The sequence below is a fragment of the Elephas maximus genome, chromosome 1 (assembly GCF_024166365.1).
Source record: "Elephas maximus indicus isolate mEleMax1 chromosome 1, mEleMax1 primary haplotype, whole genome shotgun sequence".
Taxonomy (NCBI): domain Eukaryota; kingdom Metazoa; phylum Chordata; class Mammalia; order Proboscidea; family Elephantidae; genus Elephas; species Elephas maximus.
In genome coordinates, this window is record NC_064819.1 from 216270581 (window position 1) to 216550194 (window position 279614).

The following is a 279614-nucleotide window of genomic DNA, read 5'->3' on the forward strand; positions in this document are numbered from 1 at the left end:
CTCAAGGGAACAGGGACATGCCTTCCACCCAGGCCCTGAGGGCAGCCATCAACCCCCTGCTTTGCTCAGCACATGACCCCCTACTGCAGCCAGAAACCTGTGCCTACTTCAATCACCCCTGCCCATCTAGGACTATAGGTGAGAACCTGCACCACGCTCTCAGTTACTGACTACCTGGACAACTGAGCTGAATCCACACAAGAAAAGTAAACAGACTCCTGGACTCATATGCTTAGTAACAGCTCTAACCAGCTGGTGACAGGACATGAGAGCTTCAAAGATGCCAATAATCAAACTAGTTCACATGACCAGCCTATTTGGGGATACCAAAACAAAACAAGAAGCTAGGACACAGTAAGCAAACATAAAATTAACAAATATAATAAACTGATGGCTCAGGGACAACAGTCTATATCATACCACATAAAGAGGCAGGCCATGATGACTTCAGTAAGTGACCAAAACAAAGAACTAAGAAACCTCCCAAAAGAAGAGAATATCTTGGAATCTCCAGAGGTAGAATTCAAAAGATTAATATACAGAGCTTTTCAAGAGATCAGAATGGAGATTAGGCAAAAATGCAGATGAAGCCAAGGAACACACAGACAAAGCAACAGAGGAACTTAAGAAGGTTATACAAGAGCATAAGAACAAATTCAACAGGCTGCAAGAATCCATAGAGAGACGGCAAACTGAAATCCAAAAGATTAACAATAAAACTTCAGAATTAGACAACACAAATAAAGCCATAGGAGCAGAATTGAGGCAAAGGAGGTCAGAATTAGTGAGATTGAAGATAAAGCACTTGATACCAACTTATTTGAGGGAAAATCAGATGAAAGAACTTAAAAAATGAAGAAACCCTAAGAATTATGTTGGATTCTATCAAGAGGAATAACCTGCAAGTGATTGGAGTACCAGAATGGGGGGATAAAAGAAAATACAGAGAGGATTGTTGAGGATTTTTTGGCAGAAATCTTCCCTGATACCGTGAAAGATGAGAAGAAATCTATCCAAGAAGCTTAGCAAACACCGCACAGGATAGATGACAAAAGAAATCCACCAAGACATATTATAATCAAACATGCCAAAACCGAAGATAAAGAGAATTTTAAGAGCAGCTAGAGCTAAACGAAAATTCATCTACAAAGGAAAGTCAATAAGACTAAACTCAGACTCCTCAGCAGAAACCATGCAGGCAAGAAAGCAACGGGATGACATATACAAAGACTTGAAGGAAAAAAACTGCCAGCCAAGAATTTTGTATCCAGCAAAACTGTCTCTCAAATATGATGGCAAAATTAGGGTATTTCCAGATAAACAGAAGTTTAGGGCATTTGCAAAAACCAAACCAAAATTACAAGAAATACTAAAGGGAGTCCTCTGGTTAGAAAATCAATTACATCAAATAACAACTCAAGACAAGAACACAGGACAGAACAACCCCAGATATCAACCCAGATAGGGAAGTCACAAAAATAAATCAAAGCTAAAACACTGAAAATAGGGGAACTGAGACATTAATATGTAAAAGATGACAATATTAAAACAAAAAAATGGACTAAATAGTCACAGAAGTTTCAGATGAAGAGGAAGTCAAGATGATATCGAGAAATAAAAGACTGGTTTAAACTTACAAAGATAGAGGTAAATATTAAGGTAACCAAAAAGGAAACTAACAATCCTACACATCAAAATAAAAAACAAGAAAAACATAAAAGCACAGCAAATACAAAATCAACAGTAATGAAAAGAAAATACATACAGAAAAACAACTCAGTACAGAAAATTAAGTGAAACAAAGAAACTGTCAACACACAAAAAAAGACATCAAAATGACTGCACTAAACTCATGCCTATCAATGATTATGCTGAACGTAAATGACCTAAATGCACCAATAAAGAGATGAAGAGTGGCACAAGGGATAAAAAAAAACATGATCAGTCTACATGCTGCCTACAGGAGACACACCTTAGACTCAAAGACAGAAACAAACTAAAACTCGAAGGATGGGAAAAAAATATACCAACCAAACAACAATCAAAAAAGAGGAGGAGTGGCAATATTAATCTCTGACAACATAGACTTTAAAGCAAAATTCACAACAAAGGATAAGGAAGGATGCTAATGATTAAAGGATCAATATACCAGGAGGACAAACCATAATAAATATTTACGCACTCAATGACAGGGCTCTAAAATACATAAAACAAACTCTAACAGCATTGAAAATAGAAAGCTCGACTTCAACACACCACTTTTGGTAAAGGACAGAATATCCAGAAAGAAGCTCAATAAAGACACAGAAAATCTAAATGCCACAATCAACCAACTTGATCTCACATACATATACAAACCACTCCACCCAACAGTAGCCAAGTATACTTTCTTTTCCAATGAACAGGGAATATTCTCTAGAATAGACCACATATTTGGCCATAAAGCAAGCCTTAACAGAATCCAAAGCACTGAAATATTACAAAGTATCTTTTCTGACCATAAAGCCATAAAAGTAGAAATCAATAACAGAAAAAACAAGGGAAAAAAATTCAAACACATGGAAACTGAACGACACCTTACTCAAAAACTACTGGGTTATAGAATAAATAAGGATGGAATAAAGAAATTCACAGAATCAAATGAGAATGAAAACACATCCTACCAGAACCTTTGGGACACAGCAAAAGCAGTGCTCAGAGGTCAATTTATGGCAGTAAATGCACACATCCAAAAAAGAGAAAGGCCCAAAATCAAAACATTAATCTGACAACTCGAAGTAGAAAGAGAGCAGCAAAACAATCCCTTGGGCACAAGAAGAAAGCAAAAAATAAAAATTAGAATAGAGTTAAATGAAATAAACCTAAAAACCTAGTGCCGTCGAGTCGATTCCGACTCATAAATGAAATAGAGAATAGAAAAACAATTGAAAGAGTTAACAAGACCAAAAGCTGGTTTTTGAAAAGATCAACAAAATCCATAAACCACTGGCCAAACTGAAAAAAGAAATACACGAGAGGAAGCAAATAACCTGAATAGGAAATGAGATGGGTGCTATCACAACAAGCCCAACTGAAATTAAAAGAATCAAAACAGAATACCATGAAAAACTTTACTCCAACAAATTTGAAAACCTAGAGGAAATGTACAAATATCTAGAAATATACTACCTACCTAAACTAACACAAACAGAGGTAGAACTTAATAAACCTATAACAAAAGAAAAGATTGAAAAGGTAATTTAAAAACTCCTAACAACAACAACAACAAAAAAGCCCTGGCCCTGACTGCTTCACTGGAAAATTCTACCAAACTTTCAGGGAAGAGTTAACACCACTGCTACTAAAAGTATTTCAGCGCATAGAAAAGGATAGAATACTCCCTAACTCATTCTATGAAGCCAGCATAGCCCTGACACCAAAACAAGGTAAAGACACCACAAAAAAAGAAAATTACAGACTTATATCCTGCATGAACATAGACGCAAAAATTCCCAACAAAATTCTAGCCAATAGAAATCAACAACATATCAAAAAAATAATTCACCATGACTAAGTGGGATTCATACCAGGTATGCAGGGATCGTTCAACATTAGAAAAACAATCAATGTAATTCATCACATAAATAAAACAAAAGATAAGAACCACATGATCTTCTCAAATGATGTAGAGAAGGCATTTGACAAAGTCCCATTCATGATAAATACTCTCAGCAAAATAGAAGGAAAATTCCTCAGCATAATAAAGGGCATTTATACAAAGCCAACATCATCCTAAATGGAGAGAATGTGAAAGCTTTCCCCTTGAGAACAGGAACCAGATGAGGATGCCCTTTAACACATCTCTTATTCAACATTTTGCTAGAGGTCCTAGCCAGAGCAATTAAGCTAGACAAAGCAGTAAAGGGCATCCAGATCAGTAATGAAGAAGTAAAGTATCCCTATTTGCAGATGATATGATCCTATACACAGAAAACCCCAAAGAATCCACAAGAAAACTCCTGGAACTAATAGAAGAGTTTAGAAAAGTATCAGGATATAAGATAAACCTACAAAAATCAGTTGGATTTCTCTACATCAACCAAGAGAACTTCGAAGCAGAAATCACCAAATCAATACCATTTACAACAGCCCCCAAGAAGATAAAATACTTAGAAATAAATCTAACCAGAGAGGTAAAAGACCTATACAAAGAAAACTCCAAGACACTACTGCAAGAAACCAAGAGACCTACGTAAGTGGAAAAACATACCTTGCTATGGATACAAAGACTCAACATTGTGAAAATGTCAATTCTACCCAAAGCGATCTACAGATACAATGCAATCCTAATCCAAATTCCAAAGACATTTTTTAATGTGATGGAGAAATAAATCACCAACTTCCATACGGAAAGGGAAGAGGCGATTATAAGTAAAGCATTACTGAAGAAGAACAAAGTGGGAGGCTTCCCACTATCTGATTTTAGAACCTGTTATGCTGCCATGGGAATCAAAACAGCATGGTACTGGTACAACAACAGACATAGGCCAATGGAACAGAATTGAGAATCCAGATGTAAATTCATCCACCTATGAGCAGCTGACATTTTACAAAGGCCCAAAGTCAGTGAATCGACTCGACTGCAGAGGGTTGGTTTGTTTTTGTTTGTTTGTTTGTTTTAAGCCAGTTAAATGGGGAAAAGACAGTCTTTTTAACAAATGCTGCTGGTATAACTGGATAACCATCAACAAAAAAATGAAACAAGACCCATATCACACACCATGCACAAAAACTAACTCCAAATAGATCAAAGAACTAAATATAAAATCTAAAAATGATAAAGATCATGGAAGAAAAAATAGATTCAATGCTAGAAGCCCTAATACATGGCATAAATCGAATACAAAACATAAATAACGATGCACAAACACCAGAAGAGAAACTTGATAACTGGGAGCTCCTAAAAATCAAATGCTTATGCTCATCCAAAGACTTCACCAAAAGAGTGGAAAGGCAACCTACAGACCGGAAAAAGAAAAATCTGGCTACAACATACCTGATCAGGGTCTAATCTCTAAAATCTACAAAATACAGCAAAACCTCAACAACAAAAAGACAACCCAATAAAAAATGGGCAAAGGATATGAAGAGACACTTTACTAAAGAAGACATTCAGGCTGCTAACAGATGCATGAGGAAACCCTCACAATCATTAGCCATGAGGAAAATGCCAATCAAAACTACTATGAGATACCATCTCACTTCCATTAATCCAAAAAACACAAAATAATGAAGGGTTGGAGAGGTCGTAGAGAGACTGGAACACTTATACATTGCTGGTGGGAATGCAAAATGGTACAATCCATTTGGAAATCAAATTGGGACTTCTTTAAAAAGCTAGAAATAGAAGTACCATATTACCCAGCAATCTCACTCCTTGGAATATTTCCTACAGAAATAAGAGCCCTCACACAAATAGATGTATGCACATTCATGTTCATTGCAGCACTGTTCACAATAGCAAAAAGATGGAAAAAACCTAGGTGCCCAGAAGAATATACCAAACAAATTATGGTATATTCACACAGTGGAATACTACACAATGACAAAGAACACTGATGAATCTGTGAAACATCTCACAACATGGATGAATCTGGAAGGCATTATGCTGAGTGAAATTAGTCAATCGCAAAAGGACAAATATTATATGAGACCACTATTATAAGAACTTAAGAAAAGGCTGAAACAGAAGAAAATATTCTCTGATGGTTATGATGGTGGGGAGGGAGGGAGAGGGCTATTCACTAACTAGTTGGTAGACAAGAATTAACTTAGGCAAAGGGAAAGACAATACAGGGGAAGTCAACACAACTGTACTAAACCAAAAGCTAAGAAGATTCCTGAACACAACAAAACACTTTGAGGGACAGAGCAGCAGAGGCAGGGGTCTGGGGACCATGGTTTCGGGGGAAATCTAGGTCAATTGGCATAACAAATCTTATTAAGAAAATGTTCTGCATCCCACTTTGGTCAGTGGTATCTGGAGTCTTAAAAGCTAGCGAGCAGCCATCTAAGATGCATCAATTGGTCCCAACCCACCTGGAGCAAAGAAGAATGAAGAACACCAAAGACACAAGGAAAATATTAGTCCAAGAGACAAAAAGGGCCACATAAACCAGAGACTCCATCAGCCTGAGACCAGAAGAACTAGATGGCTACCACCAATGACTGCCCTGACAGGGAACACAACAGACAGTCCCTGATGTAGCAGAAGAAAATGGGGTGCAGAACTCAAATTCATGTAAAAAGACCAGATTAATGGTCTGACTGAGACTGGAGGGATCCCAGAAGACATGGCCCCCAGACTCTCTGTTAACCCAGAACTAAAACCATTCCCAAAGCCAACACTTCAAAGATTAGACTAGCCTATTTTTTTTTTAATCATAAAGTAATACATGGAAAAGTGTGTTTCATAGTTCAAGTAGATACCCAAAAAACCTGTTGCCGTTGAATTGATTCAGACTCATAGCGACCCCATAGATAAAAAAATAAATAAATAAATGGGCAGCTTCTGTCTGAAGGTAAGAGAAGAATGCAGAAAGGGATATGAACTGTTTGAAATGATACAGGAAAACCGTGGAAAGGGAGAGTGTGCTGTCACATTATAGGGATAGCAACTAGGGTCACATAACAATATGAGAAACTAACTTGGGCTGTAAACTTTCACCTAAAGCACAGTAAAATATATATATGTATAAAAGTGTTTCATTTTTATGTAGATAAATATGAAAACTTTCTCCTTTATGACTTCTGAATTTAGGACCTTTCTTTGGTTACTTTTTAAACCCCTAAATTATAAATGAATACTGTAGTCTCATATATTCTCTACATAATTTTATATTTAGGTTATTTATGTATAGTTGTCTTATTCAGCATTATACTATGTATTTTAAATGATTGAACAAATACCAATTTTTGGCCTTTTTCAAAATATTCTTGGCTATTACTACTTGTTCTCTTCAATTAAACTTTAAACTAAGTCTGTCAAAGTTCCATAAATAATTCTTTTAGAATTTTAAATGGGACTGTGATAAATTCATAGATTAATTTGGGGAGAGCTAACATATTTACAGTGTTAAATATCCTCTTCCAGGAAGACGCTATGGCTCTGCATTTATTTAGGTTGGTTTATATATCCCTTAGAACGTGTTATATTGTTTTTCCTTACGGTCTGTCATATCTCTTGTTCAGCTTATCCTCACAATTTTTTGGTTCCTGTTGCTATTGTGTTTGAGATCTTCTCTATGGTAAATTCTAATTGGTTTTTGCCTTATGTAGAAAAGCTGTTGTGTACTGAATTTTGTACGCAAGCACCTTATTAGTTTTAGTAGTGTTTCAATAGTGTCTCTTGGATTTTCTAGGCATTTTTTTAGGTAGAACATTGTTACAAATGATAGTTTTATCCTTGCCTAACTGCATACATATGTATGTATGTGTCCTATTTACATTTCAAAATTTTACAAAATTTTGAATAGTCATGTTGAGAATAGATACTATTGTATTCTTCCTGATCACATGCTGACCACTCACAAATAAATAAGACATAATATTCCCAAGCTGGAAATTTCCTGTCACCTGCTTTATTCAGAGGGTATTTGCATATCTATAGCTGCAAAAATAACCACAAAAATATAATACTGTGCACAATCAGCAACACCTCAAATTGCTTCAATTGCTGCCAAGTATTAAAAAAAACAGTGCCATCAGGTCGATATAAGTTCCTCATAAAAGCCATGAAGGCTAAAAGATGGTGTGTTTGATAAATTTTTGTGGACTTATCAACTGAAACTACTACAATAATAATTATATTCATGTGTACTATTGTTTAATATTCCACATTTTGGGTTGTTTCTAGATATCTAGATATCACAATATTAATAATAAAACTATAAATATGATTGCATATGCCTTCTGGTGCATATGTGCAAGAGTTTCTCTGGGACATTTATTAGTCATTAAATTTCTAGTGCATAGGGATTATGAAAGTCCAAGTTTTTAAAATGCTGGCTATAGTTTCATGGTAGATATATTTTACCCAGATAAAGAAATTCTCTTTTATGCCTAGTTTACTGATAGTTTAGCATGAATATTTGAATTTTATTAAATCCCTTTTCTACAGTGCATGAGTTAGATATTGACATAATGATACTGCATAACAAACCACCTCAAAACTGAGCAGCTTAAAACAATAATCATTTATTCTCATTCATGTATCTATGGCTTCATTGTGGTTAACTAACCTAGGCTGGGCTCAAATGTATTTGACGCCAAGCTACAGGTGGGGTCTGGCCTGTTGCATATGCCTCTCATCTTCCCTGAACTAGCAAGCTAGTGAGGAAAGGAGTTTTGATTCTCATGGACTCCAGATTTCTGTGTTCCACGGAAATTTAGGTGACCTACCTAAGCTATTGTCCTGGGATGATCTTTGAACCTTAAATTCCAAACTGAAACTGGTCTAAAAGTCACCTTTAAGTCAAAAAATCACCTAGCTTAATTTGTAAAGAACGTTCACTTTGAGACTTGTGCCCAATCTTTGGAAGAATTATCTATGTGCAGTCAGTTTTGAGAAACAGGAACTCCAAGGTCAGACTAGATGCTGTGTTTTAGGTAAATCGTTATTACAAAAATGCTGTTCTGGCCCCATTTCTATGGCAATGTAGGTAAGATGAGATATAACAATCTTTGGAAGTTCTCTCATCTTGGGAGCATTTTTACTCCTGGTCAAAATGTTACCCCGATTTGCAAATAGCATATTAAAAAAAAAAACTTCAATCAATTTCTATTATCGGCTTAATGGAGGTTATTTTTGTGGGATGGCAGAAGTACAAAAGCACCAACACTAATATACATTTCAAGCCTCTATCAATAGTCTATTGGCCAATGCAAGTCACATGGTGAAGGCCAACAACATAAGAGCAGATAATCACACATATCCCATGGAAAAGAAAGGAGAGAATATTTGCCAAAAAATAATCCAATTTGCCACATAAATCAAGATTATTGTATTTTTTTTCTTTTTTAATGAAGTAATGGAAATTTTCATCAATTAATTTTCTAATAGTAAGCTAATTTTACATTCCTGGGATAAACTTAACTTAGTAATGATAGTTCTACACTTTTGTGTATTGCTAGATATATTTTTCTAGTATTTTGTTGCAGATATTTGTGTTTATGTTCGCGAGTGTGATTGGCTTATAATTTTTCTTTTTCATACTGTGCTGGTCAAGTCTGGTCTCAAAGTTATACTGACTCAAGGAATGTGTGATCATGATGTCAAGGATTGGTAATACTCACCTGCAAAACTATTGGTGCCTACTGTTTTCTTTGTGGGAAAATTTTTATCTATTGATTCAATTTATTTATGGATATAAGACATTTTAGGCATGATTGAGTCAGTTCTGGTAAGTTATATTATGTATAGAATTTTTTCATTTTATTTAGATTTTAGAATAGTTGGCATCAAGTTGTTCGTAATATTCACTCATTACGAATATCTATATCTGTAGCTGTGTTTCATTCCTTTTTGTTCCTAATATTGAACTTTTGGGGCTGTCCTCTTTTTCATTGATTGATCCTTCTGTGAATTTGTCTATTTCATCATACTGCTCAGACACTCCATTCTTGGCTTTGTTCTTATTATTCTTTTATTTTATTAATTTGTACGACTATCTTTGTTATCTCCATCTTTTCTACTTTCTGGATTTATTCAATTACTCTTTTTCTAATTTCTTGAGTTAGATGCTATGCATCTCTTCTAATATAAAATAAAATATAAGCATCTGCAACTATAAATTCCTCTCTCAGAACCCATATCACTTCATCCCCCATGTTTTTATATGTAGTATTTCATTAGAGTTAAGTTATAAGTATTTTGATTTTCATTATGAGTTATTTGAACTTGTGTGTGTTTATTTATTTATTTTACTTTTTACTTCTAACTTGATAGCATAGGCATCTGAGAATGCAGTAGTCTATATGGTAATTATTTTATGCAAGTTTAAGATCTTCTTTCGGCCTGATTTGTGGTCAGTTTTTATAAATGTTCCACTCTGCTTGAGAAAATTGTATATTCTCTAATTTGGGAATGCTGTGCTTTTAAAAGCAGCCCTGGTACTTTAAAAATGTCTATTAAATCAAAGCTGTTATTTGTGTCATTTAAATTTGTATCTTTAGTGATTTTTTTGACTGCCTCTCCTATCTGTAACTGAGAAAGTGTATATTGCCCAGTTAGGGTCCATGCCCTGGAGCAGGTCAAGCCAATGAAATGTACTCCAAGTCAGAAAGAGAGAGAAAGTTTATATAGGAGGTGGCATCAACAGAAAGTCTGAGAGCAATGCAGGGTGTCTTTGTGGAATCCTGAAAGGCAATTTTACATTACCTACTACTAACCTACTGCCATTGAGTTGATTCCGACTCATAGCGACCCTATAGGACAGAGTAGAACTGTCCCATAGAGTTTACAAGGAGCGCCTGGTAGATTTGAACTGCTGACCTCTTGGGTAGCAGCTGTAGCACTTAACCACTAAGCCACCAGGGTTTCCAATTTTACATTAGAACCTATATATGATTTTTACAAGGGTTAGAAGCGTCTTTTTGGCACGTAGTTGGCAGATGGCACAGTCAGATGAGTTATTCATTACAAGATAATTACAAGAGACTACCAGAGTAAAGAGATACATGCCAGACATGTCCTTATCAGGCTAAAGACAGGCATGCCAGACATCTGGGCTGTAATCTCCATGTGGGGTGTCGTAAGTCGCAGGTGGCTAGACAGAATAATGCAGAAAGGGGAAGGCAGGCAGAAAAAAACTTACAGGTTCATCATGGCGTTAGTTATGTCAAGCTCTCAATCACCTATTTTGAAAAGGAGAAAAAATGTTGTGAAGTATTAGGGTCACAATGTGTCTATTAATAGAGGTAGTTTGAAGTCTCCCAGTAATGGAGGATTTGTCCATTTCTCCCTGTAGTTTCATCCTTTTTTTGCTTAAGATATCTTGTGGCTACTTCACTGACACATACACATATAGAAATTGTAAACATCGTGATTAATTAAACCTTTCCGATTCTACCTGAAAATTTTTGATAGTTTATTGTTATTTGCTTAATTTTGTGATTCCATCCTGTGTTTATTTATATCTTATATGATCATTTTTTTTTTTACGATCATTTTATATTCTAAATTTGTTAATTTCCAATCATAGGTCTTTCCAGGTTTAAATATGTTGGCAATTATTTCTCCCAACTCTTACTCATGGTAGCTTACTTCCTCGTCTATTTGGTGATCTTTGATTATAAGCTCATATTTGGATATTTTTAATATATGGGAGACCTATAGTTCTAAATGGGGGATGCACGGCCCAGAGAGAAATTGCATTTGCTTGTGCTGGAAGATAAGAGTATTCATACTCTGGAACCAATCTCATCGTTGTTGTTGTTAGGTGCTGACAAGTTGGTTCTGACTAATATTGACCCTACAGGACACAGTAGAACTGCCCACAGGGTTTCCAAGGAGCGGCTGATGGATTTGAACTACTGATCTTTTGGTTAGCAGCTGAGCTCTTAACCACTATGCCACCAGGGCTCTTACTCCCCCAAAGTTGTGTGGATAAATGAAGAATTCCTAGTATCAGCTCTCCTGCCTTGTAACCGCCCCAAGATTAAGTGAATGGCCATTCACTGAGGTAATCAAACAAGGGCCCAGAGGCAACTCTAGTGCCCAATCTCGAGAGCACCATCTACAACTCCCTGTGAGGAGAGGCACCGTAAGCAGCTGATGAACAAGCTTCTCTTCTTCTTTCTCTCAGGGGAAGTATGAGCATCCAACTGAGAGAGTTCCTCCATTTCATGTGTGCACATTTACATCTTGGAAAATGAAGCAGTGCAGAATTTACAAATGATAATTTCAGATTCACTGCAGTTTTAAGTAGCACTGTTAGATGAGGTAATAATAGCCAATAACATCATTATTTAACAGAATATATCCAGTAATTTTTCCCAGCTTTGACACGGAGTCTTAAAAAAAATCATGGTGGAAAAATATAACTGAGAAATCTGAAAATATCTTCTGCATAGTTGATATAATAAAGTTCACTGTTAAGGCTTGGAATGTATACTAATTTTTGAAATGGAGCTCATGCTCACTTTTTCTGTTTGATCTACTTTCCATTACAGTGTGCAGGTGACAATAAAGCCTGTTAAAAGGCAGTATATATGATTGTGGTTCGCTGGTCCCAGTAAAGAGGCTCTGTTTATTTAAATAAAAGCAATCTTTGCTACTGTAAAGTGAAGAGTATTGAATTAAACATACCTTTTCTGGGACAAAATGAGGAGCTCTGGTGCATCAGTAGGCATAAAGCATGAAAACCCTACACGCAGTTGAAGAAAAGGCTTTGCACAGAAAAACAGCGACACTCAGCTTGAAAGCAGAAATTCACTGAAGCCACATGACAGAAAACACAAGGAGAAACCATTTAGCTTTATGAATCTTTTTGGTTCAAATCAGCATTAACAACTAGAGTCAGCTTTCAACTCACCATTTTTCACTTGTCCGTACTCCTCGTTTCATTTCATTGATTATTTATGTCCTAAATTATAGCTATTCTTTCTTCTTTTTGAGGTGTTTTAAAGAATCATTTCAAGGGCAAGTGTGAAAGAGTAGAAACTGTAAGAGTGAAAACTATTAAAGTGATGGCTGAATGGGTTATTTGGAAATGCATGGACCACTCCATAAGAAATGAAACAGTGTTCGTTGTCATGACACATACCTTAGGATGTCTAATTCTCTTAGCTAACATAACCCTCTTCCGTGTATTTGCTATATATTGGTACTGTACTGGCACAATAAAAACTGTCAATTAGAGAACAGTGAAAAGCATAAGCTCATCAAAGTTTCTTTCCTTTTCTTTTAAAATCAAAGCAGTGTCTCTTAGTAGTGTTCAAACCCCAGTCTCCTAAAGTAGCTTTGAAAATAATCCAGTTAAATCTACTACCTGATGTGTGAACCCTCATGATAGATGGCATATTTGCCAAGCGGCCAGCCAGTACATGTTCCAACTTCTCCAGCATTGGTTAGCTCTGCATAAACACAGACAGCTCTCTCAAGCTTCAGTAAGCTATAAATGGAAGAAAGTTCCTACCTCCTTCTTGGACAAAGCTAATTTTTTTTCCCCCTTTAAAGCAAAACTGAAAACTCAGGTAATGTTTTTTTTAGCCTCTTATTTTTGAGGTTGGAATTTAAAGAGGTAAAAGAATCCTCCACCCCCTGTTTCCCTGAAGACTGAAATATAGCTGTTGGTATTATTTCATTCATTCTCTAACCTAAACATGATGACTAAAAGGGCCTCATTTTGATAAAGAAGTGACTCACCCATGGATAAAAAAATTGCTGCTATGTTTTCCAGTGATTTTGGATCAGAACTCTGGAGAAAAGCGAGCAACCCCATATTAGTCAAGAACAAGTTGTAATGGTAAATACAAGTGCCTGGGCACGTATTTTCATGCAACTGTCTTGAAGACTCCAGCTTCTTTGTGCTTTCTTATTCTTTTATGGCATTCTGGCTAACACCATGACCAAATCCCTCATCTCTAATTGTTGTCAAGGTATCTATATATGCTATGAGTCAGAATCAACTCGACAGCACTGGTTTGGGTTATATACACCCAGTAACGAGAAGCTACACTAATGAAAAGACTATCCCTTTATAAGGCCATGCAAAATTTTAAATTTTTATAAATTTTAAAAATAAATCAAATGTGTTAAAATTCAGTTTTGCATACCACTAAATGAGTTCAGCTTATAGATGAATAGGCTGTTTCCTATGGAAACCCTCACTAATTAGAAAGGGCTGAAAATGGTTAATTTTAAATAATAAATGATGTTTTCAGTAATGATTAGGGAAACAGAAAACCATGTTTAAGTAGCAAGTGTTTAGTCTTGAGATACATTAAGTCAGGGACAAAGGAGACTTAAGTCAGGATGCCCTCCAAATTCATTGGTCACTGCCAAAGTTTTAGGAAGTATCTTAATAATTTTGTAGTATTTTTCTAAAAGATCACCCCCAAATTTTTATAAGCTTTCTTTCCCATGAAACCTAGATCTACATATGCACTTAGTAGAGTGACTAGGTACTCTAGGGGGTTAAGAAAATAAATCTATGTTCACAGTACTGTGGAAGAAATAACATTCACACATATCAAAGAATCATGGGTTATATGAAAGGTATGAGGCTTAGAGTCAGAAGGTAAGATCTTCAAATCCCAGCTATGCCTCTCATATTCTGCCATGTGATCATGAGCAAAGAAATTAATTATCTTACTCCTATTTTGTCATATAACAAAGATGGATAAAGTATTTAACTCTCAGATTGCTCAGAGGATTAATACAAATAAATATGTGGACACAAAACAGTTGAATCATCACATCTTAGGTTCTAAGTGATTTAATTTCATTCCACCCCCTTGAGTGTTTGCATTCTCTTTGCAATATCCCCAAGAAGTGGTTGTCATACTCCACTTGAACGTATCCACTGGTAAGGACTAGGGTAGCTCATTTCATATAATTACTTAAATATATGGCATAGAGTTTCTAGTCTTGGTTTTTGCTTGTTTATTTATTTTTCATATTCAGGCACAGGTGTTTGGTTCATGGTATTAAAGAAAAAAAAAAAAAGACTGGCATTAATGATAAGGGATGCCTTTCTAGGGTACCAGCATATGGGTGGTAGTCAAAGCCAGTGGAGCCAGCCATAAGGACCCCAGCACATGATACAGTATGAGAAGAGAAAGTTGCCTGGTATCCGGCCTTGGGCTAATGAATAAAGCTGTAATAGACCAAAAAAAAAAAAAAATTTTTTTTTTTTTTTTTTTAGACAAACATATAAACCTGAGATGGAATGATCAGAGAGAAGAGAGGAGAACCAGGAGGGAGTGGTGTCATGGAAAACCAAAGATGAGTTTTAAAAAGAGATAGTTTATAACTTCAAATGCTGCAGAGAGATTATTCTAAAATGTGTTCTGAGGATTATAAACCAGGTTTGGGACCCATGAGGTCATTGGTGAGGTGGTAAGGAGTTGAGCAATAGTGAGTAGTGAGGCAAGAGAGTGGAACAGAAAGTGTGGACTCTTGGCCTTGGCTGGCAGCAGCAGTGAGAAGGGCAGGAACCACAAGGCAGTTCAGAAAGAGAAGGTATTGAATTATAAGCTGCTGGGAAGGAGGTAGGCAGGGATGAAAACGATTATGAAAGATGGAGTGAGGCTACACGGAGTGAGGCATTGGCCCCAGAGCAGAGGGAGTGAGGAAGAGGCCCAGAATACAGTGGCCCAGGTTAACCCTGAGCAAGTAAAGGGACATTTATGCCTCTGAGATTAGAGAAAAGGATAGGATGAGATACAGAAAAGTTTACTAGTTTAGGGCCATGAAGCTAAGAAATTTTATGCCTGTGAGTCTTGGGTAGGGTCAGAATCTCTAAGAGTTTACTAACCTGGGGACCAGGACAGCAGCTGCAGCCAGTGCTTAAGGTGCCAAATAGGCTGTTACTGAGGGATTGCCCCAAGAGATAAATCTAAAGGATACTACCTGTGGGTTGGGTGTGGCGGGGGGTAGGGGGAGGAAGCACCTCCAAAGAGAATTCTGCCAAAGTATTTGAGGTGATTCCAATGATACTCACCTTCTAAATTTTATCTTCTAAATATCTTTAAAGTCCGTCTGCTTCCCTTTACTCCCACTGCCAAGACCTTAGGTCAAACTCCAGCCCTTCCTTCCACAGACTGCTTGCAGAATGCCCCCTAACTGGTCTCTCCCATCTACTTTTGACCCCTCTGACTGATTCCTCACATTATAAAAAAAAATATAGGCAGACTTAAATTTCAAAAGCCCTGGTGGAGCCCTGGTGATAAAGGGGTTAAGCGCAGCTGCTCACCAAAATGTCAGTGGTTCAAAAGCACCCAGCCACTCAGTGGGAGAAAGCTGTGGCAGTCTGCTTCCATAAAAATTACAGGGCTTAGAAACCCTATAGGGGCAGGTCTATTCTGTCTTATAAGGATCGCCATGAGTCTATTCAACTTGATGGCAATGCAATGCAAACTTTTAAAGGGAGAAATCTGACCATGTGTCTCCTCTGAATCACATTTACAGTATTCTCACATTGCTCTCAGGATGAAGAAAAAAAAAATCAACGTGGCACACAAAGCTTTTTACAATCTGACACCGTGTCGCTGTCTCCTTTCCCATCTTACCCAGGGCCTCCTGTCTCTCTGAGTTCTGGCCAAGTTGGCCTTTTTCAGGATTGCAAAGCATACCATCTTTTTTCCTAACACAGGCCGTTCCCTTTGCTTGCTCTGCCTGAGTTAAACAATAGGCATTATTCAGATTAACCTCAAAATCCCTTTCCTGAAGGGATCCTTCTTAGCACTTGTTTTATATACTCTCATAATTACTATACTTTGAATCATAACCTCACCAAGGTGTATCACGATCAACTTTTATCATTAACTCATTAATGTCTGTCTCCTCCACTAGACTATAAGTTTCTTGAGGACAGCATACAGGTCTGTTTTCATTCTTCGGTATGTATGAGCATAAACTCAGTGCCTTACACATAGAAAATAAATACCAAACCCATTGCCATTCAGTTGATTCTGACTCATGGCAACCCCAAGTGTTACAGAGTAGAACTGTGCTCCATAGAGTTTTCTTAGCTGTAATCTTTATGGAAGCCAATTGCCAGGATTTTTTTCCACAGTACCACTGGGTGGGTTTGAACAGACAACCTTTTGGTTAGTAGTCAAGCACAAACTGCTCCACCCAGGGACCTCTGGCACATAGCAGAAACTCAGAAATATTTGTTGCATGCATGTATGAATGAATGAATGATTGGTAGCTTAGTGGCGGTGAGATATGAGTCTTTCCCTGATGGAAGACTACAACTTCTCTATTGCATGATGATTTCATGAGGATCAAATAAAATTCTGAAGAGAAAAATCTTCCAAATTTTGACGTTCATCACGGTTACAGGGGAGCCATTGGGAGACGTGTGTACATTAGGAGAAGGAATTCACTTAACCAAGATGAAGAGTTCCACTAGGGATTGAACAGAGAGGATGCAGTCTCTCATTCCTTCTGGGTCTCTTTCTCCTCCGTGGGGCATGAAGGCAAAGGGGCCTGATTGACGACTGCCCTTCTGCTTATAACCTGACAGTATACAAAGTTCCTTGGTAAGATCAAGGGATGTTTCTTTTAGCCCAAAGGCACATGAACTCAGAAAATTTTTAGTTCCCAAGCATGGTAGACTTTGGTGTAAGAGACATCTGTTTATATAACAATTTATGTAATTAGAGCTGGGTAAAATAGAACTCTTTTCCTTTAAAGCTGTAGAGCAATAATTTATACGGGTGCTCCAACTGTTCAGAGAGATACTCATCAAAACACTAGTCCTTTGAGTGAAGTAAGTAAAATAGGAGCAACAGAGTCTTGATTCCAGAACATGTAAATCCTGCTCTGTTTGATTTTCTATGGCTTGTATTTTGATGTTAAAGGCCCAGTGGAGGGGTGGGGGCGCTGGGGGGGACTGCAAAGAGAAAACTACTTAGAAGCTGTGCCTCCAGCCATACAATCTAAGTAGCGAAGGCAGCTGAAGACTTATTAGTGTGTCTGATAACTGCTCTCAGCTACTCAATCAGACTTGTGGTACAGAGTCATTACCAGCTACAGCCCAACAAACACCTCTCCTGGTCTACCCCCAAATGCTGTAGTAGCATTTAGCAGGTTAGCCAACAGGCAAATACAGAAAATGAAGAAAGTAAGGCTGTTTTGGAATCCTTGGGTGGTGCAAACAGTCACACTCGGCTGCTAACCAAAAGACTGAAGGTTCAAGTCCACCCAAATCTACCTCAGAAGAAAGGCCTGGCATTCTACTTCTGAAAAATTATACATAGGGAGTCACCATAACATTATTGTCTTGGTCATCTAGTGCTGCTATAACAGAAATAGCACCGGTACCAAAAAAAAAAAAAACCAAAGCCAGCGCCGTCGAGTCGATTCCAACTCATAGCAACCCTATAGGACAGGGTAGAACTGCCCCATAGAGTTTCCAAGGAGCACCTGGTGGATTCAAACTGCAGACCCTTTGGTTAGCAGCCATAGCACTTAACTACTACACCACCAGAGTTTCGGATGGCTTTAACAAAGAGAAGCTTATTCTCTCATTGTGCAGTAGGCTAGAAGTCCAAATTCAGGGTACCGGCTCCAGGGGAAGGCTTTCTCTCTCTGTCAGCTCTGGAGGAAGGCCCTTGTCATCCAACTTCTCTTGATCTGGGAGCATCTCAGGTCCAAATGAAGCTGCTGCTTTCTTGGTGGTATGAGGTTCCCAACTCTCTACTTGCTTCCCTTTCCTTTCATCTCTTGAGAGATAAAAGGTGGTGCAAGCCACACCCCAGGGAAACTTCCTTTATTTGGATCAGGGAGGTGACCTCAGTAAGGGTGGTATTACAATCCCACTCTAATCCTCTCAACATAAAATCACAATCACAAAATGGAGGATAACCATACAATACTGGGAATCATGGCCTAATCAAGTTGATACACACATTTTTGAGGGGACATAATTCAACCCATGACAATAGGCTAGCCCAAGGCTGGTGGGCTAGCATTGATGACGGAGGCTGGCTCACATCTGGTTTGTAGAAATAACTGGTAATATGCGTAGAGTTAGTGTATTGATAAAAGAATAAGTGAGGGTACGAGAATGATTTGATTAGGTTCATAAGCATTTAAAGGAACCATATATCATATATGACAGAATTAGTGATACATATCATATATGACAGAATCAGTGATACATATTACATTTTAACAATAATAATAACAATACCTAACATTTTTCTGAGCACTCATAATGTACCAGGCACTGTGCTACATGTCATCCATCTATCTATCTATCTATCTATCTATCTATCTATCTATCTATCTATCTATCTATCTATCTATCTATCTATCTATCTATCTGTCTGTCTGTCTGTCTGTCTGTCTGTCTGTCTGTCTGTCTGTCTGTCTATCTATCATCTATCTACCTATCTATCTATCATCTATCTATCTATTATCTATCTATCTATCTGTCATCTACCTATCTGTCCATCTACCTATGTTATCTGTCTGTCTATCATCTATCTATCTACACGTATATATATATGGAAACCCCAGTGGCATAGTGGTTAAGAGCTTGGTTGCTATTGAAAAGGTTGGCAGTTCAAATCCACCAGATGGTCCTTGGAAACCCTATGGGGCAGTTCTACTCTATCCTATAGGGTCACTATGAGTCAGAATGTACTCAACAACAATGGGTAAAAATAGGTATATATATGTTATACATGTGTATATATATATATGGCACTTGGTGTGTGCGTGTATGTATACAAAAAGAAAACAAAGATCCTCACAACTGGACCAATAAGCAACATCAAGGATTTCATTTGACTTGGATCTACAATCAATGCCCATGGAAGCAGCATTCAAGAAATCAAACAGTGCATTGCATTGGACAAATCTGCTCCAAAAGACCTCTTTAAAGTGTTAAAAAGCAAAGATGTCACTTTGAGGACTAAGATGCACCTGGCCCAAGCCACAGTATTTTCAATTGCCTCATATACATGTGAAAGCTGGACAACGTATAAGGAAGATGAAAGAATTGATGCCTTTGAATTATGCTGTGGGCAACCAGAAGAACAAGCAAGTCTGTCTTGGGAGAATAGCCAGAGTGCTCCTTGGAAGCAAGGATGACAAGACTTAGTCTCATGTACTTTGGACATGTTATCAGGAGGGACTAGTCCCTGGAGAAGGACATCATGCTTGGTAAAGTAGAGGGTCAATGAAAAAGAGGAAGATGCTCAACGTGATGGATTGACATGGTGGCTGCAACAATGGGCTCAAACATAGCAATAACTGTGAGGACCAGGCAGTATTTCGTTCTATCACACATAGGGTCACTATGAGTCAGAACTGACCTGATGACACTGTGATGGTTAAGACTGTGTGTCGACTTGGCTGGGCAATGATTCTCAGTGTTTATATGTGATCATCCCCATGATGGGATTTGCTGTGAGTAGCCAATCAATTGAAAGGGAGTTTCCTTGGGTGCGTGGCCTGCATCTGAATATAAGTAGATATTCTGGCTTTTGCCTGATCTGGATCCTACAGCTAGCTCCTGTTCTACTGATCTCTGATTCTTGGGACTTGAGCTACCAGATTGCCTGCCAATCTTGAGATTCATTGATCTTCACAGTCTGTGAGCAAAAGCCTGGCTCTATGACCTGCTGATTTTGGGTCTGCCAGCCCCTGTAGCTACGTGAATCAGGAGAAGCCTCTACCCTGGGACATTCCAGCCTCTACAATCACATGAGCAGTTTCCTTGATAGACACATACATATATATACTATTAACTGTTTTTGCTTCTCTAAAGAACACAGCCTAAGGCAGGCACCTAACAACATATAGATACGTAGACATAGATATATATGTAGATACATCCATCACTGTCTGTCAGCTCATTGTACTGTGGTGACTTGCCTGTTGCTGTGGTGCTGGAAGCTTTGCCATCAGTATTTCAAACACCAGCAGGGTCACCCATGGTGGGCTGGTTTCAGCAGAGCTTCACACTAGACAGACAAAGAAGAAAGGACTGATCATCTACTTTTGAGAATTAGTCAATCAAAATTCTATGGATGACAATAGAATACTTTCTGATATAGCGATGGAAGATGAGCTCCCCAGGCTGGAAAACACTCAAAATACATAGTGGCTGCAACAACAGACTAAAGCATACCAATGATCATGAAGATGGTGCAGGACTGGGCAACATTTAGCTCTGTCGCCTGTGAGTCACAGTTGACTTGACAGCAATTAACAACATATGCATTTATATATATATTTATGTTATATATATATGACACTTAGTGTTTATATGTATGTGTGTATATATAATTTAATTTTGTAAGCAGACGTTGAAGAGTTTCTTAAGATAAAAATTCAGGACTTGTTGCTACACAGTGATAATATTAATTACAAAAGTCCTAATATTCACATGAATTCGAACAAATCTGATAAACAGAAAAACTTGGAAATTTTCCTTTGTGTCCAAATTATTGCTCTGGCAATATTCCCGGGACCACCACCACAGAAGGTTGTATAATGCACAACCTGTGTGACTCTGTATTTCCTCAAGATGGAATACCATTAAATGCTATACATTCACATAAAAACTTTCGTCTGGTCCTTTTGGTTGTACCAACAAATAATCAATTTTCTGAATATTTCCTGACTGTAGTATTTTGCAGCCCTCTTTGGAACTCAGGTCCATTGCTCCCCCTCCCACTGGTCTGTAAAACTAAGGTAACTAGTAGACTTGTCTGACCCAAAACACAAAGCTGATCTTGACTCCAGGAACCATGGAGGAGTGGTTGCCCATTTGGTTCCACTTGTTTAGAGAATGCATGTTACTACATAGTGAGATCTGGGAGATAGAAGGGAGAAGATTGGCTCTATTAGGTGGAAACACATCTATACAGCACTTTCAAAAGCTTTCTTCTCTGTGTAGGACTGGACCAGCCATTACCTATCTCCCATCTTCTGGGGGATACAATAAGGTATCTAATATTTTCTATCTTAGTTTTAAGTAATCTAGAATCCAAGATTGAGACTTTTAAAGGGAATAGATCCAAGTAAAATTAATAATAGTTGCTGTTGTTGGATCTTGTTGTTAGATGTGTATCTAAGAGTAATAAATGCTTACTCTGTTAAAGTAAAGCAAGGAGATTTACTGTAGGTTCATAATAGGGCTAGGGAAAACGTCTAATTTTACAGAGAGAACAAATGGTTCCAAAATGGCAAAGATGTGGAGACCTTTTAAAGGGTGAGAACAAAGGACTTGAGCTATACTGTTTTGATTGGACATTATAAAAACATTATAAGCTTAGATTAATACAAGGCCCGCTACTGGAAGTGGGGCTAGGAGGTGGAAGGCTACAGGACATTTCTCTCTTAGAAACAGCTTGCTCAAGTGAAATTTTTCCTGTCAGCAGTTGCCTAAGAGACTTAGACAAGAGTCAGTATCGAAGGCTTCTTCCTGAGACATTGTTTCAGGAAGGGTCTTGATAGCTCCTGTGAAACAGTTCATTGTTATTCTCTCAGCTTAACCACAGAGAAAAGGAGAAAACTTTCTTTGGTTTACACTTAGTCACAGGCTTTAAAGAATAAGTCAGGGGTTTATATATTAAAAGAAAGGGAAGATAGAATAGGGCCTCAAACGCTAAAGCAGCCATTTTACTTTAGTCAAGTGCCTTGGTTTGCTTGCTCTTACTCACATGTATGCTCAGACTAAAAAAATTTAAGCACTTGTCCAAAGTCTTAAAGCTGGAGTACAGCCCGGAATTGAACCCCAAACCACTGAACTCTAAAGCCCTTGCCCTTAAACAATAGGAGAAAGAAGGAGTGTTTTATTATCCAACTGAACATTGAGAGAATTGCCCTACACCAAGGCAACAAAGACATGAAGTACATGTAAAGGAAAGAGAAAAGAGCTTTGGTGGTGCACCGGTTAAGTGTTTGGCTGCTAACCAAAAGGTTGGCAGTTCAAACCCACCCAGTGACTTCATGGGAGAAAGACCTTGCAATCTGCTCCCATAAAGATGACAGTCAAAAAACCCTATAGGAAGTTCTACTCTGTCACATGGGGTCACATGTCAGAATCAACTTGGTAGCACCTAACAGCAAAAAAAAACAAAGGTAAGAGTTGGAAATTGGTATAAATCTTATAGCTAAACTTTTGGGAGTCTAATAAAAGGGAAGGTGGCTGTGAATTGAGGTTACTCCAAGAAAACTTTCTGACACAGGTGAGTGTCAAGCTGGACTCTGAGGCAAGAAGGCAATGAGGGAGATATCTGAATTCCTCTGGCCTGTCTGAGCAACTTCTCGCTACCCAGGCTTGCCAGCCAAACTGAGCTCAGCCAAGCTTCTTGCCTCCCAGAGTACCATCTGTCACACAGCTTCGGCTGAGGCCAAATGCGGCCTACAAAGTTCCAGAGTTCCTTGGTTTTGCAAAGTCATCCTGAGATGAGCCACAGAGAAGTGTCCTCTGAATAACTACATAGCTCCAAATAAATGACTTTCCTGGAGGTGACAGCTGAGGAAGCTGCTCACAAGGAGAAGATGCACACTCACTCTCCCACCTGCGCTTTCTTTCCCCCTCCCCAAGCAGCACATCTCATCTGCCCTCTCTTCCCCATCTGGAAGAAGGAGGAGGGGGATGGCAGCCTTATTAAACTCTGGCACAGTGCCAGCCTTGCTCAAGCTGTCTGTATTATTCTGTCTTAGGAAAGCTCCTTGAAAATAAACAGTGACTCTAGCCTATCATGTATGTAGAACTTAGTAAATTGGAAGTGCTTAATAAATGTCAATGAATCTTCCATAAACCACAACTATTAATATATTTGTTTGATACAAATTGAATGTGCAAATCAATAAGAAAATTAACATTTTGGGATCTTCAGGCTTTCACTGGATAATTATTATATTGAATTGAGCAATGATTTTAATGCAGATTCATGGTAAGTAATATTCATTACGAATATGCATTAAAATGATTTTGAATGCGTAATTACTTTGCAGAGCACTGATTCTAAATGACAGGACAACTAATTTAACGTTAGCTTTGCCTCATTCCATTTAAATTTTTTAGTGATGCTCCCGTAACCCTGATCTCACATAATTTATAAATAAAAACCTAATCTACAGACTGTCAACTGTCCTTTCCATGAAAATCATTAAATAAATGCTAGTATTAAAATTACACAAAGAGTGGATGGAGGAAGACATTAATGTAGGAGAGTTTTTATTCTGATCTATTTATTATTCGCTTTGTAATTTTGTATTTTGAATTAATTTTCAGACTTCAAGAAAAGTTGCAAGAATAGTGCAAAGAACTCCTGGATGCCTTTCACCCAGATTCCCCAATTATTAACATTTTACCATATGTGCTTCCTCCCTCTCTCTTCAGACACACACACATATGTACACACACATATACATAAATATATACACACATATGTACAAACACATATACATAAATGTATACACACATATGTACATTTTTTTCTGAACTGCTTAAGAATAAGTTGTAGCCATGACACTCCTTTATTAAATACTTCAGTTTGTATTTCCTAAGAACAAGGACATTCTCTTACATAACCAAGGTATAATTACCAAAATCAGGCTATTAAAATGATATTATACAATACTGTTATTAAATCTACAGACCTTATTCTTATTTTGCTATGAGTCAGAATCAACTCTACAGCAGTGGATTTTTATTATTATTAAAATAATTCATATTTCACCAGTTGTCTCAATAACTTCCTGTATAACAACAAAAATTTCTACATTTGCTATTTAAAAAATAAAGTATTATATCTCCATCTATCTAAATTTAATGTATGGGTCAATATAAAATGAGATTCAGCCTGATATCATTGTATGATCACATACGTGACTGCAAGGCTAGGCAATGTGATTATTTTCTTTACAAAATTTCAATACATCATTAAGATCAATTCACTTTCTTGATTAATTTGTGTGATTATAATAAATGAATGATGAAAATTGATCAAAATTTAATAGTGCTACTTTATTTCTAAACATTTTAACCATCATTTTCTTCTAAAGATACAATAATTTCCAAAATTCCAGTTTGAATCCCTAGTTGGTTCAAAGTAAGGGAGAAAGAATTAAATGGACAGAAGAACCAGAGGGGAGGGCATACCCTAGGAGTCAGTGGGCTTCAATCTCCACTATGAAATGAGCCTCATTGTGGTGGTGGTATTGCTTACAATATGTAATCTACCATTAAACGAGTGATGTTGGAGAATGAGACAGCACCCACATCAGAAGACTTTATGCTGGAATAGCAAAGTTTCCTTTGGCACAGAGAACATAGCTTGATTTGTCTTAGAGCGGAGTATGGTATGTAATGATTCTTTTTATTTTGTTTAAATGAACCCTTAGTAGTGTGAAGAGGGAAATCCAATGACTGATTTTGGCATATAAATTATTAGGTCACTTTGGGGAAGAATTGGCAATATTTATTTAATAGCCTTATCCCTTGATCTATGAATTCTATTCCTGATATTTCTCCTGTAAGAAATAATCCTAAATACAGTAGAAGTCTTAGACACAAAGGTGTTCATTGCATCATGATTAATAATAGTTAAAAAGAAAGAGAAAGATAGACAGATATAGATAGATACATAGAGACTGATAGATAGATAGCTGGATAGATGATAGACATGATAGATAGATAGACAGACAGAAAAGGAAGAGCCCTAAAAGTGCAAAAGTACAGGAACAGTACATTACTGTATAGCCACAAGATAGAATGGTGTATAGCCATAAATAAAATCTATTCATTAAAAATGCAATAGGAATGGAAAGCACTCATGTTGAGAAATTTAGTAAAACTAGTTTAAAAACTGCATATATAATATGATCTCAAGGATTTTTAAAAAAGACATGAAGAAAATAAGTCAGACTGCTAACAGCAGTTGTCCCTGGATGACACAAATCTTCTGCTGGCAGGGGGTAGGCTTTCTGGGCTCAGCCAAGGCTCCAGCGGGGATTTAAGGAGCTAATTAGAGCTGATTAGGCCAGTGAGGCCTAACCGACAGGCCCTTTCTGATCCTGTTTCAAACTGGCCCATCTTCTGGTTTCTGACCCTGTGAAATAGGATCAGAAGGAAGCGGATCAGAAACAAACAAGTAGGGCCCAGGATGCTTGCTGTGGACATTGGAAGAGCGCCTGAGCCAGCCTCAAGCAGCTAATATGGACCTAGTGGGTGGGATTGTTGAGTTTGCTTAAAGATACAGAAACTTGATAGACAGGGCTGGTATTATGATTTTTTTTCTTGTTTTTCCTGTTCCAATTTTCAAAGAAAAGCAATTGTTACTTTTATATTAATAATTTGTAAAAAGTTTAAGAAAATGAGCCCTTTATTAAATGTCTTTTATGATCGGTCAATTGATTTACATTGGGAAAAAAAAAAAACTAAACCCGTTGCTGTCGAGTATTTCAACTCATAGCGACCTTATAGGACAGAGTAGAACTGCCCCATAGGGTTTCCAAGGAGTGCCTGGTGGATTGCAACTGCCGACCTTTTGATTAGCAGCCAAACTCTTAACCAATACACCACCAGGGTTTCTGCTTAGTACCCAGAAAAAAAATGTTTACTGAGTTAGTACGTGATAAGTATTGTGACGAGTACTTTAACAAATTAATTAATAGCATGATCTAGTTTAACGGCAGTGAGGTTCAGTGGCTGAATTCTCACCTTCCATGAGGCAGACCTAGGTGTGATTCCCTCAACCAACGCGCCTCAGGCACAGCCACCACTCATCCGTCAGTGAAGGCTGGAGTGTTGCGATGGTCCTGGTTAGGTTTCAGTGGAGCTCCCAGACTAGGACAGACTAAGAAGAAAGTTCTGGCAATCTACTTCCAAAAATCAGCCAACGAAAATGGATCACAATGGTCTGGATCACAAACAATCGTGAAGTTGGCACAGGACTGGGCCGTGTACCATTCTTTTGTGCTTGGGGTCCCCATGAGTCCGGGCTGACTCGACAGCAACTAACAGCACAGCAACATAAGCTGGCCAGAAAACAACAGTGATTCCTAAAGATTAAGGCAGGCATGAAAGAAGAGAGAGCATCGAAGAGAGTGTAGCACTTGAAACTTGTGCCACCCCAGCAGGGCTGTAAGATTAAGGAACTTACTGAAGTGCATCTTTTCTGTGCCCAAAGATTGTCTTACCTGAAAATAAAAACGATCTATGAAGAGCCTCTGTAGAACTCTACTATGGAAGGCTGTGCTCAGGGAAGAAAAAATGGCAAATAGACCTTGAACCCCAGAAGCCTGAATGTCAGAGTCTTTGTCTCCCAGGTGGAGACAGAAAAGGACTGCCACAAGCAAGTGGCAATGGACCTATCCAGGGAAGTCTCATGCTTAGGGACTCCCCAAGAGCATTTCATGTCATTACAGACAATTTCCAGTTGTGACTTTCCCCAAGACTTTATTATTTTCATAAAACCCATTATCACAGATAGAAGAGCTTCAAAAGACTATTCAAATGGCAATAAACATACATTATTTTTGTCATTGTAAAAAACTACCTTATTTATATGATTAGTAGGCAACATCTTCAATACACTCAGTTCAGCAGTGTCTGTGGAAGGGAGACAATGAAATACTAAGTGGATTCTGTATTATCCCTTGGAGTCAGGCAGGCACTTAAAGATGCACATTAAAAAAATTCAGGGCCCTATTTGGACAGAAATATGGGTCTTCTCGAATAATGGTGGATTATCATAAACTCAGTTAGGTGGTGTCTCCAATAGTATCACATGGTACACTACCATGATTAGACTTATATAACTGGATCTGCAAGACATAGAAATAAAACTCCAAACACTTGATTGAGAGAAAGAGTCACTTCTATGGGGAGATCCCTAAGGCCATACCAATTGATGAACCACTTAAAATTTTTGCCTCCTGTTATCATCGTGTAGACACAAAGTCCATAACCCATAACACTAATTCAATGTTTCTGCAAATGCATGAAGGGCTTTGTAAATTGCCTTAGCTTCACGACTTACTTCTAGAGAGTGACCTAAGCACAAAGGTAGATGTGGTTACTGTGCTACACATAATGAGCCATAGATCCTGGTTTCAATACCTTGTCACTTACATTAGAAGTCTGTGGTTAGGATAAAATGTCAGTGTTTTGTGTTCTCAGCAAGAAAACTTTCACTGATTCCAGAGAAGTAGATAAATGCACTTTGTTATTGGGATGATTTATTTTGGGCACCTTAATTTTTAGCCTTCCTTCTAAATGGACTCATCCTGTCGTTTAATAGCATCCTACCATTCAGGCTGCTCAACCAATTCTGAGAAAGGAATTAATCCGTTTCAGCATCAGCAGCAAGATGGACACACACGAGTGGAGCAGATATGTGCTCTCCTCTGTAATTACTTTCAGCTCTTGCTTTGCCCTTTATTGTCGTTTGAAATTTAACCTTAATGGAATCAGAATGGCATTTACCCAGGGATCAGTTCCAGATTGTGTGAGACTCACAAAGATAAAGGTTATGACATAGTAAGTCTACCAATCGCTTGTTGTGACTGAAATTGGTTAACAGTTATCTTTGAGGTAGAACAGATTAAGAATGCCACATATTTATCCTAAGGTAGGAGAAATTAATTGTTCCCCTTCTTATTTTGCCACCCGTCATCAACCACCATGTTGGACTACACTAGAATCCCAGAGCAACAATCCAGAACTCTAACGTAGCATAGAGGGGGTGACCTATTCTATCAAAAACATAAATGGTCTAAGTGTGAGATGCCAGCTAGACACTTAGGAGTAGAGACTGAATAGGCAGCTGGAAAGGCAAGGATGGAATTCAGGACAGGGGATAAGGATTGAGTCCCCAAATATGGCAAAATGGACTCAGGAAGCGAGTTCTGTGCTCCAAATCTTCCACATTCTGCTGCCAGAGCCCAGCCTTGGATAAGAACTGAATGCTCATTTTCCTTTTAATAATAAGTCTAGGTTTGCATACTCAAGTAATTTAAAAATATCATGAAGTTACAAAAGTTTTATTATTTAAACACTTGGCTCCTGAATTCTTCTTAGAAGAACTGTATTTATTTGGAGCAATATCTTGATAAGTGATTATGGAGAAAAGCCCTACTAGAGCTATATTTCTGGTGTTTTCCAGACTTCAAAGGAGAGAGAAAGCTTCTCTATATGATCCACCTGGGAGATTTGACTACAGAAAATGAATGGTAGAGAGAAGGGTGAAAGAGAGTAAGTAGCAGCAACTTGGAAGGAGACTTAGACTCAGAGACTATGAAATTTGGCCAAGAAACAATGAAAGTACAGTGCTGTTGACTGTTCCCTTGAGGGTTGTTTGTATTGCTGGTATAATCCCCCGTCCAACTTCACTGTTCTCCCTACCAATTTTCAGTGAAAATCACTGAATCACCAGGCCTTTTCTATTACATTTTTAAAAAGAAAAAAAAAAATTTTTTTTTTTTTTTTTAAGAAGCCGCAGAAAGAAGGTAGTGAGCACACAGAAGAAGAGCCAGAGTGACTCCCAGAATATAAATTCTCAGGAGATCTCAGAGATTTGGAGAAGGCCTTCAGACGTCTGCAGATTGTAGAAATGGCAAAAGTTGAAGTCAGATTGTCTTAAGTCTTGAAAGACAACCAGGTCCAGGTTGGCATCTAGGTAATGAAGCCATCTCATTCAGTCCTCATAATGTGTCTATGAGGATGAGTCTATTGTTAGCTGCATTTTGAAGATGAGGACATTTAAATCCAGTGAGACCCAGAGTCATTCCCAATGTCACATATCTAGTAAACTGCAGAGTTGTTCTACTCTACTCCAAAGGTCACCTCCCTAGCTCCAAAGGTCAGAAGCTCAACAAGTAAATATAAAGCTTTCTGCCTCGTAGTTTGACACTGACTCCTGTCATAGCCAAATCTTTTGCATACTTTAAGGTTAGTTTCTCTTCTCCCAATTACACTGATCTCCCCAAATGAACCCCCACATCCCTCATTGAATCTTTGACGCTCTTTCCCTCCAGCACATACCATGATCAGGTCTTGCCTGTCTTTATAAAAAAGCAACTTCTTCAATCATGTTTTCCTAATTCCTTTTTCTCATAATTGAACATTTTAAGACAATCTTCTGTACTTACTGTCTCTCATTAATACCTACATCTCTATCCTCCCCTTTCTGTTCAGTTTTCTGCCTGCTGTCTTCACCTCTTCACCTAGTAAGCGGTGGCCTCCAAGTCCCTACACTCAATAGACACCTTCAACCTTTACCTCGTTTGCTTTCTCCACAGCTTCTGACATTGTTCAAAGCCCTGAGCCAGTTTCTGCGGCACCTCTTGAGTTTGGTGTCATATTTGCATCTCTGACCCTCCATCTGTTTCCTTCCTGTTCTCCTTTTTCTTCAGCCATTCCTAAAATGCTTATGTGCCCATTATTTTCTGGTACTCTTATTCTCCACCTAGGGTACTTACCCCAGAGTCTATAGATGGGCCTTATATGATAGTAAGAGATCCTCCTGAAAATGTTATAAATTATTTTGTATATGTACATTTTTCTAGGTAAGGGATTCTTTCATTCAATATTGTTTGTTCCCTCAAATATTTATGGAGGACCTAAAATGTGCCAGGCATCCTCTAAAAACCAAACAAAACAAACTAGTTGCTGTCATGTCAACTCCAACTCATAGTGACCGTGTAGGATGGAGTAGAAACTGCCCCATAGGGTTTCCAAGGAGCACCTGGTGGACTCAAGCTGTTGACCTTTTGGTTAGCAGCTGAGCTCTTAACCACTATGCCACCAATGCTCCAAGAACCCTCTAGGTTCTTGAAATAAAGCAGTTTTTTTTTTTGAAGACAGAGATCCCTGACCTTGTGAAATTACATTAGGCTATAAACTATGAACAGAACAAATAAGTAAATTATACAATGTTTAAAGGTGATAAGGGCTACAGAATAAGCAAAGAAGCATAAAGGGGGTTATGAGTGCCAGAGGAATGGGGTCAGCTTGTAATTCAAATAGGGTAGTTAGGGTAGACCTCATTGAGGAGGTAACAGTAGAGCAAAGACTTGAGAGAGTTGAGGAGTTAACCATGTGGATAACATGTTAGGCAGAAGAAACAGCAAGTGCAAAGGTCCTAAGGCATCAGTAGCAAGGGACGAGTAGTAAGGAGATGAGTTCTGTAAGGTAATGGTGAGCCATATCATGTAAGTGCCTTTACTCTGAACGAAATAAGTAGTCATTGTAAGGCTTTGAGCTTAAACTATCTGACTTATATTTTAAGGGAATCACTCTGACTAGTACATTCAATATGGATGGTAAAGAGGCAAGAGTAGAAGCAAGGAGACCACTCAGGAGACTATTGCAATTATTCAGCCAAGAGATGATGGTTTAGACAAGGATGGGAATGGTGATGTGTGGGAAGCAGTTTCTATTTATATTTGGAAGTTACAGCTGATAGTATTGCCTGATAGATTGGATATGGGATATGAGAGACAGAATGAATTAAAGACAATTCAAGATTTTTCACTTGAGCAGCTGGAAGAATGGAGTTGCCTTGACTGAGATGAAGAAGAATGTGGGTAGAGAATGTTTGGGGAGTGGGGGTTGGGGGGTGAGGAGGGTCAGCAAAGCTTGAAATGTTTATTACACGACCAAGTGGGAATGTTAAGCAAGCAGTTGAATATACGAATCTGGAATTCAGAACAGTCTAGACAGGAGTGATAAATTTAGGAGTCATTTGCATATAAATAGTATTTAAAGCTATGTAACAGGATGATGATATAACTAAGGAAATGAGCTTTGATGGAGAATAAAAAGGGACCAAAAAGTGAGCCCTGGGGCTACAGGGCTCAAACATAAGAGGTAAGATATCAGTAAAGGCAATTCAGAAGAAACAACAAGAATAAGCAACAAGAGAAAAAAACAAGACTGGGGCGCTGGAAGCAAAAAGAAGAAAGGGTACCAATCAGGAAGGAGCGATCAACTATATCAAATGCTGCTGAAAGAGACAATGAGAGGTAAAATGGATTTGACCACATTGAGGTCCCTGGTTACTCTGAGAAGAGCAGTTTTGGTGAAATGGAAAAGGTGAAAGCCTAATTGGAGAATGATTAAGAATGAACACAGAAGTAGAATTGTAATTGCAGCAAAGAGAAGCAAAAATGATTGTGAGAGAAAAGGTTACTTTTCAAATGGAGAAGTAGTTTCATTTTGTGTGCTGATGCGAATGATCAGAGGGTGAAAAATTGATGAGATGGAGAAGATGGGCTATTGCTGCAGTGATGTCCTCGAGTAGGCAAGAGAATATGGGATCTTGTGCACAGCTGGAACTTCGGCTTTCAAGAGGACAGTGGACATTTTATTTATGGTAAAGAACAAGAAGCCAAAGGATGTGTGCTTGATTCTGGCAGAGGGCAGATGTAATGGAGGGAGCCCGTGGACGTTCTCATGTAAATTTCTAATTTTCTCAGTGAAATAGAAAGTAAGGAAGAGAAGAAGGGAGGCATTGAAGGCTTGAAGAAATGAAAGGTGATATAAAATAGCCATTCAGTATAACACAGAGATAAGGAAACTTGTATGAATGCCAGGCAGTACTTGAAGGGCTCACTTGAAATCCATGGTCAAAACTGGATTATTGCAACAACTTCCTAGCCTCTTTGCTCTGGTTTTGTCCATTTTCAAACTAGTTCCCCATATTCCTTTTAGAGTATTCTTTCTAAAATGCAAATCTGCTTAAAGTGTTTCACCGCCTTTATATTGTCTTCAGAATAAAATCTATTCTCGTTAGCAAATCTAAGCAGCTGCTTATTATCTGGTACCTGCCTAGCTAGTTAGGAGTCCCTCGGTGTTACAAAAGGTTGACGAGCTGGGCTGCTAAACAGAAGTTTGGAAGTTTGAGTCCACCCAGAGACACGTCGGAAGAAAGTCCTGATGATCTACTTCTGAAAAATCAGCTACTGAAAACTGTATGGAGCACAGTTCTGCTCTGACATACATGGAGTTGCCATAACTCAATAGCAACTGGTATTGGTACTGCCTCTGCCTAGTTAGCTCCAGCCTCACATCTCACATCATCCCAGCACACCATACTCACCTAGTTCTCCAGCCACATTGAAATACAATCAATTCCTCAAAGACACTCTCCTTTCTCACAACTCCTTACCTTTGTAAATACTTTTTTCTCTTTCAGGAATGCTCATTTTTATCCACCAATTTCTTACCTAGCCAACTCATCCCTCAAAGTAGACTCAAGTGTCCCCTCTTCCAAAATGCCTTCTCAGGGGTTCTTAGCTGGATTAGAATTCCCATCTACGTGTCCCCAAAGCATCTAGTTCCTATCTATAGCAAGACATTTTTTCATATTGTAATTTAGTCTTTTGAGTTTATCTGTCTCCCCTCTGGACTATGAGCTCATTGAGGGTAGGTTTTTTGGTTGTTGTTGGTTTTTTTTTTAATTTCCCATCATTCTTAACACACTTCCAGGGTCATAAGAGGTAATCAATATGATACTGTGAATGAATCATGGGCAATTAACTAAGTACTAACTTTATGGTGATTTAACTACGTGTTCATATCTTAGGATCCCAACTGCACGAAAATTCTCGAGGACAGCAATTCTTATGCAATCCCCAAAATACATAGAAGAAGGTCGCCAGCACAGAGCAGGCACTTGGTAAACACTGAACTACAGCGAGTCACATGGTGATGGAAGCAGATGCAGCACCTGTTAGATCTCTGCTGTGTCCTAGATCAGAGCCTGAGTATAACTGATAACTATACTGCAGATATGCTATCACAGATTGGTTTCATTCAATCACAACAATAATATTTGGCTCTAGACTCAGTAACTACCTGTCGGGCAACTGAACGAGTTTGTTTTTCTACGTTAAATTTATATGGACCAAAGGGACAAGTACATTTGATGACTGAGATAGTGCCAAAGCTCCTAAAATAAAATTGTCTAATCTTTTATGCAAATCAATTACATGAGGTTCTCATCATTATGGAGTCCCTGGGTGGTACAAACGGTTAACATGCTCTGCTGCTAACTGAAAGGTTGGAGGTTATGACCACCTAGAGGCACCTTGGAAGAAAGAAGTGGCGATCTACTTCCAAAAAAATCAGCCATTGAAAACCCTGTGGAGCACAGTTCTACTCTTACACAAATAGGGTCACCATGAGTTGGGGCCGACTCCATGCAACCGGTTATCATCATTATGCAATACCCAGACCCAGTGCCGTCAAGTTGATACCGACTCATATAGATTTGGTAAAAGATTCCTGAAAAGGAAAACCATCAAACAAAAGGAAATAATCTATCACTTTGAGGTTAATTTTTTTTTTTTTTTTTTTAATTCTCCGACTTCTGTGAGGCTGCCTAATTGCAGCAATCCACCTTCACTTACTTAGCCAGAGTTTTCTCAACTTGCAGCTGCTCCTTCTTCCCAGGTAGTTCTCAAGTGGAGCTGCAGCAGCTCCTGACCTCAGCACCCTGACCTCCAGCACCCACTTTCCTGTGTGTGCTTTTCTCTTGATCGAGAGGTATAGTAGGATTCCAGTGGAGGGAAAACCAGTGTGGGCTGGAGCAATCTGGCATTTTCCCTTTAGATCAACAAACGGGATTTATTATGGAAAACAAGGTGATGAGAGAGTAACTGAATTGCAGGCTTTTAAGGTTTATTACTATAACTTTGTTTTACTTCATTCACCATTATTGAATTCCCCGTTAGTGCAGGCCTGAAGCTGAACTGTGCTAACTAGGCACCAGGGATACAGAGCAGAAGAAGAAACTGAAAGGAGGTGCATTTAGCAGGAGGAAAGCATGTGGTTTAGAGGCAGGTAAACCTGAGCTTGAATTTCAACTCTGCCTCTAACTCACAGCCCACATTATTGTATGTTGGTTTCTCAGCCTTTTTGAGCCTGAATCTCCTAACCTATAAAATAGAGATATATTTCCCACGTAGGGCTAATGTGAAGAATAGCTGAGATTGCAATATAAAGTGCCTAATAAAGGGCTTGACAAAGTCGACAATCAACCTACTTGGCCAAGGAGTTTACAATCCACCAGGGAGACAGAAATTTACATAATTAACCACAATAAGATGTTATAAATATTATTAAGCAAACTCTATGAGAGGACAGACAAGGGAATAATTAGTCCTGTTGGGTGGGGGTGGCAAGGAAGACTTTACAGCCAGGCCTCTGGATTTTGCTGGTTGACGCTAACATTCATCAGTTCTCCTCCATAACCCTCAGCTGACAAATATGTGGTAGTAAACATATGTGGTTGTAGCTCGGCTATAAAAAAGCCAGTAAGGAAATCTTCCCTTAACCCCGCACTCCCCTCCAGTTAATTGCATATTTCCTTCCCTCTTTTACAGAAAAACATATGGAAAGATTTGCTGCCTCCACCAGACTTTTTCTCTCCAACCTACTTCTGTAGGGCTTCTCACCCAGCTCCTTCTCTGCCAGGGTCCATTCCAGGCCCTCTTTTCTCTCTACATTTTCTCTTTTTGATGATCTCATTAAATAAATTTAATTAGGTAAGTTTAAATTTAAACTTATACATTGATGACTCCAGATGTACAGTTTTCAGCCCCAATCTCTCTCTTGAGCACCAAACTTATACATTCAACTGCTGATTTGACATATCCACATTGATGTGTTCTAGGCTTCCCAAATTCAACATATATAACACAACTATTGATTCCACCAACCCCTCCCGCAACAAAACAAAATCTGTACCTTCCCCATTCTTCCCTGTCTTGTAAATGAGGATACCAGGAGCCACCTTTGATTTCCATTGTTCCTTCACCCCCTTATTTCTGATCTATCATCAAGTCCTGTTGACTCCACCTCTCTGTTCATTTCCCTCCATCTCCACTGCAGTCACCATTGACCAAGCCATCACCACCTCTCATCTACATCTCTGCAGTGAGACTTGTAGTATGTCTTACACCTTCCAATCTTGCCTCACTACTCTTTAGGCTCCACAATGTAGTCCAGGTGATTTTCAAAAACACAAATCACATGCCACCCCGTTTTTAAAACCCTATAGTCCTTACATTTCATTAGGGAAAAGCCTCAATGCCTTACCACGATCTAGGAGGCTCTATGCTATCTGGTCCCACCTGCCTCTCTGCTCCCATCTCCTCAATCTCCAGTATACTCCAGGGTCAAAGGGCTTCTCCCAATCTGTCAAATGCACCAGGCTTATTATTGTTGGTGTGTGGAGGGGGGAGGTGTTAAATCTCTCTCTCTCTACTGCAACATTCTTCCCCAATTTCTGTGCGACTCGGTCTTTCTCATGTCTCAGGTGTCAGCTCAAATGCCCCCTCCTTAAAAGGCGACCCCCAACCATCCATTGTGGTGGAGTCCTTCACCCTTCTCCAATATGTCGCTTATTTGGTTTTCTTCCCCACACTAACGTCTTTGAATTTATGTTACTCCTGTGCCTGTTTATTGTTTATCCTTTTCTCTCTGAAGTGTAAGAGTCACAAAAGAAGGGATCTTGAGATGCTTTGTTAATTGGTATCTCTCCAGGGCCTAGATCAGTGTGTGGCACTTGATAAAAAAAAAAAATAAGCACCCAAAAATGTTTGCTATATGAATGAATGAAAATAATTCTGGAAGGGTTTGATAATAGGTATTGTTGAATTTATTAATTAAAATAAAATTATAATATTTTCTATGGTTTTACTTACCTAAGTCCCTGATTCCACTAACAATGTGACTGAGAATCTGTTGGTGGGTGAAAGCATAGCGGTGTTGGAGAGAATTACTCACAGATCTTCTCTGCTCTTGCAAGAGTAGTCATCAGTTAGTGGTGAACAATGAAGCCACGATTCAGTCTACCCAGGCACCTCACCCAGCTCTGAAAAACAGCATACACAAAATAGCACCTGTGAGGCATTTATTTACATCATATGAAGTTGAAGGTGTTTGTTATTCTGAAGCTCTTTCCTCCTACATCAGTGTAAACATCAAAAGCAATGAGAAGAATCCTTCACATCTCTCCAAATGCTGAAGAAAACCACACTCATTTAACAGAGGAAGTGGCTGTAGCAACTAAAAGGGGTGGGAAGAGCTAAAGGATAGCCTAAAGCAGTTATTTCTACAAAAATATATTCAAATATATCAATAACACAAAGCCCTTTCTAAGTCAGGCACCTTTCAGGAGGTCTCAAATGCTGTCTAGTAGACAAACCTGTGCAGCAAAGAGGTCCAGCCAGCATAGGCCCTGAGCCCAGACCTTTGGCTACTGCAGAAGAGGACTGGTTCATCTTTGGAGAAAAAGACAGTGCTCTTGCTTTCTTCCCCTAACTGCCCAGTTACTGAGGGGCTTTAGCAGTCTCGTCCCACAATTCTGATTTGCTGTATTTTGAAAGAGATCATGATTATTTGTGATCTAGTGAACTCGAGAAAACGAAATCCCTCATAGTCATTCTGTGGTATTTCTGCATCTAACTGAGACTGGAAGGCACAATAAATGCAGGTTCTACAGTTTCAAATCAGGTTAATTACCACTTTCTCTAATCCATCCTTTGGCTAGCCACTGGCAATGTTGAAAGAAAGCTGTACTGTCTAGCACAGCAGGCGTATCATGTTGTTGGTGGTGTTAGCTGTGATCAAGTCAGCCCAGACTAATGGTACCCCCATGCACAATGGAATAAAACGCTGTGCCGTCCCCATGGTCGGTTGCTGATTGGGCTCTTGTGATCCATGGGATTTTCACTGGCTGATTTTCTTCCTAGCCAGGCTTTTCTTCCAATTCCATCTTAGCCTGGAGCTCCCCAGAAACCTGTTCAGCATCATAGTAACATGCAAGCCTCCACTGACAGACGGGTGGTAGCTGCACATGAGGTGCGTTGGATGGGAAATGAATCCAGGTCTCCTTCATGGAAGGTGAGAATTCTACCACTGAACCACACTGCCCCCTGTGTGATACTGTGATGCATGTGATACTGTGTCATTATCTGCCACTTCCACAACCGACTTGGTATATAATCACTCTTCATCTCTCTGCCCTCTATACCCATTTAATCAGACAATTGGCCATTTTTATACCGAAAGTTCAAGCAACAGAGAAGAAATAGATGAACCTGCCTTCCAGTATGCCATCACCACAAATGAAGTGACCGCTCTCCTCACCCCCCCCAACCCCCACCCCCTGGATCCTGGGACGTGCAGCACTGAACCAAGCCAGGCAAGACTCCAGTCAGTTTGTTACATTTGTGTTACCATCACTTTAAAATGGACAATGCAAAAGTTGTTTCATTAAATTTTGACAACTCTCAAACAAGGTGAATACAATTCAAGGTGACATTTCAAGTCCAGGAAATCTTGCTTCTTCTAGGAGAGTGTTTTTTCAACCCTCTATGCACATTTTTATGCACATTGGAATCACCAGGGGAGTTATTTTAAAAAATACACTGAGAGGCTATGATTTAATTAGTCTGAGGTGGGCTCTGATCATAAGTATATTTTTTTAAAGTTCCCTAAGGTGTTAAAAGAAGCTCTGGTGGTGGAGTGATTAAGCACTCAGCTGCTAACCAACAGGTTGGCGGTTCAAGCCCCACAGCCACCCTATGGGAGGAAGCTGTGGCGGTCTGCTCCCACGGAGATTCACAGCGCTGACAACCGTGCCTTAAGGAGGAGCCACGCTGCGCTCAGGCGGTCTTCACCCCACCTGGGTCGGGTCTGCGACGAGTTTGGGTAAATCGGGTGAAAACGCTCTGCCGTTAGCAGCTTCTATGGGATTTTGCTTCTTCTGTGGTTGCTTTGGTGACTTCACGTTCAGATTGTGGGTTTACCTTTTCCAAAATTACTTTCATGTGAATGAAACTCGCTGAGTTATTTCTTTGCCTGAAGCCCTGCTCTGATGTGTTTAAGGTAGGTGGGAAATCCTTTCAAATGAATTTCAACGCTGTGTCAAAAGCAGTTTAAAAGTTAAGGAAATATTGTCATAAAATTGCTAAAGTCAGTGATGTTTTAAAATTTCACAACAGCTAGTGGAATAGTTACAAGAATAGCCCAGTTTGTATTTGTGGTTCTTTGAAGGCTTTTAGCTTTCCAACTTAATCTTCTTATAGTCCTTCTAGGAGCTGCTCTGTTTGGATTTTGCCATTTCTATATCCAGTCCTTCGGTTCACTGCTAAGAATATGAAGCTGGGTTCCCACACACGCACACTCCGTCTCTGTGTCTATGTGCTCACTCACACACAAAGCTGCTGGCCTGTCCACACAGGAGGAAGATGTCGCTGGCCAGCCTTCACCAGTCCTTCAGTTCTCCACCGATGATGGGAAGGATTTATACAGAGTCATCCACACAAAGCCCCTTACCCTTCTTATGACCGATAGAACATGGTTATGGTGACTAATCCTCTGCTTCCCAACCTGCTATGGATTGAATTATGTGCAGAGTATGTATGGAAATCCTAGCCACATGCTACTATGATTTGGTGTCATGTGATCAAATCCATTGGTCTTGGACAGAATGAATTGCTTTCCATAAGAGAATCTAATGTAATGTAACCAATCAATCAGCTGAGGTCATACCACTGTAGGATGGCCCTAAACCTAATCACTTCTAAATTAGAAACAGAACTGTATAGACACAGGCACAAGCACATCCTGGGGAAGACAGATGCCATAGGAGAATTACCAAGGAACCAAAGAATGCCTGGGATACAGACAAGGAAGGAATTGACATGCCGTGACTCTGGTTTGGACTTCTAACCTCCAGAACTATGAGAAAATAAATTTCTGTTCCTTGAAGGCACTCACTTGTGGTATTTGTGTTACAGCAGCACTAGTTAATTAAGACACTGTCCTACATTCCAAATGCAGTGGTTAGCCACAAAGACACAGATAAATTTTCTCATTAAATATAAATATATTTTAATAATGCAGAATAGCTAGGGGAAGACACAAAATCTCTTTATTTATTTTATTAAAACCCACTTCCACTGCCATCGAATTGATTCCGATTAATTTATTTTATTATGATATTTTATTTCTTATCTAGTGTTGTTATCTAGCACTGCTGTAACAGAAGTATCTCACGTGGGTGACTTTAAGAAACAGAAATTTATTTTCTCACAGTTTAGGAAGCAAAAGCCCAAATTCAGGTCACCAGCTATAGGGGAAGACTTTCTCTTACTGTTGGCTCTGGGGGAAGGTCCCCGTTCCTTGGTTCCTTGGTGATCTTCATGTGGTTTGGCATCTATCTTCCCCATCTCTGCTTCTTGCTGCTTGCTCTTTAATCTGCTCCTTTTATATCTCAAAAGAGATTGACTCAAGACACACCCCACACTGCCTCATTAACAAAGAAAACCCATTCCCAAATGGGATTATCGCCACAAGTATAGGGTTAGAATTTACAACACATAACAATTTCTTAGCAGCATATTACTATTAATAGATTATTATATCATTGATATATATGTATGATTATTGTTGTTGTTATATTCCTTTGAGTTAAAAAATAAAGAAGGGCCTAAAAGCAGAAGCTTTCCTAAAAGAGGCCTTTCTTTGCTTGCTTTGTTTGTACACTGTGGGAGCCTAAAACATGTTTAATAATAAATTGGAAATAAGAAGGAAGCAGCTATAGCAAAATCAAAATGCCTGAGCAGTAAATTCCTGGTTTCTTTGAATGCAAATCAGAGTACTCAGGCAGCTCTTCATCAAGAGCTATTCATGACCCCACTCTGCATTCTGTCTCTGGCTTCTTGAAGTACCACTCAGAGGATGATGAGGCTTGAACAGTGTCTTAGTCATCTAGTGCTGCTATAACAGAAATACCACAAGTGGATGGCATTAACAAAGAGAAATTTATTCTCTCACTGTCTAGTGACTATAAGCCCAAATTCAGGGCATCACCTCCAGGGGAAGGCTTTCTCTCTCTGTCGGCTCTGGAGAAAGGTCCTTGTTATCAGTCTTCCCTTGGTCTGGGAGCATCTCAGCACAGGAACCTGAAGTCCAAAGGACGGGCTCTGCTCCCAGTGCTGCTTTCTTGGTGGTATGAGGTTCCCACATCTCTCTGCTCACTTCTCTCTTTTATATCTCAAAAGAGGCTGGCTTAAGACACTATCTAATCTTGTAGACCTCATCAATATAACTGCCGCTAATCCATTTTACTACACCATACCGATGGGATTTACAACATACAGGGAAATAACATCAGATGATAAAATGGTAGACGATTATACAATCAAACAAGGGAATCATGACCGAGCCAAGTTGACAGATATTTTGGGAGGGACACAATGTAATCCATAACAAACAGCAATCAGCAGCCCTGGTTCCATGAAGAGGAGTCTGTCATGCCTTGATTCTGTTCAGCTCAAAAAGTTTGTAGCTGACTAGAACACAGGCCAACACATGCTAAAAAAGGAAATCTCTGTCCAATTTCCTTTATTTTTAGAATTTCTGCTGTTTATGTTGTAACAAATATTGTGTCAGTCAGTTAGTGGGTTATTGCCTGGGACACATAAAAGTTTTTGTTTTGCTGACATTTAGGTTGTAATTGTACTTGTGATCAATTTAGCCAGTAAATGGTAACCACATACAGTGCTAAACTCAAGGCTAAACACTTTTAAATACATTCTTTTGAGTAATTCAAGCAACGGTATGATACAGTATTATTCCCATTTCATAGGTGGGAAGACTGAGCCTCATAAAGGCCCAATGGAACTGTTAAGGATTGGATTGTGTCCCTCAAAAAGTTATGTTGAAGTTCTAATCCCTGTGCCTGTAAATACAACCCTGTTTGGAAATAGAGGCTGTCTTCTGTTGCATTAATGAGGTCATACCAGAGTAGGGTGGGTCCTAAACTTCATCACATCTAAGTGGTATCTTATAAAAAGAGCAGAACAGACACAGACACGCACAGGGGCAGATGCCACATGACAACGTCAGAGGCAGATGCATCTATAAGCAGCAAAGGAGCGTCAGGAATTGCTGGCAATCACCAGAAACTAGGAGAAAGGTCCACAGAACAATTGACACAGCCTAGACCCTAACTTGGACTTCTAGCCTCCAAAACTGTGAAAAAATTAATAAAAGAAAGAAAAATTCTTTAAAGCCACCCAGTCTTGGTATCTTGTTACGGTAGCCCTAGCAAACTAAGACAGAAACACAACAAAAATGAAAAAAACAAATCACACATCTTTTATTCCATATATCAAGAATCTTTGTACCAACCATGTATCAGGCTCCTGAGGGGAACCATTTACTCATGGGTCATAGTTCAGTTTTCACTTGGTCCAGAATAGCCAAGGATACATGCAGTACAAAGTTGCAGGGGCAGTTCAGCCCCTCAGAGGCCTACCTAGCAGGGTTTTGCAGGCCTAGGAGGCCTTGTACATGCCGATGGAGCAAGCCTTCCTTGGTCCCACCCCTAAGTGGTAACATAAACTACATTAGGATAGTACAAGAATGTAGAAAAAATTCCTTCTGGACAAGCTCACGGATCACATCCTCCCTCAGTGAGCAGCGTCACGGTCTCCTTATCAATGCTGCTGCCAAAACTGCTACTAAAATGCAACAAGGCCACATTTCCCACCTTGGTTTCAACTTTATGGTTAATTTGAAATCACTTTTTCCCTTTTTTAAATATTTGCTCTCTGCCCAGCCATTTCATCAGTATGGTGTTTTTATGGAATAAGATGAGAACATTTGTATTTTCTTAGCAGCTGACAGGAGAATTTACAGTAAGGCAAAGATCCACCAATGTTGTAAAAATGACTTGAAACTCCTCATTGTAGCAGAAGCTAAAGCCTTGGAGGGCCCAGATGTAAGAATTTGCCCTGCAAAAGGCTGGGAGAGGAATCTGATTGTTACACTAACGGAGAGGAAGGAGCTAGAAGACAGAAAAGGAGAGATGGCTCACAGTTGTTTGTAGCTCCTTGCAGCTTTTCTATAACACTTCAAGTCTGACCTCACAAAATTCCTGGTATGGTTGGAACTTTTGTAAAAACTCATGAAGGGGCTATATTCTTTGTCCAAGTTTATAAGGGGAATAATCAAGACAGCAAGTTGAACCCAGAGTTAAAAATCCAGACAGGAATACAGGGAAGAGATGTATCAGAAGTTACTGACATGGGAGGCTGAGCCAACATGACACTATAGAGAGAAGCACCACAATGCCCCTTGACAGCAAAGACCCAAACACTAAGTAAAACAGAGCCAAACATCAATCTTGGAACCCTAAGCATCAAATGAAGAGATAAAAAACTCAGCCAAGCACCAAATGGAATAAGAAACTGACAGAGAAGAGAGAGCAAGGAGAGATACGGAGCAGAGGTCCCTTATCAGCTAATGTAGCACAGATCCACCATCTTGGACTCGTGTTGGATATCAGTGGACAGGGAATATGGGAAAGCAGTTTCATGGAGCTCCCAGCAGGCACATAGCACCGGGTAACCAGCAATACGTGCTCTCCCACCCCCTGTTTTTCCCCCTGCTCAGTCTCTGATGCTTCCCAGGGTGCCAAGGTCATTCAGCTGGGAGATGCTGGCTCTGTGCCACTTGGATTCACCCTGCCCACACCAGCCAGCTCCTTCAGTGCTGTTTCTTTGTTGTCGGTATTGCTTTTTTCAGCTTCTTTTGGTTTCTGCCCTGTCTCTCACCTGCTCCCTTTCCTTACTCTCAAACACCTGGCTCTTTTTGCCATCTTTGCTTCTTTTTGACAGGCTGTGAAGTGCCTCTCAGCTGGATAATTGCTTCCCCAGTCCACACCACCACACTGGTGAGATCTCTGGGGTTTTTTTTTTTTTTTTTTTTTGGTTTGTTTGTTTTCTCTTTCTTTTTTCATTTTTGTTTTTCTTCTTTTCTTGGTTTCTTGTCTCACTCTACTTTCCTTCTTTTCCTGTCTCCTGAATACCTGGCATTGTGTGCCATCTCCGTCCCTTCTAGACAGGCTGTGCCCTGGGACCTGGGAGCCACTTCCCTGGTTACTGGTAGGATCCCTGGGGGCCTTTCTCTCTTTCCTTTCTTTCTTTCTCTTTCTATTTATTTATCTCTTTTCCTTTTTGTTTTTCTTCATTTCTCAGTTTCTCATCCCTCCAATCCAACAGTAGGCTATCTCAGCATTTTTTTTTTTGCTCCTATTTATCTCTCCTCTTTCTCTTCTTTCCCATACCCAGCTTAGCTCCACACATCACAACCTATCCTCTCCCTCTTGCCTATCTGCACTGTGCATTGAACATCACACCCCCAAGGAGCACAGACATGGCCTAATAGAACCTGCCCTGCACTGAACCCCAACCCACCCTGTTGGCCCCAGTACATGCCACAAATGAACCACCCCAGCCCCTCCCCTTCAGCTGGACCTGCCCTACTGCACCATAGCTGAGTGACTGGTCCTACCCATTGAAAAAGGAGGTGAAAAATATCGTGCCCACAGACAAGCAAACAACAAAGAATGCACAGCCTGCCAGCTCAAACATAACCAAATGAAACCAAAAAGCAGGACAAAACAAATACAGACTCAATAAACAAGAGAATAACTATTGTACGTCCTGAAGACAGCAGATAATATCAAAAGATATTAAAAAAAAATAGAAGAGGATGGTTCTAGTAGGCATCCAAAATAAAACACCAGATGACTTTCCAATAGAAGAAAAGACACTGGGACTACCTGATAATAGGGAATTCAAATCTCGAATATTCAGAGCTATCCAAGAGTTGAAGCAAAAAGTGACAAAAATGAGGAAAAAATAGACAAAATCATGGAAAAGACAGACAAAACAATGGAAGAATTCAGGAAAATAATACAGGAACAAAACATTAAAATAAATTCACAACTAGAAATCATACAAAAACGACAATTAGAAATCCAAAAGATAAACAAGACTTCAGAAATGGACAGTGTCATAGAAGGTCTAAGGAACAGGTTTGAAAGAATGGAAGACAGAATCAGCGAAATCAAAGACAAATACTTGGATACCACTTATTTGAGGAAAAATAAGAGAAGAGAATGAAGAAACCCTTCGAGTGATGTGGGATACAATCAAAAGCAAAAATTTGCATGTGATCAGAGTTCCAGACAGGGAGAGAAAATGGAAAACACAGACGGGATCATTGAATAACTGCTGACTTCCCTAATATCATGAAAGATGAAAAGCTGACCATCCAAGAAGCTTAGCGAAGCCCATATAGGATAGATCCTAAAAGAAAATCACCAAAGCATATCATAATTGCACTCACTAAAACCAAAGACAAATGAAGAATCCTGAAAGCAGCTTGAGAAAAATGAAAAGTCACATACAGAGGGAAAACAAGACTAAGCTCTGATTACTCAGCAAAAACCATGCAGACAAGAAGGGAATGAAATGACATATACAAAATCTTGAAAGAAAAACATAGCTGACCAAGAATAATATATTCTGCAAAACTCTCATTCAAATATGATGATGAGATTAGGACATTTCCAGATAAACAGAAATTAATGGAATATGTAAAAACCAAACCAAACTTAACAAGAATTATTAAAGGGAATCCCTTGGTTTGAGAACAAACAACATCAGATGACAGCCTGAATCTAAGATGCAAGACTGCATCAGCCAGATATCAACCTATGTAATGAACTCTCAAGGATTAATCAAAACTAAAATATTTACAACAGGGAACCAAAGAGTTTAATCTGTAAATGACAACAACATCAGAACAATAAAAGAGGGAATAAATAGTGTAGGTATAGAAATTTCAAATGGAGAAGAAGGCAAGGTGATACCAAGTAATAAAAGACTGGTTCAAACTTAGAAAGATAAAGATAAATTTCAAGGTAAACACAAAGAAACATAGTTTCAGTAAACACAAAATCTACAAAAACAAAAGAAGTTAAAAACAAAACAAGCTTCATACATGGGAGGAAGAGAAGAGCCATGAAAAACATTCATCCTTTGATAAGATCTCTTAACATATAGGTGTTTGTTAGAAATTTCCTTTATTCACCCTCCAAAGCTTCAAAAAATGTAAAATTTAAGGTTAAAATATACGTGTATGGTAAATCTTTAGTCCTAGAATAACTTAAAAGTTTGGATAACTTAGAATGCACATGTATATCATAGAAATTATCTTCAATTTTCATTTAAAAGAATGCATTAAAATTTAGAATAACAATGGACAACTACCACAGCCTCCACCAGACTGAGTCCAGCACAGATATATCATAACTGGCTACCATCATCGACTGCTCTTACAGGGGTCACGATACAGGGTCCCAGACAGAGCTGGAGAAAAATGTAGAACAAAATTCTAACTCACAAAAAGAGATCAGGCTTACTTGTCTGACAGAGACTGGGAAACCCCCAGAGTATGGCCCCTGGACATCTTTTTAACTCCATACTGAAGTCACTCCTGAGGTTCACCCTTCAGCCAAAGATTAGACAGGCCCATAAAACAAACAATAATATATGTAGCTGAACCACTTATATGAGACTAAATGGCCACATCAGCCCAGGGGCAAGGATAAGAAGGCAGAAGGAAAGAAGAAAACTGGATGAATGGAAATGGGGAACCCAAGGTCAAGAAGAGCAAAGTGTTGACATGTCACAGAGTTGGCAGTCAATGTCACAAAACAATATGTGTATTGTTTAATGAGAAACTAGTTTGCTCTGTAAACCTTCATCTAAAGCACAATTTTTTTAAAAAATTCATATAAATTATTGAAAAATTTTAGAGTAACTACAACTACATACAATCTGTACTTATTTCTTACCCATTATAAAATAAAAATAAGCAATACGAACAAAATATAAATTGTGGCCTATAACTGACAACACTGATGGCCATGTTAACTGTACATGAGGATGCAACGCTCATTAACATATCACATGCACATGCACGCACACACATGCACACATACACATATATACACACTTATTTTATTTTCTAATTTTTAAAGGTGTGAGCACATGTCTTATAAACAAGAAATTAAGCATATTTGAAAATGGCATAGAGAAGAACGAATAATATTTATAATTGTATTCAGAAATATATATGATTGTTATTGGCCTTTAGAGGAATCACTCGTGAATAGTAAGCTGTCATATAAATGAAAACACATTGAGTTATTTTTATTTGGAAACCAAGAATTGTGGGAATCAGCTTTGCATTATAATCTGTGTTATTCAAAATAAAGATAAAAAAATAAAAATTAAATATTTTATACAAGCTTTACCTAAGTCTGGATAAATGACTCCATATATGCCAAATCAAGAGGTCAGAGTGAGTCAGGACCTTTAGTATTTTCATCTTTTTCTCTTTACCACTGGTACAGTGTCTGTCATATTGTAGGGACTGAATAGACGCTTTCAATGAATGAATGAGGCAGAATTAAGAGGATAACTGTAATGATGGCTATTAAATGCTGAGAGTCCTCCAGAGGCTACTCGGTACTAGACAAATTAACATGGATTTCTCCAAGTGTGATACATTTGAGGAGATTCTTGTGTGAAAAAATGCACCAAAATTCACAGAAAATTCTGAGTGGTTTCTATGCCTTGGAAGTCATAGAAAATTATATGGCAAAATATTATACATTTCTAAGTAATATGCATCATTTTTCAGGCTATTCTACTTTAAATATCTTTGTTTTTCTTCTAAAAACTCAACCTTATATGTGAGAAGGTGGAATTTATATAGTTAAGACTTCTCAAATGAAAGAGAATTCTGTCAAAGGAATCTGGGACAAATGTGCAGTTAGTGGAAGACATCATCAGCCTACAAATATAAAACAAGTAACTGAAAGGAAAACAGTGTCGGAAGGTGAAAGTCTACACCTAAACAAGGATGTAGATACCAAAGGTCCTGACCACTTTCCAACTATAAAGAGCTATTAAAGATCTCAAGGCCATGTTTTTTCTCCACCAGCTAAGCTTCTGAAGTCCCTTTGCCATTACAACTGGACAGATTCACCTCTTCTTCCTCTTTACAAGGCCACTGTTAGGGCTTGCTGGTTCAGAGTATCTCCTGGCCTCCTCCTGGCAGATAAGTGGATTTCAGGGATCCATAAACAGCCATATTTCTTGGACTGGGGTCTGCGCAAAACCACCTCCAGTTCTGTCTGAAGTGTCCTTCCAGATGCTCAGTTAAATGACAGTTTAAGAACCTTACTCAGGTAAAAGCAATAAGTTCTTGTTAGTTGCTGTCGAGTCCACAACAGAATGAAATATTTCCAGGTTCTGTGTCGTCTTCATGGAGCCTTGACAGAGCAGTGGTTAAGAGCTCAGCTGATAACCAAAAGGTCAGCAGTTTGAACCCACCAGCCTCTCCGTGGAAACACTATGGGGCAGTTCTACCCTGTCCTTTAGGGTCACTTTGAGTTGGAATTGATTCAACGGCAACAGGTTTGGTTTGGCTATGCCATCTTCACAATCACTGGTATGCTCTAGTCCATTGTTGCAGTCACTGTGTATTTAAAGTGCCTTACAACCTAGGGGGCTCAATTTCCAGCCTATTGGACAATATTCTGTTGTGATCCATAAGGTTTTCATTGGCTAATTTTCAGAAGTAGATCACCAGGCCTTTCTTCCTGTCTTAGTCTGGAAGTTCCACTGAAACCTGTCCACCATGGGTGACCCTGCTGGCATTTGAAATATTGGTGGCATAGCTTCCAGCATCACAACAACACACAGGCCACTACCGTATGAAAAACTGACAGGTGGGTGATGACAGAAGTAAGTAGAAACATTGAAATAGCAGTCAACTGCTGAGGCAAAGAAAAATTACTGAAAGGCCAAAACGGCCAGGAAATAAAACACTTTTCACAAAGCCAGTTAGATCATCTTTGTATGGTGTCATTTTGTGGGTAATTTAAATCAGGGCTCCTCACTATATCTCTCTGGACGGTTAAATCTTCCTTTGGATGTTTTAGCCTCTGATATTTTGCTTTTGTTGTTGTTGTTGGTTTAATTGTTTGCTTGATTTGTCTTTATATTTTGTTGTCCTATAGCATCGCTATGAGTTGGAATCGACTCGACGGCAATGGGTTATGTTTGCATTTTTTAGCAAGGTGGAGACATTTTCGTTGCTAGATTAGATTTATGAGATTAAAAGGATGAGAAATATAGCCTTGGAATAGATAAAAACAGAATGTAGGCAAAGGATACTGTTTTTTCTCAGACATGAAAAATGAACAGTACTTATAGAAATCAATATGGTAAAGATAAAATATTATCAGTTCAAAGAATGATCTCGGAGTCCTGAGAGGTGTCTACACAAGCAAAGATATTATTATGAAAATAATAGATCCAGGTTAGTGCCAACTGCCAAGCCATGGAATGAAGAACACAGCTTCTTGTTTAAAAAGGTCTTAATGGAGGTCATCCAGGAAAACCTTCGCATTTTTCTGAGAACTCTGAAGCTCAGAAATATTAAATGACTTCCCCAAGGCCATACAATGAGTTTTAGCGGAGGCAGAACTAGGAAAAAAAAAAAGGGTTTACTGGTTTCAAATTTCCTGCCCTTTCTACACAAACAACACCTTTCATAACTGAAAGGAAGAAGTATTTGTTTCATATTTGGTTTTACACAGAAGAAGGGGCTTTCTTCAGGACATGGGGGAAGTAAGCATGGTAAGAACTCAGCAAAAGTTCAAAGTTGTCTATTTCTTACTCTCTTTTTTGTCTTGAACAAACTTTAGTCAAGCTCCTCTCCTTCCTACAGGCCCCTGAACTCTGCATGTTCCCAACCCCAAGCAAGTGCTAAAAGAGGTGGCATGTGCTACCCTGAGAAGTTTTTTCTGGGACTTAGTTGACCACGATGCCTAAAACAACTGACTTTTCACAGTGCCCTGCCCTACATGACTTAGACAAGCCTGTTCTCACAGATGGGTTGCCTCTTGTTTACGTCTAACTAGACCAGACACAGGCCCCCAAATTTCCATTCCTTGTCTCATAAAAGAGTAACTGAATTGCTTGTCCCCACTGGTTGTTAACCAAGCTTTGGTAAAGCGTCTCTCCTTCCCCCAAGTTCCTGAATTTTTGGCCACCCTTAGTCTGAGCCAACATATTATTCCTCTTTAAGGGCCCCTCCAAGAGGATAGGCTGGCCTCAGTGTAAACATCTGATTTACTGTCTGATGCTATCACCCTTTTATTCTACTTCCCCTCACCTGAGTTTTTCTAGCCTTGTTTACTTCCACCTCTATAAAAGAAAAAGTCTTTTTTTCCCTAAATTTTGAGATGCTTGCTGACCTAATGTTCAGAAAGTTCTCCTCATTGTAATAGATTGCTCCCTGTTTTCTCTCTGAAAAAAGCCTGGCTTTTTTTTTTTTTTTTTTTTTTTCCACTTGACAAAACATATTCCAAGTAACTCCTGACTACTAAGATATTGATTGTATCGATTACATGGCCTGTAGCTTTTCTAGATCACTTCCTTCATGGACGTTTGTTCTATCTTTTCTTCATACTGAGCCATATTTCCCCTAGATTTTCAAGAACTATGAAATGAAAAAGACAGAGAATCACACCTGTGTATTTTGTTATGTGTTAGCTGTTGTTGTTACTTGATTTCAACACGTAGCAACCCAATGTGACAGAGGTGAACTGCCGCATAGGGTTTTCTAGGCTGTAATTTTCAATGGGGTTAGATGGACAAGTCTTTCTTCTGCAGAACCTCTGGGTGGGTTACGTCAGCCGACCTTGCGGTTAGCAGCCAAGCACTTAACCCTTGCACTACCAGGGCTCCTTACTTCTTAGCTACTCCAGTGAAAATCTTAAAGGGGCACTGTACGGGACGCAGAGGGAGAGGGATGCAAATGACATATTGTATTTTTCAACTTTACCAACTCGAAGATATTTATTTAAACACTAATAATAATGGACTAGTATTGGCCATTTTGAATCGGACAATCACATAGTCTACTACGCTGGGAATGACAACTTGAAGATGAATGCTGGTGCATTCACTGTCAAAAAGAACGTTTTAAGATGTATCCTGAAGTACAATGCCGTCAATGATAGGATAATATCCATATGGCTACAAGGAAGACCAGTTCATACTATTATTCAAATTTACACACCAACCACTAGGGCCAAAGATGGAGAAATAGAAGATTTTTATCAGCTGCTGCAGTCTGAAAATGGATCAAACACGCAATCAAGATGCATTGATAATTACTTGCGATTGGAATGCAAAAGTTGGAAACAAAGAAGAAGGATCAGTAGTTGGAAAACATGGCCTTGGTGATAGAAACAATGCCAGAGATCGAATGATAGAATTTTGCAAGAACAATGACTTCTTCATTGCAAATACCTTCTTTCACCAACACAAACGGCAACTATACACATGGACCTCACCAGATGGAACACACAGAAATCAAACTGACTACATCTGTGGAAAGAGATGATGGAAAAGCTCAATATCATCACTCAGAACAAGGCCAGGGGCCGACTGTGGAACAGACCATCAATTGCTCATATGCAAGTTCAAGCTGAAACTGAAGGATATCAGAGCAAGTCCATGAGAGCCAAAATATGACCTTGAGTATATCCCACCTGAATTTACAGACCATCTGAAGAATAGATTTGATGCATTGAACACTAGTAACTGAAGATCAGATGAGTTGTGGAATGACATCAAGGACATCATACATGAAGAAAGCAAGAGGTCACTGAAAACACCGGAAAGAAAGAAAAGACCAAGATGGATGTCAGAGGAGACTCTGGAACTTGCTCTTGAGCATCGAGCAGCTAAAGCAAAAGGAAGAATTGATAAAGTAAAAGAACTGAACAGAGGGCAGCTCGAGAAGACAAAGTAAAGTATTATAATGACATGTGCAAAGAGCTGGAGATGGAAAACCAAAAGGGAAGAATGTGCTCGGCGTTTCTCATGCTGAAAGAACTGAAGAAAAAATTCAAGTCTTGAGTTACAATAGTGAAGGATTCCATAGGGAAAATATTAAATGACGCAGGAAGCATCAAAAGAAGATGAAAGGAATACACAGAGTATTATACCAAAAAGAATTAATCAATATTCAACCATTTCAAGAGGTGGCATATGATCAGGAACTGATGGTACTGAAGGAAGAAGTCCAAGCTGCTCTGAAGGCATTGGCGAAAAACAAGGTTCCAGGAACTGATAGAATATCAATTGAGATGCTTCAACAAACGGATGCAGCACTGGAGGTGCTCACTCCTCTATGCCAAGAAATATGGAAGACAGCTTCCTGGCCAACTGACTGGAAGAGATCCATATTTATGCCTATTCCCAAGAAAGGTGATCCAACCGAATGTGGAAATTATAGAACAATATCATTAATATCACATGCAAGCAAAGTTTTGCTGAAGATCATTCAAAAACGGCTGCGGCAGTATATCAACAGGGAACTGCCAGAAATTCAGGCCGGTTTCAGAAGAGGACGTGGAAACAGGGATATCATTCCTGATGTCAGATGGATCCTGGCTGAAAGCAGAGAATACCAGAAGGATGTTTACCTGTGTTTTATTGACTATGCAAAGGCATTGGACTGTGTGGATCATAACAAACTATGGATAACGTTCCGAAGAATTGGAATTCCAGAACACTTAATTGTGCTCATGAGGAACCTTTACATAGATCAAGAGGCAGTTCTTTGGACAGAACAAGCGGATACTGATTGGTTTAAAGTCAGGACAAGTGTGTGTCAGGGTTGTATTCTTTCACCATACTTATTTAATCTGTATGCTGAAAAAATAATACGAGAAGCTGGAATATATGAAGAAGAACAGGGCATCAGGATTGGAGGAAGACTCATTAACAGCCTGCATTATGCAGATGACACAACCTTGCTTGCTGAAAGTGAAGAGGACTTGAAGCACTTACTAATGAAGATCAAAGACCACAGCCTTCAGTATGGACTGCACCTCAACATAAAGAAAACAAAAATCCTCACAACTGGACCAATGAGCAACATCATGATAAACAGAGAAAAGATTGAAGTTGTCAAGGATTTCATTTTACTTGGATCCACAATCAACAGCCATGGAAGCAGCAATCAAGAAATCAAAAGACGCATTGCATGGGCAAATCTGCTGCAAAGGACCTCTTCAAAGTGTTGAAGAGCAAAGATGTCACCCTGAAAACTAAGGTGCGCCTGACCCAAGCTATGGTATTTTCAGTCACATCATATGCATGTGAAAGCTGGACAATGAATAAGGAAGACCGAAGAAGAGTTGACGCCTTTGAACTGTGGTGTTAGCGAAGAATATTGAATATAACATGGACTGCCAAAAAAAACGAACAAGTCTGTCTTGGAAGAAATGCAGCCAGAATGCTCCTTAGAGGCAAGGATGGCGAGACTGCATCTTACACACTTTGGACGTGTTGTCAGGAGGGATCAGTCCCTGGAGAAGGATATCATGCTTGGCAGAGTACAGGGTCAGCGGAAAAGAGGAAGACCCTCAACGAGGTGGATTGACACAGTGGCTGCAACAATGAGCTCAAGCATAACAACGATTTTGAGGATGGCACAGGACCAGGCAGTGTTTCGTTCTGTTGTGCATAGGGTCGCTATGAGTTGGAACCAACTCGACGGCACCTAACAATAACAACAACAATAATTAGTTACAGTTATAACTAAATGCATTGCATTGGGCAAGTCTGCTGCAAAAGACTTCTTTCAATGTTAAAAAGCAAAGATGTCACCTTGAAAAATAAGGTGTACCTGACTCAAGCCATGGTGTTTTCAATCACCTCATATGCATGTGAAAGCTGGACAATGAATAACGATGACCGAAGAATTAACAACTTTGAATTACGGTGTTGGCAAAGAATATTGAATATACCATGGACTGCCAAAAGAACAAATAAATCTGTCTTGAAAGAAGTACAGCCAGAATGTTCCTTAGAAGCGACAATGGTAAGACTTCATCTCACATACTTAGAACGTGTTATCATGAGCGATCAGTCCCTGGAGAAGGACATCATACTTGGTAAAAGAGAGCGTCAGCGAAAAAGAGGAAGACCCTCAACGAGATGGATTGACACATTGGCTGCAACAATGGCCTCAAACATAGCAACAATTGTGAGGATGGTGCAGGACTGGGCAGTGTTTCATTCTGTTGTGCATCAGGTCACCAGGAGTCAGAACTGATTGAACGGCACCTAACAACAACAACTACTACTACTACAATTAATCTTTCTAATTTTGGTGTCAAAAAGTGAAGTTTTTGGTATGTCCTGTAGTAGCTGAGCTCTGTTGAAAAGGAGAAAATGGACAAATCTTTCAATGGGTGTAAAGTCTATCAAAGTCAAATTCAGGAGGCAGAACCTATAAAATCAACCTGAACAGGCTAAATTGTCTGATGAATGAGTCACAAGTGGTTCAGATTCCCTAGCCACCATCCAAAGGGCCACACCGGGTTCGAACCACCAGCCTTTTGGTTAGTAGCCAAGCTTGCACCACCCAGGGACCTTAAGCCTACCACCTACAGATAATTAAACCCCACTGGTTGCTGGGAGAGAACAATGTCAGTGAAAGAATGAGTCAGACTCGGTGTGTCCTGAGTTCACAACCCCATTTTCTCAACTACTGGGCTGCCAACATTTATTTTCTTACTATGTTAATGAAAAACATGCTGCTTGTAGCTCACTAACATTGGACAGAAAATAGCTTATTGCTTCCTTGGAAAAAAAAGTAATGAACAGCCATATCCCATTAGAATTACTCAGAAATAATTAAAAAATTAGATGGGGAAAGGACAGGCTATAAAATTGTGGAACCAAGTTCAGGCACAAAGTATGCCTTAGGCAGAAAGCCTGACAAGCACCCTGTGCTGAAATATAATAAATCAGGAGTTTTTTGCTGCCTTGTAAAAGTGATGGGTTTAATGTTTCTTAACGATAGAGCTGACATGCCTGTGGCAACCTCAAAGCCTTTATAGGACATTGGATGATCAATCATGTCAAAAGGAAGGGCATTGCACTGACCGCACGGTGGTAACAGGTCCTCTGAAGCTTGGACTGTTATTGCTTCCTTGGAGAGAAGTATTAAATGTCCAGCAGCCTGGACTCCTCCATAGGCTCCCAGGGGGAAGGTTCTTGAATATTTACTTTTTTACCAAAATAATGATCTCCATAGTCACAGATAAAATGGCATACATCACATAAAAGCTTTGGGCATATTTAGTCGTCTTTAGTATCATAAGGCTGAGAAATATCATGCCTTTGTTTGGTTAAAATACCACCCTTCACATTTCCTTGTGTTACCTCCACATTCAATCATATATCCATATTACCAGTCCTAAAGCCAAAATGGAGTCCCTGGGTGGTCCTCTGCTAACCAAAAGGATGGAGGTTTGAGTCTGCCTATAGCTGCCTCAGAAGAAAGGCCTGGCAACCTATTTCCAAAAATATCAGCCACTGAAAATCCTAAGGAGCACCCTGACACATCTGGAGTCACCATGAATCAGAGTCAAGTCAAGGGCAACTGATAAAGCCTAAATATGCTTGTTATCTATTTGATTCTTTCTATCACCTCACCATTATCTTAGTCCAAGCCACCATTGTCTCTTACCTAAATCACTAATCTGTATCCTTGCCTTCATTCTCATACCTTCCTGTATTAATTACCAAGAATGGCAATGAAATCTCAGTGGTTTATAGAAACAACTCTGTGTTTTCCTCAAGGATGAGGCTGCAGACCAGTTCAAGTCTATTCTGTATCTCCTCCTGGGACAAGTGGTTATGTGGGCACACTCTTCTCATGACCGGCACACAGGCAAGAGGCCAAGCCAAAATATGCAAGCACATCTAAGTCTTTGCTCACATCACATCCGCTAAAATACTATTGGCCAAAGCAAGCCACGTGCCCAAGCCTATCACCAAGCAGGTGAGGGAACATACTCCCCCAAGCTACAGGATGTTGAGACATTGTCTCACATACTTTAGACATGTTATCAGGAGTGGCCAGTCCCTGGAGAAGGACATCATGCTTGATTAGGTAGAGGGTCAGTGAAAAAGAGGATGGATTGACACAGTGACTACAACAGTGGGCTCAAACATAGGAAGGACTGTGAGGACGGTGCAAGACCAGGCAATGCTTCCTTCTGTTGTATACAGGGCCACTATGAGTCAAAACCTACTCAATGGCACCTACCCAGAAAAAACCCAGTGCCATCAAGTCGCTTCCGACTCATAGCGACCCTATAAGGCAGAATAGAACTGCCCTGTAGAGTTTCCAAGGAGTGCCTAGTGGATTCGAACTGCTGACCCTTTGCTTAGCACCTAATAACAACAAATAACAACTTAGTGGGAAGGATCCCCAGCAGCACAGTGGTTAAGCCCTCAGCTTAACCAGAAGGTTGGCAGTTAAATCCACCAGCAGCTCCCGGAGAAAAGACCAGGTGATCTGCTCCCCTAAAGGTTACAGCCAAGGAAACCCTATGGGGAAATTCTACTCTGTCCTATAGGGTCGCTATGAGTCAGAATCAATTGGACAGCACACAGCAACAATCTAGTGGATTGTTGTTGTAAGGTGCTGTCAACTTGGTTTTGACTCGTAGAGACCCTAAGTAAAAGAGAACAAAACACTACCTGCTCCTGCAGCCACCCCCACAATCATTGCCTGTGTTTGAGCCCATTGTTGCAGCCACTGTGTCAATGTATCTCATTGAGGGTCTTCCTCTTTTTCGCTGACCCTCTACTTTACCAAATGTGATGGCCTTCTCCAGGGACTGGTCCCTCCTGATAACATGCCCAAAGTATGTGAGACAAAGTCTCGCTATCCTAGCTTCCAAGGTGCACTCTGGCTGTACTTCTTCTAAACAAAAAAACTAAGACAGACTAATTTGTTATTCTAGCAGTCCATGGAATATTCAATATTCTTTGACAACACCGTAATTCAAAGGCATCGATTCTTCGGTCTTCCTTATTCATTGTTCAGCTTTCACATGCATATGAGGTGATTGAAAACACGGTGGCCTGGGTCAGGTAGACCTTAGTCCTCAAGGTGACATCTTTGCTTTTTAAAATTTTAAACAAGTCTTTTGCAGCAGATTTGACCAATGCAATATGCCCTTCGATTTCTTGACTGCTGCTTCCATGGGTGTTGATTGTGGATCCAAGTAAAATGAAATCTTTGACAACTTCCATTTTTTTCTCCATTTATCATGATGATGCTTATTGGTCCAGCTGTAAGGATTTTTGTTTTCTTTTTGTTGAGCTGTAATCCATACTGAAGGCTATAGTCTGATCTTCATCAGTAAGTACTTCAAGTCCTCTTCACTTTTAGCAAGCAAGGTTGTGTCACTTGCATATCCTAGGTTGTTAATAAGTCTTCCACCAATCCTTATGCCACATTGTTCTTACAGTACAGCTTCTTGGATTATTTGCTTGACATACAGATTGAGTAAGTATGATGAAAGGATACAGCCCTGACACACGCCTTCCTGATTTTAAACCAAGCAGTATCCCCTTACTCTGTTTGAACAACTGCCTCTTGGTCTATGTACAAGTTCTGCATGAGCACAATTAAGTGTTCTGAAATTGCCATTCTTCACAATGTTATCCATAATTTGTTATGATACACATAGTCGAATGCCTTTGCACAGTCAATAAAACAGAAATAAACACCTTTCTGGTATTCTCTGCTTTTAGCCAACATCCATCTGGCATTAGCAATGATATCCCTCATTCCACATCCTGTTCTGAATCCAGCTTGAATTTCTGGCAGCTCCCTGTAGATGTGCTGCTGCAAGCATTTTTTAATTATCTTCAGCAAAATTTTATTTGCATGTGATATTGATGATATTGTTCAATAGTTTCCACATTCCACTGGATCACTTTTATTTAGAATGGGCACAAAAATGGATCTCTTCCAATCAGTTTGCCAAGTAGCTGTCTTCCAAATTTCTTGGCCTAAATGAGTTCGCACGTCCCGTTTCAACTCGTTTGTTGAAACATTTAGTTAGTAGGGGGTGTTTTTATTCACTGTAGAGTCAGCTCTGACTCATGACGACCTTATCTATAACGGAATAAAATATTTCCTGGTCCTGCGTCGTCTTCATGATTGTGTGTTTGAGTCCACTGTTGCAGCTATTATGTCAACCCATTTCATTGAAGGTTTCCTTCATTTTTATTGGCCCTCTACTTACTAAACGTAATGCCATTCTCTAACGATTGATCTTTCCTGATGATGTGTCCAAAGCAAGCAAGTTAAAGTCTCCCCATCCTCACTTCTAAAGAACATTCCAGTTGTTTTTCCAGCCATTTCTCTTACCACCCCTTTCACACTCACCCATGCTCTTTATTTCTGTCTCTGTGTGGAGTTGGGATGGCCACCTATCCTCAAGATTCTTTGGCAAGACTCCTCAATGTTCACAAAAGCACACCAACTTCACCCTCTGTCTTATGTCCATGTTAATGAGCTTTCAATCAAGAACACAGTTTATGTGCACTTTTAGTCACTTGTGAAAAAATGTAGCCACAATTATCTGCTCTCTAATGCCTTTTAAATATATATATTTACATATATATATATATATAATCAATTAGGATAAGTAAAGCATTACCTTTCACTGTCACCTGAGACCATTTGCTCATTCCTGCCTAGATGACTTTGCACAAATGACCTCCTTCTCATTTCTGCCCTTCCCAGTTCTATCAGGAATGAGGGAGTGGTCAGGTCCCTGGGAAAAGCTTCTCTGTTTAACTCATAACACCCTTGAGGAGGACAACTGTAGGTCTAATTCCAGAACACATTAATAATAAATGAATATTTTACTGACGATGTCATGGAAATATGAGAGAGGATTTTCATGGCAGCAACACCCATCAGAAACTCGGTGTGAGTTCCCTATTGATTCTTTTTCTTTCTCCCCTAAAAGTCTCTCCCTGGAGACACATCATCTATCTTCCTTCTGTTGCCTTCTGCTGCCTTTAAAAATCTCTTTATTTTTGTGAGAGCCAAATCCAGTTTTCACCCTCACATTGTTTGCTCTACTCAGTAAATCAAAAGCCTGGCACATAGGCTTGAACTTTGGTGGTCTCAGCTCCCCACCCCAAAAAGAATCATGAGAATATCCATCAAATGAAATACAGTGCACCCTAGAGGAAAATGCTGCCACTTAAAAAATATGATTTTCTCCACACTACTATTCATCCTTCAAAGATCAACTTAAATGCCATGCCCTTCAGGAAGCTTTCCCTAAGTCACCTAAGTGGACAGGATCTCTCTCATCCAAACCCCTGTGTGGTGAGTTGAATAATACCAAACCAATTTCCTTTGAGTTGATTCTGACTCATGATGACCCCATGTGTTTCAGAATGGAGCTGGACTCCATAGGGTTTTCAATTTAGTCACTGAAGTGCTTTAGGAAGTAATCACCAGGCCTTTCTTCCAAGGTACCTCTGGGTGGATTTGAGCCACCAATCTTTCTGTTAGTGGCTGAGTGCCTAACCATTTGTGCCACCCAGGGACTCCTGAGTTGAATAATACACTCTGTAAAATTATGTTGGGAATTTTTTCCTGTGTAAACCATATTGAGGAATAGAGGCACCGATATCTTTTTTTTTTAATAACAGTTGTGAGGATGGCTCAGGACCAGGCACTGTTTCGTTTTGATGTACATAGGGTCACAACAAGTCAGAACTGACTCAATGGCACCTAACAACAGCAACATCTGTTTTGGCCTCCCCCCCAAATGTTAGTTTTAGTTCTCTCTCTCCTGCTGCTGCACGTGAAAATTCTTCAGTGATAACATACAAATCTTCAGCATAGAATTTCACAGCAAGAAGCCATGGCCCCAAGAAATGATGACAGTGCATGTGTTGTGAGCCACAGACACGAAGACTCTTCCTCTCTGCTCAATTTCTTAGATAGATCATCTGCTAGATTTAAAGAAGACAAAAGGCCATGTTATTTCAAAGGTTATCCTTATTTTTGGTTTAAAATTCATCAGCCTGCTTGTCACTGCAAAACAGTAAAAAGCAATATGACACTGTTTTGAAGAAACAGAAACACAAAATTGTTCTTATGATTTAAACAGGATAATTTATCTGCAGTGGTGTAAACTCTACGTCAGAATTTTATTTACACACAATTGGTTCCAGAGTCAGGTAATTGGAACAGAGTATTCGTGAGACAGAACTGAGCTAAGAGCCCAGAGCAAGTAAATATTTTACCCTTCAAATTCACTGACGATAAATTGTCACTCTTCTTAGTTCCGTAACAAAAAAAAAAAAAATTCTAACATGATAAACACCAATATTACAAAATATTCCCAAGGAATAGATGACAGAAATCCATCCATTATGGTAATAGAGTTGAGCATAGGAAAATTGCTAAGGGAAAGTGTGCCTGGATAAGCTGTCCCAGATATCCTTGTGATGAGCAGCCTACCCTTCCTAGCACAAACTTATGGCCATAGGGTCCCCAGTCCCTAAAAGAGAGAGAGTGTGTGCGGCATGGTAGTGTTAGGAGGCTTGTTTCTCTGCTACCACTTCTTGTGCACTTCAATATTCACCATTTCCCACCCTGACATGACCTATACTATCTCTGGTAGTGTATTGGTTAAAGCTACAGCTGCTAACCAAAAGACCAGCAGTTCAAATCTACCAGTCACTCCTTGGAAACCCTATGGGGCAGTTCTACTCTGTCTATAGGGTTGCTATGAGTTGGAATCAACTCGACGGTGATAGGTTTTTTTTTTTTTTTTTGGCATCCAGGTAAAAGCTGATGGTGGTAGAAATGGCTCATACTGCCTTCTAGCCTTGTAATAAAACTGAACCCACTGGTGTCAAGTGGATTTCCACTCATAACAATCCTACAAGACACAGTACAGCTGCCCCCATAGAGTTTCCAAGGAGCGGCTGATGGATTTGAACTGCTGATCTTTTGGTTGGCAACCAAGCTCTTAATGTAAGTTTTCCTTTAGTCGTGCAGAAGGTCCAGTGTAACAGAAAGCTCATACAGTGGCATATGTATTTGTAACTTTCAACCCCCAACTCAGTTGCTGTTTTTGTCAGGTGCTGTCGAGTCGGTTGACTCATAGCAGCCCTATGTACAACAGAACGAAACACTGCCCAGTCCTGTGCTATCCTCACAATCATTGTTATGCTTGAGCCCATTGTTGCAGCCACTGTGTCAATCCATCTTGTTGAGGATCTTTCTATTTTTCAATGATCCTCTACTTTACCAAGCATGTTGTCCTTCTCCAGGGACTGATCCCTCCTGATAACATAGTCAAAGTATGTGAGAGGAAGTCTTGGCATCCTAACTTCCAAGGAACATTCTGGCTGTATTTCTTCTAAGACAGACTTGTTCATTATTCTAGCGGCCCATGGAATATTCAATATTCTTTGACAACACCATAATTCAAAGGCGTCAATTCTTCTTCGGTCTTCCTTATTCATCTTCCAGCTTTTGCATGCATATGAGGCAATTGAAAACATCATAGCTTGATCTTTAGGTGCACCTTGGGAGCCCTGCTGGTGCAGTGGTTATGAGCTACGGCTGTTAACCAAAAAGTCAGCAGTTCAGTTCCATCAGCCACTCCTTAGAAACCCTATGGGGCAGTTCTACTCTCTCCTATAGGGTTGCTGTGAGTCAGAATGGACTTGACCACAATGCGTAGAGAGCCCCCTAAATACACTCGGTCAGCTCTCCTCTTTGTGATTCTAAATGTGAGTAAATTTCATGCCTCCAAGTCAAATGTCCCCAGCAGGAAATCTGAGTAGAAAATAGCATGATACACTCTGATTTTGACTTCTGTGTTCAACAATATGATAGGTTAGATAGCTTAAATGACTTTTCTGGTTGGACAGATGAAATGTTTCCTTAGGAATCATCTTAAATGCACTGTTTAGCTGGAACAAAAGTAAGAAATACAAAAATCTTAAAAATTAGGTAAAATAATAAGCCTGGCAGGTAAGCAAACACTAAGGCTGGCATTTGCTATGAAGATTTCTACAGAACTATGGAGAACTTGAGCTTCTGTTTCATTAGGTGCTTAGTAGGTGGGGAACAGAGGAAAAGCCCAGGGCCCAGTGAAGATGGGGATTCTAATTGGAGAGCCTCTGCTGGGACCCCCAATGACACTAAAGGGTTTTACTGACCCCAGTTGATTTTGGTTGCTCTTACATGCATTTTGAAGTTTGCAGGTTTGAGTCTTCTAGTTTCACTAAAAAATGTCTTTGTATGTGTGTTTTTATTCTCCTTATTGCTCTACATTGCTTCCATGAGAACCAGTAGGAAGATTCAGAATCTGTGACTGTTCTCATCCAGGTATGGGTTTTCGACATGGGCACCGACAGATGATTTTTCTAATCCAGCAAACATATCCCTAGTAAACACTGGTTAAACTGTTTTTATCTGGTTGACCATTAAAGCAAGAAAATTGGTAGAATATAGTATTTTTCAAAGATAGCACTTAGAAAAGTTAATCTTCACCGCCACAGTTACAATGCTTAACATGTAGTTCAAGAAATTCATTCTGATATCCTACAGAAATAAGAGTTGTCACACAAATAGACATATGCACACCCATGTTCATTACAGCATTGTTCATAATAGGAAAAAGATAGAAACAACATAGGTGCCCACCAATAGATGAATGTATAAACTGTGGTACATATACGCATACGCAATGGAGTATTACGCGACGATAAAAGAACAACAATCAATCTGTGAAGCATCTCGTAACATGGATGAATCTGGAGGGCATTATGCTGAGTGAAATAAGTCAATCACAAAAGGACAAATATTGTATGAGACCACTATTATAAAAATTCATGAAAAGGTTTGCCCACAAAAAGAAACAAGTTTCGCAGTTACAAGGGAGGAGAGGGGTGGGGATGGAAAAACACTAAAGGGATAACAGATAAGTAGTGACTTTGGTGAAGGGTAAGACAGTACACAATACTGGGGAAGCCAGCACAATCTGTACAAGGCAAGGTCATGGAAGCTTCATAGACACATCCAAACTCCCTGGGGGACTAAATTGCTGGGCTGAGGTCTGTGGGGGGACCATGGTCTCAGGGAATATCTAGCTCAACTGGCATAACATAGTTTATAAAGAAAATGTTCCACATTCTACTTTGGTGAGTAGCATTTGGGGTCTTAAAAGCTTGTGAGCGGCCATTTAGGATATTCCACTCGTCTCACCCAGGAGCAAGGAAGAATGAAGAAAACTAAAGATACGGGGGAAACATTTGTCCAAAGGACTAATGGACCACATCTACCATGGCCTCCACCAGACTGAGTACATACAGTACAACTAGATGGTGCCCAGCTACCACCACTGACTGCTCTGACAGGGATCACAAAAGAGGGTCCCAGACAGAGCTGGAGAAAAATGTAGAACAAAATTCTAACTCAAAAAGCAAGATCAGACTCGCTGGCGTGACAGAGACTGGAGAAACCCTGAGAGTATGGTCCCCAGACACCCTTTCAGCTCAGTAATGAAGTCATTCCTGAGGTTCACCCTTCAGCCAAAGATTGGACAGGCCGATAAAACAAAATGAGACTAAAGGGGCACACCAACCCAGAGGCAAGGACTAGAAAGCAGAAGGGAACAGGAAAGCTGGTAATAGGGAACCCAAGGTTGAGAAGGGAGAGTATTGACATGTCTTGGGGTTGTTAACCGATGTCATAAAACAATATGTGTACTAACTGTTTAATGAGAAACTAGTTTGTTCTATAAACCTTCATCTAAAGTACAATAAATAAGAAATTCCTTCTGGCTCCCTTCAAAATTGAATCTTTATTCCTGCCTCCTCCCCAATGGCAAACCTAGGTAATTCACAAGAATAGTAAAGTATTAGTCCCGTATATCTTAAAGCAGGGCAGAGGGAAATATGGTCCTCATGTTGCCCACCCCTAGTCTTTGCCCGTAGTAGACATTGCCACTTAATCATGACACTCTGTTGCAGGGCCAATTGTAGCCTCAGAATCTTTCTCAAGTGCTCCAGCCAGCCAGTACCAATCAATCAGAGATAGACAGTAAGTGACATGAAACCTAGTTGCCTTTCCCAGCTTAAACTTTATCCTATATGGCAAATGCTCTGTGATTGCTACTTCTTTCTACAACTGTTAAGGAGAGAAATCCATTTTTATTTCTTCCTGGAAATATCCCTTAACCTTCAGTTGCTGGCAAAAATTGTATCAAATAATAGTAATACTGGATTAGAAGTTCATTACCTTAGGCATACATTAGATCATTAGGTACCACACTCTATATTTGCTTATAAACAGTTGTACAGGAGTTACGTGTATTTCTACATAACAGTAATATATTTGTATAGCGCTATGAGTCAGAATGGGTTTTTTTTTTTTTTTGGTATACAGTTTTCAAAGCACCTCAATATAAATCTGTTCCAAATTCAAAAACAAGTAGTTATTGATTGATCAATGCTATGTGACAGGCACCACCAATTAATCAACCAGGGATGCAAAAGTTTTTGCCATCTACAAGATTTTCACTTAGTGGGGGAAACAAACACATAAACAATGATAAGAGTACAGGACAACAATTCTGACAGTGGAAAACAAGGGAGGGTAGCATGATATGGTGATTTTAAGTATGGACCTTGGAACCAGAAAACCCCAGTTTCTGTCCCTGATCTGCAATTTACCAGGTACCTGGCTGAAACTTCATTCCTTCATCAGTAAAATGTGGACAATATGAGAGGAAATGATAACACCTGCTTCATAGCAGCCTTGTGAGGTTTTGTGTTTCTGTTTTGTCTTATTTACCAGAAGTGTTTATTACAGAAATCTGGCCAACATTCCAATTGGGCAACCCCAGCTGAGGTTGGACCAGGGACCCTTGCCCAGGATTCAGAGCTACCAAGTAACATTGGGGAGCAGACTGCAGGTGAGGCCTGTGCCATCTGGCTCCAGGTTCAGGGCCTTCATCACACTGTCCTCTATCACCATGGACAACTTCTTGGGCCGTAGATGCTAAAACAGTATCACCACCAATGAATCATCTAGTAACAAATCTGTCTCCTTCCCAAAGCTGCAGCGGGATCAGCCAGGAGCTGAACCTTGCCTTCTGTGTTGCCAACTTGTCCCCACTGGCCAGTCACAAAGACATCTTTGACATTCACACATGGTACCATGGGCATTTCCTTGGCCTTCAGAGCCTCAGCCTTCTCCACAAACCCAGCAGGTGGGTCTTGGAACAGCCTGGGGAAAAGGCCCCAAAGACTACAAGCAGCCTACGCTCTTGCCTTTGTACAGCTCTGATGGGCTCATCTGGTTCACACCCTCCCCTCCAACACCACTGCTGCCAGGTTCCATGAGTGGCTGTGCTGGTGGTGGAGCTACTGAAACTGTGGTCCCGACAAACCTCCACTCTCCTCCTCCTCCCATAGTGTGGTGCTCTCCGCTGACGGGGCCTACCCCGGTGAGCACTGAGCCTACCCTAGGCTGGCCCTGCAACTATTCCTGGGCCTGGTGAGATGTCATCAGGATCTGTTCTAATAGTGTTGGCACAGTGTCTGGAGAAAAGCCAGCACAAAATGCATGCTAGGTGTCACCATGTTGGTATCATCTTTGTAACCTCATGGACCACTCCTCTCCCCAGTAACCTTGTACCAACCACGTGGCGAAGGTCCCACCGGTACAGGGCCTTTCATTTCCTGTGCATGTGAATTCCTCTGCCCTGAACACTTAAACCAGTTTTTGTGCATGAACTACCTAAATCCAAATCTAATATGGCCATAAAGTAGGTTGAACCAGGAAAAATTGGCAATATTTGACCATCTTTGATTTACAAAAACCAGCAATTTCATATGGCTCAGTTTCATAAAGCTCAATTACTTTGTAACACTATCGCTACAGATAAAGAAGAAACCCTAGGACAACATCCAAAAATAATTGAATGTAAATGGAGAAATTTACCTTTTTAATCTATAGATGAAATCTCTTAAAATCCTTTGATTTCTCTGTCTCTCAAAACACACACACACACACTCACACTCACACAGGGATGAGTGTGTTTGTATGAATGTATATTTCCATGTAAATAATATACACATATATGCACATTATTTCATGTTGCTGTGTCACCAGTATTTCAAATACCAGCAGGGTCATCACAGATGGACAGTTTTCCATGGAGTTTTCAAATTAAAATAGGCCTGGCGATCTACTTATAAAAACTAGCAAATGAAAAACCTATGGATCACATAACATTGTCTGAGACTTCAGCTAACTGACTTTGAACACATCATCAGGAGGGACTGATGGCTGGAGAAGGACATCATGTTTGAAAAAGTGGAAGGAAGTGGAGGGACTTCATGCTTGGTAAAGTGAAGGTGGGGGAAAACCCTCAGTGAGATGGACTGACACAATAGACTCAGTGGACTCGAACGTACCAACTATCATGAGAATGGCGCAGGGCTGATCAACGTTCATTCTGTTATAAATGGGTCACCATGAGTTGGAGCTGACTCAACAGCAACTAAGAACAACAAAGTATTTATGCATCATGTGGGACCCAACACCAGTGGCCCAGTCTGTTCTTCAAAGGAACCCTTGGCTTAACTCACTCATCTTTTTCCTCCCCCTCTCCTTTTAGATTTATCCTTATGTTTTTCCATAAGTAGTTCCCTTTTTTGTTGTAAACAACTCAGACTTGTACCTAAAGAACAGTGCCCTGTAATGGAGGAAATTAATTAACTTACACGTTAACTTTTTGGCAGTCATAGCAATTTATGCATACATGAATTTATTTCCAGAAGTCACTGAACTTTCAACTATTTTTTACCTGGTTATTAGGTTTCTTTCTCAGGACTATATTTTTTAACAAACATGCTTGTTGTGAATGTAAGATACTATAAAAAGCATGCCAAGATTCACTAGGCCTCAAATGGTGCCTGTGGAGATATCTTCAACTGACAAGCAGACACTTAAGGAATGCATGGAGGCTGTTAGAATTATCTCTCTTCTTGCTGGTCACAGTGCCCTACATTCGCACCGTTCTAGGAGTCAGGGACTGAACTAGGGTGAGGCAAGTAAAGTGCCTAGGGCACAAAATTTAAGGAGAACCTCACTCTCAGAGTTGTGCAAGTACCTCTTTAAATTTTACACCTAGGCACCTCACTCACTTCACCCTACTCTCAGCTCTGCTGGCAGTTCATTTGGGATAAAACTCAGAAGAACCCTGTCTTAGCTGGTGCTGCTGTAACACAAATGCCACAAATTGTTGTTTGTTGTTAGGTGCCATTGAGTCAGCTCTGAGTAATAGGGCTGCTATGTACAACAGAACTAAACACTGCCCAGTCCTGTGCCATCCTCAAGTCATTGTTATGTTTGAGCCCATTGTCGCAGCCACTGTGTCAGTTCATCTCATTGAGGGCCTTCCTCTTTTTTGCTGACCCTCTATTTTACCAAGAATGATGTCATCCTCCAGGGACTCATCCCTCCTGATAACATGTCAAAGTATGTGAGACGTAGTCTCACCATCCTTGCTTCTAAGGAGCATTCTGGTTGTACTTCTTCAAAACAGGTTTATTCATTCTTTTGGCAGTCCATGGCATATTCAATATTCTTCACTGAAACCACAATTCAAAGGTATCAATTCTTCTTCGGTCTTTCTTATTCACCATCCGGCTTTCATGTGCATATGAGAAATACCACAAGAGGATGGCTTTAAAGAACAGAAATTTATTTTCTCACAGTTCAGGAGGCTAGAAGTCCAAATTCAGGGTGTGGCTCTTGGGAGATATCATTCTTTATATACTTCAGCTTCTAATAACCTAAGATCCTTAGAGTTCCTGGGCTTATAGATTCATCTGCCTCTGTCTTCAGTGTCCATCTTCCCCCTGTGGCTGTGTATCTAGCTTGTGTTTCATCTGCTGTTTTTATAACTCAGGAGTGATTAGATTTGGAGCCTACCCTACTCATGCATGACCTAATTAACATAAAGAAAGCCATATTTCCAAACAGTATTACATCCACAGATGTAAGGGTTAGAATCCTAACACATATTTTAGGGGAAAATAATTTAATTCATAATAGACCCTGTTAACATGCAAATATATACTCTGAATGATATAACACAGTAAATTCCCACCAACCATTAGGTGGAATTAGTATATCAGATTAGAACCAACCATACCCAAAGGTTCTTAGAAATGAAGACACCGAACAGATAGATTTTGAGGACTAGAGGACATCATCTGAAAGTGTTTGAAGCCTGTGGTGCTGCCTAAGATCAGCATGGATTGAGAAATCATAGTAGACAGAGGAGAGCAGCCCAAGGAAAGAGGAAGTTGGCTAAGCCCTGAAAATGACAAGAAAGTTAAATGAAACTTAGTTTAGCACTTGTGTGTGTGCGTGCATGTGTAATTGCAGGGACAAGGTCGGGAAGTTTGGTAGTTGTGATGGTTAATGTTATGTGTCAACTTGGCGAGGCTATTTTGCTCAGTGGTTTGGCAGACATTGGACTGATTGCTCTTCCATAATGTAATATAATGTAATCACTCCATGATGAGATCTGATATAATGTAATCACCTCCATGATAAGATTGGCTATAAGCAGCCAGTCAGTTGAAATGTGATTTTCCTAGGGGATGTGGCCTGTCTCCAGGATATGAATCGATATCCCAGTGAAGCTCTCTTTGCTCTGCATCCTGCATCCAATTCATCATCCTCTGACCTCTGGTTCTTGGGAAGTGATCCAGCAGCCTTCTGCCTGACCTGCAGATCTTGGGTTCATCAGTCCCTGCAACCATGTGAGTTAGGAGAAGCCCCCAGCCTGATGCCTGACCCAAGGATTTGGGACTTGCCAGCCTCCACAACTGCGTAAGCCATTTTCTTGAGATAAATCTCTCTTTATGTATTTATATATATACAATTCACTGGTTTTACTCCTCCAGAGAACCCTGCCTAAGACACTGCTCCAAAGTCCATCATTCTATCACTTGGAAAGAGATCAACATGGCTTCTACTGGCTCCCCACCTGAAGAGGGTGGTCATGAAAAAGTAAAAGGAATAGGACAGAAATGCAGAAAAAGAAGAGAACAACATACATTTACTATAGAAGAATTGCTTGGACTTAATAACAAATTTTCAGAGGATCTTTAACCTGATTTTACAACCAGGAGAGAGCTGTCCAACCTAGCCCATTGTTCTATGGGTGTAATTTGTAACTGGTTCCAGAACAAGACAGCTCAGCTACCAGCTAAAGAGAGACAAAGGATATTTGTGGCCAAAAAATGAAAAAAGTTTCTTGTCCAAGGTCACTCACTTTTAAGCCTTCAGAATATTGTCTGAAGCTCCCAACTATATCCTTGAGTAGAGCTTCTTTATGCCCAGGAGATTCTGCTCAATAGAGCTAGCTGCTCCTCTCTGGACACACAAGGAGTTTCCACTCAACAGATTGGCTCAGACCACTCTGGGGTTCCAAACATTGAAAAAAAACAAGGCTATGCTTTGGAGTATCAAGGCAACACAGAAAGTGGGCTGTTCCCTGGCTCTCTGTTTCCCAGCTACAGATCAGCAATTGGCCTTCATCCTCCTACATCTTCTGTGGACTGTTCTAACAGGGACAGGGCTGAGAAAGGGGAAAGAATGTATGCAAGCCCCTAACTTCTGCACTGTATTTACAGTGTGCATGGAGTGACGCAGCAGCACGAAGAGCAGAAAAATAGTCTTTATTCACTATTGCAAGGACAGCAGCAGAATGGCTAACAAATGTCATCTACAACAGCCTCAACAACCTCAGAATTGTCAAGAGAAGCTGCAGTTCCAGGAGCAGATTCTGAAGAACCCAAGTCATTGTGCTCTCAGCTGCAGCAGGCACCTCCCCAAATAGTGGTCAAGTCACCACCATTGCTTCTAGGGCAAAATATACAGTGTGGAGCTGCAGAGCAACTCAGGGGCCAACTGCAACAGCTTTGGCATGAGGGCTGTACTATGGCCCATGGCTGGGACTAGGGATGTGCATCTAGGAAATGGTAGTAGGCTTCAAAGAACAATAGCCATAGGTTTTACCAGTCATTGACACATAGTTAGGCTTCAAAGAACAATAGCCATAGGTTTTACCAGTCATTGACACATAGTAGCCCAAAGACAAAGACCACTCCAGAAGACCGAGTATAAAAATGCTGCCTTTAGGAAGACTCTATGAGCTGTTTGTCCCTTCTAATAGAGCGTAAGGGTTCACCAGTGCTATAACCCCTGGCCATGCCAATTATAGAATTATAGTCCCCCAGGGAAAGCCTGGACTAGAGCATGCAGTGCAAAACCAACAATCACAAAAGCAGCAAAAGAACTCCCAAACAGCAGTTGAAAAATCCAAAGCAATTTGTGCTTCAGAAGGATGTTCTTGCACAGCCCTGCCCCACCAGGCACTCTCTCTCTCAGAGGCAAGATATCCTCCAACAAAAAGTATAAAAGTATGTAGCAGCTTTTGGATGGGAGGTCTACAAGGCTGCTACTGCAAAGCTTTCTACTCCATGATCAGGGCAGTATCTGCAGGACATGGAGCATGGTCTACAAAGGCAGTAGTCATATCTCCTCCAGCAGCCAGTGCCACTGAAGCCCTGATTATGAAGGGGACCCCAACATCAGTCTGGCCTCTACCTAGAATCCAGAGGGAATGATCGACACCCAGAGTCTGGAAAAAAGAGTCTGGAGGCAGAGCCATTGTCCAGATGGGCTCAGAGAACAAAGGGTTGTTTTCAAGCCTTAAAAGCTAACGTAAATTGTTCTGCTGGGTTTTGGACTTGCCTGGTGCCTATTATCCCTTCTGTCATGGATTGAATTGGGTTTCCAAAAAATATATGTCAACTTGGCTAGGCCGTGATTCTCAGTACTGTGTGGTTGTCCTCTATTTTGTGATCTGATATATCCTCCATTTTGTGATGTGTTATAAATCCCAGCTACTAAGCCTGTGGTTATTGTTCCATTTGGGAGTGAGCTGTCCATTATGTTAACGAAACAGGATCAGGTCATGTTAAGGAGGATTAGGTTATGTTTGTTATGTTAATAAAGTAAGATTAAGGTGGAATGTATTTTGAGTCAGCCCCACCCCCTTCACCACCCTACAAGAGATAAAAGCAGAGAGAAGGAAGCAGAGAGAAAGTGACCTCCTACCACCGAGAAAGAGGAGCCAGAAGCCCAGCCCATCCTTTGGGCCTGGGGTTCCTGCACTGAGAAACTCTTAGACCTAGGCAAAGATTGATGACAAGGACATTTCCCTAGAGCTGACAGAGAGAGCTCGCTCTTCTCTGGAGCCAGTGTCCTGAATTCAGACTTCTAGCCTCCTAAAGTGTGAGAGAATACATTTCTGTTTGTTAAAGCCATTCACTTGTGGTATTTCTGTTATAGCAGCACTAGATAATCAATGACGTGGATTGACACAGTGGCTGCAACAACGGGCTCAAGCATAACAATGATTGTAAGGATGGCACAGGACCAGGCAGAGTTTTGCTCTGTTGCACATGGGGTAGCTATAAGTTGGACCCGACTCGACAGCACCTAACAACAACGACAACAGTTAACTAAGATACCTTCTTTTCCTCCAATTTCTCCCACTTGTAATGAAAATGCCTACCTTGTGTTTGTTCCACTATTATACTTGAGAAACAGACAACTTGTGCTGTAGATTTCATAGGTTCACAGATGAAGAAGAATTTTGCCCCAGGAGGGAATACATCTGAAGTCTCATCCATATTTGATTTAAATGATTCAAAAGATGAGATTTTGGGCTTAGGTTTGATTTAAGACTGTTGGGATGACGTGATGAAGTGAATGTATTTTACATGTGGCAAGGACATTAATTTTGAGAGGTCAAAGGGTGGAATAAGAAAGACCAAAGAAGAATTTATGCCTTGAAATTATAGTGTTGGTGAAGGATATGGAATATACCATGGACTGCCAAAAGAACAAACAAATCTGTCTTAGAAGAAGTACAACCAGAATTTTCCTTAGAAGCAAGGATGGTGAGACTTCATCTCATATATTTTGGGCATGTTATCAGGAGGGACCAGTCCCTGGAGAAAGATATCATGCTTGGCAAAGTAGAGGGTCAGTGAAAATGAAGACCCTCAATGAGATGGATTGACACAGTGGCCACAACAATGGGCTCAAGCATAACAATGATTGTGAGGATGGTGCAGGACCAGGAAGTGTTTTGTTCTATTATACATGGGGTCGCTATGAGTTGGAACTGACTCAAAGGTACCTAACAATAACAACAACAACAAAGGGTGGAATGTTATGGATTGAATTGTATTCCCCAAAAACATATGTTGTTAATCCTAGCTTCTGCCTGTGTTTGCAATCCCATTTATGAATGTGTTGTGTATTATGTTAAAGAGGCAGGATTAGGTTATGTTAATGAGGATTACGGTATCTTTGTCCTGTTAATGAGGCTGGATTAAGATGTATTTTGAGTCTATCTCTTTTGAGATATAAAAGAGATTAAACAAGTAAGGGAGAGAAGTAGAGATGGGGGAAGGAAGATGCCAAGCTACATGAAGATCACCCAGGAGCAGAAGCTCAAAAAGACAAGGACCACCATCCAGAGTGAACAAAGAAAGAAAGCTGTCCCCAAAAGCCAGCACCCTGAATTTGGACTTCTAGCCTCCAAAACTGTGATAAATAAATTCCTGTTTGTTAAAGCCACCCACTTGTGCTATTTCTGTTATAGCAGCACTAGATAATTAAGACGGCAGTGAACATAAGGAGACAGACTAACATCAGAGCCAGCGCTTGCACTCACATGGAAGGTGATCCAGCTAACCTATAACCCTTTACATTTTCCTGAAACTTATTTCTGCATTTGTGCCAAAGGAAGGGCTTATACTACCACTGCTACTGTCATACAGGCCGGGGGCAGCTTTCAGCTTTGTCCTCTGTCAGTGAGCATCTCTGTCTGAAGAAACAATGTCCCTGATAAAGATAGCCACCTGGGCAGCTTACAGGTGGCTCATGCTCTTCTTCCTTCTCTACTTCATCTGAATTTTGACTTTTTTGTTTGTCCTCAAACCTCGTATCTGCTTCAGGCCTTGACCCACTGATTCATCTAGCTCAAGGTTTACCTTCTTTGTCTCAAATTGATATCCCTCAGACTGACCACTCTCTCTAGTGCAACGCCAGCTGATGATCCCAAAAGATAAGTTCCATGGTTCTTAAATGTATCTGCTGTGTGATTCTGGCCCCAAAGTGTCATATTCCCAACATGTGGCACTAAAGATTGGTGCTCACAGCAACATGACTTTATGTGGTGTGCCAGGTCCAAAAGAGAGATCACGGCAGGACATCCATAATGCTGTAACCTTCACTGTGAACGCCGATAAGATGGCTATTCAAGAAGAAGTGGGGAGGGATTCCTCAGTGAAGAAAGCACAATATGAACTAAATTTACATTCAAATTGGGATTCTGGAAAACTGATGTTAAAACATGTATCTGCTCCCCTGCTCACACAGCTCCATTCCATCTACCACCCCCCTTCCTGCGTAGAGCAGCTGCCAGGGCCTAGACTAAGCGAGGCTGCACAAGACTGACTTTGGTCTCTGAGCCAGACGGAAGCCCAGGGTACAAAAAGGAAAGTTCTGGACAAGGATCAGAGCACTCATCTTCCTAAAAAGTGCTTGGCCCTCTGACATCCACATAGCCTGGAAAGAAGGATAGGTGTCATCCTGCCTGAATGGTCCTGGGAGGACTGTCCATACCTCTCACCCCCCGAGGAGCGCCAGAAGAGCAGAACAGGTGATCTTAATCCCCCTTGGCTCATGAGGCAAAGTGAGCAGCGTTAACCTTTACAGCTAAAGAAACAGAAATCAGGAATGGGAGATCACTCTGCTTAAGAGGAAAAAAAAACCAAAACCACGGCTGTCGAGTCGATTTCAACTCATAGTGACCCTAGAGGACAGAGTAGAACTGCCCTGTAGAGTTTCCAAGGAGCGCTTGGCGGATTCAAACTGCCAACCTTTTGGTTAGCAGCCGTAGCACTTAACCACTACGCCACCAGGGTTTCCTGCTTAAGAGAAGAGCCTTGTAAAACACTGATATGCTTTATAAGGAAAAGAGTATGCAAATCTCTCTTCTAAGTCAGTGTCTGGGTCAGTGAACACTATTTCTACATAAGGTCTTTCCACATAAGAATGGAAGCTCCTTGAGGTCAGGAACAATGAATGAATGAATACATGCACACAACACTAACTCCACAGCCTAAGGCTATCTTTTCTTGGATGGATGAATTTTACCCACAATCACTTGAATCGTACCTCTCCAAGGAATGGATCAGTAGTATAATACGAAAGGCACGTAATGGAAACTGCGAGGTTCGAGTGTTAGTCCTGGGTCTGCTACTAATTCTGTGACACTAGGCGAACTGCTCTTTGTTTTCAAACTCCTTCAAAATGGGGAGTTTGAACTAGAGGAGCTGTAAACTCCTCCTGTCACTAACCTTCCATTCTATTTCTTTCTCCAAAGAATTGTGTTGGTTTAAAATGGAAAAGCCAACTGCCCCTCTGGAGAGTTCCTGGACAGTAGTTGGTAGCCAGTCCTCTTATTGGAATGTCATGTGCTGGGAGCCCACTTGTTATTTTTAATTTCCTCTACTTTACTGAGTTCCTCCCAGCAGGCTTCTCACCCATATAATGCCTCTACACCCTGTTAAAGGTCTGACCAGTAATCTCAATTGTTTTCTGAGTAGGACCAACTTCACCACCACGTTAACAATTTTTCTGAGTGTTATCTAGTGATGGTGATTGAAGGCCAGTTGCTTTTTTTGTGTGTTATATTAAAAGAGTGAAAACCCATTACCAGCACTCTAAACAGCAAAAGAACATTCTGCAAGTACTGAAGGCCACCTTTCAAAATGCTAGTTAATCTTTTGTTTTTAACTGAGGTCAAGAGAAACTACCAAAGTTTTACTTTTTTTAAAAGATGGGCTACTACTATGAAGTGTTTTAGACCAACGGTTTTAAGCTGTTGCCTGGCAACAACCCTAAAGGCACAACTTAGCTCAAGGTCTGAAAAAATCTAGTAAATTAGGAAAGAAAATTGCCTGGAGCCCATGTCAAAATCATCTGGCTTAATAGTCCTACAAAGGGACAGGAAATGCAATAAACAGAGTCTTGAGTCTTTTCTTCCTTAGAAGTGACAAAAAGAGTAAGCTGAGTTGCAAAGGAAAAACATAGTACCCTTTCCCTTTGGATTCAAACATACCAATAATCATAAAGACGGCACAGGGCTGGGCAAAGTTTCAATCTGTTATACATAAGATTGCCATGAGTCGGAGACGACTTTGCGGCAACTAACAACACTTTCCCTAAACCCATCATTTATGAATTAACACTGTCTTAAGTTCACGTTTTTTTTAAGTTCATGTAGCCTTTCACAGGCACCATCTCATTGAGTCTCCCAAAAATCACAGGGAGTAGGTACAACAGGCAGAACCTCAGCAGCTATTTAATAGCACCCCTTCCATCCAAGCTCTTCTTAAATACTTTAGTGACTCAGAGTTCAAAATCTCATTCGATGGATGTTATGGATTGAGTTGTGCCCCCCGCCCCCACAAACAAAAAAAAGATATGTTGAAGTCCTACCCTCCTCAGTACCTGTGAACATGATGTTGTTTGGAAATAGGGTCTTCCAAGATATTATCAGTTAACATTAGGTCATACAGGATAGGGTGGATCCTAATTCCATCTAAATGGTATCCTTATAAAAGAAGAAGAGAAACAGGGAGACAGACATAGAGAAAATGGCCAGGTAACAACAGAGTAAGGAGCCCTGGAGGCACAGTGGGTATAGCACTGAAAGGTTGGTGGTTTGAACCCACCAGCCTCTCTACAGAGAAAGATGTGGCAGTCTGCTTCCATAAAGATTACTTTCTTAGAAACCATATGAGGCAGTTCTACCCAGTCCTGCAGGGTCACTATGAGTTGGAATTGACTCAACAGCAATGAGTTTGTTAACAACAGAGTTATGCTGTAGCTGCAAGCCAAAGAATACCAGTGGCAACCAGAAGGATCTTCCCCTAGAGCCTTCAGAGAGAACATGGCCCTGCCAACAATCTGAACTCAGAATAATAGTTTCCAGAACTGTGAGACAATAAATTTCTGTTGTTTAAAGCCTTATACAATTTGTGGTATTTTGTTATGGCAGCCCTAGGAAGCAACTACAGTAGATCAATAGTTTTTTTTTTGACCAATCTATTTTTGAATAGTTCTGTTAGACCTTAAGAACCGAATCTTTTTTCTTGATAAATTTCAAATTTTGAATAGTTCTTTTAGACCTTAAGAACTAAATTTTTTTCTTGATAAATTAAAATGCCGATCCTTACTCTTCCACATCTTTTAGTCTGTCTTAATTGAGATAACTAACACTAGCTACTACAGTAGACAAGCCCACATATCTGGGTGCCTTAAAATAACAAAGTTTTATTTCTTGCTCAGGTAAAGTCCAATGCAAGTTGGGCAGTGACCTCCATCTTGGAGCTATACCATCTAGAACGTGTTGTCATGGTGCGGTGAAACAAAAAAAATTTGGGAGAGGCGGATTGGCTCTTAATTGCCTCAGTCTGGAAGTGGCATACATATGCTCCTATCCCACTGGCCAGAAATAGCCACAAGGCCTCAACCCAACTGCAAGGGAGACTGGGAAAGAGCATGTGAAATGTAGCGAGTGCTAAATGTGTCTGCCACACTCATCTGTCATTTTGTCATACTGTGGTGGCTTTCAAGTTCCTGTGATGCTGGAAGCTATGCCACTGGTATTTCAAATACCAGCAGGGTCACCCATGGTAGACAGGTTTTAGCAGAGCTTCCAGAGTAAGACAGACTACTAAGAAGGACCTATCTATGTACTTCTAAAAAAACTGGCCAAAAAGACCAGACTTAATGGTCTGACTGAGGCTAGAACGACCCCAGCAGTCATGGTCCCCAAACCTTCTGTAGGCCCAGGACAGGAACCATTCCTGAAGTCAACTCGCCAGACATGGATTGGACTGCACAATGGGTTGGAGAGAGACACTGATGAGGAGTGAGCTACTTACATCAGGTGGACACTTGAGACTATGTTGGCATCTCCTGTCTGGAGGGGAGATGGGAGGTTAGAGGGGGTTAGAAGCTAGCAAAATGGTCACGAAAAGAGAGACTGGAAGGAGGGAGCAGGCTGTCTCATTAGGGGGAGAGTAATTGGGAGTATGTAGTGAGATGTATAGAAGTTTATATGTGAAAGACTGAATTGATTTGTAAACTCTCACTTAAAGCACAATAAAAATTATTAAAAAAAAAAAATTGGCCAGTGAAAACCTTATGAATACCACTGATACATTGTCTGATATAGTACCAGAAGATGAGACCCTCAGGTTGGAACTCACTCAAAATATGCCTGGGGAAGAGCTGACTCCACAAAGTAGAAAGCAAAACAAAAACCAGCTATCATCAAGTTGATTCCTACTCAAAGAAACCCTAAAGGAAAGAGTAGAGCTGCATCATAGGGTTTCCAAGGCTGTAAATCTTTATGGAAGCAGACTGCCACATCTTTCTTTCACAGGGCAGCTGGTGGATTTGAATCATTGACCTTTCAGTTAGCAGGTGAATGCTTAACCACAGCACAACCAGGGCTCCTCCTCAAAGTAGTCAACTATAATGACATAGATGGAGTAAAACTTCCAGGGCTTTCATGTGCTGAGGTGTCATGACTCAAAGTGAGAAGAAATAGCTGCAAACATCCATTAATAATTGGAATGAGGAATGTACACAGTATGAATCCAGAAAAATTGGAAGTTGTCAAAAATGAAATGAAACGCATAAAGATAGATATTGTAGGCATTAGTGAGCTGAAATGGACTAGAATTGGCCATTTTGAATCAGACAATCTAAGCCAGGAATGACAAATTGAAGAGAATGGCATTGTATTCATCGTCAAAAAGAACATTTCAAGCTCTATCCTGAAGTTCAAAGCTGTCAGTGATAACAACCACATGACTACAAGGAAGACCAGTTAATATGACTATTATTCAAATTTACGCAACAACCACTAATGCCAAAGATGGAGAAATTGAAGATTTTTACCAACTTCTGCAGTCTAAAATTGATCAAACATGCAATCAAGATGTATTGATAATTACTGGTAATTGAAATGCAAAAGTTGGAAACAAAGAAGGATTGGTAGTTGGAAAATATGGCCTTGGTGATAGAAACTACACTGGGGATCTCACCATAGAGTTTTGCTAGACCAATGACTTATTCATTGGAAATGCCTTTTTTCAACAATATAAACGGCAACGATATGCATAGACTGCACTTGATGGAATACACAGGAATCAGATCAATTACATCTGTGGAAAGAGACAATGCAGAAGCTCAATATCATCAGTCAGAACAAGGCCAACTGCAAAACAAACTATCAAAGGCTCATATGCAAGTTGAAGCTGAGAATATTAAAACAAGCCCATGAGAGCCAAAGTACGACCTTGAGGATAGCCCACCTGAATTTAGAGAACATCTCAAGAATGAATTTGATTCATTGAACACTAATGACCGAAGACCAGACAAGTTGTAGGATAACATCAAGGACCAGACAAGTTGTAGGATAACATCAAGGACATCATACATGAAGAAAGCAAAAGGCCATTAAAAAGACAGGAAAGAAGGTAAAGACCAAAATGGATGTCAGAAGAGACTCTGAAACTTTCTCTTGAACATCGAGTGGCTAAAGCAAATGGGATAAATAATGAAGCAAAAGTAATGAACAGAAGATTCCAAAGGGCAGCTCAAGAAGCCAAAGTAAAATATTATAATGAAATGTACAAAGAACTGGAGTTAGAAAACCAAAAGGGAAGAACACGCTCTGCATTCTCAAGGTAAAAAAACGGAAGCAAAAATTCTAGTTTCCAGTTTCAATACTGAGGTATTCTATGGGTAAAATATTGAACAATTTGGGAAGCATCCAAAAAATATGGAAGGACTACACAGAGTCACTCTGCCAAAAATAACTGGTGGACATTCAACCATTTCAGGCGGTAGCAAGTGATTAAGAACCTATGGTACTTAAGGAAGAAGTCCAAGCTGCACTGAAGATATTGGTGAAAAAACAAGACTCTAGGAGTTGAAGGAATACCAACTGAGATGTTCAACAAATGGATGCAATGCTGGAAGTGCTCACTTGTCTATGCCAAGAAATTTGGAAGAGAGCTACCTGACCAACCAACTGGAAGAGATCCATAATTGTCCCCCTTGCAAAGAAAGGTGATCCAACAGAATGTGGAAATTATCAAACAATACCATTAATATCACACACAAGTAAAATCTTGCTGAAGATCATTCAAAAGCAGTACATCCACAGGGAACTGCCAGAAAACCAAGCCAGATTCAGAAAAAAAAAAAAAAAAAAAATTCAGAAGAGGATATGAAATGAGGGATATCATTGCTCATGTCAGATGGACCTTGGCTGAAAGCAGAGAATACCAAGAAGATGTTTACCTTTGTTTTATTGACTATGCTGAGGCATTTGACTGTGTGGATCGTAACAAATCATGGATAACATCGTGAAGAATGGGAATTCTAGAACACTTAATTGTGCTCAAGAGGAACCTGTACATAGACCAAGAGACAGTCATTCAAATGGAACAAGCAGATACTGGATGGTTTAAAGTCAGAAAAGGTGTGTGTCAGGGTTGTATCCTTTCACCATACTTATTTGGCCTGAATACTAAGCAAATAATTTGAGAAACTGGCATCAGGATTGGAAGAACACTCATTAATAACCTGGGATATGCAGATGACACAACCATTCTTGCTAAAAGTGAGGACTTGAAGCACTTACTGATGATGATCGAAGACTTCAGCTTTCAGTATGGACTGCAGCTCAACATAAAGAAAACAAAAATTCTCACAACTGGACCAATAAGCAAAATCATGATAAACAGAGAAAATACTGAAGTTGTCAAGAATTTCATTTTACTTGAATCCACAATCAACACCCATGGAAGCAGCAGTCAAGAAATCAAGCCATGCATTGTACTGGGTAAATTTGCTGCAAAAGATCCCTTTAAAATATTAAAAAACAAAGACGTCACTTCGAGGACTAAGACATGCCTGACCCAAGCCAAGATATTTTCAATTTCCTCATATCCATGTGAAAGCTGGACAATAAATAAGAAAGAACAAAGAAGAACTGACGTCTTTGAATTATGGTGCTGGCAAAGAATACTGAATACGCCATGGACTGCCAGAAGAACAAATAAATGTGTCTTGGAAGAAGTAACGCTAGAATGCTCCCTAGAAGTGAGGAAGGCAAGCCTTTGTCCACGTACATTGGACCTGTTATCGGGAAGACCAGTCTCTGGAGAAGGACTTCATGCTTGGTAAAGTAAAGGGTCATCAAAAGACAGGAAGACCCTTGATGAGATGGATTGACACAGTGACTGTAACATAGCAATGATTGTGAGGATGGTGTGAGACTGGGCAGTGTTTCGTTCTGTTGTACATACAGTCACTATGAGTAGGACTCAACAGCACCTGACAACAACTGTGTCTGCCACCAAGCACACTGTACTGGCAATATAAGGCAGGTACCAAGACTTGATACGTCGTATTGTCATTGAATCCTGGAGCCAAATCATGCTAAGGAACAGCTGAAGCTTCTCTGACCACGCAGAGGGAGCCCAGGGGTCACTCTCCCAAAGTCCGACCCTGGCCCTGCTACGCCTCTGTGCAGTGCCCAGAATGTGCTGGGCAGTTGAAGATCTGTATTTCTACCACTGTTCCTCGTCTCTGTGTTCAGCTTGGTGTTCAGGGGCCTAAACGAGGGTGCTAGCTGGCCATTCACCCCTGCTCTTGACTAGAATTTTGTAATCCCAGATTTGCAATCCCGTATTTGTAATTCCAGACCCAGAGACCTGGAACATAACAGCATGAAGGAAGAATGCCATGTAGCTAATGCCATTTTCTGTTAATTAAAATTATGTTAATTATACTTGTTATTATAACTCTATTATAAGTGTCCCTTTTCTGCATTTCAGATATTCTGAAGGGGCTGAGAGTGAGATGATACCTAGGAAATAGTTGTAAGACTTCTCCAATAGGCTGAAACTCATGTTTTGTCATTTCAATTCCAACGGAGAAACTGAGACCCATAGAGATTGAGTGGCTTATCTGTGTTTACATGACCCATAAATGGCAAATTCAGAACAGGAACCCCACATCTGTGACTTCTAATCCAATGCAAAGTGCTTTGTTAAGGGCAAGCCAAGAACCAGATTCCCATCTCCTCCATGCTCTCCCTTTTCAAATGTCAGAATGCTAACCTCTAGCTGCAGGGAAGATGAAGATAGACAGCGAGTCCGCTCTGATAGCAGCACCTATGGTGTCAGCGCTGGGCAAATAATAGGCAGTGGCAAGTGCACATTTAAATCATGCAGAAATTAGTGCCATGATGAGGACAATAAGAGGGCTTTGATGAAATAATTGCTTCCCTGTGGGGGTGTTCAAGCAGTTCTGGTTTGCTGGTGCCTAGACTATAAATGAGTTTTCACTGGAGATATTGCTGCAGCCAATACAACAGAATTGAAGGGGGAGGCAGCCACAGGCATGGAGTTTTCAAAATCAGATGATATAGAGAGTGCTGAAATGCTGCTCAGGGAGATTTACACCTCTTTAAAAGCTTTACTCTCTCAGACTGGAAAAGGCATAATAGCCATATAGCACTGACCGTATCCTGACTCCCGCAAGGTCAGTATAGTCAAAGGTCACTTTTGTAATGACAGCCTAGATAGGTATTTCAAAAAGCCCTTGTTAAGCAGTCGTGGATATTGCGAGGCTGTTCTACTATTCCCTGGTGTTGGAATCATTCTGTGGTAGATCTGGGCAGTCGATCACAATGTGGGTACGATCACTGAAGGAATAGCTCATTCATGACAATTCAGGGGACCTCGTAAACCCCCAGCATGCTAGCCTGTGGCAGAATTGGGCATCAGATGAAACTGGAAAATTAACGAGACCTCAGTGGTTACGGAAATGTGTTATAGCAAACAAAAGGACTGACTTTCTTCCATGGCATTTGCATAGTACTCTTGCAATCTCCCATACATTCTTGATCATTCTGGAGAACAAAGCAGTCTCATTTGTCTGAGTTCAAAAACATACATTCCCATGCATTGTTTAAAAGTTCCCTTTGATTCTTGTCCTGCCTGTCTTTTATGCAGAGAAATAGTTGTTTACACTTGACAGAGTTTTTGCTCTTACACAGCTGAACTTTAATAATGTCTTACCTGAGCGCCATGTGATGCTTGTAAGGTAGATTGGACAGCTATCTTATCCCTATAATTAAAAATGGGGAAATGTGAGATCCAGAGGACTTAAGTACTTTGCCCAGAATCACACAGCTAACAGGAAATAGAACCAATATTCTTAGCCACGGCTTCTCCCCTGCTGCCCCTCCCCCAAGGGCTGCAAGGTCAGTATAGTCTCGTTGTCCCCAGTGTTTACCAGTCAGACACAGTCTGAAAAATGCACTCTGGAGTACAGGTTGTGTTTAGAGCACCCGATGCTCTGAAACAGCCCTGAGGGTGTCTGAAAGCTCCGGGTGATTGAAGACAGAGGTTCTGAGCCTGGAATTTATGGGCACTTGAGGGCTGCTTCGGTAGACACCCTCCTACTTCTTTGAAACATTGAATTTGGGTTCATTACCCTGAGGTGCCTCTGAAGAAAGGCCTGACAACCGCTTCTGAAAGGTCACAGTCTTGAAAACCCTATGGGGCAGTTCTACTCTGACACACATGGAGTTGCCATGAGTCAGAATTGACTCGATGTCAACCGGTTAATCACAGACTGGAGTACCTGGGTGGTGCAAACGGTTAACGTGCTTGGTTATTAACCAAAAGGCTGGAGATTTAAGTCCACCCAGAGGCACTTACAATCTGTTTCTAAAAACTGTCAGTGAAAACGCTACAGAGCACACTTCTGCTCGCACACAGAGGGGGTTGCTGTGAGTCAGAATCAATCTGACAGCAGTTTTTTTTTTTTTTTTTAATTATAGATTTCTGGGTGATTCTACCCTCTGCTACTCTACATGCCCTTCACCTTTCCATAGCCCAATCACTGAGAGATGAATAGGGGAGAGTTTGGGGAGTCAGACTGGAGATCCAAAAAATATCCTCATCAAGACAACACAGCAGCTGGGGCCAGTTCACCCAAATTCATGTAATATCTAAAAGTACAGATATGGCACTTTAAAAGCTACTAAATAGTAATAAATAGCATTCATTTTACAAAAACAATTTTATAATTGTAAACCCCTGACACCACCATCACAATCAAGAAGGTGAGCATATCCATCATCTCCCGGAGTTCCCTCATTCGCCTCTATGATCTCTCCCTCCTGCTCCTAACCCCCACCCTCCAGGAATCACTAATCTGCTTTCTGTCACTAGAAATCAGTTTGTGTTTTCTAGAGTTTTATATATATGAAATCATACATTATAGACTCTTTGTTGTCTGGCTTCATTCACCAAGTATTATTATTCTGAATTGTTTATATAGTATTCCATTTTACTAGCTCACCATAGTTTGTTTATCCATTTATCTGTTAATGGACAGTTGGATTATTTCCAGTTTGGGGTTATTGTAAATAAAGCTGCTATCAATGTTTGTGTACAATTCTTTGTATGGACGAATGCTTTCATTTCTCTGGGAAATACCTAGGAGTGGCATGGCTGGATCATATGTAGGTGCACATTTAAGATTTAAGGAAGTGCCAAACTGTTTTCAAAGTGCTTGTATAATTTTAAATTCCTACCAACATTAATTGGGAGTTCTAGTTCTTCCACTAGATGGCAAATCGGCATATGAAAAGATGCTCAACATCATTCATGATCAGAGAAAAGCAAATTAAAACCATAATGAGATACTGCTTCACACCTATTGTTGTTAGCTGCCATCAAGTTTAATCTAACTCACGGTGACCTTACGTATAATAGAACAAAATTTTGCCAGGACCTGTGTCAACTACACAATTGCTGGTATGTTCATTTTTGTGGCTATTGTGCCAGTCCATCTCACCAAGAGTCTCCCATGCCCTCATTGGCCCTCTACCTTATCCAACATGATGTCCTCTAACAACTGATCCCTTCTGATGATGCATCCAAAGCCAGCGAGTTGAATAATATTCTATTATGATCTGTAAGTTTTCATTGGCTAATTTCAGAAGTAGATCACTAAGCCTTTCTTCCTAATTTGTCTTAGTCTGGGAGCTTCACTGAAACCTATCTTCTGTGGGTAACCCTGCTGGTAATTACAGATTTGTCCGTTTCTCCTGTAGTTCTATCAGCTCTCTCTTTGTGTATTTTGTACCTCTGTTTTTAGGTCCATAAACATTTTAGATTATATCTTTTTGATCAATTTACTGCTTTTTCATAATGAAATGACTTTTTCTTTTCTTTTTTTTTTATTTACTCCTGATAATATTCCTAGCTCTGAAATATACTTTGTCTGGTAGAAATATAGCCTCTAGATCTTTTTTTGTTTTTTTGGGTTGTTGTTATCATGATTCACTTTTATTTATGTCTTACTTTTAATCGATTAGTGTCTATCTGAAGTGCCTTTCTTAGAAGCAGTGTATAATTAGATCTGACAACCTCTGCCTTTTATTGGGATATTTAGACTGCTTACATTTATCCTGATTATTGATATGGTCAAGTCTAGCATTTTGCTATTTGTATTTTATTTGCCCCTTATGTTCTTTGTTCCCTTTCTCTCACCTTTTCTGACATATGTTGAATTAATTAAATTTTATTTTCATTCCATTTTATCTCCTTTGATGACTTATTAGCTAGAACTCTCTGTCTTGCATTTTTGTGCTTGTTTTAGGTTTATAGTACATCGCTCTAACTTATAATAGTCTATATTCCAGTGATATCATACCACTTCATATATAATATGATAACCTTGAAATAGTATACTTCCATTTCTCTCATCGTGGCCTTTAAGCATCGCACTTTTACATAGGTTATAAACCCTGGACTACTTTGTTATTATTTTTGTTTAAACAGGCAATTATGTTCTAAAGACATGTAAATAATAAGAAAAAGTTCTTACACATTTACTCATGTTGTTATCATTTTCTACTCTGTTTCTTTGTGTAAATTCATATGTCCATTTGTTATGATTGTCCTTCTTTCTGAAGGACTTACCTGAGCATTTCATGTAGTGTCAGACTGTTGGAGATGAATTCTTTCAACTTTTATATGTCATAATATATCTTTATTTTTGCCTTTGTCTCTGAAAGAGCAGTGTTTAAGAGGTCGGCTGCTAGCCAAAACACCAGTGGCTTGAACTCATCAGCCACTCCACGGGAGAAAGATGTGGCAGTCCTCTCCCATAAAGACTTGTTGTTGTTAGATGCATTAAGTGGGATTCGACTAATAGTGACCCTATGTACAACAGAACAAAACACTGCCTAGTCCTGTGCCATCCTCACAATCATTGTTGTGCTTGAGCCCATTGTTGTAGCCACTGTGTCAATCCATCTCATCCAGGGTCTTCCTCTTTTTTGCTGACACTCTACTTTACCAAGCGTGATGTCCTTCTCCAGGGATTGGTCCCTTCTGATAACATGTCCAAAGTATATGAGATGAAGTCTCTCTATCCTTGCTTCCAAGGAGCACTCTCGCTGCACTTCTTCTGGGACAGACTTATTCGTTATTTTTCCAGTCCATGGAATATTCAATATTCTTCAACAACACCATAATTCAAAGGCATCGATTCTTCTTCGGTCTTCCTTATTCATTATCCAGTTTTTGCATGCATATGAAGCGAATGAAAACACCATAGCTTGGGTCAGGCAACCTTAGTTTTCAAGATGACATCTTTGCTTTTTAACACTTTAAAGAGATCTTTTCACCAGACTTGCCAGTGCAATACGTTGTTTGATTTCTTGACTGCTGCTTCTATGGGTGTTGATTGTGGATGCAAGTAAAATCAAATCCTTGACAGCTTCAATCTTTTCTCCATTTATCATGATGATGCTTATTGGTCCAGTTGTGAGGATTTTTGTGTCCTTTATGTTGAGGTATAATCCATACTGAAGGTTGTAGTCTTTGATCTTCATCAGTAAACGCTTCAAGCCCTCTTCGCTTTCAGCAAAGTTGTGTCATCTGCATATCTCAGGTTGTTAATGAGTCTTCCTTCAATCCTGATGTAGCGTTCTTCTTCATATAAACCAGCTTTGCATTTGATTTGCTCAGCATACAGATTGAATAAGTATCATGGCACACACCTTTCCTGATTTTAACCATGCAGCATCCCCTTGTTCTGTTGGAAAAGTTGCCTCTGGGTCTATGTACAGTTTCGTCATGAGAACAATTAAGTGTTCTGGAATTCCCAATGTTCACATTATTGTCGATAATTTGTTATTATCCACACAGTTGAATGCCTTCATATAATCAATAAAACACAGTTAAACGTCTTTTTGGTATTTTCTGCTTTCACCCAAGACGCCTCTGACATCAGCAATGATATCTCTTGTTTCAGGTCCTCTTCTGAATCCAGCTTGAATTTCTGGCAGTTCCCTGTCAATGAACTGCTGTAACTGCTTTTGAATTATCTTCAGCAAAATTTTACTTAAGTGTGATGTCAATGATATTGTTCCATAATTTCCACATTCTGTTGGATCACTTGTCTTTGGAATAGTCACAAATATGGATTTCTTCAAGTCAGTTGGTTAGGTAGCTCTCTTCCAAATTTTGTGGCATAGATGAGTGAGCACCTCCAGAGCTGCATCCATTTGTTGAAACATCTCAATTGGTATTCCATCAATTCCTAGAGCCTTGTTTTTTTGCCAATGCCTTCAGTGCAGCTTGGACTAGTTCCTTTACTACCATTGGTTCTTCATCATATGCTACCTTCTGAAATGGCTCTACGTCAATCAATTCTTTTTGGTACAGTGACTCCTTGTATTCCTTCTATCTTCTTTTGATGCTTCATGTATCTTTCAATATTTTTCCTATTGTTGTTGTTGTTAGCTCCTGTCAAGTCAGTTCTCAGTCATAAAGACCCTATTTTGCCCATAGAATCCCTCCATATTGCAACTTGAAGCTTCAATTTTCTCTTCAGGTTTTTTCAGTTTGAGAAATGCTGAGCATGTTCCTCCCTTTTTGTTTTCTAATTCCAGGCCTTCGCATATGTCATTATAATACTTTACTTTATCTTCTTGAGCCTCTCTTTGAAATCGTCTTTTATTTCAGCTCTTTTACATGATCATTTCTCCCATTTGCTTTAGCTACTCTACATTCAAGAGCAAGTTTCAGGGTCTCTTCTGACATTGATTTTGGTCTTTCCTGTATTTTTAATGACCTTTTGCTTTGTTAATATATGATGTCCTTGATGTAATCCCACAACTCATCTAGTCTTCAGTCATTAGTGTTCAGTGGGTCAAATCTATTCTTCAGATGGTCTCTAAATTCAGGTGGGATATACTATACGCAAGGTCTTACTTTGCCTCCTGTGCACTTGTTTTAATTTTCTTCATCTTCAACTTGAACTTGTTGTTGTTAGGTGCTGTTGAGTTAGTTCCAACTCATAGCGACGCTATGCACAACAGAATGAAACACTGCCCGGTCCTGCACCATCCTTACAATCGTTAAGCTTGAGCTCATTGTTGCAGCCACTGTGTCATTCCACCTTGTTGAGGGTCTTCCTCTTTTCCGCTGACGCTGTACTCTGCCAAGCATGATGTCCTTCTCCAGGGACTGATTACTCCTGACAACATGTCCAAAGTATGTAAGATGTAGTCTTGCCATCCTTGCCTCTAAGGAGCAATCTGGCCACACTTTTTCCAAGACAGACTTGTTTGTTCTTTTGGCAGTCCATGGTATGTTCAATAATCTTCGCCAACACCACAATTCAAAGGCGTCAACTCTTCTTCGGTCTTCCTTATTCATTGTCCAGCTTTCACATGCATATGATGTGACTGAAAATACCATGGCTTGGGTCAGGCGCACCTTAGTCTTCAGGGTGACATCTTTGCTCTTCAACACTTTGAGGAGGTCCTTTGCAGCAGATTTACCCAATGCAATGCGTCTTTTGATTTCCTGACTGCTGCTTCCATGGCTGTTGATTGTGGATCCAAGTAAAATGAAATCCTTGACAACTTCGATCTTTTCTCGGTTTATCATGATGTTGCTCATTGGTCCAGTTGTGAGGATTTTTGTTTTCTTTATGTTGAGGTGCAGTCCATACTGAAGGCTGTGGTCTTTGATCTTCATTAGTAAGTGCTTCAAGTCCTCTTCACTTTCAGCAAGCAAGGTTGTGTCATGTGCATAATGCAGGCTGTTCATGAGTCTTCCTCCGATCCTGATGCCCCGTTCTTCTTCATATAGTCCAGCTCCTCATATTATTTGTTCCACATACAGATTAAGTAGGTATGGTGAAAGAATACAACCCTGACACTCACTTGTCCTGACTTTAAACCAATCAGTACCTCCTTGTTCTGTCCGAACAACTGCCTCTTGATCTATGTAAAGGTTCCTCATGAGCACAATTAAGTGTTCTGGAATTCCCATTCTTCTCAGTGTTATCTATAGTTTGTTATGATCCACACAGTCAAATGCCTTTGCATAGTCAATAAAACACAGGTAAACATCCTTCTGGTATTCTCTGCTTTCAGCCAGGATCCATCTGACATCAGGAATGATATCCCTGGTTCCACATCCTCTTCTGAAACCGGCCTGAATTTCTGGAAGTTCCCTGTCGATATACTGCTGCAGCCGTTTTGAATGATCTTCAGCAAAACTTTGCTTGCATGTGATATTAATGATATTGTTCTATAATTTCCACATTCGGTTGGATCACCTTTCCTGGGAATAGGCATAAATATGGTGGCATATGATCAGGAACCGATGGTACTGAAGGAAGAAGGAAGAAGTCCAAGCTGCTCTGAAGGCATTGGGGAAAAACAAGGCTCCAGGAATTGATGGAATATCAATTGAGATGTTTCAACAAACAGATGCAGCGCTGGAGGTTCTCACTCATCTATGCCAAGAAATATGGAAGACAGCTTCCTGGCCAACTTGAACTTGGATATGAGCAATTGATGGTCTGTTCCTCAGTCGACTCCTGGCCTTGTTTTAACTGATGATATTGAGCTTTTCCATCATCTTTTTCCACAGATGTAATCTATTTGATTCCTGTGTATTCCATCCAGTGAGGTTCACCCATACAATTGCTGTTTATGTTATTGAAAAAAAGGTATTTCCAAATAATAAGTCATTGGTCTTACAAAACTCTATCATGTGACCTCCTGCATCATTTCTATCACCAAAGTCACATTTCCCAACTACCAATCCTTCTTTTTTTTCGTCTTTTGCATTCCAATCACCAGTAATTATTAATGCATCTTGATTGCATGTTAAATCAATTTCAGACTGCAGAAGATGGTAAAAATCTTCAGTTTCTTCATCTTTGGCATTAGTGGTTGGTGGGTAAATTTGAATAATAGTGTATTATCTGGCTTTCCTTGTAGGTATATGGTTATTATCCTATCATTGGCAGCATTGCACTTCAGGATAGATCTCGAAATGTTCTTCTCGACGATGAATGTGATGCTATTTTTCTTCTATTTGTCATTCCCAGCATAGTAGATCATATGATTATTTGATTCAAAATGGCCAATATCAGTTAATTTCAGCTCACTAATGCCTAGGATATTTATCTTTCTGCATTCCCTTGAGCACTGTTTATGCCTTGACATTATATTAACTCTCTGTGTCACTGGGACTATTGACTAACCAAAAAAAAAAAAACTGAACCCGTTGCTGTCGAGTCGATTCAGACTCATAGCAACCCTATAGGACAGAGTAGAACTGCCCCATAGGGCTTCCAAGGGGTGCCTGGTGGATTCGAGCTGCCAATCTTTTGGTTAGCAGTTGTAGTCCTTAACCACTATACCACCAGGGTTTCTGTCTATAGACTAGGCCTCTATTTTTTAGCCTCCATAAGATGAAAGAAGATAGCAGTGACTGCCACTATACTTGAAACTAAAGTGATATTGTTATTTACACACAAAATATACACTCAAAGACATATACCTTTATTTAAATCCTTATATCACACAGAGACAATCCTTTGTCCCCCAAAATGACCTTCCATATTTAGTTAACATTAATTTCCAAGCATTTTCAGCAACCCTAAACAGATAATTTTAGAAATTAACATTCCAGATATGTCTGCAATAGTTCCAGATGTATCTACAATAAAAAAAAAAAAAAAGTATACTGCTTACTCACCTAAAGCAAAATTCCAGTGAACTCTAATGGCCTTCACTGCCAGCCTTCTTGAAAGAGTAATCTACAGCCATTGCTTAACCCATGCAGTGTAGCTCTCAATCGGATTGCAACATCACCAAAAACCTCCTAAGTGTCCAATATAATGAGTGACTTTTCTTCCATTTCCTTGTATAATATGACCTCTGGAAAGTATTTGAAACTCTTGAAAACTCTTATTTTCTTGAAACATTCTCATACCATTCACTAGTTCTCTGATTCATTCTCATCATCTCTCACTTAGACTATTGCCATATAATTATTGAAGACATGCAGTAAGGACAATCAGCCCTCCATATGCCCAGATTCCACATCCATGGATTCAACCAACCATGGATCAAAAATATTTGGAAAAAAAAGAAAGTTTCAGAAAGCAAAACTTGAATTTGCCACAGGCCAAGCACTATGCTGTATCTATGAGAATGAAGTGATGTGTAGGCATACCCGGCTGTAGCCTTCTGCCATTTCACAGATCCTCAGTGTCTCTCCAGCCTTGGTTGTTTGAGCATTGTTTGCCTCATGTCTTGTCATTATTCCCTAAACAATGCAGTATAACAACTATTTGCATACCATTTACATTGTATTAGATATTACAAGCAATCTAGAGATGATTTAAAGTATATAAAATGATACTGTAGGTTATATGCAAAAATTACACCATTTTATATAAGGGATCCATGGATTTGGGTATCCACAGGGTGTCCTGGAACCAATTCCCCACGTATACTGAGAGAAGACTGTAATGATATTAAATTAATATAGCAACACTTAGACCACCTTAAATCACAGATACCCCATTTAAAAGAAACATTCTCATTTGAATGTGTTGTTTTTATGATTAATGAGAAAACTAAACCTAAACCATGTTTCTATTTTCTACTTATTTTATTCAATAAAGAGCTGAGCTGCACATGGCATAGAATATATGAATTACTAATATGCCTCAAAGTCTTATTCCTCATACAGGGAGAGGAAGAGTGATTGCCTGATGTTTACTCTCACATACATACTTTGTAATCCACGACAGAGGACAAAATATTGAGAAACAAGTTGCATAAGAGTGAAAAATATCCTCTGCCCAGACTGCTGTGTTTATTCTCCTGCTGTGATCCATTAGTAAACAGCTGTTCCTTGACTTCTGTAGATAACAATTCCCTTAGCACAGCAAGATGGGAAGAGAAGGGACTCAGCTTTTCAAACAGGTGAACTTAGGGCCAGAACATGATTTGTGATTCCTTGCAAAGTATTACACAAGTTGGGTACCCAGTTTATATATTCTACTTGTCACTACTGAACTGAATGCTCACTTAATCCAACTTCCCTCTCATTCCCAAGAGAGGAAGAAATAAGAATTTGGGTTAATGGAACTTTTGATGAGGTATAAAACATAACAAAATATATAAATCCTTGAAGGGCATGCCATTTTCTTAAACAAATTCATTCTATTCTTTAAAATTCAATTTATTGACAGATTTGGAGGTGAAAATTTAATATGGGCAAAATCTCATGAACAGAAAATGCTGAATTAAATATAAGTTATACATGCACTAATTAGATAGTGGTCTGTTTGGAAAACAACTTACAGATTCAGCTGTAGTTCATTCTGTTGCAAAATTCATAAAGGGCATGCTTATCAGTTCCTGACAATGAACACCCAAAATCTCAGGATAAGCTTCTCGGATGAACCATAATGAATTACACAGATGACTGGAATGCCTTCGTAATGGAGCTTCATTGCCAAATACAGGATTTTATAGCCCTCATTGAGTATAGTATTGACATGTTTATCTTCTGGAAAAAAAAACTCAGAGTTTAACGTTCTTTAATGTTGGAAATAATCTAATAAAAACCATGAGTGCTGTAGAGAAATAGATTCATTTTACTTTACTTTAGAGGCCTATTTATTCTTCATTTAACAAGAACAGACAAATCATGCAATCCATGGACTAATTCCTTAGAGAACAGAACTGAAATTTTTCAGGTGGAACATGCTTAACTGGGAGAATTAAGTTATTTTCAAGAAATATCCTTCAGGAAACTTTATTCTGGTTTTCATTACTAATCCCAAAGTTAATTCAAAATGATTGAAATTTGGGAGCAAAACTGTAAGGAGAATTTTAAAATATAAAAGTTTTTAAAAAATCATATGAATTTTCTCTCACTGTTCTAAATTGTTTTTCCTTTTATATTGTAACTATATATAAATGTGGGTTAGTGGTTAAGTGCTACAGCTGCTAACCAGAAGGTTGGCAGTTCGAATCCACCAAGAGCTCCCTGGAAGCTCTATGGGGCAGTTCCACTGTGTCCTATAGGGCCATCGTGAATCAGACGGCAACGGGTTTGTTTGTTTTTTGTTTTTTCGTATAAAAATACTCACACTTTGTCAATATAACAAAATCACCATCATTTATTCATTTACTCACCAAACTACTTTTGAGTACTATTTTTGCCAGGACCAGTGCAGGATATTGAAGATTAAAAAAGTGACTAAAATATAAAATCTGCTCCAAAAGACCTCTTTAAAGTGTTAAAAGCAAAGATGTCACTTTAAGGACTGAGGTACTTCTGACCAAAGCCAGGGTGTTTTCAATCACTTCACATGTATGGAAAAGCTGGACAATGAATAAGGAAGACTGAAGAAGAATTAATGCCTTTGAATTATGGTGCTGGTGAAGAATATTGACTATAACACAGACTGCCAAAAGAACAAACAAATGTGCCTTGGAAGAAGTACACCCAGAATGCTCCTTGAAAGCAAGGAGGGCGAGACTATGTCCCATATACCTTGGACATGTTATGAGGAGGGACCAGTCTCTGGAGAAGGACATCACACTTGGTAGAGTAGAAGGTCAGCAAAAGACAGGAAGACCATCAATGAGATGTATTGACACAGTGGATGCAACAAGGGGCTCAAGCATGCCAATGGTTGTGGGGATGGCACAGGAGCTGGTAGTGTTGTACACAGAATTCTGTTGTACACAGGGTTGCTATGAGTCGAAACCAACCCAACGGTGCCTAACAACAATGACAACAAAAATATTATAGTCATATAGAATATGAACTTAAACTTTCAGTAAAAGATGCTGAGAAAACAGGCAATAATGGAAGTAACGAGTAGGAGAGTACCCTGGGCAGGCTGCAGTTAGTCTACAGAAGCAGCCCACAGTTGCCAGGGAGTATGGGTCGATGAGAGCTTCTTGGAAGTGACTATTGATGAGGAAAGTATGGACTGGGTGCAGCTGGATTCCTCCAGGAGCCACTGGGATCCTGTTCTAAATATTAATTATAATAATGGAACACCAGAACTCAGAGGGGAGTATTTTTCCATCACTATTCTCTTGCAGAGTTACTCTAATATTTTCTATTGATAAAGCTAATCTAGCTAGATGTAAAAAAATAAATGCTTACAGAATCCAGCTCCAGTATCACAAAATAAATCAAGGAATGGTGGATCTGAAGATGAGAGACAATAAATTTATAAACAGGCACCAGATCTGAGAGAAGCATGCAAAGAGGGCTCTGGGGACACATAAAAATAGGTTTCACAACCCAAACAAGAAGTGGGCAAAGGATATGAACACGCACTTCACTAAAGAAGATATTCAGGCAGCTAACAGATATATGAGAAAATGCTCTCGATCATAAGCCACTGGAGAAATGCAAATTAAAACTACGATGAGATTCCATCTCACTCCAACAAGGCTGGCATTAATCCAAAAAACACAAAATAATAAATGTTGGAGAGGCTGCGGAGAGATTGGAACTCTTATACACTGCTGGTGGGAATGTAAAATGGTACCACTTTGGAAATCTATCTGGCGGTATCTTAAACAGTTAGAAATAGAACTACCATACAACCCAGAAATCCCACTCCTCGCAATATACCCTAGAGAAACAAGAGCCTTCACACAAACAGATATATGCACACCCATGTTTATTGCAGCTCTGTTTACAATAGCAAAAAGCTGGAAGCAACCAAGGTGTCCATCAACGGATGAATGGGTAAATAAATTGTGGTATATTCACACAATGGAATACTACGCATCGATAAAGAACAGTGACGAATCTGTGAAACATTTCATAACATGGAGGAACCTGGAAGGCATTATGCTGAGCGAAATTAGTCAGAGGCAAAAGGACAAATATTGTGTAAGACCACTATTATAAGATCTTGAGAAATAGTAAAAACTGAGAAGAACACATACTTTTGTGGTTACAAGGGGGGGAGGGAGGGAGGGAGGGAGAGGGTTTTTTATTGATTAATTAGTAGATAAGAACTGATTTAGGTGAAGGGAAAAACACTCAATACATGGAAGGTCAGCTCAATTGGGCTGGACCAAAAGCAAAGAAGTTTCTGGGATAAAATGAATGCTTCAAAGGTCAGCGGAGCAAGGGCGGGGGTTTGGGGACCATGGTTTAAGGGGACTTCTAAGTCAATTGGCAAAATAATTCTATTATGAAAACATTCTGCATCCCACTTTGAAATGTGGCGTCTGGGGTCTTAAATGCTAACAAGCGGCCATCTAAGATGCATCAATTGGTCTCAACTCACCTGGAGCAAAGGAGAATGAAGAACACCAAGGTCACATGACAACTAAGAGCCCAAGAGACAGAAAGGGCCACATGAACCAGAGACTTACATCATCCTGAGACCAGAAGAACTAGTTGGTGCCTGGCCACAACCGATGACTGCCCTGACAGGCAGCACAACAGAGAACCCCTGAGAGAGCAGGAGATCAGTGGGATACAGACCCCAAATTCTCATAAAAAGATTATACTTAATGGTCTGACTGAGACTAGAGGAATCCCGGCGGCCATGGTCCCCAGACCTTCTGTTGGCACAGGACAGGAACCATCCCCGAAGACAACTCATCAGACATGAAAGGGACTGGTCAGTGGGTGGGAGAGAGATGCTGATGAAGAGTGAACTAATTATATCAGGGGGACACTTGAGATTGTGTTGTCATCTCCTGTCTGGAGGGGGGATGGGAGGATAGAGAGAGTGGGAAGCTGGCAAAATTGTCACGAAAGGAGAGACTGGAAGGGCTGACTCATTAGGGGGAGAGCAAGTGGGAGTACGGAGTAAGATGTATGTAAACTTATATGTGACAGACTGACTTGATTTGTAAACGTTCACTTGAAGCTCAATAAAAGTTAATAAAAAAAAAAAAAAACCCCAAAAAATGGGTTTCAAAAGTAATCTGGGTTCCAGAAATAAATACCCTTTATTTGCTTGGGTAAACACGTTTATAAGTGAAAAGTGGAATAATGAAATGCTCTGTGTAGTAATAAGTGAGAGATGTGAAATAAACAGGAGATAGAGAAACGGAGGCTGAATGTCATCATTGGGAAGGTGTGCAGAGTATACAGGAGATGGAGAAGTAGAATATTTCTAGTAGCAATGGGATGGAAGTATTTTGTTGAACAGATGTGTTTATTGGGCTTTTTTAGGGATATGATGTGTAATGTGTGACTGCCATTCTTTCCAAAGCCTCTATGAATCTTAAGTAGAGACTAAAAAAAAAAACTAAAGAATGATGATGAAATGGTAGGTACCACTGGATTTCACGTGAACATTGGTGAAGGACCTGAGTTTCATGAAGTGGCTACAGTGAGGTCAAAAGATTAAATTACATGGACGAGAAGACAGCTAATATCTGAGTTACTCGAGCAATGCACGATCACTGTATAACTCGAATATTAAAAAGAAAAAAACATGATTTAAAACATAAATTAAAAAAATAAAACTTTTAGAAAGCAATTCCAACCTCTGCTTTTAGCTCTGACATTAAAGAGATTGGAAATTGTCACTACCATCCTTACACTAGAAAAAAAGCTAAACATACTGTAAATCGGCAACCTCCATTAGAGAACTGAGGTTGTAAAGCAAATTCCATGCCCAAATCTGGAAAGACAGGAGAATACACAGAACCACAGTCTAGATCTGCATACCTGGATCAGTAGTTGCTGGAAGCATAAACTGATAGAAATACTTAAGTTGAAATTCTGATGATTTGCTGAGTTTGAGTATGAACTCATGTGAGAATGAGAAGCTCCTTGGAACCATAGTCTTAAGGAAAGCCCCACACTTCTGTGGGTTTGACCTCCAGGAGCCTCACTAGATTCTCATGGTAGAGAGCCAAGAAAGATTCCCTCATGTCTCTGGCAGTAGGGAGGCGGTAACCATTTTGAAATATGCCCAGAGCATCCTCTATAACAAGGGGAGAAGACTTCGACAGAGGCATTATATACCCGGGGGAAGGGCGCTTACTACTCCAACTCTATCTAGCCTTCCTGTTTCACTAAGGCGGGGTGGGGGGGAATTGGCTAAGAAACACTTGTAAATTAGGGACACAGGCCCTCTAAAATACTGAGATATAATGAGATTATCAAATGCTTCCCCTCTCCCACTCTTTACCATCAAATCAACAGGGCTCCAATATAGTAACACTGGGTTCCAGCTGAAAGCTGCAAGGCATGGATTCTGTTTAAAGAGGAGTTCTTAGGGAAGCCCAACGACAAAAGAGGGGACAAAAATAAGGGGACTAGAGGAATTTGAAACCATTGGCACCTATAAAAAATATTAAACACATCCCAATTCCTAGAGAGATTAACCTAAATCACCACATAAAGGTCTCTTTATCTCAGTTCCTATTTCCCAATATATTATGCTCAGATTAAAAAAAAAAAAAATACAAGTCATACTAAAAGGGAAGAAAAACACAGTCTGAAGAGAAACCAAGCATTAGAACTAGACTCAGACGTGACACAGGTTTTGGAATCATATCGGAAATGAATTTGAAATAATTATGATTAGTATGTTAAGGAATTGAATAGAAAAATTAGACAACATGCAAGAACAGATAGATAATATAAACAGAGAAATGGACACTCTAACGAAGAATCCAAAGGAAATGATAGAAGTCAAAAACACTGTAACAAATTAAGGATATTTTTGATGGGCTTTTCAGTAGAATGGACACAGCTGAGAAAAGAATCAGTGATCCGGAAGATATGTCAGTAGAAGCTTCCTAAAACTGAAATGCCAAAAAAAAAAAAAAAAAAACTGAAAGGAAAAAAACATACATATGTAAACATTATGTAACTCGCATGGACCATAGGCCTAAATGTAAAACACAAAACTATAAAACTTCTAGAGGATAACCAAGGAAAAAATCTAAGTGACCTTGGGTTCGGCTATGAGTTTTTAGACACAACATCAAAAGCATGATTCATGAGAGATAAAATTGACAAATTGGATGTCACTACAATTTAAAAATTCTGCTGTGTGAAAGACATTGTGGAGAGAATGAAGAGATAAGTTGTTACTGGGAGAATATATTTGCAAACCACATATTGATAATACTTTTGTGTCCAAAATATACAAAGAACTCTTAAAATTTAACAATAACAGACAAACCAATTAAAAAATGGCCGAAAGGACTGAACAGTCTCCTTATCAAAAACAATTTACAAATTTCAAATAAAATATGAAAACTGCTCAAAATCATGTCATTAAGGAATTCCAAATTAAAAAAAAAAGAGAGCGATGCCAAGATGCAGGTATCAGAATGGTTAAAATACAAAAAAAAAAAATTGACTAACTGCTGGTGAGAATGTGAATCAACAGGAACTCTCGATTTTTTCAAGTGGGAATGCAAAATGGTACAACCAATTCGGAAGGCAGTTTGACGACATCTTACAAAGCTAAACATAGTACCACCACACAATCCAGTAATCACACTTACTAAGTATTTGCTCAACTGATTTGAAAACATGTACACACAAAATTGTGCATGCAAAAATTTATAGCACTTTTACTCATAATTACTAAAAACAGGAAGCAGCCAAGATGTCCTTCAACAGGTGAATGAATAACCAAAAACAGTACATCCATATAATATACTATCATTCACAGATAAAAGGAAATGAGCTATCAAGCCATAAAAAGGCATGGATGAACACTATATACCTATTGATAAGAAGCCAGTCCAAAAAGGCTCTATACTCTATGATTCAAATTCTATGACATTGTGGAAAAGGAAAACTAAAAGATTATGGTTGCCAGGGATTCAGAGGGCTGGGAGTAGGGTTAGATTAGCGACACATGATGATCTTTTCCAGGCAATGAAAACTTTTCTGTATGAATCTGTAAACGACACTATGTTTACCAAACTCATAGAACTTTACAGGACAATGAGTGATCCTTAATGTATGCAAATTATTTTAAATCATTTAAGAGGTTGGGGAATCTCAAGAAGGAAGGCAGAGAGTAACAAAAGAATCTAACTATATTACAAATGCATAATAATGTATCAATACTGGTTCATTAATTGTAACAAATGTACCATATCTAATATAAGATGTTAATAATAGAGGAAACTGTATGTGGCGTATATAAGTGCTGCCTGTACTATTGCACAAATTTTCTGTAGATCTAAAGGTGTTCTAAAAAATAAAATTTATTTTTTAAATCAATCCCAAGATATACAATATTAATTATTTGTATATAAATATTTAGAGCTATTTATAGGCATGTAATGGTCCCTAAGTGGTACAAATGGTTTGGACTCAACCGCTAACCTAAAGATTGTAGGTTCGAACCCATCCAGCAGTACTTCAGAAGAAAAGTCCTGGCAAACTGATTCCTTAAGATCACAGATAAGGACATCTTGTGGAGCAGTTCTACTCTGTAACATATGGGGCTGCCATGAGTCAGAATCGACTCAATAGCAACTAATAACAACTAACAACATAGGTATGTAAGTGCATTGTACTTTCTGCTTTGTTATTTGTTTTAAGTCTATAATAAAAACATTGTTCCATGTCAGTAAACATATATTTATACCACATTTCCTAATAATTACATTATATTATCACATGGCTATGTAATTATTTACTATAACATATATTTTGGGATATTTAGTTCATTTCTCACTTTACAGTGTTATAAATAAAGATGAGATCAATATCTTTGTACATACATTTTTGAACGTACACATCTGTCAGTTTGTCATGCTGTGGGGGTTTGCATGTTGCTATGATGCTGGAAGCTATGCCACCGGTATTCAAATACCAGTAGAGTCACCCATGATGGATAGGTTTCAGCTGAGCTTCAAGACTAAGAAAGACTAGGAAAAAAGGGCAGGTGGTCTATTTCTGAAAAGAATTAGCCAGTGAAAACTTTATGAATAGCAGTGGAACATTGTCTGATATAGTGCCAGAAGATAAGCCCCTGGGGTTGGAAGGCACTCAAAATGTGACTGGGGGAGAGCTGCCTTCTCAAAATAGAGTCCACCTTAATGATGTCTATGCAGTCCAGCTTTCAGGACCTTCATTTGCTGATGTGGCACGACTCAAAATGAGAAGAAACAGCTGCAAACATCCATTAATAATCAGAACCTGGAATGTATGAAGTATGAATCTAGGAAAATTGAAAATCATCACAAATGAAGTGGAACGCATAAATATAAAACATAGTGAGCTGAAATGGACTGGTATTGGCCACTTTGAGTCAGACATTCATACTGTATGCTATGCTGGGAATGACAAATCGGAGAAGAATGGAGTGCCATTCGTCATCAAAAAGAACATTTCAATATCTATCCTAAAGTACAATATTAAAAAAAAAAAAATTGCCGTCCAGTCGATTTCGACTCATAGTGACTCCATAAGACAGAGCAGAACTGTCCCATAGATTTCCAAGGAGCACCTGGTGGATTCAAACTGCCAACCTTTTGGTTAGCAGCCATAGCTCTTAACCACTACGCCGCCAGGGTTTCCACAATGCTGTTACTGATAGGATAATATCCACACACCTACAAAGAAGACCAGTTAATACGACTACTATTCAAATTTACAAACTAACCACTAAGGCTAAAGATGAAGAAATTGAAGATTTTTACCAACTTCTGCCGTGTGAAATTGATCAAACATGCAAACACAGTGCATTGATGATTACTGGTGATTGGAATGCAAAAGTTGGAGACAAAGAAGAGGTATTGGTAGTTGGAAACTATGGACTTGGATGCCGGAGATCCCATGACTGAATTTTGCAAGACCAACGACTTCTTTGTTGCAAATGCCTTTTTTTCACCAACAGAAACAATGACTACATACATGTGGCCCTTGCAAGGGGGAATATACAGGAATCAAATGAACTACATCTGTGGGAAGAGACCATGGAAAAGTTCAATATCGTCAGTCAGAACAAGACCAGTGGTGGACTGAGGAACAGGCCATCAATTGCTCATATGCAAGCTCAAGTTGAAAATGAAGAAAATTAGAACAAGTTTACAAGAGCCAAAGTACAACCTTGAATATATCCCACCTGAATTTAGAGACCAACTCAAGAATAGAATTGACACATTGAACACTGATGACCAAAGACCAGAGGCATTCTGGAATGACATCAAGGACATCACACATGAAGAAAGCAAGAGGTCATTAAAAAGATAGGAAAGAAAGAAAAGACCAAAATGGATGTCAGAAGAGACTCCGAAACTTGCTCTTGAATGTCCAATAGCTAAAACAAAAGGAAGAAAAGATGAAGCAACAGGGCTAAATAGAAGATCTCAAAGGGCGGCTGAGAAGACAAAGTTAAGTATTACAATGACATGCACAAACACCTGGAGGTAGAAAACCAAAAGAGAAGAACATGCTCAGCATTTCTCAAGCTGAAAGAAATGAAAAAAAAAAAATTCAAGCCTCGAGTTGCAATACTGAAGGGTTCTACGAGGAAAATATTAAATGACAGGAAGCATTAAAAGAAGATGGAAGGAATACACAGAAACACTATACCAAAAAGAATTGGTCAACATTCAACCATTTCAGGAGGTACCATATGATCAGGAGCCAATGGTACCGAAGAAAGAAGTCCAAGCTGCACTGAAGGCACTGGGGAAAAACTAGGCTTCAGGAATTGATGGAATATCAATTCAGATGTTTCAACAAACGGATGCAGCACTGAAATGCTCACTCATCTATGCCAAGAAATTTGAAAGGCAGCTACCTGGTAGACTAACAGGAAGAGATCCATTTTATTTATGCCTATTTCTAAGAAAGGTGATACAACAGAATGTGGAAATTATAGAACAAAATCATTAATATCACACACAAGTAAAATTTTGCTGGAGGTCATTCAAAAGTGGCTGTAGCAGTATGTCAACAGAAAACTGCCAGAAACTCAAGCCGGATTCAGAAGAGGAATTCCAGAACACTTAATTATGCTCATGAGGAAACTGTACATAAATCAAGAGGCGGTTGTTCAAACAGAACAAGGGGATACTATTGTTGTAGTTAAGTGCCATCAAGTCGATTCCAACTCACAGCGACCCTATGTACAACGGAAGGAAACACTGCCCGGCCCTGCGCCATCCTCACAATCATTGTTATGCTTAAGCCCGTTGCTGCAGCCACTGTGTCAATTCTTCTCATTGAGGGTGTTCCTTTTTCACTGACCCTCTACTTTACCAAGCATGATGTCCTTCATGACAACATGTCCAAAGTATGTGAGATGTAGTCTCGCCATTCTTGCTTCTAAATAGCATTCTGGTTGTACCTCTTCCAAGACAGAATTGTTCATTGTTTTGGCAGTCCACAGTTTATTCAATATTCTTCTTCAACACCACAATTCAAAGGTGTCAATTCTTCTTCAGTCTTCCTTATTCATCATCCAGTTTTTACATTCATAGGAGGCGACTGGAAACATCATGGCTTGGGTCAGGTACACCTTAGTCTTCAAGGTAACATCTTTGCTTTTCAACACTTTAAAGAGGTCTTTTGCAGCGAATTTCCCCAATGTAATGCATCTTTTGATTTTTTGACTGCTTTTTCCACAGATGTTGATTGAGGATCCAAGTAAAATGAAATCCTTGATGACTTCAATCTTTTCCCCACTTATTATGATGTTGCTCATTGGTCCAGTTGTGAGGATTTTTGTTTTCTTTATCTGGAAGTGTAATCCATACTGAAGGCTGTGGTCTTTGACCTTCATCAGTAAGTGCTTCAAGTCCTCTTCACTTTCAGTAAGCAAAGGTTGTGTCATCTGCATGACACAGGTTCTTAATAAGTCTTCCTCCAATCCTGATGCCCATTCTTCTTCATATACTCCAGCTTCTCGAATTATTTGCTCAGCATTCAGATTGAATAGGTATGATGAAAAGATACAATAAGGACACATGTCTTTCCTGACTTTAAACCATGCAGTATCCCCTTGTTCTGTTCAAACAACTGCCTCTTGATCTATGTACAGGTTCCTTATGAGTACAATTAAGTGTTCTGGTATTTCCATTCTTATAATGTTATCCATGACTTGTTATGATCCACACAGTAGAATGCCTTTGCATAGTCAATAAAACACAGGTACACATCCTTCTGGTATTCTCTGCTTTCAGCCAGGATCCATCTAATATCAGCAATGATATCCCTGGTTCCACATCCTCTTCTGAGTCCAGCTTGAATTTCTGGCAGTTTCCTGTCGATATATTGCTACAGCCACTTTTGAATGACCTTCAGCAAAATTTTACTTGTGTGTGATAGTAATGATTATATTCTTCGATAATTTCTGCATTCGGTGGAATCACCTTTTCTGGGAATAGACACAAATATAGATTTCTTCCAGTCAGTTGGTAAGGCAGCTGTCTTCCAAATTTCTCGGCATAGACCAGTTAGCACTTCCAGCGTTGCATGTTTCTTGAATCATCTCAATTGGTATTCCATCAATTCCTGAAGGCTTGTTTGCAGCCAATGGCTTCAGTGCAGCTTGGACTTCTCCCTTCAGTACCATCGGTTCCTGATCATACGGTACCTCCTGAAATGGTTGAACATCAACCAATTCTTTTTGGTACAGTGACTCTGTGTATTCATTCCTTCCATCTTCTTTTGATGCTTCCTGTGTTGTTTAATATTTTTCCCATAGAATCCTTCAATATTGCAACTCGAGGCTTGAATTTTTTCTTCAGTTCTTTCAGCTTGAGAAATGTTGAACGTGTCCTTCCCTTTTGGTTTTCCAACTCCAGGTGTTCACACAGGTCATTATACTACTTTATTTTGGCTTCTGGAGCTGAACTTTGAAATCTTCTGTTCAGCGCTTTTACTTCATCATTTCTTCCTTTCACTTTAGCTACTCGACGTTCAAGAGCAAGTGTCAGAGTCTCTTCTGACAACCATTTTGGTCTTTCTTTCCTGACTTTCTAATGACCTCTTGCTTTCTTCGTGTATGATGTCCTTGATGTCATTCCACAACTTCTGTGGTCTTTGGTCATTATTGTTGTATGTGTCAATTCTATTCTTGAGTTGGTCTTTAAATTCAGGTGGGATATATTCAAGGTCATGCTTTGGCTCTCACAGATTTGTTCTAATTTTCTTCATTTTCAACTTGAATTTGCGTATGAGCAATTGATGGCCTGTCCTGCAGTCGGCTCCTGGACTTGTTCTGACTCATGATATTGAGTTTTTCCATGGTCTCTTCCCACAGATGTAGTTGATTTGATTCCTGTGTCTCCTATCTAGCACGCTCCACGTGTATAGTCACCGTTTCTGTTGGTGAAAAAAGGTATATTTGATGAAGAAGTTGTTGGTCTTGCAAAATTTTATCATGCGATCTCCAGCACTGTTTCTATCTCCAAGGTGATATCTTCCAACTACCCATCCTTCTTTGTTTCCAACTTTTGCCCTCCAATCTCCAGTAATTATCAATGCATCTTGATCTTATCTTCAGTCAATTTCAGACTGCAAAAGTTGGTAAAAATCTTCAATTTCTTCATCTTTGGCCTTAGTGGTTGGTGCATAAATTTGAATAATAGCTGTATTAACTGGTCTTCCTTGTAGGCAGGCAATACTGACAGCGTTGTACTTCAGGATAGATCTCATAATGTTCTTTTTGACGATGAAAGCAATGCCATTCCTCTTCAAGTTGTCATTCCCAGCATAGTAGACCATATGATTGTCCAATTCAAAAGGGCCAATACCAGTCCCTTTCAGCTCACTAATGCCTAGGGTATCAATTTTATGCATTCCATTTTTGATGACTTCCAATTTTCCTAGATTCATACTTTGTACATTCCAGGTTTCGATTATTAATGGATGTTTGCAGCTCTTTCCTCTTATTTTGAGTAGTGCCACATCAGCAAATGAAGGTCCTGAAAGCTTGACTGCATCCATGTCATTCAGGTTGACTCTACTTTGAGGAGGCAGCTCTTTCCCAGTCGTATGTTGAGTGCTTTCCAAAATACTCATCTTCTGGCATTGTATCAGACAATGATCTGCTGCTATTCATAAGGTTTTCACTGGCTAATTCTTTTCAGAAGTAGACTGCCAGGCCCTTCTTCCTAGTCTTAGTCTGGAAGCTCATCTGAAACCTGCCCCCCATGGGTGACCCTGCTGGTATTTGAATACTGGTGGCATAGCTTCCAGCATCACAGCAACATGCAAGCCCCCACAGTACGACAAACTGACAACCATGTGGGAGATACTTAATGGTTTAAAGTCAAGAATGTTGTGCCTCAGGGGTATATCCTTTCACCATACCTACTCAATCTGTATTTGAGCAAATAATCTCAGAACCTGGACTATATGAAGAAGAATGGGGCATCAGGATTGGAAGAAAACTTATTAACAACCTGCATCATGCAGATGACACAACCTTGCTTGCTGGAAGTGAAGAGGACTTGAAGCCCTTACAGATGAAGATCAAAGACTACAGCTTTCACTATGGATTACACCTCAACATAAAGAAAACAAAAATCCTCACAACTGGACCAATATAAGCCACATCATGATAAACAGAGAAAAGACTGAAGTTGTCAAGGATTTAATTTTACTTGGCCCCACAATCAACCCCATGAAAGCTGCAGTCAAGAAATCAAAAGATGCATTACACTGGGCATATTTGCTGCAAAAGAGCTTTTTAAAATGTTGAAAAGTAAAGATATCACCTTGAAAATTAAGGTGCATCTGTTGCAAGCCGTGGTGTTTTCAATCGTCTCCTATGCATGTGAAAGCTGGGTGATGAATAAGGAAGACCGAAGAACTGACGCCTTTGAACTGTGGTGTTGGTGAAGAATATTGAATATACCATGGACTGCCAAAACAGCTAACAAATCTGTCTTGGAGGAAGTACAGCCAGAATGCTCCTTAGAAGCAAGGATGTGAGACTTTGTCTCACATACTTTGGACATGTTATCAGGAGGGATCAGTACTTGGAGAAGGACATCATGCTTAGTAAAGCAGAGGGCCAGCAAAAAAGAAGATGACCTTCAACAAGTTGGATTGACACAGTGGCTGCAACAATGGGCTCAAGCATAAGAACTATTGTGAGAATGGCACAGGACCAGAGAGTGTACATAGGGTCTGTTCTGTTCTATTGTGCACAGGGTCACTATGAGTGGCAATCAAATCAAGAGTATCTAACAAGAACAACAATATTTTTGTGTACTTATTCAATTATTTCCTTAGGATAAATTCTTAGAAGTAGAATTACTGGATCAGAGGGTGTGCACATCGTGGTGAATTTTAGTAAATATTGTTAAAATTACCTACAAGGGAGTTGATCCAACTTTTATTTTTACCAGGAGCATCTAAGACAGGTATTTGAACCATTTATGTATCTTCTCCAGTGAGCTACCTTTTCTTACTTTGTTTTGTTTCCAATTAGGTTTTTTCCAAATTTTTTTTGTAATGATTTATATATTAAAAATATTATTCCTTTCATATATTTTGTAACTGATATCTTCTGCCTTGTCATTTGCCTACTAGCTCTATCATGTGCGTTTTCCATAGCTTTTCTTTTAACCTTTATGTAATTAAATACTTAAATATTTAATCCATGGTGTCAGATCTTAGGATCATACTTCAAAAAACTACCCTCATCCAAAAATTTATATGAATCTATATTTTATAATATTAATATTTTGGATTTTGTTTGTAATATGTAAGGTACTGAGCTATCTATTTTTTTAAATGATTTGTTATTCAAGTACTGTATGTTAAATAATCCATCTGCTTCACCACAGACTTCAGTTTTCCAATATATTATTACTAAATTACAAATGTTGAGGCCTATTTTGTCCTGTCTATCTTGTTCTTTTGCTATGCCCTCCTCTGTGACACCAGAACCATCTGCTTTAATTATGGAAACTGTGTATTCTGTCTTAACTGTTCTTTAATTTTTATAACTATTCAGATTTCTTTATTCTTTTGGACTAAATGTGAAATCATTTAGTCAAGTTCCTAGAAAAAAGTTTTACAGTGATTTCTTTTAAATTAGGTTGCATTTTAAAGAGCATCAACAGTTTTTAATATTCTTTTTCCATAGCTTATGTCTCTTCATTCGTTCAAATATCCTTTTATGTCAACAAAACGAGACTAAAGCGACACACCAGCCCAGGTGCAAGGACTAGAAGGCAGGAGAGAAAAGGAAAGCAGGTAATAGGAAAGCCAGGTTTGAGAAGGGAGAGTGTCGACATGTCATGGGGTTGTTAATTAATGTCACAAAACAATATGTGTACTGTTCAATGAGAAACTAATTTGTTCTGTAAACCTTCATCTAAAGTACAATTAAAAAAAAATATTTGTGAAGCTAATTATGATGGGCTCTTCATAAATACATAACAACATTTTTATTAAGGCTTAGTTTCATCTGCTGCAAAATAAAAATGCTAAATCTACTTTCTAAATCTAAAAGGTGATGCTTTACATCCAATAAAATTGTCTCTAAACATAAATATATATATATATATATATATATATATCCTTTTATGTCTTACTAACATGTACATTTCATCAGGTTTTCTATTTCACATTTTTGTTGCTTTTGTAAATAACATATTTAAATTTTAGTTTTCTAGTCACTTATTCTAGGTTTAGAGTAAAGCTATTGATTTTTGCATATTGAATTTTAAATCAGCCACATTTCAACTCATTGATTTCCAGAGAATTTTGTCCAAGTAGATAACTATATTACTGCAAATAACAATGATTTTTTCCTTCGTTTACAAGTCTGTATACCTTCTTTTTCCATCTCTCTCTCTCTTTTTTTTAATCTTTGGTGCCCTGGCTAGCATTTCCAGAGCAGTGCGCCATCATAACAACAATCGTGCACATCCTGGTCAGCTTACTGCCTTTAATAGGAATGCCCCGCTGATGAATAATGATACTGGCCGCTGTTATCTGGCCTCTCCGAACACAGTGCAATAAAACTGGCCGTTAAGAACAAAATGTCAACCGAAAACAATAAAAACATGGGAAACCAAAAACTCCTAAACAACTGATAATCTTTAAAAGTCAAGAAAGAATGCTTTTATTTTTAGTTTTTCTAAGAAAACTTAGAATCGACACAGAGGCTGCAACAATGGGCTTATGCGCTTATGCATAACAACGATTGTGAGGATGGCGCAGGACAGGGCAGTCAGTGTTTCACTCTATTGTAGTAGGGTTGCTATCAGTCAGAGCCCACTGATGGCACCTAACAACAAGAAAACTTAACAGTAATGCTATGATTCATCAAATGCATTTTTTAGAGTTTCTTGAGGTTGCAAATAATTTTGATCCCTTAATAAACTACAGGTAGTCCCAGACTTATGACAGGGTTCTGTTCTGACAATTCTGTCATAAGTCTGCTCTGATGTAAGTCAAATACTTCTTTTTTCTTGTTTTGTTTCCATTATTATTGCTTTTTTTTATAATCCGATCTTTGTCTTTGGGGGTTGGCTTGAGAATGATAACATCAGCAAATTACCCACTGTAATAACTGTATGTAATACACATTACTAAGAAGATGTACAAAAAAAAAAAAGAACCACCGTAAATGCCCCTCGTTGTAACTCAAATACATCATAAGTCAGGGACTACCTGTACATTATCCTTCAAAAACTAGAAATCCCGATGAAACATTCTTGCATACTTGTTCACAATTTATTAGCGCTTTTATGTAATGCTGAATAAAATTGCCAATATTTTATTTAGAATTGGAATCTATATTCACAAGTAATATTGATCTGCAGCATTTGTGTGTGTGTGTCAGCACTTCCCATTTTAGTATTGTGAAAAGTTTTCCAATTCTTTTTATAAAGTAGTTTCAGTAATGTAGAAATATCTATTCCTTGAAAGTTTCTAGAACTCCCACGTAATATGAGCCTAGAGTTTTTTGTTTTTTTTTTTAAATGTCTTTGTTCTTAAAAGAGTATAAGGCTCAAGGCAGACTTTTTTTTTCACTAGTTAAGCTAAACTATTGCTTTAAAAAAAAAATTGCTTAGGCTTTAAGAAGACTTCAGGGGATATTTTTGGTTTAAGGTTTAAAGACTATCTCAGGGCAGTAGTTTCAGGGGTTCATCCACCCTTCATGGTTTCAGAAAGTCTGGAATCCATGAGAATTTGAAATTATGTTCTGCATTTTCCCCTTTTTGATCAGGATTCTTCTGTAGAATCTTTCATCAAAGTGAACAGTAACACTGACCAGGAACCATGCAGTTCTTCTGATCTCATGGCAAAGGAGGCAGTTGTTCACGGAGGCAATTAGCCACACATTCCAACTATCTATATGGGATCAGAATGACTACAGTAACTCGAAATATTACATAGGAATCTTAGGGGGCAGTGAGTTGATGTTAGTGGGGAAGGAATAACTCAGAAAAGGAGGGTGAGAATCGTTGCACAAGAATGTAATCAATGTCACTGAATTGTACATATAGAAATTGTTGACTCGGTACACATTCTGCGGTGTGTATTCTCCACAACAAAATAAAGAAAATGTTTTAAAAAATCTTTGAAGGTGAACTTTGAATAACATGCTTCTCCTTTTCCTTTGATGTTTGCTTTTTTCTTCATGTATTACTTTTTATAATTTCGATTTTATTAGACAAGTCATATTTCATTAACATTTTCAAATGTATTTGCATAATTACACACTATATTCATTTTAAAAAATCTTCCTCTTAATCCGTAGTTATATCATCTATTTTTCATATTATATATCTGACTTTCCTGAATTTTTTTACTTGATTAGCATTGCCAGAGGTTTCTTAAGTCTTTTGATCTTTTCAAAGAGCCAGTTCTTGATTTATTTCTTTTTTTCCTCTAATTCATTAATTTCTATTTAAATCATTGCCTTTTCTTCTATGTTCCTTATGTTTTTGCTGTTTTTTTCTAGTTTCTTGAATTGAATGCTTAATTTGTTTTTACTTATTCTTTATTTATATAATAAAATAATCTTAGCACTATGAACTTTCAACTGAGCACAGCTTTCTCTGCATCCTACATGTTTTTGTTTTTATAAATAGCTTTTATTTTTGTCAAAGCAATATAACAATAGTTCTCACAGGTAAGTGGTAGCATTGCCCCTCAGAGTGTTTTTGGAAAAGTGTTTAAATTTGTCACATTGACCTGGAGGTGCTTTTGACATTAGGTAACCAAAGGTTAGATGTGCCAAAAGTCCTGGAATGCATAAGAATAGCCCACAGAAAGAAACATTCCTACCCAAAATGCCAGTAATGACCCTGTTGGGAAAGACTGCATTGCATGCAGAATATAGCATAGCACCCCTATCCCCACTGCCAGAAGCAATCACTCTCTACTGCTTTTGCTATTTATCTGGGGATTTACCTTTACATGTTTAAATAATATATATCTAATACTGTGATGGATTGAATTGTGTCCCCCAAAAATATGTGTCGACTTGGTTAGGCCATAATTCCCATTATTGTGTGGTTGTCCTCCATTTTGTGACACTAATTTTATGTTAAAGAGGATTAGGGTGGGATTGTAACACCGTTTCTAAGGTCGCATCCTTGATCCAGTGTAAAGGTAGTTTCCCTGGGGTGTGGCCTGCACCATCTTTTATCTCACAAGAAATAAAAGGAAAAGGAAGCAAGCAGAGAGTTGGGGATCTCATACCACCTGGAAAGAAGCACCTGGAGCAGAGCACATCCCTTGGACCTGGGGTCCCTGCAAGGAGAAGCTTTTAGTCCAGGAGAAGATTGATGAGAAGGATCTTCCTCCAGAGTGGACAGAGACAGCCTTCCCCTGGAGCCGGCACCCTGAATTTGAACTTCTAGCCTACTGGACTGTGAGAGAATAAATTTCTCTTTGTTAAAGCCATCCACTTGTGGTACTTCTGTTATAACAGCACTAGATAACTAAGACAAATACATACCGTTGGAGCCCTGGCGGCACAGTGGTTAAGAGCTTAACTGCTAACCAAAATGTTGACAGTTTGAATCCACCAGCTGCTTCTTGGAAACCCTACGGGGCAGTTTTACTCTGTCCTATAAGGTCGCTATGAGTCAGAATCAACTCAACAGCAACGGGTTTGTTTTTTTGTTTGTTTGTTTTTGGTTTTAATACATATTGTCAATAATGTTAGATTTTCTATTGATTATTCTATTATGTGGAAACCTCTTAGGTTTCCTCTTCTCATTTTCCCAATATTGGTATCCTAAAAGTTTTGAAATATGTAGTCAATATTTTGGCTATTATTACTACGTAATTTTTTTTTTTTTTTTTTACTCTCTAGTATACTACAATTTAATCCCCCTGCTAATACTTTGTTTGGTTCTTCCTGGCGTTCTAGGTGCCTTTTTTTATTTCATTCACATTCTTTTCTTTAACTCCACGGATGGCTTCCCATGCCATCCACAATTTTGTCAAATACCTTTCAATATAATATTCTACACTGTCATACTGATCGTTTGTTAGTTCCACTTCTGAACTGGAGACATCCCTACTGGATCTCTCTGGCCTCTTGCTACCATATGGACTGGATTCTCTGGAAGCCTTCTACCCAGCTGTCATCTGGGACTTCTTTTTACCTTTTTCTATATTGAATGCTCTGTTTCTTGGATCCTGTGTCCCCATTTTTGGTTTATTCACTTGCTTTGATGAGAACACATTCTTCACTAGGTTCCTGAGAAATGTGCATGGGAGATGAATTGTTGGAGACTTTGTGAGTCTGAAAACGCCTTATTGTACTTATATTTGATTAATAATTTGGCTAGACACAGAATTTTTTTCCCAATGGAAGACTGCTATTGTGTTGTAGCTTCTGGTTTTGATTCTGTGATGCTGTTGTTATTTCAGATCCTTTGTGATTTCTTTTTTTTTTTCCTTTTTGGTAGCTTTTAGGCTCTCCTGGTCTAAAAAAGGCACATGCGAAGGCCCTGACATGGCTCTTCATTAATTTCTTGTGCTACATACTCAATGGGCCTTTTTTGAATTTGGTTTTTTTTTTTTTTTTCCAACTAAGGGCTTTAGAATGTTTTTTCTGTTCCCCATCCTTTGGTAACTTAAGATCTTCAAAAATGTCAACTTGACGGCAAGGACTATTTGGAGTGTCATATGCCATGGCGTATTAAAGAAGACATTTATTCTTGTGTGTGATACCAAGCACCTCTTCAAAGTAAAAGCGGAAACTTGCTCTTCCAGGCTCCTGTAGGGAAGGAGCAGGCATGTAACCTAAGTTCAGCTAATCAGGTGCACTCACATGAGAGGGATGAACCCAGGTGTTTTGGGGACTATAGCTTAAATACCTTTTAAGGAAAATAACACAAACTTACATAGACAAAGGTAGGTACAAATTCATCTATTCATTTAGAATGCCAAAAGAGATCACAGTTGATTACACATTTGAAAAGTTGACAAATTACTAATATCACAAAATCTAGAAAAATAACATATACTTTTTAATTGAATAGCTGTTGTCACGCCTGTAGAATGCTTTCTTTCCCACAATTTAGCTGCCCTCTCTTTGCGTCTTCATGTGACTGTAGTTATTTTATTATTTTGTATCAAGAAAATAAGAGAATTCTGACTTCCTTCTGGACAGGTTAATGAAAATTTGTTTTTTTGTTTATAGTGGGGGTATACACAACATACAATTTCACACACAAATGTACTTGCTCTTTGCAGTACTGCTATAGGCTTATGCCTTCAAATAAAATAATTTTTACAAATTATATTTCAGAGATTCCCCCCAAAAAAGAAAAAAATATTTGACGTATTTATAATTATAGAACTAACATTATGAAGTATATACTTAACAAGGAAGAATTTTCATTTGACTTGGTATCAATGAAAACCAGACCCTCTGCAGAGAATATGATAAATCTGATGGCTGGAAGGATTTTCCCCCAGATTAGCTTGTACATTTCAGTCCTTGTTCTTCCTCCATTACCCTCATACTTTGGTGCTGGTCACTGTAAGACACATTCATATGATATGACCTCTGGCCTTGCACCTTCGTGTTCTAATGCCAAATGAGTTGGCACAGTGGGCCACAGAAGTATTTCTGGAAGCCATTCCTAGACCAGAATGGCTATCAATAGCTTAACTATGCCTAGAAGTACCTGAAAACTCCATGAATACATCCTATAGGGTGCAAATTAAATACTCAAACTCAATGTCGCCTTAAGTGGGTCCCAAAAGTTCCTGGCACCATTTCCAAACCACCGGACACAGGGAGAAGTATGATGGAGAGGAACTTGAGTGGTAGAAAATAGCAGTATTAATTTGTTGAAATTGAAATATCTTACTTTTCCAAATTTTATAAAAACATGTGACCTGAATGAATATATTGCTAGGGTGACATCCACTGTTCTGGAAGGGGCCCATGCAATTGAGGGGTCCTGAAGCCTCTACTCAGGAGACCTTAAATCTGGACGGCAGCAGCGTGAAGAAGTAAACTCATCCTGGAGTCCATTTCAGTAGGAGGATGACAGAGACATCCAGGAGCCAGAGGCAGAGCAGTAGAAGTCTTCATGCTGGCCTCCATGCCTTGAGTTGGCAGGGCACTCTGCAGTGTCTGTATTGGGCAGTGGAGACAACAGTAACTCAGCTGAAGCAGCCCGAGGTGGAACTTGGGCATTACTTCTGGCTTGATTCCCCCAAGCCTATGGAGCTGCCAAATGCCCATTAGTGAATTCTTCATCTGCATAAACTCTCTAGAAGAAAATCTATCATTTCTAAATAAAAAACTTGACTATTAAAATTAGTGAACTTGACCCCTGGGACTTGTGCATTGCCATAGTGATTGGAAAGGAGGGAACCCTTCTCTGACTCCTAGGTCGGGTCAGATTCTTTTGTTATGTGTCTTATAGAACTGCATTTTTCTTTCAAAGCAACTATTTCCGTTCATATTACACATTTATTACGTGATTAATTTATTAATATCTGTCCCTAAAAGACTAACAATCCTGAGATCAGGGACTGACGTGCATTAGCTCACAAGTACCTTTCACCTAGTGTGTAGAAGGTGCTCAGTAAATGCTGTTGTTGTTCACCACCATCGAGCGGGCTCCAACTCATGGGTGCCTTCTGTATAACAGAATGAAATGTTGCCTGGTTCTGCGCCATCTTCATGTTGAGTCCACACCAGCCTTACCCTCTGCTTTATGTTTATATTAATGAGCTCCCAATCAATGTTAGTTGAGGAAAAATAAGACACTTATCAAATGAACACATTCTTCCTCTTTTCTATTTTCTACCCTGCACGCAACTTTAGTAGCATATTTAACACAGCCTACGATGGAACTAGAAAAAAAAAAAAAATAGAAATTATGTTTATGCAGCTATATACCCTATTAGATTATAAACTCCTAGAAGGGCGACATTGTTTCTTAATTACCTAAAAATTCCCGGTAAGTACTCAGTAAATGTTGATCTGATTTATGCCCTGGACTGGGAATTAGTATTTCTGCCATGATTCTCAGGTAGCTTACTTAACTACTTGGAGATTGGATTTTTTTTTTTTTTTTTTTTAACCTGTAAAGTGAAGAAGTTAGCCTAGAGATGATCTCTTAGGATGCCCTTCAGGTAAAAAATAAAATATATATGATTGTAAACACAAAATACATTCCCATTTCTCAAACCGCTAACAATATCTTAAGCAATATAAGGGAGAAAAAAAAAAAAAAAAAAAAGCCTTCTAGGTAAATTTGAAGATGTGGAGAGACATTTCATTAAAATATGTATAATAAAAATTTATCAATTATTTGATGCTAACCAACAGAATCATAAGCAATAAAATGTTTATTCACAGAAACAAATTAGATAACCATAAACAGTCTATGTGCTTTTGGGGCCATGTATGAAAATCCTGAAAATATATGTGATTTTGGTTTTGGTTTGTTTTTTTAAATTATCATGATAGTAGTTTGGGCTTCTTGGAAATTTAAGAGACATTGTTATGCTTCTCGGATAATACTACTGTATACAGAGTTGTGAAGTCTTCCTTTAGGAATTTACTATCATGCTCAAGAAAAATATATTAGACATGTGGGCACATAACACCATTTGGGATAACTCTCTTAACAAATTTGATTTCTGGTAAAGAATAAAATTAATATATATTGGAAATACTCAGTTTTAGCTTTCACCTTGCTCCAAAAAACGTAAATATTATATTGAATTTGCAAAGTGCAACTACTGGAAAATCTCACCCAGACACAAAAGTACCTCTTGAAATATTCTCCTCAAAAGGAAATAGTATTCTCTCCGTTAAGAAAACTTCTACCATTTCATTTTTATTACAGCCTTCAAAATAAATAACAAATGAGCCTTAATCTACTGAATACTGTACAGTATTTAGTTTCATTTGCTCCAGAGCCTGAGAATAATTTTCATAAATCAAATAGTTCCTGGGAATGTTTCAAAGAAACAGAAGAAAAAGGGAAGTCAATTTGAGAGGAATGGGTAAACAAGAGTAGCTGCTTTATTTCTTCTTACACCCTCATAAAAAAAAAAAAAAAAAAAAAAAAGCCCCTTAGTCAACAATACTACTTCCTTTTGCAAAGATAGAATGAAGCCTATTACCCCCAGCTCCTCCCAAACTCTCCTTTCAAAAAATCAGGAAGAGCCTTATACATATGTATGGAGATGGTTTGCTAAAATATCTAAGTTTGAAAAACACTGGAAAGGACTAAACTCATTGCCATCTGAGTCAATTCCAACTTATTGCAACCCTGTGGGACAACAAAGTAGAACTGCCCCACAGGGTTTCAAAGGCTATAATCTTTACAGGAGTTGACTGCCACATCTTTCTCCATGAGTGGCTAGTGGGTTTGAACCATCAACCTTCCAGTTAGCATCCAGTACTTAACCACTGTACCATCAGGGTCCCTGGTAGAAAGGACCACTGACCCCTAAAGACCACTTCATCTATACTACCACAGTATCTGAAATTTCACCATTGGAAATTCATTCTTTGGCAGATTTTTTGCAGTGTGTAAGTACAATGTGTAAGTGTGTATGTCTAATTTCGGGAGGAATGCCAATATATCTAACTTTTATTAGTCAACCATCTTACATTCAACCAGGAAAGTAAGTCACAAGGAAGAAAAAACATCAAATAGACTGGGAAGAGGAGGAGAGGTAGCCTATAATTGAGTAGGGCAGGCCTGAGGGACCAGAGTGAGGTATTTTTGCATTCAGGAAGTGGTTTATTGGCATCACTAGGGGTGGTGAGAGGGTATGCAGGAATAAAGAAAGGTAACAGATGCTTGGAAACCCTGGTGGCATAGTGGTTAAAAGCTATGGCCGCTAACCAAAAGGCTGGCAGTTTGAACCCACCAGGCGCTCCTTGGAAACCCTATGGGGCAGTTCTATTCTGTTCTCTAGAGTCAGAATTGACTAGATGGCAATGGGTTAATAGATGCTCAATGGGACAACAAGATAATGGCAAAAATTTACAATGTTGCTCAGGACAGACTGTGCCTTTTACAGTCTACTTATTTCAGAAAAGTTTCTCTTGAAAATCAGAAAGTAGCCTTAAATGCCAAACTGTACTTTATTTTCCACTGAGATGCTGCTCAAACTTCCAACAACAATAGCAAAAATTGTGCAACAATTACAATGACAATAACAATTGCACAACAATATGACCAAACTAGAAAGAAAAATACACTTTTGCTTAGGATGTTCTCATCTGGGTATTTAAAGGATTTTTTCTACTCTTTATCTTTTATAGAAACATAGAGAAACATCCTCTGAACATATAGGTTTGGGCACTGCCCTAACTTTCTTTATCACTAACCCTGGTACCTGGTCCTGCACCATGACACATGTATTTGATATGCGGAGACTGTTCATATTACCCTCCTCTCTTCCCTGAAACAGAAGAGCTACACTGGAATTCTTGATTCTGAAAGTCAGCCACAGATAAAAGTAAGATTATGCTTTATGCTGACTGCAAATCTCATAAAAGAATATATGCATATACAGCTCAGAGGTGGACGAGCATCTCTGTAATTCAGGAAAATTGACAGCGAAATGTTCTCAGATGGGGAAAGACAAGTCACTTAAAATGTTCCTTTCCATTACAAAAAGGAATGATTTTCCTTGGCATAATATTTTTATCATATTTTAACATTATGCCTAAGGTACTGCTTTCAAGTCCATTTCAACTCATAGTGACCCTATAGGACAGAGTAGAACTGCCCCGTAGAGCTTCCAAGGAGCACCTGGTGGATTCAAACTGTTGACCTTTTGGTTAGCAGCTATAGCTCTTAACCGCTGCACCGCCAGAGTTTACAACATTATGCCATTAAATTTAAAAATATTAAAAACAAAATAAAAAAGCTTCATGCTCAAAAAAAAAAAATCTGCTTTCAGACTCAGAAAAAGCAATCCAAAAATGATGCATCAAAAAATGGTACATTTAACATGGTTAGGAAGAACTTATTTAAAAGAAAAAAATACAGGAAACTCATCACACCTTGGATTCATTGATCAGGAAGCCCTATGTATCCTACCCAGTCCTCTTAGAGCCTGTAAACCTGCATAATATTTCTTAAACACGGTGACTACTTATGGAAATTGACTTCCTCCAAATGACAATTCCCTTAGCAACATTCCAAATTTACATTCAATTTCATATCCACCAAAGAGGAAAAAAAGGAAAACAAAAAGCAAATCCAGAAGCAGAAACAAAAGAGCCTGGCTCCACATGAAAGGAAACCAGTTGTCCGCATCTCTTGCATCAGCTATTTTGCTGCCCTGCATGAACTTTTGTGGGTAGCACACGTGTATAATTTCATTTGGCATTTCTAAACTGAGTAATGTATTTTATTTTTTTCAGACATCTTCATTATTCCCCTCACTTGTATTTCTTAAAATACAGGAAAAATACTACTCAGAACCCTGGCATAAATAAGCAATGTATGCTTTTTTAAAGCATTTGTTTATATTTAGTATTAATTTTTCATATTTAAATATTTATGTATCTTATTAAACTTTTATGCAGAAACACCTATTGTAAATTGCTAAGGAGAATCCATTTGAGCTGTGTATGCCAAGACATAAATATTTGCTTCATAGTTTGTTTTTTTTTAATTATATGTTTTAAATGTTGTTTTTCTGTTTAAAAAGCAAGAATATAGTTAGAGTTGTCTTCAATACATATTTAAAAATAAATGAAACCAGCTATATATAGGCAACATGGCTGTGTTTCATAGTGGTGTTTATGGTACCAGGCAGCCTGATTTTAATTCTGTCTCCAATACTTACATCCTATGTGACCTTTGGAAAGTTATTAGCCTTTCTATACCTCTGTTTCCTCACCAGTAAATGAGAATGATAGTATCTAACTGCTTCTGAAAGGTCACAGCCTTGAAAACCCTATGCAGCCTACTCTGTAGGTATAGAGTCACCATGGGTCAGAATTGACTTGATGGCAACTAACGACTCAAAGAATTGTTATGGAAACCCAATTAATTGTAAACTACTACTGTCACTATTGTGTCTAGTGCCAGCCTAAATGATCTCTTGGTATTGCTTTCATCATCATCCCAAAGAATCAATTATGTACTAACAGACACATGATGGGTCCTCTCAAAATATGCACACACACACACACACACTGGAGCAGATGGCCTACTTGAAACTCTGAGACAAACAAATGAGAACATGACGTAGGATGTACTGTGCTGGCATCTGAGACAGTGAATGGAAAGAGCTGCTGGGATAACTGTGGGAGTCACTGGGGGTCCAGTACTACACAGGGAAAGTCCAGCCCCCTCTGTGCTTATCTAGAAAGACTTTGAGGAGCAGGTGTTTCAGGTACCGCTTAATGACAGGAGAGACTTGATTTGGTGGATTAGGTGGGAAGAGAAAAGCCTCACATAGGCATACAAGGCAGTTTTCTTAAAGGCATGTGGACTCAAATGACTATATCATGACAGTTTGAGGCAGGTTTGTCTAACATAATTGAAGATCCATGAATCAGTGAATAGAAGGAACCCAAGAAATTGAGTTCAAGGCTTGCCACTGTACCGTACCGTAAGTGGGTCACACAGTTCTGGAGAAAATAATCAGTGACCGAACACTACAAAGCTTTGAGGGGAGACAGAAAAGAACATTTTAGGAGGAACTTTAAAGGGCAAAAGTGTTGAAGAAAAAACAACGACCACAACCGTGACAATGGTAAGCAGTGAAGAGGTGTAGGCAGGGAGTCCAGAAGGAGATTGTAATTGATCAAGATACAAAATAAAAAGTACCTGGGACAGGTGGTAGTGATCAGGAGTGAAAGGAAAGGGGACATATATGAGTGTAAAGTATGAAACAAAATGAAGTTGAGTTCACCAATAAAATGGGTGCGCAGAATAAAGTATGCAGAGGAGGTGAAGATGACACTTGTTTGTGGCTTGAAATGGGAGAGAGGCTAAGACAACTGCTGTGACTGACATGGACAGACCCGAGAATATGGAGGGGAGAGACACACCACTGCCCTTCCTTGTCCATCTTCAGATGACATGGAATTTCCATCCCAAGTTGTCCTATGCTCAGGGTAATATCAATCTAGAGGATGAGCAGATAAAGGTAAAATAGATTTGTACTTCAAAGCTCTTGCTATCTATCACACAAGGTCAACACTGACTATCTTAACCATCTGCTGTTTCTCTCCTGTCCTTAATCATCTTTCAATGCCAGTTGCCCAGTGATTGGGCACTAGCGCTGTTGTTTCTCAATAGAGGGGGAAGCCAGTACGTAGAATTCAAAATTAGTTTTATGTGTACAAACTTCCAGGCATACATGCACACTCATGCACCTTCCAAAGGAAAGGGTATCAGAATTCACCTAAGGAAACTACTTCATTAACGACCTTTCCTTGTTATTTTTCTTTTGTAAAATGAGTTTTACTTTCTGCATTTAATCACCCAAAAATCTAAGTTTGATGGTTCGAACGCACCACAGGAGAAAAGACCTGGCAATCCACTCCCAAAAAGATTTCAGCCTAGGAAACGCTATGAGATAGTTCTGCTCTGTCCTATGAGTTGACATCAACTCAACAGCCCACAACAACAACATTGGTTTCCCACATGTCACATAGTTTGAGATCCTGGCAAACAAGAGGAAATGTTCATATTTCCCCTTTAGTTGATCATCTTTCTCCTCTTGTGGTACTAAAGAAGAAAGTGGCATCATCAGGTAAATACTTTTTAAAAGAACAGGCAGTAACAAGCAATGCTGCTTTGGGGTCCCATTTAAGTTTGATGTATTTCAGAAAGGAAAGGGAGATTCAAATGTGCCACACAGCAAATAGCAAAACAAAAGCGACTATCAGGGTGAGCGTCTAAGAGCCAACTCCCATCACAAGCTAAATGCCTCCGCTTCAGGATAGACAACAAATATCTAATTGCCTTAACTGAACAGGCAGCAAATTATGTCAAAAGGAAGAAATTAAACAGCAGGGAAAACAGCAAAAAAAATTCTCAGGAGATTGTTTATTAGAAAATGTGATCATATTCAGAAGTAAGTGTCTCTGTAATATACTTGGCTAACACATCTTCTCCTCAGCAAACAGCTCCTATTCTATGAAATAGTACAAGGAAATGAGTTCTTCCAATGGGAAGGAGGGCGTGGTACTTAGTCAGAAGACCAGGTAATTAGTAAAGTGCTGGCATGTCTAATACACTTGCCTTAAGTAGTGCTATGAATCAATTAATGCGATCTGATGCTATGCTTAGCTCACAGTTACAATAAAAAATGAACAAGCAAGCAGGACTTGACCAGTCAACATACCTAATCTAACACAGTTCATAGAACTAAGTCAGGTGATGAAACTAGAGCTGGGTCGGGGAATGATGAGATTTAAATTTGCTTTACTGCCCCTGGATTTTTGTCAGAGATGATTTAAAGGGTAGTCTTCACGAAGAATTCTGAATAAAAGTCTTACATGGAAGATACACAGGGAAGATTATGATTTACATCCAACCAAGACAGTTATATGAACTCTGAATAATTCAAGGGGTTGGTTCTCATGACAAAGATGGCTTCCTACAGCCGTCTTTTTCTTTTAAAGCTCTTCTCATTCCGTTTGGCTCCTGATAAGTTATTCCAGTATTCTCAACACACATAATGACAACTCTCTGCATAGCTGCTGAAGGCTTACACTTATGTATTTAGCCTGTCCATTTTCTATTTTCCTATCCTCTTCAAAATCACTAAGAAGTGGCTAAGCCACTTTTCTCTTTGAGAATTTTCTTTGAGAAGTAAGGTCACTAGGTTTGCCTGATCTTTCGTCGTGAGTTTTTTTTATGGCTTTCTGAGGTCTGCAGCCACGTATGTGCTCAGCAGGGTATGTGAAAGTGTATTTTGGAGGAAGAACACACCTGGTCACATCTGTTTATTTACTCCACTGATTTTAAGAGAAATTATGGAGACAGTATGACTAGGCAAACTGTTGGATTAGTCAGAAGAAGAGAAGTTAAGCACATTCCTCCATCTTAGAAATCTTATATCTAGGGGAAACTTATGACAGCCTAAATTCTAGATCCTCCTTGCTTACTCATGGAATGTATCCATCAATCAATCAACACATCTGCTTGGGGACATTTGGTAGATTTGAGGCAATTCTCTATTTGTGTCCATGAAGTGAAAGATAAAGGACGATACTATGTTTAGAGTATTTTCATTTCCAGAAGACAAAATTCTACCTTGAAACATATGTAACATTTCATGACATTTCACCTCTTTTTGATATTTATACCAATAATATTAGTAATGTCAGCCTCTATATTGTGCAACGGCTTCAATCTTCTTTGTATATTTATTTATGTCTCTCTTCCAAAAGGAATTAAATATGGCTTTCTATAATGGATCAAGTATATTTCAAAATGAAAATAAAATTTAAAATAAATAAAGAAGACGTGGCAAAAAGGTAAAAGTGGGTAGAAATGCAAGACAGAGGTCCGGAGTAAAGTTAGTTGGAGAAACGTGTACTACACAGTGTTGATTATTACTGAGAAGAGGAAAACGTAATTATTTATAAGCTTCACAGCTGTTACAGAATATTTTGTTAATTGTTCAGGAAAATAACAACTAGGCTTAAAACCTGGGCCAAAAGGAAATTTATTCCTTGAGATCTGACTGGGAGAACACTGTACACTGTAACACATTCGATACTTAGTATGAGCGGTGTGTTTCATAAGGCTGTTTTGAAGGTCATCAATATTAGCCTATGATGGCAAATTAAATAAATGCAATTTGCAGCAAAAAGACGGGTTGAAAATGCAATATAATATTTTCTAGGAGCATGACTCTCTAATGTTGATATATGATACCTGCTATGATGTAATATCACTAAATAGTAGTAGTACATATACAAATAGTTATTAAAATGCTTTAAAGAATAAAGGAGATAAAAGGAAGCCTTGTTTAAGTATTTTCACTGAATAAATTACTCCAATGATTAACTTACATGAATAAAAAGTCTCAGAAAATATTTTCTTCACTTTTCTCTTAGATTAAAATATACTTTTGATCCGAGCACAGCATCCAAAGAAGTACTTGATTTAAATAATATCAGAGAATGTGCAGAAGCTATGTGTGCTAAGCACTACTATCAATTCCTATGCAATGAAGTTATAGTGCAGTGTGTTCCAAGAAGGGTAAATGTGCAGTCCTATAAGATTGCCTGAGAGGGCCAACCTTGAGGATTCATGAAGATATCTCAGAGATGATGATCTTGATGACCAAAATGATAAGTCAATACTGGGCAGACAAAGATGGGAGAGAAGAGGATTCCAGGCAGAGGAAACAGCATGTGCAAAACCCAGGAGGTAAAAAAAGATCATAGAACATGTAAGTAATTCTCTATGACTGGAGTATACACTTGGGAAATGGCTGTAGGGATGACAAGAGGGACTGGAGAGTAAGGCACATTTTAAATCGTAAAGGGTTTTGTATGCCACATTAAGGATTTTTTATACTTTCTCCTGAGAACAACCAGAATCCAGTGGAGTGTTAAACAGGAAGAGAGAGTACCATATTTGAATTAGAAAGGTCTCTCTAGCAATGGTATAAAGAATCATCTGGAAAAAGGTAAGATAAGCAACAGAAAAATAAGTGAAGATGCTTTATTAATCTGGGTCAGAACTGATAGATGGGAGCGGACATATGTAAAAAACGCCTAGGAGGTTTAACTGACAAAACATATTGATTGGGTAGGAAGGTGGTAAACGGGAGGGAAATGACATTTGGGTTTCTGACTTGGGAAACTGAGGGCATAGTATTGCTACTCTCTTCCCAGCAGAGAAAACATAGGAAGTTTGGCAAAAGGAAGAAAACATCAGTTTGTGGCATATTGAGTTTGGGAGATATCCTGGGAAATGTCCAAATAGAAATGTCCAGAAAAAACAAAAATGATGAATGGGTCTGGCACTCAGGAAAGAGCTCTAGAATGGAGATTGAGATGTAGAAGTCACTAGTATAGATGAGATTGACAGAATTCTGTTTAAAATAACAACTGCACTATTCCTCCTGACATCTCAATAGAAATTACAATATAAAATGTGAAGACAGAAATCTACCTGCAACAATGAAGAGAAAGGAAAAGATATTCAGCAGATGTTTCAGCATGACGGAATGCTTTGGAAGTGTGTTCATGGATGAACTAAAGCAATGGAAGCTGTGGTTCAGAATACCATATGAGACAACACAATTCTTCAGGTGGGCAGTAATATGCTCACTGGAACCCTGGAGCATCTCTGGGCTTACAGTTTTCAGTTATGATAGAAGCTGGGAGAGAGATAAATGCTAAAAACAGGATGGGGTGGTAACTGTAAGTTAGGCAAGGAAGAGTAGGTCCCCACCAACACTTTCTTTGTCTTTCCTAACAACTTAAAAAAAAAAAAAAAGGAATACAAAAATAAAAAGTGTACCTAAAACAACCGATAACTATAATTGTAATATTACCTAATGAAGGAGAGATGGAGACCAAAGGATATAAATCAGTGTTAAAGTTCTTTTCCTGTGAGTAGAAAGAAATAATTTCCAAAAATAAAAGCAAGCAATGATAGAAGAAAAATAAAACAGGAAAAAAAATTTAAATTAAACCAAAAGAATATCTCAGGGGACATCTAGCTCAATTGGCATAACATAGTTTATAAAGAAAATGTTCTACATCCTTCTTTGGTGAGTAGTGTCTAGGGTCTTAAAAGCTTGTGAGCAGCCATGTAAGATACTCCACTGGTCCCACCACCTCTGGAGCAAAGGAAAATGAAGAAAACCAAAGACACAAGGGAAGATTAGTCCAAAGGACTAATGGAACACAATTACCACATCTTCCACCAGACTGAGTCTAGTAGAACTAGACGGTGCCGGGCTACCACCACCAACTGCTCTGACAGGGATCACAATAGAGGGTCCCGGACAGAGCTGGAGAAAAATGTAAACAGAATTCTAACTCACAAAAAGACCAGACTTACTGGTCTAACAGAGACTGGAGAAACCACGAAGGTATGGCCTCCGGCCACCCTTTTAACTCAATGAGGAAGTCACCCCTGAGGTTCGGCTTTCAGCCAAAGATTAGACAGGCCCATAAAACAAACAATAATACACGTAGCTCAACCACTTATACAAGACTAAATGGGACACCAGCCCAGGGTCAAGAATGAGAACACAGGAGGGGACAGGAAAGCTGGACGAATGGGAAGCTGGATATCTTGACATATCACAGGGTTGGCAACCAATCTCACAAAACAACATGTGTATTAATTGTTTAATGAGAAACTAATTTGCTCAGTAAACCTTCATCTAAAGCACAGTAAATAAAATAATAAATAAAAGAACAGAAATAAGTCCAAATACATTAGTAATAACAATAAACATAAATGGATTAAGCCCCTGAAACATGTGAGATGCTGGGCAGGGATAAGCTTTGTCTGAATGCTATTCTATAATGAATGGGGACTGCTTACCTTATTTCTCCAATGTGAGTGGAAAATACTTGCTAAAATTTTCATATATCCATCTCTGGGTTTGTTCTCTCTCTTTAGAAGGCAACAGTAAGGATCTCTATTGAATTAAATATGTTCTATTTTCTTAAACATTCCTATACAGCAAACAGCAAATTCTATTCAGTGAGTTTTCTCTGACTTGATGAAATCAATGGTGTAGGTATGGCAATGACAATGATCTGTTCTGTTTATGGTTCAGCTCTCTATTTTTATACCGCCTAGTTTCTGCTGATTTTCTGCTTTACAATCCATACCATTCTGATGCCATCCCAGGTCACTTAGCTTGCATTCATGCTGTGGCTCAATGTCCTTATATGGATAATGGCATGTATTGAATTGTGTCCCCCCAAAATATCTGTCAATTTGGCTATGTCATGATTACCAGTATTGTATGATTGTCTACAATTTTGTCATTTGATGTGATTTCCCTATGTGTTGTAAATCCTATCACTACAATGTTAATGAGATGAATTAGCAGCAGTTATATTGATGAGATCTATAAGATTACAGTGTCTTAAGCCAATCTCTTTTGAGATATAAAAGAGATAAGTGAGCAGAGAGACAGGGGAACTCATACCACCAAGAAAGCAGTACCAGGAGCAGAGCGCATCCTTTGTACCCAGTGTTCCTGTGCAGAGAAGCTCCTAGTCCAGGGGAAGATTAATGACAAGGACCTTCCTCCCTAGCTAACACAGAAAGACGTCCCCTGGAGCTGACGCCCTGAATTTGGACTTCTGGACTACTAGACTGAGGGAATAAACTTGCTTGTTAAAGCCATCCATTTGTGGTATTTCTGTTACAGCAGCACTAAATGACTAAGACAAATAATAACACTATCTACCTCATAGCATTGTTGGAAAGATTAAATCAGCTGATATACGTAAAGCACTTAGAGAACACTGTCTGCAACACTGTATGCTTTCAACAAATATTAGTTATCCTTTTTCTTCACTCATTGAACTATATGCCAGGCCCTATTATAGACATTCTAGGTATATCACCATGGAGGGAATGGGGATAGGGAGGGCAGGGGTTGTGTATTACAATTTTTAAGAGAGTGGTCTAGGGAGGCATCATTGATGGAGGGAGGTACTGGAGTGAGCCATGTGCAAATCTGGAGAAAGAGCATTCCAGGCAGAGAGAAGAGCAAGTACAAATGCCCTGAGGGAAAAGTCTACCTGCAATATTCTAAGAACAACAAGAAAGTCAGTGTGGCTAGAGCAGAGTGAGTGAGGTGGAAGGTAGTAGGAGATGAAGTTAGAGAGGTAACAGGGGACCAGATTGGGGAGGCCCTTGAAGGGATTTGTCATGAGATGGAAAGCCATTGGAGGTTTGAGCAGAGGAGTGGTATGATTTGACCTGCATTTTTACAGAATCACCCTGGCTACTGTGTGAGTGTAAACTCGGTAGTGACAGGAACTAGAGGCAGGACAGGGGGCAAGGACAGAAACAGGGAGGCCAGTTAGGAGGCTCTTCAGTCTAGAGATTATGGTGGCTCTTCCAGGGTTGTTTGGTGAAGTAGGTTAAGACATAGTTAGATTTTGTAGATATTTTGACAGGGAAGAGATTGGGTTTTCCTGATGGGTTGGATGTCACATATGAAAAAAAGAGAGGAGTCAAGAATGACTCTGAGATTTGGGGCTGAGCAACTGGAAGTAAATTTCCATCAACCAAACTGGGGAAGACTTTCTAAGTAATGGTTCAGGGAAGGAAAGAAAGGAGTTGTTATTGTCATTTTTCCTCCCTTGCTTACTGTTGCCATTGTTATTGTTATAATGAGGTGGTTTCATCAGTCCTTTCCCCATTATTCTTCCTCCTATCTTTTATCAGATTTTTTTTTTTTTCCTAGCAGGTATTGTACCACCGCAAGTCTCACCCCATTGCACCTAGCTTGTCCTTTTTCCTACTATAATCACATCCATCAGAGAAGTGAGTGGATACTTAGCATGACCCTCCATCCTGAGAACATGACCTTGACTCTCCTCCTCTGCATCCACAGTTACACCTTCCCTCTCAATCCCCAATCGTGTCTTCATAATAGAAAGCACCTGCTTTTCTTCTTTGGGACATTTCACCATCCTTTACTTTTGCTCATTTTACCCATTTTTCTTCCATTTACTCTAATTTCCATTAATCCTCCCTCCAATTCTTCCCCACAAATGGTACTGTCTGTTCTCATTCCCATAAATTGTCCTGTGATTCTTACAACACCACAATAAATCTCCTGACCCATCCCTTACCTCTAGTCCTCAAGTCAATTACAACTTTGTCATAGGAAAGTCATTGGATGTCTCAGGGTCTCAGTTTAATCCTTTGTAAAATAAAAGAATTAGACCAGGTTATCTCTAAAGATAGTCTTAGTTTTAACTTTTGATAAAACTGATTCTATGTTTAGCTGTTTTTGTTGCTAGGTGCTGTCGAGTTGGCTCCAACTGAAGCAACCTTATGGATAACAAAATGAAACATTTAGCTATTTTTAGTTTTTTTTTTTTTTTAATGTATTAGGAATTTTCATTTCTTTTCTAAGTCATCTTCAACTCTTCTCTTTCAGTACTTCCTTATAGTTTCCAAGATCCTAATCACATTTTCTTCACCATTATTTCTTTGGCCAAGCCAAGTGGTTTTCACCCACACCTTAATGTCAGTAGAAAAACATGTTTATTCTTTTAGACTTTTTCTAACATTGGCACACAAAAATAATTGAGGGACAATCTTTCAAGTCTAAAAGAAACACTATTTGGACATTTCTTTAATGTGAGTGAGATCTTCTTGTAATTTGCTTTGAGAAATCTGTGACTGAAAAGTTTGACTAATGCCAGTGACAAGCAGCTAATGGAACAATATCTGCCTTGATTTGCTCTGACACACTCTTGAGTTTTTCATCCTCACTTCTTCGTGCTACCCTCAAGTTTGACTTCCTTTTGTCGTGTTACTGCCAATTTTGATGAGCTAATGAGAGAGTAAGGGTGACAAGGAAAAAACAATTTAGCTTAGTTGACTGCCCCCTTTACAAATAAGGAAACACAGTTTATTCTTCTGGATTTCAGGCTAAATTGATGACATTGTTTAAAAAAAAACCTGCACACAGGCTGGTTGAATGCATACGGGAAACACAGGGTGGAGAAGAGGAGTGTGCTGTCACATTATAGAGAGAGCAACTAGGATCATAAAGCAATGCGTGTATAAGTTTTTGTATGAGAAATTGACTTGAACTGTAAACGTTCACTTAAAGCACAATAAAAAAAGAAAAACAAAACCCTGTACACAAAGGTCATTTTTAATGTTTTTATTTAGAAAAAATTCCAGGTGCCTTCAAAATACATTAGATATCCCATTCCTTAAGGACAAGAGTCCAAAACATTCTTTAATAACCCTAAACTGATTTTGTCCATCAGAGCAATAAGGAAAAAATCCACCCAAGATGGTCTGTCTATAGTGGAAAGCATTAACCTAAATTCCTAGGCATTAAGGAAATATACGCACACAAACACACACATCATTTAGAAGTACTCAATATTTAAAATTAAATTTTACATAACACATTATGACTGTGAATGGGTTATTTTAATATATTAGTTATCTTCAGTTGTTTTTAGCAAGGGAGCTAGACTTCACATTATTCAATGCTGGCTTATAAATTTAACTCTGTAAAATGGTAGAAGAAGTGTGTCCTATCTTTCTCTGGCTAAATCAAATGCCACCTCCCTCGAGCCCCATAGTTGTAAGTCATCTCTCCCCCCTCTGAACTCCACTGAAACATACCTTGTGTCCTTTTTTATCACCCAAAGCTCCCAAATCAGTCTCTCATATATATCAATAAATATTTATGGAAGGAAAGAAGGAGCAAAACAAAATATGCATTGTAGTTTAATAGAAAAAACAAGGGCTTTGAATCAGCCGAACCTAGCTTCATATCTCTATTCATCTATTTATTCACCATGTGATACTGGGCAGTTGACTTAAGCTCTCTGAGCCTTAATTCCTCATCTACATGATGGGGATAGTGAAACCTCCCCCACAGGGTACCACGAAGATGAAATTAGGTAAGATTATAAAGCACCCAGCATATAAGAGGCACCCCAAAAAATTACTTCCCTTTCCCCTACTCCAGCATACCATTCACAGCTCAATGCTGCATTATAGTTGGCTGAACGTGGGTCTGTTTCTAGGCTGTAAATTCCTTCAAGGCAAAGTCTTTATTCCCTGTAGAACACTGCATAGTGAATTGCAAATTCTGGAGGCACAGTAACTACATATTGTATTGAACTGAGGGCTGAACTAAGATCAGTTCTAAGCTGTACAACAATTATCTGTGGATTTTGGCTCCTTTGCTAATATAGTTCCTCTTATGAGCTTTTTTTTTTTTTTTTTATGAGCTATGGCTCAGGCCTCACTGGCCTTCAGAGGGCCTCCTGCCTTTTAAATTAGGTTGTACAAAATACAACTACTTTACAAAATTCCTTGGCAGCCGATCAGAACACTGTTCCATTTCTCACTTAGAAACTACTGCAGAGATATAGATCTTAGTCTCAAAGAGAGAAACTGAATTCACCACACTATGCTGGCAAAACGAGCTATGTTGACAACAGCGTTGAGCTAGGAGTCAAATCAACAAGGGTTATAAGCTCCAGCTCAGCCTGTAATTAGCCATGAGACCTTGAGCAAGCTCTCTATGCTCTTTGAGCCTCAATGTCCAAAAAAGAAAAAAAAACAGAGAGATAACAACTCCTCTTTGCTTATCTTACAGGGTTTTTGAGTGGGTAAGGAAGGTGATGGTTTGGAATAGACTTCAACGACTGCAGGATGCAAAGTTGAGAAAGTTATCTCTTTTTAGCCATGGTGAGCTCTTCCTTTGTCACATCCAGTTTCAATCCTTACTCCCTTCGGCAAGTAGCCAGCTCTCATTTTATAGGTTCAGCAGAGAAGCAGTACTTTGTGTGTGTGTGTCTATGTGGCTGTGGCTGTGTGTGCTCAAGCCATGAAATCTAAACTTGCTAGCTTTTTTTTTTTTTCTTTTGTGCCCCAAACAGTTACAATGCAACAAGAAAGTCATGAATTCATAAGAAAACACATGCAGAGTCTGTAAAGCAAAGGACTGATCTGCCCACAGGCAGCAGGAACTACACTGATTACCTGTCTGATGCTAGAACAGCATTGCACAGCCCAACGGCTTTTGGCCTTTACTGGTGAGTCTGTCAGAGGATTCTTCGTGAACTATTTCAAAGAAGAGACAGCCCGGCTAAAGCAGAAGAGAAACTGCCCAGACTAACGGGGACAGGCTGGGAGAGAAGCCCCCACCATCACAGCTTTTGGGCTCAGGTAGAATCTTTGTTTCTGTGTCTTCTTTCTTACTTTACCTTGACCTCCTGAAAGAAGCTGGAAGGCCGGGGAGGCAGACTGGCCGACTATGGACAGCATATGGAAGAACGAACCTGCCCAAATTTCTGAACAAAGTCGTGTTCTGCTTGGGCCAATGCGTCTTCGTCGATGTACACGGCCGGCCTCTTGGACACAAGGAAGTACTGCAGCTTCCTCGGGCTCCAGCCCTGCACGTACTGCAGCCAGCCGCAGATGGCCGCCGTGGACCTGCCGACGCCAGCGTTGCAGTGCACGTACACGGTGTGTCCGTTCTCCAGCAGTGCGTGCAGGAGGCAGACTGCCTGGGGCAGCATCTGGACTCGGCCTGTGATCAGAAAGCACAGCACACACTCGTGAATGGCGGAGCCCGATGTCACTGCTAATATCTCCTCCAGCCACCCTCCTCCAGCCACGTGAGATCACAGCGCCATGCAGGGCAAGGCAGGGATGTTAGTCTGTGTCCTTCCTTTGTTCTGCCAGGAAAGGTGATAATAAAGTGGGAGAAGTGGGAGAGGCACCCCAGAGGCTATGGGTCAGCTCTTGCTGAACCTTCACTTGATCTTGCTGCTCCTTTGAGTTTCTTCAGCATTGATGCAATTTCCCTCCAAAGAAATGGTAATTATTGCCAGCCATCAGAGGAATGGATTTTTACATCTCATCAGAAGAATTTGCACAGACTGGGCAGAAGTATGGAGGATTTCAAAGACAGCCTGTCAGGTTATACCACCTGAATTTCCTTTAATCCCAAAATATCTTCAGGGTAAATGTAAAACACAGAATTAGTCCATATTGGGTACAGGGTCGATCTTATTCATCCAACATATGGCAATTTTCATTTATCCAATGGAATGGATAACTTATTAATAGATAGATGTGGGATAAGTCATCATTCATTCATTCATTCATGATGCAGTGAGTAATAAAGCTGATTCAATCTACTTTATGGGGTAATTATAGTTATTGCCTCTTCATGATTACTGTTTCTATTAGTAGCCTATTCAAATGTCTCCTCGTCACATGGAGGGAGGGTGTGCAGTGCTCTGCTAGGCTTGTCAGAGGCAGGACACACTTGGCAGGCCCACAGACTCCATCGCTCCCTATGGCCTGATGCCACAGTTCATGTTACCTGCCCAGCCCCTGAGGGCATTTGAATTTGAGACACGGTGGTCCCCGTGTGTAGCCTGATTCCTGTAGTCCAAATCATCTGAGCCATGAGCTTTAATTCATCTAAATCTCCTAGCCCGGCTTCAGCATGCTCTGAGGTTAGAACTAGGAGGACCTGCCATACAGTCAGTTGTTCACGGCACAAACCTGTAAGAGGCAGCATAATCTCACTGGAAACATAACAAGGAGAAGCATATCTTATGTACCACAATACTTCTCAGGGGAAGTACTGTGTAGTGGGTCCACCATTGGGGTTGGGGAATCAGAGAAGACAAAGCCTCCAGGGTATGCTTTTACCAACCTGCTGAGAAAGGTGAGGTCTGCCTAACTATAGGGCATTGGTTCTACTAAGGAAGCATTAGAAGTTGACCCAAAGTAATTCAGAGCGAGGCTAGAACTCCGCTGAGCTATCTGGGAAGCTTGGGGTCCTCCTTCTCCTGCCACTGCTATACATATTGGCAGGAAATAAACTAGGAATACGTTTAATGTTTAAGAATAATGCCCAGTATATTAATAGACCACAGTGGCCATCTGCAGTAGGAACACGCATTGGTACCTGGCCTGCTGGACTCAGAGTCCCAGCCCTGGTGTCCACTTTCACAGCATTGTTTGACCGGCCTGCCCACACATGGTCTTACATGAGCTGGGTCAGGATACCTTTCCCAGATCTGGTCTCTGGTCAGAGGTTCCCCAGTGAAAGGTCTGCATCAAATGGTCCAAATGATGCCTATCTCCCCCGTCCCTCAGCTTATCTGTTAAAAAGTCTCCAAGAGGCATGTACACAGTATAGGAAGTTGAAAAGGACTGTGTGTTAGTGTAAGATTCTGTGATCTCAGATACATACTCCTGAAAAGTCTAAGTCAGCTGCCATGCGGAAGCTCCAGAAGGCTCCCAGCTTAACACAGGCTTCCTCAACCAAGCATATCCACCAGTGGTCTTCTCCCAAAAGGACTCAGCCTTCCTACTTAAGAATGGTCAAACATATATTTAAATAACATAAAAAACAATAACACAAACAGGCACAAGAGCAGTAGCTGGTCCCAGGTGCCCACTTGTCACAGCCTGGCCCCAGCTGGAGCCCTTGTTTATTTTGATGTCTGGTGACTGCAAATCGCCCTGCTTTGATTGATGACAGCTAATGTTGACTAAGCTCTTGCTACTGCCCACTGTTGTTCTAAGCACTTTGCATGCAATAGCTTATTTAACAACTATGAGGCCAGTTCTATTATTATCCTCAATTTATATATAAGGAAACAGCACAGAGATTTGTGCCAGGTTATTCTATAAGTAACCACTCAAACCCAGCCAGCCTGACTCCAAAGCCTCTGGTCTCAACTTTCCCTAACCTCCCTGGCCAATGGGACTTTCTGGCCCCCACCCTGTCAAGCTGAGTTCCCAGTCACATCTGCCTCGCAGCTACCCAGTCATTTATGAGAGTAATATCCTCTCACCCATTTGTGAGAGTAATATCTTCCCTGGGGCTTAGCACCTCCATCCCTACCCAGGAGTTCTCTGCACCCAAGGGGCTCAGCTCCCTCTGCTTGAAAATCCATTCTAGGGCTCCTTAGCCAATACAAAACCCACCAGGGAACAAAAAGAAAATCCTCAGATCTGGGCTCACCTACACCCTGTGCAATACAACCAGTATCAACCAGAGTAGCTGATTTTTATGTTTTATTAGGTTCTATATAGAACTTGATAAAAATTTTCCATTGCTCAAAACAATAATATCTTTTTGATCTGACACATTACTAGACACCTCTAATCTAACTTCTAGCCCACAGCCCCTTCAGACTAGCCCAACTCTGGAATGATTAAAAGCTGCTGAAAGCATGCAACAGGCAAATCTACTGCAAAAGACCTCTTAAAAAGCAAAGATGTCACTTTGATGACTAAGGTGCACCTGACCCCAGGCATGGTATTTTCAATCGTCTCATATGCATGTAAAATATGGGCAATGAATAAGGAAGACTGAAGAAGACTTGATGCATTTGAATCATGGTGTTGGTGAAGAATATTGAATAGACCGTGGACTGCCAGAAAAACTAACAAATATGTCTTGGAAGAAGTACAGACAGACTGCTCCTTAGAAGTGAGGATTTGTATCATTTGATCCATGTGGGCTGAGACCAATTGATGCATCTTAGATGGCCGCTTGTTAGCATTTAAGACCCCAGACGCCACATTTCAAAGTGGGATGCAGAATGTTTTCATAATAGAATTATTTTGCTAATTGACTTTGAAGTCCCCTTAAACCATGGTCCCCAAACCCCCGCCCTTGCTCCGCTGACCTTTGAACATAGCAACAATTTTGAGGATGGTGTAGGACAGGGCAATATTTCACTCTGTTGTACATAAAGTCGCTATGAGTTGGAGCCAAATCTATAGCACCTAACAACCTAACAAAGCATGCATTGAGGGGGCAAATGTGGTGAGAAGAGGAAAAAGGGACAGAGCATTTGGCAGGAACAGAGCACCCTGAGGCATCAGGACTGGAAAAGGTAGGGAATAAAAAGGCAATGACGATTAACTTTGCCTAAGATTGCCCCTGAAATAATTCATGGCACACACATATACACATACATGCATGAATATTTTCTTCCTCACTACAGGGGAAGATATAGGAATATGACCTGGATTCAATATCTTATATTTGTACACAACTTTGTGATTTTCAAAGCACTTTCATATCAACTATCTTATTCTATCCTTTATAATCCCGTAAAGTAGAAATTATTACCCCTGTTTTAGAGATGCAGAAGCTTGCCCCATCTCACCCAGCTACTAGGTGGTGACGAAGATTCAAACCCAGGTGTCCTGGCTCCAAGGTTAGTGTCTTTCCATTTTGCTAGTACTGAACTCAATATGTTGAGCAAGAGAAAAAGGACTCAGACAGTGTCAACAAGGGGTAGCAGAGGACTTCGGGAAGTACATTAACTCACTTGGGAGACAAAGATAGATCATTTGCTATGAGCGGTACTGCAGTAACAGAGGTCAAAACACAGCCTGAGTATTTTTTTATATGAAGGAAAACTGAATTTTAATGAGGTTTTTTTTTTTTTTCTTTTTCTTTTTCAGGGAAATGCAATATTTGGGGGCTTTTTATTTCTCAGGTGACAGGCACAAATCAGAGTTTAAAAAAAAAAAAAACCCTAAGCAATTTCACTACATACAACAACGTGTACAAGAGGAAGGAGCAATAGTACAATTGATTTTAACAGCTCTGTGACAACCAGTGGTGACCGTCAAGCCTAACAAACTATCTTCTTCCTCAGACTTTATCTGACAACATTATGCCACAGCTCAGAACACTTCCAGATGGATTTTTCTTCAGAGCTCTAAAAATATTTGGCTGAATTAACCTATACGTTCATTGTGCTAATATTGTCGGCCACGTAGAATGATCTATTGGTAAAAAGCTCCCCAGGGACTCCACGATGGTTGTTAACCCTTTGTTTACTTCCCCAGTGTTATGCTGAACCAAACAGCCCTTTCCGTAGTCTCAGAGTTCACTGTTTCTATGCCGGAGCCTTCCTTGTGATCTCATTTGTGCAGCAGGGTGGTGTCAGCATAGAAGATGCTGTGTTTCTGAGCTGTTATGACTGGGACCTGGTGACTCACTCTCCCCCCAAAAAATTTGAATACAGTCATAGTGGGTCTTTGGAGATATAGTTTTCCCTCAGCTTCTGCATATCCTCAAACTATCAGGCAAACTACCTACTGACTCAGCATGGCCTTTAGGTAATCAGTGCATGGGATGGAATGGGATGCACAGCACGGTTAGCAGGTAAACTTCTAGCCTCGTCTCACAGAATACTCCAATGGGAGAGCAAGGCTGTAAAATCAGAATCAAAGACGCCAAACTCCAACTGTTCTCTGGAACCTACAGTCACTGTATCCTAACAATCTTCTTTGTTTTGAAACCAGAGAAACAAACTGGACAAGGTGAATATGGCTTTGGTCCAATCAATGTTCTTCCATGCAAATAAAGTTAGTTTTTTCTCCCTCTAAAGAGGGAAGAACTTTAAGGCTAAATAAAGCTTCTTTGAATTGGAGTTACTAAGAGGAGTAACAAAACTGTCAAAGACGATCCCTGCCTTCGGGAGCAAAAAATATACCTCATCTTTAATAATCATTCAGTTCAGACACAGACCCATGAAGGGGTTCAGACTAGCCAGGAGGACCACCTGAGATCCATAAAGGGGCAAGGTGGGTGAGGTCCAGACAGCTAAGCTCTCTGTAGCTCTTGAGGTCTTCTGCCCCTACTCAGTCTTATGACTATTGACTCTGGGAAGATCAGCTACCTCCCTTGGGACTCAGGGCTTTGTGTAGCTCCAGCTGATCACGAGTATAAGTGATTGACATGTGTCCGTCTGTTGAATATGCATGAAGAGTCTGGAGAGTATGTATGGAGAAGCTTCAGAGTATGGGGTCTGGAGCAATGTTCAGAGTCAGACTGCCTGTATTGAAGTTGAAGCCATGCCTCTTTCTAGTTAGAGGACCTTGGGCAGGTTACTTTTTTGTAACTAGTCTCTTCCTCTGCAAAATGAAGCTAACTATAATACCTAGAGCTTTGATATGAGAATGAAATAAACTGACGCCTGTAAATTGCTCATAAGAGTGTCTGATACATAAGGTATGTTCAGGGGAGGAGGGAAAACACTTCCTTCCTTGTTTCCCCCAAAATAGCAGTTCATTAAACTTCTGTACCCTGCGTTAGTTCCACAGCTTTCTGCTGCCCCCTGCTGACGCCTGGCTGGCACTATTCGTGTAACTTGGTTCTCTTGACTTCAGACATCTCCTTTCCTTCATTAAAAATACTCTCTTATACAACCAAGCTGAAACACACATCATTCCCCTAAAGTCCCAGAGCTGGAGTTGTACCATAAGGGCGGCTGTGCCTTGGCTTATGCTATTTCCTCCCCCTCCACATCTATCTGTCAAAACCATGCCAAACTATATGACACTCACGTAGCCTCCCTGTGTTCCTTCACGGAATGTACTCCTCACAGCCGATCACCCTCACAGAGCACGTTACTCAGTCCTCTCCCAGCACATTCTTCTCCGTACTGTAATTAGTCTCAAATTTGTCATACTGCCTCTTACCATTTGGTCAAAACTATGCTTTATTCCGTGCACACCGTAATTCCCTCTACATAGACATGCTGAGAAGGTGAAGACTCACCATCTCTACCCCACCCCAAGCTGCATTCTCTCACAGCGTCTCTCACTTTAACCATTGCGGAAACCTTCCCAGCTCCATCCTGGGCCCACCTCCAATCCATTTTCCACACTGTAGTCCAAGCACACTTGTAGAGGAAAAAAGTTTTACCTTGGTATCTTCCAGCTTCTCACCCTTTTCAACTGCTTCTCACCACTTTAGGATAGGTTCTAAAGTCCTGCCATGGTCCTCCATATATATGTGATCCCTGCCCACCACAACAGCATCCTTTTATACCATACTCTGCCCTCATTCTCTGAGCTGCAGCCACAATGGCCTTCTTTCAGTTCTTGCAACACTCTATTCACTCTCCTGCAACAGGGGTTTTTCTCAAGTTATTCCCTCTGCCTAGGATGCTCATCCTTCCCCCCAATTCACTCTTCAGATCTCAGTTCAAACATTACCTCCCAAGAAAACCTTCCCTGTTTGCCTGTATGTATTCTCACAGCAAGGAGCCCTGGTAGTACAGTGGTAAAGCACTCGACTGCTAACTGAAATGTCATCAGTTCAAACCCACCAGCCACTCCAAGGGAGAAAGCCCTGGCAGTCTGCTCCTTGGAAACCCTAAGAGGCAGTTCTACTCTGTCCTACAGGGTCGCTGTGAGTCAGAATCGACTTGATGGCAGTGGGTTTGGTTTGGTCTGGTTTATATTCTCATAGCAGTATCTAGGTATCATTTTAACAAAATCTCTCCACAGTTTTAAATTTGTATTTGTAGCCATTTGATTAATGTCAGTGCTACAGGACTATAAGCTCCATGGGTTGTACCTGCTTTTCTTCACTGTTGTATTCCCAGTTGTACCTGCTTTTCTTCACTGTTGTACTCCCAGTTTACGAGCATAATGCCATACACACATAGTAGATAGAAAATAAATATTTAATGAATAAACAAATTAATTAAAGAGCCACATTAAGTGAAATCTTAGCCAAGGTGTCAAAAGATATGTATTAAATCTAACACCTTATATTAATTCCATTTCTACCACTCATACATAGTTCATTCAGTTAGACAGAGACAGAGAAACAATGGACAGCAAGAGTTTCTCTGAGACACATCAAGCAAGAAGCCAGGACAATTCTCTTGACCCTTACCTTCGGTACTCATATCTGGTGTTGGCATCCAGATGTAGGCCAAGCCTTCTTCCCTATACAGCTTAATCATAGTGTCTGGACTCATGGGTTCTGGGTAGCGGTTACAGCCTGAGCAGTTCTGTATAATATCCCATTCAGTCTGGAAATTCATTACAGCTGTAATCCCCAATTCATGCTTCAGTTTGATGGTTACATGTTCCACTTGGCGAGGACAGCTACCCAGCCAGATATTTGGCAGAATTCTAATAAAAACATATAAAGTCAACTATTAATATTGTGAGGTCCAAGGTGCTGCATGAAACATGTAGTATTAAAATTCATTTAAAGTTTAAATGCAAAATAGGGAAAGCATTCTTTTAAAAACCCAAATCAAAAACCAAACCTGTTGCCATCGAGACTATTCCAACGCATAGCAGTCCTATCAGACAGAGTAGAACTGCCCCATAGGGTTTCCAAGGAGCAGCTGGTGGATTCGAACTGCTGAGCTTTTGGCTAGTAGCCACGCTCTTAACCACTTTTAAGAAAATAAGAACCAATTCTATTGTTGAAAGTAAAAGAAGATTGTTGTTGCTATTTTGGGAGGAAACAAACAATTTGATAAACTAGAATGTCAAGCAATGTGCATTAGCAAATCAAATCTAGCAATAAGTTAAAATAAGCCCACCAAGTTAGACTTACTCCATATGAATGCATCTGAGTTTCAACGTAACAAAACCCATCAACACATTTCAAAAATGAACAAATTAAAGAATAAAACTCATATAATTATATCAATAAATGCTAGAAAACATTTGTTTTAAAATTCAATAGTCATTTCTGTTTTAAAACTCTAAGTAAAAATTTCAAATAGTAGGAAACCTTTAAACATGCCAAAGACCAGGAACTAACAAATGACACTTCTTTTAAATAACATAAAAAATTCAATTATTTCCACTAAGTAGTTGATATTGTTCTATACATTCCATCTAATACTACAGGTAAGACAAAGAAATAGTAATACAACTACTGATAAAAGAGAGAGAACACTATCATTAATATTATGATTCTGAATCTAAAAATCCCTAAAGCTGGGCCCCAACCCCAAAGTTTTTGATTCAGTGGGTCTGGTTTAGGAGCCCAAGAGTTTGGATTTCTAAGAAGATCCCAGGTGATATTGAAGCTGCTGGTCCAGGGTCCAAACCTACTCTCCTAAGAGATTTCACTAGAAAAGCATTGCAAACAATGAAAGGTATTAAGATTAAGGTAGCTGAATGAGGGATAAACATACAAAAATCACATAACTTTTCTTTGTATTAGCTGTAACCAGGTCGAAAGGGAGTGGGAAAATCCCTTCCAAAAATTATAACACAATTATAAAACACCCAAGAATACATTTAACCAGAAAGGACTATGAAATTTTATTGTGAGACATAGAGAAGAAAATAGACATATCACGCTCTTCAGTTGGGAAACTTAGAAATCATAAAATGAAAATATGATTAAAATATAAATCCTTTCCAAATTAAAAGATAATTTAATATATATTATTATAATTTATTAGATATAGTATATATTATCTTGCTCACTAATTATTTCACTTGTGCACATTCTCTATAGAACTAATGGGTAGATATATTTCAAAATTTACTTAAATCATATCGTCTATAACTTCACTAGCTCATTAGAGGGTGTTACTAGGTAAGTGTAGTAAACATTACAATGCTCGCCAGTATTCCCAAGTGTCCTCTTTCAGGCATACAAGACTAAACTGCCCTTCCCTCTCAAAGTTAGACATGGCCATGTGACTTGCTTTAGTCAGTAAACCGTGAATGAAGTTACATGTATCACTTCAGAGGGACAGATTTAAGACCTGTTTCATGGTTCTCTGTGCTCTCTCCCTGCTGCAATGGTCATGAAAGCACACGTGGTGGGTACCGAGCTGCTAGACACTGACCTAACCTGGGATGTTAAGTTACTTTATGGAGGACAGCCAGCCTGGAGAGCTATGAGACCCCTTCACTGTGTTAAGCAGATTTTGGCATTGTTTTTAACCACAGCGTAGCCTGACTTGTTCTGACCAGTGCCTAAGTAATTAATTGTTTAAAGTCCCCAATATGCAGGAAATAAACTGAGCAGAGGGACTCCACTTTTATTTAGCTGCTTTCAGAATTGAGTTTGTTGTTAAGTGCCATTAAGTCAGTTCTGACTCAGCGACTCATATACAACAGAACAAAACATTGCCATATCCTGCACCATCCTCACAATCATTGCTATGTTTGAGCCCATTGTTGCACCCACTATGTCAAACCATCTCATTGAGGGTCTTCCTCTTTTTCACAGACCCTCCACCCTACCAAGCATGATGTCCTTCTCCAGGCATTGGCTCCTCCTGAAAACAAGTCCAAAGTACATGAGGCGAACTCTCGCCATCCTTGCTTCTAAGGAGCATTCTGGCTGTGCTTCTTCCAAGACACAGTTGTTCGTTCTTTTGGAAGTCCATGGTATATTCAGTATTTTCCACCAACACCATAATTCAAAAACATCAATTTTTCTTTGGTCTTCCTTATTCATTATGCAGATTTTGCATGCATGTGAGACAATTGAAAATACCACGGCTTGGGTGAGGTGCATCTTAGTCCTTAATGTGACATCTCTGCTTTTCAACACTTGAAAAAGGTCTTTTGCAGCAGATACGCCCAGTGCAAAACATTGTTTGATTTCTTGATTGCTGCTTCCATGGGCACTGATTGTGGATCCAAGTAAAATGAAATCCTTGACAACCTCAGTCTTTCCTCCACTTATCATGATGCTGCTTATTGGCCCAGTTGTGAGTTTTTTGTTTTCTTTATGTTGAGATATAATTCCTACTGAAGGCTGTCATCTTTGATCTTCATCAGTAAGTGCTTCAAGTCCTCTTCACTTTCGGTAAGCAAGGTTGTGTCATCTGCATAACACAGGTTGTTAATAAGTCTTCCTTCAATCCTGATGCCCTGTTCTTCTTCAGATAGTCCACCCTCTCGGATTATCTACTCAGCATACACACTGAATAGGTATGGTGAAAGGATACAACCCTGATGCACACCGTTCCTGATTTTAAACTATAAAGTATCCCCTTGTCCTGTTCTAACAACTGCCTCTTGGTCTATGTATAGGTTTTGCATGAGCACAATTAAGTGTTCTGGAATTCCCATTCTTCGCAATGTTATCGATAATAAAGCACTCTAAGATGGAAAAGAGGGAAGTGAAACCTGGGTTATATAACCAAAAAATATAACCTATTGAACAACAGTAGAATTTTATTGGCAAACCTTAAGCGGAATGGTAATATTAAAATGAATATTCATGTTATTATTATTATTATAGGTAAGCTAAATACCAAATATTACCCAGAGTGTTCTTGAATACTGTATTATAACATTCAATTCCATAATAATCAATAATAACTGTATGGGTTAGTTCCAATTTTTTGATAACATAATCAATTCTTCCTCCGGAAATACAAGAAGTCAGAATCCACACTCAGGAAATTCCTGTTTTTAGGTACCAACAAGTCGATTTCGACTCCTAGCAATCCCATGTGAGAGAATAGAACTGCCCTGGAGGGTTTTCTTAGATGTAATCTTTACAGAAGCATATCGCCAGGTCTTTCTCCTTCAGAGACGCTGGGTGGGTTTGAACCCCCAATCTTTCAGTTCGCAACCCAGTGCTAACCATTAGTAACTGTTACACTGCCAAGGGCTCCTTACTTAAGTAATTAGCATAAAATAATTCCTGATTTCTTAAAGCAATATGTTCTGGACCAAAAATATAAACAACTAAATGAAAATTTCAAAAATAAGCACTGCATGGAAGGATAGAGAATTAAAGTTACAATGTACGGAACCATTACTTAGCCCATGGAGACAAAGATCAGGCTTGTTAGAAACACAAATCAAGGGGCTCTGCGTAATCTGACAGCTAAAGTGCCCTGTATGTGCATCCTATTTCAATGTGTTGTCTCTAATAGCAGGTGATATATTTCTAGTTACACGATACACTGGAGGAAACAAGATTCATGATGTACTTCCCAAACAGTAATTAAACTTTTACTTATGCATACAAAAGAGAATGAGCTGACCCCATTAAAAATCAACCTTTTTACACATCTCATCTTAGTTTTAATTTTCTTTTGGTGTCAATGATATTTTAAACAATTTTAAAAATCAGGATTTTTTTTAAAGGTGAAATGACGCTTGTTGACATATGGGCTTTAGGGAATAAAAATCCTCTGCCGAGGTAATTTTAATGCAAGACACACCAAAATTCAAAGGTATCATAACAGAATAACTATTATAGCTTATAATTATATAGTAAATTATATTGTAAACCTTTAAGAGATGTATTTTATGAATAATTCACTCTTGATGAATTATATCAGAGATTTCTGAAGGCTCCTCTACTGATTATTTGGAAAGGTCAAAAAGAAACCACTGTCCAAGTGGGTACAGACACTTAGTCAACGCCAAACAGAAGGTCCCAAACCTTTTCATTCAAATCAAATGAGGAGCTTTTGAAAACACATCTATTGCCAAGATCCACGCCAGAGATACTCATAAGGTGATCTTGTGTTGTTATTTTTGTTTGTTTTAGAAATTCACAAGGAGATTACATATGTAGCCAGATTCAAGAAATCAGTAGCCTGGCAGATCTCAATCAGCATATAAAAAAATCTGCCCAGATTACAGATCATTTTAAGAGCAGTAAAAAATCTGCAGATGAGAGGACACAGACTGGATCAGCTCAACATATATGCATAAAAACTTAAGTCCTTACCTTTCTCTAAAAATAGTCTCAAGACTGCAACTGATTCCTGGACAGAGAGTGAGGAATGGGAGAGTAGTTCCAAACCAAACCAAACCAAACCAAACCCAGTGCCATCAAGTCGATTCTGACTCATAGCGACCCTATAGGACAGAGTAGAACTACCCCATAGAGTTTCCAAGGAACGCCTGGTGGATTCAAACTGCCAACCCTTTGGTTAGCAGCCGTAGCACTTAACCACTACTCCATCAGGGTTTCCAGGGAGAGTGGTTAGAACAGAGGATATGGATGTATAAACTATGTGTCCCTGTGTTTAATACACATCTAAGTATCTTCTAAAAAGTCAAAACTAAAACTATTTCTGAGTCATGACCAATATTTAATATAGTTATACTTGTTAAAAAGAATGTACTTTTGTAGAAATATTTTATTAACTTGGGTTTTGACTATTATCACTGTGATTCAACAAGACTAGATTTCAATAAAATCCATGCTAGAAATATTACAACTTAGCTAACAACCAGGCAGAAGAAATGGATAGCTGACATTCTGGAACCTTACTTTGTTGGGTTGCAAATCCAAAGTAATTTAATTCATTTACCTAAAACTGGATTTGTGGTTCCAGATCATCACATCACAATATTCATACTTCTGCTCCACCTGTCAGGTAAAGCCTGTGGGAAAACAGCTCATGAAGCATATGGACCAGAGCTCACTGACTCCACCTCAGCTATCAGTCAAAGGAGGCCTCCCTGACAATAATGCATCGGGCTGAATGAGTGCACAAGCATTTGCTAAAAGCACCACAGTGTATTGGCAGGAGGAGGAGGTATGCGAAAGACAAGAGATATTAAGAAACAAGTCCATTATATCAGAAGTTCCATGGCTAATAGCCACGAGAAATGGCAGAATAACCTTTTCCTAAGGTAAAAATTAGGATTATTTTTCTCATCTACATATTGGAAACCCTGATGGCATAGTGGTTAAGAGCTATGGCTGCTAACCAAAAGGTCGGCAGTTTGAATCCACCAGGCACTCCCTAGAAACTCTATGGGGCAGTTCTACTTTGTCCTATAGGGTCACTAAGAGTCAGAATCAACTTGATGGCAATGGGTTTGGTTTGGCTTGGTTTGGTTTGGTTCGGTTCGGTTCAGTTCAGTTGATAGAGGAAAGAAGATTTTCCACAGATATGATGGAATCGATGTAGGAACATAGGGTTTGTTAATTTCTTATCACACCAAGAGACCACAACTACTGAATTACAGCACTCTCTTCTTAGCCGTACAAACACAGCACCATTCCCAAGACAGAGGAAATAGATTTTGCTGAGATTCTTTGCTGAGTCCAGCTAAGAATTTAGGAGAAAAAAAAATTAGTGCATTTCCAAGTTGGATAATTGTGCTGCATTTACCTTATTTAATATTTTATGGGCAATTCAATGTGAAATTAAAATATGATCAGGCTTTTAAATAATGGGTAAAAAAAAAATGTCTATCAGTCCTGTAGTTTAGATCTCATTAGTGAGAAAGGAAGAGAAACATTAAAATCAACCTCCAGTAAGCTCCAAGCTTCATTAGCACATGCAGCTCCTTCTGCTAAAAATTTGTCCTCTGGTGTCAAGTGCTAAGTTATTAACACCAAAACCTCTACCCCAAAAGCGTGCTTGTAACAGTCTCCAATTAAGGCTGAATAACTGCTCAAAGACAAATTCCAACCTAGACAGAGATACTAATTAACTTCTTTATTAAAAAATAGGGTTGTAGACTATAGCGTATATAAACCAAACTCCAAACCCAGTGCCTGTCAAATTGATTCTGACTCATAGTGAACCGGAAGGGCAGAGCAGAACTACCCTACAGGGTTTCCACAGCTGTAATCTTTATGGAAGCATATTGCCATATCTTTCTCCCAAGCAATGGCTGGTGGCTGGTGAGTTCAAACCGCTAATCTTTTGGTTAGTAGCCGAGTGTTGTAACCACTGTACCACCGGGCTCCTACAGTATATATAATGCACATTCTAATTTCTGTAAGTGCTATTAGAGTCTTAGTTTTCTTTTTTATTGTTGTTGTTTTGTTTTTTATTATACTTTAAATGAAAGATTACAGAGCAAACTAGTTTCTCATTAAAAAATTAATACGTGTTGTTTTATGACATTAGTGGCCATCCCCACAAAATGTCACTCTCCCCTTCTCACCTTGGGTTCCCTGTTACCAGCTTTTCTGTCCCCTCCTGCCTTCTCATCCTTGTCCTTGGGCTGGTGTGCCCATTTAGTCTCATTTTGTTTTATGGCCTGTCTAATCTTTTGCTGAAGGGTGAGCCTCAGGAGTGACTTCATTACTGAGCTATAAGCGTGCCTGGGGGCCATATTCTCAGGGTTTCTCTAGTCTCTGTCAGACCCATAAATCTGGTCTTTTTTTTTTTTTTGTGAGTTAGCATTTTGTTCTCTATTTTTCTCCATCTCTGTCTAGGACCCTCTATTGCGATCCCTGTCAGAGCAGTCGGCAGTAGTAGCTGGGCACCATCTAGTTGTGCTGATCTCTGTCTGGTGGAGGCTGTGGTAGTTGTGGTCCATTAGTTCTTTGGACTAATCTTTCCCTTGTGTCTTTGGTTTTCATCATTCTCTCTTGCTCCAGATGGGGTAAGACCAGTGGAATATCTTAGATGGTTGCTCACAAGCTTTTAAGACCCCAGACACTACTCATCAAAGTAGAATGTAGGACTTTTTTTTTTTTTTTTTAATTTTTATTGTGCTTTAAGGGCAAGTTTAAAAATCAAGTCAGTTTCTCATACAAAAATTTATATACATCTTGCTATATACTCCTAGTTGCTCTCCCCCTAATGAGACAGCTCCTTCTCTCCACCCTGTATTCTCCGTGTCCATTCAGCTAGCTTCTGTCCCCCTCAGACTTCTCATCTCCCCTCCAGACAGGAGTTGCCCACATGGTCTCATGTGTCTACTTTATCCAAGAAGCTCACTCCTTACCAGTATCATTTTCTATCTTATAGTCCAGTCCAATCCCTGTCTGAAGAGTTGGCTTTGGGAATGGTTCCTGTCTTGGGCTAACAGAAGGTCTAGGGACCATGACTTCCACGGTCCTGGAAGTCTCAGTCAGACCATTAAGTCTGGTCTTTTTATGAGAATCTTATGTCTACATCCCACTGCTCTCCTGCTCCTTCAGGGGTTCTCTGTTGTGTTCCCTGTCAGGGTAGTCATCGGTTGTAGCCAGGCATCATCTAATTCTGGTCTCAGGCTGATGTAGCCTATGATTTATGTGGCCCTTTCTGTCTCTTGGGCTCATAATTACCTTGTGTCTTTGGTGTTCTTCATTCTCCTTTGTTCCAGGTGGGTTGAGACCAATTGATGCATCTTAGATGGCCACTTGCTAGCATTTAAAACCCCAGACACCACTTTCCAAAGTGGGATGCACAATGTTTTCTTAATAGATTTTATTATGCCCATTGGCCTAGATGTTCCCTGAAACCATGGTTCCCACCCCTGCTACGGTGACCTTTGAAGCATTCAGTTTATTCAGGAAACTTCTTTGCTCTTGGCTTAGTCCAGTTGTGCTGACCTCTCCTGTATTGCATGTTGTCTTTCCCTTCACCTAAATTAGTTCTTGTCTACGATCTAATTAGTCAATACCTTTCTCCCTCCCTCCCTACTCTTGTAACCACCAAAGAATATTTTCTTCTCAGTTTAAACTATTTCTTGAGTTCTTATAATAGTGGTCTCATAGAGTATTTGTCCTTTCGCAACTGACTAATTTCACTCAGCATAATGCCTTTCAGATTCCTCCATGTTATGAAATGTTTCACGGATTCATCATTGTTCTCTATCGATGCATAGTATTCCATTGTGTAAATACACCATAATTTATTTATCCATTCATCTATTGATGGGCACACCTTGGTTGCTTCCATCTTTTTGCTATTGTAAACAGTGCTGCAATGATCGTGGGTGTGCATATAGAACATTTTCTTTATAAACTATGTTATGCCAATTGAGCTACATGTTCCCCAAGACCATGGTCCCCACAGTCCTCAGTCCATGTGTTTTGTTTTTATCATGCTATGTAGTTTATGGAAACCCTGAAGGCATAGTGATTAAGAGTTCAGCTGCTAACCAAAAGGTTGGCAGTTCGAATTCACCAGGTGCTCCTTAGAAACCCTATGAGGCAGTTCTACTCTGTTCTGTTGGGTCACTATGAGTCAGAATTGACTCAATAGCAATGGGTTTGGTTTGGGTAATGTAGTTTATGAAGTCCCTGGCTAGTGCAAATGGTTAAACACTCAGCTACTAACCAAAAGGTTAGCTGTTTGAGTCCACCCAGAGGACCCTTGAAGAAAGGCCTGGCAATCTATTTCTGCAAGATCACAGCCACCGAAAACCCTTGGGGGCATAGTTCTACTCTGACACACATATGGTTGCGATGAGTCAGAGTCAACTTGTTGGAAAGTGGTTTTGTTTTGCTTTTTAATGTAGTTTATAGCCATATGAAAAGGTCCCTGAGTGGTGCAAATAGTTGGCACTCAAATAAGGAGCCCTGGTTGCACAGTGGTTAGGTAGCTTAGTTGCTAACTAAAAGGTGGGCAGTTTGAGCCCACCAGCTGCTCTGTGGAGAAAGATATGGCAGTCTGCTTCTGTAAAGATTTACAGCCTTAGAAACCCTATGGACAGACAGTTCTATTCTGTCCTATAGGGTTGCTATACATCAGAATCAATTCGATGGCAACAAGTTTGGTTTTTTTGACTAAACTAAAGGTTGGCAGTTTGAAGCCATCCTGTAGCACCATGGAAGAAAGGCCTGGTGATTTGTTTCTGTAAAGATCATAGCCAAGAAAACCCCATGGAGCAGTTCTACTCTAACACATGGGTCACCACGAGTCAGGATAGACTCGACAGCAATGGGTTTGGTTTGATTTTTTTCCTATAGCCATATAAAGCAAATATTTTTATATACTATTCTTTGCTTTACATATTATAGAAAGCCACATCATTAAATTAATTATGAAGCTCTAAATGTTCAGGCTTAAAATGACATAGCCAGTTAATCATCTATACTTTTTCAAATATCATATATCAGGTTGTCTTAGTCATCCAGTGCCACCATAACAGAAATACCAAAAGTGGATGCTTTAACAAAGAGAAATTTATTTTCTCACAGTCTAGTAGGTTACAAGTTCAAATTCAGGGCGTCGGCTCCAGGGGAAGGCTTTCTCTCTCTGTCGGCTCTGGAGGAAAGTCCTTGTCCTCAATCTTCCCCTGGTTGAGGAGCTTCTCAGGCACAGGGACCCCAGGCCCAAAGGATGTGCTCTGCTTCTGGTGCTGCTTTCTTGGTGGTAGGAGATCCCCAACTCTCTGCTTGCTTCCCTTTCCTTTTATCTCTTGAGAGATAAAAGGTGGTACAGGCCACACCCCAGGGACATTCCCTTTACCTTGGATCAGGGAGGTGACCTGGGTAAGGGTAGTGTTACAATCCCATCTTAATCCTTTTAACATAAAATTACAATCACAAAATGGAGGACAACCACAGAATACTGGGAATCATGGCCTATCCATGTTGATACACACATTTTTAGGAGGACACAATTCAATCCATGATACAGGTATACTTTATTTTAATAGATAATTTTTCATCTTTCATCCTGATGTTTAGACGTCTACAAACATAGCTAACATTTGAGTACGGTGGCCAAATTGTTCTGTTATCCATGATACAGCCCCATCCTTCTTTCTTCAATCATACTGAGACAGATAGGGTTAACTGTGCTGATGGAACAAAAGAGCTGTTAAAAGATTACTATCTAGAAGTTGGGTAAACAGGAACCACATCCTGTCAACAGGAGATAAAGTTGAAACAACCCAGGAATTACTATCTCCTTCTTAGTGTTTTTCTAGTCCCTTCCCCCTTTACAGGCTCCCACATGCACAGAAGAAAAAGTGTGACCACTGTTCAACCTTCTTCAGCTCTCTGAAGATGGCAATGTAGTGCCAGAGATCAGTGCGTCTGCACTATATCCCATAGTAAGTGATGCCAAGGGCTGCCGAGAGGACTCCGTCTTGAATACCAGTGGGTTCCATCTTGGATTCCAGATGTGTGGGTAACGTAATTAACATACACCACCATTCTGAGAAGTACCTGTCCCTTGAAAGAAGCCCACTAAATATTCATTACTCTATTGTCTCCACCAAACCCATATAAGTCCTAGTCTTGCTTCCCTTTTCGAGTCAGCCTTTGACTCAAGCGAAATAAAGCTTGCTGAAGAAAAAGTTTGTCTTTCACGTGAATTCTCACTCAGGAAAAGATAAGGACCCTTTTTGTCAGATTGCTGGTTGGTAACAATACCCTTCAATCCACGCCCTTAGCACCTCCTATACAGGTGAGGAGATCACCAGGACTCTGGCTAGACTGTTGTGACTCCCTTCTCGAGCTAGGTTTGAGGTATCAAGTTTTAATAAATTCAGTCTACGCATCATTGGAGAATCACCTGAAACATTCAAAAATGCAATCTCTCAGACTCATAGCTTCTTAAAACTCCAAGTCCAAGAGAGTTTGGCATTCTTGCTTTTGAGCTCAAATTTGCTGTTCAAATTTTGATTTACATGCCATATTGACAGATTATAATGGTAAATAAAGAAACCAGTACACTTCACATCCTTGAAGTTAATCGTGAGTTAACATAAAGATTGACAAACAACTAGACTACCAACCTCAATTGGTTACCTAAATATAGATTTAACAAAATGTTCCATTAAACTATCCTGTTGGCATGTTAATTTTGTTTCCAGTGCTAAATATTCCTTGAAGGAGTAAAACCTAATTTAAATTTTTTTCCACATATTGAACTTGAAATTATTTGTTTAAAATTAATCACTTGCATAATCAATTAGCAACCATAGAAGATCAAGGAAGTAAAAAATTAAACATTACATGACATTTTTGTGTATTTGTTTTAAAGACATTCTTTCTATCAACAAATATGTAATGATCCCCGCTTTCTGCCAGGCACTCTGCAATCAATGGTAAGCAAGATAGTTAAGGCATACCCGCATTTGAGCCTGTATTCTTTGACGAAAACAGGTAATAAACACATAAAATATACATGATTCATAAAATTAATTTGTGATGTGCTATTAAGGACATAAACAAGAGTTAAAATAGAAAATCACAATGAGCTAGACTTCAGGAAAAACAATCAAGAAGGTCTTCTCTGAGGAAGTGACATTAAAACTGAGAAGTGAAGTGTTAAAAGGAGACAGACGTACAAGTGCTTACAGTGCGAAAGAGCTTGGTCTACTTTAGGAAGTGAGAGAACCCTAGAGACACATGAATGAGATGAACAAGGAGAAGTGTGGCACGAGCTAGATTAAAAAGGTCATACAGGGCCTTACTGATGTTCTGGTCAATTCATATAATAATGTAAAAGCAGTAAGAAACCAGTGAAGGATTTTTAAGAACAGGAGCCACATGAACTTTACACAGAGTTTTAAAATGGTGACTCTGGCCCTTATGTGGAGGTTGGGTTGAGCAATAGGTGTGATGGAAAACTATCAAGGAGGAGGGGAGAACTTTGGGACAGATAGTGATGGCCCGGAAAACGGTCAGTGGTGCAGACAGAGAGAAGTGGACAATTTCAAGACGTACTTTAGCGGTAGAAACAACTTGCACATTAACTGGATGTGAGGGTTGAGGGAAAGGGAGGATTACAAAATGACTCCAAGTTTACTATTGTTATATTATACTGTGGAAACCCTGGTGGCATAGTGGTTAAGAGCTATGGCTGCTAAACAAAAGGCTGGCAGTTTGAATCCACCAGGCACTCCTTGGAAACTCTATGGGACAGTTCTACTCTGTCCTATAGGGTCTCTACGAGTCAGAATCGACTGGATGGCAACAGGTATATTATACACTACAATTTCTTAATCAGGTCTGTGCTCAATGAAACCTTTACCTAGAAATTTCTCTATTATGGATTTTTACAAGTGTCAAATTCAACCAACACTTAGGTACCATAGCTATTCATATCCATATGCCAAAAGGGTTGGTAATATCCAACTATTCAAACTTCATTTTCTACTAAAATCTTTGTTTCTATTATGAAAATGTTAACAAGGTCCCCGGTTTTTACTGATAAATGTAAAATATAAGTAAGGTAGGGTTTTATTGTACACAGGATATAGTCTGTCAATTATATTTACCATGTACCATAGCAAGGAAATACCCACTATAAACAGTGGTATACAATGAAGCCAAGATTTTTTTGATCAGTCAACTCAGTAAAGAGATCTTTTAAAAAATGTATTCTTTTGGGCCTGTGGGTCTTCAGCTTTATAACAAAGAGGAGTTTAGAAAACTAGACAGTTGGGAAAAAATTATGAATATTCATTTTTTTATATTGAAGTCTTCTTTATTGCCAACCTATTATTTGATACATTAAAATAAAAGAATGCCTGCTATAAGGAGTCCCTGGTTGGTACAAACGGTTATGTGATGGGCTACTAACCAAAAAGCTGGTGGTTTGAACCCACCAGAGGTGCCTTAGAAGAAAGGCCTAAAAGTCACGATCACAGTCATGAAAACCCTATGGAGTAGTTCTACTCTGAAATATATGGGCTTGCCACGCGTCGGAATCCACTCAACAGCAACTAGTTTTGTTTTGTTCTTTTCTGGTGTAAAAATGGATTCTTAAGTACTTTGAGCAACAACAGGCATTTTCATCTATATTTTTCTTGACCAAAAAAAAAAAATTAAAGTATTATTTTTCATCTAGACCAGTGCTTTTCAAATAGTAATGTGCAGACAAATCACCTGGGAATCTAGATAAAATGCAGGTACTGATTCAGTAAGTCTGGGGTGAGGTCTGAGATTCTGTGTTTTTGTAAGTTACCATATAATACCAGGTTCTTTGGGTGGCACTAACCATTAAGTTTTCAACTACTAGCAAAAAGGTTGGTGGTTTGAACCCACTCAGAGGTACCTCAGAAGAAAGGCCTGGTGATCTACTTCTGAAAGGCCACAGTTTTGAAAACCCTACAGAATACAGTTCTACTCTGCACACATGGGGTCGACATTAGTCAGGCTCGATGGCAAATGGATTGGTTTCTGGTTTTATATAACACCAATGTTGCTGACCCTTGAACCACACTCTGAGTAACAAGGACTCTAATAATAATACTTAATCTAGACACTATTGTCATATTATTATACATTCATATTCATAATGCTTGGGGACACAGGGAAGTAAATTAAATTTTTAAAAATGTCCCCTGCTACAGCAAAAAAAGGACAAGCATTCTATCTCTATTATTGATGCTAATATCCAAAAAAAAACGTTGCCATTAAGTCAATCCTTACTCACAGCAACCCTACAGGACAGAGTAGAACTGCCCCATGGGGTTTCTAAGTAGCAGCTGGTGGATCCGAACTGCCAACCTTTGGGTGAGCAGACCAGCTCTTAACCACTGCACCACCAGGGCTTCAATACTAATATTAGAGGCCTAATACTAACCATGCAGAGTCCAATACTAAAATAAAAATTCCAGTTACAGAAAATGTAAAAACGTCTTTAACCCTCTTTCTTGATGTCCCAGTGAAGAATCTTTTGCAAGTCAAATAGCTGTGCTTACATAATGACCTTCTTCTTTTCTGTTTATTTATAGTGCTCATTGGCCTCTTCATGTCTGTCTAGTGCCTCTTCATAGGAACCTAAAATTCCCTTTTGTGTTATATAACAAACATGCAGTTTAAGATTTTTTACATATGGATGCTGAAAATTGGGGAAAATACACAGAAAGACTTGAAATTTATGAGGCACCAAGGAATGTAAGTGGTTGGGAACTTAGGTGCAATTAGCAGTGCTGCAGTCAGTGGATGTTAGAAATTAGTTAAGGTTCCAGAAAAACAAACAATAAAAGCCTCCTCTCCCCTATGAGATGTAAGAAGTTAGGATGATGAGGACAGAGGAGAGATGCATAACTAAAAATACTGTAATACTGGGACCTACAAAATCCATGGGAAGTTTTTGCATCTTTCATTCAACCTAGACAGTCAGTGAAAAAGAGGGAGACCCTCAAGGAGATGGGCTGACACAGTGGCTGCAACAATGGGCTCAGGCATAACAATGATTGTGAGGATGGTGCAGGACCAAGCAGCGTTTCGTTGTGTGGTACACAGGGTCGCTATGAATCGTAACCGACTCCACAGCACCTAACGACAGAGTCAGGGTATGTATAGTTTACTTCCATGATGTCCAGAGAGAAGTCACGATAGTGAATAAAGCCACCTAAGCAGGTGCAGTGGTTAAGGGCCCAGCTGCTAACCAAAAGGTCAGCAGTTCAAATCCACCAGCCACTCCTTGGAAACCCTATGGGGGCAGTTATACCCTGTCCTGTAGGGTTGCTATGACTGGGGATCAACTTGACGGCAACAGGTTTGGTTTGGTTTTTTAGAAACAGCCGCAAATCAGAAAGGCTGTCTTCTTTACATTACCCAGGATCCTGAGAACCCATTGATATGGGAAAAGAGCCTCGGTATGTGATACTTGATTAATTTATGTTATTCCTAGCTAGGAGAAGGAGCTCTCGTAGCACAGCAGTTAAAGTGCTTAGCTGCTGACTGAAAAGGTTGGCAGTTCAAATCCACTAGTCGCTCCATGAGAGAAAGAAATGGCAATCTCCTTCAGTAAAGATTACAGCCTTGGAAACCCCACTGGGCAGTTCTACTGTCCTATATGATCGCTATGAGTTGGAATCAACCCGACAGCAGCAGGTTTGGTTTTGGAACTAGGAAAGGCCTTAAATAAACAGTCATAAGTCAAAAGGAGAATAAAGTACAAATCATACCCAAACTAAAACTGTCATATTTAAGTCAGCAGATCTCAATAACCCTCATCATCATAAGAGTGCTTTAAGTTATATGGTGCTCCTATTTGCAGTTAATTCATACTGGTAAGACCTTCAGAAGAGTTTTATTTAGGATCATGTATTCCACTGAGCATACTTAGCTTCTACTCATTAAAGTTCTTAGTAAAAAATTGGTCTGAAAATTTTTTAAGCTATAAATGGCCTCTTCCATGTTTTATAAAAAAGATATGGCTCAGGATATTGTCATCTCTACCTTATACTACGCGAGTGCTTAAAAATTTTCAAAATTTTTGAGGAAATTTATTCTGGGCTCAGGTGCATGGAGAGCTCATCTAAGTTAGAAAACAAATTTGGATTTGAAACATATCTGAGATCAAAATCATCTCCCCCTTAAACAACATAAACTGTAAGTTCCTATTGAGAAAATTCAACCCAGCTGCTAGAGATGCAGAACCTACCAAGTCCCACTTGGCACAACTGATATTCCCCAGAGACGCTTTAATGTACACTTTCTATCTCTGTCCCAATTAGGTCATTAGCCGATAACATTTATCCTACTGACCACATCCGAGATTCCACACGCTCCTGGTTTATTCTTACCATGCTCTGTCTCCTTCATAATCTCTGTGTCCTCCACATGCCCTTTAAATGTGAGTATTTCTCAGAGTTCCAAACTCTGTTCTCTCTTCAATTCATATACTTTACCTCACTAACATACATTCCTTCAACTGACACCTATATTCTTATAAATTCTAAATTTATGCCTCCAGCTCAGACCTCAACTCTCTATTGGAATTCTCCATTCAATGTCCCATAAGTATCAACTGAACTCATCTTCACCATCTTCCACACTTTGTTCCTTACCCACAAACCTGATTCTCCTTTATTCTCTATGTCCATGAATTGTGTCACTAGCCACCCAGTCACCTGGCTCTTCTCTCTCCCTCTCACCATAAATAATCATCTGATCATATGAAGTCCATCTCCTAAACTGTTACAGAATCTGTCCCTTGCTCTCTATGACAATTCATTCACTCAGATCCTCAGCACTTAAGAAGGGAATTACATCAATAGCCTCCTAAGAGATCTCTCTGTCTCCAGTCTGACTTCCCCACTGCTGCTAGAGTGCTCTTTCTAAACCACATTCTGATCCTGTGGCTCCCCTGCCCAAAATACTGAAGTAACTTACCATCACTTTCAGATAAAGTCCCAATTCTTTTGCCTGGCCCTTTAAAATTTGATTCCTTCCCATGTCTCTAATCCCACATTCCCATATGACCCCCACCCTCCAATTTAGAGGAAATGTTTGTAATTCTCTGAAGGAGTACAAACACTCCCTTTCCTACCTCTTATCTTGCTACTCTTCCTTTTGGGAGGCGTTTGCACTGCTCATCTCTCTGTTACTAGTTGCTGTCAGGTCGACTCCGACTCATGGCAACTCCACATGTGAAGAGTAGAACTGCTCCAAAGGGTCTTCAAGGCTGTGACATTTCAGAAGCAGATCCCCAGGCCTATATTCTGAGATGACTCTGGGTGGGTTCAAACCACCAACCTTTCAGCTAATAGATGTCTGCTTAACTGTTTGCACCACTCATCTGCCTTTTATCTCTCTGATTAAGCCTACTGAATCTTCCCTGTTCCCCCACAGGCTCACTTAGCTCCTCCTTTGTGTTCTCATGACATATTACACATACCTTTATTAAAGGTATATACAATCACACATCTCTATTTCAAACTGTGTCTTCTCTCACCGTGAACTATTGGTTTTTCTGATCATTTCTTTCCAGTACTATGAGCTCCTTGAGAACAAGGAGCTCATATTCATCACTCTATCTTCAAAACTTAACATCATATCCAGCATGTAGTTGGCACTTAAAGCAAATAGGTAAGCAAATGAATAAATGAATGAACAATTGTAGAGATGGTGTTACTGATTCAAAATATTTTAGACTATCCACTGAACTATGATCAATTGAATAGCATTTCTATGACTTTTGCAAAATTGTGGGGAAGGCTTTCTCAACTGTGTTATCCCAAGGGTATATGTGTTAAATTACTGGTTGAATTTAGTTCAAAAAATAACAATTTTCTCTGCAGACAAATGTGAAAGCTGATTTCAGCCAGAATATAAAACTATGTAACTCAACATGTTTCCCTTTTCGCCTTAACTGACAAAACTTTAAGACAAATTTAGTGTTCAATGGTAGTAATTAGACTGCCTCAAGTCCCTGGTAATTTCTATTCCATTTGTTCTCATAGATGGTCTATTTCTATCCTAAACTCTTCTATTATACATGATTTCTTTTCTAAATTCTTCTAGTATAAATGATCATATATTTGTAAGTAGGTGGAGGATGGTAGTAAAGCCAAATTCCCCAAAATTCTTCCACTTAATTCTCTACCATTAAGATATCCACATAAAAGATAGAAACCAGCCTCTATTTGAGTCATACAGATTTGTAGCAATACATCAAAACCCTTGAGTCTTTTGGTCAGTCTCATTCTGCAGCTATGCATGTCAATCCAATGGTCCTACTCACATAAAATGGATTGACTATTACAGCCGCCAGCACAATTCGTCTGCCATAATAAAGGTTCATTCATGCTTAGAATGTGGTTGCATTTTTATTAATTATAACCCATGGACCATAACTGTAAGTCATTTTGATCACTAAGGGGATTACTGGGCAGAAACCTGAAGAGGTTTGCTTCATGCCATGTAATAGTTTAAATATTACCTATTAGTACAGGTGGACAAGTTTAGCAGGCAATAATAAATGCAATTCTAGAGCAGCGGTTCACAACTCTGGCTTCATACTACAATCTCTTGGATGTTTCTTTTGAAAAATACTGGTGCCAGATCCTGGATTAAATCAGAATCTCTGAGGTGGTGGGGTGGGGCCCATCAGCATCTTTTCTAAGCACCACCAAGTGAATCTATGTACAACTGAGGCTTGATCATTACTGATTTAGAGTCAGGAGGAGAGGTCAGAGTTGGAGATGAATACGTGTCATCTGTAGCTCCTATCATAATTTTAAAAGTGAAAACAGTTCAAACTATGTATTTACCCCATTAAAATAAAACTGGTTAAAAATCTGAATTGAGGGAAAATTAGAGATGATTACTTAGTCTGCAAAATAATTTTCTGCCTTTATAAAGAATTAATTCAGGCATGTCTTCAAGTACCACGCAGTGATTTAACTGATTTGTATTCTTATCCCAAACGCTGGTGGCGTAGTGGTTAATTGCTACAGCTGCTAACCCAAAGGTGGGCAGTTCGAATCCACCATGGCGCTCCTTGGAAACTCTGTGGGAACTCTATGAGTCAGTATTGACTTGATGGCAACGGGTTTGTGTTTTTATCTTTTTTTTTTTTGTTATTCTTATCCCAGTTATGAAGGACGGTTGTGACCTTTGGAAAGTCACTTGAATCTCTCTATGCCTCATTTTTTTGCACTTCCCCAAGTGTATTCTGTGGAAAACCAGTTCCGCTCAGTGTTTCACACCTGTGTCTGGATGTTACGAAGAACAAAGTAGAACTGTGGCTGAGAGTACAGGCCCCAGAACCAGGCTGTAGAAACTTAAATCCCAGCTCCACCAATTATGTCACCTTGGGAAAATTTCTTAACCTCTCTGTGCGTCAATTTTGTCAACTATAAAATGGGGCTAATAATAGTATATATTCCATACGATTGTGAGGTGAAATGAAATAATGTATGTAAAAGCATTCAGGACATTTTCTGGCACATAGCTATTACTATAAAAGCATTACATATCATTCCTATTATTATTACGACCCCAAAAAAGTCAGGGCCTTTAGTATGTTGAGTGAGCCTCTAAGAAGGGATAAATTATGTAACATTTCAAAAATATATTTGAGCAGTTATCCATTTATTGTAGGGGTTAGCTCAAGAGACTAATATTCTGAGGAACACACTTTGAGAAAAACTGGACTAGATTACCGCTATGTCCTCTCAAACTCTAGTATAGTGTGATTTATTTCTCTGTCTTACAGGGGTCAGAAAACTATGGCCCACAGGTCAAATTCAAGCCACCACCTGTTTCTGTAAATAAAGTTTTATTGAAGCATAGTTGCACTCATTTGTTTACATGTTGCCTATATCTTCTTTCCTACTACAACAACAAAGTTGAACAGCTGTGAAAGAAATTATATAAACCACAAAGCCTAAAATATTTACTGCCCAGCTCTTTACAGAAAAAGTTTGCTGATCCATGCCTTAGACGTATAATATATTGGGAAGTCTAAATAGCATCACTTCACAGTAACTTAATCGTTAAGTCAAATTTTTTTTATGAATGGGCATTTCTCTTCCATCTACTTCGTTGGCTCTAAGAATAAAGGAAACAGTCATCAAATATGATGTGCAAAGAGAGAGTGGCTATGGAGGCAGGAGGCTCTTGATATGGGCTAAAAGAATAAACAGTGAGGATCAGAGAAGAAGAGCTGCAGATGGGGAAGAAATGGAAAGCAATTGGGAAAACAGACGGTGACTTTAAGACCTTGAACCTGGACAAAGATTTTGATGTATGCTGGGCACTTCCTCCCATCTCCTCCCCAGTAGGCTGTACACTGTCTCAAAAATACTATATTTCCTTTATAATTACTACTACTTGTCATGGGCAGTCCTAGAAAATTGATTTATACTATTTAATTCTTATAGGACAGGCATTGTGATCATAATTTTATAGACTGAAAAAAAACAAGGCATGCAGAGTTTAAGCAACTCCTCCATATCTAATTAGTGGTTGAGCTTGTAGTCAAATCTAGTTTTATCAGTCTCAGGATTTCCATTGAGCCTCAACTGAAGTTGGTTCTAGAGCTTCTCTTAAATTTGGAAAAATGTTACATAAAATTCTGATGACTGTGCTAGACATTTGTCTAAATTTGGGCAGAGCTTTACTATTTCTGAGATCCCTGGGTGGCACAAATGGTTTGTGCTCAGCTACTATCCAAAAAGTTGGCAGTTCAAATTCACTCAGTAGCACCGCAGAAGAAAGGTCTTGCAATATACTCCCATAAGGTTACAGCCATTGAAATCCTGTGGAGCGTAGTTCTACTCTGATGCACATGGAATTGCAATGAGTCAGAATCAACTCATTGGCAACGGGGTTCACTCCTTCTATCCATACTAAGGAAACTCTGGTGGCATAGTTGTTAAGAGCTATGGCTGTTAGCCAAAAGGTCAGCAGTTAGAATCCACCCGGTGCTCCTTGGAAACCTTATGGGATAGCTCTACACTGTCTTTTAGGGTCACTATGAGTCAGGATCAACTCCAGGACAACAGGTGTACCCATGCTAATAACCTATTCCTCTCCACAATTTTAGTTCTGGGGGCAGGGGTGAGGGAGGAAGAAAGAGAGAGGAATGGTGCGGCAAGGTGAATTAAGAAATTTGCCCGCATCCTGAATAGATAGAAACCCTGATGAAATGTATCTCACCAAGAAAGATAAAGTAGGGGATTCATTAAATATGAATAGAAACACAGGAAGTTATTGATGAATAGACAAAAATGCAGTGTTTGAAATGGCAGCTGCAAACCTTATCTCTTATATTCCACTGCTACAAATACTAGTCAGCTTTTCATAGCCAAATGTGAATTACAAGAAATACAATTTAGTGTTTAGAAAATATGCCTAATTTACCACCAAAGCTATACAATTTGCCTTGAAGTAAGGAATTCTGCATCAGCTTTTTTAAATGATGGTGATTAAGGAGACTACAATATACTTCCAGTGTTCCTTTCCTTTCATTATTTGTGGCACCCTGATGAAAAGCAATTATGCCTTGGCAGATTTTCTTCTTACATGTAATTTGGACCACTTATCTGAGATTCTCAGAAGGAGCTGACTTGACAACTAAAACACAACACCTGTTTCTATCAATGTAGAGGAAGCTTGCCCGGAGAACCTTTCCTCTGCTTAGCAACACACAGCATTTCTGCAACCAGAAATATTGAGTGATATATTAATGGGTTGCCTTCTCTATCCAGCATTTTCATTTAGAAGGAACCAGAAATTAAATGGTACATTTTACTTATTTATTTATTTACCTCAGAGAAGAAAGAAGAATGGCCATGAATACAAAATAACCAAAACAGAAAGGACGCGTAGCAGTGACTGAGGGTATAGAGCTATACTGATGTTCAGCCCTAGGGCCAAAACACCCACAGTAAGGATGCCCTCAGCTACTGGGTGGTATGCCGGTTAAGCGCTTGGCAGCTGACCGAAAGGTTGGTGGTTTTGAACCCACCCAGTGGCTCTGTGAGAGAAAGAACTGGTGATCTGCTTCTGTAAAGACTACAGCCTAGGAAACCCTATGGGGCAGTCTACTCTATCACATGGGGTTGCTATGAGTTGTAAATTGACTCAACAACACCTAACAACAACTACTCAGATGTCTTTTAATTGTGCTAAAATACATATAACAAAACATTTGCCATTTTAACCATTTTAAGTATACAATTCAGTGACATAAATTACATTCACCAAGTGGTACAACCACTATCCATTTCCAAAAGTTTTTCTCCAAAAAGAAAATAAATTAAATAATAAAAGCTTTTCATCACCCTCAATAGAATCTCAATACCCTTTCAGCAGAAAGTCCCCCTTTTCCCCTCCTTCAGTTCCTGGTAACCACTAATAAACTTTTGTCTCTATGCATTTTCCTAGCCTAGATATTTCATGTTAAGTGGGATTTATACAATAGTTAGATGAGCCTTGGTGGCACAGTAGTTAAAGGGCTCGGCTGCTAGCCAGAAGTTCAGTGGTCTACCCCATTAGCCACTCCGCAGGAGAAAGATGTGGCAATCTGTTTCCGTAAAGATTTACTGTCTAGAAAACCTTCTGGAGCAGTTCTACTCTATCCTATAGGGTCTGTATAAGCTGGGATCAACTCAGTGGCAATGATTTTTTAATACAATATTTGGCCTTCTTATTCCACTTAGTATAATGTTTGCAAAGTTCATCCATGTTGCAGCATGTATCAGAACATTTCTCTTTAAACTTAAAAAACTTGTTGCCATTGAGTCGATTACGACTCATAGCAACCCTATAGGATAGAGTAGGACTGCCCCACAAGGGTTTCTAAGGAGTGGCTGGGGATTCAAACTGCTGACCTTCTGATTAGCAGCCAAGCTCTTAACCATACAGATACACCACATTTTGTTTATCCATTCATCTGTTGATGGACTTTTAGGTTGTTTCCACCTTTTGGCTACAGTGAATAATACTGCAATGAACATCAGTGTACAAATCTCAGTTTGAGTCCTTGCTTTCAAGGCTTTTGGGTATATTCGAGGAGTAGAATTGCTGGGTCATATAGTAGTTCTGGAAACCCTGGTGGCGTAGTGGTTAAGTGCTATGGCTGCTAACCAAGAGGTCGGCAGTTTGAATCCACCAGGCACTCCCTGGAAACTCTATCGGGCAGTTCTACTCTGTCCTATAGGGTTGCTATGAGTTGGTTTTGGTTTACAGTAATTCTATGTTTAACGTTTTAAGGAACCGCCAAACTATTTTCCACAGCAGCTGCACTATTTCACATTCCCACCAGTAACGGATGGCAGTCAGCTGATTGTTTTTTTAATCTCATAATTTGGAATTCTATATTTTATTAAATAGGTCGAAGGGGATCTGCAGAAAATGTTGTATGTATTACTGTTTCCAACACGCGTGTGTGTGTGTGTGTGGAAATTCTACCCATTCTCTTTTTACTGATGTTAAAAGTAAGCAGCTGGACTGATGTTTGTGGCTCATAAAAGAAGGATGGTCTCACTGCTCTATTGAAACACTGAATAATTCCATTTTCTGTATAGAACTCATGAGTCTTCAAATATACGTTTAAGAGGCTTTATTCATTTCTTTTATGATTTATAAAAATGCTATACTGCTATTGCCTTGGCTTTTTCTATCATATTTTAAGAAATATAAAAAAGTACTTTCACAAATATAACAATTTGGCTGTACTGCATTTTTGAGACGAACATCAACAAGTAAAATAAGTACAGTACCAAAGATCTAAAACACAATTTAGGCCAATCTACTGAAAATCAGTTAATGGATTTCAAAGAAATTCATTTTTCCTTGCCTGTACTTTACCATCTCTTTTTGCTTGCCTTTAATGAGAATCTAATATTCTGATGGAAAATACTGAAGGGAAATACTTCAACAAATTATTTTGGTTATTTATCCTAGTGATACCTGAGAATTTCTGTACGCTATTCATTTTTACAAAGTATATGCAAGGCCATGTACATGAACTTCCAAAGACTGTTTATTGAAAAATGACATAAATTAAAAATGCATACAAGTGTACTGCTCAGTAAATTTTTCACAAACTCAATATATCCATATAGTCAGCACCCAGATCAAGAAACAGAACATTTACCAGGCTCCCAAGACTCCTCTCATACTCCTTTTTAGGCATTACTGTAATGCCTAAATGACTTAGGAAACTCTAGTGGTTAAGAGCTACAGGTGCTCTGTCCTATAGGGTCACTATGAATCAGAATAGATGATCACATCGGTTAATCTGACTTACAATGGCATTGATTACTCTTGCTTATGTTTGTGGGTACATGAACTTTCATTATCTTGCTTAATCTACAAGCAGAAAATAGATACATGGAGACACAGGTAATTTGTATAATGGCCTGCAACTCTTGAATAGCAAAGCCTAGACTTTTAATCTAGCGTACTTTACGTGGGATTGCCTATTCTGTAAAAGCCTTTCTAAATCACAATAACCAGTGGAGAGGGAAATACATATGACAAGCCTAACTTTCTTGCACATTAAAGTAATTTCTGACTGCTTTAAACATTGGGATTAAAGGATACCTGCCTCCCAGCCCCTGCCAAAATCTTTATCAGTTCCAGACCTTTGAAATTGTTCCTGCTGACCTCTAGAAGCTCCCCATCTAGGTAAGAAGATTAAATGTGTGCAAAGGAAGATAAGGGATATAGGGCACTCAAGCCTTCAGCAGATTTTCTCTGCTCAAGCCACAGCCCTCAACAGCCATGGGTATGTATTACATACCCATGTGGCTCTTCTGCTCTTGTCTTGAATTGTTTAATTTACATACCCATTGACTGAGTGTGGATTCTGACTCATAGCAACCCTACAGGACAGAGTAAAGCTGCCCCATAGGGTTTCCAAGGTTGTAGATCTTTACAGAAATAGGCTGCCATGGCTTTCTTCCACAGAGTAGCTGGTGGGTTTGAACCACTGACCTTTTAGTTAGCAGCCCAGCACTTAACCACTGCACCATCAGGGCTCCTTTTCTAATTTTTTTAATTTACATTTTGTTACTCAAATGGCCAGGCATTAATGCCTCAGCATTCCAAACAGACATTAAGCTCCAAGAAGGCAGGGAACTTTTTTTGAACTTCTTTGATCTTCCATGTCCTGTTCACAGAACTCACTAAGTATTTGCTGATCAAGCAATGTATTTTTGAAGCATCAATTTTACCATTTCCTGTACAAGCTATGTAATCCTAACACTGTATAAAAGCACAGACAGGTAGGAAACCACTTCAGGGCCAAGTAGCAAAAGCCAAAAAATAATAATTTAAGTTTGTATTTTACTGAAAATTTTTCTGATTGTTGGAAATACAAAAAAGGTTTTCATCTGACTTAGCGTTCAACATAAATTCCCAGTTGCCTATGGAGCTTTAAAAAGCCAATCAAGTTCATTACCGTCTGACCTAGATTCTAACTCACTTCTTTATTTCCCCAACAACTGTTGGTATGAGCAATATTTTCACTGATATCACTTTTGGTTAATTAATGTTTAAAAATAAAATAAAGCAGAGGATGTGGCCTATTGTTTGACAACTGACTACTCAGACGCTAATGTTAACTTAAAATCAATTTCTGCTTAGTTTAAGTTCTGTATTTTAATAATATATAGAATTACTTTTTAATTATTGAAGTTTTAGTTAACAGTCCTATGTTTCCAGAGTTCCTTCCTTTATTTGTATAATGTTGGAGTTTTGCCACCAATGACAATATCTGTTTATAAGTCTATTTCCTGCTCTAGACTGTCAACTCCTTGAAGTTAACATTCTTACTCACCTTTCTGAGTTGATTTTTCACTGCCCAAGATGTTCAGATTTTTTGTTTTGTTTGTTTGTGTGTGTGTGTATATATGAACAAAATATGTTGACACTGGAGCAAATCTGGGCTTCTGAAAGTTCCAGGAACCTGGTATTCCAGACAGCCAATATTTTACTGTGAAATGAAAGTAGGGTTGACTTTCTCAGTGCTTTATTACCAATATAGTCTATCATATAATATGCATTTAGATGCCTAAACATCTAATATTGTACATCATGGATACTGTTCAAGGGAGCTGGAGAAGTGCAAAAGAGCTGTTAAGCATAAGAAAGTCACTCATGCTATAGCTTCTATGATCAAGAAAAAAGCAATTCAAAAAACTGTTTAATAATTTTGGAGTACGTCTTCCACAGCCAGGTACCGAACTAGGCTGTAAGAATACAAAGGTAAATAAGATATGGTTCTGAACTTTAAAAAGTTCACAAAAGAGTGGCACCAATCCTCTATAGCAATATTTCAGAGGAAGGAGTCATAATTTCTTTTCAAACTTACAAAACAAAATTACTTTAAAAATAATAATAATTTTAAAATCTAAAAGACCAAAATTTGTAAGAAATATGGTACTTGATGAGGATGTTGTTTGTTAGGCTTTAGACAACCCTGTCATCCTTGTCTGTCAACTTGGCTGAGCCGTGATTCTCAGTGGTTTGGCAGTTATGATGTAGTTTGGCAGTCATATAATGATGTAATCACCTCCATGATGAAATCTGATAGAATCTGATCACTTCCATGATGGGATTTGTGTGAGTAGCCAACCAGTTGAAAAGGAGTTTCCTTGGGGGTGTGACCTGCAACCAATATAGGTGGACTTCCTGGCAAGGCTTTTCATGCTTTCGCTGGCTCTATATCCTGCAGCGGCCTCCTGTTTATCTGACCTCTGATTCTTGGGACTTGAGCTAGCAGCTTACCTGCCAATCTTGGAATTCATCAGCCTTCAGCTTGACCCACAGACTTGGAACTTTCCAGCTTCTACAACTACATGAGCCATTTCCTTGATATAAATCTCTCTCTATATATATACACACACATACATATATACATATACAACATACATACATACATACACACACACACACACACTTCACTGGTTCTGCTTTGCTAGAGAACCCAGCGTAAGACAATCCCCAAAGCTTTAGAAGAGAATTTCTTCAGGAATTGGTATAGGTAAAAAAAATTTTCTTGGTATTTTTATTGAAATGATCCGGATATAACCAAAAAATCTACTAAAAAGAAAAAAAAAGAGCAGAACATTGATGGTCACTAATCCAAAATTTATCTATATGAAAGTTACAAATTCATGAATCTGTGACAGCAAAATTAAGTAGATCATAAAGCAGGAAGCAAGCTTAGCTCTTAGTCTATGGCTTCAAATAGGACATATTTTTCCTGCAATATTTGAAAGGGAATGTTCAGAAAAAATCCAGAAGTCTACCAATATTCAAAGGAAAGTTATCTCAGTCTAGTTAAAGCTTTAGTTTTCAAAAGTCTATAATGATGATATAAATGAAGTCACAGAAAATTCAACAAATTCTGCTGGAGAAATCTCAGAAAGTACGACTAACTTGGTCATGTGTATGTAGCAAAAAATTGTATTTGGTAAATATAGGAGTCTTCTTTCCATTGCCTCATTTTCATTTCAGAAAATAGTGTTTATTTTCATTACTTTTTTAATAATGAGACAGGATGATACTTGGACAGTTGTCCTTAAAATCAAACAATCCTGGGTTTAAATCCCAGTTTCATAACTTACTGGCTACAGGAATGTGGTTAATGGATTTAGCTTCTTTGTGGTTTAGTCTCCTCATTAAAATGGGGGTACTAACAGATTGGAGAGTGTGGAAAGAATTAAATGAATTAGTTTAAGTAATTGTCTAGCATAAAAAAAAAAAAATTTTAAGCTCCATAAAATTTTATTTCCTTTCTTATGCATAATGTTGATCTTTTCTACTGTTTTCAAGTGTTTTCCATAGCAGCAAGAATGCAAAAAGATTTCGTTTTAAATTAAATTAAAAGCTTTGTCTATTACACAGGAATAAATCTCCTAGCAATTAAGCATTACTTAGGCACTTACTGGAGCCCTGGTGGTACAGTGGTTAGCAGCTCAGCTGAAAACCAAAAGGCTGGCAGACCAAATCTACCAGCTACTCCTTGGAAACCCTATGAGGCAGTTCTACTCTGTCCTATAGGGTCACTATGAGTCAGAATCGACTTGATGGCAAGCTTTTTTTTTTTTTTTTTTTGGTTCAGGCACTTACTAAGCATGTTAATATTTTATCTTATTTAATCCTGGCAACAACTTCATAAAGTTTTATTATTATCATTCTCTTATAGATGAGAAACACGTCACACATGGAGTTAAATAACTCACCCTACTGCTAGGAAACAGTGAACCTGGGATTCAAACTCTAGCAGCACAACTCAGAGCACATGATTTTATTGACTTTTAATTAGAGATTAATTAGAAAATATAGTGAAAAACGATATGATCTAGCAATTCCACTCCTAGGTATATACCCTAGAGAAATAAGAGCAGTGACACAAATATACATATGCACACCCATATTCCTTGCAGCATTACTCGAAATGGCAAAAAGATGGAAATAACCTAGATGTCCATCAACGAATGAATGGATAAACAAAATGTGGAATGGAATACTACAATGGGATACTACACAATGATAAAGAATAATGCTGAGTCCACAAAATATAAAATGGATGAATCTGGAGGACATTATGCTGAGTGAAATAAGTCAATCACAAAAGGACAAATACAATACCACTTTTATAAAAAGTCGAGACTAAGCTTACACACAGAAAACAACATTGTTTGATGGTTACCAGGGATAGGAGAGGGGAGTGAGGGAGACTCATTTACTGGATAGTAGACATGTGTTAATTCTGATAAAGGGGAAGGCAATACACAATATGCGGGAAGTCTGGACAATGTGGCTGTAATGAAGGTAAATGAAGGCATAGAGAGGTACGCAAGAATAAAGAACAATTACAGTAAATGTTATAATTCTGTACCAACAGCAATAAAAATAGCAGTCAAAAATTTCTGAAGGGTTACCTAGGTAGATATGTATGCTGTATAGGTGTGGGAGGGCATATGGGAATACATGCACATGCAATGTACAGGTATAGTTGTAGGCATTTGTATATACATATTTGTATGTGTTGCATATATATTCATATATATAATAGAGCACATGGGGGTACAGTTATGAAAACTTCTTAGACATATTCAAATACCTTGTGGCACTGAGTTACTGGGCTTGAAGGCTAAGGACCATAGTCTCAGGGGACATCTAGGTCAACTGGTCATAGCTCATGAAGATAACGTTCCACATTCTAGTTTGGTGAGTAGCGTCTGGGGTCTTAAACACTTGTGAGCAGCCATCTAAGATACAACTAGGGGTCTCTTTCCATCTGGAACAAAAGAGAGTGAAAGAAACCAAAGACTTAAGGAAGCAATTAGTTCACAGCACTAATGGTCCACCAGGAACCACAGCCTCCTCTAATCTGAGGCCAGAAGAACTACATGGTGCCCAGCTACCACTACTGACCACTCTGACCAGGGACACAACCAAAGGGTCCAGTTAGAATGAGAAAATGTAGGATAAAACTCAAATCCATAAACAAGGCCAGACCTACTAGACTGATATAGACTGGAGAAACCCTCTAGACTATCGCCTTAAGACACGCTTTAAACCTGGAACTGAAGTCACTCCAGGAGGCCAGCTTTCAGCCAAATAATAGACTGGCTATAAAATAAACAATAACACCCATGACGAATGTGCTTCTTAGAATAATCAACTATACGAGACCAAACAGGCAACATTTGCCCAAAATCGAAGATGAGAACGCCAAGGAGGGGCAGGGGAACTGGAGGGATGGAAACAGGGACGGCAGGGTGGAAATGGGGAGGATCCTGACACATTGCGGAGATAGCATCCAATGTCACAGAACAATCTGAGTATGAATTGTTGAATGAGAAACTAATTTGCTGTGTAAACTTTCACCTAAAACACAATAAAATGTCCAAAAACAACAACAACAAAAAGAAAACAGTGAAAATAAAAAAATTCTACTCACACAGAATAGGCACACATGTTACCTGGACTTATATCAAGGCAATCAGATATTGGGCTAAGGGCAAATAGGCTACTTACATCCCTGGCCAGGACTGGCTCAGGGTATTAGCTGGGCTGGGTCCTAGAAAGTGAATGTGTCAGTGCTCCCCAAAGGCCACCTCCAGGTTCAGTGAGGACTCACAGCATTCAGCATGTAGTCATACTCACAGCTGAGGTTTATTACAATGAAAGGATAGAAAGCAAAATCAGCAAACGGAAAAGACACATGGGGAAAAGTCTGGTGGAAACCAGGTGCAAGCTTCCCAGAGTCCTCTCCCAGTGGAGTTGCACAGGACATACTCAGTTTCTCCAGCAACAAGTCATGACAACACATGGGAAGTGTTGTCTACCAGGGAAGCTCATTAGAGACTCAAGGCCAAAGGTTTTTATCGGGGGCTGACACGTAGGCACCTTTGTGCCAAAATTCCAGACTCCCAGAAGGAAAGTGGGCGTTCAGCATAAACACATTCTTTGCACAAACAGTGTAGACACAGTGAGTCACTTGTATCATTTAGGGAAAGTTTTATATCAGTGTAGGGAACTGTTTGACAGTCAGGTTCCCAGACACCAGAAAAGGGCCAACATTACAATCAGGTGTTTCTAAGGATAACAATCTCAAGAGTGCTAGGCTAACTTTTTTCTGTACAGTGAACACGAAGCACTCAGTGACCTTGATCTGAGTTTCCCTCTGTAATATGAGGTTAATTGGCCCTTTAAGATTCTACAATTCTACATTTCTAATTTTCTTATCATTTAGATTTCTTCACTCTTCTCTACTCCTACCTGCCCACTGTATCTGCTAAAATTTATACTCATCATAATTTATTCTTCTGAAAAACATCCCCTCTGAATTGTCAACACTACATGGTCGACATTCTACAGTCTAGAGAACCGAAGTGGGGTGAAGGCATCAGGCCTGATGGTGGCCCTGCTATGAGTCTTGCAGTTCAATTCATCTCTCCCACCCCACTCGATAACACCACACAAGACCTACCATGAGTTCAAAAAGTTTTAGATTAATTCCTGAAGAGGAAATAATTGCAAGCCATTCTTGAAGTTCATCATTCAGTCTATACTTATTGGCCATTAGTTATATGCAAGGCATTGTGTTAAAAGCAGTGAAGGAGGATATAGTGTTCTTATAGGGAAGGTAAGATATATCATTAAATAACTTTCGTATAAAATAAGAAGTAGTCAACTATATAAGTAAAATATAGGAATGGGGTCTGGGAGTACAATAATGAATAAAACAAAGTTCCCACCCTCACTAACAGATAAGGATTCAAGGTGGAGGTAGCATTAGAGAGGGACCCTAATCAATATCATGATATGTCAATAGCATAATGACATGATGTCAACATCTGGGAAAACAGATGACACAGTTACAAAGCTCTTGCCAAAGAAGCCATAAAGCTGAATGGGATAGCTGCTTGATCCAATATGAAGATTTATATTCTTATTCCCAGAACACCAAAGACAATATTTGAAGTATCAGAAAATCCCTGCTCTACAACGTTTTTTAAGTTCCTTTGGTGGCCTGGCAGCATGGAAACTGCCCATCTTGTAGCTAAAGATGGCCACAATTAAATACTGTACTGCTAAGGGTAAAATATAATTATTCTATTGGTTATTGTAATCATTAACTTATTTTTTAGGAAACGCTAAAAAAAAAATTTCAGTGTCCACAAATAATTTACTCTAGAGAATTTCAACAAAAGTGTTAGAATCAACAGTAAAATTTAAAGCATGAGAAATTATGATTAAAAAAAAAGTCCCATCATTTTATTTTATTTTAATTTAATTTTATTCATTTGAGGAAATTTAGTCCCTGTGGTTCTTTCTTTTTCCAGGCATGTGTTGTAACATTTTCACAGATGACAGCTAACTTCCTATCTAACTAACAGGATTTACACTCACCATTAGGATGTATTTAGTTTCCCTTTCTGACCTTGACATTTTCCAGTTAAAATTCTTCTCTATTCCCTTTCTTTCATTTGCTCCATCTCCTTCTCAGCTGTCTTCTCTTAACTACTTGATCCATGATAATGGATTTGAACTTTCAATGTAAGTTTCATTTTTGTAACAACTTGTTTGCTCAGTTGGGGTCTGAGGCTGCTAAGGAAGGGGCAGGTTCTTACTAGAACTTTCCGAACATAGAGCAGTCGTTGGTTAAGATTTTCAAGTTCATTTTATGGATCAATTGCATTCTCTACCAAAAGACTGTCATTTCACATTTAAAGCAGCAGAAGATTTACAGTCTCTGTCCCCAGAGTCTGGCTGACCTCAGACACAAGAGCATCAGGTGATGCATCTTTCTGGGCTGCCCTTCAACTTCGTTCTAAGCTGATCATACTCAACTCCTACCAGCTTAATACATGATATGGCTGCGTTTATTTCCTCTAATGTCTGCAATAAAACTCCATTTTTCAAAATTTTCTCAGTACAATAGCTACCTTTATATGCACTCTACTATTTTGATTTTTCCCAGAAAGCTATTGGCATTAGCAAGAAAGCTTTAAATAAGTTGAAGAGATTAGTCAAGGAGACAAAATATGTCAAGGCAAAGTTGGATAGTAAATACTGTCCACATCTATCCAAACATGTAGCCATGCTTTACCCTCCCTCTATTTTGCATCTTATTTATAGATATGTGCCATTAAATGATTGAGCTCTTCTGCACTCTACAGCACTTTTTATTTATTTTTTATTGTACTTTAGATGAAGGTTTACAGAACAAACCAGTTTCTCATCAAACAGTACACACATTGTTCTATGACAATGGTTAACAATCCCACGACATGTCAATACTCTCCCTTCTCAACCCTGGGTTCCCTATTACCAGCTTTCCTGTTCCCTCCTGCCTTCCAGTCCCTGCCCCAAGGCTGGTGCACTGTTTTAGTCTCGTTTTGTTCCATGCGCCTGTCCAATCTTTGGCTGAAGGGTGAACCTCAGGAGCGACTTCATTACTGAGCTGAAAGGGTGTCAGGGGCCATACTCTCAGGGTTTCTCCAGTCTCCGTCAAGCCAGCAAGTCTGGTCTTTCTCTTTTTGAGTTTGAATTTTGTTCTACATTTTTCTCCAGCTCTGTCCAGGACCCTCTATTATGATCCCTATCAGAGCAGTCAGTGGTGGTAACCAGGCACCATCTCGTCGTACTGGACTCAGTATGCTGGAGGCCATGGTAGATGTGGTCCATTAGTCCACTGTATCATTTTTTAAATTTACAGGCTTAGTTCTAATTTTTAATGAGGATCTGTAGTTTAGATTCATCATTTACAACACAATAGATGACTTTTGCTCTAAAACTCATTATTTTTCCTTCTCATTACTAGCTCTAAAACTCTGAGACATTTTTATTCAGAAAGATAATTTCTAACTCTTATTTCTAAAACCAGAAATCCCAACAGGTGCTTTTTCCAGTCTTCTCATTTAAAATATAATCTAAAAGTCTTATTTTAGTCTTATTCTATAATGGCGTGATTCACTGAATCCCAGATGAAAGTTATGCTGTTTTTATTAAAACTCAATTCATAATTAAGCAAGAAAAATCCACTTTGGGATGACACATGCTTTACAAGGCGATTTCAAAAACCTAAATACGTAATAAAAATCTGTTTTTCCTTTTATAAATTAAAGTACTGAAAAGCCCTAACAGTTAATGCATAAAAGTTTTCTACATTCAAAATTCAAAAGTGGTTTAGATTTTTTAATTAAATTGCTGTCAGCTGTTAAACCTGTCAATCGGTTAGATACCTTTTTATAATTTAATTTCTATTTTCCTACTACGCTTAGAAATGTTTTCTAGGCTTTGATATTTTCCCCATACAAATTCCAGAAGAATTTTTCAGGCTGTGAAGTTAGATGTGCGTGAAAACTAACTAACATGAGAGGCTTGAGTCACTGGAAGAATTATAAAGGCCATGATATGAAACATTAGCCACTTCACTTACAAACTAGAAAAGATTAATATGGGCAATTTCTTAGAAGGTATTACTATGTCTTGGGTCAAAAGTCCACGATAATATGTTTAAGCATTTGTCAATTCAAAAGATTATAATGCCTACTAACTAGATTTCTGTATGGTGTCTAAAACTACTACCAACCAGACCAACTGCACACAGGCATTTCACTGTACACAGCAGGTGGGGTGTGGGAGGGAAGATTCCCATAACTGCTACAGGAACAGTATGCTGTGCAGTGTGCCAGGCAACAGTCCTGCACCCAATCCTCTACAAAATTTGAATTTTTAATAATGATAAAAATTCTAACACACAATTTTAAGGACAGTATTATGCTCTATCCAGAAGGTTTTTTTTTCTGCACATCAGCAGCATAATACTGAAAAGTTCTATTAGGATGGGTAATTGGAATGTTAGATAAATAGAACTTTTATTACTTTTTAATTTCATAAAATTCTAAGTACTATAAACAAAAGAAAAAAAAACACTGCTGTCAAATCAATTCTAACCGACAGTGACTCTATAGGACAGGATAAAACTGTCCCATAGGGTTTCCAAGGCTATAATCTTCACAAAAGCAGATTGCCACATCTTTCTCCCTTGGAGCGACTGGTAGGTTTGAACTACCAACCTTTCAGTTAGCTACAAAGCACTTAACTACTGTGCCACCAGGGCTCCTTTTAAGTATCATGGTCTCTCATTTTATTAAATATATTCTTGAACTTAAATATTAACTAAAATTTTATAAGCAAAGTCACATTTTAAATGTAGCACAAGTTTTAAACAAGAATTCAAGACCTGGATTCACTTGAGGCTACTTAAAAAAAAAATCAGTTGAAAATTCACAGAGAAGTAAAAGGTAACTTAATTTGGATTAAGATTTTCATAGTAATACATATTTTATTTGTCTCTGCTATGGGATTATTAGCTTCTGAAGGAGAGAAACTGGGTCTCCTTTAACTTGAACCCCCAGTATTTAGCACTTGGCAAAAAGTAAATGCTCAAAAAATAGCTGATGAATGGATCAATAGAATAAAAACAAATCAAGGCACTTGATTATCATGTTAAGAATGAAAAGCACAAAACCTTTTAAATGTGTGTTTAGATATGGACTTCAATTCTACACTGTAGCAAGTTAATAAAGCAAATGACAAGAAGAGAAGGAAGTAAAGAGGGAAGGACATTAAGATAGAAAGAAGGGACAGGAAAGACAGGAAGGGCAACAGACAAACAGGGCAGAGCTGAAGAGACAGCAGAAAAGAAAGAAGGATAAAGGGCAGAGAGAGAAGCAGATGGGAAGTGCAGAAAATGGTAGAGAAATAAAAAAGTAAGGGTAAAACCCAATAGATAAGGGTACATTTGAACATAGTGTTATAAATGCCATTTGACAATTTGCTGTTCACTTGGGCCATGAATTTCAGCATTTAAACTTCTCATGATTAATTTCTGAAACATTAATTAGCTGGTTAATTACTGCTCACAGTTGTTTTTATTATTCTTTTAAGCTTGCAAAGACTTACATCTGAAGTAGTCTATCAGGGAAAAATTGCTCCCAGTCATAGAGGCAGTGACCAGAACAAAACACCCCTCAGGTGCTATTAATTTGGGCTGGAGAGAGATTCAGTCCTCAACTCTGTCCTGAGAATGTTTCCTCTAAGTGCAAAGGCATCCTTTCACAAAGTGAAGAGAACCTTTGTGATATAAGTAATATATTATAGTATATTATATATATAATGTATTTATATATAATTTATATATTATATGGATAATAAATATAGTTTTATTATTATTTAAATCTTTTTCACAGTACCTAACACAATACTAAGGAGCCCTGGTGGGGAAGTGGTTAAAGCACCTGGCTTCTAACCAAAAGGTCAGCAGTTCAAATCCACCAGCTGCTCCATGGGAGAAAGATGTGGCAGTCTGGTTCTATCAATATTTACAGCTGTGTTACCTAGTGCTGCTATAACAGGAATACCACAAGTGGGTGGCTTTAGCAAACAGAAATATATTCTCTCACAGTCTAGGAGGCTAGAAATACAAATTCAGGGCATCATCTCCAGGGGAAGGTTTCTCTCTCTGTCAGCTCTGGGGGAAGATCATCAATCTTCCCCTGGGTCTAGGAGCTTCTCAGAACAGGGACCCCAGGTCCAAAAGATGTACTCTGCTCCCAGCTCTTTATTCTTGGTGGTAGGAGGTCCCACTCCTCTCTGCTCAATTCTCTCTTTTATCTCTCAAAAGAGATTGACTCAAGATAAAGCCTAATCCTGTAGCTTGAGTCCTGCCTTATTGACATAATTACCTCTAATTCTGCCTCATTAACCTTATAGAGGTTAGGATTTACAACCCATAGAACAATCACATTAGATCACAAAATGGTGGACCACCATACAGTACTGGAAATCATGACCTAGCCAAGTTGACACAAATTTCTGAGTGACATAATTCAATCCATAACAACAGCTTTGAAAACCCTCTGGGGCAGTTCTACTCTGTCCTATAGGGTCTCTACAAGTTGGAATCGACTGGATGGCAGAGGGTAACACAATACTAAATCAGCCAGTTGAAACCCTGTGGATCACAATGATCTCATCTGGTTGTGCATGGATTCGACATGAGTTAGGGGTTGGCTTGACAGCATTAAAAACAATACTGGACACTTGGTATGTTGTTAAAATGATACCTCTAAATTCAGCTATTTAAATGTTTTTAAGTAGGGAATAATGATGAACTATCTCATGAAAATGACATTTTGCAATTTGGTATCCTGATGTTAAATCTATTTCTGTAATTGATTAACTGCATGGTTTTCCAACTTCCATGCTATCATTTGTAATTGTCCTTTTTACTCTGAGATGGACTTAATTAACAATATCTGATTTGATTATCCTGAATTAAAGGTCAGGTCTCTCAACCCTATCAAATGTAAACAGACATTATTCTGGCTGAGGACCTTGATAAATGCAGGTGGACCAGCTGATCTCTCTCAGAACGGGGCACTACTGGTGCCTGCTTTCACTTTGACTGCATACCTGTGCTTTGTTTTCTTTGGAGAGAGACGAAGTAACAACAACTCATTGACATGGCTATAAGTAATGAGATATATATAAGAGGCCCTATTTCCAAATCTCTGGTAATATCAGAAATAACAAATTGTCTGCATGAGCTCTTAAGGGCAGTGCATTCTTAAAAAGGAAATGAGTGTCAAATAAACATCCATTTTACCACATACTGTCACACTGAACAAAAAGTGGCAAAGTCTAGAAAAAGGGGGTCTGTGTTCCTCCCTACTTCCCACTTTCTCTTTTCTCTGTCCTTCTTCCTTTTTTCTTCCTTTCTAATTTTTCTAGAAAAGGACTAAGAACCAATTGTAAATATACAAGCAGCTTTATAGATATAGATATAATTCTCTTGCACAACAAAATGGTTCCTGATAATTTGTGTCAACTTGTTTTTCTAACAAATTGATCATGTTCCTCATTAACTTAGCATTTTTGAGATGCTTAAATTTCACTCCTGATTGATCATCAATCTAAGCTTTAGGTTTCTCTTCCCTTTTAAAACTAGACCAAAAAAAGAAACAGAACAAAAAAGCATGGAAATAAATCCTTAAATCCTTACAGATGTCACCGTTTATGTAAACTTTCTGGTGACTTCCTATTTAATGCAAATATGTCCCTTTGAAGTATGGGATTTTACATATTAAGTTTCCATAAAGCTTAGCATGAGAAGTTAATCCCTAATATAATGAAATTGGAGTTCAGTAGAAAAACAATGTGATGTAGTTTATACCATAAGATCCTCTCATAAAATGCCTTCTTCTAACATCAATATAACTATTCCTAATGGGAAGCGCTATAAGCCTCTCTGAGCAGATAGCAGCAATGGGATTGGCAGAAAATAAATTAAGAGCAAGACTGATCATAATTGGCTCAGAAAAGCAAAACAGGCTGTGAACATAATACCTCGAAACATGTTTTCTCCTTTTAAAAATGGGCAATTGAGAGCTTGACATAACTGATGCCATAATGATACTCTAAGTAACTCGTAGGTTTTTTATTACAACAGCTGCACTGCTCTCTTTTCAAAGGGGTGCAGAGACTTCTCGGCTCTTGTGGCCTTGGTCTTCCTTCTTTTCTTTGTTCTCTTGGGAGAGAAGATAGGCTTCAGCCTGCAAGACAGCAGCTAGGAAGGCCGCCTGGTGCTTTTGCTCCTTACCTTGGTCCAAGTAAACTTGGCAGGCCAGTCCCACTAGCCAAGAGATACTAATTTTTTTTTTTTTTTTTTTTTTTTGGCCTGGTACAAAATACAGATTAGAGTCCAGATATATTTTAGTTTAATAAAGAGTTTCTTGTAGTTGTGATAAATACTCATCCAACCATCTGTGGGCTACATGATTGAAAACACTAGGTAATCCTTGCCAAAATGATACATAAGCTCTGATGTAGAAATTGCTTTTCAAGGCTCCATAAAGACAGCCTGCGTTGCTGTCGAACTTCTCATTGGTGTCACCTCCTAAGAAACTTTCTCTCTCTTTCTGACTTGGTGTGCATTTCACTGGCTCAACTGCTCTGGGGCACGGACCCCAATCTGGTAACAAGGCCAGACAAAAAAATCTTGGGAAGAAAGAAGTGTTAAGATAGGATCCACAATCTAGGAAAGACAGAAATCAGACAGCAATTCATAATCCAAGATTATAAGGTAGCTAAGGATAAAGACAGGCTTTGGTGGCACAGCGGTTAAGAGCTCAGGTGCTAGCCAAAAAAAAAATTGGCAGTTTGAATCCACCAGCCACTCCTTGGAAACCCCATGGGGCAGTTCTACTCTGTCCTATAGGGTCATTATGAGTTGGAATCGGCACGATGGCAACAGATTTAAGGATAAAGACGCAAGTTAAACTACAAGGCAAATACTGGAATAAATAAAACTTTTTCAAAATGGCATGAAGGTGGCAGAGAGGGGAATAAAATTTTTCTAAGTCCTTATAATTATTTCAACTTATCTAGACTTATATGAACCACACAGACTTTAAAATTCTGTTTGACAAGATAAAATAAGCAAGATTTTCATTGAGATTTATTTGTATACTGATTTGCGTTTTGAATTGCTCTGGCACAAGAAAATGGAGCTCCTGTCTTATGAGGAGAAAATAGTAAAGAGGTGTGCGGAGGAGAGTCTGGGAGCAGCAGCTCCGCTACTTACCAGCTATTATAACTTCAGAACAGTACCTTGATAGCTTTGGTTTACACTTTGTCCGTCTACAACATGAGGGGATCCTTGTGAAATTCCTTTTCTCTCATAATCTGAGAAGTAGCTAAGGCTAATAAAGCATTATTATGGCTTTATTTGCCCATATAATGCATGTACAATACCTGAAATCTACTTGCAGCCTTTACCTTCATTAGTCTGGCTCCTAGAGTCCTGCCCCAGGCCTGTGGGTTGAAAACAATTCTTTTGTTATAAAATGGAGAGCTTGGGCAAGTAGATACTCTGTGTGTGTGTGTGTGTGTGTTGATACCTCCAGCATTTTTTTCAGAGTAATGTTTATACAAGCTAATCAGTTAAGTTCATATTTCATCACTATTGATTCTTTTATCAGGAACAATAAGTCTACATGATGATTAAAACAGAAAAATTAAAAGGACTTAGGAAAAGAAGGGCAGGAGAGACACTTTACAACTTATTAAAATATGAAAATAAAGATCTCACTGTTTAAAAAAAAATTCTGTGGACAGAAAAGTCATAACATGGCCTTTATGATATAGAAATAGCCAATGGCAAAAATCTATTCTCACACAGAGTAGCATATGATTTTTGGCCACCGTTTCTTAATTGATCCTTCCTCCATGGTTTTGACAATCCTTCCATTCTGTTCAGCCAAAGACGAGACTATGGTCTAAGATACTAGTCATTTTAAGCCAATTTAAATGGTCATAATCATCGACTGGCAAAGTGATCTAAACATATCAACCCTCTGAAAACAGGATGGAAGCATTCCCCAACGTGTTCACTGTTCTCCTTGAGGTGGACTTTTTATAATGGTTACCATAATAAATTTAACTCTACCTCTGAAAAACATAATATAAAATTCCCAATTTACCCACACTCCATTTTAGCATTTTACTTAGATTTCTTTCTGTAACATAAAATGATGTGGCTAGAGTCACACAGAAAACACTAGAAAAGGCTATTTCAGTTTGTCAAAAAATATTCTGCCTCCTATATTCATTTAATGTGAAAGAATAAATCTTTCTTTGACTGTCAAGATCACTGCAATATTGGAATTGGGAGAATCTTATATAAATGAAAATTCATGAATCAGTACATTCACATTCCATTAGTCACACCATGTGTATATCTCATTCAAACCCAAAACTCTTCTCACTCTCAGCTGATGACCTCGCTCCCTATTTCACTGTTAAAATAGAAGCAAACAAAACTGAACTTCCACATGTTCTACTGCTACGTATACCTACTGCAACCCTGCCCCAGTACCTGCCTCCCTCCCTGACCATGGGTAACTGTCCCTTCTGAGATTCAGCTCCCTCTCGCTTATGTAAGGATTTTGCTCCTACAAGTCTCCCCTTTCTCCTTTCAATCACTGATTCTTCCCCACTCTACAGGGCCGTTTGCATTAACATGAAAACATCCTCAAATATCTCCCAGCTTATAAATGACCTTTCTTTACTCTATACCCCCATTTCCCTGCTCTCTTTGTAGTAAAATTGTATTTTTTTATGGTGAAATTTCCACATTTTACCCACATAGTGATTTATGAATCCAATTTGCTTAATTTGTATGGTAAAATGTTCCCTTTCTTACTGCCATTCCTATAGACACAACCTGAGGTCTGAAAATCAAGCTGTCTCCTTTCCACTCTCCCTTCCTTTCACCAGTAATTTAGACATTTCAGTCATAATTTAAATAACAATGCTATAGCTAATACACGAGACAGTACGGAATCCAGCTGCTTCCTTTATAACGGTACTGATTCCTCAACAGCACTATAAATAAAAACTGATTGTTCCATGCACTTTATCAATATGCTTTAAATGACTCTGAAAAAACAAGAATGAAGGGGGTATGTTTGCTTTAGTCCAAATTACTACTAGTATTCTAATACCGATCACTAATTTTTTTTAATACCAAGATAACATTTTTTGGTCTCTCTGTATTTTAATAAGAAAAGAAGGACATCCACCAATTAATATGATCCCATAAAATATGAACAGTGTTATTTAGACCAGGAAAAGGAACTCCTAAAGGAATCTCACACACCCAGTTAAAACTCAATAAAAAGTACTGACCAATCAAAACTCAATAAGAAGAAGCAATATGCAATTTTCCTTTCCTACTAGCGTGAACAACTATAAACTTGGTGTTACGGTTTTAAAATTTTTCAAATTATTCAATCAGATATAAATATCAATTGAAATTAGTGTCTTCACTTGTCCAACAATGTCTTGACTATGAAACTATAGAATTAAAACTAAACAAATCAAAACAAAAACCTGTATATTCGAGTTGATTCTGACTCATCATGATCCTATAGGACATAGTAAGATTAACCCACAGGGTTTCCAAGGCTGTAAATCTTTACAGAAGGAGACTGCCACATCTTTTTCCTGTGGAACGGCTGGTGGGTTTGAACCACCGAGCTTTCGATTAGCAGCCGAGTGCTTAATCACTGCATGACCAGGACTCCTTACTGTAGAACCAGGGCAATGTAATTAGGTCTTATGTCACTTTGAAAACTAAGGTGCGTCTGACTCCAAGCCATAGTATTTTCAATCGCCTCATACGTATGTGAAAGCTGGACAATGAAGAAGAATCAACGCCTTTGAATTACGGTTTTGGAGAAGAATACTGAATATACCATGGACAGCCAGAAGAACGAACAAGTCTATCTTGTAAGAAGTATAGCCACAGTGCTCCTTGGAAGAGAGAATAGCAAGACTTTGTTTCATGTACTTTGGACATGTTATCAGAGGGGACCAGTCCCTGCAGAAGGACATCATGCTCCAAAGGATAGAGGGTCAGCAAAAAGAAAACCCTCAGTGAGATGGACAGATGCAGTTGCTGCAACAGTGGTCTCAAGCACAGCTGCGATTGTGAGGATGATGCAGAGCTGGGCAGTGTTTCATGCTGTTGTGCACAGGGTCGCCATGAATCAGAACTGACTTGATGACACTAACAACAACAAATTGCCCATAGGATTTTGTAGTTCTTCCATATTTACTCCAAAAAGGATTTCTTGTCAAAATTTGATTATAAATATGAGCAATATAAAACTATCTTATCACTATGCAAGAAGAAAACACATCCTTATTAAAGATTATTTGTTCACTGGCTATAAAATACATATATTTCCAAAAAGAGCTTTGTAAAGTTAGACTGAATATTCCTCCTAGGCTACAAAAATAAGGGAAAGCGCCGTCTAGAGGCAGCACTAGATTTTACATTGGGGTAAATAAGAGGCTGGGGCCTATAAGCCAAGGTTTCTCACTCTCTCCAAAGTAATTAATTTCATACATTTTGGAAATCGTGCCAAATAAGAGTATCATAAAATGTACAAAAATATTGTTCTATAGTGTTTTAACATAATTTTGAGTTTTGAAAATGACTATATAGTATTTCCATTATAAGCCAAAGGGGCCAAAAGTATAAGCATACTTTCATAATACATTTTTTAAACTGTAACAATTTACAGAGTATAAAGAGCGATATTCGTAAAGTCTAACTTATTTCTCCTGAAATGTGTTCAATTGGCAAATAAGCCTTTCCAAGATATGAAATTACAGTTCCTTGCCACTAATGTTTCATTAACTTCATTATCTCTGTCTTTAATGCAAACATTCATTCTTTTAAAAAAAAAAAATTCTACTGAAGAGGGAGGTTTGGTTTAGTACAAACTATACTCTGGAAACACTGGTGGTGTAGTGGTTAAGAGCTAGGGCTGCTAATCAAAAGGTTGGCACTTTAAGTCCACCAGGCGCTCCTTGGAAACTCTATGGGGCAGTTCTAGTCTGTCCTATAGGGTCCCTAGGAGTCAGAATTGACTCGACGGCAACGAGGGTTTGGCTTTTTGGCTGGTATAGGCCGAATCAAAAAAAAAAAAAACAAACCCCTTCCCATCGAGTCAGTTTCAGCTCATAGAGATCGGCTGCTAACCAAAAGGTCAGCAGTTCCTTAGAAACCCTATCTGTCCTATAGGGTACCTATGATTAGACTCAATTTGACAGCAACAGGTTTTTTTTTTTTTTTTTAATAGTCTGAATATGGAAGTACATATTGATTTTTAAAGTTTCATGCCAGCATAGTAGAATTAACCTCGGTCACAGGATTATAACACAAGCTAAACCAAAAAACTCATTGCCATCAAATTAATTCTAACTCACAGCAACCCTACTGCACAGAGTAGAATTGCCCCACAGGATTTCCAAGGAGTGACTGGTGGATTTGAACTGCTGACCTTCTGTTTAGCAGCCAAGCTCTTAACCACTGTGCCACCAGAGCTCCATAATACAAGATAACTGTGAAAAATAAAGAATAGGCCCAACATTTATTGAGCCATTGTTCACCAAGTTTGTTTGACACTTTGAATACTTTATTTCACTTAAATTTTATTACTGACAAATCTACCTTGACTCTTTTCCCAAAGTCTTTTAAAACAAGAATAAAGAGATTTTAAATAATAATAATAAATACATAAAACTACAAGAATGAGGAGAAAAGGCAACAACAACGAAATTATGGAAGCTAGAAAGCAATTCCACCACTCCTCTGTCAGTTTATCGTAGTGTGGTGGCTTTTCAAATACCAACAGGGTCATCCATGGTGAACAGGTTTCAGCAGAGCTTCTAGACTAAAACAGACTGAGAAGAAGGACCTGGCGATCTACTTCTGAAGAAATTGGCCAGGGAAAACTTATGGATAGCAGCAGAACATTGTCTGATATAGTGCCGGAAGATGAGCCCCTCAGATTGAAAGGCACACAAAAGACAGGAGAGCAGCTGCCTTCTCAAAGTAGAGTTGACCTTAATGACATAGAAGGAGTCAAGTTTTCGGGACCTTCATTTGCTGATATCACATGGCTCAAAATGAGAAGAAACAGCTGCAAACATCCATGAATAATCAGAACATAAATGGACAAAGTATGAATCAAGGAAAACTGGAAGTTGACAAAAATGAAACGGAACGATTGAAAATCTGTATCCCAGGCATTAGTTGAGCTGAAATGGACCGGTATTGGCCATTTTCAATTGAACAGTAGTATGGTCTACCATGTCATGAATGACAAATTGAAGAGTAATGGCATCGTGTTCATCATCAAAAAGAATGTTTCATCTATCCTGAAATACAATGCTGTCAGTGATAGGATAATATACATATGGCTACAAGGAAGACCAGTTAATATGAATATTATTCAAATTTATCCAACAACCACTAATGCCAAAGATGAAGAAACTGAAGATTTTTAAGAACTTCTTCAGTCTGAAATTGATCAAACGTACAATCAAGATGCATTGATAACTACCGGCGAGTGGAATGTGAAAGTTGGAAAATATGGCCTTGGTGATAGGATCAACACTGGAGATCACATGACAGAATTCTGCAAGACCAATGACTTCTTCACTGCAAATACTTTTTATCAACAACATTAACAACAACTATACACATGGACTTCACCGGATGGAATACACAGGAATCAAATCGACTACATCTGTGGAAAGAGACTATGAAGAAGCTCAATATCATCAGTCAGAACAAGATCAGGGTCTGAATGAGGAACAAACCATCAATTGCTCATATGCAAGTTCAAGTTGAAGCTGAAGAAAATGAAAAGAAGTCCTCAAGAGCCAAAGTATGACCTTGAGTATTATCATGGATTGAATTATATCCCCCAAAAAATGTATATCAGTTTAGCTGGGCCATGATTCCTGGTATTGTGTGGTTTTCCTATATGTTGCAAATCCTGCCTCTATGACGTTAATTAGGGAGGGTGGGCGGCAGTTGTGTTAGTGAGGCAGGACTCATTCTAGGAGACTGGATTGTGTTTTGTGGCAATCGCTTGAGATACAGAAGAAAGAAGCAAGCAAAGACATGGGGGAGCTCCTACCACCAAGAAAGCGGCGCCAGGAGCAGAACGTGTCCTTTGGACCTGAGGTTCCTGTGCTGAGATGCTCCCAGACCAGGGGAAGACTGATGCGTCACAAGGACCATCCTCCAGAGCTGATACAGAAAGCCTTCCTCTGGAGCTAACACCCTGAATTTGGACTTCTAGCCTACTAGACTGTAAGAAAATAAATATCTCTTTGTTAAAAGCCATCCATTTGTGGTATTTCTGTTATACCAGTACTAGATGACTAAGACAAGTATGTTCCACCTTAATTTAGAGACCATCTCAAGAATAGATTTGACATACTAAACAGTAATGATTGAAGACCAGACAAGTTGTGAGATGACATCAAGGACATCATATGTGATAAAAGCAGAAGGTCATTAAAAACACAGGAAAGAAAAAAAAAAGACCAAAATGGATGTCAGAAGAGACTCTGAAACTTGATCCGGAATATAGTAGCATAGCTAAAGCGAAAAGAAGGAATGATGAAGTAAAAGAACCCAAGAGATGATTTCAAAGAGCAGCTGGAGAAGACAAAATAAAGTATTACAAGGAAATGTCCAAAGACCTGGTGTTAGAAAACTAAAAGGGAATAGCACATTTGGCATTTCTCAGGCTGAAAGAATTGAAGCAAAAATTAAAGCCTCTTGTTAGAAATGAGCTAAAAACTGAAGGAATGCAGAATTATCAAATGAAAATGGAAGTAATACACAGAGTCACTGTACCAAAAAGAATTGGTCAACATTCAACCATTTCAGAAGGCAGCATATGACCAAGAATCAATGGTATTGAAGGAAGAAGTCCAAGCTGCACAGAAGGCACTGGCCAAAAACAAGGCTCCAGGCGTTAATGGAATACCAATTGAGACATTTAAACAAATGGATACAACACTGGAAGCACTCACTCATCTATGACAAGAAATTTGGAAGACAGTTTCCTTGCTAGCCAACTGGAAGAGATCCATATTTGTGCCCATTTTAAAGGAATATGATCCAACAGAATGCAGATAAACAGTATCATTAAAGTTGCACGCAAGTAACATCTTGCTAAAGATAATTCAAAGGTAGTTGCAGCAGTACCACAGGGAACTGCCAGAAATTCAAGCTGGATTCAGAAGAGGATGTGGAAAGGATATTATTGCTGATGTCAGATGGATCCTGGCTGAAAGCAGAAAACACCAGAAAGAAGTTTATCTTTGTTTTATTGACTATGCAAAGGCATTTGACTGTGTGGATCATAACAAATTATGGATAATATTGCGAAGAATGGGAATTTCAGGACACTTAATTGTGCTCATGAGGAACCTGTACATAGACCAAGAAGCAGATGTTCAAACAGAACAAGTAGATACTACATGGCTTAAAATTAGGAAAGTTGTGTACCTGGGTTGTATTCTTTCACCATATTTATTCAATCTGTATGCTGAGCAAATAATCTGAGAAGTTAGACTACATGAAGAAGAACATGGCTTCAAGGTTGGAGAAAGATTTATTAACAACCTGCGTTATGCAGATGACACAACCTTGCGTGCTGAAACTGAAGATGACTTGAAGCACTTGCTGATGAAGATCGAAGGCCACAGTCTTCAGTATGGATTACATTTAAACATAAAGAAAACATAAATCCTCACAACTAAACCAGTAAGCCACATGATAAACTGGGAAAATACTGAAGTTCTCAAGGATTTCATTTTACTTGCACCCACAATTAACGCCCGTGGAAGCAGCAGTGAAGAAATCAAACAACACGTTGCATTGGGCAAATCTACTGCAAAAGACCTGTTTCAGGTGTTAAAAAGCAAAAATATCACTTTGAGGACTAAGGTGCGCCTGACCCAAGCCATGCTATTTTCAATTTTCTCATATGCATGCTAAAGCTGGACAATGAATAAGAAAGACTGAAGAAGAATTGATGCCTTTGAATTATGGTGTTGGTGACGAATACTGAATATACCATGGACTGCCAGAAGAAAAAAACAAATCTGTTTTGGAAGAAGTACAGCCAGAATTCTCCTTAGAAGTGAGGCTGGCAAGACTTCATTTCATGTACTTTGGACACGTTAAAGGGCAGGACCAGTCCCTGGAGAAGGACATCATGCTTGGTAAAGTAGAGGGTCAGCAAAAAAGAGGAAGACCTTCAATGAGATGGATAACACAGTGGCTGTAAAAATGGGCTCAAACATAACAGCAATTGTGAGGATGGCACAGGACCAGGCAGAGTTTCCTTCTGTTGGACTTAGGGTCGCTATGAGTCAGAACCGACTTGACAGCACCTAACAACAATAGGAACAAAAAAGCAATTGTTTGAGTGCTGGATAATTTAACAGAGTTGAAAAAGCTAAGTCCTAAAACCAGCAGTATGGAAAGCTGATGACCAACTGGAATTACCCTACGGAATTCCCAACAAGCTCAGAAACTGGCAGCAGCACGTACTTCTGGATGTAGGTGAAATAATACTACGATAAAAAAAGAACTCGTTGAAAGATTGTTTAAACAGCAGAAAATCCTCAAATTTCCAGGTCCCCAGACAGATCCCCAGGTCCCCAGACAGATTCTTCGATACTCAGATCCCCAGAAAGATCCCCAGATCAGGCTCTCCTCCTAGACCCCACTCTCCTCAGCTGAGCAACTTTCCCTCCCCAGTGCTGACTTAATACTGGAGGTTATTCTCTAGGGAAGGTTGAACAAATCTCTGGGCTGGGGCACACCAGGCACAGGGAGGCACACCACATTGAAAGCAGAGGAATTAAGTGTGTTATGTATGTTGGAGGCTGACATTCCCCCCTAGCAAACACCGACACTCTGGTCCCAAACAGAGCACTGGCAGCCACAGTTTTATCCTCCAAGCAAAAGTCTGGTCTAGTCTTTGTCTAGGGAACGAGAACAGATCTAAAGATGCTGACACCAGAGATTCTCATCTAAATAGCAAGATCATACTACAGTGAAGCTCACAGTCAGCAAGCCCACTTCAGAGCTTGCTTGTAATCAGCTTTTACAATTGTAATACCTGAACACAAGCCCATAGCTAAGAATTTCTAGGCATCTGAGGAAACATCCTAATATGAGAAATAGCTTTTTAGAGACAAACAGAAGAGAAAAAAATTAAAACATTTTGGAGGAAACAAAATCAATGGTAAGAAAAGAAATTAAAAAAAAAGAAAACTATGACTTAATATCTTCCTAGATACAAAGATTTTGTAACAATAAAATAAAAACAGAATGCTATAAAATAAACACTCAGAGAATTAAGTGACAAGTTCCTATTTATAAAAGAATGATAGCAAAAATAAAAAATAACAGTGTTGGATGATGGACTTGAGGAAATACCTTTTAAAAAAGAGCAAAAAAATTCTTTTAAAGACAAAGATACGCAAATGATAAAAGAAAAAATTTAGAGACTCTGGCTGGTGGTGGTCTAATATCTGAATACATCTGAATAATAGTCCCAGAAAAAAAAAGGGGGAGACAATCATTATGAAAGATGCTGACAACTCAATTCTAATATGATTTATCCCCAGAATAAAAGAACTCTGGGCATAATTCCCTTCCCTTAATCCAACTAAAGGGTAATTTTTTGTGGTTATAAATTCTTAGGAGAGTTTGAATACCTCTATTATTACATGATGGCACTGGGTTATAATTACATATGCTCAAACATATAACCTATCATGTGTGTATCTATTTCAGCAGATAAGATAAAGCCTAAAATTATTTTAGCATTATACATATTCAGTTGAATATGAGAAGCCTGTAACACCAGTCACTCCTTGGAAACCCTATGGGGCAGTTCTACTCTGTCGTATAGGGTCGCTATGAGTCAGAATTGACTCAACAGCAGTGGGTTTGGTTTTGGTTTTATAGCAATTCAACATTTTCAATTATATAATGAAATATATGAATGTCTTTTCAAATTTTTTCTTTTAAACTAAACCTAAACGTTTTTATCTTGGCCAGTTTTCAAGTGAGGGGGAATAATGGCTACAGTTTTTAAGTGGTGTTAGACTGAAAGGACTGAAGATACATAAAAATCTTCTTTTCTATTATTATTCTAAAATGCTGCCCTTGGACTAGTCATGGTAGTTCTCAAATTTTTTGTGCATAAGAATCACATGGAGAGGTTGAAAAGATAAAAATTCCCAGGACTTGTAGGGACCCAAGAATCGGTATTTTTAAAAACCACACCACCCAACTGATTTTCAAGTAGGTGGCCTTGAGACTGAAGTGTCAGAAACAACGGCAAATAACGGAACTCCCTAAAGCAGAGATATAGCAATAGGTCCGCTATAAACAATTATTATTCATTGTCAAGTTACTAATTGTCTCCATATTAGAGATAGAGGGGAAAAAAATCTATTGTTAAGTCCAAAACTATGAAAAGTGAAGTTTTATACTACCTTGCAAGCTAACAAGTTAGTTTGCCACATTTGCATACGCACGTATACACACACACACACACACACACACACACACACACACAGTCAACCGTCATTATTCACAAACTCTATTTGCCAATTCTCTTACTTGCTAAAATTTATTTGTAACTCCAAAATCAATACGGCTCTTTCTCCATCGTTCACACACATGCAGAGTCCCAGCTGAGGTCGAACAGGCTGACTGAGGATTCACTAATTAAATGTACACAGGGAATTCACAGAACATAACTACCGTAAATAACAAAAATCAACAGTATATAAATATTGAGAGTGCAGAGAAAGGGAAAGTATAAGTGAGGTAAATTTCTCACATGTGATAGTAGGAAATCAATAGATATTTTTAAATTGATACATTAACAAATAAAATGTACAGATATCATTTAAAATTTGGAGTTAAATTCCGGAAAAGCTAATCATAAAACACTGAAAAATAACTACCCTGATAAATGGAAATGAGGGAAAGTACAGAGCCTTAATTTTTATTTAGCATCCTAAACCCTGGTGGTGTCCTGGTTAAGAGCTACAGCTGCTATCCAAAAGGTTGGCAGTTTGAATCTAACAGGCATTCACTCCTTGGAAACTCTATTGGGCAGTTCTATTCTGTCCTGTAGGGTCGCTATTTGTCGGAATCAACTCAGTGACAATGGGTTTGTTTTTTTGGTTTTATAGTATGGGTTACATCTCAACAAAAAGAAAACAAGAATTCTCATAACTGGACCTAATAAGCAACATCATGATAAATGGACAAAATATTGAAGTTGTCAAGGATTTCATTTTACTTGGATCCACAATCAACACCCATGAAAACAGCACTCAAGAAATCAAACAAGGTATTGCACTGGGCCAATCTGCTGCAAAAGACCTCTTCCAAGCGCTGAAAAGCAAAGATGTCACCTTGAGGACTAAGGTGCACCTGACCCAAGCCATGATATTTTCAATTGCCTCATATGCATGGGAAAGCTGGACAAAGAATAAGGAAGATTGAAGAAGAATTGATGCCTTTGAATTATAGTGTTGGCAAAGAATACCAAATGTACTACGGACTGCAAGAAGAATGAACAAGTCTATCTTTGAAGAAAAACAAGTGCTCCTTGGAAGCAAGGATGGTGAGACTTCATCTCACATACTTTGGACATGTTATCAGGAGGGACCAGTCCCTGGAGAAGGACATCATGCTTGGTAAAGCAGAGGATCAACAAAAAAGAGGAAGACCTCAATGAGATGGATTGACACAGTGACTTCAGCAGTGGGCTCAAGCATAACAAGCATTGTGAGGATGGCACAGGACCTGGCAGCGTTTCATTCCGTTGCACATAGGGTTCCTAAGAACTGGAACTCACTCGACGGCACCTTACAACAACAGTGTTTGAATTTCTATAATGGCAAAAATAGCTGGCATAATTATCAAATAAGCAAATAAATAAAAACAAATATGTTAATAAATAATAAAGTGAATGATGACACTCAATCTAGTTTATCTAGATTTTCACATGTTTATATGAATAAGATTTTCCAAGGAGACACTCATGTTGGCTTCACTGTTGGTTATTAGCAGAAAGTATACAAATACAGATCTAGGATATCTCAGTGCTGTTTGTTTGTTTGTTTTGTTTTTTATTGTGCTTTAAGTGAAAGTTTACAATTCAACTCAGTTTCTCATACAAAAACTTATACACACATTGTTATGTGATGCCAGTTGCTCTCCCTATAATGTGAGAGCACACTCCTCCTCTCCACCCTGTATTTCCTGTTTTCATTCAAACAGCTCCTGTCCCCCGCCTTCTCATCTCACCTCCAGACAGGAGCTGCCAACTTAGTCTCATGTGTCTACTTGAGCTAAGAAGCACACTCCTCCGCAGTATCATTTTCTGTTTTATAGTCCAATCTAATCTTTGTCTGAAGAACTGGCTTCGGGAATCGTTTTAGTTTTGGGCTAACAGAGAGTTCAAGGGCCATGTCCTCTGGGGTCCCTCCAGTCTCAGTCAGACCATTAAATAAGTCTGGTTTTCTTACTAGAATTTGAGTTCTGCGCCCTACTTCTTCCCTGCCCCATCAGGGACTCTCTGCTCTGTTCCCTATCAGGGCAGTCATTGGTGGTAGCAGGGTACTGTCTAGTTCTTCTGGTCTCAGACTGATGGAGTCTCTGATTTATGTGGCCTTTTCTGTCTCTTGGGCTCATATTTTCCTTGTGTCTTTGGTGTTCTTCATTCTCCTTTGCTCCAGGTAGGTTGGGACCAATTGATCCATCTTAGATGGCCACTTGCTAGCTTTTAAGACCCCAGACAACACTCATCAAAGTGGGTTGTGAACATTTTCTTAATAAACTTTGTTATGTGAATTGACCTAGATGTCCCCTGAAACCATGGTCCCCAGACCCCTGCCCCTGCTACTCTGTCCCTCAAAGTGTTTGGTTACATTCAGGTAACTTCTTAGCTTTGGTTTAGCCCAGTTGTGCTGACTTCCCCTGTATTGTGTGTTGTCCTTCCCTTCGCGTAAAATAATTCTTGTCTACTACCTAGTTAGTGAATACTCCCTTCTTCCCTCCCCACCTTCATAACCATCAAAGAATGTTTTCTTCTGTCTTTAAACCTTTTATTGAGTTCTTATAATAGCGGTCTCATTTTTAGCACTGTTTTGTTTTCTTTTAATCTACCATATAAATAAAAAGATTGGTAAACTACTTTCTGGTCAAAATACGTCGATTCCAGGGCTTTTTTTTTTTTTTTAATTCTATTAAAAGGATCCTTCACACCTAGAGCCAGAAAAGTTCACACACTGATTCTCTATACTTTATCTCCTCAAAGCATTGCAGGCCTATATAACCCTCCAAAAGGAGACACTTAAGGTTTGTAAATATTTTCATGCCCTAATGTTACATCTTGTCCTACTTCTATGATTATAAACACAGAACTATTTTTACCTTGAATAATGCATGGCTTGGTGGCCTGCAATATTAAAATAGAAGTCTGTTGTGTGCTTCATCTCATTGGTGTGCCCAGTAGCCTCAATCCAGTGTCCAATTGGGAGACAATAAACACCATCCACCAAGTTCTTTTCATTGTAAATGCAGCAACGGTCATGGTGCGGCCCATTGCCTAGAAATGACAAACAGAGCAATTAAATCGATGTTTTGCTTAAACAGCCTCAAAGTAGCTGATGCAAATTTAATAGTAAGGTGAAAATAAATACATAGCTGCTTACTCTACATATTTCAGTCTGAATAAAAATAGACTTGAGTGAGAGTGAAAGCAACAGAAATGTATAAGGAGTTACTTATGAAAGAGACAGGGTTCTGTTCTCCCTTTGAGTGCATGGATATTTCCAAAAGTGTATTAACCCTTTTTAAACTCCATGTTACCTCTTCAGGCCCTAAGACCCATTGTAGGTTGCCATGTTGCTGAAAAGGGTTTTTAAAGCCCTTAATTAATGTCCCTGTATATTATATGCTTTTATTTTTCTGGTATGCAAGTTTATGATTAAATCAGAAATAAAGTGTTTTAGTATCCCCTCAAACAGTGAACAAATAAATAAAAATAAACACATTAATAAATAATAAAACAAATGCCACATCCAACCTAGTATTTATGTAAAACAGTGTTTAGTATTATTTTCAAATGGGGAAACTCAGTCTCACAGGGATTTACTACCTTTCTCAAGGTCATAGAGCTAGTAAGTGCAAAGCCAGCAGTAACAAAACACCCCTTGTCCCCCAGCTTCCAGGCAACTGATACCTTCATGCTGTTCTCTGCCTACTTCATACACACCAAGACACAGCATTCTCCTTCCAGGGAAGTGGATCAAAAGAAGCAGAAGGGAAGGACTGGTCTCAGAAAGCACTATTTGCCCAGTGTATACAAAACTAAGTTTATTAGGCCCTAAAACACAGTATTAACAGGATACAAACCACAACCAACAACATACAAACTCCAGAAGATAAGCTAGGTGACTGGGATCTTCTAAAAATTAAACACTTATGCTCATCAAAAGACTTCTCTGAAAGAGTAAAAAGAGAACCTACAGACTGGGGAAAAAAAAATTGGCTATTACAAATCAGACAAAGGCTACTAGAAAATATAATACCTCTACAACAAAAAGACAAATAACAATTAAAAAATGGGCAAAGGAAATGAATAGACACTTCACCAAAGAAGACATTGAAGTGGTCAACAGACACATGAGGAAATGCTCACCATCTCTAGCATTAGAAAAATGCAAATCAAAACCACAATGAGATACCGTCTCACCCCACCATTACTGGAATGAATCAAAAAAAACAGGAAATAACAAATGTTGGAGAGGCTGCGGGGAGATCGGAACTCTTATGCACTGCTGGAGGGAATGCAAAATGATACAACCATTTTAGAAAAAAATATGGTGCTTCCTTAGAAAGCTAGAAATAGAAATACCATATGATCTAGCAATCCCATTCCTAGGAATATATCCTAGAGAAGTAGGAGTCGTCACTCGAGTAGACATATGCACACCCATGCTCACTGCAGCATTGCTCACAATAGCAAAAAGATGGAAACAACATAGACACCCATCAACAGATAAATGGATAAAAAAAAACTGTAATACATACACACGATGGAGTATTATGCAATGATAAAGAACAACGATGAATCTGTGAAGCATCTCATAACATGGATGAATCTGGAGGGTATTATGCTAAGTGAAATAAGTCAATCACAAAAGGATAAATATTGTATGAGACCGCTACTCTAAAAACTCATGAAAAGGTTTACACACAAAAAGAAAGAATCTTTGATGGTTAAAAGGGAGAGGAAGGGTGGAGATAGGAAAACACTAAATAGACAATAGATGAGTAGTAACTTTGGTAAAGGGTAAGAGAGTACACAATATGGGGAAGCCAACACAGCTTATACAAGGCAATGTCATGGAAGCTCCACAGACACATCCAAACTCCCTGAGGGATGGAATTGTTGGGCTGAGGACGGTGGGGATCATGGTCTCGGGGAACATCTAGCTCAACTGGCATAACATAGTTTATAAAAAAAAATGTTCTACATTCTACTTTGGTGAGTAGTGTCTGGGGTCTTAAAAGCCTCTGAGTGGCCATCTAGGATACTCCATTGGTCTCACCCCTTCAGGAGCAAGGAAGAATGAAGAAAACTAAAGATACAAGGGAAAAATTAGTCCAAAAGGACTAATGGACCACATCTACCACGGCCTCCACCAGACTGAGTCCAGTACAACTAGACGGTACCCGGCTATCTCACTGACTGCTCTGACAGAGATTCCAAACCCAGACAGAGATAGAGAAAAATGTAGAACAAAATTCTGACTCAAAAAGAAAGACCAGGCTTGCTGTCCTCACACAGACCGGAGAAGCCCTGAGAGTATGGCTCCCAAACACCCTTTCAGCTTAGTAATGAAGTCATGCCTGAGGTTCACCCTTCAGCCAAAGATTGGACAGGCCCATAAAACAAAATGAGACTAAAGGGGCACACCAGCTGTCTTAGTCATCTAGTGCTGCCATAACAGGAATATCAGGAGTGGATGGCTTCAACAAAGAGAAATCCATTTTCTCACAGTCTAGTAGGCTACAAGTCCAAAGTTAGGGCATTGGCTGCAGGGGTAGTCCTTCTCCCTCCATGGGCTCTGGAGGAAGATCCTTGTCTCAATCTTCTCCTGGTCAAGGAGCTTCTCAGGCTCAGGGATCTTGTGTCCAAAGGACACGCCCTGCTCCTGATGCTGCTTTCTTGGGGTTATGAGGTCTGCAACTCTCTGCTTGCTTCCCTTTCATCTCTTGAGAGATAAAAGGTGGTGCAAGCCACACCCCAGAGAAACTCCCTTTACATTGGATTAGGGAGATGACCTGAGTAAGGGTGGTGTTACAATCCCACCCTAATCCTCTCTACATAAAATTACAATCACAAAATGGAGGACAAACACACAATACTGGGAATCATGGCCTAACCAAGTTGATAGACACATTTTTGGGGGGATATAAGTCAATCCATGATATCAACCCAGACTCAAGGACTAGAAGGCAGGAAGGAACAGGAAAGTTGGTAATAGGGAACCCAAGGTTGAGAAGGGAGAGCGTTGACATGTCATGGGGTTGTTAACCAATGTCATAAAACAACATGTGTACTAACTGTTTAATGAGAAACTAGTTTGTTCTGTAAACCTTCATCTAAAGTACAAGTAAAAAAAAAAAAAAAACTAAAGTTAAAATAAAATTTAAAAAACTAAGTTTATTAGTGGTTGCCAGAGGCAGGCAAGAGAGAGGAATAAAGGGAGACTTACTGCTTAGGAGACAATGAGCTTCTGCCAAAGGCGATGAAACAATCTGGAAAGGGATAATGGTGATGATTACACAACATGATGAGCACAATTACTGTCATTGAATTGTACATATGAAGAATACTGAAATGGTAAATATTTTGTTACATATACATTTCCCACACACACACAAAAAAACTATTTGCCTACTTCACAATTCTCCCCAGTATTGCCTAAACTAATATATAGTTCCTTTTAATCAATTTAATATAGATATGCTGTGGTGGTTGTCGTTACACGCTGTTGAGTCAGTTCTGATTTATAGCGATCCCACGTACAACAGAATGAAACACTGCCTGGTCCTGCACTATCCACACTGTTGTTGGTATGTTTGAGCCCATTGCTGCAGCTACTGTGTCAATCCGTCTCATGGGTCTTCCTCTTTTTCACTGACCCTCTACTTTACCAAGTATGATGTCTTTCTCCAGGGACTGGTCCCTCCTGATAACATGCCCAAAGTATGTGAGATGAAGTCTCGCCATCCTAGCTTCCAAGGAGCACACTGGCTGTATTTCTTCCAAAACAGGCTTGTTCGTTCTTCTGGCAGCCCATGGTATACTCAATATTCTTCACCAATACTATGACTGAAAGGCATCAATTCTTCTTCTGTCTTCCTTACTCATTGTCCAGCTTTTGCATACATATGAGGCGATTTAAAACAACATGGCTTGGGTCGTCAGGTACACCTGAGTCATTAAAGAGACATCTTTGCTTTCTACATATATCTATAACATGTTATATTATTGTCAATACACATATACAAACCAAACCCATTGCTGTGAGTCAATTCCAACTCACTCTGTTGTTGTTACGTGCCAGTGAGTCAGCTCTGACTCATAACAAGCCTATGTACAAAAGAAACATAGCCCAGTCCTGTGCCATGCTCACAATCATTGCTAAATTTGAGCCTATTGTTGCAGCCACTGTATCAATCCATCTTGTTGAGGGTCTTCCTCTTTTCCGCTGACCGTCTACTTTACCAAGCACGATGGCCTTCTCTAGGGACTGGACCCTCCTGATAACATGTCCAAAGTATGTGAGATGAAGTCTTTCACTTCTAAGGAGCATTCGGGCTGTATGTCTTCCAAAACAGATTTGTTTGTTCTTCTGTCGGTCTATGGTATATTCAGTATTTTTTGCCAATACCATAATTCGAAACCATCAATTCTTCTTTGGTCTTCCTTATTCTTTGTACAGCTTTTACATGCAAAGGAGAAGAGTGGGTTTGGTCAGGCACCCCTTAGTCATCAAAGTCACAGCTTTGCTTTTTAAAACTTTAAAGAGGTCTTTTACATCAGATTTGCCCAATGCAATACATTGTTTGATTTCCTGACTGCTGCTTCCATGGGTGTTGATTGTGGATAGAAGTAAAATTAAATCCTTGACAACTTCAATATTTTCTCCATTTTTCATGATGTTGCTTATTGGTCCAGTTGTGAGGACTTTTGCTTTCTTTTTTGAGGTGTAGTCCATACGGAAGGCTGTATTCTTTGATCTTCATCAGTAAGTGCTTCAAGTCCTCTCTGCTTTAGCAAGCAAGGTTGTATCATCTACATGTTACAGGTTGTTAATGAGACTTCCTCTAATTCTGATGCCTCATTCTTCTTCACATAGTCCAGCTTCTCAGATAATCTGCTCAGCATAGTTTGAATAGGTATGGTGAAAGGATACAACCCTGAAACACACCCTTCCTCATTTTAAACCACACAATATCTACTCGTTCTGTTCAAACAATTACCTCTTGGTCTATGTACAGGTTCTTCATGAACACAATTAAGTGTTCTGGAATTCCCAATCTTCTCAAATAACGTCCCATAATTTGTTATGATCCACATAAATAAAACACAGGTAAATATGCGTTTTTTACAAAGGTAAAAATGTGTCAATAAAACACAGGTAAATGTTTTTCTGGTGTTCTCTGCTTTCAGCCAAGATCCATATGGCATCAGCAATGATATCTCTTGTTCCACATCCTCTTCTAAATCTGGCTTGAATTTCTGGCAGTTCCCTGTCACTGTACTTCTGCACCAATTTCTGAATTACCTTCAGCAAAATTTTACTTGTATGTGATATTAATGATATTTTCCTATAATTTCGGCATTCTGTTGGATCACCTGTCTTTGGAATGGGCACAGATACGGAACTCTTCCAGTTAGTTGGCCAGGTAGCCATCTTCTAAATTTCTTGGCATAGACAAGTGGAAATCTCCAGCACTGCATCCATTTGTTGAAACATCTCAATTGATATTCCGTCAAAATTCCTAGAGCCTTGCTTTTCACCAATGCCTTCATGCAGCTTGGATTTTTTCCTTCAATACCATTGGTTCTTGATCATATACTACCTCCTAACATGACTGAATATGGATTAATTCTTTTTGGTACAATGACTCTGTGTTTTCCTTTCATCCCCTTTTGATGCTTCCTGCATCATTCAGTATTTTGCCCATAGAATCCTTCAATATTGCAACTCAAGACTTGAATTTTTCTTTGGTTCTCCTAGCTTGAGATATGCTGAGCATGTTCTTCCCTTTTGGTTTTCTAACTCCTGGCCTTTGCACATTTCATTATAATACTTTACTTTGTTTTCTGGAGCTGTCCTTTGAAATCTTATGTTCAGATCTTTCACATGATGATTTCTTTTGTTCACTTTAGCTACTCTATATTCAATAGCAAGTTACAGAGTCTCTTTGGTATCCATTTTGGTCTTTTCTTTCTTTCCTGCCTTTTAATGACCTTTTGCTTTCTTCATATGATGATGTCCTTGATGTCATTCCATGACTCATCTAGTCTTCAGTTGTTAGTGTTCAATGCGTCAAATCTACTCTTGAGGTGGTGTCTAAATGCAGGTGGGATATACTTAAGGTTGTACTTGGCTCTCATGGACTTGTTTTAATTTTCTTCAACTTCAACTTGAACTTTTATAGGAGCAATTGATGGTCTGTTCCACAGTTGGCCCATGCCCTTCTTCTGACTGATGATATTGAACTTCTTCATTGTCTCTTTCCAAAAATGTGATCAACTTGACTCCTGTGTATTCCATCCAGCGAGGCTCACGTGTATAGTTGTCGTTTATGTTGTTGAAAAGAGGTATTTACAATGAAGAAGTCATTGGTCTTGTGAAGTGCTATCATGCAATCTCCAGTGTCATTTTTATCACCAAGGCCATATTTTTCAACTACGGATCCTTCTTTGTTTCCAACTTTCACACTCCAATTGCCAGTAATTATCAATGCATCTTGACTGCACATGTAATCAATTTCAGACTGCAGAAGTCGGTAAAAATCTTCAATTTCTCCATCTTTGACATTAGTGGTTGGTACATAAATTTGAATAACAGTAGTATTAACTGGTCTTCCTTATATCTGTAAGAATTATCTTGTCATTGACAGTGTTATACTTCACGCATCACTCATTTGTCTGTTTTCCTACTGTGGTGGCTTGCATGTTGCTGTGATGCTGGAAACTATGCCACTGTTATTTCAAAACTAGCAGCATCATCCATAGTGGACAGGTTTCAGCAGAGCTTCCAGACTAAGACAGACTAGGAAGAAGGACCTGGAGATCTACTTCTAAAAAAAACTGGCCCATGAAAACCTTATTAATAGCAGCAGAACACTGTCTGATATAGTGCCGGAAGATGAGCACCTCGGGTTGGAAGGCATTCAAAAGATGACTGCCGAAGAGCTGCTTCCTCAAAGTAGAGGCGACTTTAATGATGTGGATGGAGTAAAGCTTTCAGGATCTTCATTTGCTGATATGGCATGACTCAAAATGAGAAGAAACAGCTACAAACATCCATTAATAATTGGAACATGGAATGTATGAAGTATGAATCTAGGAAAATTGGAAGTTGTCAAAGATGAAACAGAACACGCAAAGATTGCTATCCTAGGCATTAGTGAGCTGAAATGGATTGGTATTAGCCATTTTCAATTGGACGATCATATTGCCTACTATGCTGGGAATGGCAAATTGAAGAGGAATGGCATTGCATTCCGACTCATAGATTTAGATAACTATGTTATTTTTATTTAACACTTACTATGTGACCACTCCATTTGAAATCATTCCTTTGCTTATACTACCTAGATTCCATATATTGTCATTAATAATACAATCATATAAGCAAAATAAATGTATGAGTGATGTACGGAAAGAAATCATACTTGTTACGAATATAAAAATTTAATTTGCTCCTTGCTGTGTTATGGATTGAATTGTGCACCCAAAAAATACGTACTGTAATTCCTAATCTCTATGCCTGTGGTTATCCTATTTGAGAATGGGTTGTCTTTGTGATGGTAATGAGGCAGGATTAGTGTAGGGTGCATCTTGAGTCAATCTCCTTTGAGATATAAAAGAGATTAAATGTACGCTAGAAGGAGAGATGGGGTACAATAGATGCCAAGACATGTGGAGATCTCCAAGGAACCAAGAAGCAGATGCTGAAGAAACAAGGACCTTCCTCTAGAGCCAAGGGAGAGAGAGAAAGCCTTCCCTTAGAGCCGGCGCTCTGAATTCAGACCTCTAGTCCACTAAACTGGAAACCCTGATGGTGTAGTGGTTAAGAGCTACAGTTGCTAACCAAAAGGTCAGCGGTTTGAATCCACTAGGTGCTCCTTGGGAACTCTATGGGGCAGTTCTACTCTGTCCCACAAGGTTGCTATGAGTCAGAATCAACTCAACAGCAACGAGTTTTTTAGCCCCCTAAGCTATGAGAAGATAAATTTGTTCGTTAAAGCCATTCACTTACGGGACTTCTGTTATAGCTGCACTAGATAACTAAGATACTCTGTCTTAAAAAATCTTTAACCTAAAGTTATTTGGCAGAAAAATCTCCAAAAAAGTTAAGCTATTAGGTCATTCTTCTGAATGTAACTCCCTTTCATCAGCTAGAAAGTCCAGGATGGCTCCCTTAATAAATCATCACTGCTCTTTCTAGGGCAGACAAACTCCTTTTTCTCTTGAGGGCTAGAAAGCACTACACCAACTACTCTATTAATCCTGATATTTAATACTTGAAAGCCAAACTATACTAGCAGTTCTACTTCTAACATATACCCAACATCCATATCAACTAGAATAAAGAAGAATACATACACAGATACATATGTGTAGCAATACTATTTTAATAGCAAATGCTGTAAACTATATACGGTCATCTATTTGTTATTCAAATACATTTACTTAGTAACAACTATATGGCAGGCACTACAGTAGGTTGGAAACCCTGGTGGCGTAGTGGTTAAGCGCTATGGCTGCTAACCAAAAGGGCGGCAGTTCAAATCCACCAGGTGCTCCTTGGCAACTCTACAGAACAGTTCTACCCTGTCCTGTAGGGTCACTATGAGTCAGAATTGACTCAACGGCAATGAGTTAAGGACTGTAGTAGGTCATGTTAAAGATTCACGTCTCGACCATAAGAGTAATTAAAAAAATAAAGAAAGAAAGAAATATTTTAAGTAGGCAGTTGGCAAGAGTAGATTTTTATTCTGGAAACACGTCTCTGTTTACAGAGTAATAAATGAAGTCAGGCACAATGAGATTAAAAACAGAGAGTCTATTCAGGAAACTCCCGCAGTAGCCCAGGAATGAGGTGATGAAAGTTTGAAAATAGAAAGGAATGGGCAGATTCAGGAAGTAAAAGCAATAGGACTTGGTGATTAACTGAATATGAAAGGGGAAAGGAATCAATAGCAACACCTAAGCTTCTGGCTAATGTAATTCAATATACAGTGTTGCATTTATGGAGATGTGAAATCTCAAATAAGTTGAAATCTTTAAATGTCTCTGTTGTCCCTCTCTCTCTCTCTTTTTCATTTTTTTATTGTAGTAAATATATATGTAACAAATCATTTGCCATATCAACATTATTCACATGTACAATTCAATGGCATTAGTTATGCTTATGATGCTGCTCAACCATTGCCATTATCCATTTCCAAATTTTCCCATCACCGTTAACAGAAGTTCAATGTACCCTAAGCAATGAGATCCCCTTTTCTCCTCCCTCCCACCCACTCCTGGTAACCACTAATAAGCTTTATCTCTTGCCTATCCTAGATATTTCATATAAGTGTAATCATACAATATTTGTCTTCCCTTTCCTGATTTGCAACACCAATGAACAACATGCTAAATGGGCAAAATATTGAAGTTGTCGAGGACTTCATTTTACTTGGATCCACAATCAACACCCATGGAAGCAGCAATCAAGAAATCAAAGGACATATTGCATTGGGCAAATCTGCTGCAAAAGATATCTTTCGAGTACTGAAAAGCAAAGATGTCACCTTGAGGACTAAGGTACACCTGATCTAAGCCATGATATTTTCAATCACCTCATGCGTATGCAAAAGCTAGACATAGAAAAAAGGAGACCAAAGAAGAATAGATGCATTTGAATTACGGTGTTGAAGAACATTGGACTGCCAGAAAAACAAATATGTCTCTGAAAAAATACAGCCAGAATGATCCTTAGAAGCAAGGATGGTGAGATTTCATCTTGCTCAATTTGGACATGTTATCAGCAGTGACGAATCCCTGGAAAAGGACATCATGCTTGGTAAAGTAGAGGATCAGCAAAAAAGAGGAAAACCCTCAATAACATGGACTGATGTGGCTGCAGCAATGAGCTCAAACACACCTACCACTCTGAGGATGACAAAGGACTGAGCAATGTTTCATGATGTTATACGCAGGGAGCCAGAATCGACTCAAAGGCACCTAACAACAACAACTCTTGATTTGCATTTAACCTTACCGTATCTCTAATATTACTATTACGCCAAGTTAAAATAGAGCCTAGACCCCCACTCTTACTAGGCTATAATGAAGTTATCTCAATGTACCCACCAAGGCGGTGTCAGAGAAGGCGAAGCAGAGAGCTGAGACTTTCAGAACCCTTCTTCTGTATTGTCAATGGAGACCATGTGGACAGGGTGGGCTTTCTACCCCCACTTAGCAGTATGACAGGGTATCCCTCCCCCTACCCACTGAGGTGGTATCAGAGAAGGCCTAGTGGAGAGTCAGGACTTTTACTACCAGTTAGCAGTTAAGAAGTAACACCCTGTCAGTGTAAGCCATGTGGAGCAGTAATGAGAAACCCCATCCCTCTAGACCAAGGAAGTATCAGTGGCAGGCCTAGTGAGGAGCCAGAACTCCCAACATGCCTAGCAATAACAAAAATTTTACCCCCTTTTCAGGTATCAGTGGAGGCTAAGTAGGGAGCCTGGACTTCTACCTCCACATCACTAATGAGGCATCCCCCCATTCTCCTGTTGCAGCTGTGTCACAGGAATTCAGCTAAATAGGTTTAAATAACAGCAGAGTCTCTAATACCCAGTAGAAAGTCACTCATTATACCATGAACCAGGAAGATCTCAAATCGAATGAAAAAAATATGATTAAGAGATGCTAAACCAAGATGACAGAGATGTTAGAATTATTTGACCAAAATTTTAAAACAGCCATCATAAAAAATGCTTTCAACAGCCCACTAGAAACACATGTAAAACAAATGAAATATCAGAAATTCTCAGAAAATAAACAGAAGACATAAAGAAGAACCAAACAGAAGTTTTAGAACTGAAAAAATATAATAACTAAAAAAAAAAAAAAAACTTGGTGGACTGGCACAACAGCAGAATGGTGGGAACAGAGGAAAGAATCATCAAACTGGAAATGAAACAATAGAATTTATCTAATCCTAACAGAGAGAAAATAAACTTAAAAAACAGAAACAAAAAGCAAAGTGTTAAAGACCTGTGGGACTATAACAAAAGATCTAACATTCATGTCATTGGAGTCCCAGAAGAGGAAAAGGGTGGAGTTGAAAAAGTATTTGGGAAAATTATACCTAAAAACTTCCCAAATTTGGTAAGAGGCAGAAACCTGCAAATTTAAGAAGCTGAGCAAACTCCAAACAAGATGTTGCTATTGCTATAGATGGTTTCCATCAGGTCAGCTCTGACTCAGAATGATCTTATGTATAACAGGAGAAAGCATTGCCTGGTCCTGTGCCATCTTCATGATTATTGGTATGTTTGAATCTACTGTTGTGGCTAATCTTGTCAATTCATGTCATTGAGGTTTCCTTCCTTTTCACTGACCCTCTGTTCTACCAAACATGATGTATTCCTCTAGTGTGTGGTCTTTCCTGATGACATGTCCAAAGTAAGTGAGCTGAAGTCTCACCATCCTCATTTCTAGCGGTATTCTGATTGTATCTCTTCTAAGGCTGATTTGCCCATTATTCTGGCCCATAAAAAAAAAAAAAAAAAACCCTTGCTGTCGACTCATAGCAACCTTATAGGACAGAGTAGAACTGCCCCTTAGGGTTTCCAGAGAGCAGCTGGTGGATTCGAACTGCTGACCTTTTAGGTAGCAGCTGAGCTCTCGATAGTCTTCACCAACACCACAATTCGACTACATCAGCTCTTCTTCTGTCTTTTTTTTTCCTTTTTCAGCATTTAGATACATGTGAGGCAATTGAAAAGACCACAGCTTGGGTCAGGCACCTTAGTCAAGGATAAACACAAAGTCATATTTTAGTTAAACCTCTGAAAACCAAAGCCAAAGAAAAAGTCTTACAAGTACCCAGAAAAAAATGACTACTTAGAGGAAAAACAGTTCTAATGTCAGTAAATTTCTCATCAGAAGCCATAAAAGCTAGACGGAAGTGGCATAACATTTTTCAAGTGCTGAAAGAAATCTCACATCTAGAGAAAATATCCTTCAGGAATAAAGAGAAAATAAAGATATACTCAGATAAAAAAAAGCTACAAGAACTTTTTTCTGGCTGAACTACCATAAAGGAATGGTAGTCCTCTACACAGAAAGAATATGATTGAAGAAGAAATCTCCAAACATCAGGAAAGAAGTAAGAATACAGTAAGCAAAATATGAGTAAATAAATTAGACTTTCCTTCTCCTCTTAAGTTACTAAGCAAAAATTATAACACTTTCTGACGTGGTTCTCACATATGTAGAGGAAATATTTAAGATAATTATAAATGAGGAAGGTACAACAGGATGAAAAGACAGGTAAGGTTTTTCACTTCACTCAAACTACCAAATGATGGCATCAGTCAACTGTAATAAGTTGTATATACATTTAGAGCAACCACTAACAAAGCTATACAAAAGGTTACACTCAAAACCACTATAAAACCCATTACCATTGAGTTGATTTCAACTCACGGTGACCCCATTTGTGTCAGAATAGAATTGTGCTCCATAGGGTTTTCAATGGCTGATTTTTTCAGAAACAGATCAACAGGTCTTTCTTTGGAGGTGTCTCTGAGTAGACTCGAACATATATCAAGATAAACCATATCCTGGACCTATTCCAACCTTTCAGTTAGCAGCCAAGCGCACATTAACCATTTGTACCACCCAGAAACCAAACCCACTCACTGCCATCAAGTCGATTCTAACTCATAGCGACCCTACAGGACAGAGTACAACTGCACCATAGAGTCTCCAAGAAGCACCTGGTGGATTCAAACTGCTGACCTTTTGCTTAGCAGCCATAGCACTTAACCACTATGCCACCAGGGTTTCCGTACAACCCAGAAACTCAAAAAAAAAAAAAAAACCCTACTATAGATAAATTGGAGCCCTGGCGGTGCGATGGTTAAGAGCTTAGGTTGCTAATCAAAGTCAGCAGTTCAAATCCACTAGCCACTCCTTGGAAACTCTATATAGAGCAGTTCTACTGTTTTATTGGGTTGCTATGAGTCAGAACGAACTCAACAGTAGTGGGATTTTTTTTGTTTCACAGACAAATTAAAATGGAATTCTAAAAACATGTTCAAGTTACCAATAGAACAGCTGGGGGAAAAAAAGAGGAAACAACTAAAAAACAAAAAAATAAAATGGCAGACTTAAGTCCTAAGACATGGATAATTACATTACATGTACATGGTCTAAATACATCAATTAAGGGACAGAAATTGGCAGACTGAATTTAAAAAATAAATAAATATACAGTATCTAGAAGGAGTTCACTTCAAATATCACGATACAGGCAAGTTGAAAGTAAAATGATGGGAAAAGATAGATCATGCAGATATAAATCAAAAGACAGCATGAGTCATCATGTTAACATCATATAAAGTTCAGAGCAAAGAAAATCACTAGAGACAGAGAAGGACATTCTATGGTGATAAAAAGTATCAATTCACCACAAAGATATAGAAATTCTAAATGTATATATACCAAACAAAAGAGCTTCAAATATGTGAAGGAAAAACTGATAGAACAGAAATGAGAAATAGAAAAATCCACAATATTAAGTGGTTAGGACTTCAGTATCCTTCCTTCAATTAACAGAACAACTAAACAAAAAATCAGCAAAGACAAAAGAACTCAACAACACCATCAGCCAACAGGATGAAATCAACATTTACAGACAACTCCACCCAACAACAGCAGAATACACAATATTTTAAATTGCATGTGGAACATATACCAAGATAAACCATATCCTGGACCATAAAACAAACCTCAAAAGTTTAAAAGAACTGAAATTATACCAAGTGTGTTCTCTTACCTCAACAAATTCAAATTAGAAATTCATAACCAAGAGATAATAGAAAAATATTTAGACACTTGAAAACTAAACAACATCCTTTCCAATAAGCCATAGGTCAAAGAGAAAGTCTCAAGAGAAAATAAAAAATACATCAAACTGAGTGATAACTAAAACACAACATATCAAATACATGGAACATAGCTAACGCTGTATTAAGAGGGATACTTAAAGGATAAAATGCATACAGCAGCAAAGAAGGGAAGTTTCAAATCAAAAAGCTAAGCTTCTACCTCAAGAAACTAGAAAAAGAAGGGCAAAATAAACCCGAAGCAAGCAGAAGGAAGGAAATAACGAAGATGAAAAAACAGAAATCAAAGAAACTGAAAAAAAAAAAAAAACTACAGAGAAAATCAACGAAACAAAGAACTGGTTTTATTGAAAAGATCAATAAAATTGGCAAACCTACAGCAAGACTGCAGCCCCAGTGGTGCAGTGGTTAAGCGCTGTGGCTGCTAACCAAAAGGTCAGCATTTCAAATCCACCGGCCACTCCTTGCAAGCCCTATGAGGCAGTTCTGCTCTGTCCTACGGGGTCACTATGTGTCAGAATTGACTCAATGGCAATGGGTAATAGCAAGACTGAAAAAGAAAAAGAGAGAAAGCACAAATTACCATAAGGAGTAAAATGAGGATATCATTACAGAACCTGATGACAAAGGATAATGAAGGAATACTATGAATAAGCAGTCCCTGGGGTCATGATAACAATTAATGCACTTGGCTAGTAACCTAAAGCTTGAAGGTAGGTACAGGTCCACCCAGAGATGCCTCAAAAGAAAGTCCTAGCAATTTATTCCAAAAAATCCGTCATTGAAAACTCCATGGAGCACAGTTCTCCTCTAACACACACGGAGTTGCCATGAGTCGGAATCAACTTGACGAGCGGCTTTTGTTTTTGTTTTTTTATTATCTAAGTATAGTCTACTTAAGGTCATATATGAAGAATGCAAGAGGCCATTACAAGACAAGAAAGACCAAAATGAATGTCAGAAGAGACTCTGAAAGCTGGTCTTGAATGTAGAGTAGCTAAGTGAAAGGAAGAAACGATGAAACAGAAGAGCTGAACAGAAGATCTCAAAGGGCCACTAGAGAAGGCAACGTATTATAATGAAATGTGCAATGATGTGGAGATAGAAAAGAAAAAGGACAGAACATGCTCAGCATTTCTAAAGCTGAAAGAACTGAAGAAAAAATTCAAGCCTCAAGTTGTAATAGTATTCTGTAGGCAAAATATTGAACGATGCAGGAAGCAGCAAAAGAAGATGGAAAAAATACAGCGTCACTGTACCAAAAAGAACTGGTCAACATTCAACCATTTCAGGAGGTAGCATATGATCATGAACCGATGGTACTGAAGGAAGAGGTCCAAGCTGCACTAAAGGCATTTGGTGAAAAGCAAGGCTCCAGGAATTGACGGAATACCAATTGAGATGTTTCAATGAATGGATGCAGTGCTGGAGATGCTCACTCATCTATGCCAAGAAATTTGGAAGACAGCTACCTGGCCAACTGACTAGAAGAGATCCATATTTGTACCCATTCCAAAGAAAGGAGATCCAACAGAATGCAAAAATTATCAAACAGTATCATTAATACTACACACAAGTAAAATTTTGCTGAAGTTCAAAACTGGTTACAGCAGTACGTAGACAACTGACACCAAAAAAACAGTTAAAGCAAGCATTTTAATATTTTCTTTGAAGATGAATGTACTCCTGTAGTATCCATCCCCTCTCTTCCCCAACCTTCAGTATAACTTTCTACATTCACACACAAATTTCTTGCATGGAGGGAAATAGGATGGCGCAGTAATTAAATTTTTAAAAGTAACTGAATGACTTGCCTATTTTGACTTGATGTAACATAGGGCAACATAAGCAGGGCCACGAGAAGACACCTATACTGAGCTGGGCAGTAGTAAGAACACAAAGTCAAGAATGACCATAGGGGTGGAAACCTTCCCTGCTACCAGTCCTCTTAGAGAGGGTACCATCCTTCCCAAATTGCGGGATCAAGAATTGAGTCCACCTTATATATCCTACAGAGCAGGAAAATGACAATTTTCTTCTAACCTGTGCAATCATAGAGTCCTTTCAAGCTTTCAGAATATGCACACACAGAACACAGTAAAGTGTTAAGAAAGAAAACAATGAGACTGAATTAGAAAACCATAAGTAAGATAAGACTTACTGTAGGGTAATGCTATTCAGATATATACATCTCCTCCTAATGGAATCAGCTTCCCTGAAGCATACAGGGGATGAATTCGGGATGGACTCAGGCTAAGGTACAAGGCTGGGAGTGGCATCACTGGGCCAGCAGCCAAGGCCGAGGAATGCCTTAGCAACAGGAAGGAAAACATCTCGGCCTGGACATGAAGTACCTGGGAACACCGACTGCCCAAGGATGTGGGAGAAAAACAATGACCTTTGGTCCCAGCTGGAATGGTATATAAGCTTGTGTCCCTTGCTAGGCAATGGCGGAGCACTAAACTGGTCCAGCCGCTGCCCTGGGCCACGGTCGTACAAGTAAACTTCCCAAATAAACCATATGTCATGATTGCTGGTTCCAGAGTCTTTCTTTAGTCTCTTGGAGATGCGGCTGACCTTGGGTTCAGGTGTTGCTGGGCTGTTACTCAACACTTACATAGCATATTTTTATTTACAAAATTCTGATTTCTAGTAAAAAATGTCTGCCTTGAGCATTATGCTCTTTTAAGAACTACCTATACAGGATCAAAGTGACAACAACAACTGGAAAGATTAGCTAGGAACCTTAGCGGGCAATGAGTTTATGTTAATGGAGGACAAACAACTCAGAAAAGGAGGGTGAGAATGGTTGCACAAGTTGAAGAATGTAATTAATGTCACTGAATTTTCCATGTAGAAACAGTTGAATTGGTGTATGTTTTGCTGTCTATACTCTCAACAATGACAAATTTTGTTTTAAGCCTTATCTCATTTGATTAAAAGAATACACAACTCTTAAATGCAAAATGTTAAGTAGCCAGCACTCTATGCTAAAGACTTAATTAACACCTGCAAAAACAATGAAATTTGGCTAATGAAAATGAGGAGATCAAAGGCTGCATAGTTCTATCCTAATTCACACAGGTAGGTTAAAAAAAAAAAAATTTTTTTTTTTTAGGTAGACAAAAGCCCAGTTCACAGATAACAATATTGTGCTAAAATGACAGTTTATATAGTTAAGAGTGCTGTGCCTAGAGTTAAAGCTGAAATAACTCCCAGGAAAAGGCCAGTGCAGGAACAAGAGAAATTCAGGAAAGGGCTTGGAGGATTTTGGCTGAAAATAAAATAAAAAGGAACTACAAAGATAAATACATGGCCTGCTTAACAATGATGAAAACAGGTGTTGTATTTAGAGATAATAAGGTTTTTCTACAATAGATACAAAAATATTATTTGTTAAGGAGGCTAGAGTTTAGAGGAACAGGTAAGAGAATATTGAATAGGGTGATAATAGTAACGAATTAAACATTTGATCCAGGTACGTGTGTGAATGTGCGTGTGCGCACGTGCATGCGTGTGATTGTCTTTCAAGGTAGAAAACAGTTTACCGTTGGTGATTACCATTGTTAACATAAACTGTAAGTTGAAACACGGGATACAAAAGCATCAGCCTTTTCTAGTGTAAGCTTATCTACTGCATTTAGTCAAACTGAGCCACTCAGCCACTTGAGAGAATTAACAGTCTGCCTGTATCTCTTCAGTAGGCTAGTACTTTAGTACATAACACATCTGACCTCATTTGCTCTCACTAATAATCAGACTTCAGACCTTCCACATGTTTTAAAATCTATGTGAAATCAACGGAAGTCCTTGAGACAGTTATTTAGCAGCCCTGTGTGATGTGTTGGCCCTCTCAAAGGTTAAGCTTGAGGTGTGCAGAAACAGGAACAGTGGGAGTGATTAATAAAGTTTAGCCTTGGATTCACTCTCTGCCAAGCCTCCAGAGCAGATCATGTAGGTAAAATGGCCAGAACTTTGATCAGTTCCAAATAAAAAGTTTAAGGAAAGAATTAACACCTGCCAAACCACACAGAGCAGAAAATATCAGAAGGGAAAATGTCTATGATCAGAAAAGGATATGGAGGAAATGGAGGCTTGTATCAAGCTAAGTTGAAAAACCACCATAGAAATATTCCTTGTGGGCAAAGCAAACATCAATAGTTCTTTTCTTTAAAGATTTACTAATAATATGTAAATTTATAATCATTTATGTTATGTAATAAACTTACTAATAATTTATTACTTATCATATATCACAGAGTTTAATCTAGTTAATAATTAAGTATATATTGAAAGTTTGTTACATATCCAGTCCTGTGCTAGCCTGAGGTAGACAATGAAGCTTAAAACATAGTTCCCACAATGAATAAAACCATTGTTGATCAGGCATAAGGTTACACAAAACTAAATTACAACAACACTTTCATAGCTATATGATTCATGGACAGAATATCCAAGAATGGCAAGCAGGCTTCATCTCAAACACCATCTTCAGTGTATGATGACTGGAATGCTACATCGAAATGGTTTCTAAGAACCAATGGGTTCAGTAGTAAAAAGAAGCTATGATAGATCTGTGGTGTCTACATGGATGTTGAAGACTAAAAACGGTGCAGCCTAGAGAAGGTTGTATCAGTCTGAGCTACCCACCCAAAAAACCAGACCCAGTGCCGCTGAGTCAATTCCGACTCATAGCAACCCTATAGGTCTAGAATTACTAAAGAGGCTTGTGATAGAGGAATTGGTCTTAAGCTGTGACTTGACATCAAGGGATGCTTTAGACACATGACAAAGAGTACAACAATGAATATGACTCAAAGCAGTAAACTGATAAATAAGAACAAATTCATTTATTTCAGTGGGTAGAGTAACTACATAATGGCCCATACATACCAGCTGCCATCAAGTCAATTCCAACTTACAATGACACTACTGTGTCAGAGTAGAACTGTGCACCATAGGGTTTTCAATGGTTGATTTTTCAGAAGTAGACTGTCAGACCTTTCTTCCAAGGCACTTCTGGATGGATTTGAACCTCCAATATTTTGGTTAGGAGCTGAGTACATTAACCTTTTGCACCACCAAGGGACTCCTGGCATGTATTACTTGCCAAATTCTAAAACAGTCACTGAAAAACAACTGGGTTTTACGACTTGAAAAAGCAGAGAGGAGAATCACCATATTTTTTTTGCAAATAATGTGTTCACACATATAATGTGCAGAAATGATGAAATTAAGTAAAACAGTTTGGGCATAGCAGGGGAGTTGTGTGGTTGGCAAAAAAAACCCTATAACATGCGTGTTATTTGCATAAAATACTGCACTCACTTCTCTAACCATTATTTTTCAAGATGGCAAAAATTTTAAAGGCAGAGATTTACATTAATTAGTGATTCATGAAGATACACACTACACACATCTCAAAATGGGAAGTAGCTCAATGACTGAAGATTTTCCTAAACATCTCAAACATCTAACCAGGCAACTGTGCTCCCATTTTAAAATTAAACACAATATAACAGACCTCTCCTTCTCATATAATTTTTAGGAAAAATCTGAAATTTTAATTGTTCTTAATAGGCTTAACTCAAAGCACCAAGACTGAATTATTACGTGATGGTAATCTTTTTTTTTTTTTTTTAAATCCACTGCTGTCAAGTCTATTCCAACTCATAGCGATACTATAGGTCAAAGTAGAACTGTCCCATAGGGTTTCCAAGGCTGTAAATCTTTATGAAACCAGACTGCTGTATCTTTCTCCCATGGAGCGGTTGGTGGGTTGGAACCACCAACCTTTTGGTTAGCAGCCAAGCACTCATCCACTGTGCCATCAGGGCTCCTTTGATAATCTATAATCTATAGGAATGCCAAAGGATTGAACCGCCTGAATTGATCAAATCTTTTGGTGGCTAATTAAGTCAAGGGTCAGGGGATTAAACAGGAAGATCGGCATATTAAAATGCTCCATCTCTGCATAGTTGGAGATATTTGCTGGATATTGCATTTACTTTCTATGTTACATGTAGAGCTGTTTATTCATGTGTTTAATAAATTTTTATTTAATTGCACTAATAATTTTTAATGTTGATTTTCCTGCTCTCATTAAAGCAATTTTTATAGCAATGTCTAGACTGTTGTTGTAATTGTTAAATTGGGCAGGTCATTTTTTTTTCTCCACAGTACTCCCTGAGTTGGCTAGAAGTTTCATTGTGTTTCATCCCCTGAACACAAATTCAATTCACACTACAAAAATAGATTAAACATCTATAGTAGTATTAAACTAGTTAATACTAATTAGTATTAGTATTTTAACTAGCAAATGTTTCTAAGCAGATTTTACTAGTTAATTTGGCATATCCTGAAGCCCCCAACAAATGCTCCTATGTGACTGATCTCTGTGTACTTCAGGTCAAATAAATAACGATGAGGCAGAAGGAAACACCTTCCCTAGTAGCCATATCTCAAGAGTGTCCAGCATTTACATGCAGAGAACAGAATAACCATCTTCATCCCAGAAGCTCTTAAGAAAATTTAGAATTATTTTATATCTAACACCATACTACCTAGCTAGCCCAGCAGACATGCATTTTGGCAGCTTTACAGTAAGTAAATATTGGGCATGAAATCTCTCTTCAATTAAATTTTGCTAGAATGTAGACTAAATGGTTTGATGGAACATTCCCTTAAGATGATCTAGTTCTGCTGTGAAAATCATCTCTGATTACTACATACATGGTTTCTTCCATGCCAAAATATTTTGTTGATATTATGGAGAGACAGCTGAAGTGAATAATCATGTAGGTGCTGCTCTAGGTTCATGAAAGAAACTAGAAACGCACAGCTAATTAAAATAGAGGCTAGAGCAGCTAAATATACTTTTTAAAGACTAAATTGTTGCTGAAATTAATAAACCAGATTGTTTTAAACCCTCTTAATGAGCCATTACAGGCTGTGAAAATAAGAGGGATTACTACTGGCAATTAGAGAGATTCTTTTAAATTTACCATAACCATAAACTACATGTGTATAAGAAACAGCTAAAGACAGGTTGTTTTTCTTAGGACTATGTCTGGTTGCAAGCTAAGAGTGGCATAAACAAATACAGGTCTCTGTCTCACATAACAAGACTTGTGAAGCCAAGCAGCCGAAGACAAGTGCAACACCAGGCTCTTCCTGTCTGCTTTGCATTGCTTTGCACACTGTCTTTGTTGTCATGCTTGTCACCTCATGTTCACAGGGTGACTATCAGACCTCTAGGCACCATGTCTGGAGTGCTAGCCATGAATAAGGTTGAAGACATGAAGGGTCATGTCAGTTACACCTCTCTTCTTTTCATAAGGAAAGTAAAAGCTTTCCTGGGAGCCTCACCCAAAAGATTTCTTATATCTCATTAGCCAGAAATAGGTGACATGGACACTGTTATGGACTGGATTGTATCCCCCCAAAATATGTGAATTCCCGGCCCTTGTACCTGTGGATTGTGATCCTGTTTGGAAATAAGGTTTTTCTTGTATTATGTTAATGAGGTCATACCATTGTAGGCTCGATCCTAACCCTAATCATTTCTGAAGTATAAAAAGACCAGAAAAGACACAGACACACACAGTGGAGAGACAGACACCATGCAAGATCATCTACAAGCCAAGGAACCAAGGAATGCCCGGGACCACTGACAAGGTATGAACTGACACAGCAGAGGCTCTAATGTGGACTTTTAGCCTCTAAAACTGTATGAAAATAAATTTCTGTTCTTTAAAGCCACCCACTCATGGTACTTGTGTTACAGCAGAACTAGATAACTAAAACAGACACCCTGAGACTAATGGCTAGCCAAAGGGAAGAAGATCTCCATAAATGGTTAAAGCAATAATGATTCATCCCACCATTACCTAAACAAATCAGAAATCTGTTAGCAGGGAGAGTGGGTAGAAACAAATGCTAATTAGGGCAACTGATGGAGATCATGATGGGTTTGCACACATCATCTTTCTCCAGCAAATAATTTTGGAAGAGAAACCACATTTCCTTAGGTGTCATACGTCTCTACCTGACTTATTTCAAAAGTACCCCAATGTATTAAATTTCTAATTGTAAATGATTTTTATTTAAATAAACATTGAATCTAAAAGCATTTTAGTGCACTTTTAAAACTGGGTAGATGCCAAGGAAAGAAAGTATAGGCAATTTGTCTCAGTTCTTGATTGTCTTTTGTTGTATTGCACAATCTCTTTGGTGTAACACAGAATTTCCTCCTTCTAAACCCATTGCCATGGAGTCTATTCCAACTCATAGCAACCCTACAGGTCAGAGGAGAACTGCCCTATAGGGTTTCCAAGGCCGTAAATCTTTACAGAAGCAGACTGCCACATCTTTCTCCTGCAGAGCAGCTGGTAAGTTGGAACTGTCAACTTTCCAGTTAGCAGCTGAATGCTTAGCCACTGCACCACCAGGGCTACTTAGCTTTCCAAATCTACTGCCATAGAATCAATTCCAAATCTACTGCCCTCAAGTCGATTCTGACTCAGAGAGACCCCATACGGTTTCCAAGGCTGTAAATCTCTATGAAAGCAGACTGTCATATTTTTCTCCCATGGAGCCACTGGTGGTTTTGAACCATCAACATTTTGGTTAGCACTGCACCATCAGGGCTTCTTAGCCTTAAACCTTCCAAAATCCTGCCTCTTCCAGCTTTCTATTAGTCTCTGCCCTGCCATCATCTCTCTTCTTACCATATCTTTCTTCTAATTAGCCCTGTCCCAACTGAATACCTCACTTCCTATTCATTCATTCACACATTACAATACGGCATCTGCCCCAAACACTCCACTGAAAAAGCTTTAAGTGAAGTCACTCTAACTGCCAGATCCATTTTTTATCATTCTTGACTTTCATGCAGCATTTAATGACAGTGCGGTGCACCCTCTGTTGAAACTCTCCTGTATCAGCCTCCATAATACTCTTCTCCTGGAAGCCAATATGTTATAGCAGTTAAATACATCGGCTCAAGATTCAGACCTGGATTCCATTCCAAGTTATATTATTTACTATTTGTAAATAGTAATGAGAAACTTATTTAAGTAATCTGTGCTTCTGTTTTCACATTTGTAAAATATGGACAACAATACTATCCACTTCATAGGGTTATTGTGAAGCAAATTCAATTAGGTAATCCATTTAGAAGATGTAACACAGGACCTTGCACAGTTGGTGTCCAACAACAACTCGTAACTGTCACTCTTCTCTTACATCTCTTCTAGTCCTTCTAGTCTATTTGCAAAACTGTACATTGACTTGCAAAGCAGGTATACTACTAAAACAACGAAACCCACTGCTAGGAGTTAATTCTGACTCCTGAATCATGCTCAAATAGTTTTCACAATGCTTGTTCACACCCATGTTTCAAGACAAAACCATGGCAATAGTAATTCCATATGGACTAGTGGCTCCAAAGGTAAGACTACTCACTGTTCAGCCCCTCATCTACTTTACACATTCTGACCAATCCCTGCCGAGCTCCCACTAATTTCACTCTAAAACTGAAACCAACTGAAACTCCAAAATCTTTCCCCTTTGACTGTCATCCAGGCAAGTTTCTCTTGATCTGTTTTTATAAAATAAGTTATTAGTATAAATATGAGACAACTTTTATTAATTTCTTCTTGTTGGTTTAGTCCTACCCTGGGACTTAATATTTTGAATCCTGCTTCTCTCAAACAAAATAGCAACTCTTTCCCAGTTTTCTCTTACCAGCAAATTTGATAAGAATGCTTTCTAAGTCACTGATAAAAACATTTATCAGCAAACGGCCTAGAACAGAGTGCCTTGACATTCTACTTGCACTCACTCTTCATGCTGGTGGTGTTGTTGCTAGCTGCAGTGAAGCCCCCGACTCATGGCAAGCCCATGCACAATGAGATCAGACCGTTGTGATCCACAGGGTTTTCGATGGCAGATTTTTCAGGAGCTCTCCAAGCCTTTCTTCCTAGTCCACCTTAGTGTAGGAGCGCTACTGAAATTCGTTCAGCATCAGAGCAACACGCAAGCCTCCACTAACAGACGGTGGTGGTTGTGTCTGAGATGCACTGGCCAGGAATCACAGCTGGGTCTCCCACACGGAAAGGCGAGAATTCTCCCACTGAACCGCTACTGCCCTCTTTCATGTTCTCACTGCTTGATGAATGAGAGCACTCTAGGTATAGCTGTTCAGCTGGCAATGATTCCATTTTAACTAATTTTATTAGCTAGCTAGCCAGCCCCTGTCCAACTTGTGCACAAAAAAATTGTGAGATTTTTGTAAAATCTTCTGCTGAAACTAAGATACACTACTCTGTTTTCCCCTGTACAATTGGGGATTAATATTTGATCAGTACAATTTGTAAAGCAGTTTCAAACCTACTTCAAAAACAGGAAATGATGGTGAAACATCAGAGGCTTTTTGTTTGTCTTGCTTTGTTTTGACTTTGTGTCTTATGTCCCTTTGAGAGTCTGCGGAAAACTCTGGATCATCTTCCTCAAAATATTTTCTTAAATGTTCATGCACACGGAGCACTAGTCTATGTATTAGAAGAAAAGAAATGTAATTCATAATTGTGATCATAAAAGAAAGATATGAAAGTGTGGATACATATCAAGTTTTGACACCCATTTCTTTAAATTCCCCTCCCCCTCCCCCGACAATGAAAACAGGAAACAATGATTTGGCACAAAAGATTTAAAAATTTCTACCAAATGTCAGCCATTTAAAAACAAAGATTCCCTCTATCTACATCAAGTTTTATTGACAATTTTTCAAGCCTACTTTCGCAAAGCAGCTACATTCTCTTGCACAGAGTACAGTGATTATAGCAGTTTAAAAACTGCGTTGATAGTTTCCTTAAAAGAGGAAATTAGCAATGCATTAAGCAGCTGAATAATTCTGATTCTGTCCATACTAAAGGGCAGGACTGCTCTAATGCATCTATGCCATCGCTTATTAAAAAAAAAAATTTTTTTTATATTGACACTTTAATAACAACAGAAGCCAGCAAGAAATCATGTATCAGGCTTTACAAGTGTACTTTTCTTGTTTCATCTTGTGAAATAAATTCTGTAACAAATTCTGACCAAAATAAACTGATAAGAAACCATGATAAAGTGTTCCTCAAACATCAAAGGATTCTGCATAACAACTATGTAATGATCTTATGATACGTAGGACAAAACAAGCGTCATGGTATTATCACTCAAAATATCTACTTGAGTTTACTGATAATTCTTAGGGCATTTACAATTAGCCAGTGATTTTTGTAGTTTATTTATTCATTTTTTATTGTACTTTAGATGAAGGTTTACAGGGCAAACTAGCTTCTCATTAAACAATTAATACACATATTGTTTTGTGACATTGGTTGTCAACCCCCGGACACATCAACACTCTCCCCTTCTTGATCATCACCGTCCCCTCCTGCCTTCTAGTCCTTGCCCTGGTCTGTGTGTCCCTTTAGTCTTGTTTTGTTTTATGGACATGTCTAATCTTTGGCTAAAAGGTGAACCTCAGGAGTGACTTCATTACTGAGCTAAAAGGAGGTCTGGGTGCCATATCCTTGGGGTTTCTCCAGTCTCTGTCAGGCCAGTAAGTTTGGTCTTTTTTTGTGAGTTAGAATTTTGTTCTACATTTTTCTCCAGCTCTGTCCGGGACCCTCTATTGTGATCCCTGTTACAGCAGTTGGTGGTGGTAGCTAGGCACCGTCTAGTTGAGCTGGACTCAGTCTGGTGGAGGCTATAGTACTTGTGGTCCACTAGTCCTTTGGATTAATCTTTCCCTTGAGTCTTTGGTTTTCTTCATTCTCCCTTGCTCCACAAAGGGTAACACCAGTGGAGTATCTTAGATGGCCGCTCACAAGCTTTTAAAACCCCAGGTGCTACTCACCAATGTAGAATGTAGAACATTTTCTTTACAAACTGTTTTGCCAGTTGAGCGAGATGTTCCCAGAGGCTGTAGTTTATTTTTCTAACTGATTATAATTACCTATATCAAAGCGATTTGTTTACATCTGAGCAAAATAAAGTTATTTAACACTTCCTCTCAAAGAAGCAGAGGTTCTAGATAAATTTCCAAGTCTTAAGGAGACTGCCCTAATATTTACTTCATTAAATCTTTTTCAAACAAATGGGAAAAGGGTTTTTAGGACTGCTTGGGAGAAAAGGAGTGAATGGGATGGGAAAGGAGAAATACAAGGTTGACAGAGAATAAGTTGTTCAATTAAAATGGTGATTAAATTTTTTCCCATGAGATTATGGACAAACTGTAAAAATTATAGTAGAGTATAAGTGAAATACTGCCACCCAGTGGAATTATAAACAAAACCTTCAAAGATTGTAATTTTTTTTTTTTTTTATTAGAGCTCAATAATTTTCAAAGTACTTTCAAATATATTATTCCTCAAAAAATCCAGTGGCACAGACAGCCCAAGTGTTAATACATCTTTTCCTGAATCTGAGGCTCTAGTACATTAAATGAGTTGATAGAGTCCTATGCTTATTTAGTAGCAAAGCAAGGACTAGAGCCCAAGGCTTCTGGCTCCCAGTCCACCGCTGTTCACGTCATGCAGGCCCTCCTAAACAGCCTCTGACATGCTTGGCTCTTTTCCAAACCCTTTATTGCATACAGAAGAAAACTGAGACCCAGAGATTATCAGGCCTTGTCAATCATTTCCAATGAAGACCCCATGAAGGCAGACAACAGAAGTAGAACCCATATTAAGATGGGTCTTAGAAGCATAGCCTGAGGTAGTTCACTACCTGCATGAAATCCTTGGAACTGGTATTTTTCCTTTAAAAATCTGTGAGATTTGTGGTCTACTCCATATCATATATATGTTTTAATTTAAAAATATTTTTTCATGTGTCTTTGATAAAAATTAATGCTTCAAGATGATGTTAAATCTCTACCCTATGCCCCCACAAGTGTACTTGGCATATGACCATGTTGAAGACAAGGAGACAGTGGGCATGAGTATTCCACTTTGAGACCTGGACAATCCCTTGCTCTAGTTCACTCATTTATTTCATTTATTCATCAAGTATTTAGTGGACACCTATTACCTGCCAGGCACTGTTTTAGGTCCTAGCACATGCTGTGGTAACAAACAACCCCAAATTATCTGTAGCATAAAAGAGCAAAGGTTTACTTCTCTCCCACACTAGGGTTCGCTGCAGATTGGCTAAGGGATGTTCTTCACATTGTCGTCATCTTCACGCTGGGGCCATCAGATGGAGCAATCACTATCTGAAATATCCGCAGTAACCTCTGGCCCGGGAAAAAAGAGAATGGAGAAAAGTAACAGGAAATGACAGACATCGATTCCTTTAATATTTCACTGGTCAAAGCAAAGCATATGACAAAGATATACTTCAGCAGGGCAAAGAAGAACAATGAACAATCCTCCTACTGAGAGTAAACAGTAATAATCTGCCATACCCCATTTTTCCCAGATATACTGAGGAAATGTGGTTCCAGGTAACATGGAGGAAGAAGGTCTGACTCTTCAGTATGTGGGACAGAAATTCAAGCAATTTAATTTGAATAGTAAAAGAAAGGATGATCATAGAAGGCTAGAAGACTTGGGATATTTAGGCTTCAGATATGTGAGCTACAAATAAATTCAGATTAGACAAGTAAACAAAGAGAGAAAAAAGGTATTGAGAATGTGAGTATGAATTGCAAATCTAAGTCCCAGTTTTGAACACAGAGCTTTATCAGTACCAACCCACTGGGTCTGCCTGTGGCCAGTGAAGGATACTACATCTCATCAGAATCAACACAGCAGGATTGCTTATCTTGTGCATACACAAAGCTATAGCCTGGTGGGTGGGAGTATCAGAGACAGATGTATACAAATTATACTGGGGATCAACATATTAGGGTTGCCTAATTTACATATATGTAAAACCCACAAGCATATGAGTGGGGCAACAGGGCCAGCAAGTGCACTATTTATACCTATGACCAAAGTGTTTGAGTTCATTAAAATGCATGCTATTTTCACAGCTCAGTAACACATGCTCCTTTCCGCTACTAACGCTGTTCCTTCCCTCTGCTAATGCTACAAGGTTAAGTCCCTGACCAGAAACTCCAATGAAAGCCCTCCTACTGAATCCAGTCAACGATTATGGCCCAGGCAGCCCCTGGAGAAAAAAAGTGTCCTTATCTACAATGCCCCTAATGCACCATCACAGACTTCCACCTAGAGAAAAAAGGTGAAAAATCATCAATAAATAAGCATAAATATGTCAATGACAAAATCTTCAGTCAATATTTTTTATATAAAGTACTTTTTAACTCCACTTACAAAGAACATTCATATACATTAACCCAATTCTTCCTCACAGTTACTGTGAAGTAGTAAGTGTTGAAGCCACACGTTTTTCGTACAGCATCCAGATTTTTTTTTATCTCAGAATTCAAGAGATGGTATTTAGAACAGTTTTGAATCTAAAATAATGCAAACAACAAAGTAGCCTTCCAAGTATCACTTTTCCTCTTGTATGTATGTCCAAATAACTCCAGCTGTGGAATTGTTCTGGATAACAATTATCACATTCATCAGATTAAAATTTTAGTGATTTCATCAATGAAAATGGTAGTATATTGGTAATTTATGACAAAAGACATGAATTTAAATTTTTATTAACTTTCTCTGAAGGTACAAATAGTTCTTAAAATCTATAATTTCTAGTAAATTTTATAATATCAGGTAAAATCATGATAAAAATTTTCACGGTTCACAGAAGCCATATACCGCCTTCTACTATTGAACTGAAAAAGAAAATAATTTCATAGTAATCATTTCTCCAATCCTCTAAGGCTTTAATGAGCTAAAATTCAAGATAAAACTCTATGTTAATGTGACATAATATTTAAAAACATGAAGTTCGTGGAATTCAAAACACTAAATAACCTTCTGACTCAAGTGTACACTGTCTGCACTACAGACCTAACCTAGCTGGACACAACCCAAGACCCCACCAACAAGGCAGAAAACTGAGAAAACATTCCAGATAGCAAGTTACAAACTGGTGATGGTCTTAGAATGACAAACCATTTTTAAAAGATTATGTCAACTGAAACCCTGACACCAATGCTAGTATCAAGACTTAGAGCCATTTTTACACCAGCGGAGGCCCAGCTAGTTAGACCAGACCTGCCAGCCAAGCCCACTCTCTTTCACAGAAAGTTGAAATCTCCTCAGGCTTCTTTCCTCTCATGGGCTGTCCGTTCTCTAGCTTTCTACAAACACAATTCATATATCTTTTCCTCATTCACTCTCACACGTTAAATAATCATGTGGATTATCACTGCACGAATAAATTTATCCAATGTGTAAAAACCCCGTCATATACATTTTATTGCTCTAAACATCATAAAAAATGTTATGCTGTTTCAAACTAATGCTTTATCCAGCTTATTATTTTGTCTCTCACAGGGGCACAAAGGAAACCCTGGTGGTGTAGTGGTTAAGTGCCACGGCTGCTAACCAAAGGGTTGGCGGTTCAAATCCACCAGGCGCTCCTTGGAAACTCTATGGGGCAGTTCTGCTCTGTCCTGTAGGGTCACTGTGAATCGGAATCAACTCGACAGCACTGGGTAGGGGCACAAAGGAGCACTTCATAAGAATGTGGTTGTTCTACATCTCTTTTATAAAAAAAAGAAAAAGTTCCATATCTTTTCTCCCTCCCCACCCAGTGAGCATATAACAGTATTTCAATTTCCTTTAAAATTAGGACTTCCATTATGGTTCTAGGCGACATGAGGAACTCACCGAAAAGCGGCAAGCGTTTCATTTCAGTTCCCATTTAACACTCTGGCAAATGATGGAGGGCCAGTTTTGGGGGGAGATAGATAGAAAAACTGCAATAATCGGTACTCCTAAACTATTTTAGTCCGGCACAACTTGTTTTGGATACTAAAAAGACTGTAGTTTGATCCAAGAGTGGATAAAAAAATGCTTTTCATTTCGATTTGAATACTTTTCTTGATGTTCTCAAAAACGTGGGATGTTTTGGCTGAAGCAACAAATTAAATAAATGTTCTGGAGAAAAAATGGGGGGTAGGAAAGAAAGGAAGAGAATATACATCTACCATTTTTATGAAAATACCAAATCTTTAACTTAGATTTCAGAAGGTGGGTTGCCTGGGAACTTTAACCATCTCTACTGATTGCCCTGGTGGTGTAATGGTTAAGAGCTTTCCTGCTAACCTAAGGTCAGCAATTCAAATCCACCAGGCGCTCCTTGGAAACTCTACGGGCACTTCTACCGTGTTGCATAGGGTTGCTATGATCCTTTCTCACAGATTAAAAAGAGCCTCTCTTGCTATATATATAGTTTTCCCCCCTTCTTCATTTTCTTCTACTCCCAGGACTGAGGTAATGAAAAAGTAAAGAAGGTTTATTTTTCCCATCTTCAGCCTGGGAGTAGAAGAAAAGGAAGAAGGAAAAGATACATACAGAGAGAGAAAGGGGGTTCTTTTTAATCTGTAAGAAAGGATTCCTAGTATCACCAGAGATTTAAAATATAAAATCATTTTTTTAGCATTAAAAGTAAAACTTACCATTTTCTGAAAGTATACATACCACATGCAACTGGGAACTTGTATCTAAAATATACAACAAAAACCAAACCAAATCCAGTGCCATTGAGTCAATTCCGACTCATAGCGACCCTGCAGGACAGAGTAGAACTGCCCCACAGAGTTTCCAAGGAGCGCCTGGCGGATTCGAACTGCCGACCCTTTAGTTAGCAGCCATAGCACTTAACCACTACGCCACCAGGGTTTCCAAAATATACAAAGAACTCTTAAAACTCAAGTAAACAAACACCCTATTAAAAAATGAGGAAAAAGATGAATAAACAATTAAAGAAGATATAGAGATGGTCAATAAGCAGATGAAAAGCTGCTCGATATCATTTGTCACTGGAAAATGCAAATTAAAACATTAATGAGACACTACCATACAGCTGTTGAAGTCTAATACCTTGCTACTTAAGTGTGGTCTGTTAAACAGTAGCACTGGATATTTGTTAGAAATGCAGACTCTCAGGGACCACCCAGACCTACTGAATCAGGGTATGTTTTATAACAAGATTCCCAGTCAATTCACATGAAGTTTGAGAAACACTGCTCCAATGTATGCAAATTATATTGGGAGGATGAAAACTGCCCATCTTTAAATAATTTTTAAAATAGTGTTTTAAAATTTCTCTAAAGCATTTTGGGGAACGTTACGAACAATGAATCTTACACTCTTTTTTTTTTTTTTAATTATTGTTATTATTCTTTGTGATCCTTTCAGAGCTCTGTGCTTCTTTCTGGGACAACAAGCAGTTCCAGGCTCACCATGTGCATTTACTGCATCAGATCAGGCGATCAGCCTTTCTCCAAGAAGCTCTGGGTCTCTTTAATTAGAGTTACCAGAAAATTCCTAATTCAAACCAGGACACTTTTGAGAAATAAGGGACATTATTCATGCAGAGATGCAGCAATAAACTCGTCCTGTCCTAGGCAAACAAGGACTAAGCTCATCATCCTTTTGGTGGGAAATATTATTTGGAAAACACATTCTAGGCACTCAATGATTCTGCGTTGTCATTGTTTATGTCTTTTCAGTGAAAAGAGTTAGGAAACGTGTATTTCAAGACAATGATATGTTTTGAACAAGAGGATACTGCATGATTTAAAGTCAGGAAAGATAAGTGTCAGGGTTGTATCCTTTCACCATACTTATTCAATCTGTACGCTGAGCAAATAACTCGAGAAGCTGGACTATATGAAGAAGAACAGGGGATCAGAATTGGAGGAAGACTCACTAACAACCTGCGTTATGCGGATGACACAACCCTGCTTGCTGAAAGTAAAGAAGACTTGAAGCATTTATTGATGAACATCAAAGACCACAGCCTTCAGTATGGATTACACCTTAACATAAAGAAAACAAAAATCCTCACAACTGGACCAATAAACGACATCATGATAAATGGCGAAAAGGTTGAAGTTGTCAAGGATTTCATTTTACTTGGATCTACAATTAACACCCATGGAAGCAGCAGTCAAGAAATCAAACGGCAAATTGCATTGGGCAAATGGGCTGTAAAAGACCTTCTTCAAGTGTTAAAAAAAAAAAAAAAAAAGATGTCACTTTAAGGATTAAAGTGCACCTGACACAAGCCATGGTATTTTCAATCAACCTCATATGCATGTGAAAACTGGACAATGAGTAAGGAAGACTGAAGAAGAATTAATGTCTTTGAATTACGGAGTTGTCTAAGAATACTGAAGATACCATGGACTGCCAGAAGAACAAACAAATCTGACTTCGAAGAAGTACAACCAGGATGCCCATTAGAAGCAAAGACGATGAGACTTTGTCTCACATACTTTTGACATGTTATCAGGAGAGACCAGTCCCTGGAAAATGACATCATGCTTGACAAAGAAAAAAAAGAAAGCCCATTGCCGTCGAGTAGATTCCGACTCATAGCAACTCTACAGGACAGAGTAGAACCACCCTATAGGGTTTCCAAGGAGTGTCTAGTGGATTTGAACTGCCGACCTTTTGGTTATTAGCTGAACTCTTAACCACTATACCACCATGGTTTCCTGATAAAGTAGAGGGTCAGTGAAAAAGAGGAAGACCCTCAGCAAGATGGATTGACACAGAGGCTGCAACAATGGGCTCAAACATATCAACGACTGTGAGGATGGCGCAGAACTGGGCAGCGTTTTGTTCTGTTACACAGAGGGTCGCTATGAGTCAGAATCGACTCAACAACACCTAACAACAACAACAAATACATTTTAAGAGACAAAAATTTTAAGTCCATAATGAAATTTTAATTCAGACTGACTGGGGATTTTATTTAACTTCTTTGATTTTATGCTCAAATCCCTTTTCTCTTACTGAAAATCTCAGCTCCTAAACATATTAACAATTTCTTAAAGCTTCTCCTGCAAAGTACGTTTAATAGTTTCATAATTACAATGCTACTATTTCAACTAAACATAAGATTACTAATGCAGTTTAAAAGTTCACTTTTTTTTTTTTTTTTTAATGTACACAGGATATATTATACTAAAGCTATATGGTCAAAATACTCCATTACAAAGTCACTTGAAAAATTATTTTTTCTATGTTGTTATGCCAAAAACTGGATATATAGTTTCATTGGTATACATTTATTTCCAATTTCTAAGGACTTTTAATTTTTAATTTTCTAATGATGTAAAATATTTGCATGCTTACAAAAATCAAGACTATATACAAAAATTGAAATCAATGGTTGCTGTCTGGGTTCTTGTCTCCCAATATTTCCACCAAAAACAACATAGGAAAAAAAAGAAAACTACACAAAATCCACACCATCAGCATAACCTAAAGACAGAGAATGCCCACATTTTCAAATAACTATAAGTAAAAAAGATAAATAAATAAGAAAATGATCAAATGGCAGCAGTGATCACTCATGCTGCTGGCACAGGCTATGTGGACAGCATGGGAAGGCCAAGGAGAACTGCAGGGAGGACAGGAAAGAGGAGAAAGTCATGGGCTTGATCTATATCAAAAAGAATAAGTCCACAAAAAGACTGAAAAGATTTTAAAAAGCGCCCTGACAGATCAGAGCAGGTTATATAGGGAAGGGACTTAAAAGTATGCATGATTTCAAATGGCAGTCTTTGAAATGTGTGGGTTCTGATAGAGAGGAGAGAAAAGGCAAAATGGAAAGTAGCGAGGTATAAATTTTAAAAAGCAATAATTGAGGGTCCTACAAGACAAAAGACATCAAAAATTGGAGGTCACAGTACCCTTCCCTTTACTACTATCAAATAAATAATTCACTAAAGAATCTGGGCTTTGCAATACTGTAAAGAATGGGGTAACACTGAACTAAGAATCTTGTAAAGCACCCAGAATTCATAAAATAAAAAGAAGAAGTTTTTTGGAGAAAAGTAGAAGAAAAATGAAGTCCAACATAGCCCAACTGTTGAAAACTCCCCTTGCCATAAAAACAATAATGAAGCAGAAGAAAAGTGTTAGACAACATTGCAAACTAAAATAACTATACTCAAACAAACATTCTGGGATACAGAAAAAATGTTGAATGAGAAATCCAAAAACCAAGAACAGAAATCAACAAAAAATAAAATAAAAGGAGGAAGGAAGATAAAACAGACTTGATTGCAAGTCTCTTGATAAAAGAGGTAGAAAAAGATAAAATTATTTCAGAAATGATAAATGAATTTCAAGATATTCAAAGGAAAAGAGACTTCCATTTAAATGTAATAAATACTTTTTTCCTTAACAATATTTCTGGATGTACCATACTATTCTATCAGTCCCCTACTTAAGAACACTTAGGTTGTTTTACTCTGGCTATTAAAAAATATTAAATTAAAAAATAATTTATAAAATATATAAATTATCTATTTTATATAAAATAAAAATAATTTACATTTTTTAAAATATAAAATTAAAAGATATGCTGCAGAGTGATGTCACACAAAATAGTGGAGTAAGAGGTTCTAGAGGTTGGTCCCTCTATCAAAACAATTGTGCTGGAAACAGCGATTTGAATCAACTAATTTGGAACTCTAGAACCTGATCAGAGACTTAAAGGAACCAAAAGAGTGCTTGAGGAACGGACATGCTGTTGATCTTTCCTATGTGAACCATATGTGCCATTCAGCTACCATCCCCTATTCTTCAGCTCCACCACAATAGTAGGGACTGTGGTTGTGTTCCCAGAGTAGCTGGCTGGTGCCAGGGCAGACAGTGGGAACCTTGTCCTCCAAGGATTTGAGTTGCACAGTTTGCACAGTTGAGTTGATCTGGCAGTGCCCTGAGGGATGAATGCAACCACTGTAGCAGATTCAGACATCTCACAGAAGTCGCTTCTCCTAGTCAGCAGAAAATTAAAGCAGCATACCATTTTCTTTTCTTGTATTTCTTTCTTTTTTTTTTTTCTTTTGGTGAAATCTGTCAGGCCACTGACTAACTACAGAGATAACAGGATTGGAATACATACTCTGTAAAAATAACTTGGAAAAGTTATTAAATAAACAGTCCACTGCAGCCTTTATTAAGTAACAACAGTAATCTCTGAAGAGTGGGAGAATCGGCTGTGTTTTGCTTTTTGCTTTTTCCCTGGAGTACAAGAAAACCTTCAAAACACTAGTTCAGCACAGGCTGTGGAAAAGTTCGCAGCGTCCATGTACATTTTTCAAAAATCATTAGTAGAGGTCACTGAGCAGACGCACATTGCAGCCTTCAACAATTAAAACAAACAACAACAAAAACCTGCAATCCATGGGATAGGGGTAGATTTTGAGCCCCACAGTTACCAAATTATAACATTCAAATGTTCCAATTTAAAAAAAAAAAATAAGACATACAAAGAAACAGGAAAGAATGGCCCAAATAAAAGAAAAAAACAAACAGAGAGAAACTGTACCTATGAAAGCCTGGATAATGGACAAATTAGAAGACTTTAGAACAAATACATTCAATGAAGTAATGGAAAACACAATGAGCTAAAGGAAATCCAAAAAAAATGATACAGAAACAAAACAAGAATTTCAATAAAGAGAAACTCTAAAACAAGAGCCAAACAGAAATATTAGAGCTGAAAAATACAATAACTGAAATGAAAAACTTACCGGAGGGACTCAATAGCATATTTGAGCTAGCAGAAGAAAGAATCAGCATTATATAATGATAAAAGGAGTAATTTATCAGCAACACATAACAGTTATAAACATGCGTGCACCTAACCTCAGAGCCCAAAAATATATAAAGCAAACACTGACAGATTCGAAAGGAGAAAGAGTTTGATAATAATAGTTGGGAACTTACATAAGATCCATAAAGAAATGGAGGATTTGAAGAACACTATAAACCAACTAGACCTAACAAACATATTAGAACACTCCACTCATCATCAGAACAATAGACAATCTTCTATAGTGCATATGGATTACTCTATAGGATAGACCATATGCTAGTTCACAAAACAAGTCTCAATAAATTTAAAGAGACCAAAACCATACAAAGTATCTTCTCCAAGTACAATAGAATGAAACTAGAAATTAATGACAAAGGGAAAACTAGAAAATACACATATATATGGGAATTAAATAATATGCAATATGCTATTAAACAATAAATGGCTCCGAAAGAAATCAAGAGAGAAATCAAAAAATATTACGAGTAGAATGAACATTAAAGCACACCACCAAACTTATGCAGCAGGCAGTGCTCAGGGGAAAATTTTTATCAGTAAACTCCTACATTTAACAAAAAGAAAGATTTCAAATTAGTAACCTAAATTTACAGCATGAGGAAGGAAAAAAAGAGGTGCAAACTAAGCCCAAAACTACCAGGAGAATGAAAATAACAAAGATCAGAGCAAAAATAAATGAAATAGAGATATAAACACCACAGAGAAAATCAACAAATATTAAGTTTTTTTTTAAGGATCAATATAATCAAGAAACTTTTAGTTAGACTAAGAAAAAAGAGAGAAGATGCAAATGACTAAAACTAGAAATAAAAATAGTATATTACAACTGACCCTACAAAAATAAAAAGGACTGTAGGTGAATAACATTTAAAAATTATATGCCAGCAAATTAACTAATTAAGATAAAATGGAAAAATTCCTAGAAACACACAAATACTTAAATTGACTCAACAAGAAACAAAATCTTAGCAGATCCATAACAAGAGACTGAATCAGTAACCAAAAATTATACTTAAATTGACTCAACAAGAAACAAAATCTTAGCAGATCCATAACAAGTTAAGAGACTGAATCAGTAACCAAAAATTTCCCAACGACATAAAAAAAGTCCTCTATCAGATGGCTTTGCTGGGAAATTCTACCAAATATTTAAAGAAGAATTGACACCAATCCTTCTTAAACTTTTCCAAAAATTAGAAGAGGAAGGAATACTTCCTAACTCATTCTATGAATCCAGCATCACCACGATACCACAGCTAGACAAAGGTACCACAAGAAAAGAAAATTAACTACTGGCCAATATCCTTTGTGAATAACAGATTTCAAAAATCCTCAACAAAATACTATCAAACCAAATCCAACACCATATTAAAAGGTTTACACACAACGACAAATAGGGATTTATTCCAGGAATGCCAGGGTGATTCAACATTAGAAAATCAATCAATGTAATATGCCACATTAACAAAACAAAGGAAAATAATTACATGATCATCTCAATGGATGCAGAGAAGCCAGTTGACAAACTACGACACCCTTTCATGATAAAAAACACTTGACAAACTAGGAATAGAAGGGAAATTCCTCAAGCTGATAAAGAGTATTTACAAAAACCACAAACCTAACATCATACTAAATGAAGAAAGACTGACAGCTTTCCCTATAAAATCAGGAACAAGACAAGAATGCCCATCCTCACCACTGCTATTAGATATAATACTGGAAGTCCTACCCAGAGCAATTCCAAACCAAAACCAAACCCATTGCTGTCAAGTCAATTCCGACTCATAGTGACCCTGTAGGACAGAGTAGAACTGCCCCATGGAGTTTCCAAGGAGCTCCTGGTGGATTCGAACTGCCAACTTTCTGGTTAGCAGCCATAGCACTTAACCACTACGCCACCAGGGTTTCTGCCCAGAGCAATTAGGCAAGAAAAAATATATAAGAGGTATCCAAATCAAGAAGTAAGAAATCAAACTATCCTTATCCACAGATGGATTCTCTACATAAAATCTCAAAAAATTCAAAAGAAAGCTACTACAGCTAATAAATGAATTCAACAAAGTCACAGGGTACAAGGTCAACATACAAAAATCAGTTGGGTTTTTATACAGCAGCAATAAGCATTCTGAAAAGGAAATTAAGAAGCCACTTCCACTTACAATAGTGTTATGGACTGAACAGTGTCCCCCAAATATGTGTTGTAAATCCTATCCTCTATGCCTATGGTTATAAACTCATCTGGGAATGGATTGTCTTTGTTATATTAATGAGGCAGGATTAGTGTAGGATGCGTCTTGAGTCAATCTCTTTTGAGATATAAAAGAGATTAAACAAGCAAGTGAAAATGCAGAGATGGGGGAAGACACATGCCAAGCCACATGAAAAACACCCAGGAGCAGAAGCTCAGAAGATACAACGACCTTCCTCCAAAGCCAACAGAGACAGAAAGCCTTCCCCTAGAGCTAGCACCCTAAATTCGGACTTCTAGCCTCCCAAACTATGAGAAAATGGATTTCTGTTTGATAAAGCCATCCATTTGTGGTATTTCTGCTATAGCAGCACTAGATCACTAAGACAAATAGCATCTAAAATAATAAAATACCTAGGAATAAATTTAATTAGGGACGTAAAAGATGTGTACACTGGAAACTATAAAACATTGCTGAAAAAAATTAAAGAAGACCTAAATAAATGGAAACATCCCATGTTCATGAATTAGAGGACTTAATATTGTTAAAACATCAATACTACCCAAAACAATTTATAGATTCAACACAATTCCTACTGAAAATTCAACAGCCTTCTTTGCAGAAATGGGAAAATCAATCCTCAAATTTACATGGTATTTCAAAGGGTCCTGATTAGCCAAAGTAATCTTGAAAAAGAACAAAGTAGGAAGACTCAGACTTCCCAATTACGAAACATACTACAAAGCTACAGTAATGAAAATATTCTGGTACTGGTATAATGACAGATACATTGTTGTTGTTGTTAGGTGAAGTCAAGTTGATTTTTGACTTATAGGACCCCACGTGACAGAGTCAAACTGCCCCCATAGGATTTTCTTGTCTGTAATCTTTACGTAAGCAGATCACCAGGTCTTTTTCCTTTTGGTTAGCAGCCAAGCACTTTTAACTGTTGCACCACCAGGCTTCCTTCAATAGACACAAGTCCAATAGAATACAATGAGAGTCTAGAAATAAACCAATACAACTATGGCCGATTGATTTTTGACAAGGATGCTAAGTCCATTCAATGCAGAAAGAATAGCATCTTCAATAAATGGTGCTGGGACAACTGAATGCAAAAGAATGGAATTAGAGCCATACCTTACACCATATATAAAAAATTAACTCAAAGTGGATCAACAACCTAAATGTAAGAGTGGAAATATAAAATTCTCAGAATAAAACATAGCAGTAATGTTTCAGGGCCTAGTTTTTGACAATGGATTCTTAGATATGTCAGTAAAGCATGAGCAACATAAGACAAAAAAGATAAATTTAACTTCATCAAAATTAAAATCTTTTGTGTGCCAAATGACTTTATTGTGAAGATACAACCTATAGAATGGAAGAAAATATTTGGTAACCATATATCTGATAAGGGCTTAACAGCAGAATGTATATAGAACTCCTACAACTCAACAACAAAAAGACAGACAACCCAATCAAAAAATGGGCAAAGGACTTGAGAAGTCATTTCACTAAAGAAGATATACAAATGGCCAATAAGCATATGAAAAGACGCTTAAGGTTATTAGTCATTACGGAATACAAATTAAAACCACAATGAGATACCACTTCACTCCCACAAGGATGGATATTATTAGAAAAATAGAAAACAAGTGTTGGCAAAGATAAGGAGAAACTGGATCCTTCACCCATTGCTGGGGGTACTGTAAAATGGTATAACCACTGTAGAAAACAGTATGGTGTTTCCTCAAAAAGTTAAACATAGAACTACCTTCTGACCCATGAATTTCACTTCTAGGTATATGTCTTAGTTATCTAGTGCTGCTGTAACAGAAATACCACAAGTGGATGGCTTCAACAAACAGAAATTTATGCTCTCACAGTTTAGGAGACTAGAAGTCCAAAATCAGGGCACCAGCTCTAGGGGAAGGCTTTCTCTCTCTCTCAGCTCTGGGGAAAGGTTCTTTTCTCCTTTCAACGTCTGTGGGCCCAGTGTTTCTTGGAGATCTCCATGTGTCTTGGAATCAAAGTTTCTCTTGGTCTAGGAGGTCCTTGGCACAGAAACACCAGGTTCAAAGGACATGCTCCACTCCTGGCTCTTCTTTCTTGGTGGTAGGTCACTCTCTCTGCTTTTATCTCTTGTAGGGTGATGAGGGGTGGTGACTCGAGATATATCCTACCATAATCCTATCTCATTAACATAGCAAACATAACTTTGTCTTCATTAACATGACCTAATTCTGCCTCTTTAACATAACGGACAGCTCACTCCCAATTGGGACCATAACCACAGGAATAGAGGCTAGGATTTACAACACATCACAAAATGGAGGACAATCATATAACAAAATGGAGGACAGCCACAAAATACTACGAATCATGGCCTAGCCTAGCCAAGTTGACACTTGTTTTGCGGGGATAGAATTCAATCCATGACAGTAAATACCAAAAAAATTGAAAGCAGGAACTCAGGTACTTGTATACGATGTTCATTAAAGCCTTATTCACAATAGCCAAAAGTGGAAACAACACAAGTGTTCCTCAACAGACGAATGAACAAGTAAAATGTGGTATATACAACAAAATTGAATATTATTCAGCCACAAATAGCAACAAAGTTCTGATACATGCTATGACATGGATGAACCTCAAGAACATTATGCTAAGTGAAATAAGCCAGACACAAACAGCAAATATTATATGATCCTACTTATATGAACTATATAGAATAGGCGAATGCAGAGAGATCAAAGTTTATTAGTGTTATTCGGGGTAAGAAGGAGGGGGAAATGGGCAGGTATTCCTTAAGGGGAGCTGAGTTTCTGTAAAGGGTGATGAAAAAATTGGAAACAGACACTGGTGATGAGAGCACAACATGCTGAATATAATTAATGTCATTGACTTGTACACATAAAAGTGGTTGAGATGACAAATACTTTGTTATATACATTTTACAACAATAAAATTTTTAAAAACCTAAGGAACAACTCAGCATCTATTTGTATCAAAATACTAATCCACAAAGAAGGAGTACAGTGGCTTTCAACCAACTAGCTCCACATCACAAAACACTCTGGCCTCACGGCACATACTTATATACTGGACAGTTAAACCTACTTTCCCTCTTTCCAACACAATTCAACATTCTCCAACACAGTCTGATAGATTAGTAAATACATCTGATGTTACCTGATTGGTGCATTTATTTAAAACTAAGAAAAATTTTAATACAATGTATTTTATTTAAAATGGTAGTTTATGTCTTTTATCAAACCTGCTCTCTGAACCTATCAGAGGATTATGTTATCAAACAAATATGAGGATGATCTAGCAAGCAGGGTCCTGAGTGGTTCACAAGTATGCAGAGTTGGCAACAATAATCCATTGATTCAATCACCATGGACTTATTAGCTGTCTACACAGTAAATACGTTAAGACAGATAAAAGACTAAGTCTCTATCCTCAAGGAGCTCACAACCTTATAAAGAAAATACCAAATAGTCACAAATAACTAAAATTTAGGCAGTAATGGTCTGAAGCAAATTGGTCTCAACATTGAAGACATAACGTGTACAAGGCTTTATGAAGCTGGTAACAGAGCTGAGCCCTAAAGGATGGGTAAGATATTGACAGGAGGAAGTAAAAGCATGGATAAATCTATTTATCAAAACAGAAGGAAGTAGTCCAAGCCGCAATGAAGGCACTGGTGAAAAACAAGGCTCCGGGAATGTACAGAATACCAATTGAGATGTTTTAACAAACAGATGCAAAGCTGGAAGCACTCACTCCTTCATGCTAAGAAATTTGGAAGATAGGATAGCTACCTGGTCAACTGACTGGAAGAGATCCATAACTGTGCCCGTTCAAAAGAAAGGTGATCCAACAAAATGTGGGAATTATCGAATAATATCATTAATACCACATGCAAGTAAAATTCTGCTGAAGGTCACTCAAAATGGGTTGCAGCAGTGCACTGACAGGGAACTGCCAGAAATTCAAGCTGGATTCAGAACAGGATATGGAATGAGGGATATCATTGCTCATGTCAGGTTGATCTTGGCTGAAAGCAGAGAATACCAGAAAGATGTTTATCTCTGTTTTATTGACTATGCAAAGGCACTGGACTGTGTGAATCATAACACATATAGGTGACATTGTGAAGAATGGAAATTCCGGAACACTTAATTGTGCTCATGAGGAACCTGTACGTAGACCAAGAGGCAGTGGTTCAAACAGAACAAGGGGATATACTTCGTGGTTTAAAATCAAGAAAGGTGTACATCAAGGTTATATCCTTTCACCATACCTATTCAGTCTGTACACTGAGCAAATAATCCGAGAAACTGAACTATATGAAAAAGAATGTGGCATCAGGATTGAAGGGAAGACTCATTACCACATGAGATATACAGATGACACAAGAGAAGACTTTTCATTTTGTTATACATCCCATAGGGTCACTGTAAGTCGGAACCAACTTCTATGGCACGTAACGACAACATCAAAAAATGCAGGTGTATAGTGAGAGCTAAAGCTGAAAGGGTAGGAGGAGGCCAGACACTGTTTCGTTGCCAAACAAAGATTTTGAAGCTAGAGAAGATATGATCCTCTCCACGCAACTTCCTTCTTTCCCTTGCCTCTAACATTCTGCCTCCTTTATACTAGACATTGACTCCTGCTGCCAATGGCAAAAGGAAGTTCCACCTACTACCTCTCTCTCCCCCTTCATGTACTTTCATAAAGCACTTTCCATTCCTTTCTATTTCTGCTGCCACTACCCTGACTCAAACACTACTGCCTCAAACTCAAAGAGGCACAGCTTACTAATCCATACCCCTGCTTCCACCTTTTCCTGCTTTATTACTCTTCCTAACGTGGTACTTTGTTAAATGACTTGTGGGGTAAAGCAGAAAACAAGGATGACAAGGGATTTGTATCAGCTTGTATAGAGAAGTGCAGAGTGGGAAATTAAAGGATTTGGGTTCAGGCAGACATAGTTTCACATCCTGGTGCCTCCACCTGTTAACTGCATGAATTAAAGCGAGTTACTTTACCAATCTTAGCCTCAGGTTCTCATTTAGACCCTGCAGAAAACATAGTAGAAGCCCTCTAATCTAACCATAGGGAGACTGGTAATTTGTTGGCAACATTAAGATGTAGCTTAAAGCAGATGATCTTGCACAAACTACATCCATGATGCATTGCCTAAAATTTTGCGTTTCTTTAGATAAGAGTGAAAACTTAATGCCTTTTGTAATACAATCTGAATGCCAATTAATCTAAAGTTTAATATTTTCTCATCTTCTATAAATGCTTCATCCATTTGCAATTCAAAAGCAATTTTTAAGCAACTCATCTTTAAAACTGTCAAAAGTTGCAAACTTAAGTTTTCAGGGGGAAAATAAATGCTTTCCTTTTGGTCAAATTTCATTTGTGTACATAATATGTAATTAAATCATCTATCAAAATGGTAAACACAATTGGCATAAATAGGTTTGGGAACCCAGGATTAATTTTTGGTAAACACACAATACTGGACAACTTGCTGCAAGCACTGTTATTGTTGTTAGGTGCCACTGAGTCAGCTCCAACTCACAGCGATCCTATGTACAAGAGAGCTAAACACTGCCCAGTCCCGCGCCATCCTCACAATTGTTATGCTTCAGCCTACTGTTGCAACTACTGTGTCAATCCATCTCATTGAGGGTCTTCCTCTTTTTTGCTGACCCTCTACTTTACCAAGCATGATGTCCTTCTCCAGGGACTGATCCCTCCTGACAACATGTCCAAAGTACGTAAGACATAGTCTCGCCATCCCTGCTTCTAAGGAGCATTCTGGTTGTACTTCTTCCAAGACAGACTTGTTCATCCTTTTGGCAGTCCACGTTATATTCAGTATTTTTCCCCGACACCACAGTTCAAAGGCGTCAATTCTTGTTCAGTCTTCTTTATTCATTGTCCAGCTTCCACTTACAGAGGAGGTGACTGAAAACACCACGGCTTGGGTCAGAAGCACCTAAGTCTTCAAAGTGACACCTTTTCTTTTCAACACTTTAAAGAGGTCTTTTGTAGCCCATTTGCCCAATGCAATGCATCTTTTGATTTCTTGACTGCTGCTTCCATGGGTGTTGATTGTTTGATCATCAGTAAGTGCTTCAAGCCCTCTCCACTTTCAGCAAGCAAGGTTGTGTCATCTGCATAACGCAGGTTGTTAATAAGTCTTCCTCCAATTCTCATGCCTCGTTCATACAGTCCAGCTTCTTGGATTATTTGCTCAGCACACAGATTGAATAGGTATGGTGAAAGGATACAACCCTGACGCACACCTTTCCTGACTTTAAACCAGGCAATGTCCCCTTGTTCTGTTCAAAAGACTGACTCTTGATCTATGTACAGATTCCTCAGGAGCACAATTGACTGTTCCAGAATTCCCATTCTCCGCAATGTTATCCCTAATTTTTTACAACCCACACAGTTCGAATGCCTTAGCATAGTCAATAAAACATAGGTAAACACCTTTCTGGTATTCTCTGCTTTCAGCCAGGGTCCATCTGACACCAGCAATGACATCCCTGGTTCCACTTCTTCTGAATCCAGTTTGAATGTCTGGCTATTCCCTGTCGGTATACTGCTGCAGCCACTTCTGAATGATCCTCAGCAAAATTTTACTTGTGTGTGATATTAGTGATATTGTTCAATAATTTCTGTATTCAGTGGGATCGCCTTTCTTGGTAATAGACATAAACACAGATCTCTTCTTGTCGGTTGGCCGGGTAGCTGTCTTCCAAATTTCTTGGCACACATGAGTGTGCTGCATCCATTTGTTGAAACATTTCAACTGGTATTCCGTCAATTCCTGGAGCCTTGTTTTTCATCAATGTTTTTCACTCAGTGCAAGCAGTGAGTGGGCTGTGAAAATTAGTCTGTTTTTAAAATTGAACAGAAAATATGAGTGTATGTCATTAGTTGGATAAATATAAATAAGTTAATTGTTTCCACTGCAATACTAACTTTGCATGAGGATACCAAAAAAACCCAAAGCCGTTTCAGCCAAGTTAAATTTGATTCATAGCAACCCTATAGGACAGAGCAGAACTGCTGCATGTGGTTTCCAAGGCTGTAATATTTACGGGAGCGGGCTGCCACAGCTTCCTCCCACAGAGCCCCTGTCGGGTTCAAACTGTTGACCTTGTGGTTAGCAGCCAAGTGCTTAACACTGTGCACCAGAGTTCCTTGTTTGCATGAGGATAGAATTAGTAAATATATGTAACATGCTTAGCAGAGTGTCCAGCATCTCAACAAGCTCAGTATCAAGCCGTGATTGAAACAGGATTTGAACCCAATTCTTCTGTTTTCAAAATTCATGGGACAGAAAAATCTTAGCAACATTCTCTTTAAAAAGCAAATGACACATATATAGGATTGCTGAAGCTCATTATCATTTTAGCTCTGCATTTCAGCAATACACATGCTTTCTGTCTTTGTACTAGGAATAAGAAGACTAGAACCACATCTGTTTAATCTATTTTCTGTAGACTCTCCCTCAAGCTGAAAAAATAATTACCTAATAGGTTATTTTACTAAAGGTAAGGAAGGAGGCCAAACAAATTCCTCTTGGATGGGCAAGAGTAGAAATCTACAGAATAGCACTGTAATAAAAATGTTTTGCATGATGAAAATATTCTACACTGTCCAAAATGGTAGCCAAGAGCCACATCAAGCTATTGAGCACTTGAAACATAACCATTGTAACAGAGGAACTATTTAATTTTCTTTATTTTTTATTGATTTAAATATTCTCATGTGTTTATTAGAAACCTAATTGGACAGCACAGCAGAGAGTTAAAATGAGCCCTTTTGTAAAAAATCCAGTTTGTCTTGCCAGGTATAGATACATCTGAAATGTTTTCCTTAATCTCTGAAAGCCATTTGCCTGGGGCTAGTAATTTCAGATGAATATAAGGTTAAAGTGTTCATTTCCTTTAAAGTGAGAATGAAAGAGATGGGAAGGGAACTTAATTTTTCCAAAAATATAACATTAAAACATTGCTAATGGCATCCAAAAATATATCTTAGACAAACAAACATACAGGATTCCCAGAGTTATTTGTTTCAATAAATTATTTAGAAAGATTAAAGGATCTTTCTCTTTAATACTCTTCTACCCTATAATCTTCAATCAGTCTTAGAGGTCCAATTAAGTCCACAAATTTCAGAGTCTTACAGTACATGAAGAAAAGAAACAAAAGACCAGCTCTGCCCCAGAATCAGTGTGTATGCTTTAGTCTCTCTTAAAGCACAAACTTCAGAAGTGAAATGAGCAGCAGAATGAAGTGATGAAAAGAGTGTAGGCCTGAGAATCAGGCAGACTCGGATATGACCCAGCTCTGCTTCATAATTCCTATGAGACTTGGGAAAAGTTGTTTATCTTCCTTGAGCCTCAATCTCCTCACCTCTGTATAACAGAGAAACAAACAACCACCCTGCAGTGCTATTGTGAGGACAGAGGATAATTTAGTTGTAAGCATCTAAGAAGCAACTGGCACGTGGCAGACACTTAACAAATACTTGCCATGTCTTTCTATGCTGAGCTCATTCATTCATTCAATATTTAATGAGCAGCTACTAGATGCCAACTACTATTACAGGATATGAAAGAGTAAGAAAACATAGTCCCAACCCTCATGCTGGAAGAGATCCATACTTACCCCTATCCCCAAGAGAGGTGATCCCACTGAATGCAGAAATTATCAAACAATATCATTAATATCACATGCATGTAAAATTTTGCTGAAGATCATTCAAAAGCAGCTACAGCAGTATATCAACAGGGAACTGCCAGACATTCAAGTTGGATTCAGAAGAGGACGTGGAGCCAGGGATCTCATTGCTGATGTCAGATGGATCCTGGCTGAAAGCAGAGAATATCAGAAAGATGTCTACCTGTGTTTTATAAACTATGCTAAGGCATTTGACTGTGTGGATCATAACAAATTATGGATAATATTATAAACAATGGGAATTCTGGAACACTTAATTGTGCTCATGAGGAATCTGTACATAGATCAAGAGGCAGTCATTCGAATAGAACAAGGGGACATTGCTTGATTTAAAGTCAGGAAAGGTATGCGTCAGGGTTGTATCCTTTCACCATACCTATTCATTCTGTATGCTGAGCGAATAATCTAAGAAGCTGGACTATATGAAGAAGAATGGGGCAACAGGATTGGAAGAAGACTCATTAACAACCTGCATTATGCAGATGACACAACCTTGCTTGCTCAAAGTGAAGAGCACTTGAAGCACTTACTGATGAATATCAAAGACCACAGCCTTCAGTACGGATTACACCTCAACATGAAGAAAACAAAAATCCTCACAACTGGACCAATAAGCAGCATCATAATAAAAGGACGGAAGATTGAGGTTTTCAAGGATTTCATTTTACTTGGATCCACAATCAACACTCTTGGACACAGCAGTCAAGAAATCAAAAGACACACTGCATTGGATAACTCAGCTGCAAGAGACTTCTTTAAAGTGTTAAAAAGGGAAGATGTCACCTTGAGGACTAAGGTGAGCCTTACCCAAGCCATGGTGTTTTCAATCACTTCCTATGCATGTGAAAGCTGGACGATGAATAAAGAAGACTGAAGAATTGACGGCTTTGACTTGTGGTGTTAACAAATGATACTGAATATACCATGGACTGCCAAAAGAACAAATCCGTCTTGGAAGAAGTACAACCAGAACACTCCTTGGAAGCCAGGATGGTGAGACTATGTCTCGCATACTTTGGACACGTTGTTAGGAGGGATCAGTCCCTGAAGAAGGTCATCATGCTTGGTAAAGTACAGGGTCAGCAAAAAAGAGGAAGACCCTCAACGAGATGGTTTGACACAGTGGCTACAACAATGGTCTCGAGCATAACAACGATTGTGAGAATGGTGCAGGTCAGAGCAGTGTTTTGTTCTGTTGTACACTGCGTAGCTATGAGTCGAAACCAACTCAATGGCACCTTAAAACAACCACCACATACATCAAGAACAAGTAACTCTGAAAAAGGAGAAATCAGTGAATAACAGAAAAATTTGGATAATTAAAAATCTAATCGCCAAAATGCAAAATTCAATGGACAGACTGAATAACAGAATAGAAAATATTAAAAACCAAATAGTGATCTAGGAAACACAGGGAAATTTATCCAAACAAAAAAGATGGAAAATAAGACAGAAAAGTTATGACATGCTCAAGGTATAAGCAGAAGGTATATAACAGACATTTCAAATGAAGGAACAGAGGAAACAAAGAGGAGCAACTTATCCAAGAAACAACAGAATATTTCCCTGAGCTGAAGGAAACAATTCCTGGAATCGAAAGAGCCAATCAAGTGCCAAATGATATGAACAAAAAAGACTCACACATATTCTGATAAAATAACATATAGAAATTTTTAAAAACTTCAAAAAAAAAAAAAACAACTGCCTACAAAAGAATGAGAACAGTTTGTCATCAAAATTATCAGCCACAATGGATGCTAAAAGGTACTGAGGCAATAAGTTCAAAGGGACAATTACTTTGAAACTAAAATACTCAACCAAATGATCAATCACTGTAAGAAGAAAAAAAGACATTTTCAGGCATGTTAAGTATTCAGATATTTTATCTCCCATTTACTGTTTCTTGGAAAATTATTTGAGGACACAATCCAGAGAAATGATTAGGTATCATGAGAAAGAGGAAAATATGAAATCCAAAAAAAGGATGCAATTACCCAAGGGTTCAATTTAAAAAAGTCCCAGGTTTACAGCTGTGTCCAGAAAGCCATGTATTATTGAAAATTAAAACAGGAATCACAAATATTCATGGAAAAAATATTTTCAAGAAGTACTGTGCTTTTTCACAAATAACATGTTCATTATCATACCAGAACTGTTTTACTTAATTTCTTTATTTCCACATGTTATACGTGTGGGCCCATTATTTGTGGAAAAATATGGTAAGCAACTTACACTCACCAAATAATGCCATTAACAGTGGGTACTAGTAGGGTGGGGGGTGCAGACCCACCCTGACACTATCACAAGGGGTAACACCAAATTGACCATAGGGTCTGAGGTGGCAGTGGCAGTGGGCAGGTCCTCACCATCAGGGTAAGGACAGTGGCAACTCCTCACCCCACCTTCACCCACCAGTTAAAATGCAGGTGGCCGACCCTGGCGGGGGGCGGGGGGGGTGGGCACAGGAGGGGCAGGGCCATGTGGCAAGGCACTAGCCCTACACCCGTGGGAACTGGCCAGGCAGCTCTGCCCATCCCCAGTGGGGGCTGGCGGTTGGGGGAACCCGGAGTAGGGGTGGAAGGCCTGGGAGAGAAAGGAGGAGTGGGGAGAAAGGGAGGGTGGAAGGGAGTGACACCATGAGTTGCTGCACTGGGTGACACCCCGGCAATTAGGTAATTTTGAGGATCAGTTTTAAAAGATTAACTAGACATTTTAAAACAAGTTGTAAAAGAACATTAGGGTCCAAATATGAAACACAGCAAACTCTGTTATTTGAGAAGGGTTTATAATGTAAGAAAACAGAATTTTTTTTTTCCTTCCAGTAGCACAGATTCTGTGACAGGTTTCATGTCACAGAATTGTATTTCCTTTTTTATGACTCTAATTACATAATGATTTCCCAATTATAATAGTAAAAATAACTTACTTAGCACTTAATAAAACATCCTATTCTAAGTTCTTTACATTTACTAACCAGGTGAATTCTTTCAACAACAGCATGGTGAGGTTAAGTGACTCACACAGGTCACAAAGCCAGTAGTTGAACCTAAGCAATCTGACTCCATAATCCCTGGTCTTAATCATCTGGCTATACCACTTCTTATAATGCTCTGTCAACTTGCAATTGTTAGACTCAAACACCAGCCTAAAACAAGAAAAACAAAAAACCAAAACCCACTTCCATCAAATCTATTCCAATTCATGTGAAGCCACGTGAGACGGAGTAGAACTGCTCCACTGGGTTTTCTTGGCTATAATCTTTATGGAAGCAAGTTGCCAGGCCCTTCTTCGAAGGCACAACTGAGTTGAAACTGCCAACCTTTCAGTTACTAGGGGGCACAAACCATCCGCATCACCCAAGGACCTATCAATAATTAGAAAACAATACAAATCATATAAAACTTGACAATGGCAAGAGTCCCAGTGGCACTGTGCTTAAGTGTTCGGCTGCTAACCAAAAGCTCAGCTGTTTGAATCCACCTTGGAAACCCTATGGGGCAGTTCCGCTCTGTCCTATAGGGTCACTATGAGGCAGAATTGACTTGACAACAACAGGTTTGGATTTTTTTGGTTTTGACAAAAAGTAACGATGAACCAAGGACAGAAAGGGAGATGTGTAAGTGAGCTATTTTTCTTATCCCCTTATATTAGACTAACTTTCTATATATTAGAATTATATGATAAAGACTTTTCTATATAATAGAAATTCAAAAGATAGTTTTGTAAAGTTAATATATATGTAACTATGTATATAATTTTTGAATATACACGTATGTATAATTTTAAATACCCAGTACCCAGAACCCAGTGCTGTCGAGTCGATTCCGACTCATATAATTTTAAATAATAATACAAAAACCCATGGGGAGGAGAGAGGTCATGAACCTAAGCTAAATTTCTCACATTTCATAGTAAATGTCAAAAGTTAGTGTCTGATTTTAATAAAGACTACATATGGAATTGACTCGATGGTAATGGGTTTTCTTTGGTTTTGGGTCCATATGTAATCTTCACGTAAATATATAAAGATTACATATGTGGGTTATGGATTGAATTGTGTCCCCCAAAAATCCGTGTGAACTTGGCTAGGCCATGATTCCCAGTACTGTGTGACCGTCCACCATTTGCTCATCTGATGTGATTTTCCTATGTGTTGTAAATCCTACCTGTATGATGTTAATGAGGCAGGATTAGAGGCAGTTATGTTAATTATGCAGGATTCATTCTACAAGTTTAGGATGTATCTTGAGTCAATCTCTTTTGGGATATAAAAGAGAGAAGGAGCAGAGAGACAGAGGGACCTCATGCCACCAAAAATGAAGAACCAGGAGGGGAGCTCGTTCTTTGGACCCAGGGTCCCTGCACTGAGAAGCTCCTAGACCGGGGGAAGACTGATGACAAGGACCTCCCCCCAAGAGCGGACAGAAAGATAAAGCCTTCCGCTGGAGCTAGCAACCTGAATTCAGACTTCTAGCCTCCTAGAATGTGAGAGAATAAATTTTTATTAAAGCCATCCAGTTGTGGTATTTGTTATAGCAGCATTAAATAACTAAGATAATATGTAATATATATGCATATATATAATATAAACTTATGTAGTAACTACCAGAAAAACTAAAAACAAAAAAGGTTGAAGTGGATAGATCAAAAAATAGAAATACAAGCAAATTATTCAGAGCTTTTTTTTTTGGAGTAATACCCTGTAAAGCAAGGGTATAAACTGAAGAGGGCGCCTTTATATCCTTGTGTGGTAATACAAAAAGGCAGTAAGTGCTACCAAACCATAAAACCCAGTAAGGTACAAAAAAAGAAGGACAATACATAAACATATTCCAGCATACTCATCTTCTTTGCTGTTTGTTTCCACAACACAGTAGCCCATTTTTCCCCCATAAACTTCTAAAGACATACTCCTTTCACTGGATTTAGACAACTATTAAGTCAATACACTCTATCCTCCATCTTACACATTTCATTTAAAGCAAGGGCCATCTAAACTCACACATAGCTGGTGGGAGTCTACACTGGTATAACCTTTTCAGAGTACAATGTGGCAGTTCCTACTCCACTGTAAAATGTGGCTACACTCTGACCTAACAACTTCACTTCTAAGAATCTACCATTCAGAAACACTACCAAAAGCTCAAAGATAACTCTGAAAACAGACTTGGATCATGCTATTACTCTTTATAGCAAAAGAAAACTAAAAAAACCTAAATTCACGTTGGTAGGTGAAGGATGCATTCAAAAATAGAGTATTATGCTGCCATTAAAAAAAAAAATACATCTATATGCAGTGACACTGAAAGGTATCCATAGCATATTTTTAAGCAAGAAAAGGCAAGATTAGGAGTAATATATGTATGATACAATTTTTGTTACGTAAAACACACACATATATTGGTGTTGTGTAGAGGAGACACTTGTTTTATATACATATATTTCTGTATTTGACTTGTTTTTGCAACCAGCATGTATTGTTTTTGTATTTTAAAAAATTAAGGCATATTTCAATTGTCAAGCATCGAGGCTGAAAAATGAACTCAAAAGAGGAGACTGTTAACGTCTTTCCATTTGCTCACTCTCAACATCTAAGAAAACAAAATACTGTACTGTAAGTTGCACACGTTGCATTTTAGGACTGGCAAGAGGATTAATCTCTCCGGTTGGATTTTTTTTTTTTTTTTTTAAGTGAACTGTAGACAAGAAAATCAGGACACAAAACAATGAAAGTAGAGTTGAGCAGTGAAAACAGTCAAGCGCCAAGGCCGGCCAGGCAGCCCACGGACCGGGTACAGGGACGACACAAAGGGTGAACGGGCCCCGGGGTGTGTGGGACGAAGATCCGGGCGCGACGATGGCACGTTAGGAAATAAGTTGGGTACCGGACGTGGGGGTAGAGTTCAGAGAGAAGAGCGAAGCGACAGGCGGAACGGCGCGTGAATATGGGAACGCGTAGGAAGCCGGAAGCGCGGCTCGCTGCCCCAGTGTCGCAAGGAGAGCAGGGTCAGCCCGGTGCGCCTGAGAGGTGCGGGGCGGGTATTCGAAGCCCGGAAGCTAGGGAACGCTCCGGGAAAGCGCGCAGCTGCGGCGCGCGGGGCCGGGCCGAAGCCGGGAAAACGTGCAGCTCCCGTACCTTCCCAGGAGAGCTCTCCGCTCGGCTCTCGCTTCAGGAACTTGTACCAGAAAGTGTCCACGCGGCCGGGCTCCGCCCCGGCCTGCGCCGCCTCCTCGGCCGCCAGCTCCACCTCCCCGAGCCACAGGCCCGGCTCGTGCGGTGCCGGCGGCCCCACGCTCGCCGGCCTCAGGAGCACGGCCCCGCTCGGCTCCCAGCGGCCCAGCTCGGCTCGCGACCCCACGACCAGCAGCTCGGGGTGGGCCCCGGGCCCCGCGGACGACACTATCACGCCGAAGCGGAACCGCATGGCGGCTGGCGGCGCTGCTCCTGCCCGCTCTGTCCCGGCCGGCGGCGCGGTCTGAGCGCGAGGCGGCCGCAGCGATTGGGCGACGGCGCCGGAGGCCCGACGCCAGCGGCCGGGGCGCTGGGCAGACACGTGCGAGGCGGCGCCTGGTGTGGGTCCCTCACACAGCTAGGAGCCCGGCCGCCTCCAGGCCCGGGTGCGTGGCCAGCGGTAGGAGCCCGCCATACCCGCCTCCCCGAGAAGGAGCTGTGCGTCATGCCCGCCGCTCTGAAGACGAGAAAGCGGAGTCAGGAGAGGGGCTAGAACACCTCCTAAGAGCCACGGTTTTCCTGTCATCTTCCCAGGAGACTTGAAATGTCCATATGAGGGCCCAGTGGCGTCCAGCTAGCTGCTTCCATTAACGGTGAAGTTGGGGACAGATCCTTAGTGGGCACCTGGAGAGCTCCGTGACCTTATAAAAAGGCCTCTTACTGTCTCTGCGACTCAGGTGCCTTATCTGTAGAGAGAGAATATAAAATAATCTTTAAAGACCCTGTCAGTTCTGAAGGTTGTCTGATTGGTGGAAAAGGCGCCGTTCGTGACCAGAAGCTAACGAAAAAAACGCTTCTTTTTGTCTAGTCCCATTTGATGCCTGAAAAGACACCTGATCACTTTCAGTTCTCAAAAAGTATTTTTAAAATAAAATGGGTTTGGAGTGAATCCATTCAAGTCCTTTCTAAAGTAAAAAAAACACATATAATTTGTAATTATAAATCAAGAGTTTTATTTAATTTTTAAGTGGCATTAAAAAAAACCGTTTGTTTAAAATTTGCTTTCAGTAAAAGTCAACATTTTTTTTCAACTTAAAACATTTTTGTTTCAAGAAACAGTTTTTATAGCTATTTAATTCAGTGAAAAACATGTTTATGGGCAAGGGGGACTTCAATTTCTCACTGCCGTAAGATAAATGTCCCGTTTATGCTACTTTTTGATTCTTTAATAAAATTACTCTCCTGTTCTTGTGCTTGTATATCCACTAACACTTAGCATAACACAAATCTCGTAAATGAACTAAAGACACATTTTTACCAACATTTGACAGGTTGTCAATAGAGAAAAACAAGTATTTCATGCATTCGGAGTATCACAAACAAAAGTACAAAAATATAAACCACATAAGCGCAGTCTATCTGTGGAACAGTTAGTAAACCAGTAATACATTTCATTCTTAAATATTGATGTTCCACTCAAAGTTTGTTTGGTTGCTAAGTTTAAGGATAAACACCAAGAAAAATGTGAAGACAGCAAGGCTGGCCAAACATGACTGATGTGGTAGCAAAACAGCCATTAAATCACAGTGACATGAGAATTAGTTTATTCAAATTGTAAGTACAAATTATTTGTAATTTCAGGAAAATAAGAGTCGTTTTGTCATGCAAAGAAGACTCTACAAAGGAATTCAAGACTTCTAATGAATCTTCTCATTTCTTCAGGACCCTGGGAACTGTCAGCTCAGGACTTTCTTGTGTTGCACTGCCTCGTTTTGTTCATTTCAAATGGCACTACTCCCACCAGATCTTCCAAGGTGAGCCCTGCCCATTCTATAGATGAACAATAACAGAAAAAGAAAATATATTTGTTCAACAGATACTATTTTCTCTCTCCTCTCTAGTAATAAAATAGCTGAGTGATTTTGACAGAAGAAATACCCCTTTAAGCCCCCAAATAAAATATGTAACAGCTTATTTTAGGGCATGAATTTAAAATATGGTATGAATTTGATGGGCACATTTTGCACCAAGTAAAATGTAATTAGAAAGGAGAGCAATACCAAAATACAGATTAAAGGCTATATTTCAGAGCCTCAGTCATTCTTTGTCAATAATTTGCATCTGCTAACGATAATAATTATAATAACTGACATGCATTGACCCTTTACTGTGTGCCAGGCACATAGTTTTCATACTTGTATGATCTCATTTAATCCTCTAACAATTCTATGAGGTAACTACTATTGTTAAGGAAACTGAGGCACAGAAAGTTTCAACAAATAGTCCACAGCAAAGAAGGGGCTGCTAACCCAAAGGTCAGTGGTTTAAACCCACCAGCCTCTCCATGGGAGAAACATGTGGCAGTCTGCTTCCATAAAATTATAGCCTTGGAAACCCTATAGAATAGTTCTGTTCTGTCCTGTGGGGTTACTGTGAGTCAGAATCGACAACAGTGGGTAATAGGTATTTGGTTTCGGATAAGAAAAATCATTTATTGAATGCATTTAAATCCACCATACTTAAATGCGTTATCCTCTGTTCTTAATAGAAAAAAAGACATCATGTTTGGTGAGATGGATTAACCCAATAGCCACAATAGTGAGCTCAAACACATCAAAGATCATGAAGACAGCGCAAGATTGGGCATTGTTTCATTCTCTTATACATAAGGTCACCATGAGTCGAAGCCAACTTGACGGCAAATAACAATTTTTTCCTGTAATTAACTTCATGTTTCATAATGATGGAAAAGATGAATCACAAGCGGCAGTCTAAACTGATCACTGAGTCAGTAAAGACTTGTATATCTTGGTGTTTACAGTAGCTTTGAGCTCAGGCCCTAGAAAATAATTTTTGTCTCTATACATCTGTCTTGTTCACAAAGAAACACAGATTTAAGAAGTCCAGATGAAGAATTTTACATTTCCAGCTCTTTTTTATCCTTGGGTTTTCCATCTGAGATTTCTTTTTACATTTCAAAGAACCGTGGTATTTATTAAAAGGGACAATTTAGGAAACCCATTTGAAGTCAGATTCTTGATACTATGGGGACAAGCTGAATTTAGAACAAGGAACAGTTTAGTAGAGTAACAAAATCATGATAATAATGTTAAAAGACCTAAGCAATTTATTATCACTGGAATTTCATGTCTATAGTGCTATCTTTTATGTAACTCCCATATGTCTTGAAGAATTGGTGATAAATTTGAATTTAGAGTTCCAGGATCCAATTCAAATGTAAATTCTTTAGAAACCCCTCAGGGAAAGCTATTACTTGGATCTCTAGTGATTTATGTTTCCTGAAGCAACATTTCACTAGTCACAGAGTTATCATAAATCTTCCCTCATAATATTGTGTTATGTATATGCACACTCACTGATAAAAACCACATTTCATCCAAAAAATTCAAGGCGTGTTGTATTAGTTTATTTCTCTTCAGAACATGGCTAAAAGTTAAATGTGTCACATACACTGTTTCTAATTTGTAGGTTATTAAATTTTTTTCCCCCCACAGAGAATTTGAACGTAGCTTAGAAACTTTTGCACTTGCAGCTGACTTTTTCCTGGGTTGTAAAATTATAGCTTAGGCTATGTGAAACCCTTTTGGGAATTTGGAAGAATAGAAGGATTGAGCTACACCAAAGACTTGTCCAAACCAAAAATCCCGTTGCTGTCGAGTCAATTTTGACTTATACCAACCCTGTAAGACAGAGTAGAACTGCCCCATCGGGTTTCCGGGGAGCGCCTGATGGATTTGAACTGCCAACCTTTTGGTTAGCAGCCATGGCCCTTCACCACTATGCCACCAGAGTTTCCAAGCTTTGTCCAGAGTCCCATAATACCCCCTCACCTGTTTTTTTTAAATGTCTATTTTTGACAGATATAAAAATCTTCAATCTCCAGGAGATTCTAATAATTCTGCATCCCACCCCGTCCCACTGTAGAGAAGTACTGCATCTTCAGTACATCGCCATCAGCTAATTTTGTCATGCTTAATTTGTCAAGCTTAATTCTCTGTAATTTTTACTATAAAGTTACAGTGAAGTAAGTGCCTTTTCAAAAGACATTGGCCTGCCTTTTCCCTCCCACTCCCCATTCCCCATTCCATTCTCAGCATTGTAATACTCCTCCCCGCCACCCGCCTCCTCAATTGAGAATGCCTGCTCAACAGGTCACTCAAGGCAATGACCTAAATTGACTTTTGCTAGGTATAGGAGAGGCCAGGCCAGGTAGTGGACCTGGAGGTTAGAGACACCAGTTTGGAGCTTCCTCCAAATGTAAAAAGATCCTACTGGATCTGGGTAACTTGAATGGCAGATGAGTTCATGCCTTTCTCAAAGAGGATAGAGGGCTTGGTAAGTCAAGCCCCTAGGAATAAAAGAGCAGTGGCTAGAAGGGATGATTTGAAACTCCCAAGGGAACTTTAAAGGAGCTTGAAAAAAAGAAAAGAGGTTACATCACTGAAAGCAGAGCTGACTCATTTACAGATTAAAGGAAGATTGGGGAAGGGCAAGGGATAAGGTTGGGTAAAGAAGGGAGGGGAGGAGGAGACAAACATGACAAGTACTTGTTAAGAATGTGAACTCTCTGTAATTCACCCTTTGTTTCTTTCTTAACCGTTGTGTGTGTGTCATATTAAGAGTACAAATATTTAAAACAGAATTGCTTTGGGTACTTATTTCTGAGATGGGAAGAGAAGGCCAGGCGGGTTGGTTTGAAAGCATTCATTTACTTCACAATCAGCTAAACAAAGAAGGCCCAGAGAGGAAGGAAAGGGTTGGTGGCAGGATTGGATTAACCAGTAAGCAAGGTATGCAGGGCTTGCTTTAAGCAAGGTATGCATGGGCCTACTTGTGTTTACTTACTAATCTGCAGTACATGGTTTCACGTGGATTTCACCACATCTTTGATGAGGTGAAATTGTGTGCTGCAGATTAGTAAGTAAGCACAAGTAAACCTGTGCATACCTTGCTTATGGGGTAATCCCTCCCTTACAACACACACGCTGGTTGGTGGTTACTGGAAATGAAAATCCTGAGGTAAAACCCTACTGATCTTCAGTAGGAAAGGTAAAGGAGGAACTGAGTAATGACCCTGGGATTCTCCGAAATCTCTAGATTTTATTAGGATCTCAGAGATTCACTGGAATTACAGTTTTTTTTTTACAGGGGTGTGGGGAGGGGCGGGGGGAATAGCCATATTTTAATTGGTGGAACCAGTCACTTATTCAAAGGCATATACCTGTGTGTGCATGCTAAGGATGTTGTCAAAGTATAATGTTCAAAAAAAAGTTAAAACTATAGCTGTCATATAAATTAATGAGGAAACAATTGAATGGTAAAGCTGGTTCAAAGAGAATTCAATATACAATGTATATAGGCACTGAAAGAAAACTAGATTACTAGGTTAGATACAAAACTGGTTAATATCCTAGTGGGTAATAATTCTGTAACCTTTGGGTTAATCTTTTCTACCAGACAGAAATTATTTCCATCTTTAACAGAAAAACATCAATAAGATTTAATATATAACTTCAGAGTTTGGGCCCTAATCAGTAGTAAAATAAACAAAGGTCTGAATAATGTTGTAGAGAATGAAACAATTTTCTGGTGGGCCTGTTAGACAGTGCTCCAGCTTACCATGGAAAGGACATGCAGTCAAACTTACACCTTAGTTCTGAGTTCTGGATAATTTTTCTCAACAATGTATCCTAATAATAATGACTTCCCATTTATTGAGCTCCTATCTACCATTTGCTAGGCATTGCACTGGGTGTCTTCCATACATTCTCTCTTTCAGTCCTTTCTCAACTAACATGTAGTTATTATCTCCATTTTATGAAAGAAAAACCCAAGTTCCTAAGACATTAACTGATTTTCCCAAGGGCACACAGCTTATAAGTGACAGAGCTGGGATTTGAACCCAGTAATGTCTGACCTATGTACTTTGGACATGTTATAAAGAGGGACCAGTCCCTGGAGAAGGACATCATGCTTGGTAGGATAGAGGGTCAGCGAAAAAGAAGAAGACCCCCAACGAAATGAATTGACACAGTGGCTGCAACAGTGGGCTCAAGCATAGCAACAATTGTGAGGATGATGCAGGTCTGGGCAGTGTTTTGTTCTTTTGAACATAGGGTTGCTATGAGTCATAACCAACTTGAGGGCACCTAACAACAACAATGTCTGAACAAATAGCATCTCTAGCCAGGGACACAAGATATGGTTGTGCAGTTCATGCAGTGCATGAAGGCACTGGGCTGAGGGTATCAGGGGGCTGAAACTCAGCCATGTTCCACTTGCCCAGCCTTTTGCTCTGGGTGCCTTTTTCTTCCTATAAAAAACAGCTTCTCCTTGGCATCCCTACTGTGTCACAGGGGCTGCCAGTGCCCAGGATGATACCTTATCTTTCTCCCAGAGGAGGACTTTTCTTGTTTCCACAAAGCATCATGTAGGCTTTGTCTTATTTACCTCATGCAGCTGTGACACAGATACCATAAATGAGTGGCTTTAGAGAACAGAAATGTATTTTCTCACAGTTCTGGAGGCTAAAAGTTCAAATCTGGATCTCAACCACGTCGATTTCATCTGTGAGTCTTTCTCTTAGTTTATGGTGTCTGCTCGTGATCCTTGGGTGTTCCTTTGCTTGTAGATAAGGCTCACATGTCATCATCTCCCTTCCCCCCATGTGTGCCTCACTGTATATTCTGGTGTTTTATAATTTAGAAGTGATTAGGTTTAGGATTCACCCTACACTGATATGACCTCAACTGATTGATCACATTACGTTAGGTTGCGTTATGGAAGATGATTATACTATATTGCATTGCGTTGTATTGCATTACATTACATTATGTTACATTACAATATGGAAGGTAGTCTGCTCTATCCAAGGCCAACTGATTTGATCACCTGTAACTACTCCATAATAGCAACTAGACTGGTGTTTGCCAAACCATGGGAACTGTCTCAGAGCAAAATGCTGAGTCTCTTTGAATTTTAAAATAAGAAACATTTATTGAAGCGAGGGCAGCTAGAGTTGGGGAGGCACTGAATCTCGCAAAGTGAACTCCAGCACACTCTAAGGAGTTACAGGCATCCAGTCAATATTTATATTGTTAAACCAGGAAGTAACGATCATAATATTCTGATTGGCTTACCTAGTGATTTGTAAAAATCAAAGGTGGGTTAACAAAGGTAGAGACTTTGCAGTGATTGCTAAATACAGCATATATGGTTTTACAGGGTTGCCTTAAAGAGTCTTTGTTGACTAGTTACCACTTGGTGATACGTGCTTTGTTGACTAGTTACTGCTTAGTGACTACAGAGGGTTTACAGGACACTTGCCATTCATTTCTGGAAACAGAGATTACATAAGGGCTCCTTGGAAACAAACTGACATTAGTTCATGGCTTGGATACAAAGAAAACATTTCCTTAGATACCAGATTTTTTTTTTTTAGATACCAGATATCAGGCATTAAATACCATAGAGTTTAAAACTTGCAATCGAATTAAGAATTTTTACTTTGGTCAAGAGCCTGACTTTTGACGCTCTTCCTCAGAACCATAGCCTAGTCAAGTGACACATAAAATAAATAACCATCACAGTCTTAAAGCCCTGAATCCAACTGTGCTAAAAAAAAAAAAAAAAATTTTTTTTTTTTTCAAGGAGAACTGTTTAGGCAGTTTGACAAACTGCAGTATTTTTACTCATTGGCGCAGATCTTAAGCAAAAGTACAGTGGTAAGAACATCATATGTATCAGCCTGGGCAAATACAGATGCATCTAACTAGATTTAGAACATTAGCCCAGACTTCATATAGATTTGCAATGATCGATGATAGTCAGCCTCTCAGGATCTGCTCTATGTGGATTCTGCACCCTGTGCTAAAGGTTAGATCTGCAGGAACTTCACCAGAAACTCCACAGTCCTTGTGTTGCTCAGGGAACTCTGAGAGATGAGTGAAACAGGAAACAAAAATCCAAATGATTCCTTCCTCGAAAGGGACCAGTTTACTTAACCTGACTTAGCACATTTGATCTCAGTTTCAGGCAGAAATGTTACCAATTGATACGAGGTCCTGATCACAGATGGTCTCTATACTGCCACAAAAAGGGCTTACAAAGGCAACAGCCTCCAGGCACCATTACCAACCCCCAACTTGTAAGTAGGGTAGCTTGAGCCACCTCCCCTTCTAACTGGTTTTCCAGATGTTTTTTAGGCAATCAGCCAACTTCCTGCCCAAGATAAGATAAACAGGAGGCTGGGACAGAACCAGTTAAGACCAAATCTGGCCCGCCTGACGTGCAGAATCATCGACCCCGTCCTCTGGGTGACCCCAGAACTTTTCTCTGGCCAGACGAAACTAAACTTTAGCGGCCCAGGATTGGGGGAAGACTTTCAAAAGTGAAGTGTCCACGCCTAAGATTTGGTTTGAGAGACCCTTCCCCTTTTGGACTGAGCAAGTGCAGACGACTGAACTTTCCCTGGGAAAGCCTTTTGGGGCCAGACCAATCAACAACCTTGCTCTTTACCACAAGGACCCTTCCTCCTTTCTTACCCCAAATAAAAACGGTTTCAGCCATTGTTCAGGGAGCCATCCTGGTGACATAAGTCCTGGTGTGCTCCTTCGCTTGGCCAACCAAATAAAACTTTTTCTTTTGCTTTCAAAAAAAAAAAAAAATGCTTACAGAATATACAAAGTTACCCCATAGGAGACACAGATAAGGAGGGTGGAAAGGGAGTTCCATGGGTAGGGACAGTGAAACAGCCATTGTTCTTCTGACGGAAGTACCCTCAGGGACTTTAATATCATCAGTCTGTGACCTGAGAAACCACTGGTATTCTCTATAGCAGAGAACACAAAATAGCAAACCACATGTAGCTAGCATATGGGAACTTTAATTTGTTACCAAAATATAAAAATTTTGAAAAGTACCATAAATATCAAATACTTGTCTTCTCTTGAAAAACCAGATTTGGCAACAAGGAACCACAATCTTTAAGCACAGCAGGCTAGAGCTAGGTAGAGGCCCTCTGCCTCTTGGAAGGGGATTCAACTCTTGACACACTAGTCTTCATCATCCCAAATTGCCTCCCAGAAGTTGAGACCAAGTTGGTGTTTATATTTCCACTTTGGGAGGGTTTTTTAAATGTGTTTGTTAGTTTTTTATATTACCATGAAAAAGAAGGTGGAATCCTAATTTATTGTGGTGAGAATATAAAATACTGCAGCGACTTTGTGATACAATTTGCCAGTTCCTCAGAAGGTTAAATACAGAGTTACCATATGACCCAGCAATTGCATACCTAAGTATCTACCCAAGTAAAATGAAAACATGTCCACACCAAAACTTGTACACAAACATTCATAGCAACATTATTCATAACATCCATCGTAGATTGAATTGTGTCCCCCAAAAATATGTGTCGACTTGGTTAGGCCATGATTCCCAGTATTGTGTGGTTGTCCTCCATTTTGTGATTGTAATTTTATGTTAAAGAGGATTAGGGTGAGATTGTAATGCTATCCTTTACACAGGTCACATCCCTGATCCAATGTAAAGGGCGTTTTCCTGGAGTATGACTTGCACCAGCTTTTATCTCTCAAGCGATAAAAAGGAAAGGGAAGTGAGCAGAGACAGGGGACCTCATACCACCAAGAAAGGAGCACCAGGAGCAGAGCACATCCTTTGGACCCGGGGTCCCTGTGTAGGGAAGCTCCTAGTCTAGGGAAAGGTTGATGATAAGGCCGACAGAGAAAGAAAATCTTCCCCTGAAGCTGACACTCTGAATTTGGACTTTTAGCTTACTTTACTGTGAGGAAATAAACTCTTTGTTAAAGCCATCCACTTGTGGTATTTCTGTTGGAGCAGCACTAGATAACTAAAACAACATCCCAAATTGGAAACAATCCAATGTTTAGCAACAGATGAATGGATAAACACAATGTGGTATATCTACACAATGGAATATTATTCAGCCATAAAAAGGAATGATGTACTGATGAATGGTACAACATGAATGAACCTTGAAAATATGCTAAGTGAAAGAAGCCAGTCACAAAGGACTGCATATTATATGGTTACATTTATATCAAATGTCCACAACAGGAAAATCTGTAGAGATAAATTAGGGGATGCCTAGAGTAAGAGGGAACAATAGGACACAAACTGAGGGTAACTGCTAAAGGGTACAGGGTTTTGGGGGGTGGTTGCACAACTCTGTGAATATACTAAAAATCATTGAATTGTACACTTTACTTGGGTAAATTGTGTAGTGTGTAAAGTATAGTCTCAGTAAAATTGCCACCAAAAAAGTAAGTAAACCATTACCTCAGCCTATATGGCCCTCTTTAGCTCATCTGATTTTGAACCCTTGCTTTTCAACAGAAAATACACAAAAACCTGATTTCACCTAAGAATCTAAAAGAAAAGAATAGTAGGAATTTGCTCCCCTTAGCATCTAACAGGCTACTAATTTGCACCTTGCAGTTGTGAATGGAAAGAAGACATCTATTTCACATCTGAGAATCAACATACAAATACTTTGGAAGTATAAGGCTTTGGGTTATATGATTTGGAACGCACAAATACAAGATGTGATCCTCACCATTAAGGAGCTTATGGTGTACTTGCTAGAGATAGACACAAACACAAAAGGTTTTTTTTTTTTTTTAATAATAATAAATTACTTGTCACAATGACTGACAACTAGTGACAGACACCATAAAGGTCAGAAGAGGACTGAAACATTAAGGACCTGGACAGGTTGGATCTGATATCACTTCATGAAGGCCTTGCAACCAGAACTCAGGAGAGGCAGAAAAGAAGAAAGAGATGGAGAAAGGTATTCTAAGTCAAGGAACTACATTAACAAAAGCAAAAAGGCAGAAAATCTCAGAGCATGTGTAAAGTAAGTAATTTTAGAGTAAAAAAAGATAAGGATCACAGAATTGTTATTCTAAGATAATTAGGGAGCCCTGGTTGCAGAGCTGCTAACCAAAGAGTCAGCAGTTGGAATCCACCAGCCGCTCCTTAAAAACCCTGTGGGGCAATTCTACCCTGTCCTATAGGGTTGCTCTGAGTCAGAATTGACTCTACAGGATCCTTATGAACTGAATTGTGTCACCCCAAAATTTGTGTTGTAAATCCTAACTTCTATGCCTGTGGCTATAATCTCATTTGAGAATGGGTTGTTTTTGTTGTATTAATGAGGCAGGATTAGTATAGGGTGTGTCTTGAGTCAATCTCCTTTGAGACACAAAAGAAATTAAGCAAGTGAAAAAAGTAGAGATGTGGGAAGAGAGATGCCAGGCCACATGAAGATTGCCCAGGAGCAGAAGTTCAGAAGAGACAAGGACCTTCCACCAGAACCAACAGAGGAGAGAGAACCTTCCACTAAAACCAGGGACTTCTTAATTTAAAAGGGAGGAGGCACTGTCCACTGGATCTCAAAGGGTGGGGCCACAACCTCCCAGGTTTCAAAGAGTTGGATCTTCACCAACTCGGTTTCAGAGTGTGGGGCTGTGGTTAAGGTGAGCCAGAGGGATGGGGCTCCCTGGCAAAGCCAACAGGGCAGGGCTGCTATACCCAAGGAGTTGAAGAACAGGGCTTGCTGGGGCTAAGGGGATAGGGTTGCTACTCATGGATTAGAAGAATGGGGCTGCCTAAAGCCGAGGGAGCAGAGCTGCCATCCCAGAGGGCCAGGAAGGTGATGATGTTCAGGACCCAGGGGTCTCCACCCAGAGTCTGGAGGGTGAGGCCATTGCCCAGATGGTCTCAGGGAACAGAGGATTATTTTCAAGCCTTGAGAGCAAATGTGAATTGTGCAACTGGGCTTTGGACTTGTTTGGTGCCTGTTATCCCTTCTTTCCTTCCAATTTCTCCCACTTATAATGGAAATGTATACCCTGTACCTCTTTCACCATTATATTTTGGAAGCAGATAATCTGTGTTCTAGGTTTCACAGGTTTCCAGATGAAGAATTTTGCCCCAGGATAGAACATGCCTAATGTTTAATCTATATTTAATTTCGATGATTCAGAAGATGAAATTTTGGACTTGGAGTTGATTTAAGACTTCTGGCATGATGTAATGCGGTGAATGTGTTTTGTATGTGGCAAAGACATGAATGTTGGGGGGCCAAAGGGTGGAATGTTTTGGATTTAATTGTGTTCCCCCAAAATAAGTGCTGTAAATCCTAACCTCTGCTTCCATAAAGATTATAGCCTTTGAAACCCTGTGGGGAAGTTCTACTCTGTCCTGTAGTGTCTCCATGAGTCAGAATCAACTCAGTGGCACTGAGTTTGGTTTTGTGGCTTTATAATCCCATTTGAGAATGGGTTGTCTTTGTCACATTAATGAAACAGGATTAGTGTAGGGTGTTTTTTGTCAATCTCTTTTGAGAAAGAGACTAAACAAGTGAAGTAGAGATATGGAAGGAGAGATGACAAGCCACATGAAGATTTCCGAGGAGCAGAAGCTCAGAACAGATGAGGACCTTCCTCCAGAGATGACAGAAAGCCTTCCATTAGAGTCAGCACCACGAATTTGGACTTCTAGTCCCCTAACTGTGAGAAAATAAATGTTTGTCAAAGTCACTCATTTGTGGTATTTCTGTTATAGAAGCACTAGATAACTTAGGACATACATATAATCGTGTATTTTGCCATATTCAGTTACATTTTAGACTATGCATTCTGACTTACATGTTTTATATATCACAACTTGTAATAAAGACAATAAATAACCAGTTGTCGTGGAGTCAATTTGAATTCATGGTGATCTACCTGCATCAGAGTAGAACTGTGCTCCACAGGGTTTTAGATGGCTGATTTTTTTAAAGATTGCCAGGCTTTTCTTCTGAGGAACCTTTGGGTGAACTCAGACCTCCAACTTTTTGGTTAGCAACAGAGTATGTTAACCATTTGCATCACCAGGCATAAATACTGTAGGTAAAAAGAAATGGTAGTTCTACCAAGAAGAAATGGAAAAGAAAGGAGAAAATAAAATATTTTGGCTGCTTAATGTTCAAAGGGAGAATGTCAAATTTTTTAAATATAGAAGTAAAAAATTTCATAACACCTCAGTTAAATATGAAGACATGAGTTCATCTATGCTATTTCACAACAGCAGAAATCAGTACATTGTAAATGGTTAGGAGTCTGCTCGTAACCTTCAGCAGTGAGTATGTGAGCACACGCCCACAAGCTTGCTGGGCAAACAATATTAACCATGGCATCGCATTTGGAATCAAATGTTTTGAAGTATTAGGATAGGTACAGGAGATTGTTTTTTACAAGTAAATGTCTTTGGGATACAGTAACATTCTTTTTAGAAAGTATAATTTATTGTCACTGAGGAAAGGTTTGATTTTTCCAGATGCTTCAATTTTTGATGAATGTCCAGCTCTGACACAGTCTATGCAGGGCCACTGAATTCTCCTGAAAAAAAAAAAAAAATTCTGAAGCTTAATTGAGTTTGCATGTCCCAGGTGGAGCAGCAATTGTTTCTATGATTCAATTTAGAAATCCTTCCATAGAATAAATGGAAACATAATTTATTTCACCAGATTGATGCCTTTAATATTCACTCAGTTTAATATAGTTCATTGTACCACATTGCCCTGGGTTAAAAAATTCAAAGAAGCATCGTGTTTGGAACCATAGATTTTAAAGAGATAGAAGAATCCTGTATTCCAGGCTCTTTGATATATGAGGAAACCGAAGCTCTTATAAAACCATTTTTAATGTTTCCGATTTGTTTATATCACTAAATATAGACTCCTGAAACATGAAGGATTATCAGAGAGACACACCTCCCCTTTGTTTGAGTTTCCTTCATCGCTTCTTTTCTTGAAGAGCTGGCTGTGTAGTAACCTCAAGTGTAGAGATCTACCCACCAGAACATATACAATCAATCCATGGCTGAGGAAAGTGATTTGCTTCAAGAAAATAAACACCAGTGACATTTTGGCTTTGCGAATAAGATAATCACAGAGCTTTTTCTCACACACTTTGGACATGTTATCAAGAGGGATCAATTCCTAGAGAAGGACATCATGTGTGGTAGAGGATCAGCAAAAAAGAAGAAGACCCCCAATGAGATGGATTGACACAGTGACTGCAACCATGGGCTCAAGCATAACAATGTGAGGATGGCACAGGACCAGGCAATGTTTTGTTCTGTTGCACAGAAGGTCGCTATGAGTCGGAACCGATTCTACGGCACCTAAAAACAACAGAGCTTCTTCAGGATATCTTTTACCACTCTTTGAAGATAATGGTTCCATATATAATAACCATTTTATATACAAATCTCCCTCTTGGGATATTCCAAGAGGTAGTATTGTCCTGGGATATGGTTCAGAAAAAGTCTTAAAACTTTTGAGTAGGGGAATTTGTTACATGACCATTTTTCCAAGTTGCTGTTGTTGCTTCAACTCATAGCAAACTTAGGTATGACAGGATGAAACATTGTTCAGTCCTGTGCTATCTTTATGATTATTGGTATGTTTGAGCCCATTGTTAGGCTGTTGTGTCAACTCATCTCATTGAGGGTTTCCCTCATTTTCATTATCTACTTTACCAAACATGGTGTCTTTTCCTAGCAATTGGTCTTTCCTGATGATATGTCCAAAGTAAGTGAGCCAAGTATTGCCATTCTCGATTCTAAGGAGCATTCTGCTAATATTTCTTCTGAGACTGATTTGTTTGTTTTACAAGTTACCCCGATCCAAAACAGGAAAAGCATGGCACTTTACATACCATGTTCCATACACTCAGTTAGTTGGAGGTACATCATTGTCATGATAGGTAACATTTACCTTCTTGGCTGGTAGTCTCTCTGGGGGCCTACTAGTAGGTGGAGATTGATCTCTTACCTCCCTAGCCAGAAACAAACCAGCACATACGCTTAAGGGAATAGTCCCTTAAGGGTCATCCCTTTTCTCCGCTTCCAACCTATGGAACATTCTTTACTGTCTTGCCTTTCTCTACATTCCCTTCAAGTAGCCCTTTGAAAAAGACTGAAACGCTAGATGTATCAGTCAGGGTTAGGATATGTTTTGACAACAAATGTCCCCAAATATCCGTACCTATAATGTTAAGACTTTTTTTTCCCCCTTATATCACAAGTCCATCTTGGGTACATGTATCTCTGCTCCACTTCATATTGATTGCAGGACATAGATAAGTAGAAGCCTCTCTCTGGGTTTTTTGGGCTGTTGTGACATGGGAAAAGAGATAAATGGTTCTTAAAATGATACAAAATAATTCCATTTATATTTTATTGGCTAAAGCACTCCACATGCCCAAGGTTGCCATATAAAGGAAAATATAAAGCTCTTTCAAAAGATATCAAAGATTTGTGAATGATAATACAGTCATCCACGACAGGAATCCAAAAACAGTAAGAGGCAGTTTCAGATTCTCTAAGAAGCATGAAGAAAGGGACCATCCTATCACAAAGAAGGAGTGAGAAAAGTACCCAAACAGATGTTTAGGTGGCCAAAAACAAATCAAACCCATTGCCATCGAGTCAATTCCAACTCATAGTGACCTTATAGGACAGAATAGGACCACCCCATAGAGTTTCCAAGGAGCACCTGGTGGATTTGAACTGGTGGCCTTTTGATTAGCAGTGGTAGCACTTAACCACTACACCACCAGGGTTTCCTTAGGTGGCCAGAGGAAGGCCAAACGCAGAGTTGTGAGATGCGTATTCTTTTTAGGCTAAAAAATTACCACATTCAGACTTAATGTAGATAAATAGTGGAAAGACAGGCCGATAGATGACTAGGTAGGTAGACAGACATTCTAGAACATACATAGTAATTTAGGAACAAAGTACAAAACTCGCTCTGCATGTTATTCTAGATTCAAATTTTTTCATATTTTTTAACTGAAAATTCACAGCCATGTGCCCTTAGAATGTATATTTTGAAAAGAGAGGTTTTGATATAAAAGTTATATTTTCAGAGGCAGAGCCAAGATGGCGGAATAGACAGATGCTTCCATCGAGCCCTCTTTACAACAAAGACCCAAAAAAACAAGTGAAACGAGTATATTTGTGACAAGCTGGGAGCCCTGAGCATCAAAGGCAAGCTTAGACAACGAACTGAGGGGCAGGGGGAGGAAGAGGCCGTTCAGAAGTGGACAGGAGTTGCCACACCTGGGTCACGGGGAGCCCTCAGGCACCATTCCTGGAGTGGCGGCAGCAGCGGCAGTGACGGGCTGGTACTCGTGTTCAGCCGCAGTTTCTTCAGGGAAAAGCAGCCAGCTACACAGCCCACTCACACCTCCGGAACCTGAGGAGAATGGCGTGCTCTCAGCAAAAGCTAAGTATTTGCGTATACTTTACCGCGCCCTGCCCCCAAGCCGGCTTAGGCGGCTGAATCCCTGGGCCTGAGATAGACCCTAGTGAGCACCTGGAGCCCTGCTCCTGGCCTTGGGGAAGGAAAAAATTTGCAACTGGGGGAAAAAATAATTTGCTAGCTTCATTAACCGGGGCGCTCAGGACAGAAGTGGCTCCTGTCCAGGCATAAACTGTCCATGGACCTTGAGCACCTTTCCCTTCTGCATGGACCTGTGTGGGCCTATTTCGGGAGAATAGGCCCTTGTTGACAAACTCCAACCATTTCAGCTGTGCGGTGGAGAGGTGGGTGTTTGATGTTTGACATTGCTTTGCCTATTAAACAAAGTCCTCACCTACCCACAACAGGGACCTAAGGACTGCTAGATCCACTCAGGTCACCCAGCCACCCGAGAGGGGGGCCAAAGATAACTGGTACCTCCCAATCCTTACAAAAAAAACTTTGGGTGACCATGGTCCATCTGCAGAACACACCCACCAGCACGCTCTAGGGAACAGAGACATGTTTTCGTCAGAGACACTTGGGGTCAGTACTCAACCCCCTGCCTTGTTCAGAGCATGACCCCCTGCTGCAATCAGATACGGGTATATACACCAATCACCCCTGCCCCTCTAAGACTGTAGGACAGAGCCTGTACCACACACTTGATATCAGCAACCTGGAAACCTAAGCTGAATTCATACAAGAAAACTGAATGGACTCCTAGACTGATATACCTGGTAACAGCTCTAGCCAGCTGGGGACAGGACACTAGAACTCCAAAGGCGAAAATAATCAAGCTAACTCACTCAAGCAACTCAAGGGGTATACCAAAACAAAACAAAGCAAGCAGCTATGACACAGTAAGCAAGTATAAACTAATACAATGACTTATAGATGGCTCGGAGACAACAGTCAATATCAAGTCACATAAAGAAACAGACCATGATCACCTCAACAGGCTCTGAAAACAAAGAATCCAGGAATCTTTTAGATGAAAGTGCATTCCTGGAAATACAAGATGCGGAATACAAGAGTTTAATATATAGAACCCTTGAAGATATCAGGAAGGAAATGAGGCAATATGCAGAACAAGCCGAGGAACACACAAATAAAGCAACTGAAGAAATTAGAAAGATTATTCAGGAACATAATGAAAACTTTAATAAGCTGTGAAAATCCATAGATAGACAGCAATCAGAAATTCAGAAGGTTAACAATAAAATTACAGAATTAGATAACTCAATAGAAAGTCAGAGGAGAGAATTTAACAAGTAGAAGCTAGAATTTATGAACTCGAAGATAAATCACTTGGCACTAATATATTTGAAGAAAAATCAGATAAAAGAATTAAAAAAAAAATGAAGAAACCTTAAGAATCATGTCAGACTCTATCAAGAGAAATAACCTACGAGTGATTGGAGTACCAGAACAGGAAGGGATGACACAAAATACAGAGGGAATTGTTGGGGATTTGTTGACAGAAAATTTCCCTGATATTGTGAAAGATGAGAAGATATCTATCCAAGATGCTCATCGAACTCCACATAAGGTAGATCTTAAAAGAAAGTCACCAAGACATATTATAATCAAGCTTGCCAAAACCAAAGATAAAGAGACAATTATAAGAGCAGCCAGGGATAAAAGAAAAGTCACCTACAAAGGAGAGAGCCAATAAGAATAAGCTCGGACTACTTGGCAGAAACCATGCAGACAAGAAGGCAATGGGATGACATATTTAAAAAACTGAAGGAAAAAAATTGCCTGCCAAGAATCATTTATCCATCAAAACTGTCTCTTAAATATGAAGGTGAAATTAAGACATTTCCAGAAAAACACAAGTTGAGGGAATTCATAAAAAACAAACCAAAACTACAAGAAATACTAAAGGGAGTTCTTTGGTTAGAAAATCAATAATATCAGGTATCGACCCAAGACTAGAACACTGGGCAGAGCAACCAGAAGTCAGCCCAGACAGGGAAATCCAAAAAATCAAAGCAAGATTTTAAAAAAAAAAAAAAGCCCAACACAGGGTAACAGCGATGTTATTATATAAAAGAAGACAACATTAAAATAATAAAGAGGGACTAAAAAATGTAATAATACGCCTTCCATATGTAGAGGAAGATACGGTGATACAAAGAAATGAAAGTTAGTTTTAAATTTAGAAAAATAGGTGTAAATAATAAGGTAACCACAAAGAAGACAAACTATCCTACTCATCAAAATAAAATACAAGGGAAAAATACAGACGCAGCAGAAACAAAATGAACAACAACAAATATGAGGAAAGGACAATATGTAAAGAAAATCTACTCAGCACATAAAATCAAGTGGGAAAAAGAAACTGTCAACACACAAAAAAAGACATCAAAATGATAGCACTAAATTCATACCTATCCATAATTACTCTGAATGTCAATGGACTAAATGCACCAGTAAAGAGACAGAGAGTGGCAGGATGGATTAAAAAATAAGATCCGTCTATATGCTACCTACAACAGACACACCTTAGACTTATAGACACAAACAAACTAAAACTCAAAGGATGGAAAAAAGTGTATCAAGCAAACAACAATAAAAAAAGAGCAGGAGTGGCAATATTAATTTCTGACAAAATAGACTTTGAAGTTAAATCAATCAGAAAGGATAAGGAAGGACACTATATAATGATTAAAGGGACAGTACACCAAGAAGATATAACCATGTTAAATATTTATGCACCCAATGACAGGGCTGCAAGATACATAAAATAAACTCTATCAGCATTGAAAAGTGAGATAGACAGCTCCACAATAATAGTAGGAGACTTCAACACACCACTTTCAGTGAAGGACAGGACATCCAGAAAGAAGCACAATAAAGACACGGAAGATCTAAATGCAACAATCAACCAACTTGACCTTGTAGACATATACAGAACACTTTCTTTTCTAGTGCACATGGAACATTCTCTAGAATAGACCACATATTAGGTCATAAAGCAAGCCTTAGCAGAATCCAAAACATTGAAATATTATAAACCATTTTCTCTGATCATAAGGCCATAAAAGTAGAAATCAATAACAGGAGAAGTAGGGGAAAGAAATCAAACACTTGGAAACTGAACAATGCCCCACTCAAGAAAGACTGGATTATAGAAGACATTAAGGATGGAATAAAGAAATTCAGAGAATCCAATGAGAATGAAAACACTTCCTATCAGAACTTTTGGGACACAGCAAAAGTGGTGCTCAGAGGCCAATTTATATCAATAAATGCACACATCCAAAAAGAAGAAAGGGCCAAAATCAAAGAACTATCCCTACAGCTTGAACAAATAGAAAGAGAGCAACAAAAGAAACCCACAGGCAGCAGAAGGATAAAATAATAAAAATTAGAGCTGAACTAAATGAAATAGAAAACAGAAAAACAATTGAAAGAATTAACAAGACCAAAAGCTGGTTCTCTGAAAAAAATTAACAAAATTGATAAACCACTGGCCAAACTGAAAAAAGAAAAACAGGAGAGGAAGCAAATAACCCAAATAAGAAATGAGATGGGCAATATTACAACAGACCCAACTGAAATTAAAAGAATCATATCAGATTACTATGAAAAACTACACTCAAACAAATTTGAAAACCTAGAAGAAATGGATGAACTCCTAGAAACACACTACCTACCTAAACTAACACAAACAGAGGTAGAACAACTAAATAGACCCATGACAAAAGAAGAGATTGAAAAGGTAATCAAAAAAACTCCCAACAAAAAAAAGCCCTGGTCCAGACGGCTTCACTGCAGAGTTCTACCAAACTTTCAGAGAAGAGTTAACACCACTACTACTAAAGGTATTTCAGAGCATAGAAAAGGATGGAATACTACCAAACTCATTCTATGAAGCCACCATATCCCTGATACCAAAACCAGGTAAAGACACCACTAAAAAGAAAATTATAGACCTATATCCCTCATGAATGTAGATGCAAAAATCCTCAATAAAATTCTACCCAATAGAATTCAACAACATATCAAAAAAAAAAAAAAAAAATTCATCATGACCAAGTGGGATTCATACCAGGTATGCAGGGATGGTTCAACATTAGAAAAACAATTAATGTAATCCACCACATAAATAAAACCAAAGACAAGAATCACATGATTTTATCAATTGATGCAGAAAAGGCATTTGTCAAAGTTCAACACTCATTCCTGATAAAAACTCTCACCAAAATAGGAATAGAAGGAAAATTTCTCAACATAATAAAGGACATTTATACAGAGCTGAAAGAACTGAAGAAAAAATTCAAGCCTCAAGTTGCAATAGTGAAGTTCTCCATGGGGAAAATATTAAATGATGCAGGAAGCATCAAAAGAAGATGGAAGGCATACACAGAGTCATTATACCAAAAAAGAATCAGTTGATATTCAACCATTTCAAGAGGTGGCATATGATCAGGAACTGATGGTACTGAAGGAAGAAGTCCAAGCTGCTCTGACGGTATTGGCGAAAAACAAGGCTCCAGGAATTGATGGAATATCAATTGAGATGTTTCAACAAACAGATGCAGCACTGGAGGTGCTCACTCATCTATGCCAAGAAATATGGAAGACAGCTTCCTGGCCAGCTGACGGGAAGAGATCCATATTTATGCCTATTCCCAAGAAAGGTGATCCAAATGAATGTGGATATTAGAGAACAATATCATTAATATCACGCACAAGCAAAATTCTGCTGAAGATCATTCAAAAACAGCTGCAGCAGTATATTGACAGGGAGCTGCCAGAAATTCAGGCCAGTTTTAGAAGAGGACGTGGAATCAGGGATATCATTGCTGATGTCAGATGGGTCCTGGCTGAAAGCAGAGAATACCAGAAGGATGTTTACCTATGTGTTATTGACTATGCAAAGGCATTTGACTGTGTGGGTCATAACAAACTATGGATAACACTGCGAAGAATGGGAATTCCAGAACACTTAATTGTGCTCATGAGGAAACTTTACATAGATCAAGAGGCAGTTGTTCGGACAGAACAAGGGGATACTGATTGGTTTAAAGTCAGGAAAGGTATGCGTCAGGGTTGTATTCCTTCACCATACCTATTTAATCTGTATGCTGAACAAATAATACGAGAAAATGGACTATATGAAGAAGAATGGGGGATCAGGATTGAAGGAAGACTCATTAACAACAACCTGTGTTCTGCAGATGACACAACATTGCTTGCTGAAAGTGAAGAGGACTTGAACCACTTACTAATGAAGATCAAAGACCACAGCCTTCAGTATGGATTACACATCAACATAAAGAAACCAAAAATCCTCACAACTGGACCAATGAGCAACATCATGATAAATGGAGAAAAGACTGAAGTTGTCAAGGATTTCATTTTACTTGGATCCACAATCAACAGCCATGGAAGCAGCAGTCAAGAAATCAAAAGACGCATTGCATCGGGCAAATCTGCTGCAAAGGACCTCTTCAAAGGGTTGAAGAGCAAAGATGTCACCCTGAAGACTAAGGTGTGCCTGACCCAAGCCATGGTATTTTCAAATACATCACATGCATGTGAAAGCTGGATAACGAATAAAGAAGACAGAAGAAGAGTTGACGCCTTTGAATTGTGGTGTTGGCAAAGAATATTGAATATACCATGGACTGCCAAAAGAACAAATTTGTCTTAGAAGAAGTACAACCAGAATGCTCCTTAGAAGCAAGGATGGCGAGAATGCGTCTTACATACTTTGGACATGTTGTCAGAAGGGATCAGTCCCTGGAGAAGGACATCATGCTTGGCAGAGTACAGGGTCAGCGGAAAAGAGGAAGATCTTCAACGAGGTGGACTGACACAGTGGCTGCAAGAATAAGCTCAAGCATAACAATGATTGTAAGGATGGGGCAGGACCGGGCAGTGTTTCGTTCTGTTGTGCATAGGGTCGCTATGAGTCAGAACCGACTCGACGGCACCTAACAACAACAACATACAAAGCCAACAGCCAACATCAGCGTAAATGGATAGAGCCTGAAAACATTCCCAGTGAGATTGAGAACCACACAAGGATGGCCTTTATCACCACTCTTATTCAACATTGTGCTGGAGGTCCTAACCAGAGCAATTGGGTACATAAAGAAATAAAGGGCATCCAGATTGGCAAGGAAGAAGTAAAAGTATCTCTATTTGCAGATGACATGATGTTATACATAGAAAACCCTAAGGAATGCTCCAGAAAACTACTGAAACTAATAGAATAGTTCAGCAGAGTTTCGGGATACAAGATAAATATACAAAAATCAGTTGGATTCCTCTACACCAACAAAAAGAACATCAAAGAGGAAATCACCAAATCAATGCCATTTACAGTAGCCCCCAAGAAGATAAAATACTTAGGAATAAATCTTCCCAGAGATGTAAAAGACTTATACAAAGAAAACTACAGTACACTTCTGCAAGGAACCAAAAGAGACTTACATAAGTGGAAGAACATACCTTGCTCGTGGACAGGAAGACTTAACATTTCAAAAATGTCTAGTCTACCAAAAGCAATCTATACATTTAATGCAATTCCCATCCAAATCCCAAGGACATTCTTTTTTTTTTTTTATTAACTTTTATTGAGCTTCAAGTGAACGTTTACAAATCAAGTCAGTCTGTCACATATAAGTTTACATACATCTTACTCCGTACTCCCACTTGCTCTCCCCCTAATGAGTCAGCCCTTCCAGTCTCTCCTTTCGTGACAATTTTGCCAGCTTCCCACTCTCTCTATCCTCCCATCCCCCCTCCAGACAGGAGATGACAACACAATCTCAAGTGTCCACCTGATATAATTAGCTCACTCTTCATCAGCATCTCTCTCCCACCCACTGACCAGTCCCTTTCATGTCTGATGAGTTGTCTTCGGGGATGGTTCCTGTCCTGTGCCAACAGAAGGTTTGGGGACCATGGCCGCCGGGATTCCTCTAGTCTCAGTCAGACCATTAAGTATGGTCTTTTTATGAGAATTTGGGGTCTGCATCCCACTGATCTCCTGCTCTCTCAGGGGTTCTCTGTTGTGCTGCCTGTCAGGGCAGTCATCGGTTGTGGCCAGGCACCAACTAGTTCTTCTGGTCTCAGGATGATGTAAGTCTCTGGTTCATGTGGCCCTTTCTGTCTCTTGGGCTCTTAGTTGTCATGTGACCTTGGTGTTCTTCATTCTCCTTTGCTCCAGGTGAGTTGAGACCAATTGCTGCATCTTAGATGGCCGCTTGTTAGCATTTAAGACCCCAGACGCCACATTTCAAAGTGGGATGCAGAATGTTTTCATAATAGAATTATTTTGCCGATTGACTTAGAAGTCCCCTTAAACCATGGTCCCCAAACCCCCGCCCTTGCTCCGCTGACCTTTGAAGCATTCATTTTATCCCGGAAACTTCTTTGCTTTTGGTCCAGCCCAATTGAGCTGACCTTCCATGTATTGAGTGTTGTCCTTCCCTTCACCTAAATCAGTTCTTATCTACTAATTAATCAATAAAAAACCCTCTCCCTCCCTCCCTCCCTCCCCGCCTCGTAACCACAAAAGTATGTGTTCTTCTCAGTTTTTACTATTTCTCAAGATCTTATAATAGTGGTCTTATACAATATTTGTCCTTTTGCCTCTGACTAATTTCGCTCAGCATAATGCCTTCCAGGTTCCTCCATGTTATGAAATGTTTCACAGATTCGTCACTGTTCTTTATCGATGCGCGATGCGTAGTATTCCATTGTGTGAATATACCACAATTTATTTACCCATTCATCCGTTGATGGACACCTTGGTTGCTTCCAGCTTTTTGCTATTGTAAACAGAGCTGCAATAAACATGGGTGTGCATATATCTGTTTGTGTGAAGGCTCTTGTTTCTCTAGGGTATATTCCGAGGAGTGGGATTTCTGGGTTGTATGGTAGTTCTATTTCTAACTGTTTAAGATACCGCCAGATAGATTTCCAAAGTGGTTGTACCATTTTACATTCCCACCAGCAGTGTATAAGAGTTCCAATCTCTCCGCAGCCTCTCCAACATTTATTGTTTTGTGTTTTTTGGATTAATGCCAGCCTTGTTGGAGTGAGATGGAATCTCATCGCAGTTTTAATTTGCATTTCTCTAATGGCTAATGATCGAGAGCATTTTCTCATGTATCTGTTAGCTGCCTGAATATCTTCTTTAGTGAAGTGTGTGTTCGTATCCAAGGACATTCTTTAATGAGATGGAGAAACATAACACCAATTTCATATGGAAGGGAAAGAGGCCCCGGACAAATAAGGCATTATTGAAAAAGAACAACAAAGTGGGAGGCCTTACTTTACCTGATTTTAGAACCTGTTATACTGCCACAGTAGTCAAAACAGCCTGGTACTGGTACAACAACAGATACATGGACCAATGGAATAGAATTGAGAATCCAGACATAAAGCCATCCACATATGAGCAGTTGATATTTGACAAAGGCCCCAAAACAGTTAACTGGGGAAAAGACAGTCTTTTTAAGAAATGGTGCTGGCTTAACTGGATATCCATCTGCAAAAAAATGAAACAAGACCCATACCTCACTCCATGCACAAAAACTAACTCAAAATGGATCAAAGACCTAAATATAAAATCTAAAACGATAAAGATCATGGAAGAAAAAATAGGGACAACGTTAGGAGCCCTAATACATGGCATAAACAGTATACAAAACATTATAAAGAATGTAGAAGAAAAACTAGATAACTGGGAGCTCCTAAAAATCAAACACTTATGCTCATCCAAAGACTTCACCAAAAAAGTAAAAAGACTACCTACAGACTGGGAAAAAGTTTTTAGCTATGACATTTCTGATCAGCACCTGATCTCCAAAATCCACATGATACTGCAAAAACTCAACTGCAAAAAGACAAATAACCTAATTAAAAAATGGGCAAAAGATATGAACAGACACTTCACTAAAGAAGACATTCAGGTAGCTAACAGATACATGAGGAAATGTTCACGATCATTAGCCATTAGAGAAATGCAGATCAAGACCACAATGAGATTTCATCTCACTCCAACAAGGCTGGCATTAATCCAAAAGACACAAAATAGTAAATGTTGGAGAGGCTGTGGAGAGATTGGAACAGTTCTACGCTGCTGGTGGGAATGTCACATGGTACAACCACTTTGGAAATCGATTTGGCGCTTCCTTAAAAAGTTAGAAATAGAACTACCATACGATCCAGGAATCCCACTCCTTGGAATATACCCTAGAGAAATAAGAGACTTTACAGTAACAGATATATGCACACCCACGTTTATTGCAGCACTGTTTACAATAGCAAAAACATGGCAGCAGCCAAGGTGCCCATCAACAGATGAATGGAAAAATAAATTATGGTATATTCACATAATGGAATACTACACATTGATAAAGAACAGTGAGGAATCTGTGAAACATTTCATAATATGGAGGAACCTGGAAGGCATTTTGCTGAGTGAAATTAGTCAGTTGCAAAAGGACAAATATTGTATAAGACCACTATTATAAGAACTTGAGAAATAGTTTAAACTGAGAAGAAAACATTCTTTTGTGGTTACGAGAGCAGGGAGGGAGGGAGGGTGGGACGGGGGTATTCACTAATTAGATTGTAGATAAGAACTACTTTAAGTGAAGGGAAAGACAGAATGCAATACAGGGGAGGTCAGCACAATTGGACTACACCAAAGGCAAAGAAGTTTCCTGAATAAACTGAATGCTTCGAAGGCCAGCGTAGCAGGGGCAGGGGTCTGGGGACCATGTTTTCAGGGGACATCTAAGTCAATTGGCATAATAAAATCTATTAAGAAAATATTCTGCATCCCACTTTGAAGAGTGGTGTCTGGGGTCTTAAACGCTAGCAAGCAGCCATCTAAGATGCATCAGTTGGTCTCAATCCACCTGGATCAAAGGAGAATGAAGAACGCCAAGGACACAAGGTGATTACAAGCCCAAGAGACAGAAAGGGCCACATGAACCTGCAACTACATCATCCTGAGACCAGAAGAACTAGATGGTGCCTGGCTACAACCGATGACTGCCCTGACAGGGAACACAACAGAGAACCCCTGAGGGAGCAGGACAGCAGTGGGATGCAGACCCCAAATTCTCCTAAGACCAGACTTAATGGTCTGACTGAGACTGGAAGTACCCTGGTGGTCATGGCCCCCAGACCTTCTTTTGGCCCATGACAGGAACCATTCCCGAAGCCAACTCTTCAGACATGGATTGGACTGGACAATGGGTTGGAGAGGGATGCTGGTGAGGAGTGAGCTTCTTGGATCAGGTGGACACTTGAGACTATGTTGGCATCTCCTGCCTGAGATGAGAGGGTGGAGAGGGTTAGAAGCTGGCAAAAAGGACACGAAAAGAGAGAGTGGAGGGAGAGAGTGGGCTGTCTCATTAGGGGGAGATTAATTGGGAGTGTGTAACAAGGTGTATATGGGTTTTTGTGTGAGATACTGACTTGATTTGTAAACTTTCACTTAAAGCACAATAAAAATTATTTTTAAAAAAGTTATATTTTCTTCATCCTCTTGGATTGAACATGCAAATATAGACCATTTACCATCACCTTGGAGCAGCTTCTTGCATTTTTCTAGATTTGCTAAGTTGCAAAATCACAAAAAGTTTTTATGATGCTGCTTTTTCTTTTCTGGTGTTCATCTTTCCACTTTGATGCATTTCTTTTTTTCTCTTATCATGAAAAATTTCATTAGGTCACTTGATTTGACATGTGTCTTAGTCATCTAGTGTTTCTGTAACAGAAATACCACAAGTGGATGGCTTCAACAAAGAGAATTTTATTCTCTGACAGTCTAGTAGGCTACAAGTCCAAGTTCAGGGCATTAGGTCCAGCGTAAGGTTTTCTTTCTCTGTCAGCTCTGGAAGAAGGTCTTTGTCATCAGTCTTCCCCCCGGCCAAGGAGCTTCTTAGGCGCTGGGACCTCAGGTCCAAAAGACGCACTCTGCTGCCAGTGCTGCTTTCTTGGTCGTATGAGGTCCCCAACTCTGGTTGCTTCCCTTTCCTTTTACCTGTTGGTGCAGGCCACACCCCAGGGAAACTCTCTTTACATTGGATCAGGGATGTGACCTAAGCAAGGGTGTTATATCCCACCCTAATCCTCTTTAACTACAGGCAGAGGTTATGATTTAACACCCAGGAAAATCACAAAGTGGAGAACAACCACACAATACTGGGAATCATGGCCTAACCAAGTTGACACATATTTTTGTGGGACACATTCAATCCATGACAACATGGGTGTAGATTCTGCTAGATATTCTGAAATACAACTTTGCTGTGAAATTTTTGCTCAGTTTGGTCTTTTTGAAAAGTCTGGCTGGATTCTCACCTTTCAGAGAACATAGAATTTTGACATAAGTATGTTTGAGAACTATGCACAAAAATAAAGGTAGGAATCTTAAAATGGGAGCTTCCTTTCTATAGGCCTTTGAGTGCCTTTTGAGTCACTGGAGAAAAAGAGAGATGAGGTGATAGGAAACTATTAGCTCTTCTTCCAAGATAGTAGGAAGAAGAGAGGACTTTAATTCTTGCCTTCATTTGGAAAAAGCACAGAACTATGTCAATGTGTTTAACTGTGATAAGGCACAACCATGGAAGCCAGACAATGTAGTCCTAGTTTGTTTGTTTGTTTCCTTGTTTTTTGGTAATACATCTTTCCATCAAAAAAAAAAAAAAAATAGAGTTAATAAATGAGTTCAGCAGAGTTTCAGGATATTAAATCAATATACAATAATTTATTCCTATATACTAAAAAAGTACTAGGAATAAAGAATTTAAAATGAAATTGAGTAAGCAGTCTCATTTACAATAGCATCAAAAAGAATCAAAATACTTCAGAATAGATTTGACCAAAGAAGTATAAGACTTGCACATTGAAAACTACAAAATATTGTTGAAAGAAATTGAAGAATATCGAAATAAATGGAAAGACATCCTGTGTTCAAGGATTGATAGATTTAATACTGTTAAGATGGCAATACTACCCCAGGTAAATCTACAAATCAATGTAATCCCTTTCAAATTTCCAACTGCCTTTTTTTTTCTTTTTTTCCAGAAATGGTCAAGCTGGCCCTAAAATTCGTATGGAAATGCAATGGATCCAGAAGGGTAAAAACAATAAAAAAAAGAAGAACAAAGGTGGAGGACAGATCTCCCAAATTAAAAATTTACAACAAAGCTACAGCAATCAAGATAAGGTGGCATTGGCATAAGGATAGACATGTAGACCAGTAGAATAGAACTGAGAGTCTAGAATTCAACCCATACATCTGTGGTCAACTGATTTTAGATGAGAGTGCCAAGGTCATCCAATGGGAGAAAGAATTTTATTTTATTTTTTAAAAAAAGTGGTCCTGAGATAACTAAATATTAGGATGCAGGAGAAGGAATTCAGGCCCCTTCATCACATCATATACAAAAATTACCTCAAAATGGATCAGAGACCAAAATGTAATAGCTAAAACAATAAAACCCTTAGAAGGAAACTGTATTAGTGCTGCTATAACAGAAATACCACACATGGATGGCTTTAACAGATGTTTATTCTCTTACAGTCCAATAGGATACAGGTCCAAATTCAGGGTGCCAACTCTAGGAGAAGGCTTTATCTCTGTGTCAATTCTGGAGGAAGGTCCTTGTTATCAATCTTCCCTTGGTCTGGTAGCATTTCAGCCCAGGAACCTCAGGTCCAAAGAATGTGCTCTGCTCCTGGTGCTGCTTTCTTGGTGGTATGAGGTCCCCATGTGTCTCTGCTCGCTTCTCTCTTTTATATCTTAAAAGACATTGGCTTAAGACACTAATCTTGTAGATCTCATCAATACAACTGCCACTAATCCATCTCATTACATCACAGTGATAGGATTTATACCACATAGGGAAATCACATCAGATGACAAAATGGTAGGCAATCATAGAATACTGGGAATCATGACCTAGCCAAGTTTACAGATATTTTGGGGGGACACAATTCAATCCATGATGGAAATCAAGGTGTAAATATGCATGACCAACGATTAAACAATGGTTTCTTAGATATGCCATCAAAAGCATAAGCAGCACAATTAAAAACAGATAAATTGGACTTCATCAAAATTAAAAACCTTCATAAGTCAAAGGACACCACCAGGAAAGTGAAAAGACAACCTATAGAATGGGAGAAAATATTTGTAAATCATATATCCGATAAGGATCTAGTATCCAAAATATCTAAAGAAAACTCTTGGCAAGGATGTGAAGAAATTAGAACCCTCACACACTGCAGGCGTGAATGTGAAATGGTGCCACTGCTATGGAAAACAGTTTGGACATTCCTCAAAAATATAGAATTACCATATGACCCAGCAACTCCACTCTTAGGTATGTAACTAAAAGAATTGAAAATGTGTGTTCTTACAACAGCCTGTACATGAATATCTGTAGCATCATAATTCATAATAGCAAAAAAGTAGAAACAACTGAAATGTCTATCAGCCAATGAATGGATAAGCAAAATGTGGTATATACATTATAATACAGTGGAATATAATTCAACCATAAAAAGAAATGAAGTGCTATTTCATGTTATCACACAAATGAAACTTCGAAAATGCTAAGTGAAAGAAACCAGGCACAAAAGGCCACACATTATGATTCCTTTTATATGAAATGTCCAGAATAGACTAATTCATAGAGACAGAAAGTTGATTAATGTTTGTCAGAAGATGGGTGTCATGGATTGAATTATGTCTCCCAAAAAATGTATCACTTTGGCTAGGCCATGATTTCTATTATTGTATGATTTTTCTATATGTTGTAAATCCTGTCTCTGTGATGTTAATGAGGGAGGATGGGCGGCAGTTTTGTTAGTGGGTCAGGACTCAGTCTACAAGATTGGTATGTGTCTTGAGGCAATCTCTTGAGATATGAGAGAAGCCAGCAGAGAGACAGGAGACCTCATACCACCAAGAAAACAGTACCTGGAGCAGAGCATGTCCTTTGGACCCGGGGTCCCCGCACTGAGAAGCTCCTAGTCTGGGAAAGATTGATGAGAAGGCTGACAGAGAGAGAAAACCTTCCCCCGGAGCTGGTGCCTGAATTTGGACTTTCAGCCTACTTTACTGTGAGGAAATAAATTTTTCTTCGTTAAAGCCATCCACTTGTATTATTTCTGTCATAGCTGACCACTGCCGTCAAGTTGATTCTGACTCATAACGACCCTATAGGGCAGAGTAGAACTGCCCCATAGAGTTTCCAAGAAGCACCTGGTGGATTCGATCTGTCGACCTCTTGGTTAGCAGCGGTAGCACTTAACCACTATGCCACCAGGGTTTCCTATGTTATAGCAGCACTAGATAACTAAGAAAATGGAGGAAGAAGGAAATTGGAACTGACCACTGATAAGCATGGGGTTTCTTTGTGGGATGATGGAAGTGGTCTAGAATTAGATAGTGGTGATGGTTATACATCATAGTGAGTACCTTATTCTTTACGCAAATAACACACGCCTTCTGCATTTGTTTGCCAGCTGTGCCCTCCGTGAGGCACTCTCACAAGCATCACCATACCAATCCTCTTCCACATGTTGCTTTTTTAAAAAAATTAACATGCTTACAAAAATACTTTGCAGGTGGAGGGCCCAGCTGGCAGCAAACAAACACAGAAGGCACATTTTATTTATGTTAAAAAATGGTATATTAAAAACCACAGAATTGTATTCTTTAAAATAGTGAACTTTTATGTTATGTAAATTATATATGTATTCTGATCATTTCCATCTACCATTACAATAGCTATTTTATATTATATGTTCCTATAAATCATAGCCTACATTTATTTAACTCATTTCAATTTTCAATGTAGAGGGAAAAGAGACACAGCTAGGTTATCTCAGTTAATGAGGTCTCCATGCAGAAGAAACAGAGGCAGCTACACAGCCAGGCCTCACAAAGAGCTAGAACATTGTTTAAAACACAACAGTTGCTCTATTAGATTTGAAATTGGTTCTGGTATCTCAACCAGAACACTAATAGTTGTCCCCTGAGGCTCAGCTGGCATCCTTTGATCTCCACTCTGATGTTCTGTCATCGAGGATGACTCAGCTCTCTCTCTTTCTCCTTCTATTGCTCTTGATATATGTAGCTTTCTCCCGAAGGTTTCTCATTCATATTCCTGCAGAATAAGCAACTGATTGGCTAGCCTGTAATAATCCAGTGAGATTACCCTTGATAGACAGTCTTCCTAATAGAACATGGCCAACCTATAGATGACCATCTATGATCTGGAGAGACAAGAGGACCATGTGATAAGATATAAGGAATGCTTTATGTAGTTTAACTGCCCAACATACATAGTCTGAATTTCATCATGAGGAAGAATCAGATAAACCGAGGGTCATGGATTGAATTGTGTCCCCCCAAAATATGTGTCAACTTGGTTAGGCCATAATTTCCCGTAGTGTGTGGTTTTCCTCCATTTTGTGATTTTCCTTTGTGTAATAAATTGTAATCTCTGCCTGTGGTTAAAGAGGATTAGGATGGGATGTAACACCCTTGCTGGGGATCCAATGTTAAGGGAGTTACCCTGGGGTGTGGCCTGCACCACCTTTTATCTTATAAGAGAGAAAACAAAAGGGAGGCAAGCAGAGAGTTGGTGACCTCATACCACCAAGAAAGTAGCATCCGGAGCAGAGAGCATCTTTTGGATGCTCCTAGTCCAGGGAAAGATTGATGACAAGGACTTTCCTCCAGAGCTGACAGAGAGAGGCTTCCCCTGGAGCTGATGACGGGAATTTGGACTTCTGGCCTACTAAACTGTGAGAAAATAAATATCTCTTTGTTAAAGCCATCCACTTGTGGTATTTCTGTTACAGCAGCACTAGATGATTAAGACATTGAGCCCTCGTGGCACACTGGTTAAGAGCTTGGCTGCTATCCAAAATGTTGACAGTTCGAATTCACTTGCCTCTCTTTGAAACCCTATGGGGCAGTTCTACTCTGTCCTATAGGGTTGCTATCAGTCAGAATCAACTCGATGGCAAAGGTTTTAGTTTGATTTTGATCTGGGTATGCTTTTCAAAAATGTCAATACCATGAAAGACAAAGAAAGGCTGAGGAACTTAAAGAAGACATAAAAAGACATGACAAGTGAAATTCATTGTTCTGGATTGGATTCTAGGCCAGGAAAAAAATCCACAAAGGACATTAGGGGACAAATTGGCAAAAATTGGTATATATATGTATGTATGTTGTTGCTGTTAGGTGCTGTCGAGTCGGTTCCGACTCAGCAACCCCATGCACAACAGAACGAAACACTGCCCAGTCCTGTGCCATCCTTACAATCATTGTTATGCTTGAGCTCATTCTTGCAGCCACTGTGTCAATCCCTCTTCTCTGCTGACCCTGTACTCTGCCAAGCATGATGTCCTTCTCCAGGGACTGATCCCTTCTGACAACATGTTCAAAGTATGTAAGACACAGTCTTGCCATCCTTGCTTCTAAGGAGCATTCTGGCCGCATTTCTTCCAAGACAGATTTGTTCGTTCTTTTGGCAGTCCACGGTACATTCAATATTCTTCGCCAACAGCACAATTCAAAGGCGTCAACTCTTCTTCGGTCTTCTTATTCATTGTCCAGCTTTCACATGCATGTAATGTGATTGAAAATACCATGGCTTGGGTCAGGTGCACCTTAGTCGTCAGGGCGACATCTTTGTTCTTACACTTTGAAGAGGTCCTTTGCAGCAGATTTGCTCAATGCAATGAGCCTTTTGATTTCTTGACTGCTGCTTCCATGGCTATTGATTGTGGATCCAAGTAAAATGAAATCCTTGGCAACTTCAATCTTTTCTCTGTTTATCATGATGTTGCTCATTGGTCCATTTGTGAGGATTTTTGTTTATGTTGATGTGTAATCCATACTGAAGGCTGTGGTCTTTGATCTTCATTAGTAAGTGCTTCAAGTTCTCTTCACTTTCAGCAAGGAAGGTTGTGTCATCTGCATAACGCAGGTTGTTAATGAGTCCTCCTCGAATCCTGATGCCCTGTTCTTCTTCATATAGTCCAGCTTCTCAGATTATTTGTTCAGCATACAGATTAAATAGGCATTTAATCTGTATATATATAGGTATATACACATACATATACATTTATCATACTGTGCAGGCTTGCGTGTTGCTGTGATGCTGGAAGCTATGCCACTGGTATTCAGATACCAGCAGGGTCACCCATGGAGGACAGGTTTCAGCTGAGCTTCCAGACTAAGACAGACTAGGAAGAAGCACCTGGCAGTGTACTTCTGAAAACCATCAGTGAGTGAAAACCTTATGAATATCAGCGGAACATTGTCTGATATAGTGCTAGAAGATCAGCCCACCAGGTTGGAAGGCACTCAAAAGATGACTGAGGAAGAGCTGCCTCCTCAAAGTAGAGTCGACCTTAATGATGTGGATGTAGTAAAGCTTTCAGGACCTTCATTTGCTGATGTGGCACGACTCAAAATGAGAAGAAACAGCTGTAAACATCCATTAATAATTGGAACCTGGAATGTATGAAGTATGAATCTAGGAAAATTGGAAATCATCAGAAATGAAATGGAATGTATAAACATCAATATCCTAGACATTAGTGAGCTGAAACGGACTGGTATTGGCCATTTTGAATCAGACAATCATATAGTCTACTATGCTGGGAATGGCAACTTGAAGAGGAATGGTGTTGCATTCACACTCAAAAAGAACATTTCAAGATCTATCCTGAAGTACAAGACTGTAAGTGATAGGATAGTATCCGTACACTTACAAAGAAGGCCAGTTAATACGACTTTTATTCAAATTTACACACCAACCACTAGGGCCAAAGATGAAGACATAGAATATTTTTATCAGGTGCTGTAGTCTGAAATTGATTGAATATGCAATCAAGATGCATTGATAATTATTGGCGATTGGAATGTGAAAGTTGGAAACAAAGAAGAAGGATCAGTAGTTGGAAAATATGGCCTTGGTGATAGAAACAGTGCTAGAGATTGAATGATAGAATTTTGCAAGACCAATGACTTCTTCTTTGCAAATACCTTCTTTCACCAACATAAATGGCAACTATACACATGGACCTCGCCAGATGGAACACACAGAAATCAAATAGACTACATCTGTGGAAAGAGACGATGGAAAAGCTCAATGTCATCAGTCAGAACAAGGCCAGGGGCAGACTGTGGAACAGACCATCAGTTGCTCATTATGCAAGTTCAAGCTGAAACTGAAGAAAATCAGAGCAAGTCCACGAGAGCCAAAATATGACCTTGAGTATATCCCACCTGAATTTAGAGACCATCTGAAGAATAGATTTGATGCATTGAACACTAGTGACCAGACGAGTTGTGGAATGACATCAAGGACATTATCCATGAAAAAAGCAAGAGGTTATTGAAAAGACAGGAAAGAGAGAAAAGACCAAGATGGATGTCAGAGGAGACTCTGAAACTTGCTTATGAACGTCAAGCAGCTAAAGCAAAAGGAAGAATTAATGAAGTAAAAGAACTGAACAGAAGATTTCAAAGGGCATCTCAAGAAGACAAAGTAAAGTATTATAATGACATGTGCAAAGGGCTGGAGATGGAAAACCAAAAGGGAACAACACACTCAGCCTTTCTCAAGCTGAAAAAACTGAAGAAAAGATTCAAGCCTCGAGTTGCAATAGTGGAGAATTCTTTGAGGAGAGTATTAAATGATGCAGGAAGCATCCAAAAAAGATGGAAGGAATACACAGAGTAATTATACCAAAAAGAATTAGTCAATGTTCAACCATTTCAAGAGTTAGCATATGATCAGGAACAGATAGTACTGAAGGAAGAAGTCTAAGCTGCTCTGAAGGCATTGTTGAAAAACAAGGCTCCAGGAATTGATGGCGTATCAATTGAGATGTTTCAACAAGCAGATGCAGCACTGGAAGTGCTCACTCATCTATGCCAAGAAATATGGAAGACAGCTTCCTGGCCAGCTGACTGGAAGAGATCCATATTTATGCCTATCCCCAAGAAAGGTGATCCAACCGAATGTGAAAATTATAGAACAATATTAATATCACACACAAGCAAAATTTTGCTGAAGATCATTCAAATATGGCTGCAGCAGTATATTGACAGGGAGCTGCCAGAAATTCAGGCCAGTTCCAGAAGAGGAGGTGGATCCAGGGATATGATTGCTGATGTCAGATGGGTCCTGGCTGAAAGCAGAGAATACCAGAAGGATGTTTACCTATGTGTTATTGACTATGCAAAGGCATTCGACTGTGTGGATCATAACAAATTATGGATAACATTGCAAAGATTGGGAGTTCCAGAACACTTAATTGTGCTCATGAGGAACCTGTACATAGATCAAGAGGCAGTTGTTCAGACAGAACAAGGGGATACTGATTGATTTAAAGTCAGGAGAGGTGTGTGTCAGAATTGTATTCTTTCACCATACCTATTCAATCTGTATGCTGAGCAAATAATACCAGAAGCTGGACTATATGAAGAAGAACGGGGGATCAGGATTGGAGGAAGACTCATTAACAACCTGTGTTATGCAGATGACACAACCTTGCTTGCTGAAAGTGAAAAGGACTTGAAGCACTTGCTAATGAAGGTCAAAGACCACAGCCTTCAGTATGGATTGCACCTCAACATAAAGAAAACAAAAATCCTTACAACTCGACCAATGAACAACATCATGATAAACGGAGAAAAGATTGAAGTTGTCAAGGATTTCATTTTACTTGGATCCAGAATCAACAGCCATGGAAGCAGCAGTCAAGAAATCAAAAGATGCATTGCATTGGGTAAGTCTGCTGCAAAGGACCTCTTTAAAGTGTTGAAGAGCAAAGATGTCACCTTGAAGACTAAGGTGCGCCTGACTCAAGCCATGATGGTATTTTCAATTGGATCATATGCATGTGAAAGCTGGACAATTAATATGGAAGACTGAAGAAGAATCGACGCCTTTGAATTGTGGTGTTGGTGAAGAATATTGACTGCACCATGGACTGCCAAAAGAATGAACAAATCTGTCTTAGAAGAAGTACAACCAGAATGCTCCTTAGAGGCAAGGATGGGGAAACTGCATCTTACATACTTTGGACATGTTGTCAGAAGGGATCAGTCCCTGGAGAAGGACATCATGCTTGGCAGAGTACAGGGTCAGCAGAGAAGAGGGATTGACACAGTGGCTGCAAGAATGAGCTCAAGCATAACAACGATTGTAAGGATGGCACAGTACCGGGCAGTGTTTCATTCTGTTGTGCATAGGGTCGCTATGAGTCGGAACCGACTTGACGGCACCTAACAGCAACAACAACATATATTTAGTCAAAAAAAAAAAAAAAAAACATTGCCGTAGAGTTGATTCTGATTCAGCGACTCTTTAGGACAGAATAGAACTGCCCCATATGGTTTCCAAGGAGAGTCTGGTGGATTTGAACTGCAGACCTTTTGGTTAGCAGCCGTAACACTTAAGCACTATGCCACCATATGTATGTGTGTATATTCACATATATACACACAAGTATATGAATATATGTGTGAATATGGGTGTGTTTATGTATATATGCATAAAATGAGAGAGAGAGATTAAGAGAAAAAAGAGAATTAATGCAACCAATGTGCAAAGTGTTGATGGTGGATCTGGGTAAGGGGTATACTGAAGTCATTTGTGCTATTATTGCAACTTTTCTCTAAATTCAAAATTATTTCAAAATAAAAAGTTTAGAAAAATAATGTATGGTAAGCTATGTATAAGGAAGCTTCAAAAAAGGAGGCTGTGGGTATTATTTATTAAGTAACATCAAATGTCCAAATTATGTGTAATTGAAGTCCCAAAGGGAGAGGAGAAAGTAAATGGGACAAGAAAAGCATATAAATAAATCAGGGCCAAACTTTATAAATTTGATGGAAGACAGGAATTTATAGATACTAGGTGTTCAATAAACACTGAGCAGAATAAACACAAAGAAGTTTATGCCAAAGAGTGCAGTATAAAT

The 279614-nt window shown here is 39.0% G+C and overlaps 1 protein-coding gene across 3 annotated transcripts; it reads right to left on the reverse strand.

Annotated features, from left to right (window-relative positions):
* Positions 1 to 127434: 127434 nt before the first annotated feature.
* Positions 127435 to 242642, reverse strand: EPM2A (EPM2A glucan phosphatase, laforin). 3 transcript variants are annotated; one of them, XM_049903080.1, is made up of 5 exons: positions 242207 to 242230; positions 192659 to 192701; positions 189306 to 189480; positions 136964 to 137205; positions 127435 to 129811 (listed from the first exon to the last, which is right to left on the reverse strand). In XM_049903080.1, exons 3-5 carry the CDS (start codon positions 189365 to 189367, stop codon positions 129534 to 129536), a joined length of 582 nt encoding a protein of 193 aa, XP_049759037.1. In that variant the 5' UTR covers positions 189368 to 189480; positions 192659 to 192701; positions 242207 to 242230; the 3' UTR covers positions 127435 to 129533. The 3 variants fall into 3 exon arrangements, with proteins under 3 accessions (XP_049759037.1, XP_049759027.1, XP_049759017.1); XM_049903070.1 differs by lacking the exon at positions 242207 to 242230 and adding an exon at positions 213715 to 213870; XM_049903060.1 differs by lacking the exon at positions 192659 to 192701 and having other exon boundaries at positions 242207 to 242642.
* Between the last annotated feature and the right edge of the window lie 36972 nt (positions 242643 to 279614).

Bases quoted from the DNA above. Each gene is read 5' to 3' on its own strand.
- EPM2A (XM_049903060.1), bottom strand. From the start codon at position 242,495: ATGCGGTTCCGCTTCGGCGTGATAGTGTCGTCCGCGGGGCCCGGGGCC. The intron at 137,206-189,305 runs GTAAAAATAGTT...TGTTTTTATTAG, and splicing joins CAAGCCATGCATTATTCAAG to AATTCTGCCAAATATCTGGC. The intron at 129,812-136,963 runs GTAAGGGTCAAG...TTCTGATCACAG, and splicing joins ACCAGATATGAGTACCGAAG to GCCGAGTCCAGATGCTGCCC.